This window comes from Uloborus diversus, chromosome 2 (genome assembly GCF_026930045.1).
Source record: "Uloborus diversus isolate 005 chromosome 2, Udiv.v.3.1, whole genome shotgun sequence".
Classification (NCBI taxonomy): domain Eukaryota; kingdom Metazoa; phylum Arthropoda; class Arachnida; order Araneae; family Uloboridae; genus Uloborus; species Uloborus diversus.
Window position 1 is genome coordinate 42,318,845 of NC_072732.1, and position 288,358 is coordinate 42,607,202.

The 288,358-nt window shown below is 32.6% G+C and overlaps 1 protein-coding gene across 6 annotated transcripts; it reads right to left on the reverse strand.

Annotated features, from left to right (window-relative positions):
* Nucleotides 1-32,650: 32,650 nt before the first annotated feature.
* Nucleotides 32,651-210,725, reverse strand: LOC129235098 (insulin-like growth factor-binding protein complex acid labile subunit). 6 transcript variants are annotated; one of them, XM_054868777.1, is made up of 4 exons: nucleotides 210,297-210,455; nucleotides 142,030-142,090; nucleotides 94,438-94,498; nucleotides 32,651-34,690 (listed from the first exon to the last, which is right to left on the reverse strand). In XM_054868777.1, the coding sequence occupies exon 4, from the start codon at nucleotides 34,661-34,663 to the stop codon at nucleotides 33,116-33,118; it is 1,548 nt and encodes a 515-aa protein (XP_054724752.1). In that variant the 5' UTR covers nucleotides 34,664-34,690; nucleotides 94,438-94,498; nucleotides 142,030-142,090; nucleotides 210,297-210,455; the 3' UTR covers nucleotides 32,651-33,115. The 6 variants fall into 6 exon arrangements, with proteins under 6 accessions (XP_054724752.1, XP_054724754.1, XP_054724755.1 ...); XM_054868779.1 differs by having other exon boundaries at nucleotides 210,302-210,454; XM_054868780.1 differs by lacking the exon at nucleotides 210,297-210,455 and adding an exon at nucleotides 145,291-145,306.
* Between the last annotated feature and the right edge of the window lie 77,633 nt (nucleotides 210,726-288,358).

Genomic DNA, 288,358 nt, shown 5'->3' on the forward strand with positions numbered 1-288,358 from the left:
AAATTTACTATATCTACCAGTTTGTTGGCGTTCTCAGCTTCAATGAGGTAACATCTGCCTCCGGCTCGGTTATTCACTATTCCAGACTGATGACTTGTAACAAGAACGAAACCGCAGTCTCTGGATGTTATAACCGGGCTGTCTGGCACATTGTACATACGAAATATCTGGACCCACAGACAAACGTTCACGGATTATAAAACTTCCCCAAGTCACTCCTAAAATTCCGGATGTGATGTTTCAGGAATATTCCGAATCTAAGTCTCAAACATCTACAGACTGACGCATACATATATTAATAGTATTAGAATTAATACTTACTTTAAATGCACAAACTATAGTTATACTCTATTATGATTTGAATTAATCTGTAACTGTAGCAACAAGTAAAAATTTTCAATTCTTTATAAAAATTTATTATCAAGTCTTATTCACATTACAAATAGCATTGATGTTCTATTTATCAAAAAATTTCTTTAAATTTCAAGTTTTCTTTAAATTTTTAAAAATATAAAAGGGTAATTTTTCTAAGAAGAAAGGCTTTTTTTCTTTAAATTAAATTATATTTTAATTATTTTTGATTAATGATTTTAAATGTTCTTAAAATAGCAAAACAAATATATTGTGATATGTATTTTACAATAAAAATAATTTCTTTGCAAAGTGGCTCCTTACACGATTGAATCGATAGCAAAAGAAAAAAAAATTTTGAAAAAAAGTAGAACCGACTTCAAAATTGCTCTAAAAAGTGAAAAATAATTTTATTCTTTAAACACCATCGGTAATACTTTTAAACATAATTTTTGAAGTTGGCGCAAAAACGGCTGATTTTTTGATAAAAATATGAACGAAGCATGGTTACAATGGATTTTACTTTTTGTTTTTGCGCCAACTTCAAAAATTATGTTTAAAAGTATTATCGATGGTGTTTAAAGAATAAAATTATTTTTCACTTTTTAGAGCAATTTTGAAGTCGGTTCTATTTTTTTTTCAAAATTTTTTTATTTCATTCTTTTTAGTGTAAATGTAGATATTTCAGTAAAAGTAAGAAGTTACCTAGTAAGAAGTGCGGCTCTATATCACTGTATTGCTGTAGAAAACCCTTTATTCAAAATTATCATTACAATTACTATTAATGTTACAGTTATATGGCACCAAACTTTTATAACAATGAGTTTCATATTGTCGCGTAGATGAAGATAGCGAAGACAATGTGAAAGCCAAATGAAGCGAATACTCGTTAGTCTCAACTCGAGATCTTTATTCAGAACCACGAATGAACGTTACATCTCCTTATATATAACTTGAAAAAGTGCTGGAGCTTTCCAGACTTGAAAAGATACAGAAATTAAGAGAACATTCGAGAAAATACGGGAAACAGTAGAAACGAAATTTTAGTAAAATTCACTTTGTCCTAGTCGGGATTTGAACCCGGGTTGCTCGTGTGGGAGACGAGAATTCCACCACTGAGCCACCGTTATCCACGGATGAGAAGAGCGAACTTCGCTACAATATGATTTTAATCATTTAATAGGGAAATTTACTGTTTTTTGCCCATTACTTTTAATCTAAAGAACAAATATGGTCAAACAAAGTAATGGGACCTAAGTTGAGCCATCCCCTATCCATTAAAAAAAGAATCATCAAAATCGGTTCACTAGGTGAGACGCTATGAGTGGACAAACAAAAAAAAAAAAACATACATACGGTATGAACTGATAACCGCCTCCTTTTTGAAGTCGGTTAAAAAGTAAGAACTTATTCATATGTAAAAATTATTCACTAATAATAGTGCATTACCAAAATTAGAAAAATTATTTAAATGTGACTTTTTCATGATGCGTGAAATTTTACCTTGACAGTTTAGCTTGATTTTAAATCTTCCTTCTTACTTTCTCGATAAAAATATTTTGACGTAACATTTTCTTTTGAAGTTTTACTAATTAGTAGTTATTTCGTTCACCTTTTTAAAGGCATGTCAAAACGTCGTGACATTTTTACATTGCAAAATTAGCATGGTTTTCTTTTCCTTCTGTTATTGAAATGTCAATATTTATACGTTCAAGATCACTTTTGCAGACATATGTGAGAATTTGACGTTGCTGAGAGTTAAATTCCGGACATATTGGCAACGAAACTAAGTTGGGTTGGCATTTGATGAGAGAGTATTGCCCGAATTTGTTTATTTGGTAGGGTCTGGTGGGGGAAAGTGGTCAATGGGGTAAAGTGGTCATTCGTGAAATAAATGGCTATAGCTTGGAAATAAACGTTTGAATGAATGTGAAAATTTTATTATAGAGTAGAGAAGTTAGAAACTACATTTTGAATACAAAATTTTACAACTGGCAAAATTTTATTTGGTGAAAAAAAATATTTTGTGTGAATATGAAAAGTTTTAAAATCTAAACACCTCTTGCAATAACGAGACTTTTGAAAAAGTTTCATCTGTCGCTGCGCCTTTGTTGCGATGCTTGTATTAGAGCTACTACAGGCCGTAACTTTTACTAACTGCTCTAAATATTTCTTAAAAATTAAAATGTTGGTTAAAATCATCTTTGTGTAACAAAATTGCGATTTGTTTGCATCCATCAGTTTCTGGCTTTGTGTGCATGTAGCGCGTCAGCGTTTGTAAGTTCCTTATAATTCTTTGATTCTTGTCCTCCCCTTTCACACTCCTTAGATTTTTACCCAAGAGCTTTTGCTCATTCTGCAGGCACACATGTATATAAGCTTATATACTCGTGTATACATACATGTACTGGTGTATACACGTAAATGTACTTATATACGTCTATGCCGGACATAATTGTGTTTGCACGTAGATACGTATATACTCGTGCTTCACAATATATATATATATATATATATATATATATATATATATATATATATATGTGAGTAGACACGTACCCCCCCCCCAAACACGCACTAGTTGTATCCACGAATTAACTCGTTTATACCCTTATATGTGCGTATATACATTTATATATGCGTGTATACGTCTACTGTACACGTATATACTCAGGTTTGCACGTATGTACTCGATATACAAGTGCATACACGTATGTACTTGAGTAGGCACGTGCATGCATGTATCTGATGCACACATGTATCTACTCATATATGAACGTGTTTACTAATGTTTACGCGACACGTATATACTCGTGTATACATACATATGCTTGTGCGTATACTTGTAACTATAAAAATAACCGAAATATACAAATATTAGGGTTGTTTATAATGATTTTGCATCTATTTTTATCTATGACCACTTTCCCCCACCCCATGGGGTAAAGTGGTTTTAAATACAAAGGGAAAAGAAAGTGTTATAAAACTACTTAAACCAATATTTATTTTCCTAAAACTCAATGTACTGTGTTCTTTAATAATGCAATGTAAAATAAAAACAGAAAAAGTTTAAATGTTTAAAGAATTTATTGTATCTATTATTCACATAAGTTGAAAACCTATGATTTTATGACCACTTTACCCCACCAGACCCTAATTTGTTTATTTGGAGTCCATGATCTAAGCATTTAAAACAGAAAAATATTAGCGCTCCTGACTAGCCAGCAAGGATTGAGACGTAAACACAATTCAAATAGGATCTTTAAGTTACGGATTGTAGTAAAATGAATGAAACGTTCAGCACGAATCAATATCGGTCATTTTATGTAAGGAAAAGCCATAATTTTAGCATCCTCTAAAACTGTTACACCCCCCCCCCAAAAAAAAACAGCGTTGCAAACCATTAAAATTGCCAAATGCATATGTGTTTTTTTTTTCAAATGCTTGGGAAGGGGGGGACTTTTGAACTTTTGTCACTGAACAGTAGTCACCAAAGAAGCATGCTTGTTTTAATACCTTTTATATATATATATATATATATATATATATATATATATATATATATATATATATATATATATATATATATATATATATATATATATATATATAAATTTCTTTCTTGGCAATAGGTCCAGCTTTGGTTCTATTTGTGGGGAAGACAAGCGGAGAACAAGTTGTTTAGTTAGATTGTTCCAAATGTCAATCCAACATGCCTCCGTCTTTTGAATGACACTTTATTGTATAGAAAATGATTTGCCTGTCCAGAGCCATGTGATTTGTAGTCATCAAATCGAATTTATGTACAAATATTAAAGCATAAGGGAAAGGTAATAATTTCACCTCACCATAGCTCAGCTGTCAGAAAATCAACTCTAATGAGGTGTATATTGCTGAGACTGATATTGGATTATACCGAAGCACTTCTCTTGATTATAAACATAACGCTTCCCAAATAGCAAAACATTAACATTTTTTTCACGTCCTTGTTTATTCAAACGGCTTTAAAATCCAGTTATATACATCCAAACCTCTTTTTGTGCGGTGGATAGGGACAGCATCGCCTTAAAAAAAAAGTTCGTTCGTTTCATAACTTCGTCCGTTTTTGAGCAATCACGATTGCTAACTGTTTTCACTTGAAGACCATCCTTGGCATCCGGTTCCTTTTTCAGCCCCACCGTCCTCTGCAGGCGCGGCTTCTCCGGCCCTGGGTGCTGTCCCGCTTCACCTCGTCGGTGGGTCACTACACACACGCACGCTCACACACACACTTACGCACATACTCACACGTCAACGTGCATACACACAGGTTACACACACACAGAAGCCTACACATACACCGCTCTTCTCGGAAACTTTTACACCACTTGTTTATACTGCCGTGTGCAGGTAAAGGGCAGTAACTGCAAATTTTTCCTTTGTTTGCATTTTTGTCATCTATTGTACGTTAACTTTATTAAACAATCTCGCTAATTTGATTTCCGCTGAAATAAAGTCGCGAAAAAGAAGCCTAATTCCAACATTTTCCTATTGTTAATATTGAATCCACCACAGCAGATACTGCCGTTTACCTGCACACGGCAGCATACAAAACTATACACACGTAACCGCCAAAGACGAGGGGCAGGCTTGGGGGGACAGGAGCCGTTTCAAGAAACAAGTGACTAGGGTAGTAACCAATGAGTAGTGTCCTGTCGCAACTCGTGATTCCAAAAATTACAATTTGAATTCCAAATTTGAGAATTCCAATTAATTTTATAAATACTTATTTCAAAAATTTCAATCAGAATGGGACTCAATTGAATGGGACTATTCAATTGAGTCCCATTCTGATTGAAATTTTCATACACCACACACACACACACACACACAACCACACACACACACACACACACACACACACACACACACACACACACAAAAACCCGCACAGAAAGAGGTTTGTGTGTATTTACAAACTATTTCAATGAAACCTGCTTTTTTTTTCTAATGAAAATCCGTTACACATCAGCTGTTTATACAGTGACAAATTAAAAATACATTTTAATAAATGAATTGAGTGAACATTCGCAATTTTAACTGTTAACATAAGTACATAATAATCAAACACTCTGATAAGTCTTAAATCAGAGAATTATTCAGGTTACAGCTCTTTTATTTGGAGCTGAATGTTGTGAAAATGAAAATTTTTTCAGCAAGATGAAGCTAGAGCTTACATATTCAGAATATTACAATTGTAAATTTTGAAGCTAAGTAAGTGAGTAAGTCGAAATGTTTTGCCACCGGCGTTTCTAAAACCGAACTCTGAATAATTTTTAAAGTAATACTTCGTGTTCTTCTACGCGAATGCCTACAAATGGAAGTGTGGAAATGAGATATTGCATACTACAGTAAGAACAATCAATATCTTAAATTTACTTTACGTATTTTTTTTTTTAAATTGTTAAAAATATGACGAGATTTATAAAATGGACCGGGGAAATACTGACAACAACTCGAAATTTGGAAATGTATCTCTCATCCCTATTTCACATGGTGACCCATCCAGATTGCGAAAAGATGTGATCTTGCTATCTCATTAAGTTTAGCTTTCCAACTTTTCTCAGTGGCAATATTCATTAGTGAGAGACAAAATTTGCTCTCAACGCTTGTTTTTCTTAGTAAAGTCAAACGTTCATTAGATGAAGTTAGTTTTTTGGTGTAAAACCATATTGAATTCCCCTTGGTAAAAGGGAACTTCCTAATTCTATAATGGACATGCTTGTCTATATAATACCACATAGGGTCAGTTGATATAAAATGGATCAGTTTGTAATCGCCATTAAAATGGATCTTATGTAAACCAAAATGGGTAATAATATTTAGCTTATTAACAATAATATTAAATAGCAAAAAAAAAAAAAAAGTCTCATGAATAGTATGACAACAGACATAAAACATTTTATCATCATGCGATGCTGCTTTATAAAACTCACGGTTGACAAGTGTCCAAAAAATCTTACATGTTTTATTAAATTACGAGGAAAATTTATGGTACTTCCAGAAAAAGGAAATTATTCCATCCACTGAAAACATACATATAGAAATTAATATTTTTTTTTTCTTTTTAGACTATTCGTTTCACTTTAGATGGGGTAAATTGGGTCAGGGTTAGGCTTAGTTAAAAAAAAGTATTTAATAAAACCAAAAATGGCGAATTGTTATGTTTTTCTTCAAAAAGAGAAGATTTATATTGTGGAATATGCCCCAAAATGTTGAAAGGATCTCAACCAGAGTCGACACCATCATTTTATAATGTGAGATTAAAATTTCTTCAGGGAATATTTCCGTGTCTGTTGAATGTAGTTACTTTTCCAATAAACAAGTCCGCCAAGATCCTAAATAATGTTCATTTTCGCAGGATGACCCATTTTGCCCCATGAAAAATTTAGTGGCTATTTTTAAGTTAAAATTTAAAAATGTTTCCTAAAATTATATAAGTTTTAGAATAAATCAAATGACAAAATGAAATTGAAACAAAACATTAAAATAAAACAAATTAAAAACTCTCATGTGAAAAAAAGCTCAAAAATGACATTTAACCCCACCCTACACAAACAAAAGCGTATTTTCATATATGGGGCAGGCACCGCTCCCTACTCTGACGTCAAAGAATTTCATGGATCGTTTGAACGCGAGCAGTGACATTTATTGTTCGAACCATGCACAATTTTTCAGACAGATTTAGAAACAGATTATTTGGTTTGCAAGCCAAGAATGTTTGCAATCATCTTCAGGAAATGCAGCAATTAACAACGTTAGCAATTAACTTCAAGCAATTTTTAGTATAAGTACTTTTTCTAAATGTTGGATAATAATGTAAAACTTCAGGATTTTTTCTTCCGTTCTTGCTACTACGTGCAAAACCACCGAAATCCAAATAGTATTGAGGCGGCCAAAATTCGAGAAATTGTGGATCAAACTTTCCCTGAATGACTGCATATAAACTAAAAAGTAACGAAGCATGAACTGGTGTAGTTGAAATTATTTGGGCACAACTTCGTTAGGGGGGGGCGTCACTTTTCTCGCATGACACGAAATTAGCCTAAGGGACAGCGGAAATTTGAACCAGGGTAACAACTCATACTAAACGATCTTTATAGAAATTACTTCTTCATTTTGGATAACTATAAGAAACCAAAGATCAGTATTTTATTGGAGCACCTTTTGCACGGATAGCTCTGATTTGTTTGGGCATCCAAGGTACAAGCTTTTGGAGTATATTTAAATCCAGAAAATACCATGCATTGGCTATGCAGCTTTTTACATCTTGTAAATTAGATGGCAGAAGAGAGTGTTGTCGAATGCTTATTTCCACCTTATCCCACACAGTTTCTACGGGGTTAAGATCCGGGCTATACAAAGACGTATACAATGAAGGGGCGATGGGAGCGATCGCCCCGTCCTTGAGCCGAGATGCAGAGACTCTCCCTCGGCATATTTTTGAAACTAAAGTTCTAGAAACGTAAGTTTAGACGAGCTTCAGTAATGTTACGAAAAACAGAGATCTTCCTCGCAATGTTTTCAGAATTGTAGCGCAATTGCAGCACATCTCTTAACACTTTAGTGATAAGGATCAAAACTTTTATAGGATGCTTTTCGAAGCTCTAAAAGCTCAATTTTAAACAATTTTAGATGGGGTTGGATGATACCTGGAAAGTATTTTAAATTGAAGTCCCAGAAAAACAACTATAGACATTTGATGACGTCAAGGTAAGGGATAGAGTTCGGATATACTAATCCGAAATGTTTTAGATATGGAAGCTCAACAAAAAAAAACCTACTTTGATGCGATCTTCTATGACGTTACTGTGCGGAGGTTAGGGAAAAAAAGAGTATGTATCTGAAATCAATCGCCCCCTCCTTGAATACTTTCTGCATCCGTCCTTGGGGCTATGTGATGTCCAAGGAAGGTGTTGGAAGTCAGACTGATGCTCAGCGAACCAATTTTCTACTTTTCTGGCACGATGTATAGTTGCATTATTATCATTGAAGTATCCGTCGCTATCAGGATAAAAATGCAACATTGCAGGGTGCACTTGGTGTGCCAGTATATCTAGGTATGGCATGGCGGTGTGTTTACCCTCGAGAAACACCAGGTCATCTCTTCCTTGCCAGCTGAACATGCTCCATATTATGATACTCCCTCCAGAACCTTGCACAGTGCACGCGTTCAAATGCAAACCTCAAAGGTATCTTATTCATTGGCCAGTGAATGTATAAGTGTTGGGAGTTAAAAGTAGAGAGATTCAAAGTTACGCTAAACAACTAACTGTACATAAACTCTGGAGTAACCGAGTATGGATCGATGTAATTGAAGTTATTTGGTTAATTCAAATCAGTTTGTGAAGTCCAAGCTCAAAAGTAACCGAGTATGAATCAGTGCGACTGAAATTATTCGGTCTTAATTTAGGTAATTTAGTTAACATTATTTTTCCCACAATATCAAAATTATCCTAAGTTTCAGTGAAAACCTGAACTAAGTTAACAACTCATTTCAAACGGCTTCAGTGATTATAAGTTTTTTTTTGTTTCAGACTGCTATCCAGTACGTCGGGAATGGATCTTTAGTTTTATTTTTGTCGCGATGTAATAGCACTAATAAAATGTTTATAGATGTACCTAGCAGTTAAAAATAGGTGAATTAAAAGTTATTCTAAACTGCTAACTATACATAAACTCAAAAGTAACCGAGTATGAATCTGTGTGATTTAAATTGTTCGGTCAATTCAAACGTGTTTTTAAAGCCTGAATGATCATAAGGAATTTTCTCCCCCCCCTCCCTTTTTTTCTTGTTACGAAGCATTAACATTACTAAAATATCTGTGTGGAAGTTAAAAATTGTGAAATTAAATTTTTTTAACTTCCACACTGAATAACTCACTGAACAAAAAAACAAGCGAGTATGAATCGGTGTGATTGAAATTATTCGGTCATTTCAAATGTGTTTGTAAAACCTGAATGATCATAGGGAATTTTCTTCCGTTCTTTTTCTCCACAAAGCAATATCACTATTAAAATATGTGTGTGGCACTTAAAAGTAGAGAAATTCAAAGTTACCCTGAAAAACTAACTTTACATAAACTCAAAAGTAATGGAGTATGAATTGGTGTAATTGAAATTATCTGCTCGATTCAAATCTGTTTGTAGAGCGTAAATGATCATGGGGAAGTTTTTTTTTTTTGCCTCGAAGCTATAAAAGTATGAGTGTAGCAGTTAAAAATAGAGACATTCAGCGTTATCCTGAATAACTAACAGTACATGAACTCAAAAGTAACCGGGTATGAATCGGTGTAATTGAAATTATTCGGTCAATTCAAATCTGTTTGTAAAGCCTGAATGATCATGGGGGAATCTGAAATGCTAATGCCAAACGGCACATTACTAATGAAGCTCTCAAATCGAAACAGTGCAAGCACCTATTAATTTCAGATCGCATGTATTCCAATTGGACCAGCTGGCGGAGGTGAGACGTGTTTCTCTTTGTACGTGAGGAGACGTAAAAGAATAATTAGGTGCTCCATTTCGGTTGAAACATTTGTCTAATTATTTTGCGAAAATATCAGTCAGAAGGATCATTCGAATATGTTTCAAAAGTTTTAATGAGTTATAGCTTGAATTATACGTTTATGTCTTTGTTGAAATTTGCTAATGCGTATTATTTTGCATTTTGTGAAGCGTAGATAAGGATACATCTACGGTTTTGTAAACATTTTTGGCAGTATTTTAGTATTAAGAAAAAGAAGGCGAATCGATTGCGTTAGTCATATTTTTGAATTGTAAATAGAGTTTCAAGAGCCAAATAAAATTAAGTACTTATTTAGTGTCTAAATAGCTTTAATAGTATTTTCACTTTTATATTACTACTAGTTGCATTTTTCCGACGTTACACGGCCTACGTCAAAAATGAATGGTGTCAAGTGCCAAATGTTCTGCAATCTGGCTTTTCTAAAAATTTTCCATCAATTTTTAGAAAAAAGCGATTTTACGACTCAAAATTTCAACTTTGGATTTCTTTACAACCCTATATCTTCTGTCATCTTTATGCATTAATTAGCTGACCCGGCAGACCTTGTTCTGCCACATAAATGTTTTCTAGGATTTAAAAACCCTGTTGGATAATTTACAGCTTCGTCAGAATCGCAAACTGTATCGATCAATTTGTATGATACCAAGTCATCAGGTTATTTTAGTATCAAGAAAAAAAAGGCGAATCGATTGAGTTAGTCATATTTTTGAATTGTAAATAGAGTTTTAAGAGGCAAATAAAATTAAATATTTGTTTAGTGTCTCAATCGCTTTAACAGCATTTTCACTTTTATATTACTACTAGCTGCATTTTTCCGGCGTTACACGGCCTACGTCAAAAATGAATGGTGTCTAGTGCCACATGTTCAGTAATCTGGCTTTTCTAAAAATGATCCATCAATTTTTAGAAAAAAGCAATTTTTTGACTCAAAATTTCAACTTTGGATTTCTTTAAAATCCTAAATCTTCTGTCACCTTTATATATTAACTAGATGACCCGGCAGACCTTGTTCTGCCACATAAATGTTTTCTAGGATTCAAAAACCCTGTTGGATAATTCACAGTTTCGTCAGAATCGCAAACGGTATCGATTGATTTGTATGATACCAAGTCGTCAGGTCATATCTCAAAGTTTTTAAATCGTCAACCTCCACATTTTTTGCTGCCAAATATGGCTCTTACTGAAAGCCATAGGGTAGACCGGGGCACGTTTACGCGTAAAATTGCCCCGTTGCCAAGTTTGGATTTATTTTTAACGTGGAGAAAAAAATTAATAACATTTCAGTTCATACAAGTATAATTCTCAGAAAAGGATAAAATTCTGCTAATTTTTATATATTTGTTCTTTTTTAACTAAGTATTATTTATTCACTATAAGCTTCAAATGTTCAACACAAAACTTACTGAACTTGATAGAAAACAGATTATTCTTTCTGTATGTTAGACCGATGCTCGACCGATGCTCAAAAACTTGTGAAAATAAGGGAGACTATTGTACCTTGGACCACTTCTAAAACTTTTTGGTTTTCAAAAAAAGAATGTTATTTTTATGGTTTTTAGTTATTAAAACTTAACTTCAAGCCTTTTTGCATAAGTAAAAAATATTTCGGATTAAAAAAAAATATTTTTCTATTTTTGTATCTTTTTCACAAATTTTATGTAATTTGGTCCATGGTACATGACCAAACTCTGTCTCAAGGTTTGTCACAAGAGATTTGTCTCAAGGTACATGGTTTGTCTCAAAGTGAATTCTTTTTCTGCCTTTCTAAAAGTCATTTTTTTGTCAGGATCATTACTTCTCACTGCTTCAATAACATTTTGCAATGCCTCAACATCTACTGGATCCCTCTTGATTCCAGTCTTACTTCGAGGCATGATGTAATCCTACCTTAAAAAAAAAAAAAATCACTACAACCTGTTGTACCTATTGTACCTTGATCCAGTGGTTTAAGGTAAAAGATGGAGCTTGGTTTCAAGGTACACGAGGGTGCATGTTTATACAAAAGTGGCTACCTTAACCTAACAGCTACGTAAAAAGTAAAGACTAAATGTTGAATACACATACCGAGAGATAGGCAATAGATATAATGGTCATTCAGTTGCGTAACACTAGTCTTTAAAAGTCCAATTTTATTTAAGTAACACTGGAAGTATGCACTTTTGTTTGCACAAATCTCAAAACAGTCACTGTCCACATAAAAGCTGGAGTTTTAACCTACAACTCACTCTGGCAGGTCTGGAGACTGTCATGGCTGACATAGTACGGTGATTCCTCACTAGGTAAAAGCGCTAGCTGATTAGAATGCATGGCGCAAGGTACACCATGGTCAAGGTATAACAGTCTCCCCTAAGTGCTAGAAAGCAGCATCAGTCTGTTATGACTGTTGGCTCTCCAGTTATAATTTGTTTTGAAAAAAAGGCACTGCGCAAACGTGCCCCGGTCTACCCTACATGATGCATGTACTGTGTGCATACATCGCGGTCAATGAGAACGTTTTCTTGAATCAACGATGGTGCTGAAATTAGTGAGCAATTTTACGCATTTAAAATTTTCATAGACAGCAATCGTCGATATCTGACAATGGGTCCGAGAATTTGAGAGCAAATGGATCGTGTAGCATTAGGACGTACATGTTTTATCTGCACCTTTTCAACATTACGATATAGTGCTGAGGATTTCAAGTAAACTTTAATCACATCAGCGACTTTTGAATGTAGAGTGACGGAAATGTTTGTCTGAAATCACTTGAAGAGAGTAACAGAGTGCCTCATTACCTTTTGATGTACACTGCGTCTGGGTTATTTTGAATATTCAGTGGCAGCCTAAATGCTGAATGAGATGCTCTGCATCCATCCAGTAAAGGTACTGCAATGCCAAATGATGCAACGGATAATGCGATGTTATCATTAGATCATATTTCGGCAAGAATTGGCAAAATGATAAATGTCTTGCTAATTTTACATGGTGCATCCCCCCCTCCCCTGAAAAAAAAAGCACCTTGACCCGCTGAAACTGCCAGAGGTATAATCGGAAGGTCACTATCTAGAATTCTTTTTTGACACTTTTTGTTTTCAAAATTGGGAATCAAAAGATACCTATAACCCCAAAGTTTCACCCTTCTATTATTTAATCGTGAATTACCCAGTTATCAAAATACCCCTGCAAAAGAATCAAAGAGCGAAATTGAAAATCATTGCAAAAATCTTGCTTAAAGTATCCAAACATTTAATTTGTTAACAAATAGCAGATGGCAACAAATAAAAATTTTAAATCTTTGAGTGTTTCTCGATGTTTTGCCAAAGTGTCGCGTCATTTTGACATTTGGTAGCAAAAAAAAAAAAAAAAAAATCTAGATAGAGACGCACTAATTACTTATCGGTATGATATATATATATATATATATATATATATATATATATATATATATATATATATATATATATATATATATATATACACATTACGACCTATTCTCATACCTGCCAAATACACATAAAAAATTTCATAAAAAATGGTCGAGCCATTTCGGAGGGGTTCAAACACAAACACCATGACATGACATTTAAACAAAACAAAAGCAATAACTATTCCACACCAGAGGATAAGGGACAGGGCCCGAGGTGCCTCAAGCAACGAACTTATATTTCCGTGGTATTAAAATAAATATTTAACAAACAAAATCAATATGAAATAATCAGTCTTGATGAAGTATGCAGTGAAATGCGATGAAAACCTCAGCAAAGACTTATCACGTTCTTTACTGTCATGTGACAGACCTTGGAGTACCCTTTGGTCTTATACTTTATTGGCGCACGCTGTTAATTTTTGGTTCTCAATGTTGTCAATGTATATTTCACACCATTGACTGAATGTCCTCTGTAAATATTATAGGACGTATGCCAGTGGAACCATTGACTGAATGTCCTCTGTAAATATTATAGGACGTATGCCAGTGGAGAAATTATTTCCTTTCGGAATGGCAATAAACAGCGTACCACGTTTATTATTGTCATGTCACAGACATTGGATTACCCCTTGGTATGATAATTTAACGACGGTCGTTGTTAAGTTTCTGTTCTCAATGCCGTCAATGTGTATTTTGCACCATTGACTGAAAGTCCACTTTAAGTATTAGATGGATTATGCTCGTGGAGAGAATATTACCTTTCGGAATGGGAATAAAATTTTTCGCAAAAACTTATCACGTTCTTCATTGTCATGTGACATAGCTACCTTGGATTTCTCCTTGTTACGGTAATTTATTGGTAGTCGTTGTTAATTTTCGGTTGACTTATTTGAGTTGTAGAAACATGTCTGACTCAAAAGGATACATAACATTTTAACTAAATTAAAATGTCCTAAATGCTGTTACAGTCAAACGAAGCACTGATTTTTGTTGGTGAATCGGAAGTAGCCCTGTGCGTTCTGTATTGAGGCTTAGAACAGGAATTAGTAAATGGAGGGAGCAAGTCCAATCATTGGCTGAGGCTACGAGTCCAAGTCACGTTACTCAACAACGACGAATGGTTAATACGTTTGGCGTGAAACTAGTGAAAGAAATCTTATTTTTTCAAATGTAGTTCTTTAAAATCTATCACTTGGCTTGGAGGTCTTTGTGGTTCAGGAAAGAAAGTCTTCCCTTCCTCCATTTTATCTCTTCTCAATGTATTGAGGACTCAGTGGCAAAACTTGTGAGCTTCTCGTTCTAAGATGGGAAAAGCAATTTGGTACTGGTTTACATCTTTGAAAACCCATTTTTTTTCTACTTTGAAATATGGTTTTCATAAACCTTGAAACTCATGCGTTTAATAATTTTCAATTTTGAACTTTTATAATGTTGTTTTTCTCATTTTTTCATCATATATGAATAATATCTGATCTTTATAATTTATTAAGTGGGCCGGTTGGCACAGTAGTTCAAAGAAGCGGCCTTTGGTGACTGCTGCTTATCGTTAAAAACTCAAACCTTTTTTAAAACACATACCAGTAATGTTTTTTAATTTTGTGCAAATGGCAGAAAGCAATTACGCGACCCCATCTGACACAAACAAACGATTGATTTTATCATTTAATTAATTATTTCTTTTATTGAGTAATAATCCCTTTATATGTATTTTCCAAGACTCCAAATAAAGGTATTCTTTTTAAATGCTTTCACATTCATCTGGCTTAGAAAATAATCTCTGGTTAATTATTACTACCACCCCATCTATTTAAGTCTCGGAATGAATTCATTTGGCGGAAAACCAATCACGTTTCAAAGCAAATCGGAAAATTGGATTTCTCCAATTTAAATACTAGTATTCGATCGCTCTTTATTTGTTGTGTCATTCATTGCATTTTTGAGCGCAAATAGCAGCACGACATCCTAGCGCATGAGGTAGAAATAATGTGGACGGGTAAAAGTGGATTTCACTCAAAGCCTTTTAAATAATACAAAATTTATCTGAAAATATTAACTTATCGTGCTTTCATAATTTTCTTGTATATTTGCTACATAAAACCCATATTTTGACACCGGTATTTTAAAATTTTTAATTGAAGGGGAAAGGGACAATTACATTGGTGGGCAACTAATGTAGTGCATGAAACATTTATAGTATAATATTTAACATTGATTTCAACTATCCTATTCAACTTCATCCATCACCCAGTTTTTGTGCAGTCATGGATTTTAACTTCTTTATTTTTTTCCATCACTGTTAAAAACACAGAAATCACGACGAAATTCCTTTCAAGGACACAAGAAATGTGGTAGTCTAATAGCCATCAATTTTTGTTATGTTATCACATGAATTAGTTATTCTTCAAGTCGAATAAGTGCCTGAAAAACAAGTGCCCCTTTACGGAAAAAAAAACAAATAATGCCTTAGAATGTTATAATTTTCTACGTATGGGGACGATGCAACCTGTTTACCTTTAGCATTGTAAACATTTTCCTAAACTGTGAAACAAGCAAGTATTTATAACCTTCACAACTGTAAATCAGACAGCTGTTTCTGGTCATATCACATATTATAAACTCTTAGAAAACTAAAGTTTCAACATTCTCCGTAGCTGGTCAGATCCACGTACAAAGGAGACTCAACTTACGCGATTGATACGTTCCAAGACCTCTCGCGTAGATCTAAATTTCGCGATGTAAAAAAAAAAAAAATAAATAAAAACCAAAAACCCGACTGCGTATAAACCAAAAAAACTAAAAATAAAAATACGTAAGCCCAGTAGTTTAGAATGTTATTAAATACTACTGAATAGCTGCACCGTTGAAATAGTTTTATAACCGTACACAGATAAGACAAATCATAAATTCAAAAGCAGAATAGAAGGATCAACAGTCGAAGCCCATTCCTTTCTGATTCAAGGAACCCCGTAAAATTTGAATGAGCCCCGACTGTTGATCCTTCTATTCTGCTTTTGAATTTATGATTTGTCTTATCTGTGTACGGTCATAAAACTATTTCAACGGTGTAGTTATTCAGTAGTACTTAATAACATTCTAAACTACTGGACTCATACAGTTTACTTTTTAGTTTTTTTTCGTTTTTACGCAGTCGGGTTTTTTTGTTTTTATATAATATTTTTTTATTTTACACTTTTCATTGACTTAGTTATTATGATTACATTAGCAAGTACATTTCGCAATCTTGACATTTCATTGAGAGAGTTTGCTTGTATCGCGAGGTCTATTAAGTAACTTCCGGTGGTCTAAACTACTGATAATTAGTCCTTCTAGGGACCTAACTCGGCTTAAAGCCGCATGTGCTTGCCCTTCGGCAAAAATGCGCGAACTTAAGTCAACCACAGCACAGCTATATAAACAGCCTGTATAACTCCCAATAACGCGTAATCGGAAACGTCGTCAGTCAAATCTTTCTCGCAAAACTACAAAAGCCTGTCAAGAAAGTACACGTCGCGAAATTCAGTCCCTTGAATCAAGGCAAAAACAAATGCAACATGTTAGAGATGAAAATCGAATTAGTAGGCATTCTTTCTTTTAGTGCTTATTGCACGGGTTCATTTTGATGAGGACTACAATCTGAGTGTCTTGCCTTCGTTACGCATAGTATATTTTTTATTACAGTACAGAATGCATATAAAGAACACATGAGAGAATTTACATCGGAAAGAGGGGAAAGTAAATCCGGAGCGAGAGTGTCTTGACCCAACGACACAAGTGGGAGAAGCAATCGCTTAGACCACTCGGCCATCGAGACCCTAATTAGTAGACTCAGTAAACAAAAAATTCAGGCAGTGAAAACTACCTGCATTTGTCGCACGCAGGTAGCGTGCAACACAGTGCGCAACACCCAACGTTCATCGTTCCCGAACTGACAAAATATGGCAACTGGTTGTTAATATGGTGAATTTTGATTACTGTCATGTGTTTAGTGATACTCCCAAGGTTACGACAAATCGATTGACGTAAGAATTACCAAAATTGGTCAAGGCGTTTAGCCTCTAGAACGCCACATAGGAACAAACATACATAGACTTGTAAACACATTACCCTCCTTTGCGTCAAGCACGCGCAGTCGGGTGAAAAAGAATATGTATACCACCTTTTGATAAACATTCAGTTATTTTAGGCACTTGTAAACACTCTTCAAACTGTTTTAAACCTTTCCTGAAGTAAATGACAACGTTTACCAAATAAATAACTGAATTTTTACTGTAATAAAAAAATACTGCATTATTCAGCATGAATTACTATTGCGATGCACAAAGCCAATAATCACACGTGGATCCAGGGAAGGGGGATCATTCATAAAGGCCATGCCCCCTTCTTTAATTGATCAAATATAGCTTAAGCTGCATTTTGGGAACTTATATTTCAAAAAACCCGCTCCAAACCCTTAGCAAAAATATAGCCCAAAATTGCATTTTAAAGACTTCTATTTGGATAAGTTCGCAAAAATTCTTGCCAATCTTCAGGTTCAACTGATCCTGAAACTAGTACTTTGCCTCCCCCTTTCCGATAATGGTCCTCTCCAACCCCAGAAACTGTATCCACCCTTGGCAATGGCAGCGATAATCATAAAGTACAACACTGTATGTACAGTACTCAATAATACATAATAATGAAAGGCAGCTCTATGACGCTACTGTGCAGCAGATAGAGTAATAAAAAATATCACGAAAAAAACGAAGACGATAATTGGCGGGGAACTTCCGCTTTCAGTGATGCTACAGGTATGAAACTTTCGCCCAACGAATCCCTTCTAAAAATTTTCGTGTTTCGGGTGTAGAATTCGCATTTCCCCTTACACATTAAAAGTAAACACAAACGTTTTCTTAAAAATGAGTGAGAAAGTTCTAAAAGGAGATTTGGAATTGAATGAAACAATGGAATTAATTATTTCAACACCTATATTAAACACCTATATGCAACACCTATGTGAAAAAAATAAGGATAATATTTGTACCGTTTTGAAATGCGTATTCAGTTGCGTAAATCATTTTCATAAGCAATTCTGAAAAGCGGTGAAGTTATTAATATGAAAATTGAAAGTGTTTCATTAATCAATAAAATTATACTTCAAATTAAACAATCACAACAAATTTCCATCAACATAATGATCAATTAAATTGATGTTTATATTCGTATTTAATCTTAGAGCTGGCAACGCTGCAGCGAAATTCAATTTGAAACTCCGATCTCACTTCGGCTCGAGAGCTGCCTAAGTAAATAAGTTTCAAAGGATGGACAGATTATTGATTCTGACGTTTTGGGTTTCCGCTAATGGAAAAGATTAAACAACTTTAGTATGCTTAGCCTATAGATTTCAGAATTAATAGGGATAAATCTGTTTTTCCATTAAAAAGTAGGATTAAGGAAGGAAAACTTTCAGACCGGTTCTAAAATCAAAATGTGATGTGGCCAGTAGGAAATCAAATGCAATTTCATCTAACTAGGACACTTTGAACTAAAACTTAACTATTGAATAACTTATGGTAATTCATATGATTTAGAGCTTCACAGATGCCAACAATAAAATTATGCCTCAGTTTTAAATAACCGTACTGTGGAAATCTTCTATTATATCTCTTAACTAAATTTTAAATCTTTAACTCTTTATTTTAATGTCTTATTTTTCAGCTCGTTGCTGCTGATTTATTTTGTTGGTCTTTTAACTGCAACTTGCTTTTCAACTGCTGATAACTCATTAAATCTCAACTGCTGCATTTTTAATTGCTTGTTTTAAAACTTCACGACTGTTTTATTCTATGAAGTTTGTTCTCTAATTTCACCCATCTCCTAATTGTTCTTTTTGGCTCTTACTTATAAATACAACAAAGACAAATGTGACGACCAGCAACAGGCTCTTGGCCCAGCTAGGCTGGTCCTAGTCAACTTATTAGTCCCCAACGAGGATCAATGGCCCTCTTAAAACTATCCACCCCCTTGCTCATTACCATCTCTTCCGGTAAGTTGTTGCAAGGCCTCACAACCCTATTAAAGTAGTAGTTTTTCCTTAGTTCCAGGTTAGCCTGAGATTCGAATAGCTTAAAACAATGACCCTTCGTATTGCTTTCCGTGCAAAAATTTAATCCATTAACATTATTCATTTTGATAAATTTAAACAACTGACTCATGTCCCCTCTGACCCTCCTTTGCTCCAGGCAAAAAAATTGCTGAGAAGACTTTCACCCGACCAGGACTATGATTGTTTATATCTCTTTTGACAGTTGTTGAAAGAGTCAATGCTATGCGTCTTTTTTTTTTTTTTTAAGTTTTTACATTTTCCCCTTTTTTTCTTATTGGACAAAATTTTTGAACTATCCTTCTTCCCTTTAATATTTGTGATGCCTAATTTTATCCCACTCATTGTAATATGTGGCAGACCCGTCAAAGGTTGGCACAAAATAAGTAAGGAAATAACGTTAAACCAACAGTCTCCCACTAAGAATATTGTCTCTCAAATTAATAAGGAAGTGTACTGGCTAATGATAATCCTGAAAATTTCTCGAAATGTTCTTAAATTTTACTTCCGAGCTTAAAGATGTAAGTTTGCCCCTCTTTCAACTAATTTCTTTCATTGCCCTAGGGTGTTATGTTGGCGTGCATCTAAACTAATGGCGTACATCTGACAAACATCTCATTTTGTACAGTAAAAAAAAGGAGGGAAACAAATTCGTAATCAAATGTTCTTATAAACTTTCCTCATGGCAAACAAAAATGGTTCAAACTGCTTATTTCTCGTTTGTATATGCTGGAGAGAAAAACAATTTAGATTAAAAACGTTTAGTGAACAATTTTTTTTACTGTGCTATCTTCAAATAGAGGTGAGAAAGTTGTTTGGAAACATGAGGAGTTTTTAATGTCCTAGCCACGCTGCATCACTTTCCAATGGTTTAGTTTTAAAGTTCAAAAAAAAAAAAAAAAATCACAGGTGTGATAGAACAGTTTTTTTACATCTACCTCCCGTTTCCAATTAACGCAACCGGCCCTAGATATTTGAAGGTAACAACTGAAATGAGAGGTGATAAGCAGTAAGTTGCCGCCCTTAAACCCTGATTCCAGTTCAGTTTTTAACTATTCCAGACTGATGAGTCCAAAGCAAGGACGAAACTGTAGTCTTTAGATATGATAATTAGGCTGTCGGTTGGTTGCATGAAGTGAGAAATGTTCATCGATGATAATCAAAGATAGCATGTACATACGAATACCTCTTATTTTTAAGAAATTCTCATTCAAGTACGGAAGAGTTGAGAAAAAAAAAAACAATCGTGGAGAAAATTGCAAAATATAATTAGGGGAGGGTGGCCCAAAGCGGGTAGACCTTCGTATGCCTCGCTCGGTATGTGAGCGGCGATGCATACGTATGTCGTATTTACCCGAACATCTCCGAGTTTTAATCAGTCCCAGTGAAGCAGCAGTGAAGAGGCATGGCACAATCAGTTTTAAAATAAAAAAATGATACATTTCTAAAAAAAAAGTTTTGTAACTTGTGATTTGTCGAAGACCAGCTTTTTTTTTTATTGTCAATAGTACTACGTTATTCTGACACCATCCACCTACAAACTAAGATGGTAGATCCGTTTTTTTAATTATTAATTTAAGATTATAATTATTGAAATAAAAAAGTGCTTTTCGGCATAGCGGGTAGGGCAAAGCAAGTATAGGATTTAATAATGTATTTATTTATAATTTCTTGACACATATGATGACTTAGATTTTCTATTTCAATTGGATAAGTATAACTTTAAAAAAAATATCTTTTATGATGGTAATTAATTAGTCTACTAATTTAATCAGTTGTATTTTTGTATTTTATAAAGAAATGTACTGACTTGAAACTGGATAAGTATGATTTTTTGATACATATTTTTTATAATGGCAGGTAGCTAGTCAACTAAGTTAATCATTTATAACTTCATATTTGATTGACAAATGATCCAAATAACAATTAGTTAAGCTTACCCGCTTTGGACGCCCTTGTAGGGCAAAGCAGGTTTTGCAAGTGTTTGTAATGTTTGATAATAAATAAATATTGGGTTGAAAATGCTACAAAAATCATTTTTTACTTTGAAGTTCCAAAACTCTGTTAGGAAATAAAACCAGATTGTTCGATGAAAATCCAAAATCTACAATCTTCGAGCCTTCTTCGAAAACCTACCCACTTTAGACCACCCTCCCCTAACTAGTTAAAAAACAAAGATAAAACACCAAGAGTTTCACGGAATTTAACTGCAGCGGTACTCTACGGTTAGCTTCAAAATTGTTAAAAGGCACTAAGCAACAACGTTTGCTTACAGCAGCGATTTTCTGAAAATAATATTTTTGTAATTAAATTTCAATAAGTTTTCAATGATTTAAGTTTCAAGTGTTCGCAATATTTCTTTATTGGGCTATTTAAACTACGACTCTTCTAGATAAATCATGAACTTGGGGATTAAATGCGATCAAATAGTAGATTTTATCATGTATTTTTCAAAAGTTTGGAAAAAAAACAGGGCTTTAAGAAACGATGTTGCTTTGAAACTCATCAATGCGCCACTATTTACTTTTAATTAAGTTGATCATACCCAAATATTTAATTAAAATCTTGGCTGCTGATTCTGAAAATTGCTCTTAGTAAATATTTCCCTAAGGAAAATTACAGAGAATCAAATTATTAACCATCGACATGTAGCCCACGTAGCAGCGTTCATGACTCTTAATAACATTAATGTAATTGAAACTGTACGGATAATCCCTAAATATATTTGTAAAGATGGTGGGATCAATGTCGGAATCAGAAACGGTGGTTTCAGCTAATGTTGATAGTGAAACGATTAACTCCGAGCAATTACTGCAATGTACTTGAATGGGTTTTTACTGATTGACAAATGTTGCGAATATTTCATCCAATAAATGTTACTTTGATAATAATTTTTATCTGGTAAACTTGAAATGAAAAATGTAATTACGTTCGATACAATTCGCAACTCCAGAGCTTGAATACGCTACCTTGCGGTAATTAATAATACTAAAGAAAAAGGTAAAACATTCCATTCCACGTGTTTTCTTTGCGGTAAATTACAGACTTCAGACAGTTTGTGTTGTAATGCAATTTCAGAAGACGAAAAAAGAAAACTTCCCACAAACACGAGGAAAAATTAATGTCATTCACTAAGCGCCAAAGCAAATTATAAATTACGGCATGCGTTTGTTTTACCTTTTTCATCCGCCATTAGACAACTGCTGCAGCGCCCCCTAAAGTTTATTGGAGTCGCGAATAACTAAATACAGAATACTAACAAAGAACATAATATGTGGGTACCTCTCGACGACAAAAAACGGCACTGCTTCTGAAAACTGTAATTTAATAAATATTATCCCCACGAAAATGGCGCAAAATGAGTTTTTAAGCTAAGGTAAGGTAAAAATGCCAGGTTTAAACATGTACCTGGGAAAATAATGATACATATTACGTACTAAGATCAATCATTCTAGTTACAAGTGCTGGTGATGTGGTGAAGATACCTTTTTTCACCTTCATCCAGAGTTTCTCTAAGCAAGGTTGTTCCAAAGGGTCCGCCGTGCCAACCTTCGATAAAAGTAGATAAAAATAACCGCAAAACATAAGAACTAAGCCAATGATTGCTATTGCTTCTGCTCCAGTCTGAATTCAAAGATTCAACTAACAAATCAGTCAGACATCTTGTTCCTTTTGGGGCAACTTATCTGTATGAACAAATATTTCCTGCAATTTGTGGCAAAAAAATGTAAGAAAAATCAACTTAAGAAGATTGAACCCGTCTGGAGGTTGAAGATTTCAACACTTCTCCTCAAAGCCTCGGATTTAACCAAATGCAAGAAACAATTTCATTCATTATTTTAATACATCTGTGAAGACTAAAAATACATCAATCTAAGTCAGGGAAAAGAAATTTTTGTAACACCTACATCTGAATACATAATAGGATATTTTCCTACAATCAAAAGTACTATTTTTAGTCGCTAACATTAATAAAATAAGCAATAAATAAATAAATAAATAAATAAATAAATAAATAAATAAATAAATAAATAAATAAATAAAGTAAAATAAAATAACATGGAGCCAGAAAAAAACTTTTATTTTCCCAAGAGTTATTTTTTTATTTAATTTTTCTAACTATCCGATTTTAGTAATATGGCGTGGTCTTTATGGCGCCTGAAGTGATGTACTTTGGCGTACTAGTCCATTGGCGTGCTAAATGTTTACGGTTTGCTGTCAACCGCGTTGCAAGGACATGAAAATTTGAGCTGTGCGATAATGGCATCATAGTGAATGGCATTTCATCACTTGTGACGTCATGTGCAGAAGCGTTAAAAAAAAAAATTCTGCTCACCTATAAAAATAATTGTTAAAAAACGCTAAAAATTGTCAAATTATTTAGAAAATGGTTAAATCCATTTTTAAACCTTTTAATGGATGTTTTATGTCATGCTCTGGTAAATAAATAAATAAATAAATAAACTTTAAAATTTCGGAAATAACCCAATTGGGAGTATGCTTCCGCTTTGAAGGGAAAACAGACAAAATAAATAAATAAATAAAATAAAATAGTTACTCACTGTTAAATAAATGTCGTCTGTCTTTTTTTGTCTGTTTTGATGTTATTATATGTTCAGCAAATTATAAAAATAAGCACATCAAATAAACACTATTATAAGGTTTACTTTTTTATTTCTTGAAATGTAAATGGTCGAAAAACTGACTATGAGATAAAACTACCTTTTTATTAATTTTCTGTTTAAAGGGACGCCGTTTTGAATAATGCACGAAATGAAACTGTTAATTATGATACCGCGTCAAGTGTTAGACTAAATAAATTATGCATTACTTTTTCATTCATGCATTTCATGCACGTGAACTCCGAAAAAACAGTATTTTCCTTATTGCAAGCCATTTCAGATTCGATTGAGAAAAATACTTAATTGAGTTATTGTCACGAGGTGGTTCTTTGTAACATATTTTATCCGGCATGCAATGCTTTAGTTTTTTGTGAACGGTAAATATTTTTTTTTAAAAAATCTTAAAAAGTGAAATCTGAATCAAATTTATAGAGGCTAAAAACTTTAAAAAGGTGTTTTTCGTTTGATGCTCAGCTGAAAACACTTTTATGTTTAGCACGGCAGTATAATCCTAGGAGAGCAGAGTTCGGCTGAGTTTGTTCCATGTATTTTAGTAATTATACGTTCCCGTCTTCATTAGCGTTTTGCATTTACAACCTAAGCAACACCGGGTGCAACAGCTACAAAGAATGCCATTCCCAAAAAGTGCATTGCTTTGACTTTGCTAGTTTTGATGGTATGTAATTAAATCTAGTGCTTTGAAATTGATTAAAAATTCAAATATATGCGTTTCAAATTACGTAAAAAATAGTAAGTGGTAAGTTCTTTTGCAATTCTTCTCTCAAACCGTAAACCAAAAAAAAGAAGAAGAAGGTCGTAACAGTTTGATTACCTCTCGTAAAATTTACAACTTTTCACTCATAAAAAAGGTGTTAAAATAAAACTTTCGACTTGCGTTAAACACTTTAATCTAAACTTTAAATTTCCAGGAACTACAAATGTTCCATGAGACAAGAAGGCAATTTTTTTCTGAAAACATGATAACTTTTAGTTTAGATTTTATTTCTTTGGCTCATAACGTAGTTTTAAATTTTCACAAATGTCTCACGATTTAAAACAACAGATGCTTCCACAAACATTTTTGAAAAAAGCATAAATAAAATAAGAAGGGTCTACTTAAGCAACATATGCGGGTTACTTGAAGATGAAGGTGTATTTTATCTAAAAAATGCTAATTACGCATTTCAGGTACAAATTGCTAGAAATTTTACCAGCATCTGTTTCCAAGCAGCAGTTTAAATAATAATTAAAAAAAACATACATTTCAAACATACATTCATTCGTTTCCGGTACTGCTCTCATATCTTTTACAACTCGTCTCTCATTCCAATGTTCGCCTCGACTGTGTTTTAGTCGGGTTGAACCTGTCTTCGTTTTTAATTGCACTGATGATGGCACTTGTATTTTAGAGTGCCGAAACAGCTGTTTGCTGGTTTTTTAACCTTTTTTTCATTTTGAATTTGTACTTTATATACGTTGTCATATTTTATTCACTATGCAGTACAAAGTTTTCGACTACATTTTATGTATACATTTCAAAGTTTGAAAATGAAAAAGTTTTACAAGGTTTTTACTAAGACTTGTCCAAAACTGCAAATTACATTGTTTCAAGCCTTATTTTAAGGAGTGGAAAAATTAAAATACAATTAATAAGTACAGTCGACTCCCGCTACAAAGCGATCCGACTTACGCGAAATGGCTATAACGCGATTTTTTCCCCGGTAAAGAATTTTAGACCTAACGCGAATTCTCCGACCGCAACACGGAAATTTTCCGAAGAGAATCGCGGTGTGTAAGTATCGGCTTAGTTATTGGATACTAAACGAATTTTTTGGTCAATGGACCTTCATCCCTTTGGCATCACTGAGAGTGGAAGTTCCCACACCATACTAGTCTGAACATCTCTTATACAAATAACTACTCCCCATTTTCCATTTATTTTTTTCATTCTATATGGGGAAGTTGATGAAATATAGTGACCATTAAGAACGCTGTTTCATTTAAAGTTTGAAGATAGAATGAAAAAGATAAAGTTTCTGACAAATAAAGAAAAGCTAAAGATTATGTTGAATAAAACGGTTTTTTTTAAATATAAATAAAAATTGAGTTTTTTATGTGAGAAACAGTGATGTATAGTTAAGAAATGGCGTTCAACAGTTTGAGGTGGTGTTTACAAGAGTCTTTAACTGTATGGGTATGTTTATTAAAGTTTTTACACACACCCTTTTCCACAACGCGAAATTTCGACTTACGCGAGGGGTCTTGGAACGCATCCCTCGCGTTAAGTCGGGACTCGACTGTAACTAGGTATATTGATTTTCGATATTCCAACTTTAATTTTCATTAGAGCTTAAGTAAAATACATTTTTTTCATTTTTTCTTATATTTTCTTCCCAGAGTTAATTGTCATTTCGGAGTTTTCGAAGTTTTCCCTTGCTTTACTAAATGGCACTTCCAATCCAAACTTCCCAGGGAGTCCAGCACTGGCCTCCCCGTTCTCACAAGCAGGCCAGTCAACTTTTGTTTACCATATTTGAATAAATGCGGACTATTTCATTTATAATTTTTTCCTAAAAATTTTACTTCAGCATATTTTGGTAAAAAGTAAACCTAGGAGAGTATGTGCGCCATTCAACGGAATAATAAAAAACACTCTAGTTATCAGTGTTTTGTTAGACTGTTTAGAATTACTGTAAGATCATTTTTGTTGGTTATGCATTTTCATTGCTATTTCGCAGTTACACTCTAATGTAATGCAACAGTTGTATCAAAACCAGGAGGATGTTTTTGAGCAATTTGAGCATTTTTTTTAAAAAATAGAATCATAAAGGTTGCACACATGGGTAGGAGAGATTGCGATTAATGATGACTGTACTTTTTAACAATCTAATAGTATTAAATTGTTACCGACAGCAATTACACTTAAAATTCCATTATTGTAAGGTTTTTGTACCTAACCAATATTACAGTGGTATTAAACAATTTAATTGAATTACTAATGTATCAGAAAATAAACATTTTCTTAAAAGGACGCAGAAATTGAAATCTAAGAAAAAAAATTGATGAAACTAAACAAGGAACGCCAGAAAACTTGCAAAATTATTGTTATTTTTTAACTCGTTTAACTCAAACTTTGTTCATTTTCGTTTTACAATGCAAAATAACCAGCAAGTCGCGTAATCTCTCCTAGCATGTAAACGAATGGGAACAGTGCACCATCTCTCCAAAGTAGCAGATAGGCGAACGTTCCTATTTTTTAAACAAGGCCGCTGCTAGAAAGAACTACTGGTGCTAATATTGTTCATCTAAGGAAGTTCGTAGGAAATCTAGTATTAAATCAAACGTATTTCACTTTATTACCATTTTTACTTAATTTACAAAAAAAAAAAAAAAGTATGGTATTCGCAAAAATATTTTCACTCAAAAATCGACTTTATATTCCATTTTCACTCACCCCCGAATGAATGTTGATTTTTGTTCCGACTCGATCACACGTGGATAAGTGCCTAAGAGCGTATAGACACGAGAAATATTCATTTTGACGATTCCCGAGTTAATTACAACGAGTTTTCTTGTGACGTCTGTATGTACGTATGTATGTATGTGCGGATGTGCGTATGTGCGGATGTGCATACGTATGTCGCATAACTCAAGAACGGTATGTCCTAGAAAGTTGAAACTTGCTACGTAGACTCTAAGTAGAGTAAAGTTGTGCACCTCCCCATTTGATTGCATTCGGGTGTTTCTAAAGGGATCTTTTGCCCCTTTTTGGGGGGATATCATTGTTAATTTCGATGTAAACTCAAATGGCGTTATAATACGGCGGACACTTGGCGATATATCGCCAGTATTTTGGTCGCCAAGTTTTATCGCCAACTTGGTGACAAATTTGGCGTTTTTTTTTTTAAATCTGGTTTTAATTTGGCCACTGTTGGTGATATTTAGGTAGTAAACTTTTGAATCACACTAAAAATGCCAATAATGGGAAAAGAACATTAAATTGGAGTAAAAGGAAGTCATGTGATGAACACATCAACTCGTTTTAAATTTAGAAGAACTTGTATGAAAACTTCTGCATTTAGCTTGGTTAAACAATTCAAATTAGCGATATTTCATCTCAAACACGGAAAAAACAGCATACACTTTTCTCTGTACACTCGAATACTGTTCATGTGCAACTAGGTTACACCTCGGCGCGATTCCCCAACTATCTACCGGGGCAGCTAAAAAGCAGTATCTTCAGAAATGAGTTTTCGAGTTACTTGAAAAAACGCGTTTTGGATTCAGTACTAACAATAAGAAAATATTGGAATTAGACGTTTTTTTCAGCGGAAGCCTGATAAACAAGCTTGTACAATAAAGCTAACGTGCAATATATGACGAAAATACAAAAGGAAAAACTTGTTACTGCACTTTTCCCTACCCACGGCAGTATCACTCCCCCCCCCCCCCAACCTGAAAGCTCTCCGATTGCATAATGTATACTCGTTTTACCTTACCTATCATCTAGTTCATTATTACTGAACTACATTCTGTAACAGAAAACCAACGCATGAACAAGGAGTTATCAGAATGAAACGGAATTTCACATACGCTTCACTTGATATAATAAAGTGACTACAAAATTAAAGCAAAATGATTATTTAATATAGAAAAAATCTCAAATGAATGGCGGTTTTAGTACCCTGTTGGGTACTAAAACTGCCATTCATTTGAGACCGCCATTCATCTCCTACCGCACCTTCATCTGGCGTGACACTGTCATATGACATGGCATATGATACATGGTCAATCCTGATATTTGTCAATAGCGAATAGCACCATAACCGTCAAACAATATTTTTGTGTCATGCTTCAGTCATATGTGTTCACTTCTTGGAGTCACTTTTTACAGAATAATGCTCAAACGTGCCCTGCAAGGATGTCAAAGGATTTCATATTCTACATTATCACTAGCCTTAATGATCCCTTGATTAGTTACAGATTGAGCATATTTATGTGCGCTTGGGACAGTAAGCTAGAAGCCTGCGAGTTTCATCTAATTAGCGGCGCGTTTACAGTAAATGTGGTACGAGATAACGTAAGACAACGTACAAGACTGTTATGTTTTAATGCTTAGGTGAATTTCGTGATATACTCACGCTGAAGGTGGCACAGCAGGGTACTGAAACCTCCCATTCAATTGAGATTTTTTCTAGTAATATATCGTTTTGCTTTTACTTTCTTACATCAAATTCGTTCTCACGTATATAAAATTTCGTTTTATTCTGACAACTTCTTCATGGTGCGTCGATTTTTTTTATTACAGAGTGTGTAAATAAAATAAATTTAAATTTTTTAAAGTATTTCTAAAGAAGTTTGAAAATAAATCAATAATATAAATTTTAGTTAAACCGTTTAACCTTAAAAATGTGATTACTATTCTGTTTATGCCCAAGGTATAAACAGATGATAAATAGACTCATAAGATTATAAGGATATAAATCTATGAGTTTTAAACTTTCTTAAAAAATCATCAAATATCCTTTAGTTGAAATAGGCATTATTTTATTATAGAGACAAATATGAATTAGAAAACTTTTGCCTGATTTGTTTTTATAAAGAAAATTTTATGAATGATGGACTAAAAGAAATCTATACATTTTTGCGTCCTTTTTATCTTGAACATTTTTATCACATATTTTACAATGTTTTAAAAATTACTTTCTAAAATTATATTTATAAAAATGAGGATTGAAAATTTTAAATAGATTTTTCTCCCATTACGTTTCTGAACTCGCATTAGCGTTTTATTGATCGCAAACTGTCTATAATAAAAGTTTATTTTTTACTATTTTACTTTAATTTTGAATGCACTACTTTGACCTATTTATTTCAATGTTTTTTTTTCATAAAAGTCATAAAATGTTTCGTTATTTTTAACATGATAATGATAGAAATTCAATAAAACCTGTATGTAATAGAAATAATTAAAACACTTCGTTAGGTGGTTATTGTGTAATTATTTTGATCAAATAAGTATCACAATTCTTATGAATGAAAACATCATGTGCCAATGACCCGCTATTAAAAGCTTGTATGGTTATGACTGTCATAACCTTGTTACAAAGATGAAAATTAATAAAATAATTAATCACGGTAATTTAGGAAAGTAGGCAAACAATCTTTGTCGTTGATTCATGAAATCACACTTGGATAATATTTATTGTTTAGTATGAGACGGACACTGTGGACTTCTTCATTACTGACACCTTGTATCCATAAGATCCTACATCTATTTTTCAATACATATCAGTTTTCCGGGATTTTTTTTTTTTTTTTTGCGAAGTGAGCGATACGAATATACGAAACACTAAACTGGAAATTCCTACCACCGAGTTACCTGTTGATATGTAACAAAAGCAGAAGTTTTCCTAACGTACCAAAAATTTCTTTTATAAAGTGGTGGTAAGAATTAGAAAGACAGAAGAAAATTGCTCAGAAAAGTATTTATTTCTGGAATAATTTAGTGAAATTTATACACAAAGTGCCTTTTTATGTTAGAAATTGCTGTGGAAACCACAATATTTGAAAATATAAAATGTAAATCTTTTGACGTGATTAATTAAAAAAAAGAAGTCACCGTTATAACTGGACAAACTTACAAAGACAACGAACATTTTGCCCTGAAAAACCCTAGTAATAATTAATTTTCCCATTTTTTTCAATCACTTTCATCAATCTTGATGTCATGAAAGTTGAAGAACGTCCTTGAAAAATTTTATCCTGGCTTTTTCGATGGAGAAAATTAGTTCTTGCTTGTTTCGACATTGAATGCCTTTTTTTTTTTATACTCCGGGCGCCAGAATGCCTCACAAAGCTGCCATTAAACTTAGATCTAGCCTTTTGTCGAACTAGAACAGTAAGTTCACTTAATAAGCATTAAACAATGATTTTGAGGTTTAAGAAACATATAATTACTCATTATTCTTCTGGAAAAAATGTTTAAAAATAATTTTGAAAAAAAAAAAAGAAAAAGAAATAATAATAATAAATAAATCAATAAAATAAAATAAAAATAGAACCAACTTCAAAATTGCTCTAAAAAGTGAAATAGTTTTTTTCTTTGAACAACATCGATAACACATTTAAAAGTAATTTTTGAAGTTGACGCGAAAACAAAAAAGTAAAATCATGTGTAACCATACTTTGCTCATAGTTTTTAAGAAAATGAACCTAGGTTATTTACGAAACATTTATACCGTTTCTCAAATATGCTGTCATCAATGCATAATGTATGCGAGTGGTATTGAAGAAACTGGGCCCGTTTAAATTTATAGTTGTACTAGTTGAATTATGGTTACTAATGATTTTATCTACAGTTTTTGCGTCAACTTCAAAAGTTACGTTTTTCAGTACTGTTAAAAAATGAAAAGTAAAACTTTTTCTTACCGTTGGTTGACTTAAGGCATGACCTCTGAATGTGGACTTAACATTAATTTATATTGGATGTGGACTAAACATTAATTTATATTGGATGTGGACTAAACATTAATTTCTATTGGATGTGGACTAAACATTAATCTCTGTGGTACTTATTTGTAACACACGCATCAATTGTTGAGAAAAACACTACAAAGACTCCAAACATGTTTGATTATTGATTGATTGCATGAACGCAATGAATAATACAAACTTTGCTAGGGATCTCATAAGATACGTCCATTACTGAGCCGAAAAATATTATTTAGATGCAGTAGATCTCTAATTATCCGAACTGAAACCATCCGAATCGCTTTCAGAATTTTAGAAGAAAAAAAAGAGGGAAAACGTACTGCTATTCGAAAAATAATGATTGGGTACACGCGTGCTATCTTCCTTCCCTCCGCGAAGTTGGATTGATTAATTGTATTAGTTAAAACTATTTGATTAATTAAAAGCGTTTTAAAAACCGGTTTTTTTTTCTCTCATTCTCAACATACATACATTAATGGAATAAAATAAACCCCATTTTTAGATAAATCCAATTATTTGAATTTTTGATTATCCGAATGGAATCCTGTCCGATTGATTCTCATAAATGGAGTTCTACTGTATATTGATTTTGGAAATCTTCAACATTTGCTTGCATTATATAGCAGAAAACTTCTTGTTCTCCATCAAGTTGTGCAGCAAAAAAAAGGACATATTACATTTGGGATCTTCGTAGGGCATATGTGCAACAATTGATGCTTCTGTTACCGTGACACTGCCCATTGGAATTAAATTTTTGGAGTTTTTTATATTGTCAGATAGAAATACCCCTCAGATAAGATCCGTTCGTATTGAGAATGAGGAGATACTAAATGCTGTTTTTTTTTTTTTTTTTGAGACAACAACATGATTTGTTGAATAACCAAACTACACTAATGCCTGTTTAATAATATTTAAATTAAAAAAAAATTGATGCCAAATTTTAAAATCTAACTAGTACAAGTATATTTGCCTAGTTAAAAATAACCTTACTTTATATATTCGACATCTTAGTGCTGTACCTGCACAGTTTTTTCCTAAAGCAGTGCACAAAACGAATAGTGTATAAATACATATATTTAAAAGCTTAAAATGGAGTGAAACTATTATAAAGCATGTATTTACTTCAAGCTAAAAAGAGATGTACATCTTTATTATGACTTTGAATTTTACATGTCAATTTTCATTTAAATAAACTGCAATGTGTATAATACATATTATGTTTATGCACAAATATACACTAACACATCTTTTACAAATGCAATTACTTAGTTATAAATCTCATCTATTCCAAAATTGTTGCTTAAATTTCAAAGATTTTAACAGTCTTTTTTTTTTCAAATGAGTAGATCGTACAGAGAAAGTTTAAACAATAAAAATATTAACATTCCGCCTATAGTATTTTTTTATATTCAAGATGAGAAGAGTTTATAGTGAGGAGGAAGAACTTAAGAAAAAATATCGTTATTTAATCCTGACGGTTCAGTGTTCTTCAGGAGAATTCTCCTAATCTATTGAAGAAGAAAGAAGAGGCGGCTTATTTCTCTTTCGAAAATCGGGAACATGACAAGTCATTTATTTCCCTCCCTATCATATTATCATAATTCGGCTACGGCTGGACTTTTCAAAGGCTGGTGAACGATTTGTGAGAGGATGGGTGAAAAGTTCTCCGAGTTCTGTCCGTATTGATAAAGTGTTCGCTTGCTTTGACCCAGTTTGCTCTTCTGTTTGGTGGCATACTTGTACCAGTGCCAGAAACCGAGAAATGCGGCGGCAGCCAAGATCACGGCGGCGCCAGTCACGGCGATCGCCAAGATCTGCTTCAGAGATCGACCCTCGCAGTCTAGATCGTCGGGGCCGATCTCGATTAGGAGTCGATCACTAACGGCCTGCGGTCCTTTGCACCGGACCCGTGTGACGTCTTCTCCGTAACTGGAGACATTCTCCCGCTTCAGCAAGCGACGTAACCACAGGACAGTGCAATTGCAAGTCAGTGGGTTATCACGCACGTCGAGTACGTCTAGTTTGTCCCAGGGTAACATATCTTCGTGGAATGTAGTGAACTGATTACCTCTAAGACTCAGGAACCGTAGATTATCCAACCCGCGAAACGTGCCGTGCTCAACTACGTTTAAGTTTTTATTATCACTAATGATAAGGCGTTCTAACTGGTGATTATCTGCGAACGTCCCGTTCTCAATGACTTCCAAGCTCTCCTCACCGTTGACTGTGATGGTTTTCAGAGCCCTCAAACCTCTGAAATCACTCGGGCCCAATTTTTGCATTTTGTTTTTACCTACGTGGAGTTCTTGGAGAAAAGGAATATCCATGAGGACATCTGTAGGCACATTTTGAAGTTCATTGTCTTGGAGAAACAAGGACACAATGTTATCTAGTCCGAGAAAGGCACCAGTTTCGATGATATGAATGCCACAGCCATCTAAACTAAGGACTTGTAGATGATGCAGATGGTGGAAAGAGTTTTTGGAAATCATGTACAAGAAGTTCATGCCTAAATCTAGGCTTCTCAAAGGTGTAATGTTCTGAAACGCGTCGGTGGGAATCTGAGTGAGTTTGTTGTCCCTTAACAACAGTTCTTTTAAGCTTGATAGCCCAAGAAAGGCGGAAGAGGTTAATGTGGATATGCGATTTCTTGAAAGGTCCAAATTTTCTAAACTAATTAGAGGTTCAAACGCACCGTCAGCTATATCTGCAATAAAATTGCCATCCAAGCGGAGGATCCTCAACTTCGCAAGTCCAGAAAAGGCTTTCTTGCTCAATGATGTTATCTTGTTGCTGTTGAGATGCAGCACCAAAAGTTCTTTTTGTTCGGAGAAATTCTCACTTCCCAGAGAAGTCAGCAAGTTCTGGGACATATCCAAATAATGGAGGTTTTGGTAAACTGTGAAAGATGCCGCGATGCTCTTGATTTTATTCCCGTTCAAGTGCAGCTCTTGCAAGACAGGGTTGAGAGTGATTGGAACCACATCCAAGGATGCCCCGTCGCACCACACAGTGAGGGTGTCCTCGTTGCAGACGCACCGGAAGGGGCAGAAACTGCTCACTTCGACACAGCAGATGAGGAGGAAGAACACAATTCCCCTCTCGAATGCAGTTCGCCTCCTTCCCAAACATCTTGCCTTCATCGCTCAACCGCAACATTCAAGCGGAACCTGCAAAAGAACCAAACATTTAGTTAGTAAAAATAGCACCAGCTCAAAGGTTTCTGTGACACAACAATAAATAAATACATGGTTGTAGTATTTTACAATAAAAATTATTCAAACTTTTACACTTTCGGGAGCACTTTGAGCTTACCATTTTCTTGATAGAGCTTCTTGATCAAACAGAAGAAAAAAAGGGGCATTGATGTTTTATTCTACTGAGATTTACAAAATTCTTATTGCCTCTTTATTTTATCACAACGCAAACCTCTTAACGATCTTTTGAATGGTAAAAAACCTTTTTTTTTTTGGTTATGCAAAATAAATTGTATGAATAGTAAACAGAAGTAATATTGTTTTGTTTTTTGAATTATAACATATTAATAAAAATAATATTTTTAATGCCTTGTCTGCAACTGTTTAATGTTGCAAAGTATTTCAATTTCCGAAATAATTTTATTTTGCACATAACTTATTCATTTATATTTAGTTTACAAGCAAAAACTAAAATATTGACACTTTTTGATAAGGAAAATAGTGATCATTTGCGGAACTCCTGTTAAAGTTCCTCCTTAATGCAACCCTAGGGTTCCGAGACCATAGGTTGAAGACATACTTTCGAGATAGCTCCAAATACCGTAGTATTGTGTATCCTTACGTATATCTTATTATCCTTGAGGCAAGGATGTGATGTCTATATCGATTCTTGCAAAACACTGATGTTTTCTACATTTATTCATTAAAATCGATATTTGCTTAACAGAAAAAAATTGCAGTTGGCTGTTTTTTAAATTGGCCGACTGTGCGTCAAATAAAAATTCCCCTTTTATGAGAGAACATTTAGCAGATATTGTCAGTGTATATTGTATGTGTACTCGTATATTTTAGTACGAAGTAACAATGTTTTGGAGCATCGATAACTCATAACGTCCCGGTATCTCCGTTTTTGGTTGGTTTTTATATACTATCGTCGATATTTTAACATCGAACATCGATGCTGTTCATCGATATCGCATCTCTACTTGGTTGTACCTATGAAATGCTATGATTTATTTGATAAAATTTTAGATACGCTCTCAATCTAGTTAGAGATTTCTTAGAGTATCTTGTATAGCATAGTACGGATCCTTTAGTTTTCTATTTATGTCATAGAATACGAAATATTATGATGTTTCGATATTCATAGCATAGGGTTTTCATAATAAAAAAATTAACAATATAAAATAAGAATGTTAAATTGTTCTAACATTCTTGATTTGACGATATCTTAGCATCTTGGACTTTACCTTTTGCACCTTAGTAATCGAAAATAAAACTTTTACGCCCCTTGGGTACACTGCTATAAGAAATACCGAGACTGAGAACTGTTAAACAATCGAAAATGTATTAATATTCTACGGATTATCACATATTTTTCAAAGATTCATACATTCAAAAGTGTACCTAGATATAGTGACACACATCTTCACTAGATGTCCTGTATGCCTCAAATTATAATAACTGCACGCACAAATTTAAACTACAAAGATGCAACGATAGCTCTACATTGGTTGCTTCGGTTATCACTAATTTTATTGAATGTAAAATATGCATGCCAATTTTTATTTTTTTTCGTCCAACTTACTAGTTGCAAAAAATACAAAAAAAAAAAAAAAAAGACGAAAAAAAACCGACAACATTTTTTTCCTATTGATTAAAAGAACCAATGGTAGAGATATAAGATATATATTGTGATCAAGTTACAATTCCTTTTCTTAAAATCCTTTCTTTTGATTGCTGTACAATGTGTACAAATTCATAATAAGGGATAGGCAACAAATTATTCTGTGCGTTTAAGGAAGGCAACATTAAAATAAAGAACTGCATAATTAGACCAAAAATATTTATAACAGAATACATAAAAGGTAAAAAACAAAGCAAAACACACAGTATTACAAATTCGTTTTCATTTATGATGAATGTTTTGTACTAGATCACGGTGAACGATTAAATTTTTCAGAGTAACCTATGCTCGAATTTCAGTACAAAAATTTATTTTTATCTGCATTAAATTATATGTGACTACCGTGATATCAGGCAGCTAATATCGTTCAATACAGCTACTAATCGATATAAGTTAACGATTTAAAATTAAGACTGAATTTGATTAAATGGCTTGACTCGTTAATTCAGTGCGTGTCTCAGTACGAAATACATTTCTTTAGCAATATCTATGAGCACACATATGTCGGATTATTTGAAATTTATAGCGATAAGTTACTGCATCACGGATAGTTAAAAAAAGACGCTTTACAAACAAAATAAGCCACTGGTTTAGCACGTGATTAATCAAAAATCATACTAATTGTTAAATAGGTACACAAAATGTCTTACAATTATTTTGCCCAGCTAAACACAAACGTTGTATCTGCACTTTTTTTCCAAAACTATGTTTATTTCACCAGGTGGATTTTTGTCATATATTTTACCTAAATGCAATGTTTTATAGTCATTTGTAAATGAGATATTTTTAAAATAATTCTAAAAAAGCGGAACCAAAATTAAACACACAGAGATGTAAAACATTAATCAGCAGTTGCTCATTTTGAGTTTAGCTGTAGATACCACTTTTGTGCTTATCTAGGCAGAAGAATCAAATGTCGTTTCAATAAAACATTCCTATTTTTGTACTGAAGTTGTTGCAGAACAATAAATAGGCTTTAAATCTATAACTCATTTTTATGTTTTATCTGATGTACATACGAAAAAGAAAAGAAAAAAAACAAAGAAAGAAAAACTTACATATTAAAAGATAAACTTTTATCACCTTTTTAAGTGACTACTATAAAAGCACTTATTTTAGCGAGGCGTTACATTTGGTGAGCCCGTTACAGGTGAAAATTTAAACCTTGTGAAATATTCTAACTTTAAACGATAGTTAAAAATTTAATAGTGACAACATAGCTATAAATAAATTTTTAATATCCTTACAAGTACTATTGCATTATATTTTCCCATATGTAATCATCAGAAAAACTTTTAACCTTTCTCGAAATAAGTGTTTATTAAGAAAGTAAATAATTTTAAGCATAGAAGTTAAGAGAAATAAGTATCGTTTTATAGCACAAAACTACAGATTACTGCAGACATGTGTTTCGGAGTTTCAAAGAGCCCCTTTTTCAATGCAAAAAATGTCAGCTTTTTGTTGTAAAAACACCTGGTAAAACTTTTACCTTTCACCGGCTGTCTTTACGTCTAAAAGCTCATTATTTTGAATTGAAAAAGAGATTCCTTGAAATTCCAAAACACGTGTCTGCAGTAATCTGTAGTTTTGTGTAGTTGGTTACTTTCTTGTTTGGTGTTTATTAATGATGTCCGCAACGGAGCGCCCTACTGCTCGTGGCATGTGATAACTAAGACCAACCTCTAAGGATAACTCCCGGCCACTGTCCATTTACAGTTTATGGAAAAGAGAGCTCAAAATGTCAATCTGAGCTTGAGGAATGGAGGGCCGACGTGTGCGTTGTAAATCCGCAGTCTCATTCCGACCCTGACGGAACCCCATCGCTTTTACCCATCGTGCGGCCGTCTTTTATACGGTAATGCATTTCCACCACAGGTTTCCAATAATCCTCAATGCCATTCTGTTGCATTTTTGCCCCGGCAACCTCGATTTTAAGACATAATCGCTGAACCCCTTAAAAAAATATGCTTTATAGCAATGAAAACGAAACTCTTCATTGTAAAGCCACGCAAAATCTACCCTCCTAACTGGATCGACCGTTTTTTGCATTCTACGCATTAACAACACAGCCCCACTCAGCCTCCGCTCTTCTTGATAGTTTCTAGGTAAAGTCGCTACTATTTGATTTACAACCCTCGTAAGTATATAATCTATTTCACGTCCTGTTTTTTACGAAATAGCGGAATTTTCTGCTCGAGAAATCAACAATACCTTCCTTTTCGCGAAAATCACAGCTTGCAAAAATAAACGCTTTTACGGTAATTTGAATTAAGAAAAGAAAGCAAGTTTTGCAGAACCCATGAGACTCGGTAGAACTCTGGGGTCTGCGAAACCTAATTTAAGAAACAATTTTAAGCTACATTCTCTCTAAAAAATGCAAAAGGAAATAAAAACATGCGTTGAAATTCACCAATAATTAAACAGTTCCCACAATTTATTCCCATTATGCAAACGCAGTACTAAATAGATATTCATTCTGACTGTCATCTCGAGTAGCAGTTGATCGAAAGAAAGATTTTCTATGTAACGTATATCAATACAAATAACTACGAACATTTTGAAAGTAACAGAGATGTGATATTTTTTTAAATACATAACTTAGACAACATGTTGGTACTACACTGCTCAAAACAATTAGGGGAGCAAGCAAAAACGTGAAGAAAACCGGGCGAGACGGCCATGTATTGGCATACAATGGATAGTACACGCGTATCAATGCGCAATACAGAAAAAAAGACGTAAAATAATTGGAATTAAGTTTTAATGCTTTGAAAGTATGGAAAAAACACTAAAAGATGATTTAGGGCAACAATTTGGTTACATGTAAATGATGAAAAAAGACACTGTTTAGACATGATGCATAAGTTTTAATAAGGCGTGTGGGCTCCTCGAACACCTAAGACTGCTGCACACCTGTTTGCCATGGATGCGATGAGGTTATCTATCTGACTTTGGGGAATACTGTTCCACTCCCCAAGAAGTGCAATTTCCAAGTCTCGAACAGTAACAGGCGGCCTTGATCGCGCAGCAATGCGTCGTCCGAGCATGTCCCAAACATGCTCGACTAGATTCAGGTCAGGAGAGCACGCTGGTCATTCCATACGCTGTATTGTTTCAGCTTCAAGCATGTTCTCTACCAGACGAGCTCTATGCGGTCGGGCAATATCATTCTGGAAAACAACGGAATCTCCAATGGCTCCAGAGTAAGGGATGACATGAGGTCGCAGTATCTCGTATGCATACCTTCGGCCAGTCAAAGTGCCATTCCGAATGATATGCAGTGATATGCAGGTCCGTACGTCCGCCTATGCTGATTCCACCCCATACCATCCAACCAACTCATCTGTATTGTGACTTTTCACGAATGAATGCGAGGTTATTTCGAGTGCCCCTGTCCCTCCATACCAGAAAGCGTCGGATGTCACACTCTAGGCTGATTTGGGACTCATCTGTAAACAACACTTGGCTCCAATCATGTTGCTCCCAATCTCGATGTTCAGCATCCCATCATCTTCGGGCAGCACGGTGGCGTGGGGTCAACGGAATGAGGACCATTGGCCTACGTGCATAGAGCTCTCCCTCATGAAGCCGATTACGTACTGTTTGGCTGGACATCCTTCGTCCTGTTGCCAAGAGTAACTGTCTTTGCAGCTGCGTAGCATTCTCTGTTCTGTTTCGACGGGCTATTAACAGTATATACTGGTTATCAGTTGCTTCAGTGGCATGTGGCCGACCTTGCCCTGGTCGACGTCTAACATTTCCTGTCTCTTGGAATTGATTCCAAAGCCTTGCAACAACACTTCTGGAGACTCAAACAGCGTCCGCGACACTACGTTATGTTTGCGCGGATTCCAGTCTGCCTATAAGATGTCATGTCATGGATTCCGGTAAATCACTCTGTTAAGACATTCTCAAGTAACCTTGTCTCAAGAAAAAATACTGTGCAATCGAATTTCACAGTTACGGCAATAAAACGGACGTTTCTGCAACATCTCGATTTCTGCTCTTATCTCCTTTTTCTGGTTTTTGACGTCATGAACACTGATTGGCATATAAAGTTTTCTTTTTCCGTTTCCTGGTAGGCTTAAAATTATGGATGTTTATATGTACATACATTTTATGTTATTTATTAGTATGCATCTTTGCGTAATTTTGTTAAAACCATGTGCTCCCCTAATTGTTTTGAGCAGTGTATTTTTACTCTTGAAAATTTTTCAAAATTTCATTTTCGCAAACATTTATGAAACAGTTTGCCTAACGTAAATAATGATCGATGGAACACACATATGAGCTAAGAAAAAGCAGGAAATTTCCATGACACTTGAGGTAAAACCTGGTCTGGGTTATTGCAGCGTTTCGTGTAGCGAAACACTACACCTAAAAAATCATGTGCGACATAATTGCTTTGCTGTCATACATCGGTAACAGAGGAAAAATATAGTCACATTTAACTACTTAATTACGCTAAATAAATCTTTTCTACAAACCCAAGCTACGGAAAAATGCATTTTGCACTAAAATAAAACTTGTAAAATTGAATACATTAGCATATATTAGAACGCAGATTAGAAAACTTTAAAATACGGCACTAAATTTTGGAAGTTATAGTTTTACTCAAGTTTCATATTTCTTGTGGTAATTGTTTCTTTTTCCCCCCTAGAAGTACAACATTATTCTCATAAACAACCGTTATAAATCACCTAAATGAAATGCAACATTCTGCAATAAAAATCAAAATGACTACAAACATGGCTGTATGAACGTTACTGTTAAAAAATAAAACAAATAGATGTATAAATTCATTTGTTATGGTTTACCGATATGCTGTTGGTTGTTTTAAAATCATATTATGCCGTAAATGTTTTTATTGTCCTGTTTAAGGTCATATAGATAACGTATATCTTTAAAGAACTCTTTCCGTATGATTTTTGTGTGATACGCATGCACTTCTATGTCGGGTTAGTGCCTAGTAACAATTAGAAAGTAAGATAAAGTTTTTTTAAGAGCACAGAGGTGTCTACCTGAGAACTTAACATTGATACAATTTACTTAAAATCAAAAATAAACAAATAAATAAAAAAATCAAACTATTAATTGAAAATTGGTACACCAAATTCTTTAAAGTTTTAAATAGTACATGAAATTTTTATTTAGTGATCAGAGAAAAAAAAAATTTTAATCCCCGAAATATGAGAATTTTGAACATTTCTAGTGAAAAATGCAAAAAAAAAAAAAAAAAAAAAAAAAAAAACATTACTATTCATTAATGCTATTATACACATTTTAATTTTTATATTTGTGCATTGAAAAAGTTTACTTATTTCTTAAAATTAAATTGCTGTGGAAATAAAATGAAAAAGATAGATGATAATCAGCTACTGAAACAGTTGTAGTCCGCAGTGGAGTGGAAGAAAATTTTATCCCCAAGCTAATTAAAATAACCTCGGGTAAACATGCGGGCTTTATTCTGTATGCAAAAGATTTAACCTTTTCTAATCGATGCACAATAAGCGCTCAGCAACATCACAAATGGATAAATAATTTCTAAAACAGAAAATTACATTATTCAATTATGAACATTTTTAATGAGGAGAAATTTGTTCGTCTTATTCAAAACTTTCAAATGAGTGCAATTATTATGCGTGGAATTTTTTATCAATGTAATTGAATAGAACCAAAATGATCGTTTCAGCTGTGATTTCGTATTAAACGAGGTCGTACTAAAAGAGTTCAACTGTACTTCCATATATTTTAATGTTCTGGTATACGTCTGTTTAGTTTGCGAAAGCAATTCTAACGATTTATAAATCAGAGGATTTTCCGTCCCGTACTGAATGTTTCAAACCACAGATTTAATGTGATTGAAGCTCCCTTTTGTGGAATTTTCTCCTTTAGGCGAAATGCTACGCTGTAAGCCAGGGATTACTGCACAATCTCTATAAAGGCTATTGTTCAGAGGAACTGGACACTCCCGGTTTTCCACTAAGCCGATAAGCAAGGGTGGTAGATAGCTTTAATGACAAAGGGATACTGAAACGGAACTTCAAAGAAGGCTGAAAGGGAGCTTTCGGTTATTCTGACTAGTGTAGAACAATGAAGATGTTGTATGATTATTTGTTCGTGGATTAAAGAAAGTTAAGGTATACTTGTTGTTATTAACATTTATACATGCATAATTAAAAACAACATTCAAACACTTATATAATAAATACTTTAATTAACCAGTATCTTCATCTGATTAGTAGAGTCAAGCCATGGATTGCATGGAAAGGCAAACATCCGGTTCATTGGCGGAAATAGATGTATTTTTAGGGATGTCAGCGTTTGCAGATGTGTGTTAGCCTCTAAATTGAGCAGAGTCTCATTCAAATGAGCGGATCACGTGCATCAAATTTTTACTTTTCCCCCTCAGTCATATAGACTCATCTTAATTGGACGTTTGCCAATTCCATACAATCCGTGGTTGGGCAGTAGTTCAGTTTGGTAAATACTTTGCCGCAGATATGCATTGGTACATGTTAACCGACATTACTGAATTAAAGGTCCTGAAATTTTGACAGCGAAATCAGTGCGACATTTTCTTTTCTGAATTGCACAATCAATATTTGTTACATATTGTAGCTTTTTTAAAGTCGGTTTTTAAAGCTTCAATTTATTCCGATTAAATTCTTACAGAGTTGATATTACCTAATTTTCAAAAACCAGTTAAATATTTCTCAATAATTCCGAAACTCAAACTGATGAAAAGATTGAAACTGGTTATTGAATCCTCCAAATGCCATTTATGGAAAACGTCAGAGATGGATTCATAAGAAATCTTTATACTCGATATCACCAATGCCATAATCACAAACGCTACTTAAAACCTTTATTTAAAAATAGAAATACTCTAAAATCCTCAAACATAGATAATAATAGCGAATTTATTGATTTAGTAACGCTCCTGACGTCATCAACAATGAAACTCGCGCCACGTCATGATAATTTGATAATAACGTTTGGTAATTTTTGACATGCAGGAGAATACTTCATTTTGACAAGGCTGAACTGGATTGGGTACTGTCTGACCACGAATTGTATAGAAAGCCAGACATCCGTTTTACATGCGGAAATGGAAGCATCTTTGCGCTTTCAGGGATTTCAGCTTTTACAGATGCTTGATAGTCTCTAAATTAAGCAGAGTCGCATTCAAATGAGCGAAACACGAGCTTCAAATTTTTACTTTTTCCCCTCATTCAGATAGATTCTTCTTAACTGGACACTTGCCAATTCCATACAATCCGTGGTTAGACAGTAACTTAACCATTTTTCCCGTAAGACTCATTTTAGGAGAATGAAGAAAAGAAAAAAAAGTCAACAAGGAACGCCATCTACTGGAGTTTAGGGTTAATCAACTATAGTGAAAGTTACAATTTAATCCATCAAAATGTTACCAAACAGACAATTGCTTCGCTCAAATATAGAAGCAATTTTAACACGTCATACCTTGATGGGTGATTTTCTATTCACATAATAAATGTGAATGTTAAAACATTGAAAGCATGTAAATGCAGGAAATAGTTGTCCCTTTTGACTGGGTGGATGAGAAGAATAGGATGGAACACCAACTGCAGCCGTCACCTTTTCTTGGTGTGTTTTGAGCTTTTAATGCAATGAAATATAAAAGCATTATAAAAAAAGAACACCACAGTGCAGATTCATTGCACAAAATGTGACGCTGGACTACAAAAGAAAAAAAAATCTAAAAACATCAAAATTTTCACGAAATTTTGCGTTTTATGCACGAAAAAAATGTAAGGGAATGAACATTATTGTGAAGATACATGAAACGAGTGTTCAAATAACACATCTGAATGGTATTTGAGTTTTAAATAATTGTATGAAAAAAGTTTGCAGACAATTTTAACTTTTTGCATTTCTTTTCAGACTTAGAAGCTCATGAGAGTTGAAAAGATGTAAATATTAACAATTTAACTTATTTTTCCTTTATTAAGGATGCCTAAACACATTTTCAAATAAGAATTCTTTGTAGAAATCCGCCATTTTTCAGCTCAGCGAAGTACATATCGTCACCTCAGAGCAACAGTCAGATATCTAATCCCAGAAATAACAAAGATATCTTACTGTTGCTCTGACGCGACGATATCTAGAGTTTCATGAAGTTTTCTTTGACTTTATATATAATTTGAAGTCAACGGAAATCAATAAGAGTTTCAGACGGAGCCTTGGTTACTTCTGTCTATTTTATTACCACCGTTCTTTTCTTTTAGTGAGCAAATATTATGTATTTTTGGTTTGTAACTTAAAGGACAAAATAAGGTATCATATTTTCTTTTTCTTTTTGTTTCATTTACAACGCAATTTCTTTTGAAAAAGTAAGCATAGTTTCTTTATTAGTTTTTGCTAAACAACTTTCTTTCAGCATTTTTTTTCAATGAGCAATATTTCTTAGAAATAAATTATTAGTGCACAAAAGCTTTAAAAAAATTGAGATTTTTGTAGAAATGTGCGTTTCTTTTAGCGATTTCCAAAACCTCTCGAAGATCAAAAGTTTTGATTCAATTTTCATCCAACGTTATTGAATCAGGAGCAATACTCCATTTTTAAAGTAAGAACAAAAAATAAATTTGGAAAACTGGCAAGGTTCCATGTTTACAATTCTCGATAGTAACTCTTTCTATTAATAAATAATTTATTTCGTTGTGCATTCAATTTAAAAAACAGATTCTCAAGCTTCTTTTTTTCCCGGCAGGAGTACAATTTCAAAGTGTAGTTATTCAAAGTAATGTTCACTTCCTGTGTTCTTACTTTGCAGAGAAGATAATAAACTAAAAGAAAAAGACCATTATTTTGAGAAAGATTTCAGCGAAAGTTGTGTTTTCACTGTTTGTTATACATCACGGATAATGCATTTAATCTCGTAGTTAAAACAAAACTGAATATATAGTAGCAAATAAAATAATTATTTCCAAAGATATATTAGTTAAAGATAAACATGAAGTCAAATATTCTGAAAAAGAAATTCACCAATACGAAATTGAAGTAATTATTTTTAAACAAATATAAACATTAAAAAACTTTTCTTATCAGTACCAAAAACGAACCTAAGCAAAAAAGAAGGCTTCAACCAATGAACATTTTAAACAAATGAAAACTTTCAAACTCTAAATAGCAATAACTTTATCTAGTTGCGTAATTTTTATGTATATACAGAACTTAAATGCAATACGCTTGCATATTGAAAAGGTGATTTGATTTAGCATGTTTTAAACTTCGCGTGTGTTTATAAAAGATACAGCTTCGAAAATCACCGAAACCATTAAATCACATACATATCGAGATGTATTGATGTTTCACACAACTTAAAATATCCCGTAAAATTCGCTCAAAATAAAATTTCTTAATCATATTTAGTAACAAGGGTAAATTGAGGTCAAACTATAAAAGAACAAAACTTAAAAAATGTAAGCCAATGGAAAGAAAAACAGTTAAAAGAACCAAACATAAGCCGTTTATCAAGGTGAACACCTGTCGTAACATACAAAGGAATCTTAGGCAAACTTCTTAAAACAAAAGATGTTTTTCTCTTGTTGCTTTGACACCTTTTCTTCTTTGAAGAAATATTTTACCTCTTTAATGCTCTTTTGTAAAGAAGGCTTATTCTGGATCCAAAGAGGAGTGCATAACTTCGATAATATTTTCCTAAATTAAATTTCCGCTGCTTAATTTTATTTCAAATATTTTTGTTTATTGTATTTATCCTCAATAATGAAATAAAATTTTACTTTTTGATTTACATTATTTTATTGTTTTAGTATTGCTTGCTATGAGGAAGGACATAAAAATAATGATTTGAATATATTTTGAAAAAAAGCTGGGAATTATTCTTAAATCGGATTTATAGTGCTTAGTATAGTGCCTTGCATCTGTGAGAATTCTGTTGGCTTTGAGTTTATAAGTTTAAATGATGTATAGTTACAAATAAAATATAGTAAGAATGAATACATGAATATCACATACAGTCGACTCCCGCTATAACGCGATTCAACTTACGCGAAATGGTTATAACGCGAATTTTCCACGAGTAACGAATTTTAGAGCTGACGCGAGAGCGAATACCTCGTCCACAACACGAATTTCTTTAGAAGGAAGTGTCAGCTTCGTTATTGACAACTGGAAAAGTTGAGGAATGCTTTAAAGCAGTTTGAGGGGTGCTTACAAATGTCTAAAAAATTTGGTATGTTTCTAAAAAATGTTTATGCATACATTTTTCCACAACGCGAAGTTTCGACTTACGCGAGGAGTCTTGGAACGCATCCCTCGCGTAAGTCGGGACTCGACTGTAAATGGAAAGCCTAGGTTTTGTAAAAAAAGAAAAACGTGAAAGTCCATATAGTAATGAATTGAAACGTGCATCTTAAAAAGTTTCTACGGGCATGGTAAATATGAAATCGGTTATTTTTTTACAGCCACATCTTCGAAAAAAGTCCTCATTGAATAAGAAAAATAAGAGTATTTTCTATGGTGTTCCTTTAGATAAATATGAAAAAATTAGAATGAAATATTGTCAGTCCTTCACGAGAAAAGGTTGTTCTGCAAGGTATAATGGATTGTGATTGCCATGGGACCAAAATTGTAGAGCCTTTACAACTATTATTAGCAAAAAATAGATTTTTATTCTTCTTTTAAAAAGTTTATTTGAAAATTAAATATAACAGAAATAGAAAAATATCTTCTTCTAACTGATGTATCTGTATGTCTCCAGAACAAGATAGTTGTATGTTTCTATCACATTAAATTAGCGAACTGTCTTCTTAGAAGAAGAACAATGACTGCTTCTTACTACTAACAGTAGTGAAATCACAATAAACCAGCTACCAATGCAATTACCATTCTTAATATATTGTAGAACAAGTTTTTCTAGTGAACCACAGACAGTATTTCTAACTCATTTTTTAAATCTATGTTTTAAAGAACACCATAAAAAATATATTTTGATGTTAAAATATATGTTTCTTCTAATGATACTAACAAGAAGATATTATGTGACAAATTGAGTTACAGAGCATTAAAAAACGGATATTTTTCATGTGACGGAGTTAGATGGCTCTTTTGAATGTTAATACCTTTTAAAAAATCAGTATTTACGCGCTGTAACTAACCCTTTACAAAAAGTACTTTGATCATAGAATTCTGAAGTAAAAGCTTTTGAAGTATTTTTGTTCAAAATTTATGACAGCCACAATTCCGTGAAAAAATTTCCTCTCCACGCTTTTACAAGAGTTTATAAGAGGGCTACACAAAAACTAAATGAGATCAAATTCACAAAATGCTTGAACGTATTAACGCCAAAAGTGCATTAAGTTTCCAAAGTTTCAGGCTTCCAGTGCGATAACTTTCCTACAACCTTAGCCTAAGCATGGCAAATCGCTCCGCAGAGTTGATCTGCCATTTTGGAGAACTATTTTGAGAGATCCCAGATTCTAAGGGTTTGAATCTTAGATGCTGAAACTTTGTTTAGGTTAGTTTCCAAGACATCTTTTCACATCTATAGAATATCATCCACTTTGGAGATGGTCGGGTGGTGATGATTTGAAAAATCAGGTCTGTTGACTTGGGGGTTATGCTGTACGTGTACAATTCTGATGGGCACAATCGTACTTTAAATAAAATGTTCTTCATCACACAAAACGGAAAAAAAAACTTTTCTTCCTGAAAGTGGCAAACGTTACAAGGGAACTAAATTTGATTTGCATAAAACGCTTTTTTAATCAAGTTGAGTTACATTTTTATGTTGTGATTATGTAATTCTTAGTCTTTTTATATATCAGTTTTAATGAATTGAAAAACGTATCTCAATATGTGTAAAAAAATCACAGTTAATAATAAATAGAATTAGCATCGAGCGGTTAAACTTTAAAATAATGTTTTATCTACATGTTGCTTTTAAAAATTTTAAGTCTACATGAGCAAAAATGAAAATATTTTTTTTCTGAAAGCATCACAGAAATCACAGGTTTCAACCCTTTTAATCTGCAAGATTAACCTTCATGTTTGCCAAAATAAGAAATTCCTCCTATAAATTTGATAAAAATGCAAATAATTAGTTTAGCAAAGAGCAGTTGCCACCGAAAGTCTCGTATCTTGTTCATCACAATCACGAGAGTAAATGGAATTCTTGAACCAAAGAAATAATAGGTCACGTAGAGGCGCCAAATTCTAGATGGGCGCTTCAACCATTTGTTTTACAGTATGAAAATGGACAAGTTAAATGTATAGAAGTAACAAAGGGATTATCAAAACAGAACTCCATTTTCTATACTTCAAATAGTTTAGCTTAAGAAGAAAGAAAGGACAAGATTGATGACCTGAAATTGGAATGGAATCAAAAGTTTTGATTTTATCTGTTAGAAAGTTTTCTAAAACCATTTCGATTGAAGTATTTCTCGTTTTCCAAAATTCCAATTTAGAGTTTAATGTCAGAGCGTAGTTTTCATTTTTGACTTGAAATGCGTCCTAAATAAATTTGTTAATTTGTTTCGAAAACTTTCTTTCTTATTCTTCTTAAACATTTGCATTATTTTAGCAATTCAAAAAAGTAATGTTTTTTATAAGCCTGAATTACCATGAAAAACCCTTTAATAAATGGCGAGAAGCTAAGACATAAAAGCCCTGGGGGGTGGGGTGACCTCCCGTATTTAAAGACGGAATTGTTAAAAAAAAGAGGTGGTTAGCCTAACTATGGAATAAGAGGTAATTGTATAAATAAAAAGATGTATGCATAGGTATATTTCAGAGAGATTGATAAGTATAAAGATGGATAAATAACGAGCAAGATACGGAGATAAATTTACAAATATGTGTATATGTCATGAGATAAATTTAGAAAAATCTTTCTCTAATCTATAGACGATTGATAATTATACAGATATATGAAAATACAGAAATATATGTAGAATTGGTGTTTATGCAGATGGATAGATAAATGATTAATGCTAGATATAGATTGTATTTGTAGTCAACAAAACAGATTTTAATCGGTTCGTTGTGAAGTATTTCATACGACGAAGTCGATTTTTTCATTGCACTTCAAGATAACTCCTGATAGAAAAAAAATGCTTTTAGTAGTAGAAGGAAATTTTAGCATACTTATAGTTTTCCAATAACGCATATATTCCTAAACAAGTTGAATAATATTCTTGTAAAGCATTGCCAAAATAATTATATTACTGTGACGATCAAAAATATAAAATTCAATTGGGGCTGTACTGACTTAAGATACCCTACAATGGCCCAGAAACTTAATAAGCACGTTTATTTCAGTCAATAAATTTCTATTTGATTTTTGATTTAATATATAATATTGATAGCTTATATCTGATAAAGTCTAATATGCACCTCCAAAGGCATTGACAATTATATACAATCTTGTCAAAAACCTACTTCTGTTCTGTGTTCCAAAAACGTATTTGTATTTCAACCTCATTTTCAGTCATTCGTTTGTTTCATGTAAATTTAATTAAAAAAAAATAAGTTATTTATTTTCTCATATGATGTCGAATACCAATATAACGAGCTATTTTCTCAAAATAAATCATGAGTCAACAGCAATCTTCATTAAGTCTTTTATGCCCCGCATAGCAATGCAAAAACAGTTGCATTTTAATCTCTTTTTCAGTCATTCCTACGCTTCATGTGTCAATTTAATTAAAAAAATAATTATTTTCTCATATGATGTCGAATATCAATACAACGAGCTGTATTCTCAAAATAAATCATGAGTCAACAGCAATCTTCATTACGTCTTTTATGCCCCGCATAGCAATGCAAAAACAGTTGCGTTTTAATCTCTTTTTCAGTCATTCCTACGCTTCATGTGTCAATTTAATTAAAAAAATATTTATTTTCTCATATGATGTCGAATACCAATATAACTAGTTATTTTCTCAAAATAAAACATGAGTCAACAGCAATCTTTCTTCATTACGTATTTTATGCCCCGCATAACAATGCAAAAGTAATTGCATTTTAATCTCTTTTTCAGTCATTCTTATGCTTCATGTATTAATTTATTTTTTTTAAAAAATAAAGATTTTTATTCTCTCATATGATGTCGAATACCAATATAACGAGCTATTTTCTCAAAATAAATCATGAGTCAACAGCAATCTTCATTACGTCTTTTATGCCCCGCATAGCAATGAGTCGTAAAATCGGATCTCTACTTAAGATTCTTTCTGATACAGGGAGCGAACTAGCTAAATAAATCACGGATACGAGCGAGAGCAGTTATTTCGAATTAATGCGGCACGGTGCCAAAGACATAACAACAGAGCATAGATACAAGATTTTGGCGGTGGAAAAAATTCGCCCTTGACCCCTGACAAAGAAGGCAAATCTCTTATTAAACTCTTGGAAATAAAAATCTATCTTAGAAGCTGTCGTTCTCCCCTTTGAAAAAATAAAAGAAATTGAATTCCTACATTAGAAGTAATGGTCCACGTAACGCCGTCCCACCAAATGCCAGCTAGCATTTTCAACCATTAGTTTGACAGCAAAACGGGGTTGCAGGGGAAGCGATACACAGAAAAAAGGTCACAGAATATTTACGCGTGGCAAAAGAAGAAGAACGCGAGGAGGGAGAAAAAAAATACTCCAGCATTTTGCTTAGCAAGAAAGTTTTCGCTAAAGTATCGATTTTTCCTAAAATGGGTCAGTCAGGGGAGAAGCTAAGGCTCTTTCTCCGTAAATAAATAAATAAGTAAAAAATTATAGCCCCAGCTGGGATGATATATTAAAACAAAAAAAATGACTATCGAAGAACTTATCAAATTTTGCTTTAGGCAGAGGGATACATAATTCTTGGAATATAATTTTCGGAGTTGAATATATTACAGTGGTTATTCTTCTTGCTTAGAGTTATGCTGCCCAAGTGAGAAATAAGATGAAATGTAGTACAATGTAGTCACGTCGAACAAAAAGATTTTTCTGTTCCTTTTATTTAAAATAATGTCAGCAACAAACACTGGAACTGCATATCTCGTTCTTCATAGGTTATTTATCGACACATATCTCCTATTCAATGGCATGTTTGGGAGCAGTTAATTCTCAAAATTTATTACGGAAAAACATGTGCTACATATATGTGATGCATGAATTATGCTAAATGTCAAAGTTTAGTGCTGGTATTTAGAATGCTCTTTACTTTAGTTCATGGTCCTATTAGAATCTTAAATCAAATGCAAAGTACAAAAGTTTAACCATATAATTTCGAGAATTTACTTTCCGATTCAGCAGAAGTATAAACTCTTTATGGACAATTCCACAGTTACGTATGGGGCAGTTTAGATTAAATTTTCTTTAGAATTTCATATATATTCACAAAAAAATTAGGGCTTAGTTAAAATCTTGTTTATATAGTCAACGTACTTTCCTCGTGTGATTCTTTAAGGGAGCATAAATTCCTAATTTTATTTCTAATTGTTATTTTCTTTTGGACATTAGCTTTCAAGTTCTTGAATTTAGCAATTTATCCTTCGGATCTATTGTTGAAAATTTATTAAATCCATTCCTTGATTTCCTGCGTATTATTTTTTAGTGTAAGTTTCAAAAATAAAGTAATGGTGAGCTGTTCCACACAAAAACAGACATTTTCTCACACACTTGACAGCTCTTTGATTTGTGTCAAAAGTCATATCATTTGTCATGACAGAATGTCATGACAATTTGTCATGACTTGTTTTGACAGCTCTTTTATTTGTGTCAAAAGTCATATACATTGTATTCAAAAAGTTCCTGGACTGCCGCCACAGAATGAATACAAGTGACGTCATTTTTGCATGATAAACGGTCACTAGTAGGGACAACATCAGACGATAAACAAACCAAGTTTTACACAATACGGAGAAGTTTTGTAGTGCAGAGGTTCATTTATGTTAAGTATCTTAGTGTGCTCAATTCATTGAAAAAACCACGGAGCAACGAATAAGCACCAAGCTTTGTTTCAAATTGAGCAAAACTGCAACGGAGACTTACGAAATGATTGATGCTGTGTATGGCGACAGTGAAATGAGTCATACGACTGTAAGTAAGTGGTCTGCGAGGTTTAGAGACGGAAGATGATGCGAGATCAGGTCATCCGCGTTCAAGTGGAAATGATGAAAATGTTGAAAAGGTTCAAGCTTTGGTGAAGTCAAACCGTCGAATGACAAAAGAAATTATTGCAGATTCGCTAAACGTAAGCGTGCGGTCTGTTTTCACGATAATGTCAGAAGATTTAAAGAAACAGAAGCGCCGTCTCACACAAGTTCATTACTGTAAAGGAGTTTTTGGCAAAAAGGCAAGTTGTGAGCATTAACCCTGCCTATTCACCTGATCTGTCCCCCCGGAATATTTTTTTGCTCACAAAACCCAATTTGAAGATGAAGGGACACCGTTACGAGTCAATAGATGAGATTGAAGCGGCGGTGACATGGGAACTCAACATTATCCCACAAGAGGCGTTCCAGTGGGCAATGATGGACCTAGAAACACGTTCTAAGCGTTGTACTGAACTGCACGGAGATTATGTAGAAACCTAATAATGAGTATAGGGGTTTTCAATTTTCTTGTTTCATTTTATGCTACTAGTCCGAGAACTTTTTGAATACACTGAGTACTTAAAAATGTAAATAAGAAATATTTTGTTTCGTAAGAAATCACACATCCATGTGTTAAACACGTGGATGTGTGAACGAAATTAAATATAATTATTCTTTGTTGTTAACGCAGTTAAAGATTTAATTGTTCGTCACGTTTTTTATAACAAAAATCATAATTAGTTTGATGTTATAAATTCTTCGAATGCTTTATGCTTTTTTCAAAACCTATTCTCTAGAAATACTGGATTCAAAACGAGACTCCATAAATAAGTCGCCACACATTTAAAAAAAAAAAAAAAAACTACTTTTTTTAACCAAAAATCATTTTTAACTGAAAAAAAATCCTAACTAAAAACTCTTAACGTTCTTAAATCAGCATATTCATAAGAAAGTTTCCTTCCGATACAAAAGCATTTTTAAAAGGCAGGAAAATTTCATTCTTCATTTCCTTTTAATTTCTACCCGTTCATTATTTGGAAATTTTTTATGAACATTTACGCCCTTTATGCGAGATTTTAAGCAGAGGAAAAAAGGATTTAAGATAGAAAAACTTCTAATAACATCTTAATGTTCAATACTTCCTTCTCATCTGAATGCAAAACGAACGCTTAAAATGCTAATCCCCGAGTTCCAATCTCTGCTGCGTTTGAAAATTCCAAATAATAACCACTTTGCGAGTTCAGAAACTCGCCGCTTCATGAAGAAAGTCTTGTTTTTAATTTCTTATATTTAAGGAACTCACTTCAGACGCATATCGATTCTTTTCACTTTCTAACAAAAATCGATTTAAAAAAATGTATAATATTATACGATGGGAAGAAATAAAAATAGTTTGGAAATATATCGAGTGTTCTGTAAAAGATAACTGCGAAGATAAATGGAAAGAGGATAATTTGAATGAATCCGATATTTTTTGTTATATCATTAAGTAATTTTTTTTTCTGAAAAATTTTCTATAGTTTATACTTATGACGGCTCACGAATTCGATACTACGTTGTGCAAAAACATTTCAAGCTGCGCAGAAAAAAAAACATAAAAGCCGCTTGAGTGAAGTCACATTTAAAGTTCAAACAACTATGAATTCCATACTAGGGACTCCGCTGCCTGCTCGCTTGGAGCACTAACCGCTGTTCGTCAGCTGCAGTTGGTGAAAATTGATGATTTCAACATTTTTCTCAGTTCATATACCCGATTCCTAAGGTTTATAGGGATGAGACAGGCTGGACTGTCTTCCCTGAATGTTCTGCTTTCAACGATAACAGTATTGAACGGTAAGCATCGACAGTCCGAAGAAGTAGAGTTTAGCCCCAAGCACACACAGAGACCGAGGTGCAAAGATTTTGATAGCATAAATGACTTCATATGTTTTTCGGGATTTGGTTTCCTTGTTCTAATGGGTTTAAATACCATTATAAATAATGCGCAGGCTAAAGAAAAGATGTCACACTAACAATTGTACAACAAAATTTCTCTGTCAACGCATTTTATTGTGAAAAAAAAATGCTGAAGTAGTTCAGCCTTGAATTACAATAGCTGTTTTAGTTGCCTGAAATGACTTTCTAAATAATATGAAATGTATAAGCTCAAAAGTGTCAGAATGTTAGGTTCAGCAACCGCACACACCCGCTATTGAAACATATTTAAACAGCATTTATTTCTCGCATAAAAAAGTACAGTATAATTTTGCTTAAAAATAAGTAAAAAACTGTACAGAGTTAAATCAATGACATATGCTTTAAAATTACATTTTTGTCAGTAAATGCATTAAAAACTTACTTACGGGATGGTTTTACGATAATGGAGAAAAATTTAATTGATTGTTGAGTTACTAAAACATGCTTTTTCTTTGCACAATCTATAGTGACGTGTTAAGATACGAAAGCGAAAACTAACACGACTAGAAGAATGTGTTCATCTACAAAGCGAACGCAAAGCGCTACTTCTCAGCAATGCAGTATTCACAATAAATGCTCAAAATGGCAGCACTAACAGAAAGACGAAATACATCAGCGAGTGACCAACAATAATGTGGATAGAGTGCAGTAGTGCGCTAGGCATTTAACGGTTGGATGTATCAGCGAAGAAATGACATTATCATCTAGTCTAATATGCAACTTAGGTTGACCTACCCTCACCGAGTTTCTTCATAAATCATACATAAAAATATTACAAGCACGATGGTATAGGATTGTTTAAGATAAAGCTGTTCAATCATAGGGTCGTCGCAATTGAAAGTTTCAGTAATTGGGTAACTTTGCAGATTGTTTGCTGTTATCGTCGAATTGTGCAGGAACATGCAACTTTGCTGCAGAGTTTCTAAATTAAAAGTCGAGTTAAATGTCCCACAAATGACGATTTTTTGGGCTCAAAACTCGATTTTTTTTTTGCAGAAAAGAGAATATGTGATGCTTTCATAAAATTGCTAAGAAATCTGCGGACATTTTGCTGATTTCTGCAAAGTTTCTTCAATTTAAAGACACCTGCAGTAAATCTGTGCTGAATCACTGAATTATTGAAACTTAAAATTGCGCATACCCTGTGATTTTCACACTTTACTCGGACTAAAACCACATCTGAAATTTTTTTATCAACAATTTCATGTATAACTTTTGAGGAGATTCAATTAGGGTAGTTCGGCCTAAGTTGCATCTTAGACATAACTACAATTTTCACCGTGAGAGATGAGTTACCACATAGCGACAAAACCGACTTTACCAAACGTATGGTGCTGGTAATGGGAACGGCAGGGAAGCACCACGGTGGTACCAGAAATGGTTTTCAAACAAATATATACCACTGCTCACAGCGATCGAGAGCTTGCATCAGCCTCCATGAGAAAAAGGGACATTTGACACCAACTTTGATAGCAGAAATGTAACAAGATCGCATGACAACCTTACATATAAGAATCAATTTCAAACATTCTGAGTGAAAACCCTCGCACAAGTACGACAGATACTACACGTCGTCTGCAAGTGAACTGGCCTACTGCTTGTGAAGTAGTAATGTAAAAATAAATGTATCAGTAGCCATCTCATGAGAGTCTAAGCAAGCAACAGATCATCCTCTGCAGTTGGCTCTCGCAGCAGTGTGCAGCTCTGGTGGATTTTCCCTCTGATGTGCTATTTACGGCAGCTTTCACACAGGAAGTCATCTTCAATATGTACAACCGTCACGTGTGGACTGATGGATCTCCCGCCTCCCGTCCATATATATCTTAAGGAGTTTCTCTATGAATGTGTGGAAGAATATTGCTAAGGAAAAGATCCAAGGTTCATACCTCCACCTGCACGTCTCAATCCTTCAGGTGATCACATTTTTCTACAAGAGTTTGTACCTGAATTGCTCGACGATGACCGTACTGATGTTCATGATCGCATGTAGTTTCATGATGGTGCGTCAGCCTGTTATGATTTGATAGTCCGGAAATACCAGAATGAAAACTGTTGTGTGTAGTGGGCCAGTATGATTTCCACCTATTTTACCAGAGTTATCCAGGTTCTATTTATTTCTATTGAGGGTATTGCTAAGGAGAAGCTCAAAGGTCCATACCTCCACCCGCACGTCTCAATCCTTCACGTAATCACATATTTCTACAAGAGTTTATACCTGAATTGCTCGACGATGACCGTACTGATGTTCATCATCGCATGTAGTTTCATGATGGTGCGTCTGCCTGTTACGATTTGATGGTCCGGAAATACCAGAATGAAAACTGTTGTGTGTAGTGGGCCAGTACGATTCCCACCTAGTTTACCAGAGTTATCTAGGTTCTATTTATTTCTATTGAGGATATTGCTAAGGAGAAGCTCAAAGGTCCATACCTCCAACTGCACGCCTCAATCCTTCAGGTGATCACATTTCTTTTAAAGAGTTTTTACAGGAATTGCTCGAGGGTTCCCCTACTGCTGTTCATGGTCGCATGTAGTTTCACGAAGGCGCATTAGCCTATTACGATTTGATGGTCCAGAAATACCGGAATAAAACTGTTGTGTGTGATGGGCCTGCACGATTGCCACCTAGTTCAAACAGAGTTAACACTAAATTCTATTTATTTCTATTGAGGCATCTATGGGGCATTATGTACGAGATTCCAGTTGACTCATCAGGGGGCCTCATTTCACAATCATCCATTGAGGCTGCAAGCATGCGCGAAATGCCTGCCATTGTTCAAAGTGTTCGTCAATCTCTTCTAAGACACTGCCTGCCATTTTTAAGAACATAAAATAATTGTTGCGAAGAAGTATATAGCGCCATTTTTTCAGTAGACACATTATCTCTCTTGGGTAAAGGCTTACGTTTGTGCCTTGATAAGTGATTTTACGCTATACATTTCTGCACAAAAACCATATTTTTTAGCACGCTTCGATATCGCTTTCAACAAAATCCACCTGCAAATTCATTCGGTAGAATGAAATAGAGCTGCACTAGGAAAAATAGTATGTTTAATTAACATTACATTTAAAGAATGGATTGAACAAGGAATAAGTTTAAATTCTTTTTTTTTCTTGTTATTTTAAACATTTTTGGTTACATCTATTCGGAAAACTATCTATTAACATTAAAAATGGCAGTGGTACTGCCATTACTTGCAAAAACTTTTTTTTACATTTTATTATTTAAATGTGTTTTTGAAACAGCACAAGCATAGCTGGACTGTCAGCCTCATTTTCAAGAAACTTTAAAAAGTAGTCAGACTGGCCGTTGTGCCCGCTGTAGCCAACTAGGTTTTCAGCAAAAACAAGAGCATAATCATCTAATCAAATATTAGGGCATTCAAGATTAGGTAGTTATGTGTAAAATAGGAGTCTCATAATACAACTTTATTTATATTTTCTTTACATTTATATATCTATGAATTGGAATTTTAGTATCTAATTAGGTTTCTGTTTTCAAGATTTGAAATAGATTGTAAGCAGCACATTCGTTTAAAATTTTATAAATTTAATTGGATTTTCTGGTTTAGACAATCATACTACGTGTGATTTAGAAATATTTCACATGAAAGACGCGTAACTCAATATTTTCAACTGCTGATTTTAAGTTAAAAGCATGCATGAATAGAAGGAAATTTTAACTTCTTTTTTGCCAGCAATGAAAACAACCTATTGCTGTAATTAAGTTTCGCAAAATTTCTATAAAAAATACATTTACATTTTAGCTCAGAAAGCCGCTGTCTTCATAACGTAAAAATAATTTAAAATTAATTTTGAAAAAAGTGACATCATTTGCATTCTTAGTTCACATTCTTGATACAGATGGACTTGAAAGTTAAAAGTCAAGAAAAGAATGATTTATGAACAGTGTAAAAAAAGAACGTGAATTATTTAATGCAGAAAACTTTGTTCTTCGTGAAAGAAATTCGACCGATAAAAAGAAGTCTTAAAATATGAAGACGCTTTTATGTTAAACTTTCTTTCAGCTTTCACTTTTTTTCCTGCTCCGTACATCTTGAAAAATTCGGAACAATAGAAAATGACATTGAAGACGAAAAAGTATCCTGCAGTTTTAATAGTTAATTATCTTTCCCGCCAGTATAATATGTCAATGATTAAAAGTGAAATCCGGTCTTGTCGAGAATTAAAAACTAAAAAATAGCACAAGAGAAGCCTGATAAATTTTGCGTTTGATGGAGGAAAAAAATGCTTTAATTTTCTTCGTTCTGTGTAATTTATTTCGCTGAATTCCATTATTTCTACGTCTTAAAAAACTTATTTCTGGGGTCATATTTTATTTTTTTTCGTAGGGAAAATACATTGTTCGTGAAATAACATTTGTTAATAGATGATAGAAAATAATATTTTAACTTTTTTCTTGAAGAATTCGGTGCTTTGTAGATGGAGAAAGTTTCTCAAGGAAAACAATGTTTTAGAGCTCAGTTTTGCTCATAATATTAAAACTGTATAGGAAGCAAGTTTTTCTAAGACATTTTGCGATTATGCTGCTTGTAGAATACTATAGGATGAAAATAATAGCATATTTGTTTTTACTGTTCAGGACACAAATTGAAAGAAAAATATTAAACTGATAGAGATTCGAAATTTTTTGCACTAATTCACCTTCTATTTAATTTGCAAAATCATAACATAAATATCAAATTAAAAATTAATTTAAATTTAATTTTTTTAATGGGCTTGCTTTAAATCTTTAAAACTCAAAATATTCTTGGTGAATTTTCAATTTTTTTTCAAAAAATTATGCACAAATCTCTAAGTTTTAATTTTTATTCGGCGATTTAAAAAATATTAATTTAATTAAAAAAAGAAAATATTTGAAGAAAAATTTCAAAAAATTCGAAGATACTTAAAAAAAAAATCATATTTTTGGCAGTAAACACTTTTTTTAAATCTGCCGAATAAAAATGAAAGTAAACTGTTTGAAAAAGATATGCTCGAAAATTTCATTACTTTACCTTTATCAGTTCTTGACTTATAAGAACGCAAGAAATCAGGAAAAATTGCATCATGGAGAAAAACGGGCTTAAAGTTTTAAATTTAAATATAATACTAGTTATATAAATGCATGCAACAAAAGTAATTACATCTTTCGTTCTATTTAAGAGAGAAATTTTCGTTCTAATATAGGTAGATTCAAATGTCCTTTTAAGCAGAAAAAAAAAAAACGGAAAAGTTTAAAAAATGGTTTTTGAAAAATGCAGAATTTGACGATTTTTGTGTCTCGGCTCAAAAGAAAAAAAAAAAAAAAAAAAAAAACGTTTATTCCAAAATGTTTTGTTATTCACTAGCTTTATTATTTTTTTGTTGAATATTTTGATAATAACTAATAAGAAAATTCAGCTCATACGCGCAGCAGCCCACGGAAGCCAAGGCCTACTGTGCCCATCTCAGATTTCGTAACCGAGGGATCTGGGGTGCACAGGTGTTCGGTTTGGTGCTCAGTCGAACTCAGAACCTTCCCTGTTAGCTCCCAAGCATGTTCGGTACTCCTTTTAGCTATACACTGAAGGGACGGAAGTAAAAACGACCGTGCCCAATCTGGGAATCGAGCCTGGCCACGGGAAAAGCCAATGGGTTTCAACTAGTAAGAAAGTAGTCGAAGCTACCTTATTTTAAAGTTGTCTAGTGCTCAGAAATCGTAACATAATTAAGGGATGCTGCTTGGTTTCAGCAAGTAAAAAAAAAAAAAAAAAAAAAAAAAAAATGCGGTTCAAATTTTGCCTCCAGAGACGATGGCTAATCCACGGGCTAGCTCCATCCATGGGCTAGCTCCATCTGGTGCAGATGATGAAATAGATGGTGACATCTAAATAATGAACCAGTTTTAAGTGTGTATTTCATTTAAAACGCCCTCTGGAGACGAAATATTTCTTTTCTCACCCTTTTATTAAGTTCTCCACAAAATTTCGTGAACTTCTGAGCAAAAGTTTCATTACTAGATAATTTTTAAGTAGGGGAAACCAGTTATGTTCCCCTTGTATGTAATTAATTATTAAAAAAAATAAATTGAAAATTGTTCACTGTTCTGCGGCAGGTTTTTTCGAAGGGTTAAAGTACACCAATCCAGTGAATGAACAACTCCAAGCAGTGGACAAACGGAATATTTTCTAGCTTTTTTTCTTTTTGGAAATGTATAGAAAGAAGTTTCGCTTTGACCAAATAGTTTGGCTGTGACCTTGGACACGCTCATTTATGTTGAAAAAGGAGATGTAGGAGAAGATTGCCGTTATGAACCACATTACACTTTTGACCCATTTTAGGAAGTATTTAAGACTTTATACTGACGATAGGAACTACTCAGTGCATTTCTCCTTTAATAAAAATATTTGCTTTTATGTTACCTGCATTCAATAAAGAATAAAAATTAAAAATAAATATTTTACTTCTGGTCCATTCATGGGAACCAGTTGGTATGGATGGAACTTTGAGTTTCCATCGCTATACCATATTCTCAAATACGAAAATCAAACCGTAAAACATAAATAATTATTACAGGATATAAACACACACTACAAATAATAGTAAGTTGTTCCAAAATATAAAATTGGTTTAAAAAAAATATTTTTTATCACAGGATAACCATAAAAACCCCTCAGGAAAGGGTATAACCCCTAAAGGGTATAACTAGCGATCTTTACCGGCCACGCAGGGAGACGAAACGAAAAAGAAATCATGCTAAAAATTCAACACTCAAACGCCACTTGATGGCCACTTCCAAAAATTAATGGTGATCTTAAAGTGTACAAAACGTGATAAGAAGTTGATAAATCTTTTCTAATTTAAGAGGCAGATTTTTTTAAATTAACATTCTAAACTTAATTATTGGCATTAAATAATGTATTTAGGACTGCGAGTTTGAAAAAGTTAAACAATTTATCATTTTGTGTTCTGAGTAAAAAAAATCTATCCATTAATTCAAAAACGTAGCTACCAATAAAGATTTTAAATTAATGGATAGGCCAATGGCGAATGAAGATTGGTTTACGTTTTACGACGTACTGAGCGGTACATACAAACATATATCATGCATTTTTCTTAGAAAAAACATAATAGCCACCCCCCCACCCCACCAAAAAGAAAAACAATAAAACCTCGTCATATCGCGAAGCTAATTAAATACTTAACACGAATACAAAAGTAAAAACATAAAAAAACTGAACTTGTATTATATTTTAACCGTATATGTAAAAACTTCACACAGTAGAAAATATTTACTACTGTATACAGTTTTTTCACAGTTAAATAACACCGAAGTTAAAAGCTACTTTTTTTTAAATATAATTTTAGAATCCAATACACACAAAAATATCATTAGGAAAAATACATAAAAGCAAACACACTTTCTGGATAACATTAGGACGTTTCCTGAATGTGGGATTTTTTCTTTAATTCCAACAAGAGAGAAAAATCAACCAATTGTTCGCATTGATAGCAGCAATCAAAAGTACTGCATAGGGTGCACTTAATTTTAGAGCTTTTATTTCAGGCGCCATAGTCGATGAGCTTCTTTGTGGGGAAAAAATCTCTTTCCTTTTCATGTCTAATAAAACTTCTGCCTGCATTCTATGACCTATAGAAAAGGTAGTAAATACGCGAAGATAATGATTCGGAAAGAAATTTTGAAAATGGCTTTGCCATTTCTCTGTTCATTAAACTTAAGTCCACTTTTTCCCCACTTTTAATAAAATGGAAAGGGCTCAAAACTTTCAACACATCGTATTAAAGTGTTTAATAGCGCTTTCGAACGAAAAATTGAAATGAAAGAAAGTCACAGGAAAGGTAGAAGAAAAGTAAAAATATTTAAAATTTTTTATTGATGGTTACTTTAACAAAAATGTAGATGATTAGTTTTCGGTTGCAAACTTTCGCCGCTTTGAAAAGTTACCATTCTTGAAACGATAATAATGGGATACAGTGCTGACTAACACATGCTTTTTTTTACATAATGGTTGTATTCGATGAGTGATTGGTAGCTTACTGTTTAAAATAATGCTTACGTTCGACGAGCTCAACCGGTAGCGACCGGTAGATTGATCACATGACAGCTAGTAAAGTCAGCTAATGCTAAAGCATTGGAGATGATGTCATTATTTGACGTCATTATTTTAACTGGTGAGCTACCGGTCGCTCACCGAACACAACCAATGACAAGTGTAGAGCAGATCAGGGTTAATTGTTACACGGGGTAAGTTGTTACATTCGAATTAAAAATTAACCACCAGTGGAAACTGACTTCCCTTGCACTAGATGATAGCACTCACCCATCTGCATTCCCTGACGGTCAGTGGAGTACTTGCAGTCAGTAGCAGGGACAGTACTCAAGGAAAACGGTTCTTTGAGTCGCAAAGTAATTTTTTTTCCGCTGTTATTTTCAATTGGTGACAAAGCCGTTGCAGATAACGGATTGATTCCTATACCACATGAAAGCCTACATTTTCAGTTAAGTGCTAACATATTTAAAAGTTATGTACAAAGATATAATACCAGTAATATGTGCCAAGATTTAAAGTGGCGTCGTATGAGGCAAGTTGTTACAATTTTCTTGGGGTTAGTTGTTACAAGTAACAACTTGCCCCATGCAAGTTTTAATTTGATAGTATGTTTTCTTTTTAAAGATGATAAGGCGGGGGACTATAAAAACAAGACGAACAGGGGCAAAACACTTTAAGAAAGGAGGTGGCTAAAGAAGTAATTGCAGGTAGTTCATTACGAAAGGCAGCCGATGAATTTCGTGATACAAGAGAGATTCTGCAGTAAGATGAAAAATGCTAGTGGTGGTAAGTAGTATTTCTGCTCTGTTTTATTGCATGATTTAATTCATGTAAAATACTGTAGTTGGATGACGATAATAATAATAATTCTGATCTTTCACTCTATGATTTTATTTATTGTTAATTATGTATGGTTGAGTAAAATAATAACAACAATGATAATAATAATAAATCATGTACTATTCAAATGTAGGTCTTTCTCCAACTCTGCAGGCAGTGCAAAGTGAAGACGGTCCGCAAGCGGAAACCATAGGTCAGAGCCAGTTTAACAGATACACCAGTAAAAAATGTTTTGCAAGTCGAAGCTGGGACACAAAAATCTGTGAACAGGAAATTGTCTCTAACAGAGAAGAAATCAACAGACACAAAACAAAAAAAAAAGTTCAAAAAGGTGCGTCCAAACAGTGCGTCTTTCGGATGAAGATGCTGAAGGCTGGTTCTGAATAGAGTGTGCTAAACCGTACCAGAATCAAAAAAAAAAAAAAAAAAAACAACTAAATGGCTTTAATGTCGTAATTGTGACAAATTGGCTCATGACTGATGTGATAAGTTTGATAAATTATATACTTGTAAAAATTGTAATTCGGACAATGATTATGATGATGATAGTTAATCAGAATAAGTCATTAATATATTAAATCTGTAAAGCCAAAATGCTTTTGATTTTTAACGTGTTTAAGAATTTTCAAAATTGTAACAAAATAAACCACAAAATGTGTTAAATTCAATTTATTACTAAAATATATCTCATGTAACAGCTAATCCCATATAGTGTAACAACATGTCCCGTGGTGGGGTAAGTTGCTATATGTTCAGAAAACCTGAAATATTTTGGAGTAGTGGCTTCTAATATATTTTTAAAAAATATGTCATGAATGTTAAACAATCTTGATCACACGTGTATAGTTTAGCGTAAAAAATATTGAAAAAACTAACCCCGGTCTCCTCTATAGTAACTCACGTATTCATGCAAAAGCGACAGAGAAAGAATTCGTTACAATAAAGTAAAAGTAGTAGTATTTAAAAGAACGGCATTGATTATTAAATAAATGCAGACGATAAATAATGCACACATACAGAACATGGGGCAGAAAAAGTGGCCTATGTTGGGCATGTTTAAGTTTACAAGCAAAATATAAGCGGTGAAATCGATGCGTGTATGATTCATTAATCTTGTACAAAACGAAAGTCTAACCACGACTTTAAGCTTTCGTCACGTGCTTTTGTTGGACATACTCCAGATTTGCTCAAGCTAGTTTTGGAAGTCTGAAAATTTCACAAGAAAGGAATCAGGAAATGCTCATTAAAAAATCATTTTAATGTCTACTTTCTTATACTTGTTCAGTAGTTTAACTGCCGCCCGACCAATCTACTGCCCAGAGGAGTCTGACTGCGATGGGGAGGTCCCGGCATCGACTCAGGCATGGATGTACTTTCTCTCTCCTGTTCCTGTCCTTCCTTTGTGTGAATGTGTTGTTATGCTGTGAATGATTGCCTACCCTACGAACAGGTCTTTATGGCATGTGTATACTGTGGAAGTCGGACTTGACACCAAATTACGGTACAGTTGGAAAAGTGAAGCAGCTCACCCTAAATTACCAGCCTAGCTGACAAACGACAACAACAATAGTTTAACTTATGCTAAGGCCATATTTTGATTAGTTGCAACCAGAAAATGAAAATCCAGAAGATTATCATACGAGTTGTAGGAAAAGTCCCGAGTACGAACTAAGTCCATAGAACATAATTTTCTACCTTTCCATACAGTTCCAGAGAAAGCTGTAACAAAAGCTTTGATGAATAAAATTTCGAATTCCAACTGCTCTGCAGCCATGGTTCACTTCCAACTTGATTTGACGAATTCGTTGCCGGTAGATTATGGAAGAATATTTTTGCACTACGACCCGTCGCGGAGGGTGAAATTAATGGTAGAGTTGTACCAGAAAGGCAAAACATAAATACCTTAATCGGAAGTTTATTTCAATTAGTATATTTTGATTGTGCTGAAAATACTTGAATTCCAAAATATCATTGGTGCAAAATATTGTTTTGGAATTGAGGGGGGGAGGGGGGCTGGAATTTTCTGAACATGTATCAAAAAGTTCATTGATTTCTACAACAGGCAAAAGCATGTGTTTTAGCTCATAATCCTAGTATACCTATACACAAATGGACAAAAAAAAAAAAAAAAAAATTGCAATTGGTTCGTATTTGTGTTCGTAATATATATCAATAAAGTGTAATCACTAATTTTTGCTACCATCTTGAAACACATTTGGCTTTAACTATTTATTTCTTTAATTATTAAGTAGTTTAAGTAATAACTTAATAGTTTAATAACATCAATTTATTTATGTAATTACTTTAACCATCATCTGACGTGTTCCTTATAATGCATGTCGTCAAAAAATATCCGAAGCTATTCAGATGCAGGTTTTTTTTTTTTTTTTTTTAAATCTCCGCACACATATTTCTCGATAAAGCTAATATTATTCTAATATAAGCTGACATACTCTTTTTGTTATGCCGCAGTTAATGGTATTACAGGATAATGTTGGCACATTCAACGTATTTTCTAAAACCATTCGATCTAATGTGATTATGAGTTCGTATCGACTCATTCGAAATGCCACCGTTAACGTATGCCATCTTATTTCATTATGGATAACTATTTAAAAAATGTCATAAAGCAGTCATCTGAATTGGGCTCAGTATGTCGTATATGTGCACAACAAATAAAAATAATTCAAACATATTTTGGCTTTCATAAGTAATTGGATACCAAACATGAGTTGGAAAAAAGGCAAAAACACGGCAAATTGAATAAAGACTAATGAAATGTGATTAGTGTTGCAGAACAAGAGTCCGGAATAGCAGCAGAATCCCCACGGGCCGAGAACCTTGCTAAATGCATTAGGGTTTGTGTTACTTATACCTTCTTCTGTTGAATCAAGCTGTAAGGCACACCAGATAGTGTAATTTAATAACGTTCCGTCTTTTATTGATTGGGAAGATCGAGGCATCTACTTTTACGCAAGGATCAAAACACACAAATCGGATTCTTTATTATCCTTAGGGCTCCGATGTTGCCAGAAAAGTTGCAAGGCAAATCATTTGGAGGTGGAAAATAGGCGTATTTTTTTTCCTTTCGGAATTTTTCGTTTGTGTTCTTTTTCTTCTTTGTTTCGGTAGCGCTAAAGGGCAAACAAAATAGACTGTCCATTATTTTGTTTTGATAGTATAACACAGTTATTCAAAGTGATTATGTCATTTTATTTCATTTTATTAATTACTAGTAGTACCCGCACGTTTTGCCCGTAGTTGGAAATTAAAAGGTCATTCGGTTCTCCTGTATATTTACAAATAATGGATGACGAATTTCTCGTCAATTGTCTATGTTCATTCGCTCTCCCATTCTACGTCATGATAATTTCGTAACTTACTCGTCTATCTTTAGATAATTTTGCTCCGGAAAATATCCTGAAAATTGTAACAGAAAAAGAACAAAATCAATTTTTTGAAAAATCGCTTCGAGGTGCACATCTCCATGCTACAAACAAACTGTGCCAAATTTCATGAAAATCGGCCGAATGGTCTAGGCGCTATGCGTGTCACAGAGATCCAGACATCCTACAGACACCCTCCAGACAGAGAGACTTTGAGCATTATTATTAGTAAAGATAAAGATAAAGATTAAAAGTCATTTTTATCCAAATGGTTATTAGAAATGTATAGTAGTTTAGATAAAAATTGTTTATATTATTATATAAGTTTTACTATATATATATATAGATAAGTTTATATTATATAAGTTTTACAGTAGTTTATATACATTACTGTGTAGGATACATTGATTATTCAATAGGGCAATTCAACGTGTAAAGGAGAAAAATAACTATCAAGTTAAAATTATAAATTACGAAAATTATTATAAAAAAAAAAGAAAAAAAAATGAAAAACGTCAGTAAAAATTTTAAATGCATGTTTTGAAACTATCAAATTGCATTCGGTTTGAAGTCGTTGCTGCAAATACGAACGTCAGTTTTCAAATAGAAACATTAGTTAAATTGTAAGACAGCAGCTGCTGAAATTTTGGAATGCTGCAAGAAAACCTAAGTCATGTTTATTGCTACAATATCTTTTTCTTTCATTCATTTTTTTGAGATAGTAGTTTTTTAGAGAATGGTAAGAAAATAACTTTTAGCCCATTGCTCCTTAAAAAAATTTCCATTCAATAAATACTATTTTTAGTTATGTAGGTGTGTAAAAATATTTGTTGTCATCTGAAATTTTCTTTTGAAATAGGTTTTGCATTTTTTATTAGTTTTGTTTGTGTGTTTTTACGTAGAATATAATTTTACTCATGTTTTTATGTACTGAAAAATAGCACAAATTTTAAAAACTGAGAATCATAACCCTAATTTTTCGCATTTGCGGACACCTTTCATAAAAACTATAAGTTAGTGAGCTAAAAGTGGCCACAGTTAAGCTTTGATGATTTTTTTGGTTACGTGTATGGAGCTAAATATTTTAATGTAAAATTTTGAACTTATCAGAAATACATATCAAGTATAATTCCTTTTGTAAAAAAGATATTTCATTGTTATTATAATACAGCTTTGAAACTGTACTTTCTGGGCCATTTTTCGAGCCAGTGTTTCAAAGCTTGCCCATACATTGAAAGTTCTCTCAAAATCGGAAAAAAATTTCGGAAAACTGTTTTTACTTTTAGAAAAGCAAAAATAACATTAGATATTTAGTTACAAGGATATTATATGGAAAAAGTTCATTAAACATTTTTCAGTCCTGCGCTGACATGGCATCGCTTGATTTGAAAAAAAATGTTTAAAATTTCAGCAGAGAAATAATATACCATGTAATAAATGTTGAATAAATAATACAATACAGCGGAGCATTGAAAATTACCCAACTACACGAGTAATTAGCGACAAAATGGTTTGACGAGCTGTCTAAACCTCAAATACGTGTTGCGTATCAAATTTAAATGAATGTGGTTGAAGAGAAAAAAATAATCTTTCTGAAAACGTATTACAATATGAAACGCGATACATCGCCTTTACTATTCTTCTCAAAGTATATACATAGTGAAACATTCTTTTGTTAAGTTCAGTAAAATTAATAGTTAATCAATAACCAAAAGGCTACATAGACAATTAGTAAAGCACATTTCCCGTTCCTTTAGTGTGCGTGAAGCTTTAAATCACGCTTCACTATGTGCGACTAAATGCGGGGATTAATACGTCATACGGGAATTTACTTCCAATGCATAATCGTGTGAGTAGAAATGTTTAGGGCTATTAGATATTTCACCATTTAATTGGCATTACAAGCAATAAATGTTCCAGATTCGAGAATGATTTGTTGAATAAGGGAATCTTTAGAGGGAAACGTTGACGTGATTTGAGCTAAATGGTATGAATCTTTCATGAAGTATTGTAGGGGAGGGTGGGGTAGAGTGAGACAAAGTTATTTTTTGGATTTTTGAATTATCGTCGATAAATGATGCTAGATACCCATGAATCAGCAGAAATTGGCCAGGTGAATTTTGGAATATGAAGTTGTTACTTGTGTGTGTGTTTTGCAATCAAATAAACAATATTTTTCTAATTTAAAGCAAGCATTTTTTTTTTTGACCCACGCATGCGTCGATTTATAAATGTTTTTTTATGAATAAAAAGCAGCCATTCGATCATTTTCATTGTTATACCTGTGTAGCTAATTATCATTCAAAAGCATTTAGGCTTTAAGGGGTCTAACGACCCTTAACCTACAAAATTTTCGACTTTCTGGAAAAAATATATGTTATGCATAATTTAATTTTGAACAATTTGATACCTTATTTATAAAAATTTTCAAGTTTTCGTAAACATGCGTAAACTTTCCCCATAGAAATTTGTGTTTACAGCAGATGTTTAAGCCTCTTTTTCTCAGGTGCCGGTTTTTCGTTTTGCGTGCATGATATTTTACTTTCTTATATATTTCCGTAAAACTTTTCTTACATGTTTGTCTGATTCATTTTTATGATCTGAACCTAAATTTTAACTAAAAATGAAAGTTAATATTTAAAAAAAAAAATATTTTCACCCAAAATTTTGGAAAATTTGATTTTAACTTATATATATATATATATATATATATATATATATATATATATATATATATATATATATATATAGTTCTGATCACAAAAAAAAAACAGACAAACGTTAATTATAAGTTTTACGGAAATATATAAGAAACTTTCTGCGATATCACGCACGCAAAACGAGAAACGTGAGAAAACGTAACCTGAGAAAAAGAGGCTTAAACAGCTGCTGTCAACATAAATCTCTACGGGAAAAGTATGCATTTTTTCGATAACTTGAAAAGTTTTTTACGTATGGTAATAAATAAGGTTTCAAATTGTTCAGAAATAAATTAGGCATAACATATATTTTTTCCAGAAAGTCGAACATTTTAAAGGTTAAGGGTCCTTAAACTCCTTAAACAAACTCCTTAAAATGTTGAATTAGAAGAAAAAAGCGGAGTGTGGTAGAGCGAGACAGTTGTAGTTAGAACAGGTTTACTGTTCCACTGTGCCCCATCCTGAATTCTGATTCGAAAGGGATAGATTTGCAAAACTTATTTCATGATTTAAGAGTTTTCAACTTGCTGTTTATTTACTTTAAAGGTGTTTTTACAGCATTAAAAATGTGAATTAAACCACGTAAGGCGAAACTAAGGATATTTTCTGACCATTCCATGAGGAATTCATTTACAAGTATAACCTTCTGCTATCAAGTGGTATTTCCGGTAAAGTGAATCATAATAATCTGTACATTTTAGATAAAACTTACATTTTCAGAGGATAAACGAAAACCGAAGAGAGAAAAGTTTGAGTAATGAAAAAAGAGCATAAAAAGAGTAAAATTATCAATAAAAGTGGTTCTCATGGAAAACAAATTTTAGAAGAAAAAGCACATAAATTAGAGAAATGAAAAAAAAAGGCAAAAATACAGAAAAAAAATGTAGTCTTAATTGTCACATTGGATGAGGTCAAAAAAATTAAATGGAGGACCTGATATTTTGTCGGATCATATTGACATGTGCAAAAATCTACCTTCTGGGTTTTAAGAAATAGATCGTGAGACACTTGAAGGCCTGAAGGAGACTTCGTTTGGATAGAATCTGGCATCAAACAGAAATACTTTTATGTTGGAAATGTTCTAAAGGCAGCTGATCGCGATGGAGAGTTGTACATTCGCTTTTTACGCAAAGGTAAAGCCATTTTGACTGTTTCTATTTGACCATCTGTATTTGATAATGCATCCGTTCTAAATAAAAATATTAAATTGTTGATAACAGCTTCTACAAAAAGGTGGGGCAAAGCGAAATCAATCTTTTTTGGGGCTTGAAAATTAAATTATTATTTAGATGTACAAGGAAAATTGAATCTTTTTTTTCATTATGATTTATTTTTGATTTTAAATTTTCAACGTATTATGTTTCACTCAACCCTATATGCTGTCTCTCTGAGTCTTGTATGCTGTCTCATTCCGCCCCGTATGCTATCTCACTGAACCCCATGCGTACGGTACAGTTAGACAAAATTTTGCTTTTCCTTCCTTTACATGATCAGAGAAACTTTAAACAGTAATGAAATGTTCTGAGTCTCAAAAGTTAAAAAAGAATGTAGAAAAAGTAATTTCTACAAAAGCAAGTTGCCAAGTTGACTTCAAGTGAGAGGGGAAAAACATGACGTAAATGTTTTCTATGAGTGTAACTGACCACTTTATACCCCCTCTTTTCATTTTCCCCGAGGAAAACGATGGACAAAAATGGTCATTTGATGATTGGCTCTCCAGCCGAAAGTATTGCTGTTCCACACGAAACTGGGTGGATGAGTGCTGAGATATTTCTGACGTGGTTACAACATTTCAAACACCATGTGGAGCCTTCGGAGCAGAAACCAGTCTTTTTGATTCTCGATGGTCACGGAAGCCACAAAGAGCTAGGCGGTCATAGAGTACATTCCTGATAACATCATCCATATGCTCGGCACTCCACCACACACGACACACAAGCTACAGCCCCTCGACAGGGTATTTTTCAAGCCGTTCAAAGTGGCACTTGCTGTGGAAAGTGCGGTGTGGATGAGACGAAATCCTGGCACAAGAATCACTGATTATGACATCACTGCTATAGTTAACGTGGCTTTTGCTAAAGCAGCTAGATTAAACATAGCGCAGAGTGGGTTCTGATGCTCAGGAATTTATCCTTTTGATCGAGATATTTTCGGTGAATTGGATTTTTTGCCATCTGCAATGACCAATATTGAACAGGAGCACGGAAATTCTACATGCACGATTACTGATGCGACTTCCCAGCCATCAACAAGCCACAACCAGTAGTCGTCATCCAGCCTAGTATCCCCATAATAAACAGTGCAAGTCTGGTTTTTTCCCAACCATTAACCAGCCAATCGTGTGCAACGGACCAATTGCTCAAACAATTGTCTCCTCTTCCTGATGCATCCAAGAAACGACTCACAACGCGTTCACGAAAAACTCAAAAGAGCGAGATTCTCACCTCTTATCCATTTAAAAATGCTTTGGTGGAAGAAATTAAAATCGCAACTAACAAAGCTATAGCGTTAGAGACTAAAAGGAAGAACGCAACAGCCAAAAAATATATGAAATCCAAGTAGAACATCCAAGAATTATCAAGAGACTAGGGAACAGATTGCATCATTTGCGGAGAAACATTTGAAGAAGACTGGATACAGCGTCATGAATGTAAAGCCTGGGCACATGAAGAATGCGTAGATATTGAGCCTTCACAGCTTTACTATTTTTGTGACGTCTGCAAAGCCAAAGAACGACTTGATCATCGCTAATATGTATGTCTGGAGCTACCCACCAAAAAAATAATTGCTCAAAATTTAAAACTGTTAAACTTATTAGAGCTAAGACAAAGTAATTATCTGATTGATACTTGTACTAAAATACTTTACATTTATTTTATTTAACGTTTTGATACTAAATAAATATATAATTATGTCCATTTAAAAAATAAAATGTGTTTTGTTTATGTGTCCGTGGCTACCCGACTCTAATAATAATAATAATAATAATAATAATAATAATAATAATAATAATAAATATAATAATAATCATAATAATAATAATAATAACAATAGAAAAAATAATAAAGTAATGATAATAATAATAATAATAATAATAATAATAATAACAATAATATAATAGTAATAAATAATAATCATCATCATCATCATCATTACAGTATGTTTTACAAGCATAACTGATTTTTCTTTGGACTTAAAATTCTTATGTATCGGTAACAAGAAAGAAAAAAAAATTGATTGTCTGTAGTCGATAATTAAAAAAGCAAACTTAAACGTACACATCGAACATAATATACTTAAAAATACATGTTTATTTACAGCATTTTCACTATTTTCTTTTCCTTCATTTCATTTAACTATTTAGAATTTATGATGTAAATTAAAGCAATTAATGACACGTCACAGAAATAATTAATGCAAAACGAGCAAACTTTGTTACGTGAAAGCAAGGGCAGAAACAGGGAAGAGAAGTTCCACCAAATATCTTGGGCGTTCCCATTTCATTGTGCCTTGACAGCTTTCTGATAGCGTGGTCGTGCAGAAGGATCAATATTCGAATAATTTATTCTCGCGTAGTGGAAACAGGGGACAGAAAGAGGCAGCCATCTGTGACTGTTCAGATAAATGCAAATCCATAAACACCGCGAGAGAATATCGAATCTTAATTCAAATCCGTTGTATTACTAGCACAAAAATGGAAATTGTCATAAGCGTTGCCCAAACAAAGAGACCAACTATTAAAGTTGCTGCTCGTATGAAATTGGCCGCGAATCGATTAGCCGCTATTAGTCTCTGATGGTTTTGCTCACGTGCTGTTAGGAATACATGTTAAATAAAAATCAGAGCTATGATTATTTCTTTGGGCTGCTCTCTCTAAACGTATGGAAATGCAAAACGATTTTTGCATTAAACGAACGTACAGGAGCACATTTAATATGGAGTGTTTTCAGATATCCTCTTAGTCACAGATGAAAAATGCACTTAATGTGAATATCTGAAGGCGAAAAAGAATAAATAAAAAATAAAAATTAATTGAATATAATTTAAAAAAGTACTAATAAATAAAAGTAAAGCAAAAATAAAATGAAACACAATTAAAAAAATTAGATTAATAAAGCTTTTAAAAGGCATAAAAATGTGTGACAGACATTAATATTTGCGAAAAAATGCCAATTCCCATTACAAAAGACATTCTGATACCTGCAGTACATTACATGTTAGTGTTAGTATCTAGGTTTAAAACAGCTAATATTCACCGCACACGAAATTTTGATATCTGTTGTTACCGTTTATGTGTTATGCAAGATAAAATAATAAGTAAATGCAAATTTCCGCCTGATGCGGTGAACGGTGCGTCATGAACGCCCTCTAAACCAATAGAGTAATATAGATAGTTAAGTATGTATATTTTTGTATGGTTTTGAGGTAAAAATGAGAAAAAATCTTGCTCTTTGTTATTTGCTTTTGAAATAGTTTTCTTTTTTTTTTTTTACCGCCCTTCTCTCCTTCTCTTTTAAATTGAAGTAAAATATATAAAACCGGATGAAATTGTTTTGAGCAACTATTATAAGTTACTGTTCAATAAAAATCAAAAATATGATTCAAGAATACTTTTCAGGGTGCCGTTGCATCCTTGATTATAGTATATTATTATTTGATGGCCTAAACTACCCTTTCTGTCTATCGATTAAGCTCCAAGGAGACTGTGATACTCACTAAAATAATTGAAAAGACACATTAGTTTTTTTAGCAGTTCTGCATTTATATTACGCCTGTAAAAAGTATAAAAGTGACCAATGCATGCTAAATTGGTAAGAGCTGCTGACCAAAAATCCCAGTGACGCTGTACATCCGGCAAGATTGCATCTCTTAAATCCTCTTCAGTCAAATATTATTTTTACTAGCTACGTTGAAATAACTAACTTCATTAAAGACACGATATTTTTATTACAACTGTTTATTACAGCTTTTTAAAGAACACTCTTAGGATTCTGAAAACATCTTACATTTATTTTTTTTAAATTAAAATCAAAGTAAAGTATATAGATGACATGCAATAGACTAAATCAAGGTTTGGGATCATTTTACAGAGCACAGTCCGCACCATTCACAAGAATAATGACAATGAGAAGTCAATTCCGACAACCTTAAAAACCACATAATTGACTGCTGAGGAAGGTTACATACAAACTTGATTCTGAACCGTTTACATATTTTGCACCAATTTCACACATTATGACTAACTTTCCCTGGCTTAATTACCCAAAATGTTTCTGTTATATGATCGGGGTTCAAACAATCGCAAGGCTTTTTTCAAGTGCGGTTTTTTAAGTTTAAGTCTGATTATCTGACTATAGTATCTGAGCAGTAGACTTGGTAAAACACAAGGTGCGAAAATGTTGTGCCGTCCACTGATTCAAGTTCTCTTAAGAAGCGTTTTCTTATCAGTAAGCACATTACTATTACCAATACAATAACTCTGAAAACAAATACATTTTCAGATTAATTTAACTTATAAATTTCTTCGTATTTTCTATTTCAAAAGGAGAGAAGTCTTCATCCATTAACACATCAAATATTTCTTAGAACGCAACTCCGAGTGACACTTTAACATTCAGTTTATGGGGACAGCTTTTTGATAGTATATCTCATGCATTCTTGGAACATGCAATCTGCTTCCAAAAGCCATATAATCTTTTAACACAAATGAAAATAGGTTTAATAGAAATACATATACTTTAAACTCTCTCATGGATTGTACACTAATACAAAATTGCCTATAAGGCGCAAACTAACAGAAACTAGTATGTTGTGGCCATCACGAAACTTTCTTCTATATCTTTCTTATGAATTCTAAATCCTCCCTATGATTGAAAGTTATTTAAAAAGCCTTGCTTGAATTAATTAGATGTTTTATTTGTTAACAAACATCAGATGGCAACAGTTAAAAATTTTGAATCTTTGCAATAATATTTCCGATTATTTCCCAAAAATTAAAATCACGTGAAATAAGCAGACGACAGTATTACAATTTATCTTTCTTATTGTTGCATTTATAAAGCTATTTTTATTTACACAAAAAAAAAGAAAAAAAAAACCAGCTCCCCATGAAGCAATTGTTGCATGTTGCAATGAACCCAAAATTGAAACAACGACTATTTACAAATGGATTCACATTTATTTCAAATTTCAACCAGAACGTAGCATTACTTCTTAAAATATGGCACGCAAAATGAAAAAAAAAAGAACGTTCGATTGCGCCACCCTCTTTTCAGCTATTGACACCAAAATAGAATCAGCTTTTATACCCTCTAGGGACTATTTGTCGATAAATTTTTGTTTGATTCCGTTCATTATTTCTTGAGATACAGCAGTCACAATTGACAACAAAAAATGTTCTATAGCTCAACCCCCGTTTGAGCTCTTGACACCAAAATTCAAACAGCCCCTGTACCTTTTAGGGGCAACATATGGACCAAATTTTGTTTGATTCCGCCAGTTACTTGCTGGGAAACAGCAGGCACTTATAAATCAAAAAAACGCCCTATTGCTCCACCCCTTTTGGAGGAATTCGCGCCAAAAACCAATGGGCATAAGTTCACATAGCGGCACATACGTGTACTAAATTTCGGTTAATTTTTGCTGTAGAGCGGCCACAAAAAACTGGTCACACACAGACGTGACACACACACACGGACATACACACATACACACGCGGACACAGACAGACATTTTCCAAAAATGGTCGAAATGGACTCAGCACACCTCAAAACGTCCGAATCCTTCGAAATTCGAAAATTTGCACGAATCCAATACTTCCTTCTATATATTAGATATAGAAGAAAGTAAAAATTACATACACATGTTCTGGAGTTCTGAGGACACATTTTAAACGCAACAGATTAGCGATACAAAGCTGACAAAAGCTTTTCATAGATAAGCTCACTTCTTTTCCATTGATAAAAGGGTTCCTTGTAATACCGAAACAATGCAGCTTGTTCTTTTAATTTGTGTATTATACGTTGTTTTATATTTCTTTACCTTTCAAGCACAAAAGTTCTTATTTATTTCCTTTTTTTTCCGACGGGTATTTTCTTTTCAAATAACATAAGTTTAGATTAAAAAAAGGAATATTTTTTACAAACTTTTTGTGATAAATATGTATTTATAAAAGTTATTATTATTATTATTTTTTTGTGCAATAGATTCTAAAAATATGACGCAAGACGTGTAACAAAAGATTGAATTTACACATTAAAATAGGAACTTCTGCTGAAATCCTGATACCCAACAAGGATCACCAAGTTAAACATTTAAAAAAAAAGTAATATTTTTGTAAAAAATTTACATATTGCTGTTCTTAGTTTATGCATAAAACTAGTACAACTAAATAAATACTATAATTAAAATAAAGACAGCGTAACCTTCATAGAATACACATAGAACTCTTGAATATAAAAAGCGGTATTAGTTTTGCAGAAGTATAAAGTAACTACCTAAAAATTAACTCTTATTCATAAAAAACATAATCCTTAGAAAAGTCATTAATACCAAAAACTAATATCAACCTTTAATTTACAATTTCAGAAAAAAAAATTGAATTACTTTTAATTTTGTTTGCCTGACAGAAATTCATTTCAATATTCTCTATTACACTATCCCTAGAGTCGACTAAGCTTTCTGCATATCTAAATTAATGATGTAAAGTTCTTTGATAATTTAAAAATTTGCAGAGATGGCACTTGGAGAAAAGTCATGACTCGTTCTAGTTTATTAAAAATGATAAAAAATTCAAAGCTATTCAAATACGTTTTGCTTTTCAAGCAGCTCAATTTGTCCCTTATTGCATCGCTTAAAAATAAAACGTAGAATAGTGCTGCATTGAAAAGAGCATTGCCATTCTAAATTCAACGAGGAAAATATTTATATTCTTCAATTAAATGTCTATAGGAATTCCTATATTTGTTCTAACGAAAGAAAATATATTTCGGTGTTCTTTTAATATACTTGAATATGAGTTTTAAAATAAAGGTATTGTAGGATTATTTATTGTTTACCGAATTCTATGGAGAAATGCAAATACTAATGTCTTTTTACTTACTAAAAACAAATCTTTATTTTTAGTTTAAAGCTGTAGGATGTTTTAATTTTACACAGCTCAGTGCTGTTTCTTTAAATTTATCAAAAAAAAGTTAATTTTTTTAATTGTTTTTTTTTTAAGTTTCTGTTTAAAAATATAATTACATCTGAACAAAAAACAAGTTTCGTCCGAAACAAAAGGAGCCAACTTTCCCGTGTATCAATGTCAACTTTCCAGTAACTGATAAATATTATCTAAATTAGTTAAAACTGCAAATCATTTCAAACACCACTTTTTAACATTTTAAACTGATTTTTAGAAATAAAAGATGCTTTCTTCATCTAAAAAAATAAATAAATAAAAGTGATGCAAAAAATTAATAAACGTTCAAATTAAGTAGTTGCACATTTTGAACAAAGCAGATAATATTTTGTTTTTCATTAAAAAAGAATCTTTAATCGCTTTAAAAAAGAAAAAAGAAAAAGAATGAAAAATAATAAGCTCAATAAAATAAATGTGGAGGGTGGTCCAAAGCGGGTAGGCTTTCGTATGACCCCTCATGGTGTGTAAGTGGCGATGCATACGCATGTCGTATTTTTATGAACACCCCCGAGTTTTAATCAGTCCCAGCGAAGCAGCAGTGAAGCGGCACGGCCCAACCAGGCTTTAAATAAAAAAAAATGATACATTTATAAAAAAAAATGAAGTTTTGTAACTTGTGATTAGTCGAAGACCAGTTTATTTTTTTGATTGCTAATAATATTACATTATTCTGACACCATCCACCTACAAACTATGATGGTCATTCTGTTTGTTTTAATTATTAATTTAAGGTTATAATTATTGAAATAAAAAACATGCTTTTGGGCAAAGCGGGTATAGAATTTAATAATGTATTCATTAATAACTTCTTGACATATGTGCTGACTTGGAATTTCTAAGTCAATTGGAAAAGTATAACTTTAAAAAGTTTTTTTTATGATGGTAGTTAATTAATCTAATAATTTAATCAGTTATTTCTTTATGTTTTATAAAAAAAATGCACTGACTTTAAATTAGATAAGTATAACTGTTTAATAGATATTTTTTATAATGGCAGGTAGATAGCCATCTAATTTAATCATTTATAACTTCAGATTTGATTGGCATATGTACCAAATCATATTTAGTTAAGCTTACCCGCTTTGGTCCGCCCTGGTAGGGCTAAGCGGGTTTTTCAAGTGTTTGTAATATTCGATAATACATAAATATTTGTGTTTGAAATAATACAAAAAATCACTTTTTATTTTGAAGTTCAAGAACCCTAGTAGGAAATAAAACCGAAAGTGTTGCGATAAAAATCCAAAAACTACAATTTTCGAGCGCTCTTCGAAAACCTACCTGCTTTGGGCCACCCTCCCCTACATTATGTCCAAAAAAAAAAGTTTTCTTTTAACGGGTTGCAAAAAAAAAAAAACACATTATACATTTAAAGACATAATTTTCATTATCAAAAAAAAAAAAAAAAAAAATCTTTGCGCAAATTTTTATGTAGAAATATAAAGGACTCCGAATTTCTCCACCAAACACTAAATACATAAATTAAAATTTTAACTTGAAAATAAAAACAAATCACATTAACAATGCATATTTCAAAGTAAAAGCCATGGCTGTTGAGTTGGAGTCAATCTCGTTGTGGGGTGAAAGAGTGATTTGGGAGCTGAAGATTTTTAATTCAAAACCCGGAGTCGGAATCGGTCATTTCTCCTTAAATTCCTCGACTCTGACAATGTTTGCGGAGTCGGAGTTGGACTTATTTTTGCATTAAGGAGTCGGAGTCGGAGTAGAAGACTTCCAAGTATCCAAGAGTCGGAGTCAGTCATTTTCCCTTCGTGTCCTTACGAGACAGGAATCACAGAGTCGACGACCCTAAAATTTTAGGAGTCAGAGTAGGTATCAAGAGCTATTTCCGGCAAAGTTTTTTTTCATGGCAAATAATCCGCCTTAAAGTTAGGGATCTGTACTTTCAAAAATTCACATTTTTACGGATTGCTCGAGATATAAGAGACCAATTGTTCTGTAGCTTTTGTCACATAAAAAGCTCTCTCGCTGTCATTTTACAGTAAAAGTCGCCCATGTATTTAGGAGATCAGCAACAAATTGAGGAAAACAGAAAAGTTTTTTAATAGTTCCTTATCTTAAACAGCTGAGAATAAGCTGTAAATTTCAGACATTAGTTTACTATGCACGATTATTTTACATACTTTCGAGAAAGTATCACTGATATAAATAAAGATATAAGTATGTCTTCCAAAACTACGAATTTTATATTGAAATTTTTTGACTCATGACACGCAAAGTTTTCCTTTAGAACTTGCTAAACTTTTAGAAGCTTAACAGTATATAAGAGAAGTATAATACTAAAATTTGAAATTAAAATGTTGAAAGTTTAATGAAATATGAACGTTTAAAGCAATTAATTTTTTGCTGCGCATGAGCGAAAGATAGCAGTTTATAACTTTCATAATGTAAAGCCCAACTACGTTCCTTAACTCATAACGATTCCAGTTCAATATGTTAACAATTCAGAAACGTATCAGCGATCTAATGAGAAGAATTTCAATAATTCTTGGACAGGTGACGAATCGTTAGGGACCGTTCACAAGTTTACAACATTTGCTTGCAATCGTTCATTGTGATTCATGACAAAAAGATTATTTGCGAACTATCCCTCACGATTCTATCTCTTAACACTATCCCGTTTTAACATCTACTAACAAAAAGGATAGACTGAGCTTCAGATGATTGATATATGTCATAATAGTAGGGTAAAATAATAATATCAGATCAATCTTTCTGTAGAAAGTTCTAAACTTTTATATTTACTGCAGGTTAAAACGCCTCTAACAACCTTATTACTACTACTACTACTTTTAAGTTTTTGATCGGGAAGAGATATTTGTACCCCTGCTATAAAAAATATCTTTAGTGTTACTCATTAGTAGCATCATCATCAAATTAGAATTTGGTTCGAAGTAAAACTCCAAAAAATTTGGATTCTTTGTGATCGAGAAGTATTGGTGTAAGCTTACGCTGGTATGCGTAGGAGTTCAATTCTCGCTCTCAACCAGATTATGATTTTCGTTTTTGTGTTAAACATTGGCCCACTTTGCAATCGGCTGAATTTATTAAAAAAAAAAAAATGCATGGGCTAGCAGCCGTAATCTGCAGTTCTCAACTTTCAATCGAGCTGAAATACTGAATCTTCATATATAGTATAGTACCCAATTCACTGATCGAGTCACGCTTCTGAAGACAGCAACAATGAAACTCGCGCTACGACATGACAATATTTTTGGTATTGTTTAATATCCAGAAAAATGCTTAAATTTGACAAGGCTGAACTGGATCCGGTAACTTAACTGTTTTGCTGGCAAGATTGCAATTTTAGGAGAATGAAAAAACGAAAGAGTGATCAACAATGAACACTATCTTTGGAGTTTAGGGTTTGTCCATGGGGGTTAGGGTTAAAATTTCAACTATAAAAATATCTGAAATAGGCGATGGCTTCGTTCAAATGTAGAAGCAATTTTCACCCGTCATACCTTGACGGGCAGTTTTCTAATATGAATAAGAATGAGGAAAAACACATTTCCCGCCAAGAACCATGGGAAATATGTGTTTAAAAAATATTTTTAAATTATCAAATACAAATAGCAATAGTGGTGGATTCCACATGTCGCCAATGTCGCAATCACGACGGGCCCCCACGACCATGAAGACCTCGAAAAGGACATAAGAGTGCACATGTCATGATATCATGATAAATGATTTACTTAGTTCTGTGATAGACATAAGTGCCCACAGAAATGCCCTACGGCGGGTGCCCAAATTTTTAATCCGTAACTAATAACATAAATCCCCTCCCCCCTGCCAATTTAATGAGACATTATGTAAAATCTGAATGTACGCAGATGCAGTGGCGTAGCTACAATTTTTGCCGCCCGGGGCGGTTCATCAATTTGCCGCCCTTTCGTTGTACAGTAGTTAATACATTAAACTGTCCAGGGTGTTAAAATTAAAACTAGACATTTTATTAAAGAAAAAAAAAGACGTATTTCCTACATACTTACAAAAAAAAAAAAAAGAAGTTGGGGGTGGGGGGAGGCCCACAGTTGGAAAAAATTGCTAAATTTACGTTAAAAATCGAAAATTTAGGCAGTTTTTGGTAGAGCGAAAAGAAAGGGCGGGTTGGGCTTGCTTCCAATTTTTTTCAAATCTAAAGTATCTTTTAGTGTTTCTTTGTTGAGTTTAGGGGATCGGTGGGCGCCACAGGGAAATGTTCCGAAATCAAAGTTTTAAAATGCAGCTTAGGCTCCTTTGTGGAGAGGTAAAGAAAATCGGGAATGGTCGGTTACTCAATTCGAAAATTTTCAGCTCTGAATTAATGCAATTTTAGGCTATCTTTGGCAACGGAACTGCATGTGTATTCTAAGGCAGTTGTAAGCATTAGGCGAGGGAGAGGCGCTGAGGTTTCTTTCTGAAATATTTTTTAAATTGAAATCAATTTAAAGAGTATCTTTGATGGTTTACTGGAATAGGGAAGGTTCGGCTTATTTCTTTGAAAATTATTCAGCACCAAAAGTCTCAAAAACAAAATCCCATCTATCTTTGGTGACGTTAAAGGGTTCCCTAACACCTAATTGCTCCAAAAGTTTTGTGAAGCCAGGCGGCTTTTTCATGGAAAACTTCCGTTATTGACGCCCGACTTTAGACTTTGTTTGATATTGAAAATGTTAGGAGCAAAAGGGGGCAGGTTTCATTCCCAAAATCTTTCTTCGAGCAAGAGTTCGTTTTAGGTTATCTTTGAGAAGGAAGAATTAGCGAGCTCTCCCACCCGCGGAAATTTCTGTGAGCGAAATTTTGGGCTATCTTTGGGGACGTTAGGAAAAGGTCTGCGGAGTTCGGCTTTCCTTCCTCGGAAATTTTTTTCCTCGGAGTTTCCAAAACACAGTTTTAATCTTTGGAGACGTTAAATGAGGGGGGCATGGGTGAATAAGGTATCTTTCTTGAAAAATGTCCGAAACTGAAGTAATAAAAATGTATTATAAGCTTTCTTTGATCGAGTTAGGAGGTAAAGCATAATAGTCAAGGATCAAATACTGTTTCCAAAAATAGATTTTGAAGTATCAAAGTTTTGAAAACGTAGTTTTAGGCTCTATGTTGAGACTTTAGAAAAAAGGGCAGGAGTTTTCTCCAGGAAAGTTTTCAGAATTAAAGTCCTAAATATGCACTTTTTGGCTGTGTTTGCTACGTTAGAGGAAAAGACTGGGTTCGGGGTTCTACCCAGAAATTTTCAAATATTGAGGTCTAAAGCCGTATTTCTAAGCTATCTCTGGTGATATCAGGAAAAGAGATGAAATATTCAAGAGCTCTCCCTTCTTAAAACATTTTGAAGCTACTTTCACGCTGTTAGCCTACAGAGTAAAGGTGGAAGAGGTTCCCAACCGAAATTATTTGAAACTGAATACTCTAAAAAACAATTTTAGACTATGCTTGACCAAGTTGAGGGACCAAACCAAATGTTGAAAAATGAAATTCGCTTACCTTCCATAAGGAATAGACTAACATGTGATCCAAAGTTCCCGGATGGATATTCTACTCTCGAAAGCGAGAAAATAGAAATTCCTTTTTACTTCTTTTGAAATAGAGAACTCTTGTAATGAATGAGAAATCAAAATAAACCCTGCAACGTATGAAGCCAACCCTGTGATGAGCAATAAATTGTTTCGTGTACCAGTTTTCACCTCCCCCTCCCCTTTTTTACTCTTGTCACTATTTTCTTGAAGATTAAAAAAAAAAACGGTTTTGTTTCACTGGGAGGTTTTCAAGAAACTTTCTCAAAATCCAGTGTTACCTCTTTCTTATAGCGAAAATTTGAAAACATCATTGTTTTCTTCCTCCTGGAGTTAACTTCTACAGTCTAAAAAAACATTGGTCCCATGCCTGTCCACTGCCGCCTCCTCAGAAAAAAATAAGGAATTGTACTGATATGCTCTCAAGAAAGACTTTTGAAAGTTTTTAAAGAAAGCAGAAAGTATTGTATAAACGTAATTTCAATTTGGTAGTGAACACAAAAGTCTTACAATTCGAAGATTTTCCTTTTGCTTGCAGTAACAGATTAAAACCATAATTTCCTTATTTGAAAAATACGTTCAATTTTTCCACAGCAAAAGGGTTGATTTGCCGCCCCTCAAAAAGTGCCGCCCGGGGCGGACCGCCCCCTCCGCCCCACCCTAGCTACGCCACTGCGCAGATGAAAAAAAATATTGTTTAAAAAATATACTGCAATTCTTTTTTTGAAAAAAAAAAATCAAATTTCGATATTCTATCTCATAGCTTATGGTTCTCAAAGGGTTAAATTCACTAGCAGTTAACATTTCTAAACATAAAAACCAATACGTAAAAGCTAATTCCGAACTTAAATCCTATAAAGATCCAGCAGACGAGAACGTACGCTAAAAAATCGACGAAAAACGATATTGAGAAAGTAAAAGTTCTGTCACGTTTTAAACAACATAGTTGGTGTCGTGTGTTCTGGGGCTGGGCGCATTACACCGCAAGCACGTAGTTGAAGAAAATTCTTGCGTTTCCTTCCGGGTTCTTTATCATTTATCTTATAAAAGCCCGCTTGACGTTAGATGAAAAAGCTTGGTCAGCTTAATCTGTGGTGCGTTTCAGCACTCGACGGCTGCAGCATCCTCTGGTGAAAACAAAAGTCAGGATCTATAGATCCCTTATACTTTCTGGTAAGGAGTCGCCATATTTCTAATACCGTCAGATGCTGGAACACTCTTGGTTGTCCATAGCAACCGAGGAGGAATCAAGAGTCGCCCACGCCCAGGCGCGATTTTCTGAATTCATATATATGATCGGGGAAACATATTGTTTTCCCCAGTCACGGAAAAAGGAGGATGTCAGATGGCTGAATATTTCTTTATTAAGGTATTTGGACGCTAATGCGTTTGCCGATGTTATGGAAGAGGACTATTTTTCTGGGAGGACTTTCTTTCTACGTGGTATCCAGCATTTGCACATATCACTGAACATCTATAGACATTGATACTATATATTGATACAATATTTATTAATACTATATTTAATTACGTAGGCTTATCTTGACTTACCATATTTATCTGGACCCAACTTTGAACATGTTTAGGATTAAAGATAAATAAATACCTTTGTGCTGAATAGTAAAGTCAGACCAAACAACGTAAGTAGAAGCACTTATTTGTAAATTACAGCAGACACGTGTTTCGGCGTTACAGGGAACGCCTTTTTCAATGCAAAAAATAATGAGCTTATGGATGAAAAGACATCCGACAAAAGCCAAGAGCAGATAAGCATGCAGCTTAAAAGATAAAAACAGCGGATTAGCCAAACACCAATGACAAAGTTATAAACCAATAGGAATGCAAGCAAAGGCTAGGAGCTTTCTCTTAGGTACGACCCAGAAAAAAAGAATTCAATTGGACAAGGATTAAGCCGAAGCTTCAACAAAAAGAAAAGAAATTGTCAGTAACCGTGAACCGCAAGAAAGGAAAAGCAGAATGGAAAACCATGAAATAAAATAAACAGAAACAAAAAATATTCGAAAAAAGGAAAAATAGATAAATAGAAGAAAATTGGGGGGGGGGGGGTGTCAATCAAGACAAAAAGGTAAAAATAAACAAAGGAAGATAGATAAAAATGAGTGGGGAAAAAAGGAGGGGGGGGGAATGGGGAAATGACAGTATTAAAGATATGGGAGCCAAATGTTAGAAAAATATGGAACTGCACTAAGATCGTTAACTAATTTAGAACTGTTCTTCAAAATATGAAAGGATTCCCAAAAGTCAAGATCTGATGAATTTGCTAATTGTGCTAGATTTTATGCTTTACCTAAGGTGCATAAAGCTGGTATTCCTTTCAGGCCGATTGTTTCCAATATTGGTACGGCTTCGTACAAACTTGCAAAATATTTAGTCTCTGTGTTTTCTCCCCTTAGGAGTCACAATTTATTTACTATTAAAAATTCTGTTGAGTTTGTTAAAAAAATTCATAGTTTCGTTCCAAATAATTCTTTTATGGCTTCTTTTGATGTTAACTCTTTATTCACAAACGTTCCCGTCGAAGGTTCATTGTTATGCCTTCGTAGAAGACTTTCTGAATTTCATTTCACCAATACGGAAATTGAGGATTTAATTTTCCTTACCCGTACTTGTCTTAAGCAATGTTCTTTTGTTTTTAATGGGAATTTTTATATTATGTTAGATGGTCTGGCTATGGGTAACCCACTTAGCCCCATTCTTAGTGATATTTACATGCATTATTTTGAGGTTAAGCTGTTCCAAAAACTGCAGTTCCAATTTTATGTTCGGTATGTTGATGATTGTTTTGTTCTAATGAACCAGAATCAGTTTGAGAGTGATGAGGTTTTATCTATTTTAAACTCCATTGATCCTCATATTCAGTTTTCTTGTGAGAAAGAACGGAATAATTGCATTTCATTTCTTGATGTACTTGTTTCTCGTACTGAAATTGGTTTTGAAACTACTGTTTATCGCAAACCTTTTGCTGTCTCTTTACCTCCTCATAGACTATCGTCTCATCCTCCAAATCAAAAATATTCTGCTTTCAATTCTTTTGTTCATCGCGCAATTAATATTTGTTCTTCGTCGGAACTTCTTAAAGTGGAACTTAATTATCTTAAAGCTGTGGCAATTGATAGAGACTATCCGCCAACTTTGATTGATTCCATTTATAAAAAACTTTCAAATAAATCCCAAACTAATGTTCTTAACCGAACCTTCATCAGAAAGAATTTGGTTGTTTTGCCATTCTTTCCATCTGTAAGCTATCAGGTTGCTAAGATTCTAAAACGTTTCCAATTCCAGGTGGTGTTCTCTCCTATTAATAAACTTTCATTCTCTTCTCTTAAAGATCCCATTCACCCTCTTAATTGTTGTGGAATTTATAGAATTAATTGTAGTTGTAAACTTGCCTATATTGGACAGACTCGGCGTGCTTTAAAAATTCGCTTGAAAGAGCATCAAAATTATGTGAAAAAACAACAATTAAATAAGTCTAGTATTGCTCAACATTGTTGGGATTCGAATCACTCTTTTGATTTTAACTCTTATCAGATTATCCAAAAATGCCCCAATTCATCAGATCTTGACTTTTGGGAATCCTTTCATATTTTGAAGAACAGTTCTAAATTAGTTAACGATCTTAGTGCAGTTCCATATTTTTCTAACATTTGGCTCCCATATCTTTAATACTGTCATTTCCCCATTCCCCCCCCCTCCTTTTTTCCCCACTCATTTTTATCTATCTTCCTTTGTTTATTTTTACCTTTTTGTCTTGATTGACACCCCCCCCCCCCCCCCCAATTTTCTTCTATTTATCTATTTTTCCTTTTTTCGAATATTTTTTGTTTCTGTTTATTTTATTTCATGGTTTTCCATTCTGCTTTTCCTTTCTTGCGGTTCACGGTTACTGACAATTTCTTTTCTTTTTGTTGAAGCTTCGGCTTAATCCTTGTCCAATTGAATTCTTTCTTTCTGGGTCGTACCTAAGAGAAAGCTCCTAGCCTTTGCTTGCATTCCTATTGGTTTATAACTTTGTCATTGGTGTTTGGCTAATCCGCTGTTTTTATCTTTTAAGCTGCATGCTTATCTGCTCTTGGCTTTTGTCGGATGTCTTTTCATCCATAAGCTCATTATTTTTTGCATTGAAAAAGGCGTTCCCTGTAACGCCGAAACACGTGTCTGCTGTAATTTACAAATTTGTGCTTCTACTTACGTTGTTTGGTCTGACTTTAATGTTTAGGATTAGCTCGTTACTACTGGTTTACTTTTTTTAAATGTTCATACTGATTTTATTCGTACTGAAAAATGAATTATATCTACTGTTTAACATTTTATTGAAATAATATATACACTCAAAAACTGAGCAACTCAGTTACACTGTCGTGGACAGGTAAAGAGCAATAGCTGCTAATTTTTCATTTATTGCAACTTTGTCATCTATCATACGTCAGCTTTATTGTACAAGCTTGTTTACTTCGTTTCGCTGAAAAAAATAGTGAAACAAACGTCAAATTCCAAGATTTTTCTATTGTCAGCATTGAATCCGAAACACCTTTTTACAAATACCTCGAAAATTCATTTCTGCCCAAGTTCCTGACTTTTTGGAGAAAAGGTTCATTAGCTATAACTTTACCGAAATATTCGCAACATGAATGCTCTGAGTAAGTTTGATAATTTAGTAAATATTAAATAGGAATCAAAAGTGTGCCACTTTCGGCAGTCCAAACATTAGTTTTTGGGAACACCTTAAAATTACTGGCCATATTTCAGTTTGAGCAGGTACATTTTTAGAAGTTGAATGCAATCTACCTTTCTGATCTTGAATTGTATGGTTCAACAATGCATGTTGATTCAACAGGTTATTAGTTAAATGAAAACTTATGATATAAGCTATGTGCTACAATATGATTAAAGAGAAAAAACAACATAAATAAAGCACAAATTGTGAAGAAAATACAACATATAGCTATTTCAAGGCTACAATGGAGCCTCTTTATCAGTGCAAAAAAAAAAAAAAAAGCTCACCAACGCTACCGAAAGTCGCGAGAAAACTGACAACAACCACGTGGACACCGGTATTTGCATAAAAGAGGGTCAATCAATAAGAATTCAGGACACAAGAAACAAACAATAAATCAGTAAACGGCATGTCAACCACGGGCTCGGAGCAAGTGGGAGATACAGCCAATCAGAAGCCGGGAGACAAAACGAGTGAGAGACAAAGAAGAAACCGAAAAAGCAATAATAGAAATTGCTTCCAAATGTCATGAAAAAACGTAGTGCTGGAAAAATCATTGACAAGAGAATGAGATTTTTTCTAAATATAGTAAGTTTCCCAGAAATCGAGGTCATAAACCGAAGAACATTTACAAATAATCTTTGCAGATGAAAAATCAAAACAGTGACCAGAAGTCCAACAATGCTGAGCGATGGAAGAACGAGCAAATTCTTTATGTTTAACATAATTTTTGCACTCTTTCAGACGGTGCTTGAGAGCACGTTTAGTCTGTCCAACGTAACCAAGTCCACACTTGCAGTAGATGCTATAAATACCCCAGTTGCTATGGAAATCAATAGGGTGCTTCAAGTTTGTAAACTTTTTCTTATTTACAGAAAAAAGTGGTGCGCTGGAGAGCTTTTTTTTGCACTGATGAAGAGGCTCCATTGTATCCTTGAAATAGCTATATGCTGTATTTTCTTCACAATTTGTGCTTTATTTACGTTGGTTTTTTTCACTTTGATCAGGATAATAGTGTCTGTGGAACATTTTTTTATGTCAGAGCAAATTTACTTTATTTTATATGCACAAATTTAATTACAAAAACCTTGTCATTCTTAAAATCTTAAAATCCCAGGATGTTTTTTCAACTGCGAACATTTCCCAGGAAAGCACTGAGAACTCAGCACTGTCCAGAAACATCCTAGGTGTATAATAAGCCAAAAACACATAAAGGGGTAAGTTTCATTTTCATTTGCACGGAGATGATGGGGTAAAACCCATAGGGTTTGTATTCTTTTTTATGGCAAAACATAAAAGCAACATTTTATATTAGAGTCTACGGGGCTTACGGGGTAGCGGTGGATACTCTCCAAGACAATTATCATAGTCTATATTGATTTAAAAATGGCGAGTTTTTAAACTTTTTTAGTTTTGGGCACAATTTTGAAAAATTTGAACTGTTTCAAGGCATTCTAGTCTATCTTTAACATATACATACTAGAAAATCAACCGTCGAGGTATGATGGGTGAAAATTTCTTCTACGTTGGATCGAAGCAGTTGCCTGTTTGGTGATATTTTGATGGTTAAAATTTTCATCCAGTGAAATTTTTATCCAGTGATTTTCATCCAGTAATCTGACTCCAGTGGGAAAACTATCAACTCCAGTAGATTAATTGTTGACCACGTTTTCGTTTCCTCATTCATGGTCGCACTTGATGCGCTTACGTTTCAATGATTTGATGCGTTAAGCGTCAGCACAATCTAGTGAGGCCATGCTTCATTCTCCTAAAATCCAGTCTTACCATTAAAGCAGTTATGTTACCGAATCCAGTTCAGCTTTTTCAAGATTAAGCAATTTTTTGCAGATGAAACATTGCCTAAAAATATCATCAACTATAAATAACTAATTGAATTTTTGGTGTTTCAACAACGAAATATTGCCGTCACGTATGCTATGGTCCAAGTTTCATTGTTGGTGACGTCAGAGTGTTACTCAATCAGTGATTTTGGCTATTATATACATGAGGATATATTGATGTAATGGTCATTTCGCGAGTCATACCTCTGCGAGTCCTTTGGGATTCAGTTTGGGAGCTCCTGATATGGTGTGCTAGAAGAGTTTTTCTTTTCGTCCCATTTAAAACAAATGGTGCCGAATAGTAATAGCGCTGTATGATATTTAAATATCTATACTTTGTATATGTGCTAGTACTAAATCTATGAAGAGGCCGAAAATATTTGACCCATTCTCAATTACGCACACCGTAAAGCTGACAGTAAGTTATTTTTTTACTGATGTACATCAAAAGTGTAAATCAAAGCAATTGTCTTATTTATAACAGTTATAGCCGCCAGCCTTGACTAGTAGTCAGAGGAGTCTGACTGCGATGGGGAGGTCCCGGGTTCGAATCCCGGCTCGGGCTGGATGTAGTTTATCTCTCTTTCTCTCTTGTTCTTTCTTTTTGCTGTGCTGTGAATGGTAGCCTACCCTATAACCGTATCCTTATGGCATGTGTGTACTGTGGAAGTCGGACTTCGAACCAAATTACAGAACAGTTGGAAAAGTGAAGCAGCACACCCCAAATTGTCAGCCTGGATTTTTCACGACAACAACATAACAATTAATTATCCAATTAACTCGGTTAGTGAAAAGCGTGTTAAAATATCTTCTATAACACGTTTTTAAACCAAAATTATTTAGAGAAAATATACATAATGTTTAGCATTATGAAAAAAATAAGAATATTACTAAAACATCTGTAGCTTTTATGCCAAACGTTCCATTTTTAAGTAATGCTTTTTTCAAAAAGTAGAATTTATAATATCGAGACATTAATTTTACTGTTTCTTTTTGATTAACATCTTAACATGCTTTGAGAATACAATATGAAAAATCATCTATTTTTTTTAATGAAGAATATTCTAAATAAAATTAATAATTCTTTTCTTAGAAATCTTTTACATTAGATTTCTAAGAATTGTAAGAAAAAAAATTGCGCAAAAACTTTAACCCCCAAAGCAATTTTCTTAAAACAAAACGTCAAAAAATTAAGTGGAAAGCTGAACAACTTTTTTACTGTTGTTAAAACACAAAATTCAAAGCCTTTTTTTCTTTTATGGATATTCGAGTGATAATGTGGTTTTTAATATTACCATTTTCATTGAAGTTGCTTAGATTTCTTCGCTGTTAACTTTATTATTCTTTTTTGATTATCATATCTAGTTCATTAGCTTTTCAAATTCTTGCCCTCTAACATTTTGAAAGATGCATTCTTCTTAATGGACTTCATAAATTGCTTTTATTTATGAATTCTATTATTTATTTCAGAAAACAAATTCAGTAGCATTAAGTTAAATGGATATGGAAATGAGAAAATATCAACGTTAGATGAATATCACTTGACATCAATTACGATTTTCAAAGTTATACTATTTTTCGAATTGTTGCTTAAGCGAAATTATTTTTATTTCTAATAATATTAGTCCAAAAATTATTCATTAAAGCAAATAATAGCTCAAATGAATGAACTATGTTTTGAGCTAATCTTACGCTCACACAATTATTTGTAAGGAATACAAGTGAGAATAAAAGCCCACAAAAATACGATTCTTAGACAACATATTTTGAACCTTTTTTCGCATGCATAGTTTATTGAAACTAAGAGCAAGATTTTCGTTTAACTTGTTTTAACAACAAAAATAAAAAAAATAACTATAAATGTCCTAAAAAACAAACTATAAGACAGAAAGAAATTTTGTCTCCATATTTACGACAGAAGTCCCAAAACATTTGTACCTGAGAAGTACTTTCTAGAATTTCGATCTGGCGGCGGGTTGTATTTTTTTCGAGGTTAATTAATAGTTGGCAATAGAAGTTACAATATAAATTTTTTATTTGAAGAATGAAGGTACTGTTTTATTGAAGATTTTGCGTCACTTGTGGAACACATACTTGAACGTAAGTTTGGAGTTCTTGGTTCTAGCAATATATCCTTCGAATCTACTGCTGCAAAAGTATTAAACCCAATTTTTGATTTCTTTCTGATTATTTTTTTAGTGTTAGTTTTAAAAAGAAACAAATAGTGGGTCATTCCACAGAAAATCAGACAGTTTGTCACACACGTGACAGCTCTATTTCACGAGAAAAGTAATATTTAAAAATGTATTAAACACAATTTTTTTATTGAGAAGCCAAACATACACGTGTGATTTGTTAGCATACAAATTTGGCTCATTAAAATCCAGCTGCCAAGAATTGGCATTTGACTGCGCTTTATTTCAGAATCGTCCATCTTCGTGAAGGGGAGATATGTGGAGGAAAATTAAAGAACGGGATTTGTTATGGTGGTTTTAGAGCTTGAAACGTCACCTTGTAATTTCAGAAATGAACGAAGACGAGCAAAATTTTCCTTTTGTATGGTCAAGGGAGATGGGTCATTGGACAGATCAAATTCCAAGTAAGTGTTTGAGTCTTAGTTTTACTTCTTTTAGCAGTCATTGGTCATAGACAACAATGCCTCCTATAATTAATTTGAATTGAAAATTGGCGAGAGTAGAGTTGCAAGAACGAATACAAAACTTGTCATTTTTACTTTTTCGCTAATTCAATGCAGTTATTGCTGAAACTTAAACATTTTAGGTCTAAATAATCACAGAACGAAAATACACTATGAGCACATTTTTTTCACATCGCCAAAATGTCGCTAAATTTGAAAATAGAATTTGAACGCACGCGTCCCTTCCTCTTTCTCTACCGATTTTAAGGAATGGACTCGTTTTCTCAAATGACTGACAAGACTAAGGGTCATTTGCTCGCTGTCGGACTAAACATGTTTGAACTTAAATATGGATCGGATTTTGTGGAACGGGCGGACCACGTGTGTAATTCGTACAAACTCATTGTTTAAACTGTATTAATTAAGAATACATTCCCTTAACTGTTTTAGTATATACAGGGTGTTCCGTTTTAACCTGCAATACCATTATTTTCGCAACCCTTAGTTCTAGATGTATACTTCCAATTGCAAAAATATTCAAAATCACATGCAGAGTTAAGCTATTGAAAGTTTGAAGCAAAAATAAAAATGAGCCAAAAATACAAATTTAACTTTTATACGGGCCCCAGGTCTCTTAACTAATATTTAGAGAAATAATCTCCATTGAAAACTATTACTGACACAAAAAACGTAGCATTTGTGTGACTAAAACTCAAGGAGATATTCGAGTTTAAAGTTTTAAGGGACCATACAAAAGATGAGATTGGAACTTTTCGCCATTTCAGAGGAATGTCAGGTTGTCACAACGACACAAGTAAACATAATAATTATTAATATTTTTCATTGCTATTCCAAAATAATTGCAAATGTTATGCCATGATACGCAAAAGCACACTACAAAACTTAGAAAAATTCGAAAAATAACACTATATGCACACATACAATTTTAAACCCTTGTTAACCTCTATAATTCTCCCCAAAAGTTATTATTGATGGCGAGTGTAAAAGTGGTGTAAGTCACAAAACTCTCGGTGAATATTAGAAAAACTAATGTCAAATCTTTTCTGTTGGAGTGATTTTTCAATGGAGAAAATTTCCCTAAATATAATTAAGGGGGCCCGTATAAAAAGTTAAATTTTGTATTTTTTGACTCATTTTTATTTTTATTTCAGACTTTCAATATCTTAACTCTGCATGTGATTTTGAACATTTTTGCAATTGGAAGTATACATCTAGGATTAACGGTTGTGAAAATAAAGGTCTTGCAGGTTAAAACGGAACATCCTGTATAAACAACATGATAACTAATACTACGACAGATAAAAGTGACCATAATAACACTGTGCGGCAAAAAAAAACCCCTTCAAAATGCCTCTGATATAGTTCTTGTTGATTCTATTAACCCACTGAATCCGATGAAAATAACCCGCTGAATCCAAATACTACCACCGTTATTTCCATACATGTCCCACCTTCTTGAAATGGCGGCCCATTTTTTTTTTCAAATGATGGCCAGTCGTATAGTAATTACTTCCACTTAGAGGGGAAAAAGCATTATAATTGTCATTAACACTTTTTTAAGGGGCTACGGAGATACAAAGTTCAAAAGTTATGAACATTTGTAGCAAGTTCGGAAACTCAATTAGTTCCCCCTTTAAATATTTAAAAAATCATCAAAACCAATCTTTTTTTCCTTAGGGGTTAGTTTTACAATTCTTTCACTTATTTTTCGAATAAAACCAGAGTAAAGAATTCAATCCTATGATGAGATCATCCCTATGGATGCCTCTCTCTCTCTCTCTCTCTCTCTCTCTATATATATATATATATATATATATATATAAGTTTTTTTAATGGTACGTCATTTTTCTTGGGGTGAGAACCTCTGCAATGACAAAAAGAAGTGCGATTGAGCACGTTCTTCGGTTCTACAAGTTAAGGGTATTACCACAGGTTTGGTGTGCGTACAGTCCTAAAATTTCTAAATAGGGCTCTAAGTAGATATATTTTAAACATTACATAAGTGTCAGTTCCTTAAAAAAAAGGTACATATTTATAGGTAAATGAACAGATTAGTCATATTCGTATATTTTTACAGGCAACTTACATTACAAGTGAGGTAATTCATGCGGTTGAATCGTAGGAGATGAGCTTTGAAAGACCATTACCTAAAAAAAAGTATGATATTTCAATATCACATTTATGACTGTTGATATTAGTTATGAAAACATTCATAAACCTAAATTTCAGTATTTGACGCTCATAAACATGAAAACATTCGTACAGTGTACAATTGTCTAATTCAAACTATCGAAGTTCAATTAGAATCTTAAAAATTATAACAAATGAGAATTGATGGTTTATATTTGCGAAGTATTTCAGTTGTCATTTTTGCAATGCTTGCTGAAATACTTCTCAAACTTTAATTCAGTAGTCAAAAAGTTGCTTATCTTAGTAACTTTAAATTAGTGCTCTTGAAGATTTTTTGAGTTTTATTTTACTCGTTCTGGAAGCGAAGCTATTGCCCGTAAATTGAACAGTTGTCAAAAAAGATACCTTTTAGATCAGTTATTCCCAAATAGTAGCACTTAGTTTCTAACGAAATTGGGGTACATTTTTTATTTAAAAAAAAAAATCTTTTTAAGAGATTGAATGTATTGAAGAGACAAAAATTCAGAAGTCAGAGGATTGATATATCTCTAGTTGCTTTCTTTGACATTCAATTTGAAAGTCTCTTCTAAAACTGAGTTATAACTATTCTATCCTAGTTCTGAGCAAAAAATAAAGGTGTTATTTGTAAATGCACATCGGTACAAATCACTATCCCCCCCCCCCCAACAAAACCCGAACGTTATATAAAAATAACGGTTCATACTTGTTGCAAACTATGCGTGAATATATTGTATAAAAAAATTCCAAAACTGCTTTATAATTCATTTCTGACTAACTTCTATCAAAAAAAAAAAAAAAAAACATCGTTTTGCTTCATGACTTAAATTTCAAGCAAGCATAAAAAAATATTTATTGCTCTAAATCCTAAATGATATGTACCTGCGTCATGTAATGTATATGATAAACTGTTTATTAAATTAATCATAATAAGTGGCGCAATAATATCTTCTAATACAGTATGTTTACGCTAAAACTCGTTGTGTAATAAAAACCCTTTAAAATTCAAACATTTTTATCGCATTCAAAAGATGCTTCCGATTTGCGTAACGGATTTCACGGTGCCCAAACTACTGTCATATATTTACGCCAAGTTTTATGGCACTTTTACGTGCAACTTTTCCTTTTTTTCAACCTTAACTCATGACCAGAATAATGATGTTGGAACATAAATTTCAAAGAGTGACGAAACGCGTAATATAAAATCTCTAAATGAGTTACCGGAATTCATTTAAAACGCAATTAATATTAATGATTTGAAATATATTTTCAAATCTTTCCCATTTAAAATCGTGTTTCATTTGCAATCGTTTGGCGTTAATCTATTAATTTTTCAGCTGTCTGGAAGGTAAATATGCAAAGTTGATGAAGTTAGTTCAAAGAAGAGTTATTAATAGGAAGATTTTTCATTACCATCCGAAAAATGGAATGTGGAATTCTGGGTAACGGGAAAAACATGTTGCTTGTCATGGACGTATTTAATCTTTGTTTAGGTTTCACGGTTAAAATAATTTCATTTGAAATATCAAATAAAATACTATTTCACATGCGTCGTACATTTTTAACATTTTCCATAGCTTCATGGTAATTTATAGTCCAAAATATCCCATCAAATTTGCTAATTTGTTCCGAGCTCTTGGTTCTTTTTTTTTTTTAATTTCGACATTAGCATTTTTGTCCAATAATTAAATAAAAGAAGGATTTTCTCAATTTAAGCTGCATTTATCAGAACCATGTCGACATTAATTATAACTGAGATCTGCCTCCTAAGTTCTGTCCCTAACTCTTTTATGCTACAAGTATAATTTATACTGTAGAATATTTAAATTCTAAACGTATGTCATGAAAAGAAATGCTTTAACTTAGTTGCAGTTATTACTGAAGAGTACCATATCAATGGCTTCAAATAGTAAAAGTATAAAATTTCAGTAACTTCATTTTATCAATGAGAGTTAGAGTGAATAAAAAATGAAATTCAGTCGAATAGTATCAAATGAATAAATGTATAAAGAGAATAATAGTCTAAGTATCAAATCTCAATAGAATGGGTGATTTATATTCTCTTTCCTAATATGTATTTATAGTTCTGTTATGTATTTATAGATGTCATAAAATAGTACTATAAAATAGGGTTATTTTGTTATGGTATGAATTTTATTCTGAAAAATATTTAAAATGTTTTCTTCCGAAAATCAAATAACAACAAATCTCAAAGATGAAATTTTATGAAAGTTTAAACAATGGGCAAGAACTAACAGATATGTGTCGGGATCGAGTCTGGAACTTCGGGACGTACGGTTAATTTAAACAAACAGCTGCTCTTGAAGCATAAGCCCGGTTGCACTTCAACTAAACTATTAATGAAAAAATATATCATGTGACCCACTCAGTGAAATACGTGTTTAAAGCATAAGATAAAACAATTCTTTGTTAAGAAATGCTGTAAAAATTTATTTTTACATTTTTTTCACTTCATGTAAACGATTCTATGTTTTTCGTTAGAGAACATTGTTTTTACGGTAATAAGCCGCAAGATCTCTTTTTTAAAGCTTTTATTTCTTTGCTTATTATGTTTTTCAAGGTTGTACAGTATCGAGCAAAAGCTTACAAAACATTATGCCTGTCCTACAATCTGTAAAATGTTAGCTTAAGATAACAACAATTAAATAAGACTTTAATCAAGTACAATGCGGTTTTGATCAAGTTTTTATTGTTTTGTGCTTCTTGGTCTTTTTTTTGAAAGCAGCAAAGGCTGTAGGCACTGAGTGAAGTTGTGATACCTCCATACAAGAGTACGAAAATATTCCAACTCAAATTTAAGTCAATTAGTTCAGTAAAATCATCCAAAAGAGGTAAAGAGAGTCATTCGGGTCATCCAGGCTTTTTAAGATCAACCTAGATGACCCGAATGACTTTATTTTTTCAGAAAAAGACTAGAGATCGTGGAGGCTGTCCTCTACAGCTTCGGAATAATCCAGTGCTTTTCTTTTACATCCTGGACAAGACAACAACATCTCTAAATCAGACTTCATCTAATCAGAGCCAGAAAAGTAATTTTATTGTTCTAAAAATTCAGCAGGGATGGAAATGTTCCCTTTGAGCAGCGCTAAGAACAGTTAGCATAACGGAGACAAAACATTCTTATCCCCGCCCTTCGAACTAATAAACATGGACATTATGCAATAGAGCATTTCCTATTAATTTCTTATCAAGACAGGGCTTTGGTTCAGTCATTAGGCCTAGGCCTAAGGTAAACAAGGGCTAAAATTCAAAATTTTAAAAACAGAAGAGACTTCTCTCTCTGATATAAGTTTGGCAGATGTAACACTTATTTGTGAGGAAGAAAAAGTAGCATCATTATATCACTATTTTGAACCCTTGTGTGTACCCAAATTCTAAAATTTCGCATTCACTATTGTGTTTTATTTTTCTATCTTTATGCAAATTCACAACAACCGCTTATTTTTATTCCACCAAAATTAAAAAGAGATTGCAAAATTGAATGAACTTTGTATATTCGTGTGCACTCTGTCTGTATGCAGTTAATGAATCTTCCCTCAAAGGGAATCTCCTATCCCGACTGTTTTCAGGGAGGGGATGAGAAAAAATTTCAAAGTGAATTGCACCTGCTCGACTTGAATTTTATGACTATGATGAGTTTTACAAGAATAGCAGTAGGTCTAAAAATACTTTCAGAAAGAGAGCGACGCGAAGGTAGGGACACAAAGCAAAATATCCGAATAAACGTTAAAAGTACAAACAGCGGAAAATAGAGTATTCGTGGAAGATTCCTTTCACCTCTGGCATTGTTAGTCAGGAAGGGGATTTTTTTCTAGTTATTATGCTTATTTAAATCCAATACAAAGTTCTGTTTATGTATTTAAAACGCTTTTTAATTTAAGTTGTGCCTGACTTCATCTTAGAACATTTTAGAAAACCTGCATGAAGTTATAACTTCAGTTATATAAGCTCTTTACTTAATACTTCAGTTATATATACTGAACTTCAGTTATATATTCAGTTATGTATTCCTAAATCTAGGAGACAATTTGCGCAGTTTAATATTTGATGCAGGAGTAAAAGCCAAGCTATTAATGTTTTATCAACCGATTGCCTGCAGTTATTTCTGAAACCGAGGGTCGAATATTTAGTGAACGAAAGTATGCTGACAAGATCATATAAAAGCTTAGAGGTTACTACCTCCATTCTCTAGCATTTGTGACTCGGAGGAAAAAATTTGAAGAGATGATGAAACATTCGACAATGGATTATATTCATTGGTATGATAATCTTAATCTTTAATAAAGCAGGGGAGGCGTGAATCGTATTCTTAATAATATCATTGGCACCATGCTAATCTAACGAATGTGAAAAATCAGGAATTGCGTGATTCAGATTCAGTGTTTTGCCGTAGTACTCAAAAAGGGTTACCTACTGGCTGTAACTACTTTAAACGGTAGTTTTACACTTAAAATAAAGACATTGAGAGTTACTTAACGCGTCATGTGGAAAAAAATATTGTTTTAGCTCTCTTCTGAAAAGTGCCGATTTTCACATTCGTTTGTTTAACATGGTGCCGACGATAAAAATAATTTAAGTGTTACTGAATGCGTAAAAATTAATAACCCCCTCTCGCAGAAAATACTATTTAAGTAAAGAGCTTATTAGAATAAGAACAATATTAAAATCGCAGTCCCACCCTAATTCGAAAATAACTTGATGGAAATGCGCAATACAAGGTTACTTAAAATAATAACTAAAAAAATCGCTTTGAAGAGCACCCCTTTCCCGATTTCCAAACTTACTAGTACCAACTTGCACAGCTATGGGTGCTGAAGGGCTCCTGAGTGTTGCAAAACGGCATGTTTGCTCGTTTGAAATGTAGTTTTCAAAATTTGTAGTCTCAAGAACAATATTGCACTTTAGTTACACGCCTGAACTCAGTTTAGCCCAGGACTATTGCTGAAAAAGAAACCCATATATCGGTTGTTCTAATTAGTTTTGAAAATTGGCTCCAGCTTAATCTGATGCAGAAAAAACCCCGTTTGAGTTAAGGGGCGTGGGAAACCTTTTATTGGTATAATAGGCAATTTATGGAATTTTAGCAGAAAAGAAATCACAAAGAAGGTAATTCGAAATTTAAAATAAACGTCCGTGGTGCAAACCCACGGAACTTGAAGTAATTTTGTACCACATTTCAAGGCTGTAGATGGTATGGGGTCTCCTAGATGCAGGCCCACCACAGACAGAATTTCACAATTTCTTTGATGTCACTTCTTTTAAAACATTGAGAAAAAGTGTCCCAATAGAAACTAATGTAGGACATTTTTCCAATATGAAAAAAAAAAAAAAACATATGTATAAAAGAATCCGATACACTGAACTGATTTAAATTTAGGTGCCTGAAAAACTTTACAATATAAAATGTTATAACAGAAGCGACTTTATTTTAGGTTCGAAAAAATATTATCGGGGTCGGAAAGTATTGTCATTTTCCACACATATATGTACAAATTTCTACCAAGTTTTAATTTTCATTCAATGTTGTTTTAACATCTTTATCAACATCCTTCTGCTCACATAGTGCACAAATTTTTCATTTTGCGTCGATGAAAATCAACTGGTTTTTACTGAGTTAAAGCAATTTATCTGGAGAGAGCATTTCAGTTATTTGCTAAATTTTTATCATTATTGTATAAAGGACATTTTGTTCTAGAGAGTGCTATAGCGATCTTAAGAAGTGGAAATCAGATGGAAAATGTCGGGGGAGTATTGTCCAGCGATTGTGTACAGAAAAAGCGTAATTCTGAAAAATATCTTTGCAAGACCATACTGCTCATACCATACCCATGTCGAACGCTTAAAAAAAAATCTTGGTGACTTGTCTTACCCACCGTATCTATCGACATAATAAAACTTGATTTGTTTTGTTTTGTTTTAATCGTTATTAGCAAGGAACAAAAAATTTTAATAATAAACAAAATGACTTTTCCAGACATTTTTCTTCAAAACAAAATGATTTTTATTGATCTGTGTTTCTAAGTTTGTAACAAACGTGGTAAAAGGTAGTTGATATCGAGGGAAATTTCATAATTAAAAAAATAGTTTATTTATTAGAAAAATAAACGTCCTCCTTCTAGATAATCATAATAATGTTTGATTATTTAATTTATGATTTAAAATTTTAAGAGAAAGCAAATTCCGCAAAATATATTCCTTTTATGAACGTAGTAAGGATTTACTTAAGTAAAACAATGGACTTAAATAAGGCTAAAATTGTTTTACACAAGATGAACATTTCATAAGTATTAGGTTTTCAGAAAATTTGTTTTCTGTTATGTACATTTATAATAATGAAGGTTTTGCCCGCAACATTTTCAGGATCTTTATAAAGTGAACCACACAAAATAATAATTTTAATTACGCTTCTTAATTAAATTATGATATTAAGAAAGTGCAGTTTAGAATCACACATTTAATTATGATAGACTAAAATTTCGCTTTGTAACTACTTAGGCATTTAATTAAGTTAGCGTGCAACATTTTCGACGGAAACAACACAGAGGAAAAAACGTTGCTCTGAAAAATACTCGTAAATGTTTATTCTTTTATATTTAATGATATGACATTTCACAAAACACTTTTAAACAGCAAAAAACAAACGTGGCTTGCTTTTGAAATTTCGTCTTAATATTTATTGTAATTTAAATTTTAGTATACTTTAATTGCGAAAATTTGACTAATTGCCCATAAAAGTGGTCTCATAAAGCTTTAGAAATTTAATTACTTTTCCCATTTATGTTTTAATTACGGTTAACTTATGCTTCTTTGTTTAATTCAAAACTTGTTAAAGCACTTTGAAAATCTGAGAAGAAGGAATGCAAGAGCCTTTGTGATATTTTAACAAATTTCCCTCAAGAGGAGCAAGAGAATAATAGGAATTTACGTAACTTTAAATGTTTCAACACATTTTTCGGTATAAAACTTAAGTAACAAAGTCCTGGTTTTCAACATCTATAAATAGTGTCATATAATGATATTTTGAGTTAAAAAAACAATATTAATTTTTTGTTTGGATTTGTTGGTTTGTTGATGCGTATCAAAAGTAATGTATAGAGTTATACTTTCATTCTATGCACTTTGAAGCAGCAACTACCAATGTCAAAGCATAAGTTAAAAAAAAAAAAAAGAAGGGAGAAAAAGTTTCTAAATTTTTTTTGGCTCTATCTATTTTTCCAGAGTACAGCAAAATATTAAACTCTTCAAGAGATTATTGTCTCATGCTACATCAGGAATGTACATGCTACTATTACGTGCGTCAGAGCGCACATAATCCAATTTTTCCTCACAGCTTTGAGGTCGTTTTGGCTCAGTGGTTAAAGCACTGAGTTGGCATCAAAGATCCTCGGATCAAACCCTGTCACGGACACGCCTTACTCACCCGCCACGTCCACATCGGTACGCCACACCACTTTAACTTGAACTACAAGTGGCATTGCTTTGCTCTAAATAAAAATAGTAACTGTTGAAAACGCAAGGGTTATGGGATTTAAATAGATAGGATTACTGCGAATAAATGTTACGGTGCTGATTAACATTAACTGTTGTTTTACGAAAAAGTTTTCTTCTATTTGGACATATTTGTATCATTGATTAAGTTTAACTAAAATCGGTCATTGGTATTGTTGCTACAAGGTACAGGTTTAAAGCTATGACACCAGTACAACCGAACTACCCTGATAAATGTAAATTTAACATTATTGTAAAATAAGTTCAAGGCAAATATATCATGCCCTTTGCATTTATTCAAGGGTACCGTCCTTGTAAAATTAAATGTTTACAAATGTATTACCTGCCAGTAAACTAAAGCTAGCGTTATTAGTTTCAACGTCAATGCTTGAGATGGACAGCTTAGTTTAAATAGATACAAGCAGTATCGTCACAACGAGATGATGGGATGAGGGTGATGTAGTGACGTCCTTCCGGGGTTGGGGTGACACCCAAAATGCATTAAAGAGTTTACAGAAAATATAATTTTTTTATTTTTGAAAGTTCCAGTAAATGTTAAATTGCGTATAACCTATAAAACCCAGTAGCATCCGGGGGAGGGATATACCGGGTGTCATACTTCTTGGGTTGAAACCCGAAATATATTTGCAAGTTGATAAAAATGTAATTACTTCAGCTCTGGAAATTTCTGACAACACTTTTAATTATATTTAATCTATCCAACGCATTAGTAACACTAATGGGGTAGGGAAGGGGCTGCGTTTGCATTTGGGGACGCCTCTTTGAGAGTTGCAACCCATGTGGATCAAAGTGTTAGTGAAAAATATCTGAAATTCTAAGATTCTTTTCTCCCATTACTTCAAAATACATTTAGCTCATCAAACCGCTACAGAAGAAGGGATAACATCCAAATGAATTTAAGAAATCATACAAAAATATAAATACTTTAGGTCTAAAATATTTTCCCTATATTTAAAAATATATATTTGATCCATTAAACGTTATATTTCTTATTTCTAATAATAAGGTCATCACACAACTCTTGTCACTTTTTTACAACTCCTTTCGTCCAATTTCTTATTCGTTCAGACGAAAAAAAAAAAGCACGTGGCCTTCTTAAATACTTGCTCTGGAGACGGTATGTTCGAAAACTCTCGTATCATAATAACTTGATTTGTTCTTCATTATTTCAATAACCTGTTGGAATATGTAGAATTGTTAAGTATGTTTATAAATGTTTATGTTTGCATGTGTGGCGACGCATTTTTCTTTCCTTTCAAGCGAGAAAAGGGGTATGAAACGTAAAGGATTTTTTTTTGCTTTAATTTTATAAAATTTCTGTTATCCGCTAGTTATTTGGAATATAATTCAAAAAACCTTGTTTAGAGTAATGCATTGAATGGCTAGCGTGACGTTGTAAAGAATCCGTAATTGTTTCCGACGATATCTTCCATATATTTTTTCATGTGTTTGGTCTCACTACTTTAAAATCTATCCACTATCGGTGACACTTGATGAGATAGTCCTATGGTTTTTTTTATTTTAAATTTTAAATTTGCAAAAGCATCTCCAGGGTTTCGCTTTTTAAGTTAAAAAAACAAACGCATAAATATTTTTTGTTCTGTCTTGTATTCACTTAAAGTATAAAACCGTAGCAATATTAAGAGAACGTACTTGAAAAAAAAAAAAAAAAATTCTTTTCTTATATTCAGTAAATTACCGCCCATTAGCCAGGGCTAAAGCAGAAATACGTGAAATACACCGCCAGCTCAGTCATTTCCAGCCGAGGACTGCAGTGCTCTGAGTGCTAATAAGCACGAAACTGCAGTCCTCGGCTGGAAATGACTGAGCTGGCGGTGTATTTCTCTTGTTTCTTTTCTTGTTAAGAAGCAGCGTTGGATTTTTGCAAAACTTATACAAGCATACCTTTCCTTTAGACAAAATGTATTAGTTGTATTGATTTATTTTTTGTATTCTTTAATAATTGATAAATTACTTTCTTCCATCTAATAATCGGGGTGTTTCCTTCAGTTAAAAGTACTACGTTTTGTCACTAAAATTGATAGAATAAACAAAAAAAAAAGATAACACGGAGCGAACAAAAACTTTACTTATCCCAAAGCTTAATTTTTAATTAATTTTTTTAAATCTCCGATTTTGAAGAAAAAAGGCGTTGTCTCGATGACGTCACAAATGATCTACTTTGGCGCATCTTTCTACCGCGTTTCCACGTTATGATAATCAAAAAGCGAATTAAATATTGTGCTCTTTGAATTACATCAGTGAATGTCATTTCATCATTTACAATGTGACAGACAGAAGCGTAAACAATGAAAGCGCCTCGATTAATATATATGTTTTTGAATATTAAACTTAGTCAAGTTATTTAAAAAAAAAGGTCAGATCCTATGTCTTTAAGCATAATCTTTCAGTAAAAAATACTTTTAAAAATTTCGGAAACGACCCCATTATTAAATACTTCTTTTTTGCACAATTTAATACTGCTCCATCGTTCCGTGAAGTATATTTCTTCCAGAAATTGGAACTTATTGTTTAACTTATATATTAGATGAAAAATATTGCATGATAATTGGCAACTTAGATACATATTTATAATTTAAGAATGTTGAAACTTATTTAAATGACAATATTTAAATGTCAAGGCAATTACATATACAAAATTACTTTTCCACACTAAGATTTTTATAAGTATCAAGCGACTTAGTAAAATTTTTCTTTATATGCCTTTTATAAATTTATCATTTTTCAGAAAAGGACATCAGAAAGGAGGTTAATGTTTTAAATAGAAGGAAGGGAAACTAATTACTATTGATTGACGCAATGCGTAATTTCGTTCTTCTCTCAATTTTTGATAATAGAATTATGAGAATTCAAATATTTTTTGCCTGATTTGAATAAACAAATAGCTTTTTGCAAAAGCATGATTTTATCATGAGTAAATATTTAATTGTTTGGAAAAACTATACATAGGGAGGCGTATATTGTGTAGTTTATAAAATCCAAGTAATACAACAAACAAGTAAAATTTAACAAAAAGAAAATGATTACAATGCCATGTTTGAAAACTAGCCTTACGCTGAAGACATTCATGCACAAAATTACATTTATTTTATAACTGACACTTTTACAAACGTACAGCAGTGTTTTAGGGGCAAATTTTGTTTTTCGTCACAGTAAAAATACAAAACAGATGTATATAGTTTTGATATAATTGATTAAACTAACAAATTATTTTAACATATGCTTTTATGTTTGCGATCGAAAATTTACTTTTTCTATTTTGTCTAAAATGTGTATATACACAAGTTCTGTAAGTTTATTTAAATTCGAGCTTCGCCCTCCCTTTCCCTTGTCAAAAACTCACAATTTCGTGAACCCCTCTCCCCCCTAAAAGCGTGACATCATTTTTTATGGAAATCTTCATAATTTGCTTTCGTTAAAGAAAAAACTGAAAATTATTTATTGTTGTGCAGATAAAAGGTCATATAACCAATAACAGAACATTTGCCGAGGAAATTATGATTATTTTTTGAAATTTAGTGGTACATTTAACGAAAAAATATGTAAAGCATTGAACACCTGAAATGAGAGAAAATATTAAGTAGCTATAAAGTATAAAAAAATTGCAGTCGCAGGGTCAATTAATATAAGCGCATTAATGAAACAGCGGAATAGGGGACCAATTGTAACATTAAAGATTTCTGTGGAAATAATTACGTAGAAAACATATCTGAGGAAGAAAAGCGCATGTAATAAAATAGTCTTAAATAAGTACAGTGCTGAAAATTTTGCATAGAGCATTGGTTTGAAAATCTTTATCGAGATATAGCAACAAGCTTTGGCTCGTAGCTTTTATTTTTCAATAATATTTTATTAAATAATAAGAGAGAGGAACCTGTAGACTGAATAACTTACAACAAATAAATATCTTTGTGTTGAAAATTAAATTAACCAATTAACCAACGTTTTGAAGCACAAACTTTGCAAATATCTGCAGACGCGTGTTTCGGTGTTACAAGGAAAGCCTTTTTCAATGGAAAGGAGTGTGAGCTTCCGGATGTAGCACCGAGTGAGCTTCTTATACAACTGAAACACGTGTATGCAGTAATTTGCAATGTTTATGCTTTTCGCTTTCTTCGGATGGCTTTTATCCAGAAGCTCACACTTTTTGAAAAACCTTGTAACACCGAAACAAATGTGTGCAGTAATTTGCAATGTTTGTGCTTTTGGCTTTCTTCGGATGATTTTTCATCTAGAAGCTCACACTTCTTGAAATACGTTGTAACACCGAAACACATGTCTGCAGTAATTTGCAATGTTTGTGCTTTTGGCTTTCTTCGGATGATTTTTCATCTAGACGCTCACACTTCTTGAAAAACGTTGTAACACCGAAACACGAGTCTGCAGTAATTTGAAATGTTTGCTTTTGGCTTTCTTCGATTGATTTTTCATCCGGATGCTCACTCTTCTTGAAAAACTTTGTAAGACCGAATCACGTGTGTGCAGTAATTTGCAATTTTTGAGCTTCAAAACTTTAGTTTATTGATTCATTTATGTAACTTATCTTTATCTTAAGACTTTTAAAAATAAAAAAAAACAATTGGAGCATCTTATTACCCTCGTTTTCTTGATGTATTAGAACAAGTGAAACAAGTATTAAAAAAATGAACTTATGTATCGTGCTAATGATTTCATTTCTTGCGCAATAATGCAAATATGATGTTATTAGGACATCATAAATTAAAAAGAAACTACGGGGGCAAAACGAAGCAGTTGAGATTTGATTAGTATATAATTGCACACCCTTAGTCCCTGCAAATTAAAATGATTTATTTAAAGCGAAATTTTTATAATTAAACATGATCTCTGCCATTAAAAATGATCTTTCTACAATGAAGTTTTATACATCTATCCATTCGTTTTGGTATTTTTATGCAGCGAAATGGAATATTCATCTACTTAGCTCTTCGAGTAGATACAAGTAGGAGAACAGTAATCATCATAAATATATTTCGGAACAAGCACATATAAATGCAAATAATGAGGACACATTCTTTTCACCACTTGAAGAGTTTCTTTTGTAGAAAACTCGAAATGCGATTCTAGAAATTTCAGTTTGCTTTTGAGAACAATCCTCTTCAGCTCAACTCTCTGAAGTGAACCATATTATTTTTTTTTCTTGTTATGATTCGACTCCAATACAGCAGATTCGTCTAAGTAAAATGCATCCTCTGTAATTGCATGCATGTAAACAAAGAAAGCAATTTATTCACAAAAACGCCTGCATATATCAGTTATTCAACTAAAAGTAAAAAGTTTAAATCCGTGAAATCGAAAGAGAGCCTATTGTCTTGCTGCGTAACAAGAGAACAGTTACATTAATTGATAATTCTTTGAAAAACGGAATAATTTATATTGTTTACAGAAAAGAAGTTGATTTGATTTTTAGGTTATAATTGAAAAGTTTCGTAAGACGTATCGTTTAAATTTCTCATTAAGGGTTTTAAAAAAATGTTATGTATTCTCGAAGCAATCAACGAAACAGAATGACTTTTTTTAATTTAAGTGCGCAATTATTTTTCTGATAAATCATTAATTTTGAAATTTTGGAAGTACAGATCATTATTTATGGGAAGAATAGTCTCTTTATTTTAATTAAAAAAAAATTCTCTTATAGTTCTAAATGCTACCTTGAAACGAACAACAGTAATTTAATACGTTTCCTTCATTGTTATTTAATAAATATTCAGTTAAATACTCATAAGTGGCTTAATTGAAAAAAAAACATTTCATCAATATACGAATCTTAAAAAGCTGTAGGTCTAATATTTTGTAATTTCGAAGAAAAAATGCTTTGTTCCACTCGTCTTAAATGCAGCTAACATGTAGCATTGCCCAAGCGTAAATCACCGATCTGAATAAAACTTAGCACATCGATGGTACACTTAAGAATATTGAACCCCTATCTTATTTTATCGGCAGTAAATACTTTGAACGGAGTGACATTTACCGCAAAATATTGGATAATTGGGGTATTAGAGGCTACATTATTCTTTTATTTTGAATTTTAATTACAAAAATACAAATAATGATTGAAAATTTGAAATGACTAAACAAACTCAAGTTGAGGTTTTCAGGTTTCAAGTCAAACCCGCTTACTAGAATATTCGTTAAAAGAATATCCCGCTTAATATAATACATTTTCAATGAACCAGATCAATATAATGTGTTATTTTGATACCGGTTAATGGAATATCCCGCTTATTAAAATATTTTTTCGTGGCAAAATGGTTATTCCATTAAGCGGGTTCAATTGTATTTATAGGGGTAAATCATCCCTCATAATCTTATCCCATCGAGGGGCTAGTTGCCTATGAACAATTCCATGTAAGACAAATCACCTTATTGACCTCACCCTTTTCGATTTCAATAAAATTTGACATGAAGGACAAATACGATTAAATTTTTAGATTTCTATTTTGAAAATTGTTGAAAATATAGACCTTTAAAAAACTCAAAATGGATCAAAAATTGAAAAGCGTGTTCTCACAAATGAATGTAACGTCTCTTCTAATTGTAGTAAAATCAAAACTCTAAGTCATTCTAAAGCTAAAACATAGAGCTTTTTATTGATATCTTACATGACCGTATTACGATAGAGCTTTTTATCAAGGTGACGGGGTAAGATTGCGAAGGATGATTTATCCCTATCAATAGTATTTTCAGAAAAATCCTGAAAAAATCTTTAGCTTGTTTAGTTATCTCTAATAAAAAATCATTGTTTAAACTTTTGTATTAAACATTCAAATAAAATAATGTATTAACCCTCTAATATCTCAATTGTCAATAAGTGGTAAATTTTACCCCGTTAAAAGTGTTTGTTGCCGATTACAAAAAAAAAACCTGTTCAATATTTTTAAGTGTTCTATTGATGAGCAAAACTTTAATGAAATCGGTGATTCCCTCTTGGGTACTACGGTTGACCTTAGTTTAGTAGAAAGAAAAATTAATTTGAATTTTGACATCTTAAATTCAAATTATGTTTTTCGCAATCACGAGTGTGTGTATGTAGGCGTGTGTGTTTGTGTGTGGGCTGTGGGGGTATGTGTTTGTGTGTAGGGGTTATGTGTATGTGTGTGTAGGCATGTGTGTTTGTGTCTGTGTGTTGGCATAAGTGTGTGGGTAGTTGTGTGTATGAATGTGTGTGTGGGGGGGGTATGTGTATGTGTGTGTAGGCATATGTGTTTGTGTCTGTGTGCAGGCATGAATGTGTGGGTAGTTGTGTGTATGTGTGTGTATGTTTTTGTGTGTGTATGTGTGGGTGTCTGTATGTATGTATGTATGCGTGTATGTATGTGTTTGTATGTGTAGATGTATGTAGGTGTAGGTGTATGTGTGTATGTGTTTGTGTGTGCGTATGTAGTTGTGTATATATGCGCGTGTGTGTAGGACATGGAAGCAACCTGAAGACGGCTTTCGCTATAGGAGCAGCATCATGAGGAGCCCGTTGACGGTGATGGTGCGGAGGGTGGCGGTGGGAAAAATCAAAAGACGCCAAAAACAGTCAAATGAGAGCAATAAGCAATCGTGATTACTCAAAAAAAAAAAAAAACTGTAAAAGAAAAATGCAAAGCAAAAACAAAACCATCGTTCTACAGTTTAAACAAAATAATTAGATTTTAAAAGTTAACAATACGTTTGTAGAAACGGATTTAAATTTATATTCGTAACGTTTAAGTACTTAAAACACACTAATTTTCAAGACGTAAAGAAAGAAAGGGAAAGTGAGAGGCAGTATCAGCAAAGATTTTGTTTTACTTTTTTTTTTGCATGTTTGTCATCTTTTACACTTTATCTTTATCGTACAAACTTGCTTATTTAGTTTCCACTGAAAATAAAGGATGAGATAAGTGTCGAATTAAAAGATTACCCTATCGTTAAGGAACTCAAAGCGCATTTCTTCAAATAACTCAAAATGCTCATTTATGAAGGTACTGCACCTTACCTGCCCACGGCAGCATAAAACAGTAACTGGGTCATTCCACCGCCCCCTGCGGGACAAACGCTTAAATTTCATTAACATTTCGTCATATCTTTTAATATTCTAATGAAACAGGGGTAAGCAATATTTTTAATAATTTCATTTGATGCAAAGATACTCCTGACACAATTGAATTTTTATTAAACAATTTTGTCCTTTGAAATAAAATTTATTTACATGGGTCACGTGCGCGACATCCAATGTCAATTCTGATAACTAGCTTATGAACAAGCTAATATTTTTGCTCTATTAATACAGCAAAGACGAAACAAATTGTAGTTTTTGAAAGCTATGGTTCCAACGTAAAGAAAACATATCTCATTAGTTTAGAAATAAGTATTTAAACCATTGAAAAAAAATATGCATATGCCCATTGCATTGAAAATGGTCATTTGTCCCGCACGTGACGGTTCCTATATTTCATAAAAAAGAAATAATTATGGAAAAAAGTTTTAGCTTAAGAAGTCACACATGCGTTTGAGATTTCTTAAGCAACAATATTTTGTTCATCATCCTTTTAAATTATTATTTTTTATGAAATTTATGAAGCGCCACGTGCGGGACAAAATTACCGTTTTCCGTAGAATGTCCCAACTCTTTATCTTACGTCTGTTCTAGCTTAGTTATAAAATCATCAAATCTTAGGTATCTCTAGAGCAAACTAAAAAAACAATCGACGAAGGAAAATTGTTTTTGAACTAAGAATTACAGTAAACAATTGACAATGGAAGGAAATTATCAAACAAATGCAATCTAAAATATAAGCAATGCTAATGTGAATATTATCATTATCGAACTTCACATTCAGGATATCAGCACGGCAGAAATATTTGTTCACTAATTTTAAAATTTCTTTTGAATGCACTAATTTTGGGGGCAGCTACTACCATAGCTTTATCGCGCTTACGAAAACTAAACTGCAAATAATGCTTTACATTGGATTAAAGATAGACTTTCGTTTAAAAACATATACATCATACTTGTTATTTAATCTCTTTTTAGCCTCATTTCATGTAAAAGTTAAAAAAGGAAGACGGAATAAAAAACCCTAATTGTATCGCAAATATATTCTTACAAAAAAAAAAAAAAAAAAAAAAAGAAAGAAAGAAAGAAAAAGAAAAAACACGAAAAATAATAGTAAAAGTCAAAAACGAAAATTGTTGTATAAATATTGACGGATGAAAAGTTTAGAAGTAAGGAAATGCAATAAAGACATGTATGCCTGTTGGTCTGTCCTTAATAATGCCTGAATTAAAATGTGAACTAAATATTGATTTTTGTTTAAAAACTATCGTTTAAGACACATCATTCTCATGTTTTATTTTCTGATTTGAACAAGTTTCAATTCTGTTTTGAAAAGTAAAAATCATATTAATAATTTCTATAATGAAACTTTTAACTGAAAGGCCGATTTCTTTTGAAAAAACTTGAAATAAAATAATTTTTGAATTAAAATATTAAAGGGGGGATTTGACGCTTATGTCAATCCGAAACTGAAGCCAAGATCACTTTAATTTGCTTATTTAATGTGAAGTGTTAATTGCTTTTTCAAATGTTATGACAATTGTTTTTCAGAAGTTATGTCTTGCTCTTTTCTCTTAGCTACTTTTTTTTTCTATAACTATATATTAAACGCAAGATTAGCAAACCAGTGTTATTGCATTTTCCCTCTGACATGTAAATAATTCATCACACATAAAAAAATCAAATTATTCATCCCACTATTTTTTTCCCTTTCTTATGAGGAAGATGGTGCTTATTTACATGCAATTTTAATTTAAAAATAAAACTATTCGCGTCCGTTTCTTCGCTTTCGTAGTTTATTCAGCGAAATCGACTCAAAACCAATTGTGATTTTGTTGCTTATGTTAGTATCAAATCTTGAAACAACAGCTCTATAAATTAGTAAATCGTACAACTATGGCAAAAATGTCGAAAACACAAGTAGTAGTGTTTTTTTAATTAAAGAATTAGGCAAATGGCTTTTAGAAACACAATGCATTGCATTTCTCCCACTCAAATAAATGATTGTTGAAATCATTCGCAACAAACTAAATTTTAACAAGCATATGCGCAAAGCTTTTTTGCTCACATACTGATTAAGATACTGAACGAAAGAACAATATAGTCGAAGTAAACAACTTTCTGTATAAATATGTAGAACGGCAAATAATGAGGAAGGAAACTCTTTTTCGTACTTAAGAATTTCCTTTTGTGCCAGATGGAAGATGCGTTTGGGGAATTTTCTATTTATTCTGAAGATGAGTTCTCTAGTTTGTTGGAAAATCTCCTTTTCAAAAAAGTCATATTAATTTTGCGAACGCTAGATATTTGCCATTGTTATTATTTCGTAGGTCTTAAGTTTCATCTTTTGTAATTTTTAGACAGCAACAGTAAATTAAATTTTACTGGTGGTAGCTATTGAAAAATAATAGCAAGAACTACTTCTTACAAGCTTTATTAAAGAATAGGATTTTACAACTAATTGATGGTTGAAAAAATGTAACAATTAGTTTCGTAACTAAAAAGACTGACTGTTTGGTTTTAATTTTATCATTTTACGAATTAATTGTAGGGAAAAATAATTTATATGTTGTTTCATAACGCTGGAGATTTAAATTTTAATTTAAGCAATACGAACGCTTGCTGATTGTTAAATTTTTTAATGATGTAAAGCAGACATATATATGTTTTCATTAAAGGTTTAAAAAATATATTTATTTTATTTTTTCATTTTTTTTTGGTAAAAATATATACGTGTTTAGAAATTCTTTTAAAATATTCAAATATTTTCATTAATTATAAATTATATTTAAAACGAATTAAAGTTTTCAGTTTCGAGCAATAAAGGTGAAGTCAAAAAATTCATATTTTTTTTCGGTTTCAGCAAACATTATTCATCGCCAGAAATAATGTACCGTATTTCTTTAATCCAATCATTTCAAATTAGATACAATATGTACTTTATTTTTTTGTATTGCTATGTTTCGAAGTTAAATTTAAAAAAAAAAGAAAAAAAAACGATTTTTATAATTTTTCTACTATATAAAAATAAAGAAAATCCAGAAGAAGAAGTTTAAATTATGTGGTTTTTTTTTCTCTGCGGATAAGTACTATGCATATCACCGACGCTTTTAAATAATGGCATATTAGCAATTCCATTTTCTCCGTATTGATTAATATTTTCTTTGTGGAGCGCTTTTTCGCGATCTTCCTTTTACAACAGAAAACTATGACACTTCCCAACGTTACATAATAAAGAGTAACATAATATATCACTACACATAATAAACTTTTGAAACTAACCCCTACGAATTCATTATTTTATTTAGGATTTTAATGTGTACGTGAGAAAACAACAAAAGAAGGGGAATTATCTCAAATTTTAAAAAGAGCCAGTTTTTTAAGTTCCTGTGCAAGCTGACAGATTCCACTATTTTTAAATAATGGCACAGCAGTTTCTCCCAACTCCTAGACATCATTTACATTTTAAAAATACTTCCTAAACTTTGGCTCATTAAGACATTAAGTCCTTAAATGGCATAAAACTTAATTCATTGTCATGTCAAAGCACATGAATGGGGAGAGGTTTGGTCTCTTGCCAAAAGCTTAAGAAGACAAATACGCCTTTTGCAAACTTTGGTCTAGTTTCAGGAGAAATCCAGTTAAGTGATATCTTTTGAGGTCAAGCGCGTTATTTGAAATGAAAAACTTCTATTAGAATGAAAAAAATAAGTTTCCGACGAAGCCCTTTCCAGTTAGGAGTGAAATAAATAGTTTCTTCTGCTGTTATATTAGAAGGGGTTCTTTTAATAGAACGAAAAGTTTTTGCTTTAAAAGTATCAAATGTGTTACGGAGATTTCTCCTCTGCATGCTTTTAGAATACAAAATCAGTTCAAACACATTTTTCGGAAGATCTATCGAATACCGGTGGCCGTACAGAAGTTAAACTGGGAAAAAATGTAACACAAACGGGTTTGGAATTTTATACATAAAGCTCCGAAGAAGACACTTTCGATGAAACAGACGGTCACAGTTACGGAAAATCGTGGATGGAATATTGCTTTTATGGTATTCTTTTACTCTTCCCTTGCTCAGATATTAATGTAACTTATTTTCCCTAAAAGCTTTTCAGATAGTCATATCCAACTTGCTAGTTCATTCGGAGCGGAGTTCTGTACGAGAATATTCCGATGAGATATTATTTTTGAAATATGTATGTGCTATTCGAGCAACTGAAGAGTTATTGAATTGTATTGCTGCATGAAAGAAGAAGTCGATGCTGCAATAAAAACTTTAAATTTCAAGTTTTCTTTTTTTTTTTTAAATTTTAATTTCAGAATTCACATTTATCTCTCTTTAGATTGTATATTTCACGTTTTCCATACCTACTTCTAAATAGTTGTCTCTTGTATACTCGCTTATTATTAATATCTCTCTCTCTATTTCCTTTTTTTTTTCATTTTCGGAGCACTTAAACCTCGGTAATTTCATTTTAAAAAGATCCCTGAAAAATAAAAGAGGCCATTTATGCCTGAAAACCGGATGATAGCCTTGAATAGATTCCTATTCTGTATAAATCCATAACAACTTAATTTTGTTAAAAAATAAATAAATAAATAAAACTTTAGTAAGAGCGCAGGTTCCAACCTTCGTATGCAGGAAACAAAAGTGTTGACACGTATCCTCCAAGACAAAAACAAAATTTCTTCGATAATTCTCGAGTCAGAAATAACGACACGAATATTGCCCATTCTGCAAGTTCCTTCCCTTATATCTTACTTCACGTGCGTCGGAGAGCTGCGCATTTCACATCATTTACATAACTCAGGGATGTACGTCTACTATATACATACTACAGGGACATGTTGGAATTCGACGTTATTTTTGCGTTTCGTTTTTTAGCAGAAATCAACTGACTAAGCAAGGTTGTACACTAAAGCTCACGTTCGATAGATGAGAAAAAGACAAAAAAATGAAAAATTTGTGGTTACTGCTCTTTACCTGCCCACTACAGATTACCCCTGCGTATTTGCTCAGTATTCAAAATGACAATCCAATCCTGAAGGAGTGATAAAATTAACTTGCTTTAAAAATATTTCAACCACTTATACTTTACTTCCTAAAACGGATTTCTTCAACAGAAGCACAAAGCTTTTTAATAGCTTCTAAATAATTTTGGAGTTTCTTAGTAGATCAAAAATCTGATTCAAACTTTCAGTTACTAAAAACTATTGACTTATTTGTTTTAAATTGTTTAACATCTGCTGGCATTGAATTTCTGAAAAGTCTAACAATAATTGTTTTTTGTACAGCTTTTCTAAAAGGAAGGCCCATGTATCCTGTTTACTCCAAATAGTCTTCAATCAGCCGTAATTAGTGTCTTAACGGGAGCTTACTGTTTTCATCTTTTATTCACTCAGGATACCCCTTTCAGTTTAAGGACAGATCTTTGTTGGTCGATAGTGGTTTCTTTTCCCTTCCTAGATATTTTTCTCTTTCCTTTGGTTTCTTCTTTCCAAGTAGTCTCTGTACTCTTACGATTTTTTCCGGATGTTTCTTCTGGTCACTGATTTTTTTCCGTCTATTTTCCTCCATTTACGTTGCACTGCTCTGCTTTCACTATTACGTAAAATATCAGAGATCAGTTTATTATCCAAGGAAAATTATTTTCTATGGAAAATATTTAATCTTTTTTTTTGCAATAGAACGTCTTCTAGAGTGAAAATAAATACCCGCAAAATGTTTTACACAAAATATAAGTTTAAAACAAAACGTCAAAAAATTAAAGTGTTTGAATTGGATTAAAAATAATTAAGGTATAAGTAAATTAATTTCATAAAAATTCATAGTCAGAAAGAGAAAGAAAATGCTACGCAAAGAAACTGTGCAACAAAATAACTAACGCATTAAAAATTTATCTTATAAAGTGACTTCAAAGGAGGTTATGTATTCATCTGCGGCTTTTTATGTATGTTCTCTGATTTCTCCAAGACGTCTGGACCGATGTGAAAAAAAAATGTTTTTTTGTTTGAAAGGGTATACTTTCCAGATGATCCCATGGTAATTTTGTCTGGATCTGATGAGCGGTCTCGGAGAAATCAAAGATACATTAAATTTCATACGTTTTCGCTATGTAATCCAACTGGCGTCAGACGAGTGATACGTCACACGTCACGTGGTTTTGCCGTAAACGGTGCATTTTCTCGACGGGAAGTCTTGTCTTGAACAATATTTAAATTCTCACGCCATCGGGATGTTTGATTTTCACGGAGACGCTTGTAAATTTTAGTTTTATTCCTTCAAATGTATCTATTACTCATGTAGCAAATCAGTGAATTAAATATGTTTTGTTACAAAAATAGTTGAATTAATTAATTTAATGTACTTTTTTTGCTAACAAATATCTTTAATTAGTCATTAAAGTTTTTCTGTTTTTTAATATTTCAGTTTTTGAAATATTTATTGTTCAATTCAAGGGGAATTCAAGAAAACATCCTCGCTCTCCTCCTCCGACGATTAACTTTATATTCCTTAATAAATATATCGTAACTGATGTCCGATTTCTGAAGTCACACTATAGTAATTTCGTTTCAACAGACAATTTATGTGATTTATACTTTTTTTATTGCATGAATATTACACAGAAGTTTTATTATTTCACAAAATTCCATAAAACCTCAAGTAAATGATTATTAGACTATTAAAGCTCATGCTATGTAACCAAACAGAGTCTCTGAATGTTACGCTCCTCACTATGAAATGATCTGTGTAATTTGTTAAATTTTGATCTTAATATGTTTGATGTATAGACATTTTTAAAAGATGAATACATTTTAATTGCTTCATTAGTTATCGAATACTGTTTCAACTACTAATGACCTAATTTAGTCCCAAAAATGAAAACTTAAAAAATAGCATGTGTATAAACTTTGTGAACGTTATTACAACAGAGACATATTAAGGATGCTTAAAGTTTCAGTTCCATAAATAGTTTTATATTCCACGAACATTTTCCACAACACTCAAACAGTCAAGAATGAAAAATGTGTCCAAAATATTCATACGAAATTATGCCACACTAAATCTTTTATTTATAGCTGCTTTCCCATTACAAAATGCATAAAAAAGCGACAAGTCAGAAATCATCAAAAAACAGTATCAGGCTAAGCTACTTGCTTGTTCCGAATATTGCCAGGAAAGCTCAGATTCATGATAATAACCTCCACACATGGTGCGATTTTATTCCTCGAAACCTTCGCACGGAAGAAACTTTCATGAATACTAGATGAGTGGAAGGCGAATTTTGACAGGTATATATTTTTTTCGCAGTGGCGTTAGGCGTTTCGACGTGCGGTAACACAAGGGTCAGTCACTCAACGCAGATTTTACACCGCTTAGAAACAACGGTCGTGTTACATTTCATTTAAGAAAAAATGCTTTCTTCAAGGTGTTTTGTATTTTTGTCGCGATGACAACACGTTGGAATAAAGAATTAACGGAGCTCAGATTCGAAAAATCTTAATCTTTTCAAAAAATCTCAAGTTTTGGCATGCAGAAATCGCCAAAATTTAATGCTATCTTAATTTGTAAAATAAGTAAATGTCCGAAGTAAGCTCTAAGTCTAATAAGTAAACTCGCATGTTCGGCATTATATTAACGCAGAAATAATTAGAGTTGACAAATAATAAGCAATGTAAATCCAATCAAATCAGTAAATTAGACACGTTTAAATCTCGATATATTGATATAAAAGCACTTAAACAAATCTTCTAAAAATTGTGTGCATTTTTCTGCATGGAACTCTATTTCTCCAGGATGGATTTTAAGGAATACCTGTGGATTTTAGGGAAATCCGAGAAAGTTAATTCGCCCAATCGTTTATTTTTCGGGGATATGTTGAAATATATACCTTTGGAATCCCAATCAGAAAGTCATTTACTATCACTCTTTTGGGATACAATCTGGGATAGTGTCAAATTTGGTGACATTTCGCGAAGTCAATCGCAAAATTTTGTGATTATTCACCAATTTAGTCTCTAAGTTTGGGAGTTGGCTAATGAAGCGAGTAGGAGGTTGACCCCGTATAGAGAAGAACTTTATCATGCTTCAAGCTATATTTTTGATAATATTTTCTGTATAAACGTTCAGTTCATCTAATGTGTTCCTTGAAGCAGATAAACTTATGTATGTCAGGAGTATCATTCCTTGAACACAAGAAACTTGACTGAATACTTTGGTCGCAGATATTGATTTCTTAGTAGTTATGAAAGAAGTTCAAAATAGTTATGAATTAAGTCCTTTTCTATATAGGCTGGCGTATTTAAACCTCTTGCTTCTACATTTAATTAATAAATCTGACATATCATTGGATATTTTTCAGAAAAGATATGGTATGTAACTAAACTGAGAGGGTTAATATTTTGAGCAAGGAATAAATCATATTACCTTTCGTTCAAATGGAGAAATGCATATTTTCCATGTGCTTGATGTAGGGAAATAGGGAACGTTCAATAAACAAGATCATACATACATTTTAAGCTTAGTAAAACTAACTTATTTTTTATTGACTCTAATTGGTTGGCATGTTTTTTTCCCGTTCTGCTAAATTCTTGGTTTGCAACTCAAGGAATTCCATAAAACTGAGCTAATAGTTATATTAGTAGTATCCCAGTATTGATCAGCAATATCCAAAATTCCAGTTTCAACATTTAAAGAAGCATAATTCACAATTCCTTTTTTTTCAGATTAAAAAATATTTTCCACATTTACAGATATTAATGTTTTTTTAAATTTTAAACATAAAATGTAAGTTCAAAATTTTGATGTTTTTTAAAAAATAATCTATAATAATACGTTTTTGATCTTATTTAATTGTTATTGTTACTATATGTTCCTATTGTTTACCGTTAGTTAAAAAGTTCGGCTCAGATTTCAGCTATATGTTAAAAAAAAAGTTTGACCAGTTCTTGTTGAAAAATCTTTTTTCATGTTGTTAAATTTCAAAAAATTTTGCTCTGAAAAAAATTGTTTGTGGGTTTCGTTTTTTAATTAAGAGGTATAACACAAAAAATACAATACATTTGGCTTTAGCAATACTTTGTTTAAATTACCCTCCGGTGTGTACATGTATTTTTCTATTTTATTAGAATAAATTATTTTAGATGTTTCACCTGAAGGTTGTGCATGTTTGTGTGTACGTGCGTTCGTACATGTTACTGACTTTTGTACCAATATATTTTGTACTTTATATTTTTAGACAATTAAAATGTTTCCTTACGCTTCATGTTTCTTTCCTAACATTCTTTTAAATCTGTCAGCATTATCGAAAAAAAAAAAAAAAAAACTTGCAAATGCGAAACTTTCTTCTCCTTTATTCGTTTTTCCTGTACCTAAAATATTCACGTTGCGTCCATACATCCTTTCATTTCCGCTGTTTCCTTCTTTCTTATTGGCTAAGTTCTTGTTGTTCCTGCTTTCCAATAAAATATGAGATACGAATCCAGCTGTTTTGACTATCTCCGTGGAGGCAAGTTTTTGCATACTTGCAGAGAAGAGAGCATACTTCTTCAAAGATAGGCATTTCCCATATTTCCTGCTTTCTCCCTTGTCTTGCAGAACAAGTAAATATCGGGCTTGGATATGAGGGAAAAGTATGATCTAACATGGATTCTTCTTTTGGGAATAAAATATTCAGCATTTGTAGCAAACTACACTTTATTGTAAAAGGTCGGTAGATGAGTTTTAAAGCAATAGATATATAAAATTTTCTTGGAGACTTACATTATATGAATCACATATTTATTAACTAGGGGAAACCCAGGAAACGTGAATACCTTAAGCTTTTCTTGATTAGTATTGCTTAGTTATAACTGGGGAAATTGAAACAAATGTTCAGTCTTCATTAAATGAACTTGCATAGAGCAATTACAGTTGTCCTTAATATTCATTAAACTATTAGATATAAGGCCAGTTTTCAACTAGGGCAAGAATATCCACTTTGCCCAGTACCCGGGGTAAAGTGGATTCGGTACTAGGGCAAAGCGAAAAGCAAATTTTTTCCTCATAGAACTAAACTTTGAAAATAAAATAACCATCGAAAGTTAAAGGAACATATTCAAAAAAACATTTTTTTTTGGTACAGTGCTAATTATTGTAGTTATTACAAGCAAAATTATTACGATTAAATCGTCTTGTCCTGGACACAGACGTCGATTCTGGAGTTCTTAAAGTCAAGTTAGTATGATGTGATACAATTATTTGCAGCCAGTCTTCTCCTGCTTTGTTATGTTTATTCCAGCTCTCAGGATAGTGTAAATGGTTGCGTTTTGCATACTCAAATGCTAGACTCATAAATTCATCCCGAGTAAGGGCAAAAAGCACCGCGTCCATATCTAATAGATAATTCACCATTTCATTTTCTTGATCATCCGTGAATACAGGACGGAATCGAATTAACTGCGTAGAAGCGGTTCCACTTTTGACATGTTGATATAGTGTAGCATAAGCCAGTCCGCATTTTTTTTTTTTTTTTTTTTTTTTTGCCGTCCCTTTAATCGATTCTCCAGCCAAACACAAACTTATAGCTGCCTGCATGTTTTCTTTACTCCAGGATCCTTTTTTTTGTATTTTTAAATATTTATACACCTTCTACAAATGAAAACAAAATGCTATAAAGAACATAACCCCATAAAACTGTGTAACTTGTCATGACAGGACAAAGTGAATACAGTATCCACTTTGCCCCATCCGCTTTGCCCTTTCGGTACATTTTTGAGGTTACCTGAAATTGCGAGAAAAACAAAGCACCTAAACGTGTCGTCTACGGATAGTTGAAAGTACTATACGTATACGTAACATTTACCTCTGTAAAATAATATTGATTTCTCCAAAACACATTCTGTCCGCTCACTGGATCCGCACGACGCGAACTCGTGGCAACAGACTAAACTTGCTATGACAAAACGGCTGCCGACAAACAAAGAATTTCGGAGTTATAGGCAATATTCGCTTTACCCGGGTTTCCCCTACTTTTGATAATAAATAAAAAAAAAGAGTAATTTTGATGAAATAATAGTATTTGTTCATCAATGACACGTTCGATTCATCCGCCGATTAAATTGATGCATAAAAACATGATTTGCATAAGTATAAATTGAAGAATTCTCATTTATACACAAAAAAAAAAAGAAATGAAACAAAAGAAAAAAACATTAAAACAGTTTTTTATTTAAATGTCAGTAAATAAATAAAATTGTGAAAATGCTTTTTCAAAATTTGTAAAAGAAGTGAAAAATGCTCAAAATCCCTAAATTTGAAAGCATAATTTGCTTTGAAAAAGCTTCCAAATTTAGATGGAAAATTTTTTATATCAATTTATATAATCTAAACACTTAAAGAGGAAGTAAACTATTTCCGATTGTAGCAAATTATATGATAGTGTCAAAGCTCTGAATATAAAATTTAATTTTTATGAAGACTTACATCATGTGTTGCTTTCACAAGATAAAATGTGATACTTTTTATAAGGATGCTTTTTAAAGGATGAAAATGACTTTATTTATAAATAATTAATATTAAAGAAAAAGGTAACACAGCGCTCGACAAAGATTGGAAGAATTTGGAATCATGAAATAAAAGATTTTCATTACTCCAAACATTAATTACAAAATTTTTGATAGGTGAAATGAAATATCTTGCTGCGATAAAAAAGAAGAAATAGTAGGTTTATTATTATTAATTTTTCCTTTCTTCGGTTTAGGCGTGCGTAAAGTTTGTTAGCAGCAAGAAAAATAATAAATTACTTAGTATTCATTTAATAATTTTTAACATCTGCGATGTAACAGTGAGGATTGCTAATTCTCTTCTTTCAAAAGTATCAGAAACAGGTGTTTGATAAATCATATCTTTAACATATCCCACAAAAATAAATCCAGTGGAGCTATGTCCAGCTATGACGGAGGCTGAGGTATGGATCTTCAACGACCAATTCATTGGCATACACCTCAGACAATTGATTACAAAACTATTTTTGTTCTTCATGCAGCAAAGTGCATTACATTTCACCTCTAAAATTTTTTACTATTAATTTTTCGAATGATAAAGATCTATCTCGAGACCATTGATATTTTTACGCCATAAAATTTAAAACAACAAAACTGAGAATGCATGAAATTAAGAAGCATCATAGCTATAATAACAAGAAAAAAAAAACATTTTAAGATATTTTTCAAGACAACACTGTACTTTCATCTTTTTTAAATTCTTGTAAAAGAAAAACTTGTCATAGAGACATTTAAACACAGACTACACTTTTTAAACTGTACACTAGTAAACATTTTATTTGCTTTTATGTCTGTGAATTCTTACTTTCAAAAGTTAGAATTTTTCCTCATAATATAATAGCGCATACAGATGAGCTCCAAACTTGAAGCTTTGGGAAGGGGGAATTCAGAGTTAACCGTATAAAATGTGAAATTAACCGAGCACACCTACATCAAATGAAAAATGATATTTAACATCTTTTTAAAAAACTATAATTTAAACGTTGCTACACTGTTAAAAATTAAAAATTCAGGAAACTTTTATGCTAACTATTAATGTAAAATGGAGTGTGTCTCAGTACAGAAAAAAATTACATATTAGTAAATTGTACCGAAAAAAAAAAACCGATTATAGCGCCAATTGATATTTTACGTGACTTACAGTGCAAAGCAGATAATGCCGCATTTCTCTTCACTCCATGTATCCCTAATCGTATGGCGGGCAGTAAAGCCGCCTGCCATTCCGAAGGTCCCGAGATCAAACCTTCTGCTCGCATTTTGCGTCTTTAATTCTCGTTTATTCTACAGAAAATGTTTACAGTAAAATAGATTTTACAGTAAAAAAATACTAGCAACATGGATGCCTGTAACTTTTACAGTAAAACTCCAAGATTTTTTAAACAGTGTATACAGTCTCTAAATATACTGACATATCATGACCTCTCATCGGGACACCCTTGAGTTAAACTCCATTCTCTGTGCTTTAAGTATGTGGAAAACGCCTAAGAACTGAACTGAACTGAGTAGTTAAGTTTCTATAAATTAGCTCGCGCACCTCGTGGCAGTTGTTATCAGTATGTGGCAGTCTTTAGAATTTAATCGCAGTATGCAACAGTTCACAGTCCTTCACATTTCGCGCGAGTTCGTTACAGAAATCTTTATGTTGTGTTTATTAACTAACAAGTTTTGTTTGCAACTAACATTGTAGTTTATGTGTTATAATTAATTGATTAATGTGTTATAATTAAAAGTTCAACGTGTTTGTCCAAGTTGCTTGTGTCACAATTTCTACACGAAGGAATATCCGAAGACAATAATTCAAATGATTTCCTTGCCCCGCAACATTTGGAAGCGTTAAAGAAGTAAAATGTATGGTAAAAATTTTTGAATTTAGAAACTTGCTTTGACGCGCAACGAAGTGCAAACATTAGTAACGAACTTCGACCAAAATGTATCAAAAATTGCACTGAGATGCATGCATGTCAATTTATTTAATTATTACAGCCCATCTCTAACATTCATTGCACTTGTCACGAGCTTTCCGTCCCTCCGTTGAAGATACCCTGCAAGCAGACAAATGATTTCGAAAAGCTCTTTTGATTTGTGAAACCTATATTTCCCAAAGCTTAAATTCAAAAAGATGGAGCAACATAAAGGATTGTGTACATAAGGGTTTAGGCACGAAGAGGGAATGGTGAATAATCCAATAAAAGATTGTGTTGCTCTTTTAGATTTGCCGTGAAAGTTTTGAAATTAGTCTCGATCAAACCTTCCCCGGTTGAGCTAAGATAAGGGGATTAATAAATATGCACTTTTGCAAGCTGATTACAAGTGTCTATTAAATATCTGCCTGTTTAATTATATTATTTCTTAGTTATTTATTTGAATAAGAAACATATTTAATTGAATAAAAGTTTGAAATAACTACCTGAAGTGTTCAGACCATGAATACTTTCTCTCTCTCTCCCTCTAAAATAGATAATACACGATTCGAGAATATCCTTCTTATTTATTTTTATTTATAATGCGTTAATTTATTTTTTTGTAAGTAAATTGTTACAAATTGAAATACTTTTCTCGCTTCAACTGTTCTTCTGTTTTACGTTCATTAATGGGGGGAGGGGGTTGTAGTTTCAAAAAAAGTTTCATTTTTTTCTTTTTTGTTTCGCCTTGTAGTTGCACATTTCAAAAATATATTTCCAAACTTTCAAGTTGTTTAGTGCAAAATTCTTAAAATTATCAAATATTCAGTCTCCACTCCTTCAAACTAACTCTGACAGCTGCCGAAGAATGCAGCAGTTCTGACAGCTGCGGATGCTCAGAATCTCAGTGCTGCTTGCTTTGGGTTAGTTAAATATCACATAAATAAGTAACGAAAAAAGATAAAACTGAGGAGATCGAAGCTCCTACAGGGATTGTACTCTATGGAGCTGGAATTGATGATTTTTAGCTTCTCAAACTTTAAACGCGTTTTTCACAAAACCACTTTTTCAAAGTCTGTGTTCACTCCCATTTTAAAACCAATTGACCGATTCATTTCCAATTTAGTACATACATTCTGCATATGAAAAACCTCCTACCTACGTTGAGTTTATGTTTTTTGAAAAAAAATTAATGTTTTTTTACTAACAATAGCTGAAATTTTCGTGAAAAATAGCCAATTATAACTTCAAACGGCAGCCAAAAATTTTAAAGTCAAACAAAAACAGAGCTGAGAACGTAGGGTGGGGGATTAATTAGTATTTTGACTAAATTCAAATGGAATTTGATTTCAGATAAATGTCAGCTGAGATACAGTGAACACGACAAATCATCTTTCTCTGAAGGTCTATGGGAAACGCTCTGTCACTGGCTTGTCTGCGAATATTTTTTGATCAAAAATTTATAGACTATTTTTAAAACCATACATAACAGTACACAAAAGGTTTTAAAAAATTTAACCAAACCATTAAAACAAAAGTCGTAAAAAAGTGAGTTTTTTCACGCTCCCCCCTTTTCCCCCTTAAAAAGCGCATAACCGCATAAGCTAATGATATTTAAATGTTAGCATACGTACAGAGGCTTTTTTTTTTTTAAACATAGTTCAGCGAAATAAAGCGTAAGACAGGCGACTTAACTATTAAAATGATAGCAGGTGTTTATTTTTATAAAAATTTAGACTGCACAAATGACGTTTGAGTAAAAAATCTCACTCGTCAAAATGAAATTTTTCGTTGCCGAATACGACTAACACAGCTAACGACCGCTAATTTCTAGGTCAGGTTTGAACCTTTTCTAAAAGCGAAAGATATTAGTCAGTCACGATGAATCTGCATGTTAGATTTATTACAAGTGACAACTTCTCTATTGCATTAGAATGCGATAGCAGAAGGGAGAAAAACCTTTTCCGAACCATTGCATTTAGCATTAACTACATATATACATAATCAGTAGTAAGGTGAAAAAAATAACTTTACTCGAGTCTCTTATATTTAACGGTAAAATAGACCATTTTATTTTATGCTGCACTGGATATTTCTTCCTTCCTAATTCTTCTGTTTAGACATATAAATTAGAAAAGACGTTTCGATCTACTTAGGGGAATGTACTACGATTCCAGTACAAATGTTGTTTAACATGCTATAAAAGATAATGTCACCATTTATTTGCGAAATGAGGCGGTATATCTATGACTGTCCAAGTTATTCAAGATTAAGAAGAGAATTGCATTCATGTAATTTAAAGTAGATATGGCACTAGTCTTCCTTTACTAAGACAAGTTGAAAGACCTTTTATAAAGCACATCTAAAGTAAATAGAAGGCTTTTCATTCTTTCTTCTTCTTCCTTGGTACAGTACGCGAAGTGAAAGGGGGGTTTGAGATACACATAAAATATTCTTAAACTCAAATGTATTGCCCTTGCTACTGAAGTAATTTTCAACATCGTGTATTTTAAAATTGTATGAACACATTAATATGTTTATTATTTGTTGATTGCAAACGTATGTGTGACAACAAAGTAGTAGTTGAAGCATAAGCAGTGCATAAAATGAACTTAGCGATGTTTAATCCTTATATATTATTTCTGTAGCCTGTTTTTGGTTTCTACGCCAGATTTTCCTCAATTCTTGATCGATTTCTTTGATTTACGCCTTATTTTAAAGCTTATGGTGCTGGCTACTGACGAAAAATAGACCCACGGTCTAAGAATTGTTTTTTTCAGCCGAAAAACCGTTTTAAAGAACCAGAATGAGGTTTTCGGTTAAACTTATAACTTTAATTTGCGCTATGACCGCCAGAGCTGAATAGCTTGATCGGCAGAGCGTTATCTTCGTAACTAGGAGAATCCGTGTTCGGGCCCACGTCCGGACAATCTGCAACAAAAAATTAAGAGAAATATCGCGCATTACATGAACACTTAATTAAGTGAATAACGACTATGAAGGAATAAAATAAATGAGAAGGAAACGCTCCTTGCTGATATGAAAACTTGAAGTGACGTTGTGCTAAATTACTTCGGAATGGTACGTTTTTTTTTTCTTTTTAAGCTTTGCCTCTGGTAGGAAAATTAAAGCATAATGTAAGCGAAAATATAAGTAACAGGTTTAACATTTCAGACTACAATAGAATTGTTTTTTGTTCAGAAAAAAATAATAAATCGTATATTGAAATATATATTCTTCTAATGAGTTTTTGACTCTTTGTACAAATAAAAAAATTACTACCGCAATTTGAAGGGTAAAATATATATTTTTTCTTCTTTTTTCAAAAAAAAAAAAAACAAATAGCTTATCATATTTTTACTACATTCGAAAAGCTACGCTTAAAAAAAGAGCATAGTTCAATTTATTTTGTATTTTAACCGTTCTGTTAAATGATGAACACGTGCTGCCATCTAAGTCATAACGGTTCAAGCAGCCTGCGGTAACAAATTGTAAAAATTTTCAAGAATAAAAAAATGTTTCTTCAATATCTTATCTTATATATTATTCCCTTCTCATTTTAAAACTTATCAGGCTGGCTAATGAAGAAAAATAGACTTATGGTCGAAAAATCAAGTTTTCGAAAACGCCCCTTGCTGTTTCAAAACCTTGATGCTGCCTGTAGTTCTTATGCATTTTTTAAAAGCAAAGTTCTAATGCAGTTTTCCATTTTTTACGTCGCTTTCAGCAAAAAAAAAAGCCTGTGTGTGTGTTAATATTTTAATAAAGCTTAAAAGCACTGGACTTAGTTGTTCGGTTAAATTGATAAGTTTTTTTCGGTAGAGCGTTCGGCTATAAACTATTCGAACTTCGGGCAAGTTTGGGCTGTCCGAAAGAATATCAAATTTATATTAGTATTACGCATTACATGTACTCATAACATACAAACGTAATAAAATAAATGCAGTGGGATTGCTACTTGGTGTTTCGACTACAGTTATCATTCGGATAAGTTGACTGTTAATCGAAGAGTGTTCTTCCTTTTTTTAAGCTTTGACTACATCCAGACCACTCAGCATAATGTAAGCATAAAAATGTATTAGATTTACCAAAAGGAAATCCTTTTTGTGCAGAAAAACATTTTCATTGTATGCTGAAATGTAGATGTTTCTAATAGCAGTGTTCGACCCTTTGTACAAATGAAAAAATACTACGCCAAATTAAAACTACGAGTTTCACCCAGTAAACCTTTAATTTTTTATTCGCGCGAATACGATAGAAAGCATTAAAATTATCATCAACTTCATTAGCAAGAAATCATTTTCTACTCCTCTGCTTTCTGCTGAAAAAAAATACATTTTGTCTACGTTCGAAAAATTACACTTAAAAAACGGACTCAGTTCAACTGGTTTTGGTTTTGAATTTTAAGTGTTCGATTAAAAGAGAAACATGTGCGGGCATTTAAGCCGAAGCTGTTAAAGCAACCTTCTATGTGAAATAGTTCAATATTCAAAGATAAAAACACTTATTTTCAATCTAATTTATTACTTCTCTAGAATGTTCGTTTCAATCGCTACGTGAGATCTTCGTCATTCTTTAATCAAATTCCATGCTTTTCGAATAATTTTAAACCGTATCATGCTGGTTAATGACAAAACATAGAAGCATGATCTTATTATTAGTATTATTATTTTTGGCAAAAAGCTTTTTTGCTGTTTTTTACTACGCATTCCTTCAATGAATATCTTTCGAAAAGGAAGGCGCAATTGCTAGGTTTGTTGGGGTGTCGGGCTGTTACTCAGAATGGCGCCAATTCGAATCCGTGCCAATAAATATCTCTTTAATATTTCTTTTTTCCCGTCAGATGCTCACATGAGCAGGACTCTGTTTGCCACAACCTGTTTTTTTACATGTACAATTATTGCTTTTTCACGAGTCACTACTCAGCCACACTTTTAATGATATTTATGTTTGAATTGAAAATATGTACGACCAAAAGGTGAGCGATGATCAAATTATCACAACGTTGTATTTAACGAGGTTTTGTTACTGATGTCTTTAAATTACATGCCTTCTCTTCTGCGCTTACTTTTTTTTCGGTCCGTCTTCATAATGTTCTTCCTTTGAAATTCTTAAAGAGCGAAATACCTTATGAAACGATTCGAAGCACAGTGCGGAGTTCCGCACGGGTCGAATAGTCCTTATATATTATTTCTGTAGCCTGTTTTTGGTTTCTACGCCAGATTTTCCTCAATTCTTGATCGATTTCTTTGATTTACGCCTTATTTTAAAGCTTATGGTGCTGGCTACTGACGAAAAATAGACCCACGGTCTAAGAATTGTTTTTTTCAGCCGAAAAACCGTTTTAAAGAACCAGAATGAGGTTTTCGGTTAAACTTATAACTTTAATTTGCGCTATGACCGACAGAGCTGAATAGCTTGATCGGCAGAGCGTTCTCTTCGTAACTGGGAGAATCCGTGTTCGGGATCACGTCCGGACAATCTGCAACAAAAAATTAAGAGAAATATCGCGCATTACATGAACACTTAATTAAGTGAATAACGACTATGAATGAATAAAATAAATGAGAAGGAAACGCTCCTTGCTGATATGAAAACTTGAAGTGACGTTGTGCTAAATTACTTCGGAATGGTACGTTTTTTTTTTTTCTTTTTAAGCTTTGCCTCTGGTAAGAAAATTAAAGCATAATGTAAGCGAAAATATAAGTAACAGGTTTAACATTTCAGACTACAATAGAATTGTTTTTTGTTCAGAAAAAAATAATAAATCGTATATTGAAATATATATTCTTCTAATGAGTTTTTGACTCTTTGTACAAATAAAAAAAATACTACCTCAATTTGAAGGGTAAAATATATATTTTTTCTTCTTTTTGCAAAAAAAACAAATAGCTTATCATATTTTTACTACATTCGAAAAGCTACGCTTAAAAAAAGAGCATAGTTCAATTTATTTTGTATTTTAACCGTTCTGTTAAATGATGAACACGTGCTGCCATCTAAGTCATAACGGTTCAAGCAGCCTGCGGTAACAAATTGTAAAAAGATTCAAGAATAAAAAAATGTTTCTTCAATATCTTATCTTATATATTATTCCCTTCTCATTTTAAAACTTATCAGGCTGGCTAATGAAGAAAAATAGACTTATGGTCGAAAAATCAAGTTTTCGAAAACGCCCCTTGCTGTTTCAAAACCTTGATGCTGCCTGTAGTTCTTATGCATTTTTTAAAAGCAAAGTTCTAATGCAGTTTTCCATTTTTTACGTCGCTTTCAGCAAAAAAAAAAAGCCTCTGTGTGTGTTAATATTTTAATAAAGCTTAAAAGCACTGGACTTAGTTGTTCGGTTAAATTGATAAGTTTTTTTCGGTAGAGCGTTCGGCTATAAACTATTCGAACTTCGGGCAAGTTTGGGCTGTCCGAAAGAATATCAAATTTATATTAGTATTACGCATTACATGTACTCATAACATACAAACGTAATAAAATAAATGCAGTGGGATTGCTACTTGGTGTTTCGACTACAGTTATCATTCGGTAAGTTGACTGTTAATCGAAGAGTGTTCTTCCTTTTTTTAAGCTTTGACTACATCCAGACCACTCAGCATAATGTAAGCATAAAAATGTATTAGATTTACCAAAAGGAAATCCTTTTTGTGCAGAAAAACATTTTCATTGTATGCTGAAATGTAGATGTTTCTAATAGCAGTGTTCGACCTTTTGTACAAATGAAAAAATACTACGCCAAATTAAAACTACGAGTTTCACCCAGTAAACCTTTAATTTTTTATTCGCGCGAATACGATAGAAAGCATTAAAATTATCATCAACTTCATTAGCAAGAAATCATTTTCTACTCCTCTGCTTTCTGCTGAAAAAAAAATACATTTTGTCTACGTTCGAAAAATTACACTTAAAAAACGGACTCAGTTCAACTGGTTTTGGTTTTGAATTTTAAGTGTTCGATTAAAAGAGAAACATGTACGGGCATTTAAGCCGAAACTGTTAAAGCAACCTTCTATGTGAAATAGTTCAATATTCAAAGATAAAAACACTTATTTTCAATCTAATTTATTACTTCTCTAGAATGTTCGTTTCAATCGCTACGTGAGATCTTCGTCATTCTTTAATCAAATTCCATGCTTTTCGAATAATTTTAAATCGTATCATGCTGGTTAATGACAAAACATAGAAGCATGATCTTATTATTAGTATTATTATTTTTGGCAAAAAGCTTTTTTGCTGTTTTTTACTACGCATTCCTTCAATGAATATCTTTCGAAAAGGAAGGCGCAATTGCTAGGTTTGTTGGGGTGTCGGGCTGTTACTCAGAATGGCGCCAATTCGAATCAGTGCCAATAAATATCTCTTTAATATTTCTTTTTTCCCGTCAGATGCTCACATGAGCAGGACTCTGTTTGCCACAACCTGTTTTTTTACATGCACAATTATTGCTTTTTCACGAGTCACAACTCAGCCACACTTTTAATGATATTTATGTTTGAATTGAAAATATGTACGACCAAAAGGTGAGCGATGATCAAATTATCACAACGTTGTATTTAACGAGGTTTTGTTACTGATGTCTTTAAATTACATGCCTTCTCTTCTGCGCTTACTTTTTTTTCGGTTCTTCTTCATAATGTTCTTCCTTTGAAATTCTTAAAGAGCGAAATACCTTATGAAACGATTCGAAGCACAGTGCGGAGTTCCACACGGGTCGACTAGTTTGATAATAAACGATAATGATTGTTTTTTGAATAAAATAAATATTGATGCAGCGATTCTTAACTTTTGTCGTGTATCTCTCGAGGTTGGAACGATAGATCTTTAGAAGAGTGCGAGCATCAGAAACTCAGATTTAATAAAGTAAAACACTACCATTTAATGAAAACTGAGAAATTTCATTTTTATTTCTTTATAAAAAATCCATGGCGTAAATTAAACTATTTAGTAAAGGTCGTAATGAGCTGAGAACGCTTTGTTATCTATGATGTTTTTATTAGGGGGAATAAGTGATGAAAAATATCATCATAAATTGCTTCGCAAATGCTGAAAGGTTAGAAAAAAATGGTTGAATGTGTAACGAATAGTTTTAACGTAAAACTGATTAGTAAGTTCACAGTTAAAATAAACATTAAAATTCAGGTTATAATTTTGCTACATTTCTAAATTCTGAAAAAACATTTTTTTAACATTTCACCTTTATTTAGGCGATCGAAATTCATAACCATCGAAATAACGCAATGCTTATACTTGGAAAGATTTTTTACTCATGATTTCAAAACAGTACAAGCAATTATTGTTGGATAAACATATTGGGTTACAGTTCGGAAGTTACATACACGAAGACACATTTTTTACAGAAACTTTTGCTACTAATATTTTCCGCGTTTTATGCAGAAGAAAAGCAAAATTGCAGCTTTAACTTGTAGTTGGATACAAAATACATAGCTTCTAAAAATTAAATAATGATAAGAATATAATCAACAACGCTAAAAAATATTCTATAAATCTGAAAAAAAAAAAAAAAAAAAAAACTGAAAAAATGTGCTTTGGGGTTATAAAAACCCTTTTGTTAGAACAACAGAGTGAGTTAATGGGTATCCGCCTAAATCAATGAAGGGAACTATATATTTCTGCGTCTCGTTGTCTTTTTTCGGATATCTACATATCTCTAAGCTAACACATTTTGTTTTGAAAAAGTGGTTCCTGTGCCTCTCATACATGCGTCTGCTAGTTTTTCCAGATTTTTCCCTTGTTGATTGCATTTTTACCAATGATGATTTTTATTTATTAGCTTATGTTTCGTACCAAGAACTGTATCTTCAGGTGGAATAAAACTATCGCAAAATATAACAAAGTCTGAGAATTATAACAGAAGACTACCATACATTCTCCTTTATCTCTAAAAAGGCGAATACACACGCCTTTTTAGAGATAAAGGAGCGGACACGTGGCGAACGATGAACAAAATATGCAAATGCGAAGACATAGCGCTGCTTCACAGCTTAAAAGAAAGTTTTCTGTTCAGAAATTTGGGTGTGCCAGTGTTAGTGTTTGTTGTATCTGTGCAAGTATAAGTGTGCTTCCTCTCTCAATAAAGTTTGAAATGGCAAATAACGTTTTACAAAATTTTTACTGATTTTGAAATTTTTTTTAGTCTGGTTTGACTTAATACCGTCGTACACTGCTAAAAATAAAGTTCATTGTCAAATCAAGAAATCGTTTAAACCCAGCCATAATTTAACTGCAACCATCTTATTGGTTTTAAGTTTCGAAAACGTAACCTTGCATTTACAAACTGGTAATCAACAAAGGCAAAATTACATTAGTGAAACCTATCACCAATAAGATTTTTGCAGCTCAGTTGTGCTAGATTTCACCTATTTGTTGGAGAAACATTGAACGTTATTTTTAGGAGTTTAAATCAAGAATCGCTTTACTCGCATTAAAAGGTTTAAGTATCTAGCTTTGTATAGCATATCTTAAACCGTCATTTTATCTCTATCGACAACGAATAAATAGTGAAAGCCTCCAGTCACATAACAAAGAATATGACAAGTTCGTAAATTCGTTTCGAGACAAATCCCATCATACTCTTTAGATTAAAGACTTCACTTCTGAAAGGAACCGAAGTAAAAAAGCAGCTTATTCCTCCCACGATTTCTTACCCAAGGACACAATGTTCGGAAAACTTGATCCACCATACATTCTCCTTTATCTCTAAAAAGGCGAAATGTGCTATATTATATTGTGTACATAAAGGTTTCCCGCTGCAGAGCGGAAACATTGGTCAATCCTCAATAAAGGATCATGTGCTGTTATTTATCTTTGCCGAGAAGCTGTCTTTCCCAAATCGCCGAGCCAAGTAAGAATTAGATCTTCAGTAAACAAATGTCAGTTTTGTCTTAGGTAAAGCATGTATTAAAGCGAATTTTGCTCTGATTTTTTCTGACTGTTGTAAAGATAATATTCTACTATATCGGAGTAAAAGTACACAAAACTTTTATTAAATACCCGTCATACATTATTTACTTGCAACAAAGAAATTCGATTTCGTAAAAATATTGCGTTTGTATTAATTTTTCAAAAATGAATGGTATATTGAACACATTATTATTATTCTTTTTAAGTTTTGTTTTTCGATTGTTTTCGCTAAATAATGAACGGCACTGTCGAAGAAAATAATGTCAAAAACATTTATAATCAAACGAAATAAGGAGATAACATTTAGCAGATCGCCTGTGGACTCAGGTTCTGACCAAGGGTGGCCATTCGGTGTTTTTTCGAGATGCAGAAAATCATCAGCGCTCATGTCGTATGATTATGTGGCATGTAAAAGATCCCTTGCGTATTCGTTTGGCTTAGAATTTCCTCAGAAAAATGAAAGTGCAATTTCGCATCAAAGATAGTCCAGGTGCCTTCATCTGGTGGAAACTGGGCTTCCAAATTATCCGTGCCATTGACATCCGTGGCTTAATGGTGGCACATGAAAGACTGGATGCTGTATCGAGGGATCGCACTAGGTCTACTAAAAGGCTAAATAGCCTAAAAACTCAGCCACTATTAGACGAAACAAAAACATTTAGCAGATACTCTACTAGTATGATTCTGGATTATTCGCGATTTTTGCGAAATTGCTAACCACAATAATACACAAGCTTGTTTAAGGCGATTTGTTTTAAATTCGTTGCAATGCGATATAAATTGAAGATTTCAGAACCAAAGTGGTCTAAGTAACAAAATTTGAGATATTACCAGTTTCTTGGAATGTGTTTATATACTGAGATGGATGCGTTAAATACGGTTTCGAAAATGAATAACGCCCTATAATGTAATTTTTCGTTATTCAATATAATATTACAAAACTTGCTATACTGTGAATTCGTCATTAGAAAGCCTATTTGATGCTAAATCTTTATTAACAAACAGTTTATTATTGCCAGGGACGCACGTCTACACTACCGTGAATACGGACTACTTTGGGCACATTTTGGAACTTTCTTTTTTTTTTCTAATAATTTAATAACTATACAAATTTCTAAGTTGTAGTAATAATTAGTGCACTTCTAGAGCACTCTTAATTTAGTTTTGGAAAAGTTATCTAATTTTATTTTTTAACTGGTATCACTAGTTTTTATGGTATTTTATTTCAGCTAATGTAACCCTTGCATTTGGGTCATTTCGGCCCGAGGTAGTTTTCCCTGTCTAAAATTTTTACTGAACTAACTAGAGCCAAAGAAAGACTTGTATTGATACGAAAACTTGTTTATTTGAAAGAAAAATGAATTTTGAGTGATCATTTTTTTATTAATGTTAGAGATTGAATAATTTTATTAGCAGAACATCATTTTTGGAACAAAGGATCCTTAATTGTTGGCCACTTAAAGAATTTGCAGGTACGTTCCATGCACTCAACAGCAGTTCCTTCTCCACCAACATCAACAGCTAACCATGCAAATTAAAGCCCATACTATTATACAACAGCAAAATTCTTTAAACTTTCCATCAAACTTCCCAAAATTTGTAAGAAGCAGATGCCCCTGGGTCAACTTCTTCTGAACTACTAACAACTTCCAGTTCCTCTTCATCTTCCGTGGTAAAAACCATTTCAGTAAGGCCTGATGAATTAGGCTGTTATCGGTTAATGAGAAGTCACAGTTTTTCTTGTGTTTTTCATTTTTAACCTCCGACACACAAAAGAAGGGGATTATAAGTGTGACGTGTCTGTGTGTGTGTATACCTGTCTGTGGCACTGTAACGCCTAAACGGTGGGACCTATTTTGAAAAACTTTTTTTCTATTCGAAAGGAGAGTGGGTCGAGAGGGTTCTTAGCTAGGTTGCGCCTTCGGATGACCCTAATTAACGAAAATATTAATTAAAAACCTGTAAAAGGTTTTTGCGATTTTGCAGTGAAAATAGATTTAAAATTTTTTTAATTTGGTACCAAAATTAAGTTTTCTTTTTTTTTTTTTGCGTCTGACAGAATGTGTTCGGGACTTCCATGTTACATAGGATTCGAATTATAACGCTTTTTAAAGCATAATTTGAATACGACTAAGCCTTTATTCAGCGATTAGTAAGCTGAATTCACTGTTAGCCGACAAGGAAATTACAAGTAGTGATTTAATTTTTTTTATCTGTTGCCAGTTTTTATTTGTTAACAAATAAAATACTTGTAATTGATTTTTAATATAAGACTTTCAAAAGGATTTTCAATTTTCTCTCTTGATTCTACATTTGCGACCCAGTCGGGGGTTTTTAAAATTTTTAATTTAAGTTACTTGTTAGAGTTTTACTTTTAGCTTCTTATTTCTTTTCCAAACCCCTCTGACGGTTTTTTTCAAGCTTTTGTGTTGATTAAAGTATGTCATAATTTTGAGATTATGAGAGCTGTTGTTATTGTGGCATCTTTAAATGAAAACTTTAACGTAAATGATGAATACAATTATATTACTGCAAAAAGAATTAAATAATAATGCTTTTAAATATATGCTTAACAAACTCTTAGCAGATACAGAACTGTTTCCAAATTAAAACTGTTTGAGAGGTTATAAGGACATCTGTTAGCCCAAAGGGAACAAAAACACACCAATAATGTTCCCTATAGGAGCTATCAAACTGCTAGGTATGCATCACTGTGTACTTGAGGCTGCTTACTAGCGGAAAACATTAAAATTAATTTAAAAGATGTCTCCTGAGGTTATCAATGAGCATTGTGTTTTTTCCCACTTTGCGCCAGAGAAGGACCTCAGGGACCAAGTATTCCCAACTCGTTATGTCCTTGCTGTCCAAGAATGAACTTTCTGTCCGTGGACCTTCTGTCCATCGGACAGTGTATGTCTGCTGGACGTTATGTCTGCTGGAAGTTATGTCTGCTGGAAGTTATGTCTGCTGGAAGTTATGTCTGCTGGACGTTATGTCTGCTGGACGTTATGTTCGTCGGACGTTTTGGACTTTGGACGTTTTGAACCTGCACGTTGTGACCGTGGACGTTTTGGATCTGGACGTTTTATCCGGCCTCCCAACTCGAGGTACTTGATTAGTTTCTTAATGATTCACTGTAGTTTACTAAAATAAATAAGGTGTTAGTTGCCATTAGTAAGCCTAATCTCCGTAATTGACGAATTCGAAGAAAAGAACGTCACTGTGTACCATCATTTTTTACGTGATTTGATAATCCTAGAAAAGTAGACTGCAGCCCGATAAGACCATGACTGGTAGTATTAGGAGACTGGTGTGCTTATCAAGACAGCGGAGGATATGATGATGTGCTGCATATGCCACAAATACATTAAATGGACACATCAGTGACAAAAAACCAGAAAATAACAATTTATCAGTGCCTCGAATGGGAGGATTGATCTTTCAATTGAAGTAAATACGGATTTTTTTAAGACTTATTATGAGTTTATCAAGAGTGGTCTTTCTAATCTTTTTTATTGACAATGCATATTTCTTTCAATTTTTTTTAGTTTGAAAGTTTTTTTTTTGTGTTTTTTTTAAGGATGGTCTTAATGGGAACCCATGTTCTTAATAAGACCAAATCACCTTTATCTGTTTTTCTTGTCCCACATAATAACGGAATAAGATTGTAATGGCCTACACGTTTATTCCGTATTTATTCATTAACTAATTTTGTGCTGCTTCTAAAGTCTTTTTTTAAGTAGTTTAGTGTAGTCACTTTATAAGAAAGTTCATCATTATAAAACGCAATAAAATAAATTATTTGAAAAGTTAATTTTATACTCTGTAAATATTCTCCAGTAGGAAATTACTCAAATAGAAATCTATGTTGCTTGAAATTTATTCTTGTGATTATTTTCGTACATTAGCATTTCCCAACTACAGTCGAACTTGCTTATAACAAGCTCTGATTTAACGAAAACTCGGATTCAGCGAAGAAATCAGAAAGATTTGGTTTGTACCATATTAAGTCTATGGGAGCATAACTCGCTTTTAATGAGAAAATCCAGCTTAAAGCGAGTACTATTTTTGCGGTTCATAAATTTTCTATCGATATGACTTTCAGTTCAGCTTCTTTATTCTTCTAGAGAAATTCCTTTGACCCTCTGAAGTGAACCTAAATTTTGCAATAAATCATACATCCTGAGAAAAAATGATGACGGTCCTTAAAAATATAAGTATATTTTGGAGTAGAGAAACATTTGAGTAATAAATATTTGCTGACGCCAATAGGTTATCCCTTCGGAGGTATACTTCCGAGGATACTGAAGTTTAAATTCAAGCAAATGCAGATGAAAAAATAATGAAAAAGACTACGATAATAACGAATGAAAATAATTTTAAACCTTCAACGTCAATGCCTTTGATGTGCAGGAAAACTTAAACCCTTTTTTTTTAATCAGAGGTGCAAGTGTCGATTTTTTCTTTTTTTTTTGGATGCACAAGAAAAATACAATCATACAATAAGGCAGTTGAAAACAAATTTACCAGAAATAATGACAACAAAAAAAAAAACAATCAAGTGCATATAAGTTTTTGTAATACCCGTTTTTTTACGAGCATATGGTTGAAACGAGCAAATATCGCAGTTCTTTCGTTCTCATTATACGCGAGTTCGACTGTATTTTTAACATATTTCATAAATCATTGGCTGTCGAACCAAACAATGTTTCATTGAATTTATTGTTTACACAACCCTAAAAATTAAAAGCAGTAACCTTTTTCCTATGAAAACAAAATAAACGAAATGAAGCACTGATTATCTAAATTACAAAATGGTTTTGAAGCAACGATTGGTGAGTTTTAATAAGTGTGAGTTTAATATAAAAATTTGTATTTTTCCTAAAAAAATATACAAAAATACTTTTAAAAAGTCCTTTTGTAATAATAGTCTTTTTGATTACATGAAAATAAGAGTTCTTAATGCTTTTTGCATATCGGTATGTAAATTGCATTTGATTAAACTATAATGTATATTAGTTACATATTTTTTCATGCAACTTTAATTTTAATGCCCCGTGGGTCTTAATTGAGTTTTTTTCAATTAAAAGACCCATATTACTTATTTTAAAAAATAATTGAAAAAAGATACATTTACTGAGTTACAAAAAAAAATAAATAAATCATTGATAATCCAATGCTTTGTCACATTTTAAAAATACAAATTCCAGCAAAAAAATTGTTCGGACTTTGCCTGTTATGGAGCCGAAGCTTCAGTTAATCCATTTGAGAAAAAAAAGAAACATGAAAATAAATCGGATGATTCAATAAAAAAATTACATTTCAATGCTTATATTTACCTACTTTCATACCCTGGTTGAAACTAACGATCCGAAGTATCCAAGAATGACAATTTTCGTGCAATGTAAAATAGTCAATACTGTATTTCAAAAGAATACCTATAGCTGTATAATGAATATGCATTGGTGAGTCTATATATAGTATATATACATAAACTTTTTTTTTCTTCCTATTTTCGGTTGCTGCGTTGAACAAACGTACCTTCTTTCTGAGAAAAGAAATCTCTAAGAACAAATTTAGGACTGGCTCGGTTGTCCAATCTAAACAACGATTTAGAACCAACACGTACTGACAACATCTCTTATGGGGAGAAGTTTTCTTAAAACCTAAAGATCAACGGTTCTATTTATATACATTCTACGTCAACGAATGGAAAAGACAGAAAAAAAAAAAGTTCTCTCTTTCTAGTGTTTTTACCTTCCTCCTCACAATAGAACAGAAATTTCTGGAATTAGGACCGTTAGCTAAAGCCATTGTTATGGAGGCACTCGTGTCTGCTGACGACAGCAGTCGCAGTTAAGAAACAAGCTCATTCGGAATTTATAATCTAAGGTCCTGACATTTGAATTTTGGTCCCAGGCCAGTGCTTTTCACGAACTTTATTTTGTTTCATTCTACGCATCGTTTGTTCTACTTTCGAATGCTCCCCTGGAGCGTTTTGGAAAAGTTTTTTCATTCTTTCCCCTTGCGGTAGTTGTAGCACCTGGGATTTGTGGGTAAAATTTCGTGCCGGTAGAATTGATAAAAAATGAACAGCAGTTAAAAATTGTTACTAAAGAAGAATCTTTTTTGAAAAGAATACGTTTTCTTTAAATTCGTTTTGATGGCTTTCTTATTACTTAGTTCACAAAACATCGCCGTACTTAAAACTGTTTTTATAGCTCTAGAATTTTGCTTTTGGGCTTGTTTATTTAGAAAGTTCTCCATAAAAAATTTAAAAGCTCGGAATGAAAAGATTCTGTTCATTCAAGCGAGGCAACACTTTTAACTGGATGAATTTATGTTCGGCGAAAGCTTTCGCAAACAACGCTTCAACCAAACTTTTTAAAGAAAATTACGTTTTCCTTTTAACGCTAGTAAAATAAAAACAGACATTGATTATATTATTTAAATATTAACTCTGTAAACAAAACTTAAAACATTTTTCACAGCCGAGAGGTTTGTTTGACTTTCCATCCTACATTGAAGTCTCTTCGAAGCAATGTTTCAGCGATTTAAAAAGTACTAAAGCGTGGTACTTAAAAGACGTAGAAAGTATTAACCACTTTGTTAGAAAATAAAATTTGACAAAAAACTAACTTATTCAGCTTTTCTAACCTATTGGCGAAGAGGTTTTCTACATTATGACCAAACGTATAACATTTCTTTACATATTTATACGAGCGGCGAAAATTTGATAGTTAGTAGTAAAGTAATCACACTATTCTTCCTTGTTAAGTCTTTAATTCTATGCGCATACTATTTTTTACTTCCTTTTACAAAAAAGGAAGTATTATATTCGCGAAAAAAATTTCACTCAAAAATCGTCCTTAATTTCTTTTTTACTGACCAGCGAATTAATGTTGAGTTTTTTTTTTCGACTCGACCACACGTGGATAACTGCCTAGAACGTATAGACCCCCGAAATATCCATTTTGACGATTCCCGAGTTAATTACAACGAGTTTTCTCGGGACGTCTGTATGTACGTATGTGCGTATGTTCGTATGTGCATATGTATGTGCGTGTGTATGTCGCATAACTGAAAAATGTTATGTCCTAGAAAAATGAAATTTGGTACGTAGACTCCTAGTGGGGTCTAATTGTGCACCTCTCCTTTTGGTTGCATTCGGGTGTTTGTAAATGGGGCTTTTGCCCCTTTTTAAGCGGAAATTATTGTTAATTTCGATGTAAACTCAAGTGGTTTTATAATTTGGCGGACACTTGGCAACATATCGCCAGTATTTTGGTCGCCAAGTTTTGTCGTCAACTTGGCGACAAATTCGGCAATTTTTTATCTATTTATTAATTTTTTTTTCTTTAAACTCTGGTTTCAATTTACCCACTGCTGGTGATATTTAGAGAGTAAACTGTTGAATCGCATTAAAAATGCCAGTAATGGGGAAATGACATTAAATTGGAGTAAAAGGAAGTCATGTGATGCACACATCAGCTCGTTTCCTTAAGCGTTTAAAAGCAAATAGTTTCAAATTTATGGCAAATATTCATAATGTTTTAAACGAAGCAAATGGGAGGTAATGTGAGATATGCTGGTTTACTCATATTTATTTGTGTGGTTGGGTGATTTGGCGTAGCATGTTTTTTGACTATTTTTTATTTTAACAAGTATTCTAAAGCGGCGTATTTGGTTTTAAAGCAGTTAAGTGATAAATTGCCGTGTTTTGCTTCTAAAGTACCGTTTCATTCGACTTTTTAGCTAATGGTTTTGACAAATTGTTTTTAAACTCAAAAAAAAAAAAAAAGAAAAGAAAATCATGTTAAAATGTTAAAAAAAAAAAAAAAAAAAAAAAAAACACGTCAATTATGTTTAATATATTAATATCTTTTGTTTTTGTAACATTGTGCAACCATTTTAGGTCAAAGTTTTATGCTGATAACATAATCTAAAAATTAATAATAATTATAATAATAATAATGAAAAAATCTTTCAAACTGGGGAATGTTGATCAAAAATTCCAAACCTACCATGTTCGTAAGTTGTCCGCTTGCCTAAAATTGGAAAAGCAAACGAAATCGGAATTTACGTCTAATTCACAATACGAAGTGATGTGCGGTTCGACAAGGTCTCTCGTAGAAAATTGGCAACAGGCCAGGTAAAAAGATTTTATGTGAATGATTTAAGATTAAAAGGGCGAATAGCGAGATAATTTCCAACGCGCTACTTCGGATGCAGTAAACTGGCATTCCGGCAAGCTGATAGATGTAACAAAGTCTACCTTGGATGTTTGAGATTCTGCTTCCTTTAGTAATTATCAGAAAAAACGCTGAAAAATCATATTGTTGAAAAAAAGTTACATTTAAATCATTGCAGTAATTGTAACATCTTCTTGAATCGTGTTGCTGTTGAAAAGGTATATCGTTGTATTCAAAAAGTGTACCTATCTATCTTTTACAGTACACTCACATTTAATCTTTTTTAAATAGCAGAGTCTGAATGCAGATATAAATTTTTAAAAAAATGACCATAGTTTGTTTTATACAGTAGTTTTGCTCAAAATAAAACTTACATTAGAGGTAAAATTGTTCTTGTAGTACCACAAGTAGAAATCAGCGTTTGAAGATGCTTACCTAAAAAGAGAGAAATTCTATTTGAGTTTTGCAAGTCATAGACACTCGTATTTACAGAACATTCATTATGTGTTCTAAACCTAGTATTTGTCGTCTAAAAACATAAAGGTATGTTTTCTTACTATTGCGTAATGTAAAAAGTATGGAAACTCCATCTCCATCACCTGTCATAAATAATGCTTAAGATTGTACATTTACTCGACAGAGTTTTTTGATCACTATGTTTCTCGGAAGCGATCTCAACTATTAACTATACACAAGGCCGAGTTACCTGTCCTAAAACGTAAGGCTGCTGTAGAAAAAGTCAACCAGGCTTTAACATATATTAATTATAATTTTTATTGGAGCCAAAAGTATTAAAATGCAAACAGTTGCATGTTATGAAAAATGGTAATACCGCTAAATACATTTTCTCAGAACTATCTCATCATATATTATTTTGATTTTACTGAGACAACTGACGTCACTACAAATATTAATTAATTGTTGAAGACATTATTCTGTTATCTTTATAGAATAAAATTAACTTCACTTAACTATAATTTTAGTAATAAAATGCATTTTGTCTCGATTATAAATAACTAAAAAGCGAGGAAGGTTGAAAATTTCTTTATTTCATGAGTTAAAAAGAAATTTCAAAATTTATTAAAAATAATAATGTACGCATTTGATAGATGTTTTTTAAAATTTGCTTATATTTATTAATATGCATCTAACTCGCTTTTGTTATCGTTCTAAAGACTGAGTGAAAACAATTAAAATGTCATCACATAAATAAAGACCTTACAATTTATTATAATTCCTTTCACTTTTAATTGACAAATTATTCATAAACCCTGAACGATTCACATAATAGTTTAGCTAACTTTACATATCTATACATTTGTATCCGTTGAAAGCTCTAATTTTTGATCCATGACCAAGAATAATTTATGAAGATTTCATTAATTCTAAAACTCACTCTCTCTACCACCATATTGCTCTTAAATACATTTAACGAAAACTAGGAGTAGTAAATACAATTTTTTGACACATAATTCTTCAAAATAAAGTCATGTTTCTCATAAATAAATAAGCGGGCCGCTTTCGGCGCTCTGGAAGCTCGCCCAAAACCGCTACGAGAGACTGAAGCACACGAGAGAAGAAGATAAAAGGCAAGATGCCTTATTGTTTATGTTTACAACATCATTATTTATTTATCCTTAGTGCACTTTCATTACTTAAGTGGAGAAGTCGCTTTCTGAGATATTCCACTGCACTGAAAACTTTAATTCTTCCTCTACGAGCTCTAAATGCATGACTAATTGCATGAATGTTTGATAATGAACGAGTTCCTTTGGAATTTCATTCCCCTTGTTCCTTGAAGATTTCGCGCGGATGAGTTTCGGAAATTAATTTCGGTTTTCGCTGGCTAACATATTTGTTTAAACATAATGGCATCAGTGGTTCTCTTACTGGGTTCAAGGCTCCGCTTATGGTATTTTGATTCTGTGAAGGTGCTAGTATCATATTGTTTCAAGAGGCAGAGGAAATAATGTTACGACAATTGGGAGCTGATTTGCATACATTCCGAAGGAGTGTTTGTAACGCTGAGAGAAGGATCAGTTTTCAACGTTTTTTTTCGTGAATCCATCACATTCCATGGTTGATGGCTAATTACAAATATTATTACTGGAATTATGAGCTTCAGTGTTATAAATTACCATGTTAAAGTGAAAAGGTTACGCTTTCAGTTTGAGCGTTTTTTTAAGTATGCGGATTTGTCGTGTTTGAAAGACTGTATTTACATTACTTACACCCATGTTAAATCACAATAGAACAAAATAAAACATAAGAAAAAAAAAACTCATCTGGCAGCGTTGCAATATACAGGTAGTTATCAAATTAATGGAAAAGCTCTGTGATAAGTGTGTTGGGAATGACTACTCTGCTGTAAATGTTCGGTAAATAAAGGTGCTTTCTGACTGCAATCACTCACACTGGTGAATACAGATGGTGATTGAGTTCTGTGGTCACATTTGCTGCTGTTGTTCGCTTTTTAGACATTACAATCCGCTTCAATACCCGTCGGTTTCTTTCACTGAGCTTCTCTTTTCCATCCACTATTTTACTTTGCCGAGCTTGTCGTACCGCGTTGTGTGTATGCTGTCATGACTTTAGATACTGTACCTCTACAAACACCTAAAAGTTGAGATATTTCAGTTGCACTTACTCCAGTTAGACGCACTGCAACAATTTGGCCTCTTAAAGTTTGAGAGGTCCGACATTTTACATGCTTGAAAAAAATCTAAATCTTCCAAAACTTCAATTAAGTCACCCTGTACAACCAGAATATGTACATTGCTATTACAAAAAAAAAAAAAAAAAAAAAAAAAAAAAAAAAAAAAAAAAAAAAACAGATACCTAATTTTGTTCTTAATTACATACGAAACACATTGAAAAACGTCACTTTTATTGATAGGTGTTTCCATTATTTTGATAACTACCTGTATTGATAATAGGATCTGCCTAACCCTTTACAATGCTGACAGGTTAGATTTGTCCTAAGTATGGTTATAAAAAATACATCGTATTACAACGGAAGTCATTAGTAGATGTCACATATGATCACATTTCGAATGTACGCAGATTTAGGCTTTTAGTCACTACTTAATTTATTGAATTTTACTCATTTACGCTATTCTAGAATTCTAGAATTAATAATATTAGTGAAGTAGCTCTGTACTGCTTTCTAATTAAAAATTAATTTTTAAGAAAACCTGGAGAGGTCGAAGTTCAAACTCTTCAGCGCATGAAACTCACATAACATTAATTTTAAATAGCTCTGAATAAAAATAGAGAGTTCACACGAAACAGTAGCAATAATAATAATAATATTAAAAACTCCATATTTCTGCTAGTCTGTAATCAGGTTATTACTAGAAGAATGTTTTCAGTTAGAAGTATTTTTCAGACTCTATGTGAAAGGCGGAGCTGGCGCAGTGGTTAACCGATCTCGTTTGCCCACCGTCGATATATCAAACTAGATCCAGTAAGTGAATTTTCAAGATCATTAATACAAAAAATCAACGACTGCCATTTCGTATGGTAATGCGGCATATTAAAAATCTTATATTCAAGAATCTAGGAGCCGCTTTAATTAAATTATATTGCAAAAAAAATCTATTCTGTATTTTTCAAGTTTAGGAGAAGCCACCTACCGTAAATGAAATTTGAAACTGGATATAAGATCTTCCGACTTGCCCAAAGTGCATGTCTTCTGAAGCTACACCTTCACATATTTTTAGCAGACTAGAACTCCATACAGACATTCTATTTTCAATACCTGATTTATTTGTACCTTCTGTGTTCAATTACAGGATCGTGGAATTGCTGTGATGATACTGTCTATCATGTGATTTGAGCAATAACAACAACAACGAAGATCCACCAACTGTGTGGAGCTCCTAGAGAAATTTCGCATCGTGAGAGCCCAAGTGCTTTCATCTGGCAGGAAGCTGAGCGACAAAAATCTCAAGTGGTAATGGCAATTCGCCAGTAGTAATGCCACTCGAGAGAATTGATGACAACCCACGAGAAACGCACTGGTTCTGTGATTGACGAAGAGGCAATATGCTCTCCATTGGAAACGAACAAACACAATCATTGTGATTCTAAACGTAAATATTTTACTTATTTATTGTGTAGTGAATATCAACACGGTCGCAGAGAGCCAAGGCGGGCCTCTTGTCAGTTATGTCCCCTGGCCCCTCTCGCCCACGGAAATTAGAAGAAAAAAAGGAAAAAAAAAAAAAAAAAGGTGGGAGAAGGAAAAAAGGGGGACAAATCAAAATTGCTTACTAGAAAACAACAAACTCTATTTTAAGTGCCACAACAGTAAATACCAAAAGAGTAAGTTTTACTTAATCTTTACGTTTTCTCTTATGCGGAGTCTCCCCTCCCCCTTTTTCTTTTTACCTTTCTTTTTCTTTCTTTCTTTTTTCATTCCTTCCTTTCATTTTTTTTGTGTCAGTGTCGCCCCCCTCCAAAGCTCGGGCCCCTAGTTTCCGACTAGGCTGACATGGCCTCTCGTCGGGCCGGAATATCTATGTAATATTAACGAGGATGTGTTTTTACTAGCGAGGGTACCAAATGCAATTTTACGCAAAAATATTTGTTTTTTTTTTTTTTTTAATTTGCAAATATATGAAAATTTGAAAAAAAAAGAAAAAAAAACTGTGCCAACTTATACATAAAATAAATAATGAGCTTAAGTAAAGCATAAATAAACAAGAGGAAACATATAAATCTTTTGCCACATTGTGCTTTCTTTTCGTTAGTTGTTTCTCATATATGTACGTCCTTTTTTCTAAAATTCGTGACAAATACTTATCATCGCATTTTTGTAAATTTTCAGCTCTGCATAATCATTCTTTCTTATGAGAAATTCACCAGATAAAATGGACATTCTATCCCACACGTGACTTCTCATACATTTTATTTTGAAAACAGTAGTTAAAAAGGATAACAAAAAAATGTTGTAGCTCAAAAAATCCTGTTAACGATTTCCTTTTTTTTCTTCAGTGGGGGAGTGTGGGGCATCGTGAGACAAAGCTATATTTTTTATTTTTTTAATTATAATAGGTAAATGATGCTAGGTACCCATGAATCTACATCAAAGACCTTGTAGATTTTGGAATATGAAGTTGTTGCTTGTGTTTTTAATCAAATGATCGTTGTTTTTCTGATTTCAGATAGGCAAAGTAATTTTTTGGCTCCTGTATGCATTGATTTTTAACATTTTCTTTTATGAATAACTAGTGGTACCCGCACGGCATTGCCCGTAATAGAAAAATTAAAAGGTCTTTTGGTTCGCCTGTATATTTAAAAATAATGTATGGTGAATTTTCTCGCCAATTGGCTTGCACCCATGTTACGGTTCCACATAATGATAATTTCATATCTCGCCAATTGGCTTGTGCCCATGCTACGGTTCCACGTTATGATAATTTCGTAATTTACTCGTTCATCTTATCATAATTTTGTTCTTAAAATTGGAATAAAGAAGAACCACATCGAATTTTTGAAACATCGCTTCGAGGTGCACACCCCCATGCTACAAGCTAACTTTGTGCCAATCATGAAAATCGGCCGAATGGTCTAGGCGCTATGCGCGTCACAGAGATCCGGACAGAGAGACTTTCAGCTTTATTATTAGTAAAGAAAATTAGTTTATTGATCACTTTCATTGCTCTACTTATGCAGTTAATTATCATTGAAAACATTTAGGATAGGCTTTAAACAAGCTCTTTAAAATGTTGAATTAGAAGAAAAGTTTTGTTTTAATGATCTAAAAGTTTTAAACTTGCTGTTTATTTACTTTACAGGCATTTTATCTCATCAAAGATACAAATTAAATCACCAATCTGTAAATTATAGATAACACTGATGTAAAAGAGCACTCTAGCTCTAATGTAGAAGTGAGTGAGTGTTTTTTGTAGATCTTAAAGTTACGGATGATATCAAAAAACGAAGAAAAAAAAAAGGTCGAGTACTGAAGAAAGAGTGTTAAAATTGTAACTGCAAGTAATACTCGTGGAAAACAAATTTTAGAAAAAGAAAACATGAAAACTAGAGAAATGCAAAAAAAAAAAAAAAAAGTCAAACACATAGAAAAATATAGACCTATTTGACACCACTGATGAGGTGGAATAATTAAATGGAGGATATTTTATCAGACTATGTTGACATGTATGAAAATCTACCTTCTGGGTTTGAAGAGTTTGTCGTCAGACATTTGAAGCAGACTTTATTCTGATAGAATTTGCCATCAAGTAGAAATGCTTTTATGTTGGAAATGTTTTGACGGTAGCTGCAAAAGATGTAGACTTGTGAATTAGTTTTTTGCACAAAATTGGAACCATTTTGACTGTTTTTCTTTTCCCATTTATACCAGATGCCGCATCTGTTTCGAATAAAAATATTTAATAGCTGATAACAGCTCCTACGAAAAGAAATGGTACAAAACGAAATCAATCTTTTTTTGCGTTTGAAAATTAAATGTTTCTTTAGATGTATGATGGAATGTGAATATTTTTTTCCTAATGATTTACACTTTTAATTTTAAACGTTGAGCATATTATGTTTCACTTAACCGTATATACTGTCTCTCTGCGCTTTGCATGCTGTCTCACTGTGCCCCGTACGCTGTCTCACTGTACCCCTTTCGTGGAGCATAGGGTACAGTGCCTGACAGTGCCTAGTGCCTACAATGCCAGACAGCCCCGTACGCTGTCTCAGTGTACCCCATGCGTGGGGCATAGTGTACAGTGCCTGACAGTGCCTAGTGCCTACAGTGCCAGACAGCCCAGTACGCTGTCTCACTGTATCCCATGCGTGAGACAAACCGCGCAGAATGGCCTCTTAGTTCGCAAATTGTTTGGTAGCAAACTAGAACTTGGGAGCCTTTTTAGAGTAACTTAGGTGATGTTAATTACTAGAGAACAAATATGTAAACATAAATAACAGGTTACCAGTACATAAAGCACCTAATAGCTTTAAAAAAAAGTGTCAAAATGAAAATTTTTCTTTTAAATGGTGCAAATTGTAAGGCAAATCACACATACAATCTCATTCGATTTCCTGAGATTTTTTTTAACCCTTTAATATTATTATTATTTTTTAAAAAAATATGGAAGTTGTTCCTTGTGGGACAATATGGCGTCTTTTTCGTAGAAGGGTCTCTTTGAACGCAAACTCTTTTGTTGCAAACGAGAACCTTTTCTGAGTAACTTAAATGATATAAATTACAAGAAAACAGAGATGTAGAAATAAATAGCAAGTTGTCATGAAGTGTCACTTGAGAGTCACATATAAGTCTCACATGAGGTGGCAATTTTTGGCTTTTAGCCAAAAAAGTGCCAAAATTAAAAATTTGTCAATAACTAGTATACATTGTAGCACAGATTCTATCTGTTTTACGTTAAGACAGGTCCTGATAGGTGCTGCTATACAGCATGATTTTAAAAAATCCATCAAACCCTACCCATGGTTTGAGGCATTGAGAAGGAATACTAATGGAGGGAGCCATAGCAAATGTCTCAGTGAAATAAGCTTGGGACCCAATGTTTCCCAGGTCAGGTGACTTGTTTGGCTGGGAAGTTGTCGGGTTTTGGCACGCAATCGCTATTTTGGCATTAAATATTTTTCAGACGACGCGACGGCGCTTGTTATGAATGCGGAGCTATAAATCAGAGCAACTCTGGCTCCAACTCCTTTACCGCATAACAATAAATAAATAAATAAATAACGGATACAAATACTGGAATATCATTTAAATTCCCTCTCCCCACTTCTTTCCGGATTTTAAAATATAATGTAATTGCATTTTTCATGTATTTTGATGTTTATTCCCTAAAATGACGGGCATATACAAATAGTTTAAAGTGTTTTGTTATTGACTGAAAATTTATGGATTCATATGTATTGTAATCAATGTTTTGAAATGATTTCATACGCAGGCATACTAGTATTTAAATTGAAGCATAAAAATAGCAAATCTTTATTCTTACGCGTCTGCTGTTCACAGGAGCTTGGCGAGAAGATACTCGCCAACAAAGCAAATGTACACAAAATGTTTAAGAGCCGTTAAAATAATTACTAGTTAAGTAAAAAGTGTTTTTATGGAACTAAAATGTTATTTGCACTCAAGATATACAATGTTTTATAACTTTTATAGGTAAAATAAGTACAAAAATTTCAAAATTATAGGCAACTGTGGAATATGTACTCGTTGAATGCATATAAATGTTATTTTTTCTTTATTTTAGAAATAAGAAACATTCGTACATGCTAGGAAAAAGTTACTGGACCTCCTGGTGTGGCTTTTTCCTCACAGTTTACAATGCTAGAATACTGCACTATTACTATAAATCTAATTTTTCCCTTCTACAGTTAAAGGTTGTTATCATGCATGGCTTCAGCTAATGAAAACTTCTTCAGCGGTTACGGTCAACTCGAAATTGCTCCCCAGGTCACATGGTACTGTTGCCGTATCGGGATAGTAGGGTTGCACTCTCTCCATCTATTCCTTCTCAATGGTTTGAGGTTTGTACACGTTTTACTCAAAACTTTAAAAAGTCCACTTACTTCGCTTTGCCTCTCCCTGCTTCATATTTCAAATTGAAAGAAACGTTGGGTTAAATTGTCCCGTTCTGTTTTAAAACGTCACTCTTAGTCTTTGATTTAGCAAATAAAAAATGCTTTACGGGACATAATATAATCGAGAAAAAGTTAAGCAAAAATCACGTAACTGAAGTTTAAAAAACATCAGACCTTTGAAGCACTACTTTTATGGCAGAAAAAGGTAAAATATTTTAAAAGGGCCAAACATAACCGAAAAGTGTACCAACCATTTAACTGCAATATAGAAAATAAAAGCTTAGTTAAAAATAACGAAGTTAAATGTGTGAAAGTAAATAGAAATATTCGCAACTTTCATCCCATCAATATTTACATAATCGATTTTCGTTACGATCGATATTTTAGGAGAAGTGGAAGTCATGAACGTTAAAATCAATTTCCAACATTGACGTCCGCTACTGAATAGAAATTTATCTTTAAAGTATTTATTTTTATTAAGAAGTGTTTTCAAAGATATTCTTGTTTTAGAAAGAGAAAAAAAAATATTTTCTTTTAAAAAGCAATCTATTTTCTTCACAGAAGTCTGCTTAAAGAAGATAAAGATTTATGTTGCTTCGGGTTTTAACGTTTCAAAATGTATTAGGAACTAAAGATACTTTATAACTTGCTTATCATTTCGGATATAGTAAACCATTATGCATAAAGAAGCTTTTCAAGGATTTAATGTTCGTATAAAATGGTGGAAGTGATTGATATCAGTATTACCATGCGGTTATATTTACAGCACTAGTTTGAAACATACCCCAGACATAAGCTCATTTAGGACAGTAAACTTGTGCAAAGCTTACTCCAGAAATAACAACATGGTAAACATTCTCATGACATTAAACTTGTGAAAGACATACCCCAGATATAAAAACATGGTAAACATTCTTATAACAGTAAAACTTGTGCAAGACATACTCCAGACATAACAACATGCTAAGCTTTCTTATTACAGTAAACTTGTACCAGACATACCCCAGACATAAAAACATTGTAAACTTATTTGTGACAATAAACTCGTCCAACACATACCCTAGGCAAAACAACATTGAGAGCTTATTCATGGCATTAAATTTCTTATTACATCATCTCCGAAGCAGCATCAGTCTTTGAAAATAGATCAATTTGAAACATTTCAATTTTTTATTTACATAGCAAAATGTGGGCTGCTTCTTTCAGCTCACAAATTTTTAAAGGGTTTTCTGGTGAACAATATTGCAGAATAGTTGTAGAGTATTTGCTCATTTAAAATAATCACCTAGTAGTATTTTTCTAAACTTAAATTTTTTTTCTGCTTGATCTTCCGATTTTTTCCCCGTACAAAACCGATTATTATACCTTCCTTAAGAATTTTTTAAAGTAAAATAACAGTTTAGTAAAATAACAGTTACCACTTTTTTTTGTCTAAACAGAATTTTTACCTGTTTTGAAGAAAATAACTATCAATTTTGGAAGAGGTAGAGTTACCATAACGAAGACAAACAGCACAACTTTATGCAAAAAAAAAGATTTACCAAAAGCAAAGAACAATTTAAAAAAAAAGTCAAAACATCCTCCCCCTCTCCTCCTTCAAACTTTTCCTACACCAGAATTTGGTAGAGCAAGGAAGTGAGAACACACTAACGTTATATACCAAACTAAGGAAAGAAAAATAAGATAAAAACAATGATATACTTGATCAGTTAGCCCGAAAAAGGGAAGAAAAGAATCACGTCATCGCTTTTAATAGTTTAGTAGAATTCTTCTTAATCATCTGAGCATTAAAAGTTTTGGGAAGGAAATACTTTCTCAAAATGATAAATTTTGCGCGATATTTCTTCCGTATTTAAAATATTTTTAAGCATATAATTATAGTTTCATTTTAATGTACTTCCAAACATAAACAAAAGAATGATTGTATGTTATCATTTAGAGATTAAGCGATTTCATAGAAAAACTCTTTACTTAACTATGGTTATTATCTTTGCTTAATAACACACTGACTTGACTTCAAGTTGTGATCAAACATTTTATTTAACTGTCAAAAATATCTTACGAGTTATGTTTTAGAATAAAAAGGATTACTCGTAATATTAAGTCGTAAATAGTTATCGATGCTTTCAATTATGTGTTTCTCGCTGAAAGAAAAACAAGAATAAGAAATCTCGTTGGTTATCCTGATTTACGATAATCTTGGGATAATTGATTGTTTTCATGCTAAGGAAGTAGGGTGGACCGGAGAACGTTTACGCATGGGGCACGTTTACGCAGTGCCCTTTTTTCAAAACAAATTATATATGGAAAGCCAACAGTCATAACATATTGATGCTGCACCCTAGCGAATATCCTCACAAGTTTTTGAGCATCAGTCGAACTCCGGTCCAGCAAGCAGAAAGAATAATCTGTTTTCTACCAAGTCGAGTAAGTTTTGAGTTGAACATTTTGAAACTTATTGTGAATAAATAACACTTAGTTAACAAAGAACAAATATATAAAAATTAGCAGAATTTCATCCTTTTTACTTTCTTCTATATCTAATATATAGAAGAAAGTATTGGATTCGTGCAAATTTTTTTTCCATTGTGAGTGCCCTATCTCAAGAAGTAATGCTACGTTCTGGTTGAAATTTGGAATATATGTGAATCCATACGTAAACAGGCTTTGGTTCAATTTGGACGCCAATCGCTCCAAGAGGTGTTGATTTTTTTTTTGCGAATAAAAATAGCTTTACTAATGCAACAATAAGAAAGATAAATCGTAATAGATTGTCGTCTGCGTATTTCTCGTGATTTTAATTGTATGGAAATGATCGGAAATATTATCTCAATGATTTAAAAGTTTTAACTGTTGCCATCTTATGTTTGTTAATAAATAAAATATTTGTAATTAATTTAAGCAAGGCTTTTAAAATAACTTTCATTTTTCGCTTTTTGCTTTGTTTTTGCAATAATTCAGACATTGAAATGGTCGTCAAGTTTTTGCATGTGTAATTTTGTTTCTGTTAGGAATATTGCTTCCTCGTCAAGCATGGGGAGGGATCAGAAAAAGGAAAAATATAGAAGAAAGTTTCGTGATGGCCACAACATACTAGTTTGAGAATTGTGTTTGTATGAACTGAAATGTTATTAAATTTATTTACAATTTTTTAATGTTTCATGGCAGTTTGCTAAATGTAATACTATTTTTCCACATTTCAAAACTTCAACATGTCGAGCTGAAGTGCGCATCACATGACTTCCTTTAACGCTAATTTAATAATAATAGTGTCTTGGAGCAAGCAAAGAAACTTTAAATATCTTTACCCCAAGTTTGTTGCGTGCTGAAGCAAAAAACGTTTTATACAGATTAATTTTCCCAATATTGGACATTTTAATGTGATTCAATGGTTAACTCTATAAATATCGCCAATTGAGGCCAAATTAAAATCTGAAAAAAAAAGTCTAACAATTTGTCGCCAAGTTGACGAAAAAACTTGGCGACCAAAAGCTTGGTGATATATTGCCAATTGTTAACTAAATTATAACACCACGTGAGTTTGTATTGAAATTAACAATGATTTCCCCTCAAAAAGGTGTAAAAGGTCCCTTTGAAATGTCTGAATCTAACCAAAAAGAGAGGTGCACAACTAGACCCCACCAGCAGTCTACGTACCAAATTTCAACTTTCTAGGACATACCGTTTTTGAGTTATTTTGAGTGAGATGCATACGCATATACACACACGCACATAATACGTACATACAGACATCACCAGAAAACTCGTTGTAATTAATTCAGGGATCGTCAAAATGGATATTTGGTGTGTTTATACTTTCTTAGGCTATCCACGTGTGGTTAGTTTAAAAAAAATTTTTTCAATATTCATTCGGGGGTGAGCAAAATGGAAATTAAGGTCGATTTTGGGTGAAAATGTTTTCGCGAATACAATACTTCCTTTACTTCGTAAAAGGAAGTAAAAAGGAAGTCAAAAAAGCTATTTTAGAGATTTTTTGAGACAAACAGATAAGAAGCTGTTGTACTAGTAATAGAGAAATGCTACAGTGAAAGTACTCCATATGCTACATCACAAGATGACACTTAAAGTCGAGGAATTGACTAATTAAAACCAGGACGACGACAATTAGTTCTTTCTTGCTGCGTAGTGTTATCAAGTATTGATAAATTGCATTAAATACGTGCTCCACAAAATGATGATATAGTTAAGGCAAACGATTTTAAATTAAAAACCTTTGGGTTTGGTTTCACATCAGCAACAGTCACGACTTTCTGAGAAATCGGTGTCTGATTAAGCGAGTTGATTAACTACTAAAATTCTAAATGCATATCAGAATAAAATAGAAGAACGTTTCAGCTTCAGTTTACTCAGGGCTGAAAACAGATCTATGTAATAAAATCGAACGGAAACAACTAATCCTATCGGGAAACGTTTTAGACGCTTTTGAAACAATTTACTGAAAATAATTTTTAACACTAGAAAGACGGAGGGGCCTGTGTGGCCCCTCGCGTAGTTTGTTGTTTAATAACTCGGATAATATCTAACGGAACTTAATGGAATTTTCTGACTTTTCATTGTATGACACTATTTGAATGCTTGTTTAATCATTTAATCATTCGCCTCATAGTACTGTTAATATTGATCCTTATACCTAGAAAGACGGGAGGGGCCACAGTGGCCCCCAAGCATTTTAACAATTAAAAAATTTATTTTTTTCCTTTCTCCTAATTGCTGTAGCATAAAAAAAATGCCATTCACTTTAGTTTAACCTGTAACTTCCTCTTTAAGCAGCCGGTTGGATATCCAAATGCGATAAACACTACCGACTGCTTACCATCCTAACGGTGGCCATTGCTCTTAGAAAGGAAAGCTAATTCAACCTTTTGCCCAGTATAGAGAGAAAAACTAAAAATAATTAAGTACTAAGTTTTTATTTAGTCATGAAAGAAGGTGTATCAGGCATGTGGACTCCCTCAGGGAGAATTTTTTAAAAGAATTCAGTCCAAAAATGGGTAGGGGCCACACTGGCCCTTTCAGTCTTTCTAGGTATACAGAAAATGCCAGTCGTTCTAGTGTTAAATAGTTTTTGATCAGCAAAGAAGCATTTTGTGATGTAAAGTGAAAAATTGCAAACCAGATTGCGTCGTCTTCCGTCACATAGATTTATTTTTAATGTTTCAAAAACACTGTGAAAAAATTCCGAAACGTTACTTAGTATTTCCGTGCAACGTTTCGGGATTTCAACGGTTTTTAGCCACTTGCTGGTAAGATCAAGTATCACTGTCAAACAGTTTCCTGAATTGCTTTGAGTTGCACGAATGCAGACTTGTCACTGTCATGAAAAATAATTTTAGCTCCCAGTTTAGAGATTAACTGAGAGTATTTATAAGGTGTATCGACTTCAGTTCGATTACGGTTCGTCCAGTTCCTAAAGGGAGCGAAGAAATCTTTGGACTACGTACACTGTGAAAACGATTCAGAAACGTTACTGGAACATAATAGGCAACTGATGTGCCCAATTTCTGCCAGTAACATGTCTCGCAAAAATCAGGAACGTTTTCCGGTAAAATTCAGTAACCTTCCTGTAAGATCAATCTTAGGTAGTGATAATGTAACAGCTTGGCACCTTCCTGATGAATCAAGACAGTTGCAAAAGCAGTATTGCAAAACATGGCCGAAGCTAAGCCCGAATTGCAAGTATTAAGCATCTCGCTTGATTGCAATTCTTGCAAAGCTACGTAGTCCATACTTATTTGCTCTCTTTGGGAGTTTAATCAGCCGCAATCGAAGGGAAGCCGATACACCTTATAAATACTCTTAGTAAATCTTTAAACTGGGAGCTAAAAATAATTTTTACAACAAGGAGAAATCTGCATTTGGGGAACTTGTAGCAATTCAGGAAACTTTTTGACAATGATACTTGATATTTCCAGGAAGTGGATAAAAACCATTGAAATCCAGAAACGTTACACGGAAACACTCAGGAACGTTTCGGAATTTTTTTACAGTGTAGCTTTGCAAAAATTTCAATTAAGTGAGAAGCTTGATACTTACTTGCAGTTCTGGCTTAGCTTAGGCTGTGTTTACGATACTGCTTTTGGAACTGTTTTGATAAAACAGAAAAGTGCCAAGCTGTTATATTATCCCTACTTAAATTACTCTGAAGTTACAGAGACACGACTGGCTTCAAATCGGAAGATTTCTGGATTTTGCAAGATAATTTTAGGAAGGTTACTTCATTTTAGCAGAAAACGTTCCTGGTTTTTGTGAGATATGTTACTGGCAGAAATTGGACACATCAGCTGCCTATTATTTTCCAATAGCGTTTGTGGATCGTTTTTACAGTGAACGAGCAGTACCTTGCACAGGTAAAATTTCAATTAACATTTTCTACTTATTACGTTTTTGTTGACCATGGTTACTGACCTGAAAAAGATGGGTATTAATTTGCTCAGCCAGAAAATATCTTTTGAGTAAAGGAATGACCACGAAATTCCTTACCTGCATAAAAACTACCATATTAGGTATGATTTGTAATATGTTTTATAACCAGCGCTTAATTGTGATTTCACACCCAAAATACCACACCTGCGTTACTGTAAATATGGGCTACAGGAGCATTACACGCCGAGTCGCGTGAGTTGAGTGGTAGTGGTGCTTGTTAAAACAAATATTACCCCAAATAAGAACTAAATTTCGCAATTATTCTTATTTAAAACGAGTCAAAAACGTTCAAAGTAATTTTGATTACACTATTACGTTATTTTTCACATCGTTGAGAATATTATCGCGTGCATGTTTCATGTACTTGGAATATTTGATGGGTTGTTCTATTATGAATATGTTATAAAGTCAGAAAATATAATGCTGAATTTTAGACCACATGTTTGCGAACAGAGATTGCAATTACCTTAATAACTTGCGTGCTTCGTATTTTGAATCTCTTTACCATTAGCTACACGCAAGAATCATTGGCTAAACAGACGGATTGATTCTTTATTTTGACATAACTCTGCTGCAGAAAAAATTGTAAAGGATGGCTCTGTGCCGATTATTCGATAGCAGAAACCTAGAACAATGACAGGCGTATTCAAATAATAAATGCAGATCCCACGATCTGTCTATAAAAGAGTTTTTTGTATGTATGTTATATGAAAACTAGATTCTTGATGGATTGGAATAAAATTGACTTGATATTCAGTCATTCCCTGAGAGACCTAATAGTCCAGTCAAAGAACACATGGAATATACGATAATTTTTGACTTTACAATATTGTTAGAGGTAGTTAGTAAGTAAGTATATTAAAAGTCCCCGCCCCTGGGGGGTGAGCCAAAGGTGGGAGGGAGGGGGGAAGAAAATTTTGGGGTTTTCAAAAAAATGTCGGAAACGGTGGAAAAAATGCGTTTAAAATAAGAATTCAAGCTGAATAAACTTTCTACGAAACTCTTTCTACACATTTGTCAAATTTCCAATTATTTTCCGGGTGCATACTATGAAAAATCGATGATTTTTGAAAACATTCTCTCTTTTTGTCAAACATTTGGTTCTAGGGCTTCTAGGATCAGTATTCATGAAAATTATCAATGACAAAGTTGTAGAGCTTTAAATTTCCTTCAATATGATATGCTATTTTGTTGTATTTTATATAACCAATCAAAAGTTTTTAATTTCAAACACTCACTTTCACGGCAAAAAAATGGAACACTTGCCATTCACAAATTTCAAACTGACTCGAAAGGATCGCGCACTTCCTATTTCTTCAATGAATTCGACCATCTTGATGGACAATAAAGAAGCAGTTGTGCATTCCTCCAACACAAATGATGTTTAAGGGGGTGACGATCGTGAAATTGTGACTTTGTGACTTGGGGAATTAAAGAGTAACAAGTGTGACATCAAGCACTTTTTAATACGAATATGTTATGAAAAGTAGCTTGGAAAACGAACTTGAAACGACGGTTAAACAAGAAGTTGATAAAGGGGGGGGGGGTAAAAATAGTGAAAAAAAAGTGGACAGCCCTTTACCAAGGAATCGGACGAAGATTTGCAAAGTTACCTTTCTGCAGTACGAATTGGTGGACAGATGGCGGGCAGAAAGTCAGCACTATACATATTGTTTAAGGAAATTGATAATGACATTGATTTAATTTAATTTGAATTCGTTGTTACTGAGGATACCTGACCTACAAACTGATAGGCAAAAAGAGACGACTGTATAAACCACATGGACATAAATGTCAGTTAGAAAATTAAAACGACGGTTAAATAAGAAGGTTTTTATCCAGCTTTCATAATAACAGTCAGCTGACAAATCCGCTAATGATAAAGTTGTTGAAAAACGAGACAAATACGCTCCGAGCTTTAGGTGATGCTGACGTTGATATTGCAAAGACGGCTATCCTCAGATATCAAAATTCTTCGGTAGCTATCATTTGAGAGGAAGTCCTCCTGGTTGTTCTCTTGATAGCCAAATCCCCAACTGATCACCACATTCTACTGTCAATATATACCAGAAATCTAAAATCATACAACATGTATCTAAGGTATATACACTCCTGTTTGTGAAAATCGCAACACCATGCATCATAGTTGAATGAAATTTAATACAAAGTTGAGTGGTAATGGTACAAATAAATGATTACATTTTCAAACCAAACAAACAATAAAAAGAGATAGAAATTAGTATTTTATGTGGCCTTCACTCGCCGCAATAAGAGGTGCTACACGACTCAACATAGAGTGAAACAAAGTTTGAATATCTGCCTGCGGAAAAGTATTCCATATTGTTTGTATATCCGCAGTCAACTCTGTTAGCATATTGAATACTCTTACAAATCTTACTATTAATGATTCCGATATTCATTTTTTCAACATTTTTTTCGAAGAAAAAAGAGAGAAAGAAAGTCAATGTTACTGACAAAAAGAGTGAACTTATGCACGTACCATATTAGTGCTATGAAAATAAAGAATGTATGCTTCACTGTCTCTTGGCTCTAAAAAGTGCAAAATCTGATAAACACCGACATTATGCGGTGAATATCAACATTAACTATACAAAGACATCGACAAAAGACTGAATATTTCCTGTTAATCACCGGTGAAAGTAAATATTCTCCAATTTCGATCTTATAGGCACGACGAAGCAAAAAAAAAAAAAAAAAAAAAAGTGATTTTGAAACCTGTAAGGTAAAAGGCAGAAAGATGCATACTTTGTATGAGTAAAATCAAAGCGGTGCTCTTAAAAGTTAGTACGCATATTCGAAATATGTGCTGTTACTCGTTTAAAAACTCGTACAAAAATAATAATGGAAAGAAATACGCATGATATTAATAATGCTGTTTCATTGCATTAAAAGGATTAGTGCACAGGAAGTCTGAAACTATCATGTCAGAATAATAGAAACAAATACTAAACAAATATTATGAAGAAGTTTACCATAATAAAATCTGACTGCCGTTGTGGCAAAAAAGAGACAGCTTCAATTCAAATAAAGAATTCACTATTTTTTTTAGATTTCTCAAAGTTAAAGTTTGAAAGAAAATCTAAGAAGAAAAAATTTATACTATACAATAATTGACAAGAAAACATAAACCGCTGGAAATGAAAACGCAAAGGAAAAACAAAAGAATTATTTCAGGTATTATAGTTTCAAAATCAATAAACTTGAAAAGAGCAGATTTATTTCAGATATTATTGTTCTTAAAATGAAGAAACTTGCAATGACTTTAAAAAATAAAATGGAAATAAGGGATTTTAATTAAAAATGCTTTATGCTATGCTTTGATCTCACAAATTTGTATGATACAGATAGATTAATTTACCACCATTTTCGTTAGAATTCCAGAAGTGCTGAATTCCTTTAAGATCTTTCAAGGGAGACGAAATCCAAGAATTTATTAACGGAATTTGAATTTATTATCGCGGGAATGTGAATTTTAAAGCAATATGTTAAAGGTTTAAGCTATTTCCTGACTGGTAAAATGATAAATTTGGGACCATTCTAATAAATCTGAGTTCTCGATTATTTTATGTGAGTTTTGAAAGATCAAAATTTTGATAGGTTGTTTCAGGAATATTTTAGTTCTTAGAGAAACAGTGGTGGTAAGAGCTGTTGTCCAACACCATTTTATGTATTTATGTAAAACGTGAAGGTGAAATAACTTAAAAACAACAGCAAAGAACTGCTTTCATTTATAAAAGAGTAAGATGTTTCTAGCATTTTCGTAAATATAAATTAATGTACGAATTTTTATGTCACAACTGAGCAGTTGCTGGAAAATACTTCGTATAAAAATGTTTTATATAGCAATAAGTTACCGCCCCTAATTCAGGGCTAGGGCAGAACTAAATGGAATATACTTGACAGTCCGGTTATCACATCCAGAGACTGCAGTTTCGTTCTTATTAGAACTCATCAGTCAGGAGTAGTGAATAACCGAGCTGGTGGCAGATGTAATCCATATGATGACAACTGCCTCCAGAGTCCATTCATCTTGAGTAGTGTGATGAAATCTGCTCCAATTAGGTAGTTGGCTCCTCCACAATTGGTTAACTTCTAGGTTTAAGTGTTGAAATTAACCAATTTTCAGTTTAATTTGAATTGTTTGGATTCATCGCTATAACAACGCCATCCTTGTATTGCCGCCAGATAGCGTTGAAATTGTACCGGTGGAGGATCACTTTGAGTCAAATGTGATAGGCATTAAGTACTGAGGAGGCGTTGGTTAGAGTGAGCTGCTGACAAACTTACCTCTAAAATCATCACTAACTGGCAATTCTTTATTTTAGTACAAACTCGGAAAATAGTATCTAAGAAACTGATCTACATAGAAATGCCAGAAGAAAGTTTTCCATTCTGAAGTGATTTTTGAGATTGGGTAATTTGAGGGTATGTTAAAGCTTAACTCAGTGCTGTACGATAATGTTACAAGTTTGTAAATGTATTCAATTTTAATATTTTTAGTATTAGAACAGTTGATATATTTTTTTCAAGTTCTAACTGTTATGATATCATATATGAACAAAAAAAAAAAAAACACAAAAGAGGTTTACAAAGTTTTGGTAAACACATTGCATAAAGTGAATGTTTTCTACTAAATTCGATCGTTTAAAATTTTAACCCGAAAATTGTAAAAATCCTATAACACAGTTGGTACAAAAATAATATATATATATATTTTTTTGCTTTTTCTGTTATTTTTTTCCTTTTATATATCAAAATCCAAAACGTTACTGCAACGAAAATGCTTGAAGTTATTTTTTAATTTAAACCCGTTTAAATTCAGCATGCATAAAACAGGAAAGATAGGTCCGAAAGCAGAAATAAAATGATGAAATGAAAGCGTGAGCAGAATTCTTAAGTAAAAAGATGAAATCCAGACGACATGAATTGGAAAACTGCCTCACATTTTTGTCCATTACCAACTTTTCTAAAAGCTGCCAGCATTCTCATGAGATAATAACCAGCAATCCGAGTTTTAAAAAAGATTCTTTTACAGAAATGGAAGCAAATATAAATGATATAGTACGTGGTGTCACGTATCTGGTAAAAACATTGTTTAACTCCGTACTGATCGCCGTCGACGACTAGCAGGTTCATCGATATTTAGAATTAACCACTATTTTTTTGTGGCAAAAATGCAAATTAAAGCAAGTTTTGTGGTAATCTTAAGTAAACGAGTTCTTAACTTTTGAAACAACGAGGCAATAAAGCAGCGTGTTTTCTTAGCTTAGAGTTTAATATTAAATCACTCAAAATGTACAATAGCAATGCAATGGAATATTTTTGGGCCATGGAGGTTATACAATGTCCATTTCGGAATAATAGCATAACTAATTAAAATTTAAAAAGGTTTAATTTAAAAACATTTTGTTATAAAATGCTAAAAATTCAAATATTCTAATAAACAAATTTTCATTTTCAAAATTTCATAAATCATACTCCAGTAAACGAGAATCGTGAAAAAAAAGACTTCAACCACATTGTTCTTGTGTCATTGTGAACTTTAAAATCCTTTCAAACAGATTTCAAATTTAATTTTAAAACTTTCTAACATTAATAAACCAAGAAACCAAACCAGGATCATAAAAAAAACCGAGCTAATTACCTAGAGTGAATTAACGAGTTAGGAATGCTTTGATTAGTTAAGAAATATTAATCAAAACAGCACAACCTAACAAAATTTTTATAAACTGCTCGTTTTTTTTTTAATTTTTCTTTAAGTACGGGAACGTGAAAAGTGAATTAGCGGGGCAAAGTGAAATCATAAAATGTTTTCGAAGTTTGCAGCCATCCTCATCCAGCAGTATTTTAACTATGTTCTTAAAGCATGCAGCTGATTTCAGTCTAAATGTAATGTGCTCCAAAAATAAAGGCATATGATTATCATTTTAAGAATTTAATATACCTACTGCAATATTTAGTGGTTTATTAAAAATAAACTTTGTTATTATTAAATGATATAATTTTGGAAGAAAAATTTTAAACAATAATTGATATCTGAGGAGTTTATTTTCAAAACGGATTATATCCAGTTTTATTTAATTAAAATATTAATTAATTTTTTTGGCAAAACGAAAAAAAAACGTTTTACGCACAAACACTAACTGTTTGAATTAAAAAAATTTCACATTCTTTTGGCAGAATAACAAGTGTCTATTGGCATGAGTCTAGGAATTTTCCTCAATTTTATCAGACCTAAATTGTCAATTTATTTTGGATATATTCTTTTTTGGTTTAAAACAGTGGATATCATCACTTTTCAAGGAAAAAAAAAAAGCAAAAAACGCGCCTTTTCTTCAGAAATAGCATATATATATATATCTTTACCTATTTAATCATTTTGTTAAATCAGTTGCATATTCATTTATAAATGAATTCATTTACATTATTGCATTTAATAAGTCAATTATTTATTAATTCATTTATTTGTTCTTATTCGTTCATTATTTTATTTAATAGTTTTTTTCTCATACATTAATTAATTGATTTTTGTATTTATTCGGTTATTGTTCAAATATTCATTCATTTAAAAAAAAAAACTTCTTATCACCAAGTTAAAAAAAAATCATTGGAAAAAAATACTTTCTATATTTTCCTTTTTTTTTAAAAACATTTTTGAAGGTATAAACTTACTGTTAAAAGCAGAAAATAATGTTTCAATCATGTTTGATTCATGTTCATAACGCTTAAGTTTTTAATCGAGTTATGTTAAATGTAAGTTTAAATAAAAAATACATTATTCCATCTTTTTAAACTGCCATTTCCAAAAACAAATTTCCTGCTTGTTCGTTTTGAAAAAGGTCAATTTTCTTAACTATTTCATTTGCCCCAATAGTCTTTTTGTTTATTTATTTGCATTTTCATCCTCAAACACATGAAAAGCAAAGGAAAAAAAAATGCTTGGACAAAAGAGAAAATTAATGCTTGGCTTAAATTTTTGTGTATCGCATGTAGAGATGTAAAATTTCCGGAAATTTTGAAGTGGTGGAAAAAATATATGCAATCCACAAATCTTTTTTTGTTTGACATAAGTACACATAAAGGTAAGTTTAATTAGAAAAAAAAAACTTTTTTTTTTTATTTTTTTTTTTTAATTTTTATAACTGAGGGCTTTCTTGGTGAAACACCAGAATAAAGCCAAGTCGTTGTGCAGTCAATAATATTGGGTAAGGTGTGTCTAATCATAACAATTACATTTTCTATTTTATATAGCTTGTGAAACTTAAAATAATATTTGTATTTTTTTTCAAACATGATTGATATTGTTTAAAAGAAAAATAAGTATGATTTCCCTTCTTTGCAATGTAACTTTACTGTCCGAAAATGATAACTATTGAGTTTTAATTTTTTCCAATCTAGTCTAAGTCCAAATCAAAACTAAATTGCTTTTCCTTTTTCTTTCCAACAGAAACCCCAAACCAAAACTGCGTAATTGTTTCTAAAGCTGAACCAAAACTCAAACTGGAGTTTCAGTTTATTCATACGGCCATGCTAAGCACAGTAGTAAAAGTAGTCATACCTGCACTTTTGAAAAAAACTGGGTTATTATAACCATGTTTTTCTTTATTTCGTATTTTACTTAAATAAAATGTTTAAGGGATATTTGATCAGGAACTTTTTTTTCTTCAAATCTGAAAAAAAAGGCATCGGAAGCAAATTTATCGAACTCAACTGCAGATTCCACTTTTGTGCTTAGCAACGGCAGTATACAGGATGCGGGGTGGGGTGGGAGACTCGGAGAAACATTGCATCATCAAACGGAAGTAAAGTAATTTTATGTTAATTAGTTTCTTATTTATTTTTGTTTCTCACTTAATTAGAAAATAATTTATAATATATCTCCTAGTTTATGTATTGTTTTTCCGTTTTCTTACAATTTTAAGCAAAAGACCTGCTATTTTAAAGTTTTTTAACCAAATAGACAGTCTGTTTGCTTGTTGTGCCTCGGCAAACAGTATTTGATGCGTTATGCCGCTTCAGGTGGCTTGGAAATGATACTCGACGAACAATGAACATTTCAGTTAATCGTTAGATTATCCCAAATTGAGTTCAATGAAATCCTTGTTTTCCCTTGAGAGAAATCGTTTGTACGATGGGGAATTTGTAACCGATAAGTGCTACTAAGGACAAAAACAGCTCAAACAGAAGTTTTAAGCGTTCCAAAAAGTTCAGGCATTCGTATGACTCCAAAGATGCCAGAAACGTTTGAGACGGGCCGCAAGTGCACGCTGGAAGAGGGAATACCTTTCACTGATTTGCCGTTCAACTAGATCATAGCCCCCAGAATAATAGGATTTGGTCTGTAGACTCTCCAAGCACCTCAGAAAATGTTAAACATCGCCAAAATCCGAAGTCAGACTTTGTATGTAATGGAATCAGCACAATGACAAAAATTCTCAGGGGGGGGGGTTGTGGATGAGGACCATTAAATGAATCAAAAAGTGTACCAAAAGGAAATTTTAGAAGCTCTTGTACTTCTATGGACCTAAGAGCACTTCATCATAGCAATGTAGACTAGACATTTCAATTTGACTGCACACCAGTTCATACGGACAAAAAGACAAGAGTGGTGCAAGGCGTACTGTTTTTGACATGATATCGTCTTTAGAGTGGCTGCTCTACTCACTAGACTTCAATCCCATTTATTACACTTTATGACCTATTTTAGAGTCAAAGGTCTCCCCTAAACTACACATAAGTTTGGACACTCTAAACCAATTGCTTTATAGGAAATAGGATTGATAAAAGGACTTGCGACCCTTAAATGAAAATTTCAATAAGCAATTGCACCTCTGTTTTACTTCAAAAAGTGGCCAGTTTGAAACCAAAAATTTATTGATTGCTAAAGGTCTTCTTATATTATTATTTCTTGTGTTTTGTTAATTTATTCATTTTTAATAAAGTTACATGGAAAATTGCTTGCCCAGTAAGGATATTGGATTATTTTATTTATTTATTTATTTATTATTATTATTTTTTTTTGTAAAAAGTAGTTTCTTGATCTATATGCAAATTATCTTATCATACAACAACTTGCATTATCAAAGTTAGGCTGTATTTTAACATACAAGAAGGGGGTGGCATCAGCATTTAAGTATGAGAAATTTCTAATCGCTTTTTGCCGAAAGTTCCAATTAAAATTCCGGAAAAGTTGAAAAAATTCATTTTTCAATTTTTTCGGAGTGAAAATTAACCCCTTTGGAAAAAAAAACGGTTTTTTTCCGTTTTTTTCGGAATTTTTCCGGTTTTTTCCCGACTGTTTTCATCTCTAATCGCATGTCACTGTGCAGTCAAAAAAATTCCGTTACATTTCTCTATTTAGTTTACAGTAACAATTTATAGCTTATTCGCTAATAATAAGCGTCGACTTTAACTAATGTCATGGCACCTTAACATGTCAACAGGATTTCAAAAATAACTCAGGATTAATTCTAAACGTCAATGCGAGAATTTGCAGCTTATCTACTATAACAGAATACAAATGAACCAAATATGTTGAAACTAAATCATTTCTCTTTTTTTTAACATTTTAATGCATATTTCAGTGCGTAGTTAAATTTTATCTTATTTGAAAAATATTAATAATTAGATGAAAAATTGGCTTCCCATTACTTCAAATATCATTGCAAATTTTACTGACATAGGAAAAAAAAAGGAACTTGCTGCTTTAATAGTTTTTTTTTCCTCAAAACTTTTGTCTGGTTAGGAATCAACTCATCCTATATTTCGCTGGTGAAAAAAAAATCTCTTATCTTTAATCTCATACTAAATTAAACGACACGATAAATATTTGTTTTTGAATTCATAACGAAAACGTCTAAGTTATTTAGCTAATTATGTAGCAAAAACGCTCTGAAAACACAAAAAGAATAAACTGAAATAATTTCTCATGTTGTCAACGCCTGCTTTTGTTGCCAGAAAATCGATTTTTTTTTTTTTTTTTTTTTGCAACGGATAAACGTCCACAACACTGCCAAATTTTTTTCCATCGTATATTCTTTTTGTTTTTCTAATTACTAATTGTTTGCGGGCAAAACTCAGTGAGTCTGGCAACATAATCATTTTTTCTGGCCGCAGCTACAGTTTCAAGGTTTAATTAAGAAGCTTTTCAAAAAGGTTTAATATGAAGTAAAAATTTAACAAGAACAAATAAACAAGAATATAATAAATACGAACCACATACTTTAAACAACAATGTGTAGATTTGAACAAATATTTGAACAAAAGCCGTTCTGTATTTAATTATACTTTACATTTTACAATATTCTAATTTTTTTATTATTTGCTCAAATCCCACCTTTTACGCTGTTACACATGGACACATTTTTAATTTTCCTACTTCATGTTTATTATTTAAATTTTTAACAATAATGTTCTCTAGAGGCATGCATGTTTGCTCCTTAAAAAAGTGCTTTTTTAAGAGTCAAAACTGGATATGCAACATAAAAAGCTGCGTTATATCTCAATGTTTTAAACGAGTTTTATTTATTTTTTTAAATGAAAATGCAAAACTTGAATGTCATTGAAACATTACATTTTGTTTAGGATAAATCTACTTAGAGTTCTATCGGAAACTCGCATTATAATAACGCAAACCATTTTGGAAAACTCCCAAAGTATCTTTATGTGACATTTTTTCCACTGGAAAAGCTGAAACCTTTATATGCTTTCAAAATTGAATAAATAATATGCACATTACGATGGAGCGTTTTAGGAAATTACCAAAAGCAACTTTGTAGTATCTTGAGTTTTGAAAACACTGTCAGAACATAAAAGTACTTATACTAAGATGGAATGTCCCAATATTTTTGTGCGTTTCTTATCTTTATGTGAAAGATATATTTTATGTTTCCAATCTCAAATAATTTCAAAGCAGTATTGGGTGCAATGGAAATAGGCACGATATTTCCATCTTTGAAAATGCACATTATCTATAATGTAAATATTTTCTTAACATGCATACAATCAATTTGAAAATAAATTTTTTGCAAGAATCATTTCATCAATCCACTAAATGAATTTTAAAGACAAAAATATTTTTGCCCTTTACGGAAATTTGCGTAGCTTGATTTAGATTTTAAGTTCAGTAGCGTAACTATGGGGTCTAGCGCCCCTGGCGAACTAAAGAAATTGCGCCCCTCCCCCCAGGGTCGCCCACGTAGGAAGTCATTGAAGGTCATTGTGAAACTCCCCCCCCCCCCATTTTTTTTTTGGAACATTTTGATTAATTGATTCGACAAAAAGGAGGGTGCATTGTAATTTTTTTTTTATTTTCTTTTTTAGAATTGTTTTCAATGATGCCCAACGTTCCTTTTCAGTAGAATATATATACTCCCCATAGCTCTTTTTCTTGCGAGTTTTTTTTAATGTTTAAAGCATTTTTCAAATTCTATAATTAAAAAAAAAAAAACTCTTTAAAATATTTTTTTTAATCTGTCTAAATGCCACCCCCTGGCTTCTGCCCCCTGGCGAGAGTCACTCCTGCCAACCCCTAGTTACGATACTGCTTAAGATTCGTCATGAACATGAGTTAATTTTAAACATAACTCATACCATCGGAGATTTTACAAAGAACTTATGTATTGTACCTGGTCTTTATGAAAAACATTTGATCTATATTTTTTAACTTAAAGATATTCTAAAGCTTTTTAAAGTGTTGAAATCCATAATATTGCTGTTTTTTTTATGTATCTTTAATTTAATTGAAAAAAATATCTTTGTAAACTAGATTGTCAGTGTTGAAAAAGGTTTGTTAAAATTTGGTAAACAATTAGCATTAGTATCAAGCAAAACTCAATTTTAAAATGTTCTTACATTGCTTTTCAGAAAAAAAAATGTGTTATTTCTAACATAATGTGCGGTTTCATTATGTTATATTGTGTGCGACCAAAATAACTTCAAACTTGTAAAAAACCGAAATATCATTGGGGTATGATTTCTATTTAATGAGATTAACCTAAATGCTGAATTTTAAGTATTATTACTCGAGGCTGATTTCCATTAACCTATTCTTTAAACTTTTCTGGTATATTTTTCCAAGCCTTTGCTTGGCAAAAACTGCTTGAAACGAAGCTTGAGAAAGAACTGCTTGAGTCGAACTTGAAAGCTAGTAAGGACATAAAACAAGTTATAATAGACCAAACGAGCTTTTTATTATTTACGTTTTATCATGTCAAGAGCCACAGATTAAACTTTAAAAATATTTTTATAACCTAGATTTTAAATAAAGAGAAATATTCGTTAATTTTTGAAAAAAAAAAAAAAAAAAAACCTCCTTTTTTTGCTTAGAATAATCCAATTTTAAATTGCTCTTTCATTTTTAACAAGTCCAGCGACGGGGTAGTGCCTTTTGAAGAGCGAAAATATTTTCCGCGATGCGTAATATACATTTTTAAACAAAAGCCTTCGCAAAATTTCTCTTAAATATACAGGAAAAACGTGATGCGTAATACAGTAATATGTTTTTATATGCACAACGCCTTTTAAGCAAATTGCTCCTTATATGCACGCAAATACTTTCTGAAAAACTCTAATTACAGCTCTGCTGAAAGACTTTAGTGTAATTATCATCCACTGGGAGCCTTTATAGTGAATATTTTATGTTTGTTCACCATCAAATATAGTTAGCATGAGAATACCTTTTTTTTTGGAAAATAAAAATTTTATTGGCATAATATCAAAAGGATCGTGATGAAATCTTTACAAACATATCTGATAAGAGCGATTAATATTTTAAAGCGTTTATAAAGTAAAATGCTTATACATAATGATATTTTTATAATATTTTGAACTAAAAATACTTGTGTTTGTAATTTTTAGCTGCAAAGACTGAATTTAAAAAATATTGTACTCGTACAACTAAACATACTGGGGTAAGTCAAAAAGATTGCAAAATATGGCAAATTTAAATTTTCACGTACTTGAAACGCGGAAGTTAACCAATTAAAACGCTGCTATTTAGGACTGATAGTTGTTCAAAAGCATGAATTCTGATACGAGGCATTTGATGTTAAAAATGACTTTTGCTATATATTTGCTATTATTTATTTGAGTTCAAAGAAGACACTTAGAATGAAATAATAAACATATAACGTGGTAAAGATGAAGATCACAATACTAAAAAAGATGGTAATAATGACATAAATATTAATTTTTATAAGGGTTATTTCTATCATTCTAAAAAAGAAATATCATCGCTGTGTCTATAAACTCACTAATGTTTAACTTTAACTCACTAACTTTGTTCATGTTTACCCCAGTGTGTATGAATTAATTATGAACATTGATTAGATCATCATCCACAGAATGATTTTCCTAAACTTCCTATACTGTACCATAAAAATGGTAAACCACGAAAGGATCTCTTGCTTTTTCCTTGCTTTATGCAGGAGTTCTGTTTTATTTTTTACTGATATAATGAAGTGCCACTTCATAAAGTCAATACACCAATCCTCTAGTATTTTATTTCCCTCCTACCACCCTGTGGGAGCGAAATAAAATACCTTCCGAGGTCCAAACAGGCAGAAGTCCAGCCTCTTCGTTGGCAATGGCAACGAATTTATGTATATATATATATATATATATATATATATATATATATATATATATATATATATATATATATATATATATATATATATATATAAAATACATTATATTGAATTTATGAGCGCACATTACAGGAAAAAGCAATCTTTTAAAGCAGCGTTGACGATTTCAATTAGCAATGAAAATAACAATTTGGAGAAATAAGGAACATAGTACACGTACACTTTCAGAGGAAACGTTGCAATTAGCAATAATTAGTTCATGTTCCGGCAATTGAGCCAGTACCACTTTCACGGCCGCATCTAAACTCACAAATCGAACAGAATCACTTGCGTGTAGAACTGATTTCCACAACACTGCCCGGAATGGGAACTGGAGCAGTTTTTGCGCTTGAAAGGATACATTATGCATCAAGCAAGGGAGAATTCTCTCATTTGGAAATGTGCTTCAGTCCAAAGTTTTACCACTGGAGCTAAAAGTTCAATTAAACAACTGAGCGCACTATTAGTGCATGTAAATATTTCCTTTCGATGTTTTTATGAAAAAAGTTTTTTAAACATCGTAAAAGAGAGCTAAATTTCTTGGATTTTTACTCTATCTCAGTTTCGATCATTCATTTATTTCTAACGATCAAGTAGCGGTTACCAAGTTAGGCGGTGGCGACTGAATTTCAGATTCACGTTTATGCCATTTATTCATTATATTAACCTTTATTGAAACTAATAATTTCTGCTTTATCAGCAATTTGAACCCTACTTTGTTGCATAATACTGCAAACACGTGTTTCGATGTTACAAGGAATACTTTTTTTTAATGCAAAAGAAATGAGCCAATGGATGAAAAGATTTCCGATAAATAGTTTGTTAGGTGTCTTTTCACTCATAAGCTCATTTCTTTTGCATTGAAAAGGACATTCCGTATAATGCCGATACACGTGCCTGCAGTAATCTACAATTTGTGCTTTTTGACGTTATTATTTCTTAGTTTACTTTTTAGAGCAAAGGTATTTATTCAACCTACTTGGCTGTTTAGTTACTTTTTTGGTTAGTAAAATGTGGCGACTAAAAAAAAGAGGGGCGACGAATACTTTTGGTTATATTCACCACTGAAGTTGAAAAAATTCTCAATCTTGATCTTTATTTGATTCCCCATAATATTTCTCAGCATACGAATTTTAAATACCCCCAGTTCATTTACACCCTTTTTATTTTTACTTATTTTACAATCATAAATATATATTTATTTAGTATGACCGTTTCAAAATATTTCTATTATATAGAAAGTGAGGGAATTGTGACGGGACTGATGTATAAAAATGAAAAGTAGTAAATGCTTCGATAACGTCCTGTAACTTCATTCTCTTACTGTTATAACGCAGGTGTTCGACTCCTGTTTATTGACTTCATCTTGCAATTTTAATTCAAAATAATATGTAGCACACTATTATTTCTAGCATTTAGCACACATAAAATAGGAAGCTTCAATAAAATGATTACAGAGTGAGAATTGGTAAACAGTCTGGTGCTCAGTTCGAAGTCTTGCCACTCACTCGTTTTACTTACTGTTCTACTTAATTTTAATTAAGAATTTTAACCTTATCTAAAATTAATTTTACTATAGATAGGACAAACCTAACCTGCCAGCATTGTGAAGGCTACCCAGATCTTAATCACAGCATTACGACGCAGCTAGGTTAGGCTTGCCCCAAGTATACTGCCGTCGGCAAATAAAGGAACTTCAAAATTTTCATTTTTTTGCATTTTTATCACCTATTGTACATGGCATTTATTATACACTAGTGGCACCTGCACGGCTTTGCTCGTAGTGGAAAATTAAAAGATCATTTGGTTCGCCTGTATATTTACAAATAATGTATGGTGAATTTTCTTGCCAATTGGCTTGTGCCCATGTTACGGTTCCACGTTATGATAATTTCGTAATTTACTCGTCCATCTTATGATAATTTTGTTCTTAAAACTGAAATAGAAGAAGAACCACAACGAATTTTAGAAAAATCGCTTCGAGGTGCACACCCCCATGCTACAAACTAACTTTGCCAAATTTCTTGAAAATCGGCTGAACGGTCTAGGCGCTATGCGTGTCACAGAGATCCTGACAGACAGAGATCCGGACAGAGAGACTTTCAGCTTTTTTCATTAGTAAAGGTGAAAGTTAAATAGGTGAAATTTTCTTTCAATATAATAATACCCTATCTTAATAACAATACTAAGGAGAAAAAATTACGCATTTACTGATTATTATTATTATTATTATTATTATTATTATTATTATTACTATTATTTTATCAAGTTCTTATTTTAGTAACATAACATTCTACTTATATGTGCCATAGTTACATTAAACAATACTAGCATACAAATTACCTTAAACATACTATTGTGCGCTTTAGAGCCACTTCAGTTCTATTGTCTTTCCCCTGCAGATATTTAACCTATGGGAATTAATCGCATTGTAGATTAGCATTTAGAAACATTAATTTCCACGGAATAACTAGTTACTATCGCACATGCAATCAAATTAGAGTTCAATGCGAATTTGAGTGGCTGTTTCATTGGTAACTTTCTGAATATATTTATAATAGTTGGTTATTGTAGCGTTATACTGTTTATTATTATGGATTTGTGTATGAGGTTATTCATTTACTTAATCGTTACTTAAAATATAAATATAACAATGGATATTACATGATTGGTTACTCTGTTGCCAATTCGGAATTTAATTTTCGAATTAGTCATCAAAATATTTTAAATCGATGAGGGATCGTTGATACGAAACTTATGAGTAAATAAAGATAAAAATATTACTCTCTTACTCTTTACAAATATATAAGACTTGGATACATGAGTTCTTATGAAGCAAGAACAACAGAGATAAAATAAATAGGCTAAATCATTTATATACTATATTTTGAGATGATGGCTAGAATTAATGAATACTTTACAAAAGATTTTTCGGTTATTTTGACAAAAAAGTTGTAAAAAGTTAAAGAATTCTTCAACACTGTTATGTAAGTGATCATTGATTTCTGAAATTTTATTATAACATTTTAATTAAACTAAATTTATGCATCGATTTCAACTACTTGATTTGCTTCCTTTTTGAGGATGGAAAGCATTGTCCAATTATTTATGATTGATGCTGTACCTGCGGCTCTAAGGATTCACTTATGAGAAAAAGACGAAACGATGGTAATTTCGGATAATTAAGAATTTTTAGTGTGTGATAAACATAACGAATACTGCATTAATTAAAAAACACATTTGTTCAAATTTATTATCGAGAAAATGGCGCGCATCTTTAAAGCAGAAGCCGAATACAATGGCTCTTAGAATGCTTCATTCCTTTATGGAAAAAATACATTTGAGGCAGTAAGAAGCAAAGGGATGTACGTGACAAAATTGAAAACCATTGCAAATAGTAGATGAACCTCTCCTCTGTCTAGGCGCAAGAGATAGTCTGGTTGCTCTGGTAAATGCTGTTCTACAGCGTAATTTAGAAAAAAAATTCAATGAAAGCATGGAATATTAGGACTTAATTTATAAGCGCGTTTTAATCAAAGCTTGAAAATGTCCACTTACCTTTGGATCATTCGTTTTACGCGTTACTATTTTTGCTATGATTGTAAAAATGGCAAATATCTACCTCGGATGCGCGATACTTTGCTCGTTTTTTTGTTGTACCACAGGTACAAAAATATTTAATGTAAAAAAAAAAAAAAATGCTCACTCTTTTTGTCAGGGTGTGACACTTTGCATTTCCAACCGGAATTTTAATTTTTTACTTTTAATTGTAATACATTCGAATTTACGAAACAATTTTGAATCATAATATAAAATATCAATATTCTATAAAAAAAATGTTTCATAGTAATAATTTGGCACGTGTTACGGGTGTGACCGTACATTCACACCCGCAACAGTAAAAATCATTATTTTTGAGCATAGGGAAACTTTTCAGAAAGTTGATACTTTATATTATGATACATATTGGTTTCTTATATTCGAATAAATCACAATTAAAACTTAAAATTTAAAATTCTGTGAGTTAAGTGCAATGGGATGGTTTCCTTCAGTCAAAAATACTACTTTTAGTCATTGAAATGGATAGAATGAGCAAATAAAATAACATGGACCCAGAAAATACTTTCATTTTCCCAACAGTTTTTAATTAATTTTTTAAAGTGTCCGATTTTTCAAACAAGGCGTGGTCTTTATGACGTCACAAATGATGTATTTTGCCGCATCTTTCTACTACGTTTCCACATTATGATCATCAAGCAGCGAATTAAAATTGCGCTCTACGCTTGCTATCAAACATATCGTTGTCAATGCACGTGAGTAAAGATGCGAATTAAATATTTTGTTCTGTGAATGGCAACACTGAATAGTATTTCGTCATTTGTGATGTCACACGACAGAAGTGTAAACAATGAAAGTGCACCGATTTAATTTTTTTTAATATTAAAATTAAATAAGTTATTTAAAAAATCCTAGATCCTATGTTTTTAAGCATGCTCTTTCAGAAAAAAATATTTTTAAAAATTTGGAAACGACCCCATTATATGCGTAAAAATGTCTCATTTGCGCAATTGGATTGAGCAAAATACAGTGAATCAAGTTAAGAGCCCTAATATACAAAGCGCAAGTTCTAAGTACAAGATATAATTTAAGCTTCCATTTCTAGGCTAATCGTAGGCTCAAAGAATGCCTACGATTACCATAGAAAGTAGTTTAAATTTACTTTAACTGCGTGAGGTGATTTACGAGAGAGACCCCTACTGACAGAACTGGATCCAGCCAAAACGTTCCCTCCCGGAAGGTTACTATTTAAACTCTTCGACCAAACGATCGCTGAAGTAATTTGTCAGGTTTTTGTCAATATTCTACGTCTGTCACCCTTCGGCTTTCATATGAAAGATCGTGGAAGGTTTATGAATGGCGATTTGACGTCCTTCATTCAGCAGGAAGGAAATGATCGAGTGCTGACAAGTTTTATGAAAGGAAGTTGTCATTTCCTTGGTTGTTAGAAGTTAGTTTTTTAAATAGATTTTATTAGCTTAAGAATGGAAGCATGCGAGACATTGATTTTGATGTATGAGCGTGATCTATGAAACTTTAATGAAATACAGAGATGGTTTCGGAAGCTCTGTACTTGGAGGGAAATTAATATTGTTTCCTAACCACACCCATATGCTGTTGAAAATGGTTTCCTTAAACTGGGAAAATCAAAGATAAATTATCCTTGATAAAAGCTTCAGACATTCAAGTTCCGCCTCAAGTGAGTTCTTTCAAAAAGAGTATCCGAGCCCATTTTTTTCTTTTGTTCCTTGGTTACTTTGTATAATCTATGATAGATCCGTTAATAAATATTTAACACAAAGTTTCAGATTCTGAGAAATAATTGCTTCACATGTTAAGGGAACATAATGATTTCATCTGAAATTTTTATCCACGTCTTAACTTAATTAAGATTTCTTCCATATTAAGCACTTATATTAACTTTTAATACCTTAAGTAAACTGATTTTCGTCTAGTTTACCTTTTTGAAAGATTGATTAGCTGAATGATAGTAAAGAGACTTCAAATAAGCGAAGGATAATTATTTTTTAATGATTATGAGAACGTAATTAAGAAATCCGTTTCGGGTTCAGGGATTAATGCAATTAGATGTTAAAATAAATATGTGAGATTTTTTTTCCTTCTACCTTTAAAATCTGCAAACGAGGACTGCGTACATGTACTTTGGAATTACAAGGTAAACTTATTATCAGTAAATAAAGATACGAGCTTCATGATGAAATCCAACATCGAAAAATTCTTTTTTATGGTTTTCTTCCTAAGCATTTCAGTTTTAGTTAATGTACTGAACTTTTATCTATTTTTAAAATGTAATGAAATCTTAATTCTTAATTTGAATAGGTAGGAAAAAAAATGGCATTTAACAAATAGGGTAGACCGGGGTGGATCTACGCACTGCCTTTTTTTCAAAACGAATTATAACTGGACAGCCAACAGTCATAACAGTTTGATGCTGCTCTCTAGCACATATTCTCACAAGTTTCTGAGTATCAGTCGAGCTTCGGTCTAGTATGAAGAAATAATAATCTGTTTTCTACCAAGTTGAGTAAGTTTTGTGTTGAACGTTTTGAAGCTTATAGTGAATAAATAATACTTAGTAAGGAAAGAACAAATATATAAAAATTAGCTGAATTTTATCCTTTTTTGAGAATTGTACTTGTATGAACTGAAATGTTTTTTTTTTTTTTTTTTTTTTTTTTTACGTTAAAAATAAATCCTAACTTGGCAACGGGGCAAGTTTACGCGTTGACGTTGGAGCACCTTTGCGCACGTTCTTACGGTGTCTTAAGCTCTGGTTTCCTAGAAGCGAAATCAGCGAGCTTTGGCGTCGCTACTCGGCGTGACGCTGAAATCAAAGTAAAGTGATTCCGACGTGGCTACTCACGACGTCGATTTAGCTCGGGCGCGCATGCGCAGAAGAATCAAGTTTTCCTCTCGGCGATAAGCGACGCCGAAGGTCGGCGATTCGCTCCTAGGAAACCAATGCTTACTTCTGAACGTGCCCTGACGCTTTTTTCACTCCGATTTGTCTCACACCTTTTTAGTATTTTCAGGCTATTTAGTTTTGAAAATCATCATTTATTTTATAATTTAGTTACAAATTCGTATCTTATAGGTTACAATCATATAGTGTTGTCTTCATGCTCATTCATCTTTTACTTTATACACTATTCGGTCTGTACTAAACTTGCTTTATTTTAAAGATGGTAAGATATTATGTTCAAAACACTAAGCGAACCACGTCAGGTGTCAAAATAAATATGCGTAAACGTGCCCCGTGTCCGAGGCAAGTTTACGCAACCGATTTGGACTCAAAAATATTTTTTTTTAACGGTTAGAAACACAAACTAAGCGTCAACTGAATATACCAATTTTGACTCCAGTAACTACTTCATAAAACCGCTGTGTAAAATTTATTAACTTCAAACATAAAAATTAGAAAATTCATTGAAAAAAATCCACGTAAACGTGCCCTTGTCTACCCTACGTCAAAAAGGGAAACCATCCTCTAGGTCAGTGTTTTGGATGTTGAGGACTGTTACTTAATAGAGGGTCGCCAGCTGATAATTAGTAGGTAAAATTTTTTAAAGATTAGTAAATGAAAGAGGTGTCAAAATTAAATAAAACCTATGTTTTGTGTTCAATTGCGGAAAAGAAATGTTTGCATGTGAAACTTTGGCGCGTTTACAGAAAAAAAAAAAAGAAAGAAAACATTGGTTCTGCTGAGAGCCTGGAGAAGCTACCACCTGAAAAAGATTAGACTGAAAATTCTATTTCCGATGATCCGTTTTTCACTCCTGCATTGGTAATTTCCTTATCGTGAGTTGTACAATCGTGGCTACGGTACACGTGAGCGGTACCGTGGCTTTTCAATCATGGTAAACGACTTTCATGAGTCTTTTCAGCTTTAGAACAGAATATTTAATGATTCATATGCACTGGCCAACGTCTTTTTGTTTCGAGAACTCTTCCTCGTACCCAAATACGAGGTGGCAATGAATATTAACCTTCATTTCTGCAACCAATATACATCAAGAGCAAACATAATTGGAAAACCAATAAAAATCAACATCAAATATACTTGCTGTTGAACTTCTGTAAGCGCCATAACCATTTGCATGATATCTCCTCGAAGCTTAAATGACACCACTCCCTAATGGAGGTCGAAAAAATGAATCTATAACAGCTCAGTGTAAAAGTATACAAAACATGAACCGTTACGTGTTTATTATTTTGCAAAAAATGAGAAAATAAGTAAATAAAGAAAAATAATGAGTTATATACTAGGTCAAGACCTTAATCTTTTATTTCATTTCATATTGAATATTTTAAAAATAAATAAGCGTATATGACATTGTTTTAAGTTGTATGTTCATTTACTACTTTAAAAGTCAAGTCGTAAATTCAAACAATCAACTTCGAAAGCAAGTGGCGAAAAAAATTGTTTATTTCTAGAAAGAAAAAATAATCTGAAGCAAAAAAAAAATCGTCTTTTGAAAAGCCTTCAATAATACCATCCAGTTTTCTGCAAGAAAACTAAGATATTTTGTATTTTTATGATTAAAATACATAAACGACTTTCAGCATATTAAAAATGTGATGCAAAATGAAAAACATTCCCCATTTTACACCCGTTAACGAAGAAAAGAATAGTTCCACGGGTGCCAAAAATGAAATTTCCAAAGTCATTTACATACAAAATACATTCTTAGGATAAATTACTTCTAGAACCAATATATATCAACAGCAAATAAACTTTAATTCCTGTAAAAGCCGTGACCCATGGCATAATACCCTCTCTAAGCCAAAATTACACCTCTCGCCAATCAAGTGCGAAAGAAATGAATCATTAACAGCGTTGTGTAAAGCTCTACGAAACATGAACCGTGATTTATGAGCGACGGCACAGATAGAGAGGGAGGGAATGAATAGAAACCCTCGTTTCTGTAGCCATGGAGTATAGGTATTTAAATTAAGGGACCGGGCGATCCAGCAATTTGTCATTTTCCTGATAGTCCGCTTTTTGATCCCAGCCTATGTTGACTGGTTTAATTATGATAAAGCTATTGGCATCGCTTTATTAAAGAACAAGGACTAGATTCGTTGAAAAAGTTAATTGAAGTGCGCTTGCAATTTCTCATTGGTGTGATATATAATTAGAAAGGAAGAAAAAAATCTGAATATTTTCAAAGTACGGGAATACGTCAATGATATTTTTATAATGTGTAAAAGTTGTTAATTTGAAATGAGAAACAAAAAGTTTTTTTTTTTGCAAGTTTAATTTCATTTGTATTTGTCAAAGTGTGACAAAGAATAAATATAATGTTTAAAATTAGTTGAAGCTCAAAATGTACCAAACGCGCGTTCATATTGCTCTTTAAAAATTAATTATTAAAGAGCATATATTTTCAAAAATTAAATAAACTCTAATAATATTTTAAATTTTCTTAAATATATTTTATTTTTATGCAAGAAAAAAAAAGGACAGGGTAAAATAACAAAAGGGCAGTTTTTCTGTTTTTTTTTCTAAGTAAAAGACAGTCTTGATTCTATTGAGCAAACAAACAGAGCAATATTTGAATTTTTAAAAATAATTTGTTATTTACATTTTGACAGTGTGTAGAAATTTCAGATTTAAAATATAAACAAAAAAATGACATTTTTTTAAAAATGAAAACAAAGTAAAAATTTTAAAAAAAGTAATGAAACAAATTAAAGCGTTAGGAGTTGTTGTTTTTCGAAAATGCAATACAATTGGTTATAAAGAAAAGTATACGTGTTAAATATCTAGCAATAAGACCTAAAAAAAAATGTCAAAGCATGCCAAACTACAAAACTTCTTTTTTATACATCACACACGTCACTTTAATCATTGTAATTTATTATTGGACAAAGATTTATTGTTTTATTTTCGGGAAAAAATATTAAAAAAAAGTAGCATTATAAAGGCGCGTTTCAATGTTTCTGTAGTTTATTAATATGCACTGTGTGTGAGAAAAGAAAGAAAATTTCATTCTTTTGAAGTATTTTGCAAACATTTAAATCCATAATACATTGAAATATTATTTATTTAAAGTAACTGTCAAAAAAAATAGATCTGTTCGTTTTACTTTTACCGTGTTCTAAATGTAGGGTAGACCGACCAGTGAGTGAAAACCACCCAGTGAATGAACAGCGCGTCATTTTTTAAAAGAGAATTTTCCATTTTTTTTCTAAATAAATTCACTACAAAAGCGTTCTTTATTGATATTCTAAGCTATCTGACACCTGATTGGTTAATTTGGATACGCATTTTCTTCCAGAAAAAAATTTGAAATTTTTACTGCCGTGAATCGTTCTTTTTCTCTTTCAAAATAATAAGGCTGGTTTCGTGCTATCAATTATTTTCATGAATATTATTATTATTAATAAATTTTATTTTTCAACTCTACGAAAGAAAATTAAGTATACATATCTAGGCTATTGATTTAAATTGTTTCAGTCAATGCAGAATGCATAGATTTCACGTAGAGGGGTGTTCAGTCACTGGGTACGAAAAATTGCGAAAACCCAGTGAATGAACACTGGCAAAATTTCTTTTGATTAAAAATAAACTTGAAGTATATTTGAGATACTTTCATTTTCGTACTTTTTTGTAATGCAGATAGTTTTATGTGCTTATTTATTTATATATTTCATTATATACTTTATAATTACTTTATTTTTGTTTTCGCAAACAATGCACTTTTTACTGAGTTTTAACTTTTATCTATCTATATCTCAATCTGTATATTACCTACCTACCTACATATCTATCTATCTACTTATCTATTTTACCGCTCTCACTATCTATCTACCTATCTATCTATCTGTCTGTCTGTCTAGATTTCTACCTATCTGTATGTACCTTTCTACTTATCTATCAATCTAACTATATATCTACCTATCTACATCTGTCTATCTATATCATTATCTTCCTTGATGGATAGCAGGTAGATGATAGAGAGATATATATATAGAAATATATATACAACGAGAGAGAATAAATAGGTAAATATGTATGGATGCTTGTATATAGATAGATAAATAGATAGAGGAAGATATATAGAGAGAGATGTATTAAAAGTAAGAAGTAAATAGATATATATGTAGATAAATATAGAGATCGAATAGGTAGGTAGATAGATAGATGGATAGTTTTATTGATAGATAAATATATAGGTAGTGGTTACTAGATAGATAGGTAGATAGATTGATTGATATAGAGATAGCTAAGTAGAGAGACTGATATAGAGATAGATAGGTAGATATATTGACAGGTAGATAGACCGATAGTTATAGATAGGTAGATGGAGTGATAAAGAGATAGATAGATAGGTAGATAGACTGATAAAGAGAGATAGATAGATAGGTAAGTAGATAAGTGGATAGATAAGTAGATGCGTGGATAGATAAGGAGATAGATAGATAAGTATATGGATAAGTAGACAAATAAATATATAACTAGATAAATGGATAGGTAAGTGGATAGATAGATATGTATAGAAAGATAGATAGATAGACAGAAAAATAGATAAGTGCATAGATAAATATGTAAAAAGACTAAGAGATAGACCGATAGATGTGTAGATATAAAAATATATTTTTATTTTAACCGATAGATATGTAGATAGACAGATAGAGACATAGATAGATATATCGAAATATAGGTAAATAGATTAGTAGATAGAAAAATAGAAAGATATATAGATAGATGGATATAGATATAAAAAGGTAGATATAGACAGATAGATAGATGTAGATAGTTATATAAATGGATAGATAAATAATTATAGATAGTTACAGATAGATAGATAGATCTCAAAGAAACTTAGTTTCGTCTTGAATCAAAATTTATCATGTTCATTCACTGGGTCATTGTGCCATTTTTTCTTTAAACACCTAAAAAAGTCGGAAACGGTACCATTTAGGTTCCCGGGATTTTTTTGAGATATTTACATAGATCAATTAAAATGTTTTAACCATCACAATCTGTATAATATAAAATTTAAAATTACTAGATTTTTTTTAAAGTGAAATTGTGTTTAGCTGTTCATTCACTGGTCGGTCTATCCTAGTATATGAAAGCAAAATATGCGTAAAAAAGAGCACAGTTAATAAAAAATGACTTTGAAAAAGTAATTAATAATATTTTTTCTACCTAAATGCGCTTTAATATATTAAAGAAATATCAGTTTAAAACAAAATAGAAGACACTATTTTAGTAAATCTCCAAAGAAAAAATAAATAATAATATTTATTGAAAACAGCTGGTCGAAAGGCGACAGAAGATATTTTAAAACACCTAAGGCTTTGAGTTATCTTTTTGCATTTTCCTGGAATGCATATGATAAGAAGAAAAAAACTGAAATAATAGTTCTCAACGGATGGCGGGATCTTCATTTTTATTTTATTTTTAAATTCTGCTAAAGTTTGATATTTTCAAATTTTCCAAAGAATAAAATTTTAATATTAATATTTACCAGTGTACAGGGTAGGTTTGCCCTTATTGAGCCACTTCTATTAAATTGTAATTACGGACAGAAGGTGCTATTTGTTGTTCCTTCCTTTTGCAAACAAGGAAGTATTGTAAGAAAAATAAATATCTTTGTGCTGAACAGTAAAGTAAGACAAAACAACGTTAGAAGAAGCACAAATTTGCAAATTACAGCAGACACGTGTTTCGGCGTTACAGGGAACGCCTTTTTCAATGCCAAAAATAATGAGCTTATGGATGAAAAGACATGTCTTTTCATCCATAAGCTCATTATTTTTTGCATTGAAAAAGGCGTTCCCTGTAACGCCGAAACACGTGTCTCCTGTAATTTGCAAATTTGTGCTTCTTCCAACGTTGTTTTGTCTTACTTTAAGGAAGTAATGTATTCGCGAAAAAATTTTCACTCAAAAATCGACCTTAATTTCCATTTTACTCACCCTCGAATGAATATTGAGTTTTTTTACGACTCGACCACACGTGGATAAGTGCCTAAGAACGTATAGACACGTGAAATATCCATAATGACGATTCCCAAGTTAATGACAACGAATTTTCTCGTGACGTCTGTACGTACGTATGTATGTACGTGTGTATGTGCGTATGTTTGTCGCATTACTCAAGAACGGTAAGTCCTAGAAAGTTGAAATTTGGTACGTAGACTCGTAGTGGGGTCTAGTTGTGCACCTTTGGTTGCATTCGGGTGTTTCTAAAGGGGTCTCTTGCCCCTTTTTCTGGGGGAAATCATTGGTAATTTCGATGTAAACTCAAGCGGTGTTATAATTTGGCGAACACTTGGCGATAAATCTAAAGTCTTTTGGTCGCCAAATTTTGTCACTAAGTTGGTGACAAATTTGGCGATTTTTTTTTAAATCTGGTTTTAATTTGGCCACTGTTGGTGATATTTAGAGAATAAACTTCTGAATCACATTAAAAATATCAATAACGGGGAAATAACATTAAATTGGAGTAAAAGAAAGTCATGTGATGTACAAATCAGCTCGTTTCTTTAGTGATCTACGTGCATAGCTTGAAAGTTTTTATGTTAACGGTGCGTTGATTCCAGCTCCAACACCGCTTCTGTGTGAAAAGGTAATATTTTAAAAACTTTTCTTTTAATTTTTCAATTTGAGGTATAATAGGTATCAAAAAACGTTAATAGTGTCATAGTTGCTTCTAATATTTTTTGAAGCTGTTAAATAAGTTTGATTTTATAGTATTAAAATTTGCTATTTGAATTGGTCTGACCGAGAAAACGGAACTGTTACAGTGCGACTGCTATTTAAATTTCAATGAGCCAATCTCTGTTGCCATAAATGTTCCTGGTGATCATTTCTGGAAACCATACAGAGGATATGTTTTTTACAATTGGTTCAAGTTATAGTGTTAAATTTTGTATCTATTCGGTGAAACATATCAGGAATAATTTTATCTATAATTAGACATAGTGTCAATGCAAATCGAAATGTCTCTAATTAGTTTTTTTTATATAATAATTGTTCCGTGCGTTTGAGAATCTTCAAATCATGCTTATCGTCGTTTATATGCAAGCGTATTTTTTTTTAATTCTGAAAATTGCATTTCCCTTAAAATGTCTATAGTAAAAAAAAAAGTTGTTGCCTTGTGCCCACTAGGCTTGCAATTTGAGGTGCGCTGCTTCACTTTTCCAACTGTACCGTAATTTAGTGTGCAGTCCAACTTTCACAGTACACACATGCTATAAGGACCTGTTTATGGAGTAGGTAACCATTCACAGCACAGCACCACATTCACAAAAAGAAAGTACAAGGACAGGAAAGAGAAAGTACATCCACGCCCGAATTCGATTGCAGAACCTCCCCATTCGCAATCTCTTACCTCTAGACAAGGCAGTCGGCACAAAATTCATTGCTATTTTGCAGGTACTCACATTGTTTTATGGCAACCAAATAGTAAAACCAAAATATTTTGCCTGACTTCAAAATAGCGTTTATTGAATTCTAGTAAATAGTCTAATACGAAGTTAAGATTGATAAGTTCTAGTGTACTTTGTATGGTTCGGTTTGGTTTCTAATCAGCATTTTAAGTGTACACTCAAGACATTTTAAAGCATTTTATTGACTTGCATTTAAGTACTGCTCATTCAAAAAACAAAATAGCTACCGATTTATTCATGCAAACTTCCCTCCTCAATGATGACAACCGGTTTTTTTTATTGAGTCAATAAATATTTTTTTTACTCGTATATAAACTTAACATTTCATAATGGTATATCCTACTACTTGGTACGAATAGTAGAGAAAACAAAGTTTACACTAATATGAACAAAAGAGTTATGTCGCCAAATTTGGCGGTTTATGGATCATTTCGTTTAAGTGGTCCATCGATTGCAATATTCTTCTAAGTCCTAGATAAAGCCATCCTAGTAAAGATCACTCATTTTCAGATGACTTTTCATTCTAAAGCTAAAAAGGGGGTCCTTGAAACCTCGAAACTCGTGTTTGCAATCAATTTGCTAATTTGTGCTTGATATACGTTGTTTACTAATGTTACTAGCACAAACCATGTTCCACACTTTTGATTTTTTATTTTATTTCTTTCGTTTAAATAATTGTAAATTGCAATAATAAACAGCTATATTTTACCACTGTTATACCTGAATAACATAATGGGCAACAAAGCTTTCAGAAAAATATTTCTGCTCGTGGAATAAAAATAACAATAACCGAAGAAGCATAAAATGAAACAATGACTCTTAAACTTGCATCCCGTTTTGGAATTTCAAGAAAGAAAAAGAAAACTTTCATCGTTGTACAAATAAAACATATATAACATTCAATAACTCAAATTAACTGTCAGAAAAAAATAATTAGACTTACCTTGTCTTTTATTGTAGAATTTAAAGTCGTTAAGTATGTCTAGAAATATTCAGGCTTCATTCAACCCTCATAAAAATATTACCAGATTCAACACAAGTGTTTATTTTAGTTTCGAAATGTCTGTACTGCCATGGCAGGTAAACGGGAGTATTTTTAGAAATGAGCTTGAAAAACACGTTTTTGAATAGTAGCAAATAGGGAAATATCGGAGTTAGATGTATTTCGTGCATTTTTCAGTGGAAACCAAGTGTGCAAAAAAGCTAACGTACAATAGATAACAAAAGAGCAAAAAATATTAACCATGAAAAATTTGCGTTTACGGCCTTGTCCACGGCAGTAAAACAAAGTAAGCTATGAACAAAAAAAAAAAAAAAAAAAAGAAAAGAAAAAATACGTTGAGACACAATTAAAGAAAAACGAGCTGATGTGTGCATCACATGACTACCTTATTTACCACTTTAATGTTATTTCCCCATTATTGGAATTTTAATGTGATTCAATAGTTAATTCTCCAAATATCACCAACAGTGGCCAATTTAAAACCAGATAAAAAAAGCCAAATTTGTGCCAAGGTGATGACAAATCTTGGCGGCCAAAAGACTGGCGATATATCGCCAAGTGTTCGCCAAATTATGACACCACTTGTGTTTGCATCGAAATTAACCATGATTTCTCCCCAAAAAGGTGTGAGACACCCCCTTTGGAACTTCCGAATGCAACTAAGAAGGGAGGTGCACAATCAGACTCCACTAGGAGTCTACGTATTAAATTTCAACTTTTTAGGACATACCGTTCTTGAGTCATGCGACATACATACGCACATACATACATACGTACATACGGACGTCACTAGAAAAGTCGTTGTTATTAACTCGGGGAATGTCAACATGGATATTTCGAGTGCATATACGTTCTTAGGCACTTATCCGCGTGTGGTCGGGATGAAAAAAAAAACTCAACATCCATTCGGGGGTGAGCAAAATGGAAATTAAACCCGAATTTTGAGTGAATTTTTTTTCGCGAATACAATACTTCCTTTTTTGTAAAAGAAAGTAAAAAATTAAGCTATTTTTTGCAAATAAATTTTTTATGCATTTTTTAAATCGTTAAATTATTATTTAACTGATATTTCATATTGTTGCTGCATTTCAGCGCGATCATACACTATAGTTTAACTCATTGACATTTGAAGCAGGGACAACTAACATTCTCCCTCTCGTTCCAAAACAAAATATATTTTATCCCTTCATTGTTTACTTGTGTACAAACCTTTGATACTTTTATATACACAATGAAATGGAGATCAATAAAAATATTATTAGTGGAAGCTAATTATTCAAAATTGATAAATAAAAATTAAATGTGTCTTACACTATTTGTTCTTTTTCGAGAAGACAAACTATGTCTAGAATGAGAGCCAAAATGGGAGTAGTGTAGTCATCAAGGCAGTAAAACCAGAGTTGTCGAATTTTTTGCTACTTAAGCATTTTTTACTTAAAAAAATGAATTTAAAAACACTGAGATACATTATCTATTTAGAAACAAAAACTGTACTAGATACGCAAATTAACCGCAGTTAAAGATCCTATATTAAATTAAATATTATTACATCATAACTTTGAATAGAAATTCAATAAGTGTTCTATTCATGCATCTTTATTAGTTCATAAAAATTTCGAATCTTATTCAATAACACCATGTAACGATTTCTTTTCGTCAACATACACTTCAATGGCCAATACTCTGCTCTTGGAACTTAATTGGCTTACGAATTTTCATTTATTGGCATTCCATCCCCCCAATTACGGCTCTAAATAAAGATCACTTTGACATTAACGTTAAGTATTTCTAAAAAAACGAGAAAAATCCTTTCAAGTCATGTTCATCTATCTCATGGGATGTCTAGAAAAACGTTTAAAATGATTGACGATCGTGCTGCCCTCTATTCCCATGGAAGTAGTTCAGTTGAATTAGGATGTCATTACGGTACCAAATGAATGAAAAGAAATTATTAAAAAGCATTTATGCACAAATTTATGGTTTTATCTTTTCTTTATGTTCCTCTCAAGGTCCTAAGAGGCAATGTTGATTATGCACTAATTACCTCAAGTTTCTACGTTTTTTTCTTCACTAACAGCTTTTTGCATATTCCCTCTCATGCTTCCTTTGATAACTTCTTTTAATATCTTTAAGAACGTTAAAAGTTTAAAGTTAATAATTTATTAACTTTGGCAAAGCGTCAAGTAACTTAAGAACCCTTTTGGAGGTTTTTAAAACTAGTTTTCTAAGTTATTATTTATATCGCATTAAAACTACTTTTTGAAACTCTATTAGATTGCTCAGGTTTCAAAACAAAATCATAATTTAATTTATTAAGTTAAAAGTAAGAGAACATTTTTTTTTCGCCTAAGATTGTTTTTTCTTTTGTTCTGTGATGTATAGTAGAATTACCATTTTAATATGCTACTTAAACTATGTAACTTAGTATTATACATCACAAGCATAGCCTTTGTAGATCGCAGGTTAAAAAAGTATAGATACATAAAAAAGGATCGTTTAAATTATGGTACAGTAAAGCTTTTCAAGGTTTCTGACGCTTTGTGATATGAAAAAAAGCGACTTAATAACATTCACTCACCAAAAAAAAAAAAAAAAAACACACTTTATATCAAGCTTATAAATTATAACGTTTACTTATATTTCCTTTTTTGGGACATTTGATTATAAATCAATATGTTTTTTCAACTTAAAACTTACTTTGTAATCATTTATATTTTTATTAAACGGGTCGTTTGCTTAGCAACGCCTGTTTTTCAGCCTTCTATCATTCGAAACTTGTTTTTCTGGTAATTCTAGTTCATAATATGTGACTTTATTTAAAAGGGAAGGAGGGGGATTCAGTGTCAAAAATTCACTTCTTTACGAATTGTTTTTGAGAAAATAATTTGATTAAATTTATTAAAACATTTCGTGCAGTTTTATGTATGGTTTTACGAATATTCTATAAATTTTTGATCAAAAAATATCCACAGATAAGACAGGAACAGAGCTTTTATCAGAGCACCTTTGGAGAAGAATGATTTGTGGTTTTCACTGTATCTCAGCTGACATTTATCAGAAATCAAATTCTATTTGAATTTCGTAAAAGTAATTATTAATCCACCCCTACGTCTTTTTTTGTTTGACTTTTTGTTGATCATTTGAAGTAAAAAGTGCTATTTTTTACGAAAAATTCTGCTATTTTGTTTGTAAAAAAGACATTAAAAAAAAAAAAAGCTCCAACTCGACGTAGGGGGAGGTTTTTTACATGCAGAATGTGTGTATTAAATTTTAAATGAATCGGTCAATTGGTTTTAAAATGGGACTGAACACATACTTTGAAAAGGTGGTTTTGAGAAAAACGCGTTTAAAGTTTGAGAAGCTATAAAGCATCAATTTCAGCTCCATAGAGTACCCTGTAGCAGCTTTGATCTCCTTCTTCTTTTTTAGTTGCTTATTTATATGATATTTAACTAACCCAAAGCAAGTAGCACTGAGATTCAGAGCATCCGCAGCTGTCAGAACTGCTGCATTCTTCGGCAACTGTCAGAGTTACAGTTTGAAGGAGTGGAGACTGAATATTTGATAATTTTGAGAATTTCGCTCGAAACGACTTGAAATTTTGGAAATATATAGTTTAAATGTTCAACTACACGACGAAACAAAAAAGAAAAAATAACTTTTTTGAAACTACAAAACCTTCAACTTAAAAAAAAAAATGAAACTTTTCTTTGTGTAAGTAATTTTAAAATCTTTACGAATTTTCAATATGAAATGGCCAGATTTCTACTGCAGTTAAATTTTGTTTTTAGCCTACTTTTCTCTCTAGAGTTAAGGGGAATGATAGAAGGCTTATTGTATTGTAGAAACGCCCTACTAATAAAATAAAGGTCAAATAAGAAAATAAATAAATATGAAAAAAAAAGGAAAATCGGAAAGTATAGTAATGCGATGGGAACTGAGTGTCACTGTCGGTCAGTCGCACCTAATGATTTTGGGGGAATAGTCTGATTGACACAAACCATTTTTTTTTTGACAAATATCCAGACCAGGAGAATACTTCATTACCATATTTATTTATTTTCTATTTAAAAAAGTTGATTTGAAAGTTTTGAATAAAAAATCTTTCACGAGGGTATGTAAAAATTTAGTGTAGGAAAAACTAAATCCATTAAACTGAAAAACACTTTGATGCATTTCAAATTTAGCATACCATGCAACATGTGACGCATTAGTACAAATAAGGATGACGCTTGAGTATTTTCTTTTGACAAGGAATAGTTTTTGATTTGACATTTCTAAGTGTGATTTTGAACAGTTTAAAAATTTTTTTGCTGCCTAACAGAAAAATTTAAATCCTTTTATGCCTAACAAAACTACAAACTTATTTTTGCGTCGAACTACTAAGATGTTTGCAGAGATTCTGAATATGATTTTAGAGTTTTTGCTTCAAGAAATAGAAGAAAAAAAAGGTACACCTCTCTAAAAATCAAAATTCAGTTTCTCATAGATTTAATACTTATCGAATCAATGTAAAGAAAGTTTAAGATTTTTATATTTTTAATATTAATAAGCATTGAAGCATAAAATATTAATTTTCATAATGAATTTTGTGGTGCAACATAGATTTACTTGCATGTGGTGTAATCTGCGCAGCGTCCGTGTCGGCAAAGTGGTTTACTGTTTTTAGCCAAATCAGTATCCTACTAAGTACATCTTCTCGACATTGCGACAAGGGAAAATTGATAAAAGAATATCATGGGCAGTGCATCATACTTCAGGGAAAATCTGAGACTTAGAGATATTGGTTCACAAGACTGCTCACAGGGAAATCTTTTATTTCTCTATTTCAATTTATTTACGTCTTGTATGTGTCATGTACCTTGAATTTAAAAAAAAATGATAATGAATTTTTAAATTATTGTATTCATTTTTTTTTCAATGATGACACCCTAAATCAAAATTTTAAAGTTTCAATAACATATTTCAAAACTTAAATAAATCATCAGATTTTTTTTTTTTTTTGATGAAGACTTAAACTACAGAAAATATTAAGTATGATTGCATTTAATGTATTTGCATAAAATCAATGTCGGTTGTAAATCAACTCTTTTAAATTCAGGTCAAAACTTCCTGCAAATAACTGTAAGATTGATAATAACTAAATTAATCTCAGAAAACGTCAGAGTTTAACAACATGCTTCTGTTTTCAAAAGAACAAGTCGCATAAAGTAAATTTTGAATGAAATGGCATTAATATTAAATCACAAGTCATCAGTCATGTTCATTTGAATGACATTGTTTTCTCTAGTAAATTATATCAAAGGATTTTGGATCTTTTACAAACTGTAGAGAACAATTATAATATGGATATACTGCGATTGTCTTGCCCGTCTTGTACCATTAAACTACAAAAGATAAGTAATTAATAATATCGTTTCATCAGTCCATAATGCAATTGAGTTCTGTGTATTGCCGAATTGTCATTAGGTGGTAAAGCGAACGTGATGCTTTGCAAGAGGCAGTGATTCTGTCTTTCTTTGTTAAATGTACTGTCTATGTTAATAGCAACCAGTTAAGAGGTCCATTAACCTGTCCCAACCTTGGCAGCATAATGCATGTTTCGTTACTGAGTGGCGTCTGATGTTAATCTTAAATGCAACCCCTGCAGTTAATCTATTAACTTCTCTGGGGAATGGGAAAGTAAGGCGTGTTTCCTGTTTTGAACGGGCGGGTGGTTCAAGATAAGTGAGCTATTTCCAGCTATTTGATCGAATCAACACTTTCGATCAAAGTGAATCAGTTTTGGAAAAGAAAAAAGGAAAGTGTAGTATGTGTTTTGAAAATATTTTCATCTTACCTAATTCTGTTACATATCGTGATACATAAATGACCATTGAAAAAACTACAGTTCAAATACAAGCAAATCCCTGCCCAAAAAAAAAAAAAAAAAAACTACCTGTGTATAAACCTTCAGAGGCAAGCACAAGAGGAGGGTCATAGGGGTCACGATCCCAACCCTCCCTCAACCGTCCACAATATTACTGCCGTGGGTAGAAGGGCACTATTTGCAAAATTTTCATTTTTCATTATTTTGTATTTTCGTCATCTCTTGAACGTTAGTTTTATTATACAAGCTTGATTACTTGGTTTTCGCTAAAAAAAAGGCGTTAAAAATGTATAATTACAACCTTTCTCTATTGTTAGTATTGAATCCAAAACGCGCTCCTTCAAATGTCTCGAAGTCTCATTTCTGTAGATACTGCCGTTTACCTGCTCACGGTTGCTTATCTATCCCCACTGGGTTCGAATACTTTATGAATATAAATGTAAACGAGTGTAGTAACGACTTTAATTTACCAATTATTTTTTGAAGTAAATATTTTAAATATTACTACCTATCACTGATTATGAAATAAATTAAATCCGCTTATTTTCTTTATTCGGGGCCTGATGGGACTTTTATTGACGCCCAAGCAATTTCAGAAACATTTCGTACCAAAACCCTATATTCTTTAGCGCGATCCCTCCCCCCTAAAATGGAAGTCTATATCCTGCAGTATACACGTTTATCTTAACATAAATGCATACACCACACACATAATTTAATACAATGACATAACTAGTTCCACGAAACACATGCTTCCAGAATTTTTGATTCAGTTGTGTCATATAAAATTAAAACTTCGCATAAACTTTTAGAAGTGCACTCACCACAAGCAGCATATGCAAGAATATATACATTTTCCCCTAAACACAACTGCATGAACGAATATACAAATACAGATAAAACAAAAACCACATAAACGATAATACATAATATTGCAACGTAAATAAACACTTTGCTAGAAACTACATAATTATCAACGTTGTATTATTATCTCATTTTCCAGCATGAAGGAATTTATTTATTTCGTGAATTTACGATAGCATAGTTGGATCGACGATTTTAGAAAATGCGTAAGTTCAATTTTTTTAATGGTACTCATGTATTTTCTAAAAGTATCTAATCAATTGTAGAAGATGCAGTAGGTATACCATTTGTGTAGTTTTTGAGTAATAAAGGGTCCATGTATACGCTGAAAGTTATAAAATGCTACAAAAATGCGTCAAAGTTGGAAGTGAATTCAAAGCAAATGCTGAAATAAATATAAAGAAAGCCCCCAAATTTCTTTGGTCCCCGACGCGGCTACGCCTTCTACCGTTTGCGCACACCTGAGCCCTGGGGGTCCATGGAGATAAATAGACTCTTTTTCAGGCCTAAGTGAATGCATGGATCTCCTCTTCTTCCCGTGACGTTCGATCGGTTGTCTTACTGAGCCCTAAGACGCCCCAAAAGCCATCTGCAGAGATGCACGCTTTTGCAGAATTTTTCCGTTGCCATCCCTGGAGCATTAAGTTTTCTGGCGGCCGATAAAAAAAAAGTGGTCAAGTTACGATCGGGAATTAAATGCAGCCGTTCAAAGCGCTTGTAAAAATGGACAGTTTCAGTTTGAGAAAGAATGCTGTATTTGAAACTACTGAGCCAAAACAAGATCATCTGACATTGAGAATATGTTACATTTTTTTCTGCTTTTGAATTTTATTTTATTTAATTTCGTCTTCTCTCTCTCTCTCCTTTTTGTAGCACTACATACGTTCTTAAAACTACGTATATTTTTTAAAAACACATTTGAAAAAAACTTGAGAAAAGGAGTAATGTTTCTTTAAAATATCACTAAAACAAAAATATGGATAAAAATAAATCGAATAACTAAATAAATATTAAAAAAAATAAATAAATAAAACATTGGACAATAGAGTTTCCAAAAGTTTAAAAAGTGTATTTCGCATTTTAATTTAGGCAATGTTCATTCGATTTTCGTACGTAGGAAACAATTGCTTCAAACTTGCTCGCTCCAAGCCCTTCTCTATTGGCTGTTATTGGGCTCTTATTCAAAAAAAAAATGATATTCTTAAAAGAAAAAAAAATCCATTAATCAAAAAGTACTATCATCAAAAAAAAAAAAAAAAACAACACTTAATCACTTTTTTAAGTGAACCATTTAGCTCCATTAGTAATAAACTGCAAGTGCACTACGCAACTACTCATTTTATTTATTGCTGGTTTTCTTAATCAAGTAAAAAATTCAAACTCAAACCAGTAGAAAGTCTAATAAAAGCTAAACTAAGCAGCAAAGTATCAAACTAAAAATTACTTTATGTTTTAGTGATAGAAGAAAATGCCTATTAACGGGACAAATGAACAACACGTCACCCTAAAACGGGTCACAATGCAAGTATTATTACTGGTTTACATTATGTTTCTTAAGCATAACTCACAGGCTCTTAAATGTTAAATGAAATCTAAAAAAAAAAAAAAAACGTGACGTTAAAACATTTTACACATTTTTAACAAAATAACTTGGAAATAAGCTTTTGTTCTTAAAGATATCTTCGACAAAGTGTAAGAAATAGCATTAGACAAATATAACTGTGACAGTTGTCAGAGACAAAGATTAAATATATTTTCTTTTGTATATTTAAAGGGAATGGTTCAAACCAATCAGCTTTTATTTTTATTTATTTTTTCATTTGTGTCCTATAAGCTTGTTTCTCACCAAACAAAGCAGGTGTTCAGTTACAGGTACATGACTCCCCACTCTGATGCACTAAAGAAATAATATTGGATAAAAAGCTACATAATTTTAACTTTTCAGCTATTTTAAGAAACTCCTTTTTCAATGTACGAAACAAGTTCTCCTGCAACATTCGTGTAAACTTATTTTAAAGTTGACCACTTATCTTCCTAGATGTAAAATCGTAGGAAAAAAAAACATTTGATCAAAATTCTATTATTTATTAACGTTATTCAAGCATAAAAATACTTCATATTACACTTTAAAACTTTCAAAATAAAATATACATGGGCACTCTCTGTTCCAATAATGCTCCTAGAAATGAAAGCAAAAAAGTAGCAACGTATAAAACGCAACTTCAGCATTAGATAGCAGTTGTTTTGCACGAAAATAGCAACTTCTTTTCGAACTTTTATTCGCATTCTTCATTTCAGTATTTCGTACGAAGGACTGCCTTCGAAGTCAACAAATGGGCATTTTTTTCGGAATGACTGTGGTCATGAAAGAAAACTGTATTCTGAACCTTATGATGATGTGAGAAAATATCTACTGCATTTTTCCATTACAGTTGGGTGCTATCGTTGCGTGCTATACAACAATCTTTTATAGTTATTGTCGGAACGCATGAGTCATGGTTCAATAAATCAATAGTAACGTTCGAAATAACTACGTATTTATTTGAATTCTGTCAGTGTTTTAGAAATTAAGTGTAAAGTTGATAATATCTAAACATTGCGTTTCACTTTGTCTCGCCTCTGCAACTCTAATAAAGTGGAAAGGAAGTTTCCTGTAGAGCTTTGCCCCTTTAGTTTTAAATAGTTTTTGGAATACGTTTAAGTTTATGAAAACTAGTTATGAATTTGACAAAGTATTTAAAGTTTTAAAGGATGAAAACATGACACATAATATTAATAAAATAATAATAGAGTTACACATTTGAAAATAACGAAATAAACAATAAACTTAAAGAGTAAAATGTGTATTTCTTTTCTTTCGCTACATATTTTTTTTTTCTTTGTGGAAGATTGATCCGCATTCAAAATCCGAATACGTGTAACATTACGAATTTACTGTTAGCATTTAAAGACAGAAAAATAGTTACGGCTCTGAATTATATTACACATAAAAAGTTACATAAAACATATAATAAAAACTTAGCGATGTCTATTATTTTCGATCTTATTATTTTTCATCCTAGTCTATTATCTTTTTTTTTTCTTATCGCAGGTGTGCATAAGAAGCGATTTCGTTTAAACAAATTTTAGTAATTGGTGCATGGAGTTCTTAAAAAAACATCATGTAACTAGTATGTTTAAACAACATTTTTTGGATCGTATGCTATTCCTTTGAAACAAATTAGGAATTTTCTAACCTCCTTATTTCTTATTCACTGGTGTTATCATACAATAATAAGCATTGTACCTACATTATCCGATACAGTTATTCTCATTATATACTTTTCACAAAAACATTTTGGGAAAAACTCATTTAAGATTAATGTATCATTTGATATCATTAATCTTGCTGTTGCTTGTTGTTGACGCTTGTTGAAAAGAGTTCAATTATTATACAGACACTTTTATTTGACTTTAGTTAATTTTATTTTTGTCGTTACTGTAAAGTACATCATTATAGATTTCATAAACTTTTCACAAGTAGTCAGTTAAACGATACGCTGCATTGAAAAAAAAAGACACATTGATTTTTAAAACTGAAAAAATACATCACACCTGTTAAGGAATACCCTAAGTACAGCAGAAGGTGAATTTTGTACTGGAGAGCCCAAAAACTAATGCCCTAGTGACATTGTCTTCTTACAACAGCGTCTACCTTCTACATTTTTTCAAATGTTTAAGTTTTAAAATTTTTAAGTTTTTACCATTTCTAAAGTTGTAAGTTTATAAAACTTTTGAAATTGTAATCGAAAATTTAGTATCGTGTTTTAAAGGTGTTTTTACCTATGAATTTTATCAGATTCATCTTTAATAAAATTAATAGGTAATTTTAAAAATGATATTGCATGCTGAGTAATCTGGTATATATATATAGTTCCATATTTGCCTCCTGGAAAAACAAAAACGTTGCAGTGCTTGAAAGTAAGTCCTAAAAGGTAGTTGAATGTATGCACTTAAAATATTTTGTGACGTTATCTTAATCATATTTTGCCATTACTTTGCTGTAACAGCAAAAGACCATCAAGATGAAACGGGAAATAGCAATGTGGCCCTCCATACTGCATGTACCAAAAGATTTATTCGAATGAATGTTTAATAGCATGCACTCCCGTCCACGTGCACGCAACTATCCCAGTGTCAGGTCCGAGAGAATGGATTGTTCATTCAGATGAGACACGTCAACTCTCCTGATGTCTCATTCATTGTGTCGGACATTTGATGACGTGCAGCGTACGAAACTTGGAATTAAACTGGAAGTGAAAATGCTCAGCAAGCTAGAACATTGCTGCATTAAACCTGGAGCGAAAATGGCTGTGATGTCGAATAAATAAAGTAGTGACATTATGTTTTAAACTTTCTGTTGGAATACAGACTCTCAGCGACTTTAGTTCAGAATTTCAAGGTGCTGATTCTAATGTCCCTACTCATATCACAAGCAGAGGACTTTAAATTTCCGGCCTAAAAACTTTCAAAAGGCTTTTATTGCCATTTATATTGCATTTCCAGTCATCCGTATCTCATTTAACTTCTTTTTTATTTGTATACTGTGTTTTTTTAAAAATGTTTTTTGCGTTTGTATATGTTTGTGTATGTATCAAAATTGTTCCAGCGAGTGCTTGGTCGCTCGTGACCTGTTCTGTTCCCCCCAATCACCACATCCGGTTAAACCCTCACCAGGGTTGGTACGGTGGTGATTGGTTCGATAAATAAAAAGGTGCTGGTTCTTCAACAGCATCTATAGTCATCAATAGCATTACTTGTTGCGTAGCACAAAATTGCCTTTTTCGTTATGCTGATAATAAAAACGAATGCATTCTGCTGCTTATGGAATGGCTGTCTGTTTGAAATTTTTAAACTATAGTCTTCATCAAAAAGTCAAACGATGTTTCATTACAAATGATGCGTCAGACTCAATTTATTTCTGCATTAAAAATTTGTTTCTTTCCATTGAGTCTTTTGCTGTGTTAATGTTTGAAGATTTTCAGCACATCATCAAAAATTTCAGTTTTGAGATATTGTCAGTTTAACCTTTCAAAATGTTATCTAAAAAAGAATAAAACCATTTTGCAGACTCCCAATTCTTGCAGTTAGTTTACTCATATAACTTTTAAAATGAATAATTCGTTTACCTCAAGAAATAACGAACTGTAAAGTATGTAGCGAATTATTGTTGCAGTGATTCCTCAATTTTTTGTGTGCAATGAAGAACTTTAGCCAGAACGCTGATAATATATAAAGAGTAAATTAATTGTAGAAAATTAACATTGAGGTAAATTTTGGAATTTCAGCATTGAACGAAATGCTTTTGGGGTTAGAGAAAAAAATATTCTGCTTTCAAGAAAATTATTAGTAAGTGTTTTCAGAGATTGAATCAAGCACTTGCTAAAAGGAAATAACTGCAAGAAACAAGTGTCCAAATTTTAAATTTTCAGAAAACTAGTACAAATTGTACTACAAATTTTAATTATTATTATTATTATTATTTTTTTTTTTTTTTTTTGAGAAATAGAATGTGCTAGCAGTCATAGTAGGGGTTGTGATTTTGGAATATTTAGAAAAACTTTCCAATGTAAATCTACATACGGTTTAAACTTAGCATGCGTTTTACTTAACTTGAAAAAAAAACTTCAACTTTTACATCCGTTTTTTCCGATTATTTGTCGATATTCGATTTTGATAAACATATAAGGTTTAGCCACACCAGTAGTGGCCAGTGCTTAAGTAATGGCAACTTCAAGTGTTTATGTTTTAAAAAATAGTATTCCAGGTTCCCTCAATGGATTCAAAAGTGCATCAAACGTGCAAGAGGCATTACCTCCTTCACGTTTGAATCCATTCAGAAACCTAGAATCCTATGGTTTGAAATATAAAGCCTTGAATTGGCCACTACTGAAGCACTGGCCACTTCCGGTGTGTTTACCTTATAAGTCGATTTTGCAGAATGCGAGTAGGAAATATTTTTGTTGTTTCTAAAATTACGCTTATTTTGTTTTTGGAACATACTAGCTTTGGAATTAGAAGTATTGTTTGCTGAAAACATTTTCCGACTAAAGAAAATTGCCTTCTTAGAGTACTGTGGTTTTACTAGGCAGGAGACGTACTAGCGTTGTATAAAATTCCCCTAAATATGACTGCAAAAAACGTTACTCACACGTTTGATTAACTATTATTATTTATTAGTGATACCCGCACGGCTTTGCCCGTATTAAAAAATTAAAAGGTCATTTGGTTCGCCTGTATATTTACAAATAATGGATGATGAATTTCTCGCCAATTGGCTATATTCATTCGCGCTCCCATTCCACGTTATGATAATTTCGTAATTTACTCGTCCATCTTATGATAATTTTGCTCCGGACAATGTTCTTAAAATTGAAATAGGAAAATGACAAAATCGAACTTTCGAAAAATCGCTTCGAAGTGCACACTCCCAACGCTACAAACTTTGTGCCAAATTTCATGAAAATCGGTCGAGCGGTCTAGGCGCTATGCGCGTCACATAGATCCAGACATCCTGACAGAGAGACTTTGAGTTTTATTATTAGTAATAATAAAGAAAACGCTACCGCAGACTAAAATGTTTTCGACGGAAACGAAAATATTAATTAACTGACAATGCTACAAAAAGCTTAGAAGAATTTTTAATTTCCCAATACGCGAGTACTTACATATTAAAACACAGGGAAAAAATTCTTTCACCAAATAAATATTTCTAGATACTTAAAAACCAATTTAATAACTTTTAACTTCTGAGTTAATAACTTTACTGATATATTTCTACGAAACTATGGATATATGAATATTTATTCTTTAATTTAAATCAGCAATTGACTCTAATGAAGATTCTTAAATAGATTAACCCTGAACAATACTTCAATTTCTCCATTAAGATGAAGATTTCAAGTGGAACTTAGTTGTGCATTTCATTTAGCTTAATTTTAAACCTGTAATTACGATGGCCAAATTCTTTAATCAACTCATAATGCCAGTTCCATTTAAAAGTTTGAGTAACGGAAAGCACCTCAATTAACTAATGAACTACGGTGTTTTCTGTCTTCAAGTTACCATAACATGAAATATAAAATCACTCATTTGAATAAAGACGCATTAATACATTTGTCAGTGAAACATTAATCTAAAAGATGTTAAACCTTTCAGATGAACTTTTCAGGTGATGAATTTTTAATGTAGGTTTAAGTATGTCCTACACAGAATTAATAGAAAATAAAAGTATACCTTTTATTTTTCCAAAATCTAAAGATAATTTTTTAATTGCGCATTAAAACTTATAAAATTAAAAAAAAATGATTTGCAAATGATTTGTACTAGACAGTGAAAAATATTTTATTTTCAAAAGGGCTATACTTAAAACAGTAAAAACGCTGTAAATATGTAAAATGTAAAAAAAGAAAAAAATATTGAAAATGTAATAAATTTTGGTAGTTTTCTCTTTTTAAGTTACAATTCAACTTTGAAAATATTAGACTTGTTTAAGTATCAAATTAGCAGAAACAATAACGGTTTTAAAATAATAATAACAAACTGCAGTTTACAACAGTCGCAAACAAATTATGCGAAAACAATTATGTATGTCCAGCAATGGGGTTGTTTCCTTTAATCAAAAGTACTACTTTTAGTCACTAAAATTGATAGAATGAGCAAAAAAAAACAAAAAAAAAAAAACATGAACACAGAAAATACTTTCATTTTCCCAACAGTCATTTTTTAATTAATTTTTTTAAATGTTCGATTTTTCAAACAAGACGTGGTCTTTATGACGTCACAAATGATGTCTTTTGGCGCATCTTTCTACCGCGTTTAAACGTTGTGATAATCAAGAAGCGAATTAAGTATTGTGCTCTACGCTTGTTATCAACCATATCGTTGCCAATACACGTGAGAAAAAATGCGAATTAAATATTTTGCTCTGTGAATGGCAACACTGAATGGCATTTCATCATTTGTGATGTCTTCTGCAGAAGCGTAAACAATGAAAGCGCGATGATTAAAGTAGTTTTAAAAAAATATTAAACTTAAACAAATTATTTAAAAAATGGTCAGATCCTATGTTTTTAAGCATGCGCTTTCAGAAAAAAATACTTTTAAAATTTTGGAAACGACCCCATTAATGCAAAAAAAAAAAAAAAAATATAGGTAACTATAGTAACAAATACAAAATCAGTTTATGCTTACACCATAAACGATGAATCTATGTATTTGGATAAATATGAATTTAGGCTAAAATTTTAGTAAGTATCTTTTGTGAATGACATACTCAATTTACTGTATAAAAGGAAGTGAAAATGCTTTGAAGGACAAGAAATTTATTTTCCTGCTTTTACAGCCAATCAAATCTATTTAAGCAAAATGAATAAATATATTTCTTTTTGTTATAAAATTACTGAACTTTAAGAAAAAAGCTTTTTTAAACTGAAAACAAATGTATTTGCGTATCAATTTAGTGCCAAACACTAATTTCCTTTTAGAACATATTTTGTGTCTGATTGACGCAGTGTCAGAATATTGCTTAATAAGCAAAGAAAGAACGTATGTGCTTAAAAAATTTAAAAACGTTGAGTGTGCGGCGTAATTGTAAGTTGAAGACACCAAACTCTTGAAGAAACAGCAAGCACTGATCATCGTGAAATAAGTTATTTAGATAACTCTTAAACATACATTTCTTTAGATAACTCTTTCGTGGCAACAAATTTTCTAACAATTGCAAGAAAACTATGCATTGAACATCCAACTAATGCATATTTAAATAGGTAAATTTCATTGCCTAAGATGCGTCATATATAGACTACACAGTCTTTACAATCTGAATGAAAGCAGCACAATCTGAATAAAAATCGGAAATTCATTTATTCGAAATATTTTTTTTTTTTTAATTTTATTTGTGCTGCTTATATCTGTAATTTTCATTGTTGAGATTTAATCTAAACTTTTGTCTTAACCACTCGAGGCCGGTTCTAAACTCACTTCGAGGATCTTGCGCAGACTGAGTTAGCCAAATAAAGGAAATATTTGATAAGTTTGATTTAGTCAAATAAAGGAAATATTTGATAAGACTGACTTAGCCAAATGAAGGAAATATTTTAATTTAAAACTCATCAGATTGATATCTTAAATTCAAAATAATTATGAACTTGTTACAACACTGAACTTTATTTCTAAAATGCTAGTCAATAGCTCAATGATAAATAACATACAGGTTGATTCATTATGAAACTCAGATACAGTCAGGAATTATTAGAATATTGGTTAAAAGAATATCTCGCTTAATGTAATACATTTTCAATGTACCAAACCAATGTAATGTGTTATTTTAATAACGGTTATTAGAATATCCCGCTTATTAGACCATTTTTTCGTGACAAAATGGCTATTTCATTAAGCGGGTTCGACTGTATTAACATATATATATATATATATATATATATATATATATATATATATATATATATATATAGATATAGATATAGATATATATATTTTACACAAATGTGACATCAAAAATAATTTTATTATATTATTGAGCTAGGCATCACTAAAACGAAAACAAAATATTTTTCACTATTTCACATGCATCTAATATTGTTGAATCATTTGAATTTCAGGCATTAGAATATTATTTAGTTTATAAAGCAGGGATCTCCAACCTACGGCCCGCGGGGGAAAAAACTCTCTAAAAAGTTGATTCTAATTTCCTTACAAGCGTTATTAACGATAATTAGCTCCAGGAAACCTCCCAACTGATTACTTAATATAAAAAAAAGCGTAAGGGAAGTGCTAATTTAGACTATCTGAACTGAATATTGTTGAATTGATGGCCCCCACTGACGCCACCAGAGGCGGGGTCCACAGGGCCTGGTCCCGCGCCATAGAATGCTGAGTTGATTTTTTTTTCCAAAATATACTTTAATATTGAAGAGAAAAAAAAAGAATGCATCTTGGGAACATAAAAAGATTTAAAAAGAAAAAAAAAGATGTTGAGGGAAAATTTTAACTTAGAGATTTCTTTTCAAAATAAATTAAAAATTTTCAATAGTTACAACCTAAAATATCCGCTGAGCCCTTGTATCTTTTGTCTCAATAAAGTCACGAAAGACCGTCTAAAACAACGTTTTTGAAACAAAAGTTTAAAAAAGAAATCCAGGTGAGAACTCCCGGGGAACCCCCCTCCTCTTAACTTAACTAAAAATGCTCTCTAGTTGTGTCAATGGTTGCCTTGTCGTCAAAAATGTACAATGTGGCCCTTGAGTAAAAAAGGTTAGAGACCCTTGTTATAAAGTAGAGTGGATCTTATTAAATCTAAGTTAACCTATGTATGATAAAATATCAGTAGCATGAGAACTTTTTAAACGGTGTTTTGAATCAATTTAAAGATGCCTAAAAAGCGAGTACAGTTAAAATAGCGAAGCATAGGAATAAAATAGTCACCACTATGACATACGTCTGTTCTACTGCATTGTTCCGCAAATTTACGGAACAGACACTGTAATAGCAAAACTATTAAGCACAAAAATTTAAAAGTATTTGCACAAATGTTTCGGGGTTATCAAAAATATCGTTTCGTTTCATTTCTATATTTTGGAGAAGATCCGGACTTTCGGTACAAAAAAAGGATCTCATGAGAACCCGAAACACGTATATCAATTCACTTCTCATATTGTACATTATCGAGTTTGTGTGTTTGCATTCATCTTGAAGCAGAAAAAAAAAGACGTAGGGGAATGTGAGGCAAAGGGAAATAATTAAGATAGCTTACCTTTTTCGAAATGTACACATTGGAAATTACAGTATGTAAGGAAAGAACAACTTCTTTTCAAATAAAACTTGCATTAAAAGATAAATCTTTATTTTTAGCAGTAATTTTTAACCTTTAGGCAAAAGTGGAATTTTTAAATTCTTTTTTTCTCATGAAGCAAATCGAACTGTTTTTCTAATGAAATGTTTTCTGTTTTTCTATTAATAATATATTTGTTGAAAATATATGAGTAAACAAAAGGATGTAGGAATTAATGTACATATACTAAAACAATAAACAAATTATTTGACTAATTAATATATGAAGAGAAATAATGAGTAAAGAAAGTAGTGAATGAAAAAAATGTGAATGATTGAATAAATAGGCGAATGTAAATGAATCAAAAAATAAAATGGAAGTAGTTTTTAAAATGATTGAATAAGTAAACAAAATGAGCGATTCACTTTACCCCATTCACTATGCCCTACATGCACTTAACTAATTGTGCAAAACATTTAAAATACAATAAAGTTTAATATTAAACGATTAAATACTGCACCGAACATTATGTGAGGTATAAATTAATATATAAATCCTTAATAACACTAACATTATTTTTATAACCACAAAAATAATTTTTGACTTACAACAAAATCTTACAATATGAGTATCAAATTTTAAAAATCATTTGCATTATCATTTTTTTGATCTTCAGAGATAACTTTTCCCTGACTGGAATAGACAGCATGTGTTATTACAGGATAAAAATACTCCCGGGTAAGAGGTGTTAAAAACAGGGTACATTATTTAACCATTTTATTTTCGCTCACTATTTCATTCTGCCCTAAATTTCCCATTAATTACTTATTTAAAATGTAAGTTCAATGCTCTTTTTGCCTTAAAATCAAAAAGTTAGTTTACACATCTAGTGTGGAGGGGGGGGGGGAGGACAGAAATAAAGAAAATATATATTAAATTTTCATAATTTAGGTGAAGTAAATTTCCATTTTTCTATGTACTGTATTTAATTGCATGTCAAGAGCATTCGATAAAGTAACATTATACATTTTTGCGAGTTTTGTAACATTGTAGAATAGATACGTAAACAATATTTTTGAGAAAAGCCTTACTTTTCTCCGTTGTTTTTTTTTTATCATTTATTTTTTTACTTGCGGAATTGTTCGGATATGGTAGTGGTGTCTCACTGACCCCAGTTTCACCGATGCAAAACTCCTCCCCCCCCCCCGTTTTTCAGTTTCAATCATATCTTTTGATATATTTAAGAGGGGAAAAAATTTTAAATTTTGTCGAAACTGGGAGTAAAAATTTGCAGTAGCTTAAAACAAATAAGTTAAAAATAGCTTTGCGTATTGCCTTTATTTTCTGCAGCTGTTTTTAATATTTCATTTATGTTTTTTATTGTTTAGTTTTGGATTTTTTGTGGGTATTGTATGGGTACCCCCCCCCTAAGTTTTCACTGACACGAAATTTCCATCCCCCAGTTTTTCAAAGCTCCTGAGGCTTTTGTCGGATGTCTTTTCATCCATAAGCTCTTTTTTTTTTGCATTGAAAAGGCGTTCCTTGTAACGCAGAAGCACGTGTATGCAGAAATCTGCAATTTGTGCTCATTGACGTTGCTATTTCTTATTTTATTAAGTAAAAAATAGTCTGGAATAAAACCTTATTTTTCTCTAGTATTTTTTCAATACTTTTTTTTTCCATTTGAGGATTTTTTTGCAGAGATTGTAGCATTCCAGACCAAAAATGTTGTCTTGAATAAAACCTTAATTTTCCCTGGCATTTTTCTTTTTTAAATTATTATTATTATTTTATTATTTTTAGTTGCAAAATTTTTGCGGGTATTGTAGTATTTTAGAAAAATAAGTTAAAAATTGTTTTACGTAAAGCCTTAACTTTCTCCAATGTTTTTTAAAATTATTATTTTAATTAGTTGCAGCATGTCTACTGTCAGGGTGCTAATTTTAAATTTTAGCTTTGCGTAAATAGTGATATTTTCTTTCACATTCAAAGGCAAAACAATCCAACGAAGTATAAACTCTTGACACAAATTACTTCAAATTTCATTGTCACCCAACTGCATTTGCCTGCTCTACGTAACTCGGTCACGATGCGTCAATAAAACTTAATCGGCGCAGAGCCAAAGGAAGAATTCTCTTCGGCGCCAAGTCTAATTATAAATTAATATTGACTGATTTCTGCTCTTAGTCTCCTTGGAACGGGTTTTAAGGGGAAATATTTAATCCCGAGAAGAGGACGACGGCTTTAAGCTCATTCTCGCGAATAGCTTCATTGCTGTGTAATCCTGGGATTAATTCAATAACCATTTTCTAATTCCGTTTACAGAACTCGAGCATTTTGCGGATCAGAATAATTTTGCAGAAATGAATCTCAGAGATTAGTTTTTAAAATTTATGCAAATAAAATACAGAAACAAAGACGTAAAGAACTAAAGTAAGAAGTTAAAATATAAATATGAAAGAGTTAAATAATTAATGCAATAAAATTATTGATTGATTAGTTCAGTTACGTGTTGTTAACGAATAGTTAATGAAAATTTTGAAAAAATAGAATGATGCCTATCAAAAAATAGCAATAAAGAAAATAAATTACTGAATAAACAATCAGCAAATTGTTAGGTGTAAATGTTGTTAAAAAAATAATGATGAAACTATCACAATTGAAACCATTTCTAACTAAACTGACAAAAACGAAAGATAATAATGCAACATCGATAGTAACAAAAAAAATTCATTTTTTTGTGAATTTTATGTAGATTTTGACATATTTAATGAAACAAAAAGTCTAAAAAACACTTAGATGCACTTCGTGCATTGCAACATTGTTTCCTCGTAATGGCTACAATTTTATTTTTCGACCACCACAATTTACTTGGTAAAATACATGTGTTGCTATGTTCCTTCATTTTCCTTTAAATATAGTTTAACCCAAGGTTGCTCGCGCGACCAAAACGAACGGGTGTGCTCGCGCAGGGTATCTCATACCCAAGGAGGTTTTTTAGTATTTTCAAGTTCATTTTTTTTTTCAAAAATGTTAAAAATGCAAATAAGAGAAAAGTGTATAATTATAAAATACTTTCTTAAAAGACTTGCATTAAATTTCTACTTTTTTTTTGCAAATGCATGCCATATGGTCCATGCAAATGTTTTTGTCACATTTTTCACACACAAAATTGTTTTTTGTCGGGTTTTCAGTACAGCTTTTGTACGTTGACTTTGCTTTTTTAGCAGTGGATTCAATAAGTTCACCAGATCCTAGTTTTAATTTTAAGTCTCTTGGAAGCATTGCGTATGCTTTAGTTCAGAACTGTTGCAAAAATACTCGCGCAGGGTATGATATACCCGTAGAAGTCAATTCCAAAGAAACTAATTTTAGAATGTCCCCACCGTTTCTACCCCTTCAAGGTTATGACCTATGGGTCAACTACTCAAGGAATCGTCTACTTCCAAAAAAAAAAAAAAAGGTGGGGAGAAATTTGATTGAGAGAAAGCGAAGAGGTGGGTATGTCATACCCTGCGCGAGCAATCTCGGGTTAAAATAGACAGATATTTCCATCTAGACGAGGGTCAATGCATTAGTTTAAAATACGCTGTAAGCTGTAACTTCTCGCATTTAATTAGTGATGTACCATTAACAATCCGAATATTTAAAAAAATATATTACCGATTCTCGTCCAATGTTATATACATAATGAGACATTTACTATCAGTGCATTTGCAAACGAGCTTAATCAGGGTCGTTTAGGGTCTATCCCGTTTAAGCCGCGTTAGAAAACCTAGCATGCTAATAAAAATTCTTACTATACGTATAACACGTTGGCTATTCATATAAAAGTCCTATACAATGCTTGAAGTATGTTAGTTATAATTAATGCCACCCTCAGAATAGATATCCGGTTGTGGTAGTTCATGTGGACATTTATCAACAAATAAATTAGAAAATATCAGTATGTTGTATTGCATTTAATCAAAATTTGGATGAGTTGAAAAAACACAATATACATGAATTAAATACAGTCGAGTCCGGTTATTAGAATATCGGTTAAAAGAATATCCCGCTTAATATAATACATTTTCAATGTACCAAACCAATGCAATGTATTATTTTGATCCCGGTTAATGGAATATCCCGCTTATTAGAATATTTTTTCGTGGCAAAATGGCTATTCCATTAAGCGGGTTCGACTGTAAATAATTTAGTTTTGGGTTCTTTTGTTATTTTCATTTATTTAGCAAGATACAGAAAAATGCATGCTTTAGTGCAGTCAGATATTTATTTAGATACGTATTTTTATGTTAATAAGTATTTGAATAATTTTTTTTAAAACTTACTAAATATTTTTCAGTAGTATAAGAGAAAAAAATATAATCTGTATTGCAACCAGCATGACATTTTAAAGTACGTGTTAACGTATTGGCGATTTATTTTAATTTTTGTGACCCATTTAAAGTCACGTGAAATGCAATGAAAAGTTCGAGCAAAAATTTGAATTTATTGCAAACTATTTGGCATTTTATAAATTCATGAAAAATAAATGGAAATTTTTTGAAATTAATCATCACATTTTCGGGTTCACGACAGTTTGGGACTGACAAGACAATACTCAAATAATGTACGAGAAACCTACGGTCATTCATCATAATTCTTTATATTAATTAGATATGCTCGCAACATATTTAGTGTCTTTATGAAAAATAAACAGAGAGGAATACAAATACAATAAAACCTCCTTTATTCGGACAAACTCGGACAAAAAGCTACACGGATAAATGAAAATCCAGATAATCCGAATAATATGGAGAGGAAACGCACATTCTTAATTAAGCAGACTTATATTGTATTGCAGCAAAAAACAATGAAAATTACATGAGATTTTTTCCCGAAAACACTTTATCATTTATAATTCAGATGCAGTGATGTCGTATTTCAAGTACGCCAAATTGCTACCTTTTACTATAATTTACTGTACTACCTGTGTTGTAGCTCTACATTTAATCAAAATAAAAAGCAAATATGTGGTGTATTTATAGTTCCGTTCTTGCTATCACAATTTAAAATTATTATTAAAAGAAAATAAATATATTTTTAACTCTACAAACAAGATTTGGATAAACCGGAGATCTAGATAAACAGGGGCCAGATAAACGATATTCTACTGCAGAAATGTTTTGTTTTAGCCGGATAAGATAAATTATTTTTTAAAACTTTCTTAAATAAATATTGGTCATTATTTTTCAAATTTTACGTACAGTGTATGTAACTGTACAGTACTGTTGCGCTTAAGAATTAATTGTACAAATTATTTTTCAAAGCATATATAAAATGCAAACTATTAAATTCAAAGCATATATAAAATGCAACGTGTTGTTAACATAATTGAGAGAGTGAATGCACCAAATATCGAACATGTTTTCATTCATTTATATACATTTAATGCATGTATATGATAGCAATATGCATACAGTTCAATTACGGAAACTGTAAAATGTATAAAATTACAGTAACGTATTACGGTACCAAAGACATGTATCAAACATTTTTTCCCTTCCATATAATAAAGTTGAAACCAGAATTTGCATACAATGCATTGTAGCAGTTAATAATACATGAAAGAGCTATGATACAAACATTTCCCAATTTATTAATAAAATGGAAACTCAATATTCTTAAATGGAATACAAAACTGGATACTAGTGTTTTTTAAACAAAAAATTTGAAGAAAAGAACATATTTTTCAATGGGGCAGGTAAAGATAGGTAAATAAACTAGGTATATAGGTAAATAAACCGAAGGAAATGTTTTGTATATGTAGGACACAAAAATTAAATGCAAGAGTTTTTTAAGAAACATTATTTTTCTTTATAAAGTCCTAAGAATCTAAGAACTTTTTGCATTCATGAATTGTAAAGGATTATAAAGTCAGAAGGAGAAATATTTTCCTTTGAAAATATAACTCTCAGTGTACCGGAAAATTTACAACTGTTTTGATTCAGAATGTATGAGTTGTCTAAAACGAGTTTAACTCAATTATTACTTGTTAAGAAATATTTATAACATCAGCTTATTTATTTACTCTTGGTAAACACACTCTTTTGTTTAAAAAAAATTTAAAATATTTTCTTAAACTTATCAAAAAGAAAGCAAAAAAAGAAAAAAAAACGCACTTGCCAAATTATTTAATTGAAATCGATCTCAAAATAAATAATGAAATAAACAAATACACAAGAAAAAATAGAAAAGTAATAATAAAAATAAATTGATGCTTATTCTAGTAATGCACTTTTTAATGAGAACATCATGTTTATAAGATACACATTAGACTTTTAAAATATATAGCTACTGCAGTAAAATATAGCTACTGAAATAAAATTTAGTGATAGTTCAAACTTTTTAAAAAAACATTAAATAACCAGGCGGTCTAAAATATATTTGAGTAATCATTATAAACTATTCATACATTTAAAAGCTATATATATATATATATATATATATATATATATATATAACAATGTGCTTCGAACCTAAAGATATTATACGCCTGTTATTCACCCTAACATCTATAATTCTTTAAGAAAGAGTAATTAATAGAGTTTTGAGCTAAAAGTTTCTCTAACATAGGAAAAAGTTTTTGTAAGATCAAAAATAGATGTTTTACAGTGAAAAATAATAATATTATGAAAGAAAATTTTTGTACTAATGTATACATGCAATAAAAGATGTTAGATGGATATCCATTTTGATAAATAGAAAAGGAAATATTGGTATTATAATTTTCTTTGGACGCATACGAAATACGTAAAATATATATATTATTTCGTTCTTGAAGCAAAAAGTATTCAAAACTAAACAGAACAATGTTTGAGTTCTTGCATAAAAGATGCAGGTTGTCGGGAAAAAAATACCATTTTAAGAAGCATTTTGACGCAGTAAAGTAATGGCAAAATGATTACAGACACAACATACTACAGAAACATTTAGTGTAAAAAATTTCATTTTATGAGAAAAATTGGACAAAATTGAAGAACTGAAATATGAACTAAACTATTGCTGAAATTTTTAAAGCGAAAATAAATGTTTTACGAACCACTATTTTAAAAAAAAATAATAAGCAAAACATTTTCTAAATCCTGCAAAGTACATAGGAATGATAACCTTTTCGTGTAAGTCTAGGAAAAAGCTAAGCATTGAAATTTTTTTTAAAAAAAGCTAGAAAAACTGCATTAGTTCTTTGATTAGTAATGCTAAGAAAGTTCGTACTTGAAACCTTATACTCTAAGTAACTCCGTTCACAAATAAGCGAGAAAGAAATAGCTGTCAAATAGGGGAGGAAATAACTTTGTAAAGTTAAAATTTTCTAAGAAAAGAACTACGTAATGAATTGAGCGAAAACATGCGAGTAAAAAGACAAAGAAAATCTTTAAGTACATTACGCTGAAAGAACTTTTCCTCGTTCCTTTGACATGAGTGGCGAAACAACGACCGGGATAACAATAGCAGAGAGAGAGACAAGCATCCACTGTGACACATCCTCCCATGCCCGGGTTTTGTTTGCTTTTAGCGCGAAAGACACATTCCCGTCAAAAGCCCAACGCAGAGCTAACGTCCCCAGCGGAAAAGTCAGGGGAAAATCGTTTAGCCCGCAAAAATGAAAGCGACAAAAGACGAAAACAAATAAAGCATTAAAATAGAGGATGACTTTTAGCGATCGTCTGCAACTCGGAGTAAAGAAAACAGGGAGAAAAGCTCACCTGAGATGATGCCATAAGTGAGGAGAGCGGAACGAGCGTGTTTGTGTCGGAAATCCTCGTGTTCTACTCGGGAGGCAGGTTGGCCCTTCGACGTCACCTGCATTCGATCGAATGCGCCTGCGTCGGATCGGAACAAGGTTAAAAAGGGAGAAATGGTCACAGCAGCTCCCCCTTGCATAAAACTACTGGTGAAAAAGGTAGCTGGCGGAATGGCGCAATGATGGCGGCAAGATTCTAAAATTGGGTTTTGGGATGGATTCTTGCGAAGTTTTTCTTTCGCTGTTTAATAGCTGTTTGAACCGTCTTCGATCGTCTGATAAGGGTGGGAGGTTGGTGACATTTGCAAGGATTTTTAGCTGCCCACAATTTCTTTGTGAGTTTGCAGAACAGTTCTGAGTAATGTATTTTGGAGTACTGTTCAAATGATATTAAATAAAGGTCAGTTACGTTAATAGTAATCTAAATCAAAAAATACATATTCTATGAAATAGAAAAGAGTGTAAAATCAAATTGGATTTTGTAAAAAGTTTGCAACAAAATTAAAGGTCCCATTAACAAATATACAGCTACTTATCTCTCAGAAATAAATAGCAATAAATGAATTTAAAAAATCAACGGTCAGATCATGTTGAAAGAGATTAAAATTTTTGAAAGTCGAAATAGGGGAATGAGGAGCAAAGTGAAATAGTTAATATAAATTACTTCTTTCAATATGAACATGCTGGAATTTCGTTCTGAAAATTACGGTACACAAAACAAAGTATTTTGCAATAAAAATTGCATTGAAACATAATTTTATATTTTGGCAGAAAATTTGTACCTCCAAAAAAAAAAGTTGACATTTTTTTTTACTTTTTTTATGGGACAAAGTTAAAAATTAAACATTTTTCTAAGGAAATAATTTCTATTCGATCATTAAAGATGTTTTTGATCAAATGAAAAAATAAATAAAAGAATGGATGAATAAATGAAAAAGAAATGAAACAATAAACGAATAAATTAAAGAATAAATAAGTTAATAAATAAGAAAAAATGAATCAGTTAATAAAATAGTTAATTTAAAAAAAAGAGAATGAATGAATGAATCAATAAAGGAGTTATTAAGTGAAGGAATGCAAGAAAAATAACTAATAATGAATACGTAAATAATTTGATAAAAGATTGAATGAGTAAATGAAATAACCTATGTTACTTGTCCCATCCACTTTGCCGCACATGCACGTGACAAACTGTAAAAAGCATTTAAAATACAAAAAAAAAGCTTAATTTTGAAGAAATAAACACTGCACTAAATATTTGTAGATCTCAATTCATATTTAAAATGTTAAGAATCAGAACTTCATCATTTAATAATGACAAAAATAAATTTTAACTTGCGACAAAATATTACAATATAAGTATTAATTTTTTAAAAACTTCTTGTATTATCATATTTTTTGCTTTTCAGAGGTAATTATTTCTGTGTTACTACTGTTACTATATAGTTAAAATATTACTAGACAGGTGGTGCTCAAAACAGATTAAATATTTCACCATTTCACACTACCACGCTATTTCACTTTGTTCCACATTGTTCTGCTTAATGACATTATGTTATATTTTTTTCTATATGGCAAAGGCTATCGATTTTCTTTAAGTATTCAAATTTTATATAAGCACTTAGAAAATCGTTTAACGTCATTATTTCAAGTCAAAAATTTTAATCCATACAATCACGCATATGTATAAAGTAGCCAGACTAGTTTTTTAGGGATGGGTACTTTACTTACCTAATTTCAATCAAGAATAAAGTGACGAAGAACTCTGTGCAATGGTCGTACAAATTTCACTCCAAATAAAATTTCCCTGGGATTATTTCGTATCGTTAACATTATATCCTATTTCCATTCCAGAAAATAAATTTAAAATATAATTTATACACAAGAATCGTCTGCTCATTTAATTTCAGTTTAAACTAAAAAATTGATAATGGGGTTGTTTCTTTCAGTCAAAAGTAGTACTTTTTGTCACTGAAATTGATAGAATAAGCAAAAAAAAAAAAAAAAAAAGACATGGACACTGAAAATACTTTTATTTTTCCAACAGTTATTTTTTAATTAATTTTTTAAAATGTCCGATTTTTGAAATAAGGCGTGGTCTTGATGACGTCACAAGTGATGCACTTTGCCGCATCTTTCTACCGCGATTCCACGTTATGATAATCAAGAAGCAAATTAAAATTGCGCTCTGCGCTTGCTATCAACCATACCCTTGCCAATACACCTGAGTAAAGATGCGAATTAAACATTTTGCTCTGTAAATGACTGCACAGAATGGCATTTCATCATCTGTGATGTCATCGGACAAAGCATAAACATTGAAAGCGTGCCGATTTAAGAAATTTTTTTAAATATTAAACTTAAAGAAATTATTTAAAAATTGGTCAGATCCTATGTTTTTAAGCCTGCTTTTTCAGAAAAAAAAATACTTTTAAAATTTTGGAAAAGACCCCATTGTTTAATAAAGTATTTAGGGGTCGTTAGTGTTCATTATCATATTAGCGGAAATAAATTCGTAGCTCTAGATTTTGAATACGCCACCTTCCGGTGACTTAGAAAATGAGCCAAAGGGGTAAAACATTTCATCTTTGTGCAAACAAGGCAGATGTTTCACCGAACAGATCATGGCTTTCAGCAGCCGTTGGCCACAGATTGCAGTGCCTCCTATATTTATTTGAATTGCGGATATAGATAAAAAGAAATGGCAATGTAAATTTTGCATTTTCGTTTTTATCTCCGACTAACGTCTTTTTGCATCATGACGTTTATAAATTAGAAATGTTTACTTTTTAGCGGTACAAACGCACACTACAATGTCTATTTGATGTAGTTCCCTATCTTTAAAAGTAATATTTACCTGATATTATACAGACATATAAGCAGACACACACACATACAGACGCATCACGCATTTTCAAAGCAGCAAACCTGTACTATCAAAAATATATCACATAAACTGAAATTCGAGATCTTTCAAACGAGGACTTGGATTCAAAGCATAACTTTGGAATACGAAGTAAAACATTGCATTCGTTTACTGATACACAAAGACAAGAGAAATGATGCAATGACTTATACACATTCTTTCAGGCCAGATTATAATAGGTGGTGCAACATTTACTCCAGTGCATGTGAGCCCACAATTCTCAGAGTTCGCGTAACTTTAAGCCATATTGTCTATTCGAACAAGCTAATAAATTATGTTAATATCTAATGACGATTTTAAGAAACCACCAAAATAAAATTCCGGTTGTGCCAGCGTTTGCACACAAATTTTTACGCATTAACTGAAAATAGCATAACAAATAAGAATTTATTAATCATGCTGCATGATAAATGTACCAATGTATGAACTTAACCAATAATACATGCGTTAAGTTGAAGAATGCAATACTGTTATTTCCTTTATTTAGCTATTTCCTTTATTTAGTCACTTTTATATATTTTAGTGCGCTCTGTCTTTTTTTTTCTCTGTAAATGAATTAAATAAATTAATATCTCTTTTCTTTCATCTCATTGCGTTTACAGGTTATCAGTGGTATAAACATTGAAACATTTCAAGCGCAACAGTAATTTATTTTTGAATTTTCATTATTTAACCAGTACGACTTAGTGAAATACTTTTCCTTCACGTGTAATGCGGAAAAAAATACGAACGCAAGGCGGAATTAACTGTAAAATGCTTGAGCTTTAGTAAACTCTTTCAGTTTAATTGGAAACTAAATTTAATTAATTACGGTTATTTTTCAAAAATGCTTCATTCAAATAAAGTGAAGGAATCTTCCGTTTGGTTCTAATTATATTACTTTATGTAGTAATATTGTAAGGAAGTATTTTTAGAAACATAGCAGCAAGGAGATATTTCTAAGGAACGCACAGATGAAATGTGTACAGATAGACTGTGCGGCATTTCTTTCTTTTTAACGTGTTTAATTTTAGATTTTTTTTAAAGTTTCGTTTTTTAAACGAAGCTTCCGAGAAGATGTTAGGGGAAAATATTACAAATGTGTACTCTTTTTGGGTGGTTTTTTTTCGCTCCAAAACTCATAAGTTCCGGTTATTTTTCATTTACTGAAAAATGCAGCATTGGATTTTTTTCTGCTATTTCGGAATATTTTTATCTGAAAGTAACAACACGTATAGTTTGCGGAGATTTTATGTTGCTGTTTACGTGAGATACCGCTTTTGCTTTTCTAGCCTGCCACGCGCATAGTTGAAAATGGATGATACAAAATGTTTCGACTGTGTTATTTGTTCGTCTTCATGTTTTCTTTCTTTAAACGAGTGTTTTGCAACTGGGCTTAGATTTTTAGCAATGCTAAAAGTTCTTTTCACTATTTTGTTTTATATGTTAAAAAACCATTACCACTATTTGGTTATTGCTATTTGTTAAGCTACTGCATTGCGACATTAAAACTTAAGTATTGTTTTTATTAAACGGTTATTCTCTTTGTTTCTGGCCAATGCTTGCAAAGGGACTTTGATTTTAACACTGCTAAAATAGATTTTGTCGCTATTTTGTTCTCAGTGTTAAAAAAAATCGTCGGTTAATTAATGATTCGCTGAATTGTTTTATTAAAAACTTAAGCATAACAATCCTATTTATTTAACTGATACATATGAATTTGATGCTTTTTTCTATAAGTAAATGATATATTTCTGTCTAGAAATTGACGGTTTTAATGCTTTCTTTAGTTAAGAAATAATTGGATGATTACTAGCTTTATTTTTAAGTCGCAGAAATGTGATTTTGTTTAGTTTGAATTATTTTAGCCTGAACAGTTATTTAAACACAAATTTAGGGAAACGTTAATAACACTGAACACTTAATTAAAAGGTGGTATTTTAACTATGTATTTAGAGAAACTGATTAAGTACAAATCATTTCAACGAAGCAATGTTCCTTTTTACTTCTATGAAGGGTTCAGGGTTTCTTATATGTAATGTATTTGCGAAAACATTTAACTCTAATTTCGACTTGAATTCCCACCTAGAGTGAACGTTGCGTAGTTTTTTCGGTCTACAGGGTGTCCCAAAAGGTCGTTTACAAACTTAACATGCAAGTCTGTCATATCATGATGAACAAGATTTACATAGGAACATGTGCTTGCAAACGCAATGTTGGCGCACTACATGCACTAAAGTCAGACACTAACGGATACACGACATGTCGCATATCTCTTACACAAAGACGATTTTACACAAAATTTTAGTTTTTATGGAAAGCTTGAAGCAATTGCTAAAATTTGCGACCCGCCAGCTCTCATAATCACGTTGCAACGACAACGCAGCTATCGGTGAAATCTTGTCGGAATAGATCGTTATTACGACGATCGGTACTTTGTCGTTGCGACGCTATGGCAGTTAAAGGCAACAAATTTCAACAACAGCTATTAGCCTTCCTTGACAACTAAAATGTTGCGTAAAATCATTTTTGTGTAATAAATATGCAACATGTGTGCATCCGTTAGTGTCTGACTTTGTGTGTCTGTCTGTGTGTGTGTAGATACCAGCATTGTGTTTGCGAACGTATGTTACTATGTAAATCTTGTTAATCATGATATGACAGACCAGCATGTTAAGTTTGTAAGCGACCTTTTGGGACACCCTGTATAATCTCGTGTTTATTGGAGTGTGTCCCAATAGTCTTTTTCTAATTTAAAAGATGGGTACTGTAGTAAACGTGCAATTGGCGGATCAATGCATATTAAAAAAACTTGAAATGTTTTTTCGAACAATCTCTTGATTCGCAGCAATAGCGTTGAGGCGTCGACTAAATATGGTGTTTTCTAACATTTTAAGCAAAATTAGTATAAAAAAAGAAGCATTTGTTATTTCCGACTATGGGCAATTCGGAAATTGTGCTATTGGTGGCACTAAATTCTCCTAAACGTTTTGAGGTGGGTACAATTCATTCCCTCACCACAAAGACGTGGTACTTTTGGAAATTTTCTGCTCCTTTATTATTTTAAATAAATTTTGTCGACGCGTCAAAATTCGTTTTGTCGTATTTATCTGAATTAATTTAGTTTGTCGCATATGATACATTTTTGGATGAATGGTATATTATAAATTATCTACCTCATGCTTATACATTTCAAAATTTGAAATATGCTATTAGAAAACATATTGTTTCCTTTACGTTTAAATCAAAAGGAAACAACATAGAACTTACTCCTAATCACAAGTAGATTATTTAAATCAAGAAAAATACCTATTTCTTAACTAATAACAGTCAGGTGAAACTGCGCTCCCGTACGAAAATGAGAAAATAAAGTGTCACTGTCGGTGTAGATGAAAAAGAAAACAATTGAAGAACTGCGATTTAGAATGATTCAAATCGAAAAACGAGCGACTTTTGATATAACTTTTTGATACAAACGAGCTCCCAATGTGAACCTGAAATATAAGGTAACGTACTGCGCCTAAGGGCTGTCTGGCCCAATCGAAATAAAGCTGATGGGATGCAAAAATCTGCTTTTGATACCATTCCAGGTTTCTCCCGTCCCGGTACACAGGCAAAATAAATAGTACAGTAAAATTAGGCCAAAAAATGGCCAAACCCAAACATCCAAAAAAAAAAAAAGTGAAACCTGTTGCAAATTACTTCTTACCCTTCCAGCAAGAAGGGGTAAAAAGTCCCAGCACCTTGAGCGTCGGGTTTTGGGGGGAAGGGGGGAGAGACGAAATAATCCTCTATTGAAATAAAAATAATTTCTATTACTTAAAAAAAATTCTCAAACCTCGCAGAAACCACTCTATAATAGTAAAACAATTAACTCTCACAGAAAAAAATTCTAATCAATAAGGGTGCACAGGCGGGGGGGGGGGATAGGGGGGGGGTCCATGGAGCGGCTTTGTGTCATTGGAATTTTTAAGGCAGTTTTTTCAAGGGGTATGTCTTTCTTTTTTGAGGACTTTTATTCTGGATGGGTACTCCGTCACACTTGAGGGGTGCGCCATCGCTTTGAGGGGGGGGACCCTGAATTTGCATTCTAAAATCAACTATTGCAGTGAAGTTCACGAAAAATTTTCCCTGACTTAAACTTTTTTCGAAGTACAAAATGTCTCACAATGATATGGTAATGTCAGAATGATAATTCTAAAAGATCTAAGCGAGCTCAGTAACAAAATTATTTGTGACTGGAGTTATTAAACTGTTTAGAGCGCTGGAAAACAAAATTCCTGTGCAACATAAAAAAAAGTCCAAATTGACCAAAATTTCCCTACTTCTTTTTGATTAACTTACATCATCTTTTCTACAATCTTTTGCCACCACCGTAAGGGTGGGACAAACAGGAATTGCCAATATTGAGATTGGCAATGCTGCAATTCTGCACCCTCTAAGTCGGTGGCAGTTCTCATTTGCAAACACTAAGTTACTTCTCTTTTACGCAGCTGGTTGTGTGAATTATGCTAAATATGCAGACATATACTTACAACACTATCTGAAACTTTTGAGTACATTATGCGATAAAAAAAAATTGATTACATTAAACATCATCTAAAGCATCAGCTATCCAACGATCTAACGCAGTGACAAATTCAGGTGGTCTAGAACCTGTAGTGATTCAACGATAGAACAAGTCTTGATGAGAGCAATGAGCAATACAACAATAGAATGCTAAATATTTACACCTTTTTGTCTCCCAGTTTGGAAATCACAATCTGTTTCTAAAGCCCCCAGAAGTTTCTTTCCTCTCATGTTGGTAATGGTATTGCTCGCTGTTGATAAGGTGAGTTGCGATAAGAGCTTTAACGTTCGGGTAGTAACATCAAAGGATATTGAAGGCAAACAATTTTGTGGCATTTCTTTGTAAAGGAGGTAAGCAGTTATGTCTTTAGCTTCTGTTACGAGAGTAGCAGAATCATCTTTTACACCGAATGGTATGAACAGTAAAGATGGACAAATATGGGATAACAAGATGGAATATCAAATTGCTAAAATTTTCTAGTATGAGTTATGCGCTGATCCTCCATCAGTATTCGATGAATCTGGTTTCAGAAGGAAAGAAATCCTGTATCGTTAAAGTACTATTATTTGAAGCAAAAGGTTCATCCAGCATCACCGAACGAACAGCAGGTGTCATGTGTGATGCAGTGAGAAGCAAAGGGATGTAAGTGAACATTTTCAAGTTTTGAATAAAACGCGTTTAAAGATAAGATCATAGGTAGGCTTTCATTGATTTTCTTTTCTAAATCATGCTGTATAGAAGCAACTACAAGATCTACTAGTACCATTTCTTACCATAAGATTACTATCAAGATTACTTACTAGTACCATTTCTCCCCCCAGAGAGGTTCAACAACCATATGTACTGGTTATCTCCAAATTTTTAATTTTGCCACTTACATCCCTTTGCTTCTCACTGCCTCATATGTAATAGATGGAAGATACCTGCTTGATCATATTTTTGGCAATGATATGTAAGCTTCAAGGGAAAATGCCAGCAATGCAGTGGTCACTTGTAAGTATGGGAAAGCTAGTGTCATTTTTGATGAGTGCAAAGAAAGCACCACAGAAATATAATCTGCGTCCTATTACAACAGCCAAGCCTTCTGCTCTAGAAGACTTTCTGCGTCTCAAATCTTGTGCTTGCTCTGAGAGGTTCATTGGATATAGTGAATGTTTGAAAAGTCTGAAAGTGGACTGAATGGTGCTCAATTATATGCACAAACTCTGTTAGAAATAGCTGCAACAATAACGATTTTGCTGAGGATCTATCCGAAAAACATCTTGATAACGAAGACTTTTTGTTACAAGCTTAGGAGAAATCATTTGAAAGCAAAAAACAGTTCAGCGTTATTTTTCTGGTCATTTAATCAAATGTGCACCATCAGAGGGGGGGGGGATAATGTTGTAGTATATAATTTCGTTTTGGGACGTGAGCTACTTTTCTTATGGGATGGACACTCCTGATTTAATGCATTTCAGATTTGCATGAAATAATACTTCTACTTGAAATAAAAGATGGGGGGGGGGGGGATATTGAGGATTTATTTTATTTGGCAGAGGGGGAGGGGGTGCTGTAGCTTTGAGAGGAGGTGCACCATCGCTCTTGGAGGATGGACACACTTGATTTCTAACAATTTTCTTAGCATAAAATAATGTTTCCATATGAAATGTATGGAGGGGGATTCGGGGGTACCGCTTCGTTTTACGGAGAAAGGGGGGCTCTGTAGCATTGGTGGGTTATGTCATCCCTCTTGGGGGTCAAACACCTTTAATTTCATGCTTTTAAATTTAGTATAACATAATATTCTCACTTTAAATTTACTCTAAAAATTCTGGAAAAATACCCATAACAGCAATTTTTAGATGCCCCCCATTCCAAAACCCGACGCACAATGGGATGGGACTTTTTACCTGTTCTTATTGGGAGGGTAATAAACAATTTACACCAGGTTTAGCTTTTTTTTTGGATGTTTGGGTCCGACCCCTATTTTTACTGTACTAAAAGGAAAAGAAAGGGAATACGTACTTGATAATAATGTTGTACAGCTGTTTCAACTAGACTGGGCCCTCCGGAGTTTCGAGACAGCAAACTAGACCTTATTACGTAGTCTAGTAGGCTCAAGCCTACAGAAATCTTTGCTTTGCTTGTATGATTCGCCTAAAAAAGTGGCAAGGTTACGCAAAGGTATCTAGACAAATACTAAAGCCATCCTGATAATTTAACTGATCTATTGACGATAAAATAAAGTAAGCTTTCTTAATATCATGTATTATAATAATTCGTTAAATGGTTAATAAAAATATTTACGTTTAAAGCCAAAAAGAATCGCTTATGAATCCGTCTAAGATAATTCTAAAACCCTTGTTTTTAGATAATAACTCCGACGAAATTAAATGAAAATAAGAAGAGGAGGATGTTATCATGCACTGCCTTAAAATGAGTTTGTTAAGGTGTCCTTTTCCGGGTTTCTTTAACTGCCTTTTCGCTATTTCTTTTTCTTTTAAGACACTTGTATCTTTAAAACCTTTAAAAGTCACAAGTGGAGAAGCACCATAGCGACAGAATAAATAGTATAAAAATGATAAAAATTATACTGATAATAAAATTTTCAAACACCAGTTTTATGAATTACAGTGGTTAAAAAAAAAAACCAAAAAATTTATTACATGTGATTAGATTACCTTTACCAATTATTGTTCTGAACTTCTATTAGGTATTTTTAACCGACTTCAAAAAAAGGAGGTTATGATTTCGTCTTGCGGCTTTCTATGTGTGTTTTCGTAATACTGGGCCGATTTGAAAAATTCTTTTTTTGTTTGGAAGGATATACTTTCCAGATGGTCCCATGTTAATTTTGTCTGGATCTGATAAGGGGTCTCGGAGAAATCTAAGAAACTTTAAATTTCATACGTTGTGACTACGTAGAACAGCTTCCGTCACTGCACTATACGTCACTCACAGGTCACGTGGTTTGGCATGAACGGTGAATTTTCGACGGAGGAATCTTGTCTTGAACAATTTTTAATTCTCACGCATCGGGATGTTTGATTTTCACGGAGCCGTCTGTTAATTTTAAGTATAGTCTTACTAATGTATTTATTACTTATGTAGCAAATGAGTAAATTAAAGGTATTTTGCTACGAAAATAGTTGAATTAAGTAATTTAATGTAAAAAAATGTTGCTAATAAATAACTTCATTTAGTCATTAAAGTTTTTTTTTTTTCATATATATCAGTTTTGAAATATATTTAGTGTTCAATTCAAGGGGAATTGAAGACAAAACATCCTTTCCCCCGCTGATTAAACTTATATTCCTTATTTATTACAGTGAAACCTGTGTAAGTTGGTCAACTTAAACAGGTGGTCAACTTGCAGAGGTTGATTTATATGATATGTGCTAATTCCGTGCCTGAAAAAAGCGGTCAACTTAGAGAGGTGGTCAACTTCACAGGTTTTACTGTAAATCGTAACTGATGTCCAATTTCTGAAGTTTGACTATTCTAGATATATTTCATGACGCCGTCAGTTTAATTTACAGTTATGGCAGTCCTAATTAACAGACTTCGTTGGAACTTTTTTATGTACTATGCTCCCCGATTACTAGAAGACGTCTCTACCGATTAGAAAAATTCTTTTTCTGTTTGAAACGGTATACTTCTCCCGGTCGTCTAATAGTCTTCAAGTCTGGGTATAAGGGATACTGGAGAAATCGTGGAAACTCTTCAAATTTCATACTCGCGCTTTGTTGTTTGTAAATTCAAAGCGTCTCACTTAGTAAACCGATTTTTATGTTTTTTTTTTGTTTAATGGATAGGAGTGATCTAACTTAGGTCCCAAACCTTTGCTTCACCATATTTGTTCTTTAGAAAAACGTTATGGGCAAAAAACAATGAACTTCATTTATTTTCAATATTAAACGATTTAATATAAAATCCATTGTTAAAGAAAGTGCCATAAAACAAAGTACTTTCTTTACTCAATGTTAAAGAAAGTACCATTAAAACATTAATATTAATCAGGGGAGTCCGTTAAGAGTGGGGGGGGGGGGTGTTTTGAGGGGTATTTTTCCTTTTTAGAAGGGTTCTTGCTTTGGGGGAATACCCCCCCTAAATATTACTCTGTATTAGACAGTAGTAGTCATATCGCAAATTTTGCATAAAGACTTCTGAAGCAAACAGGAAATTCATTTAGTATCATTGATTTAGCATTATTTTGGTCTTCATATATACAACATCACAGTACTCTGTTTAAGTGTGATGTTGAACGTGGCCAAAAAAAAGAAGAAATCCTACTTTTTTCACGACTTACGTGACACGTATTATTGTGAAATATAAAATAATTAGGAAAACCATTGATATTTTAATGGGTCTATTTAAACTAGCGCACAAATAAATCTTGGAGAGGAACAAAAATCAGTTTTTAGTGCCAATCGTATAAAATGTTATGCGCATTAAGATTTTTTCTTTTTTTTAATCGACTTCAAAAAAGGCGGTCTCAATTCGTAGGAATCTTTTTATGAATGTCCCCCGTAAACTCAAACACGCTTAGACAAATATGGATTTTTTTTCTTGTTTAAAAAGGCATATACTTCTTAGGTGATCACATGGTCATCAGGTCAGTATCTGAAGATGGGATCCTTGAAAAATCAAGAAAACTCTTCAAATTATATGGGCAAAGTTAAAGCGATTTCTGTTGTCTTCTAGTGACTCGTGATTTTTTTCGGAAAGCATACTTTGACAAAGTTAAACTAATGATGAAGACAATTTTCTTTGTAAATAATTGCGCATTTGAAAAAAACCTTTCTTCAGTCTTCGGAAATCTCCGAGACGTTGTGCTCTATTTCTTTCTCTATTTTGCTCATCTTAGCTGTTTTCAGACTCCTGTGTTAGACACTTTCTGACTCGAGATGTACGTAAAGAGTATACCATATACTCTACCCTACGTACTTATTTTATATTTACAGCACTAAAAAGCAAAAAATAAATTATTTTCAAATAAAAAAAGAACCACCTTCAAAAAACAAAGAGGAACTAAAAAGTGAAAAAAATAATTATTCATACTTGCATACGATTTCCTACCCCAAACGTATAAATCAAATTTATTTCACAATTCCTGTACAAAAATCAACTAAACACCCAACTATAAAATAAACACCGATTCTAATTACTATACGATGAATTATTTTAATACCTAACTAATTATATACTATCTCTTATGTACGAACTTTTTATATACGAACTTTTAATAACCATTTGAAGTCGGGGCCTCCTATAAACTACTACCTAATGTATATGACAACTCACCTATCCTGAGTTAAACACTAATTTCACAGAACGCGAGTCTTTAAAACTAAACCTACCCAGTTACGTTAGGTAGTCGTTTATAGCAGACCCCGACTTCAAATGGTTATTAAAAATTAAGAGATCGTATATAATTAGTTAGGTATTAAAATAATTCATCGTATAGTAATTAGAATCGGTGTTTATTTTATAGTTGGGTGTTTAGTTTAGTTGATTTTTGTACAGGAATTGTAAAATAAATTGATTCATACGTTTGGGTAGGAAATCGTATGCAAGTATGAACAATTATTTTTTTACTTTTTAGTTCCTCTTTGTTTTTTGAAGGCGGTTCTTTTTTTATTTGAAAATAATTTATCCGACCTAAAGTTATCATAACCTTTTGGTCATTACTATTTGTGTTCCTTTTAAGAACTGTAAGATTGTATATCATTTCCAATTTTTCAATTTTTAAATGTATTCCAATTTCAAGATTATTTTGAGATTTAAATTGATTTTTATGGAGATAATACGGATTCGTATTTTTACAAATTAAGCGTTAATAAAGGAACGTTATATGTTTAAGATTAATCTCTGAGCATTACCAAGAACTTAGTTCAAATATTTCTTTAAAATAAATCCAAGTATTTATTCCAATTCTTACTTAAACATGGTTAAGACAATCAATGACATAAAACAACTAACTGTATAAATTTCTCACTTGGCTTAGTTCTGTATCCCGTACAAAAAAGGAAAAAAAAAAAAAAAAACTCCCACTTTAAAAGTTATTTATTCAATGCATAAAGAAAATAGCGTTCTATTCATATATTTAAAATATATCGAAGCAAGAAAATCTGATAAAAATAGTTCCCCAGATTTCCTTCTTTGATGACCCTTTACACATATTTAATATGCTTTCTTCTAATTTATCTTCGTGTATATTTGTATTTTTTGTAAATAAAAACAGACTACTCTCACATGATAGCGTAATGAGTATTTATTTGACGTTTATCATAGCACACTTCTTTGACAGAACATTGAAAAGCACTTCGAAAAGGGGAGAATTTAATTCCGCAATGCCACCAAGAATTTAGGACAAAAAGCGAGGAAAAAGAGCAGAAGTTTCTGAAATAATCTCTTTAAAGATAAATAAAAAATGTTTACTGTAGAAGTTTGAAGCTTTAGTTAACGTAACCTATTGCACCACCACATTAGGGAGTCAAGAGAATTGTCAACAATGGAGAAGAAGAGCAAAATTGTTTAAATTGAGTTTTGTGGTCAAAATTCTTTAAATTAAAATATCTTTCTTTCCTAAAATAATGTTTCAAAGTAGCTTTACCTAGCAAAAGGAAGTGGTATGTGTAACACTTCTTGATTAACATATAAGTTCTGACCGACCCAATTCAGCAATATAATGTGTATAAGCATAATATTGAAATATCAACGTTTTAAATGGAAATTTCGAACTTGTTATTCGTCAAATGGTTTTCAGAAATAGCTATCTCACCTGAACTCGAGTTAATTTATTGAAATAATTTTTAATTAAATAATTTTACTACAGCCAAAACGATAACAACACAAAATAAACCGATAAAAATAAAAGTGAACAAAAAAGAGAAATGATTGAATTAAAGAAAAACAATCAATGCAACATTATATTGACATTTTTTTTCATGAGAAAAGGTTTCAAAATAATTTTATCCAGAAAAATGGAAGCGTAATAGTTCTTAGTTCACGTGCAAGTTCTGACCGGGCCCCAATTTAGCAAAATGATATTTATAACCAGTCTTCACTGTTAACATTAAAATATCTACGTTTTAAAACTTTACATTAAAAACATTAGCACTCGTCAAATGGAGAGAAAAAATGGCTATCTCATCCGAACTCGAGTTATTTTTATAATAATCAAAAGGACTTTGAATAAATTCTTGCACCACAGCAAAAACGATAATAGCACATAAGGAATCAATAAATTGAAAAAAGTGTATACACACACACACACACACACACACACACACACACACACACACACACACACACACACACACATATATATATATATATATATATATATATATATATATATGTCACGGTGTTAGTTAATGAACTCCTCCGAAACGGCTCGAGCGATTTTCATGGAATTTTTTTATGTGTATTTGTTAGGAATGAGAATATGACATAAAGTAGATTTCATAACGCTAGGTAATCAGGGTGTCCCTATGAAGATTTTTTTTTGGAAAATCATCGTAAAAACCATTGTTGAAAATCATTGTAAGACCATTGTTGAAAATCATTGTAAAAATTACTGTTAAAAATCGTTGTAAAAGCCTTACATACATTTTTGTTGTCATTTTCGGTTTGTGTACAAACCGAAGATGGCAAAAAGAACTTTTAAAATATAATGTATAAATATTTCATTTCATAATGTTTGTGTTTGAACCTCTTCCAAACGGCTCGATCGATTTTTATGAAATTTTTGGTAGATATGAGAATAAGTGGTAAAATATATTTCATACTGCTAGGTAGTTAGGGGGTTCCTAATTGGAATTTGTTTGGCTACGAAATGTCAAAATGAGCTCTGGTAAAACAATGAAAACCCTCAGTGATTTAAAATTTTAGTTGTTGCCATCCGCTCTTTATTAACAAAACAAATGTTTCTTATTAGTTTAAGCAAGGCTTTTACAATGATTTTCAATTTCAATCTTTTTGAAATTCACGATTAAAACATAGGAGAATGCGGGTGGGAGGGTAAAAATTTTCGGATGCGAAATAAAAAAAAGGTCAATATATAAAAAAGAGAAAATTAAAAAATTAACTTGAATTTTGTCATCTTGAAGTCAAATTATATTTTTCGCAATCACGAGTGTGTGTGTGTATGTAGGCGTGTATGTTTGTGTGTAGGGGGTATGTGTATGTGTGTGTAGGCATGTTTGTTTGTGTCTGCGTGCAGGCATAAGTATGTGGGTAGTTGTGTGTATGTGAGTGTGTAGGTGTGTGTGTGTTTGTGTGTGTGTGTTTTTGTGTGTGTATGTGTTTGTGCGTGTGTAGGTGTATGTATGTGTGTCTGTGTGTGTATGTGTATGTGTTTGTGTGTGTAGGTGTATATATGTATATGTGTGCGTGTGTATGTTTGTGTGTGTGTATGTGTGTGTGTAGGATATGGACGCAACCTGGAGACGGTTTTCGCAAGAGGAGCAGCATCGTGAGGCCGGTCGACGCGACGGTGGTGCTAGCAGAGGGTGCTGGTGGGAAAATAAAATCATAGGAATTCAAAACAGTCAAGTGAGAACAATAAGAAATCGTGATTGTTAAAAAAAAAGGTATTTTTGGCGAGACAAAGCGGATTCTTTTTTTTTAATGCACCTTAGGTAGAACAAACAAATAATTTCTTAATTCGCTAATTCTCGAGCATCTTTTGGCATTGCAGCAACTTTATTGTACGGTAGAACTATTCATGTAGCATTTCACCTGGCATGGCACTTAATATTCAAAATTAGACGCAAAGTGCAACAGAAGAAAGCAATCGTTCATGGCCACATTATTGAAAGAATGCAAAATTAACATCTGAGATGAATGCACTACAGCACACAAATATTCTCTTGAAGAACACTGAACAGAATACTGAAAGATATAAAAAAACACACCACAAACTATTTGGCGGCACTCTGTAACTCCTTTCACGCGATTTCAGACAAATACTCCCCTTTACTCCACGTTCAACGTACCCTGACCAGGTCAACGCTTGCTTGAAATCATTGCCACTATATCATAATGTGGAAAAGTCCTGCCAAGAATAAACATGTGTGTCCAAATGCTACGAGATCTAAAAGTTGCTGTCTATGAAAATACTGAAACCATAAAATTGCCCACTAATTTCTGCACTATCGTTGATTCTCAAAAATCTCTCATTGACCGCATATTTCTCAATGTACACACACAGTACATAAATTAGGAGTGGTTGGCAGAAGAACCATTTTAACAGCAAAAAATGTTGACTTCGAAGATTTAAACTGCAAGGTACAACAGTCATTGTGCCTGGCGACTTAGTACCATACAAATTCATCGATACAGTTTGCGATACTAACGAAACTGTAAATTATAAAACCGAGTGTTTGTACTCATTGAATTTATCGAGCATGTTCCGCCACCTTCTACGACTATAAATTGGATCTCCGGTTATCTTACTTTGAAATTTGAACCTACCACGGCTGCGCAGTGGCACGCGGTTGGTCTCTTAAAAATGACGAAAAACGTTATCGAAGCCACCATTTTGAATGGTGAATTCCGAGTCAAAAACGTTTTGCTGCCACGAATTCCAATGATTCCACGAATTCAAACATCTTTATTAATTTGCAATTGCAATGACCGTCAATAAGTCGCAAGGACAAACCATACGTGTGTTTGCGACTTAGATTTAGACACACTGTGTTTTTCGCACGGACAATTATACGTGGCATGTTCTCGCGTGAGCAAACTATCGAGCTTATTTGTGTTGGCTGAACACGGATTGACAAAAAATATCGTTTACTAAATTTCTCCTCGAAATGAATATTGATTTTCCTTATTTCATTGTTGTACTTAAAGATAAAAAATCTTTCTTCTCACTACATTTAGCTTTTAATAGATCAAACAATGAATTTGTGCGCTACGTTAATGAAATACATTGTATTGAGAAAATGAACGGTTGGTGTTCTTTGTTTTTATAGGTGATTATCGTCGTCTACAGCGCTTCATTCCTCTTTCCGTCCCATCCCAATAAATTATGAAATAATTTATGTGGCAGAACAAGGTTTGCGGGTCAGCTAGTATATATATATATATATATATATATATATATATATATATATATATATATATATATATATATATATATATATATATATATATATATATATATATATATATATATATATATATATATATATATATATATATATATATATATATATATATATATATATATATATATATATATATATATATATATATATATATATATATATATATATATATATATATATATATATATATATATATATATATATATATATATATATATATATATATATATATATATATATATATATAAACCTATGGAGCTGCAGATATTATTTACATCAACATAAGCAACGGTATTCCAGGGAGCTTAAAATATATTAAGGTATTAAGGTCTTATGTTAGGTATACCCGAAAGTTCTGTTCGTTTATGAAGAAGAAGAGACTGATGGAACTAACTTAAAACATTTAACAATATGTCTCTACGTTGTTTTTACATCGTTGTTTGTAGACATAAACCGCGATTGCCATCGTGAGAACAGTTTGTAAATCCCATATTTTAAGAATGTCTTATTTTCTAAAGGCGTACAATTAGTGCTGTTTGACATCTTCAATGCAATCTTGGAGACTCTTCAGAAAACTGCAGTAGGATGAAAGATTCTTTCGCATCCACCATACTTTCTAAACCTAGCACCCTCCAATTTTTCGTCATTCCACTGTTTTTTAAAACATATTGGCAGGGAAATAATGCCAAAAAGAAGAGGATGTTAAATCAGCGTTCTTTGCCTCCAAAAGCAAGGCGATTCTCAAAAATGGGCATTTATAATTGACATCACGCTCGCAAAAAGTCATAAAAAAGTTGGAAATTAGATCGTATTGTATATAATGATAAATGTTTTAAAAACTGATTGCAGTGGAAGGTTGCCGTCAATGAACCACATAACACTTTTGACCTTTTTTAGGAAGTGATTCACACTTAAACTTCATATTGACGATAGGAATAATTACTCAGGATATTTCTCCTTCAATAAAAATGTTTGATTTTATGTTAACTGTATTCAATGAAAAATAAAAATTAAAAAGATATATTTTAGCATGTGGTCCATTCATGGGAACCAGTTGCCGATTCTGCATTGGACAGTTTTACAAATACAAATACGAATGTGACGACCAGCAACAGACTCTTGGTCCAGCTAGGCTGGTCCTATTAAATTTATTAGTTCCCAACGAAGATCAATGGCTCTCTTAAAGCTATTCAATCCCTTACACATTACCACCTGTTCCGGTAAGCTGTTCCAAGTGCCACAACCCTACTAAAGTAGTCGTTTTTCCTTATTTCCAGGTTATCCTGAGATTTAAATGGCTTAAAACAATGGCCCCCTCGTCCTGCTTTCGGTGCAAAAATTTAATCCATGAACATCATTCATTTTAATAAATTTAAACAACTGAATCATGTCCCCTCTGATCCTCCTTTGCTACAGGCTATACATATTAAGCCTATTAAGTCTGGTATCATAATCTAAATCTGAAAGTCCCCTTACTAGTCTAGTTACCCTTCTTTGAACTCTTTCCAATACACAAATATCTTTCCTCAGATAAGGCGACCAAAACTGCACAGCATACTCCAAATGGGGTCTTACTAAACTCCTATATAAAGGCAGAAGAACTTAGATTTGTTTGAAATAGATCTATTGATAAACCCAAGGGCTTTGTTGCTTGCAATGCTGCACTGTTGACTAAACTTGAAGTTCTGATTTATTAAGATAACTAGATCAATAACATTTTCTGCCTGACTAATGATGGAACCCTGTAAACTATAACTCGTACGCTTATTTCTATGACCTAAGTGTAGCACTTGACATTTCCCTACATTAACTGCCATACCCCCTTTATTCGCCCACTTAGTATTATGATCTAAATCCTCTTGAAGCTATTTTACCTGTTCTTCATTTTCTACAATCCCCATAACTTTTACATCATCAGCAAAACAATTCATGCTTCCAGAAATAGTCTTATTGGTGTCATTCATAAAAATAATAAACAAGAGAGGCCCTAAAACTGAACCCTGAGTAACCCCGCTTAAAACATCACTTCATTTAGTATGATTTCCCCTCGCAACTCTCTTTGTTTCCTTCCTGTCAGCCAATTTCTAACCCAAAGTAAAGTTTTTCCTCCTATTCCTTTATCAGCTAATTTGCTGAGAAGAGCATCATGCGGTACCTTATCAAAAGCTTTTTGAAAATCAATATAAAACACCTTCCACACACTTTCTGTTATCGAAAGCCAAGGTATCCTTGTCGTAGAAATGCAATAAATTAGTAGCACACGATTTAACTTTCCTGAACGCATACTGAAAACTAGTCAACAGACTAATAATCTCTAAGAAATTCATAATATTAATTTTGATAAAAGTTATGAAAGTCTTATAAACCACTGAAGTCAGACTTACAGGTCTATAATTCCCAGCATTCCCTTGAAACACTTTCTTGAATAGCAGCGTTGTATTAGCCAGTTTCCAGTCCTCTAGCACTGTCCCGGAGTTATAAGAAGCATTGAAAATTTTTAAAATAACATCCACTTATTCCTCTGCACATTCAACTAAAATGTTTGAATAAATATTATCTGGTCCCGGAGCTTTAGTTGCTTCATTTTTTTTTTCAGTTGAAGTACAACCTCCTCCCTGGTAAACATAAAATCCTCAAGCTGCATAATAGCTTGTGTCTTGCTAGTGTCAACTGTTGAGATAAAGTCATCGTTAAACACGCTGGAAAAAAATTATTAAGAACATTTGCAATATCCCTATCGTTTTGGATTAAATTTCCATGCTCACCAACCAATGGCCCAATTTGACTATTTCAAGCTTTCCCCTAATTAGTGCAAGCAAAAAATCTTTTAGGATTCCCATCACTGTTATCTGCTAGCCTTTGCTCCAATTACCTTTGCTTCAATTTCCTTTTCCTAAATCCGTACCAAACAATTAAATTTTCGTCTTGCTTACAATACTGCAGCCTATCTGCACTCTGACCAGTTTTTTTAAACTGACGAAAAGCCGCTTGCTTATAATTTAGAGCTACTTTAATCTCCCTGGCGAACCAAATGGACCAAATTTTCGTACTGACACCTTTTCTCCTAAATGGAACATAATCCTCAACCGTTTTTGCCAGTTTTTCCTTAAATTCTGACCACTGCTGATCTACGTCGCTATTTTCCAATCCTGTTGAAAAAAACCTCTTTCAAGCTCTGCCTAAGTGCAACAAAATCAGTGTTTTTGAAATTGGGCACAAGCATAAAATTTTCAACTTTGTGCACTTCAAATTCAATCCAGAACCTAATGTTTTTATGATCACTTTCTCCAATGTGATCCCTACACATAACACCTGAACAGAACTTCCTACGTCGCAGAAAACTAGATCAAAAATCGCCTCCCCTCGAGTCCCCTGAGTTACAACTTAATCTAAGAAACAGTCACCAATTACTTTTAAAGATTCCTCTTCTCTGCCATTAGTAGGGTAAAAATTATTCCAATCAGTACCTGGAAAATTGAACTCAACCATTATGATGACGGATCCCTTATTGGATATGTCCCAAATAATACGAATCATCTCTGTTCATCATGTCCCTGGCTTGGATTAGGTGACCCTCTAAATGTTTCCACAGTGAAATTTTTGCCCTTTTTGTTCATCAATTCCAGCCAAATTATATAACTCTTATTAGGTTTATCATTTATGACCAATTCACTGCAAATGAAATTGTCTCTAACATTAAATAAAATCCCACCACCTCTTTTGCCTACTCTATGTTGTCTAAACAAATTATACCCAGCAATGTGTAATAAATTTGCATCAAATTCGGTTGCCCATGTCTCTGTAATTCCAATAACATTCAAGTTCTCATCTATAATTATGCTTTTCAATTCTTCCATCTTGTTCCTAATACTGCGAGCATTGGTATAGTAAACTTTAAGCATGCCCAAATTTCTTTTATTTAACACCTTGAAATTTCCTAAATCCCAATTGTTAAAATTACTACTCTTGTTCGACACTTTATTTCCATTTCTAGCAATACCCAAAAATTTTTCTTCCTCTTGATACCTGATGCTTGAACCATGGCCCCCATTCAAACTTAGTTTTCTTGACTCCGAAGCCCCTAAAATCAAGCCACTAACCATTTTGACCCCTGTAGAGCTCAGATGCAGGCCATCTCTAGCTATTCAATCCCGTTTACAATGACTCCATACATCAATGAACCTGGTACTACGCTTTTTGCAAATTGATTTAAGTAGCAGGTTCATACACCTAGCACGTTGATTTAGCCAGCTCCTATCTGCGCCATACCTGGGAAGCAAACCAACCACTTGGACATTGGTATAACAGTTGTTTGCTTTAGCCAACAAAGACTCCCATTCCTTTGAAAATTCCTCATTTTTTACTGTTGCCTACATCATTTGTTCCCACCCACAAAATAAACAAACCCTCCTTATTTAATACCCCTTCTTTTCAGCAATCTTATTAACGTATTTCACCCGAGCCCCTGGTAAACAACACCTAGCCACCTTATCCTTAACTCTCCCAACTGTATTAGCTACCTCCTTTACCATCGAGTGCCGCAAAATTACCCCCTTAGTTTCCCAGTCTGGCTCCTCATTTGAAACTTCCCCCTTTTTCTCTGGAATATATACAGAACCCTCTACAACTGATCCACAACTAATGCTAACTAGGCTTCCAAAGTTAGCATCCTAACTTTTGAGACAAAAGAAGACACTAAAACTGATTTCGTGCCTGAGAAATCTTTGTTGGGGTAAATATCTCCGAAGTCCAGTCATGGAACCGGATCATTGACAGCAACCATCCCCTATCTCTCTTCAAAAACGGATAAAACTTCCCGGTTACCAATAAAGTAAAAATATGATTTCTACGAATGACAAAACGATGTAAATGTTATGTATTGGGTTATCGAAACGTTGTCCCACTAAGATTTTTTTTCTATATTAGTTCCAGTCACACTAAACTAATCTGTTACGGATATCGCTTTTTTTACACTGTCATTTCCTTAAAAGAGTTCTTCTTTCTTTATATTTTTTTAATTCTAGGAAGCTGCCTAGACGTTTTGATTTAGTTACTAGCCACCCGAGGCGATGAGCTTATTCACCCATTTTTACAGTTAAATGTGCACTGCAAATCTTTGAAAACTTTTTTATAACTGCCTCATCTTATCTTACGTATTATTTTCTGGAATACTTTGAAACACACTGTTTGGGAGCAATATTCTAACCACTTTTAAGATCACATAATTTGTTCAGCATACTTTTGCATACTTTCGTAAGCACATGTAAGAACTTTATTGAATCTTTGCATTGTCATCTTTTTCAGAGCAATTTTTGGTATACTCTTTGGCATTTTAAAGAACATTTACTGAAAACTCATCTTTTTCCAAATCCAGTAGTCCATTTACAGCAGTTTTGGCAGTTCAATTTACCAAACCTTCGCTTTCTGCATTTACAGTAAATCTATAGAACAGATTCAAGATTAGTTTTTATTGCTAATTCATGAAACTCTCCTTAGCATTTCCTTCATTATACAGAGAATTTTACATTATTTGCAGAAGAGTCCGCTACCCAAAAACTGCTCGCCTGACCAACCTAGTCTGTGGAGTTGGCAGCAGTGATCCACCGGCAATTAACGGTCTTTGACCGGGGAAGACCATCCTTTGAAAAAAGCAATCTTGGCGCCAATAGTTAAAGATAAATAATTGCAACACGATTGTTTCCCTAACTTTGCCAATTTCTAATGATACTGTTCCTTCTTGAGGTTGCAAACCAAAACGTTCACAAGTTTTCCCGAATGAGTTTCCAATGTCTCGTCATATGTGGCTCTAATATGTTCTCAAAAGTGTTCCCAAGTGTTAATTTCTTAAATATGCCGAGCGCACATTCGGCTGTTATCGTTTATAGTAGAACAAATTCAAAACATATCTCAGTCTTTTTCTTTTCAAAAGAGCGCACTCTGAACCCATTTAAGTCGACATTCATGCAACTAAAACATTTTTTCTAAGTTAAAATGTTCCAAGTGATTTCCAAATGCGGGCCGAAATTTTGCAGGTATGCATTTCCTGATAATTTCCTCAGAGTTGTTGCCCGTATTAAATTTCAAATAAATCGTCAGAGGTGACTTTCCAGCGGAACTTAGAATCAGAAATGAAAGGAAAGAAATCCAACTGCATGCAATCTAACCCGGTTATGTCAATCAGAAACTGAAGTTCATCTCTGTTATGCAATAGTGAACAACCGAGGTAGAGGGAACTGCCCTAAAATTGTGGCTGAAATTACATTTAAACTGGTGTCTAAATTTTTTTAGCGCATCCGCAAGAGTCTTCAGTAATGGCGTGATACAAAGTGAAAGTTAAAAACAAGGTTTAGACAAAGTTTAAGCTTTGCCATTAGTTGACGAATTAAACCAAACCATTGCTGCAAACTCCCGCTGGTGTGCTAAATTTATTTTAGCTAGTATTTGTATGGTAATATCAGCTTCTATGAAGTGGCATCGGTCTTAAGCTCAAATGTAGACTATTTCAAACTACTGAGCCCATAACAAAAAAGAAACTGCAGTCTCTGAATGTCATAACCGAGATGTCGATATATTACATGTAGTTCTGCCGAAACATTGACTTAAGAGCGGTAACTTATTATGGTTTCCAATCCCCGAAATCTCGATCTCGAATCCCGTGGGATCCTACAGGATATTTAGCGGGATTGATTCCGCGGGATTCTAAATCCTGCAATTTTTTTTCCAGTCAAGCGCTTTCATGCTTTTGCCACACATAAAACGACTATTTTCGCAAGTATCATTTGAAGTTTAAATCACCTTCCTCGTATATCTGCAAGAGCAAGAAAAACTTTGTGTCTCATATGATCAACGGCGCGGGACCTGATTATCGCACGGGCCAACTAGGCCTGGGCCTGGGGCCCCAGGCCCCATAATTCTGCGTGGCATTGCAACTGTACAAAAAGTATGTGTATTTTTAAAATAATAATAAAATAATGACATCAATTGGAAATAAACTTCCTAAAGGAGAATTTTTAGTCAATATGCCAGTAGCATATTTTACATTAGTACCGTGTCACAATTATGAGGGGCCTCAAAAAGGATCAAAAATGCAGAGAATAAATGATTTAAATAGTTCATAGATAATAAATAGATAGACACAAATGACCCCAAAAATGCATTCAGACCAGCCATAAATCTGTAAATCAACACTTGTATTCAGCTATAGAGTCTTCAAGGGGTTTTCAAATTATTGTGGGCCTAGGGCTTCCATTTCAGTTAGTCAGGCCCTGCACTCAGCGCTGCAGAGTCAGAAGGAAAATTGCCGACTCCGACTCTGACACGAACTCCTAGATTTTGAAACGCCCGACTCCGACTCTGACACGAACTCCTAGATTTTGAAACGCCCGGCTCCGACTCCGGATTTTTTTGAATTGTATTTTTTTCAACTCCCCCTCCCCCTTCCCCGGAAAACAATCTAAACAGAGATTGAAATTGAAATTCCTATCCATGAAAATTTCACGTTTTATATTTTATCGTAAACCTAAAATGCATACAATGTTTGAAGTTCAATTTAAAATCAAATTTTCCAATACTTATGACTTTAAAAGTGAAATAACATAAAAATCCCATTTAAAAAAAATGGAAAGGATTAATTTGCCCCCTTTTAATGTTTAACAAATAGATATTGATCGAACCGTGTGCTTTCTATTTTTGAGAGCTGTAAGTCTATTGCCCTGGGAGACTCATCTGGTAGGTGACACCCGAAGTTAATTTCAGTGTTTATAAAAATATAAATATTTTAATTCGGAAAATTTGCTTCAATATATTTTAAATTACATTTCATCTACAAAATTTCAACGAAAATCATGGGACGCTAGAGCGTCCGCCAAGAAAACCAAATACCTACCGCCAAGGAAACCAAGCGACAGCAGCCAACAAAAGCAAATCCTCCGCCAAAAAAGACAAAAGAAAATAAACACGACTAAGTACAGTTTACACGACAGAACAAGTTATGGTTTTCCGGACCAGTGTTCAGCCCCATGAAGAACCCCAGAATTGATTTTTGGTATACTTAACCCCTAGTGGACCCTGACGACGTAAACCAAAATACGATCCCCCTTGACCATGGGGGTGGGGGGAGGAAGAATTTATGTTAGAAAACCGCTGTTCAAGAAAGTTTTCGCTTTCTTTGACACAGTTACAGCCTAGACGAAAAAAGGAATCAAACTGAAATTGCTCATTATATCTTTTACAACTTGTCTCTCATTCCATTGTTCGCCTCGACTGTGTTTTAGTCGGGTGAACCTGTCTTCGTTTTTAATGCACTGATGATGGCACTTGTATTTTAGAGTGCCGAAACAGCTGTTTGCTGGTTTTTTAACCTTTTTCCATTCTCAATTTGTACTTTATATACGTTGTCACATTTTATTCACTATGCAGTACAAAGTTTCGACTACTTTTTATGTATACTTTAAATTGTTTATCCTGTTTGGCGGGAAGCTTTTCAAAGTGAAATGGTTGCTTGGTGAGCAAAAAGCTTCGAGGTTTCAGCAATTGAGAAAATGCTTAAAATGTATAGGCATTTTCGAAAACCATTACTAAAATTTAAAATCCAATAAATTACGCTTTTAAAAAGATTAAGTGTGTTACAGGTTCCAAACCCGCTGTCCCTTTTTGCTTACCAAACGATAATTGCTAGTTAGAATCTAACTTTGTAGTGATCTACAATTGGTCTATGGAATTCAAGAAAACTACTAACTCAAGTAATAAAAGCAGTCCTTCCTAAAAAGAACAACTTTTTCTAATTGACATTAAAATTTATTTTTTAGAAGAATAAAGTCAATTCTGCGGAATCCCGGGATCCCGCGGGATTGACTCCTTACAGTCTCAAAATCCCACGGAACTGAATTCGGTGTGGGATTGGAAAACCTATGACTTACTGCTTGAATCCGGATTGGCATTATTTTAGCTAATGAACACACTCACAAAATACTTTTCTACCACAGCATTAAAGCATAAAAAATAAAATAAAATTGCATGAAAGGGTGGGGGAGGAGGGTTTCGATTCTTGTCATTTACATGATTAGTATTTCAAAGAAGTATGTTAAGTAAATAAATAAGAGTGATAAGAGCATAAAGATCAAACTTAGATTTTCTCAAAGATGATAATTCTGGAAGATCGATAAAACGTTATAAAACAAGAGACAAACACACGTGCTGGAAATTCAAGTTTAAAAGCCGATTTTTACAACCCTATTTCTTCACTCGAATTTTACTGATGGACTTCATTTTATATATTATTCACTTTACTTCAAAACAAGATAGTAACGAACATAAAAGGAAATAAGGTCCTAAGAGTAAGAATTTTTTTCTTTCTCTAAGCGAACGAGTGGATAGAAATAAATTACACGAGCATTATATGCGTGCTCTTTACATGCTCTTGAAACATAGGTCAAAATGAACTGAAATCTAAATCCTTGCCTCGATATAAAATTGCATGTCTGTTCAAAATTACATTTCCTCGGTAAATTCTAAAGATAATACTAAATTTTATCTTCGTATTCACTGATGCCGAAAAAGTCTTTTTCTGCAGTTAACAAATGTGGTGATATCAGGGGAGTAACAATTCAGTTCACAAATAAAAAAAAAAGTAGCATTCGAGCTTTAGAAAACGAGGACTCTAGAAAAACGCGTTTATCTTCTCAAATCCCCCCAAGAGAGCAAAGAAAAGAATTCGAAAAAACAATTCGATTAAATTGGTAAAGTAAAATAAAATGCATTTATACATTACCTTGCATGTATTCAGTTTGTAGTTCTTCCTACGGTTAAAATAAATTCACTTTGACTTCCCGTAAGAGTTTAAAGGTAATTTTTCAAAAAATATGACTTGCAAAGAAAATAAAAATGAATCATAGGGAAAAAATCATTTCCTGCAAATCCACCGAGTCAAGAACTAATTAATCATCATAGTTTTATTTTACATCCCTCGTAACTGATATTTGAGCATGTAGTTTTTAATTAGGAGCACTGTGTTTGGATTCTAATTTTAAGAACCACAGTAAATTCTACGGTGTGTTTTTCACTTCAAAAACCATATAGGATCAAAACAAGGAATTCTCTTCCTTCTTGGAGGACTTTTATAACATGACTTATAATCCATAGTAGAAGAAAATCAAGAATATATTCCTAACAATCTTGATTAACTCCAAACATGTATCTCAACAATCGCTTCACATCATGATTTTTTTTTTGAAACAAAACATCTGCAGCGTTGGAAAAATTGAAATTTCCGTTTACGACTCGCATATATTACCGCTGTACCTTGAATTGAAATTTGTATTTAATGTTTTAGCTTTTAGCTTTTGAAAACTTTTTATTCGGCTTTTCTGTTTCAGTTAGGAATACAGGGTGGGCTAAATGAGATTTCCCAAATATACAAAGCTCTAGTGGCTTATTCGCTGAGTCAATCCAGTGGCGTAGATACACTTTCTGCCGCCCGGGGCGGTTCCTCAATTTGCCACCCTTTTGATGGGAAATAGTTAATATATTATGTCGGATCTTTCACGACTTTCAAATTATGTTGGTGATTTTTTTGTGCTAACAAAGAGGCTTTATTGTAACCTTGAAAAATCTATATCCTGTATGTATTTTCTTCAGAGTTTGTTTTTATTTTACGTTGGTTTTGCACTTTAATCATAGTACATTAAAGAGTCAAAAGTATTTTAATAAGATTTTGATAAAAAGGAAATTTTTTTTTCTTATTTTTCTTACAGAAGGGGGGAAAAAGAAAAGAAAATCAGAACCCCACCAAAAAATTCCAAAAGTTAAGTAAAAATTGTAAATTTTGAGCAATTTTTAGTAACGCTTATATATATATATATAAAAAAAAAAGGTTGGGGCTCCCTCCAAATTTTTTTCTCAAAATTTAAGTCAGTGTTATGTTTCTTTGGTGACGTTAGGGGGTCACGACTTTTCCAGGACATTTTCTGAAATTGAAGTGTTTAATTTAAGTTTCAAAAATCCCACTTTAAGCTATTTTTGAAGACATAGGATGAAATGGGGATTTTAAAGTTCGAAGTTGATGTCCTAATTACACATTTTAGACTATCTTTAAATCACGTTATAGGAAGGGTCAGGGTTTGACGGCTCTTAGGAATTTATTGACATTACATTTTTAAAATCTCAAAATTAGGCTAAAAGGGGGTGAACGTTATCACTTGGAAATGTTTCGAGATTCAAGGCCTAAAACTGCACTTTTGTGCTGTTTGGTAACTTTAATGACTAGGAAGATTCAGTTGCTCTTCCCGAAACTTGATTGTTGAACTTACAATAAATCCTCAATATATTGAGGGTATATCAACGCAGTTTTAAGCTTTCTTTGGTGAGTCAAAATTCTCCGGCTCCAAAATACATTTTGGCTTTGACAATGTTAGACAGCGAAACGGAGGGGGGGGGGATAAGTGAAAATGGAGTCCCTCAAAACGCTGTTTCAGGCTTTGTTTAGCCAAGTTAAAAGAGGAAGGGATGGTAAGTGGCTCTCCTCCATAAATTTTTCCAAATTAAAGTCCTGAAAATGCATTTTAAGCTTTGTGACAGTAGGGAAGAGCGTAAAGATCGGGGAAATTTTTCTAATTTAAAGTATTAGAAACGCAAATTTAGGGTTAGTTATGTTTCTCAAAGGGAGTTATAACTACTCCCTTTTGGATCTGTGCTTGTGTGAATCACTTAGTGTTGACAAACTCAGAAGTTGCTACCCAGTATACGAGCAAGACTCACCCCCTTCCCTTCCCTAGATCCGGTACTGCTCTATTATCAAATTTGGATTATTCTCTTTTTCACTGATAAAGGACGAAAAGAAAAAGAGGACCTTTACATACGATCAACCATACTGTGATTCATTAGATGAAAAAGTTGTGCATCAAAAATCATTACTTTTGATGTAAATGTGAAAGGCTTCTCTTAGAGATCACTTTACTGATTAAAAAACTTTCTTTCTTAAAGGTGAATGACTAAATATGAAAATCATACTTTGAAGGAATTTGTTAGTATAAAATAGTAACACAAGTAATTATTATTAGAGTTGCGAATAAGTGTTTTTATAAAATGAACATAAAATTCATTCTGTCTCAGTGAAAATCTTGCAATCAATGACCAATCAAAGCGATTGCTGAAACAGATAATGCTATCCTGAAAATGAAAAGTCGCCCACCATTTGAATCCTTTCTTCTCTCTTCGTTGTCACTTTCCTTTAAAAAAAGTTTTTTTTCCCAATAAGGTGGTTTTCAAGGAACTTCCTTAAAATCAAGTGGTAACTACATCATATAACAAAAGGTTATGAAATTTATTGTTTCCTCCGCAGTAGTTAACTTAACAGTAAAAAGAAAAAAAAAGATGGTCCCTTGATTTTACAATACCACCTCCATTATTCTGTAGCTTCAGACGATTGAAGAGAAAAAACAAACTATAGTGCTGAGATGTCTTCAAGAAAAATACATGTTTTGATTAGAGTAATTTCGTTATAATAATAGTACCAAAACCTTGTAATTCAAACACCTCTTTTTTTTATTTTTGCCTCCAGTAATGCATCAAACATGATTTCCTTATTGGGAAAACTTGTTAAATTTTTTAGAATGAAAAGAGTGAAATTTTCGCCCTCCAAAAATTGCCGCCCGGGGCGGACCCCCCTCCCTAGATACGCAACTGAATCAATCGAACTAAAATTTCGGATATGGTTGTTTAAAGGTCGCACTCGAGATTGCGATAATTTTAAATAAAGCAGGGTCAGTGGTAGTGGTCAAACACTCATGTTTTCTTTGTTCAAATTAATCATCATATCGGAAAACCACAAGTGGCATTGAAGCAATTGGCATGTGAAGAAAATTCTTCGCACATTGGTTTTTAAAGGTTTTTAGACAAGTATTGCTTTGTACGTAGTGTTCTATGGTTTTTGCGTCTACTACCGTCGAACCTTGTAAATTAAGCCAAGTTAATCAAAGTTCATCTTCTCTCGTGTTATCATTAGTCCTTTATAGTTCTCTCCTTTGTAAATGCCTTAAGCTAACAATTTTGTCACACTCCGATCGTGCTAAAACCATTTGTGTCTCTTTTTGTTTTCTGATAAATTTGTGCTGGGGAAAAGTGGATGCCGCCATTCAAAAGTTTTGAAGTTCTATCACTGTAGCTCTGCGGTGATTAAAAACAAAACAAAAACCATCATATGCGTTCAAACAACCATGTGTGAACTTTTATTTCGATTGGTTCAGCAGATGGACCGCTAGGACTCTATATGCAGGGGACATTTCTTTTTAGACTACCCTGTATAATTGTTCCTTATTCTCAATTCGTTCGGTTTTTTTCCTTCCTTCCAATAATGTCTAAGTTACAAACAAATCTTTCTTTTTAATACAAGAAACAAACACGTAATAGGGAAAATTTTCATTTAACTCATATTAAAAAAACATAAAACAAAAAAAGAAAGAAAATCACGGATAAATAACAATTTCAAAATATATGCTTTCCCACTTTGGTTTTCTTTTAACTGGATGGTGCAGCATTACATGAGGCAGTGAAATGCAAAGGGATGTAAGTGGACATTTGCAAGTTTTGAGTAAAACGCGTTTAAAGATAACATCCTAGGTAGACATTGATTTTTTCCCCTGAATCATGCTATATAGCAGCACCTACCAGAGCTACTAGTACTATCTCTTGCCCCCCAGACAGAGCAGAGGGTCCCCTACTATTTGTACTGGTTATCTCCAAATTTTCAATTTTGCCACTTACATCCCTTTGCTTCTCTTTGCCTCATATGTACAATTTACTTCCTTATTAGGATTAAATCAGATTAGGATCATTTCTTTTTCATCCGACTAACACGCACAATTACACTTTACTCTTATACGCAGTCAAAGATGCAGCACAAGAATGTTGCTAAATTAAAACTGCTTGTTTCTTGTGAGCTAAGTAAGTCAGTTTTTTATTATTAATAACATTGTTACATTTTGGAATAAGGAAGTATGTGCCTCAAAGTCGAATCAATACTGTCTAAACAGGACAAACACTCCAGGTACAATTGTATATTTCAGTCCAAACTCGTTTATTTTTTAAAAATTATAGTTGTTATTGTTGTTGCTATAATACTTTATACTAATTTTAATACAGGTTTCAAATTCAAAATAGAGAACTGATTAAGTATTTGAGAAATGTCCAAATACATAAAATAATATATTATTAAAGCGATAAAAATATTTTTTCCAGATTATGGAAAGATTATTCTTATTATGTATTTCTTTTGAGCCTCATACCAAGCATAATAATGTAATAATTTAAAACTAAAGTTTTTAATTAAAATGAAATATTTTGTGTTTCGCTATTTCCTGTAACGGTTTTATGCGTTTACAGAAGTTTGTGGAAACGTTTTGTAAATGATGCCCCAATGTTTCCCCTTCATGATCCTATCACTATTTTCTGCTAGATTTTAAATTTTTTCTTTGGTACATATAAGTAAATTTTGGCACGTCTTATGGACTTGGCTTATAGGATATCTTTGATATTTCATACAACATATTTTGTGGTAAATATTTCAAACATATTGTTACAAATTCTGTAAATAGTAATTATTTTTATGATTAATTTGTTGGAATCTGGCTAAATTGGACGCTTATTCCATTTTCATTCATCTAAAATTATTGTAGTAAATGAAACAGATAAATTCTGTTTCATTTCTGAAGTTTGGAAGAAATTTATTGAAAATTCTATTACATGTTATAAACCAGGACCATATATAACTATTAATGAACAGCTGTTTCCGTCTAAAGCCAGATGTCGTTTCACGCAGTATATGCCAAGTAAACCAGATACATTTGGTATCAAGTTCTGGCTTGCTGCTGATGCTGATAGCAAATACGTGCTCAATAGTTTTCCATGTTTAGGTAAAGATGAGGAACGTCCTGAAAACCTATTCCTCTCCGAATACGTCGTTTTGCGTTTGATAGAGCCTTTCGCAAACAAAGGGAAAAATGTGACTACAGATAATTTTTTCACTACACTAAATCTCTCCCAAATGTTAAAAACGAAGAACACTAGTTTGACAGGAACGGTGAAGAGGAATCGGAAAGAAGTTCCTGAGTTTGTGAAAAAAGTAAAGCTGCCGTTATACGATACATTGCTACTAAAGCATGAAGATACAACTTTGACAGTTTATCAGGGAAAAACCAAGAAAAGTGTCTTATTATTGAGCTCCCTTCATCCCACAGTTGATATCGACAAGAATCACCCAAAAAAGCTTCCGGAGGCAATATCATTAATTCAACAAAATTCGGTGTCGACATCGCCGACCAAATGGCTCGTAAATGTTCTGTGAAGGTCTGAAGAAGGTGACCGATTCATGTAATCTACAATATCATGATCTTGCAGGGATTAATTCATGGGTTTTATACAAAGAAGCTACTGAAGAAAAACTTACGAGGAGAGAATATCTTCAAAATCTCATTGAAAAGTTGCGTAGTGCGTATATTCAAAAAAGAAAGTAAAAGTCAGATTCACAAACAGAAACGGATAATACAGGCGAATCTGCGCAGCTGAGAAAAAGGGTTCGTTGTCAAGCTTTCAAGTACAGAAACAAAACTGTAGATATTTGATCTGACTGTAAAATACCGATATGTGGAAAGTATACAAAATATATAAAAAGGAGTTGCCCAAAATGTGCATGAACTGTGTAAAAATCTTGACTGGTAAGAAACTAAATATTTCTATTTCAGCTGTCTGTATCATTCAGTAACTGTATACAATATTCCATATTGTAGTATCTTATTTTTTTATCACTTATTATATCAATTTAATGGTTAAAATATATAAATGTCATTGCCAAATAATTACAGCTTACTTTTAGCATAACAACGTGGGTTTTCATTGATTGGGGTCAATTTGACCAAGCCCGCGGTTTTCGGTATACCGAAACTGCCGCGGTTGATATTTGCCTAACTGCTATGGTTAATTCAGCAGTTGTCAACGATCTTTCTTGTACATAGAGTAACTAAATCGCTTGTGTTTTCTCAAGAACTGTGTCGTCAATTGAAGGAAAGTTTGAAGCTGCACCGAACTCTTAGCAATATGGTTTCAAAAAAACTTTTTCATCGATGCTTGCTATTTATTATAAAACTGTAGTAAAAGGATGGTGACTGACAAACATCGCGCAACAAAGTTAGAAAGAAAATCGGAAGAAATTACCGTCAATTTCACGTAGGGGAAGGTCGGATAGTATAGGACACATAAGCCTTTTCAATCATAACACTTTTTTTTTTATTTGTAAAGAATTAGTTTTTACACTAAATTAAGCTGTACCAAGTTACCTAACATAAATTATAAACTTTGGTTAAAAAAAACATGGAGTCGTATATTTTAAACAAATTTTAGTCAAACTCTATTTTTGGCCATTTTTAAATTTTGGAGGGTTGTATCAGACAAAAACTTAAAATGTTGAAATAAAAACAAATAGTTCAGAAATAACATTTTAATGTGTAAAAAATGAAACGAACGAAGTAGTTGGTTACTTAGAATAGTATACAAGTCTAAAAATGAAAATAAGTTATAATTTTTTATAAAAGTTGAAAAATATAGCCTATGGTTGGACCCAATTTTTTCAATGGCTTCTTTCATATTTGTTTATCATCCCATTTATGTCGTGATTTTTCCATTTTAACCTGTTGGAAAAAGAAAAACACCGTCAGTATTTTATTTTGCTGCCAGTAACTTTGTCCGATACAACCCGAAATTGGTTTGTCCGATACAACCCGACTGTAAAGCTACAGTTGTTTAACCACCACTAGGTTATTACTTAAGCTGGACACTTTTGTAGCTCATAATACTTAGATTAATATACTATCAGTCTGAAGGTATAACAATGAAGCAATATAACTTACTCTATGTGTAAATATATGCCCCAGAAGTTAAGTTCCTGCACTGCAATTCTCTCAACAAACAAACAACTAGCTTTGCACACCAGAACGAACGGTTAATTTGAAACAATATGGCGTCTGCGGCTTTCTTCCCCAATACGGCACACTATGTTGACCCAGTACGTGCTGCCCCTGGCGGCGGAATTAAGAAGCAACCCTTGTCCGATACTACCCGCTGTCCGATACTAAACGACCTTCCCCTACATACAGCAAACAATTTACTCTGCTGTTTATTATTATTTTAATGATTTATATTCCTTCGAGACTTTTCATACTACCAACTGCTTAAATTTTTCCTAAGACATAAATGCAAATTATACATTTCTTTTCTAGTATTTGTTGTAATTTTATTCTTTCATCAATATTAAATGTTTCACAAAACCCGGACACATACATGTAAAATTACAAAATCTCTTCTATTTTTGTTTAGGCGCAACCTCAAGTCTAAACACGAGCTAAGGAAATTTAAAAAAACAAAACTTTTTTTTTCGAAAAGAGAAGGTCTGCAATCGCAGGAAATAAGCATGGAGTGTTTTTTCCAATGCTCCCTTGGGAGCATAAACAAAATTCTGGAAGGAATTCTACTGAACTGAATGAGCAGAAAAACTCTTCCCATTATTATAGATGACTGGGATCTAATCAGTCTTATTTTCAGCCAAAAACTCGACCTTTAATACTTTTGCTAAAATTGTAGTTTTAAAGCAAGATTTTCTTACATAAAACAAGGTTGAAATGGAATGTGGAAATTAACGATTGTATTTTATATAACGTATTGTATATTATGTAACGATGTAATGTTTGTGTGTATTGTTTTGGATTTTACGGATAGAATGAGGGACATTTTGTACTAAAAAACATCAATCGTAATAATTTAACTAATGCATTTTTTTAAATAGCTTTCCACAAGGCTACATTCTGAATTAAAACACAAAACGTGAAAATACATATGTCTGCATTTTTAAAGGCAAGTTTCTGTTTTTCAAAGCACAAAATATGCATTTAAGAGGCGTTAAAAATATGTTTTTAAATGTGTCATCTATTACTCAGCAAAAAAAAAAAAAAAAAAAAAAAAAGATTTTATTGCATTTTAACCAACGATTTGAAATGTTTAAGAAATAACGGTCCTTTTTGAGAAAATATACAAAGCGTCTAAAACGTACTGCAATCTTTCATTTCCTTTGCTGATTTCTTCATACTTGGGTAGTTCAAACGACTAACTTTGCATTCCAAAATTGACAGCCCAGTAACGACTTCCAGAGACCATAGTTTCGTCTTTGTAATGACTGCATAAGTTTAGAATTATCATAACCGAGCTGGAAGCATATTTCTCTCCTAGAAGGTAAGTTTATCTTCAAACAGGTAGCTAAATTAATTTTAGCACACCAGCGAGAGTCCGCAAGCAATGGTGCGGTTCAACTTTTAAAAAGGAGAGAAAAACTTCTGTAATCAGCTATAAGTTATCTCTCATAAGCCAGGGGTGAGGCAAAATTACAAGCATATACCGATAGCCCGGTTACGACATCCAGAGCCTACAGTTTGGCATTGTTATGAACTCATTAGTCAGGAATAATCATAACCGAGCTGGAAGCAGATGTCCTGTTATTGAAGCTGAGATTATCGTTTCTTCATAACGACAGCATTAGCTGTCGGTATATGCTTGCAGTTCTGCCTTAGCCCTTGCTTATAAGACGTACCTTACAGCTTATTCCCTAAAGCATTTACCTCCAAAGTTGAATCGCCACATTACTTGCAGATTTTCACTGGTATGCTGAACCTATTTTAGACATAGGGGACGGTGGCCCAAAGCGGGTAGGCCTTCGCACCCCCCCCCCCCATGATGTGTTAGCGGCGATGTATGCGCATGCCATGCTTACATGAACAACCCGAGTTTTAATCAGTTCCAGTGAAGCAGCAGTGAAGCGGCATGGCGCAACCAGGCTTAAAAGAAAAAAGAATATGATACATTTCTAAAAAAACTGAAGTTTTCTAACTTGTGATTAGTCGAAGACCAGCTTATTTTTATTTTTTTGGTTGTCAATAATATTGCGTTATTCTGACACCATCCACCTACAAACTACGCTAAACATTCGTTTGTTTCTTTTTTAAAATTAAGGGTATGATTATTGAAGTAAAAAACGTACTGTCGGGCAAAGCGGATATAGGATTTAATCATATATTTATTTTTAATTTCTTGATTCGTGTGTTTACTTAGATTTTATATTTTATTAGGATAAGTATAACCTCAAAAGTTATTTTTTAGACAGGCAATTAATTTGTCTATTAATTTAATTAGTTATTTCTCCATGCTTTATAAACAAATGTGCCGACTTTAAATTCGATAAGTACATTTTTTTAATATATTTATTTTTATAATATATCAGGTATCTAATCAATTATTTTAGTTATTTATAACTTCATATTTGATTGGAAAATGTACCAAATCACAGTTAGTTAAGCTTGCACGCTTTGGAATACCTGGTAGGGCAAAGCCTGGTTTTTCAAATGGTTGTAAAGTTTGATAATAAACAAATAATTGGTTTGAAATAATACAAAAATCACTTTTTTTTTGAAGTTAAAGAACCCTGCTAGGAAATTAAACCATAATTGTTGCGATAAAAATCCAAAAACTACAATTTTCGAGCGTTTTTAGAAAACCAACCCGCTTTGGGCCACCCTTCCCTATTTTGGTACTCTCAGCTTCAATGAAAGAACATCTGCCCCAACTTAATTATGGCTATTCCAGACTGTTGAATCCATAACCACATAAGAATAAAATTACAGCCTCTGGATGTTGAAACTTTACAGTGGGTTCATGCCTGTAGTTCTGCCATACTCCTGGCTTATGGGAGGTCTTACATCATACTATATATAAGATTGTTTTATTATTATTTTTTTTTTAATGAAATGCATATCTTTGAGAAAGAAATTTTTCTAGGGTGTATCTGTAAATATGTATGGTAAATCTTTTACTATCGATATATAAATGCAAACGTAAGGCAGAATAACGAAGCAAAAATTTTAAGCATCATGAGTTTTTCTGGAAAATGTTTTAACTTGGTGTCAGAATGTCAAACTTTAAGGATCATTTCGAAAAATACGCAAAATGTAAGAGTTATACCAGATTTAAAGCTTGTCTATTTTTTTTTCTTTTTCCCCTTTTTTTGCTTTAATAAAAAGTCGCCAATTCTGGACGCGAGGAGCTTGTTTTAGATTAACCAAAAACAGAAGATTTTCAAAGTAGCAGAATAGCTTTCGAATTAGCTATTTTCTTCCAAGGTTATAGTTTCATCTGGATATTTACGCTCTTAGTACAGTAAAATTAGGCCAAAAAATGGCCAAAAAAGCTCCAAAAAAAAAAGTTTAAACCTGCTACAAATTATTTCTTACCCTACGAGCAAGATGGGGTAAAAAGTCCCAGCATTTTTCGCGTCGGGTTTTGGGAGAAAGTTGGGGGAGGGCGAAATATTCCCTTTTTTTAAAGATAATTTCTATAACTTAAAAAATACTAAAAAATCGCAGACACCAGTCTATAATAGTGAAATAATAAAGTCTAGTAGACAACAATGTTAATTAACCGGGGTGCACAGGCGAAGGAAGGGAGGTCCTTGGCGCAGATTGCGTAATTGGAACTTTTGTGGCGGTTTTTTGAAGGAGTATTTCTTTCTTTTCTGAGAGTTTTAATCTGGATGGGTACTCCGTAACACGTGCGGGGTCGCGTCATCCCTTGGGGGGGGGGGGCTGTAATTTGCATTCTAGAATCAACGATTACAGTGAAGTTCACGAAAAAAAATCACTAATTTTAGACTTTTCCGAAGCACAAAATGCCTTACAATGATATAATAATGTCAGAAAGATCATCTTAAATGATTTAAGCGAGCTCAGTAACCAATTTAGTTGTGACTGGACTTATTTAACTGTTTAGAGCGCTGAAGGGATATCTAAAACTAAATCCTTTGCAGCCCAAAAAAATCAAAATTGTTTGAAGTTTCCCTCCTTCATTTACTTCAACTTTTCTACAATCCTTTGCCATCGCCGTAAGGAGAGATAAACTGAAATTTCCAATAGTGAGACGGCAATGCTGCAATTCTGCACCCTCCAAGTTGTGGGGGTTCTCGTTTGCAACACCAAGCTGCCTCTCTTTTACGCAGCTAATTATGTAAACTATGCTAAATATGCGCACATATACTTGCAACACTATCTGAAACTTTTGAGTATATTATGCGATAAAAGAATTTGATAAATGTGTTACATCAGGCTACCCAACGATCCAACGCAATGAACTTTTGGTTGTCTTGAACCTGTAGTGATCCAACTATAGAACAAGTATTGGTGATAGCAATGAGTAATAAAACACTAGAAGGTTAACTATTTACACCTTTTCGTCTCCCAGTTTGGAGATCACAATCCGTTTCTTAAGCCACCAGAAGTTTCTTCCCTCTCTAATATGCAGTTAAGTCTCTAGCTTCTGTTACGAGAGTAGTTACTATGTGTAAAGATGTGTGCCATTCGGTGTAAAAGATGTGCATCTTTTACACCGAATGGCATTACAGTACGGATGCATAACAAATTACTAATAACTTCCAGTACGAGTTATGCGCTGATCTTCCATCAGTATTCGATATTGGTTTCATAAGGAAAGAAGTCCTATATCGTTAAAGGGCAATTAACTGAAGCCAAAGATCCACCTACCATCACAAAACAAACAACTGGTGTCATATGTTATAGACGGAAGATACCTTCTCCATCATGTTTATTTTTTTTCGGTAATAATCTGCAAGCTTCAAGGAAATATGCCAGCAGTTCAGTGTATATGTCACTTGTAAATGTGGGATAACAAGAGTCATTTTTGATGGATACAAAGAAGGAGTGAGCACCACAGATCCACAGATGTATCATCTGCGTCCTATTACAACAGCCAAGCCTTCTGCTATAGAAGACTTTCTGTACCTCATATCTTGTGCTTGCTCTGAGGGATTCATTGGATATAGTGAATGTTTGGAAAGTCTGAAAGTGGACTGAAGTGCTCAATTATGTGCACAAACTGTGTTAGACATAGCTGCAACAATAATGATTTTTCCTAGGATCCAGATACCAAAAAAAAAGATCTTGATAACGAAGACTTTTTGTTACAAGCTTAGGGGATAAATCATTTGAAAACTCCAGTTCTAACGGAGAATTAATTGATGACTCAATTTGATGACGTATTTGAGGCATAAATAATACTGCAAAAAAAAGCAATATAGCATAAGGGGGAGAAAAAACAGTTCAGCGTATTTTTTCTGATTATTTAATCAAATGTGCCACCAGAGGTGGGGGGGGGGATAATTTTTCTGTACATTATTTCGTTTTGGGAGGGGAGCCACTGTTCTTGTGGGGTGGACAGTCCGTATTTAATGCATTTAAATTTGCATGAAATAATACTTCTACTTGAAATAGAAAGGGTGGGGGGGGGGTGCTGTAGCTTTGGGAAGAGGTGTGCTATCGCTCTTGGAGGATGGACACACTTGATTTCTAACTTTAACTTTGCGTGAAATTATATTTTCACTTGAAATTTATGTAAGGGGGTTCTGGGGTTTTGCTTCGTTTTACGAGGAGAGGGGGACTCGGTAGCATTGATGGGTTGTGTCATCCTTCTTGGGGGTATACACCTTTGATTTCATGCTTTTTAATTTAGTATGACATAATATTCCGAATTGAAATGCATTCCAAAAATTGCGAAAAATACCCAAAATAGCAATTTATAGACGCCCCGCATTCCGAAACCCGACGCACAGTGGGGTGGGACTATTTCCCTGTTCTTATTGGGAGGGTAATAAACAATTTTCAACTGATTTTAACTTTTTTTTTTTTTTTTGGATGTTTGGTTCCGACCCTTATTTTTACTGTACTATCTATGTTTCGCTTGAAATATCTCAGGCTTTTCGAAAGCAGAAAGACATTTAAAGAATGATATATGTCATTTTTTTGTGCTAGTCTTGATCAAAATCCATAGAAAAATAACAATAATGTCCAATTTGGTTTTACGACTTTTTATTCCTTTGTATGTTTCGATCTTCAAAAGAAATCTGCTTGGTACATTGAACCCCGTAACTTGTTAGCAGTTGGAAAAGCTTATCCATAAATATCCTGGAATACTGCAGACTCAAAAGAAAATAATCGTGTAACTTATGCCTGCCGTAAAATCCATTGACTTTTTAGTAGACTTAATTGGTCTTGGTAACAACTAATAAGCGACCAAAATAAGTATTACTTTACCTCATAGTATGAGAGCATCACACTTTAAACTGACTTTGAATTGGTAGATTTAAATATCTTACTTAAATGTCATAATAGTCTAGACTGTAAAACATAGGGTGGCATGTCTGGTGAATTTTGATAAACATTGATCATAGTTTTTTAGTATTTCTAGGGAAAAAAAAGCTGTTCTCGTTTTTATTTCAACTTTACATTGCAACCCCTAACGCAGAATAAGAGAGATAACTCTGTCCAAGAAAATATATTTTAAAGAAGGGGGTGGGAAAGGGCGAAAGCGGGGTCAAATCTCCATTCGTTTTTTCTGCAATGCTTGCATTTTTTTATTAAAAGTTTATTGCTTCGTTCTATCTTAATAGTTACAGTAAAACTATTAATTTTTTTTAGGGTAAATAATAAATATGCGGAGCATAAAGATACAATTTTAATAATTTTTCAATTCTTACGAGTATTTATCAGTAGTAGTTTTTAAAAGAATCAACGTATGTTTTAAATATTAGATTTCATCCTATAATTGGACAAAAAATGTATTTAAAATCAATTTTTTGAAGCTGTTAGTAAATTTTGTCGCTTTTCTAAAGTTATATATACTATATATTTTTTTTGATTAAATAAGATAAAATGTATCATTAAGCTTCACCATAGGTCAAAATGTTACATTTAATTTTGAACACTCTTTCTAAATCATAATAAGTAAGTTTTTTGTCTTAAGAGCGTAATGCTCGTAAAGAAGTTAATCGATCAAATCCCCAGTTTGCTGCAGTAATTGCGCAGCTAATTGCACTTTAGATTGCTACCATAACTGTGAAGCATTGCCGTCGTTAAACTCATTAGGATGTATTGAAAGCGGCTTAGCAGGGAGTCCATTAAAAGATTAAGACAACAAATTCACAAGCTAGATTTTCATCCTCTTATAACTTAAAATTATTATTCACATTCTGAAAAGTTAATACTGTATCTAGAAAGGATAATTGTAAAAATGGTCCTCTCGATATTTCCTTGAAAATATTCTTTTTAGTTAAGGTACTGGGCATCAATATATAAATTCTTTGTGAGCGCTTACAAGATAGAAAAATAAGCAAGACAAAGTATTTTATTTGTATCTATCATATTTTGAAGTTTCAAAACTTCAAAAGATAAACTTTCTTTTTTATGTTTTCTTTACATTTCTCAGAACCTTTAATGGCAATTTTGTACCAAGAAAATCTAAAGTGCACATTTGAAGCTTTTTTCACAAATTGGCTTTTATTATTTCAAATATTATCCAATCATTGGTGGAAAAGCTTTTGCATTAAATACAAACGTTTGCGATGTTAAACTCGATCAAACGCAATAAATTCCTACTGTTTTGATGTTTTGTGCAAAATATGCAGTTAATAATCCTTTAACGGACCCTAAAAGGCGATTAGTATCTTTTGTAACGTAAACAGAAAAATATATGTCATAAGCTGAAAAACTCTATTTACATAAACGTTGCCGGTAGCAGCGCTAAGACATCTAATCCCAGAATAAAATCCTAAGCTATCCTACTGTTGCTCTGATGTTCAACGTAATAACTAAATGTTGTCCGCATTTTATTTTGTTATTTTATTTAAAGATGATTTTATTCCTTTCTTTCCTTTTTTTTTCAATTTCGTTTACTATGGGAAATTTTTCTTTAGTATTTATAGGCAACTACACAAAAACGTTGTAGTCTTTTTTAAATATATTAATAGTCAAATTAAATTAATGGTAATAAAGAGCATAATCAGAGAAACTAATGATTTATTACTGAGCCTATTAAAAAATGTAATCAAAATGAAAAAATATTTAAATGTTTTCTATTAAAAACATTCGTCATATTATTTTAAAGAAATATTTTAAGGAAAGTTTCTTTTAGTACTTACGTGCAGATTTATCGAAAAGTAGATTATTTTTGTTGGTCGTGGTAAGTAAAATTAAAAGCCATCTGTGCTGAACTGCTGTTTGCTGTTTTTTTTTTTTTATTTGCCTTAACTTTCATATGACATTACTTGGAAGTAAACAGTCCACGATTTTTACTTCTTCCCAACACCCCAGGCGGAATTCTACACTATTGAAAGAGAAACTTTAACCAAACTGCAATGTATTTTGGTTTACCTTCTTTTATAAAAAAATACTTATAAATTCACTGAATAAATAAAGAATAAAAAAAACTTTTTTGACAGCTTTTTTGGCTAAGTTTGTTTTGCACTGTTTGAACGTGTTTAAGACAATTTTGAATGCACTGGCTCTATATTTCTCCATCATGCCAGGATTTAACGTTAGCGATTTCACAATTTTCTTGTAACTTATAAACTAAACAGCGGCTAGAGCAATGTTTATTTATAAAAAATTAAACTGACATAGAGTAATTTATTTATTTAAATTTCTTAATATATATTTATAGGGTAAATGATTGATTGTGGGGTCCCAACCATGAATGAGGGGCTTTATATTGTCAATTTAAAGTTTACAAGCGATATTCCAGGATCCCCATCAGTGGATTCTAAAAAAAATTACTTTTTAAGAACAACCCCTCCATATTTGTTTACAAACATAAGTTTTATCTATAATGTGATTAATTACGATAGTGTTACTCTGTCACCAATAGTGAACTTTCTTTGATTTTTTTTTTTTAAGGTTTCTTTTTAAGGACCTGATATTGCTGTTTTCACTTCCGTTTACAAAAAAAGAAGTATGGTACTCGCGAAAAAAAAATTCACTCAAAAATCGACCTTAATTTCCATTTTACTAACCCCCGAATGAAAATTAAGTTTTTTCTTCGACTCGACCACACATGGATAAATGCCTAAGAACGTATAGACACGCGAAATATCCATAATGACGATCCCCTAGTTAATTACAACGAATTTTCTCGTGACGTCTGTATGTACGTATGTATGTGCGTATGTGTGTATGTGTGTATGTATGACGCATAACTCAAGAACGGTAAGTCCTAGAAAGTTGAAATTTGGTACGTAGACTCCTAGTGGGATTCAGTTGTAAACCTCTCCTTTTGATTGCATTCGGGTGTTTCTAAAGGAGTCTTTTGCCCGTTTTTTGGGGGAAATCATTATTGATTTCGCTGTAAACTCAAGTGGTGCTATAATTTGGCAGACATTTGGCGATATATCGCCAGTCTTTTGGTCGCCAACTTGGCGATTTTTTTTATTTTTTTGATTTGTTTCAATTTGGCCTTTGTTGGTGATTTTTAGAGAGTAAACTATTGAATCACATTAAAATTGCCAGTAATGGGGAAATGACATTATATTGGAGTGAGAAAGGAAGTCATGTGATGCACACATCGGCTCGTTTTAAAAATCAAATCGCCGTTTTATTGGTACGTGATAATTCCTTATCTTGTTTTTCATCAAATATATAGATACATTTTTGCTATTCATAAAGATATTAAGAATCCTTTCCAGCCATTGTGTCCATAACTAGTCAATTAAAAGTAAGTATTTAATTTTGGTACATTTGCAATCAAATATGATGTTATGATTAACTCAATTGACTAGCTAATTCTCATTACATAAAACACGAGCTGATGTGTGCATCACATGACTTCCTTTTACTCCAATTTAAAGATAATAGTGCCTCGGAGTGAGCAAAGAAACACTTGAAATATTTTCACCCAAAGTTTGTTGCGAACCGAAGCAAAGAAAATGTTTTATATAGATAAATGTTCCCAATATTGGCAGTTTTAATATGATTTAATGGTTAACTCTTTAAATATGGCCAAATTGAAAACAGATTTTAAAAAAGTATAATTAAAAAAACCGCCAAATTCGTCGCCAAGTTGACGACAAAACTTGACAACCAAAAGCTTGGCGATATGTTGCCAAGTGTTTGCCAAATTATAGCACCGCTTGAGTTTACATTGAAATTAACAATGATTTTAGCCCAAAAGGGTGTAAAAGACCATCTTTGGAACATCCGAATGCAACCAAAAGAGAAGGTGCACAACTAGACCCCACTTGGAGTCCATGTACCAAATTTCAACTTTCTAGAACATACCGTTCTTGAGTTATGCGAGATATATACGCACATACACATATACATACGCACATACGAACGTCACGAGAAAACTGGTTGTAATTAACTCTTGGATCGTCAAAATGGATTCTTCAGGAGTCTATACGTTCTTAGGCATGTATCCATGTGTGGTCGGGTTGAAAAAAAATCAATATTCATTGGGGGGTGAGTCAAATTGAAATTAAGGCCGATTTTTGAGTGAAAATTTTTTCGCGATTATAATACTTCCTTTTTTGTAAAAAGAAGTAAAAATGAGGTGTTCTTTTGCAATTTAAATTGAAAATCTAAGTCAGCATATGTGATACAAAACCATTGATACATAATTTATTAAATTAACAGAATAACTAATTCCCGTCGTAAAAAATAACGTTTTAAAATTATATCAATCCAACTTGAAAAGAAAATCTAAGTAGGGGATGAGGGCAAATTGAAATGGTTAAGATGACAAAGTTTTTTCAAAATGAACAAATCGGAAATTTTTTTTGTAAATTACAGTACATAAAGAAAGAACATTGTATTTTTTCATATAAAACTTGCGTTGAAAAACTATTTTTTTTTATGTTTGCCAATAAATTTGACTCTTCAAAAAAAGTGGAAAATTTTCACTTTTTTTTCATGGGGCAATGTGAAAAATAAAATATTTTCTAATTAAATATTTTTATTCAATTTTACTACATATTTTTGATCAAAAGAATGGGTAAATAAAAGGTTGAATGAATAAATGAAAAGATAATGAAAACATAAACGAATACTTAAATGAATGAATCAATTAATATGTGAAGAAAAATAAATGAGCGAGTAAAAGAATGAACCAATACGAAAATTAGTGAATCAATGAATAAATAAGTGAATTACTAAATAAAAGAATGTAAATGAATTAATTAATAAATAAAAATGTATTGGATTCAAATTAAGTGATTTAATAAGTAAATGAAACAAAGAATTTCACCTTGTCCCGTATGCACTTGATTAATTGTACAATTTATTTAAAATTGAAATAAGCTTAATATTAACTAAATTAGAGTTGCATTGAATATTAAGAGGTCTCAATTAATATTCAAAATATAATAACAGTAATTTTATCCTTTTATATTTACAAAAATATTTGTTTGATTTACAAAATATTACCTTATGAGTATCATTTTTAAAACAGTGCCTGTATTACCAAGCCTTTTATTTTTTGGTGTTATTTTTTTTCTGACTGGAATAGACTACATATAGTACTATATAGTTAAAATAATACCAGATGGGTAGAGCTAAAAGCACAGAAAATATTCCACCATTTCACTTTGCCCCGCTATTTCACTTCATCCCACATTTGCCAACAAAATATTAATAAATACGTGATTAAATCTTATACCTGCTTTACCCGAAAGCACGTATTTTATTTCAGTAATTATAACCTTAAATTTAAAAAAAGAAACAAACAAAATGACCATCGCAGTTCATAGGTGGATGATGTCAGAATAACGTAATATATTACTAAAAATAAAATAAATTAACTGGTCTTCAACTTATCACAAGTTACATACCTTCAGTTTTTTTTAAGATGTGTATCTTTTTTTTTTTTTCATTTTAAGCCTTGTTACGCCAGGCCGCTTCACCGCTGCTTCGCTGGGACTATTTGAAACTCGGGGGCGTTTGGGTAAACACAACATATGCATGCATCGCCACTTGCACATTGTGCGGTGGCATACGAATACTTAATTGCTTTGGGTCACCCTCCCCTCTTTATTTTTGTTGTTTTTATTCAGTCTTATGTCAGTTACCTGTTTTTAAATTTTAATGTTGTTCAAGTCGATGTCAAGATGCGTTAAATTTGATTATACTGTAAGAAAGATAAGTGTTTTAAAGTTGAATACTTTTTTGCGTATATTTTTATATATATTTCATTTTATTTTATTTATTGCGTATATTTTTTAGTTGAATTCATTAATCATGAAGCAGCTATCTATGATATAAGCGAGTTTGAACATAACTGGTCAAACCAGTGTTTTACAGTTTATGTCAAGAATATGTAAATCATAGTTAAAAATTAATGAACATTCCACGAAAAAATAAATAAATAAATAAATATGCTATAAAAGTTCAATTCTGAAGCTCTAGCATCATGAAAATTAGTATTTTTTGTGAGCTAGAGCTGCAGCATCACAGGTACAACAATACAAAACAAAACATCAACAATTAAAAAAAAAACATATTTGATGTTCGTTAGTCATTTACCTTATAACTTATAATTAATTACATCTACTTGCACAAAGATTTTCATTGTGTAAATCTTCTATTATAGTTACGAAATGTTGGATTTAAATAGTAATTAAAGTGTACATTAAATTCATTAGATATGAACATACCCGCATAAATAACAATGAAAACATTTCGGATCTACAATGGCTTATGTTCACATTTGTGTAGATGATACGATTGCTTACATTTACAATATAATTTTTCATTATCAATTCCGCATCCGAGCTTTAAAAATTCATTTCGTGTTCTATAATACATGCTGAAGATTTAATATTTCGTTTCATGCATTCTGTTTTGACTGCACAATTAAATACGTTATGCAAAACGCATGAACATAATCTTTTTATAAAATTGAACACTTTTTAATGATGAAAATGTAGTTCATTCAGTCTAATGCATATATAGAAAGCTAATTTTTTGCGTTCTAAAAGCAATAAAATGTTAGCAAAAACAAATAAATAAACAAACAAAATTCTCAGCGATTGTATCATAAATCTGTATTATGACTTTATTTTTTTTCCTCAAGACACAAAACGTTTTCACACAATTCTATACTATAAACAGTGGGATGAGTTTCAGGCCATATGAAGTCCGTATCGGAAAATTGAGGAAGTAAAAGTATCAAAGACAGTATCCGAAAACGATACAACCCAAACCAGAAGGCTACCATTACAAATAAATCAATACAATTTTTCTAAACTTTTCTTCCATGGGCAGCGGATTCTTTAAAAAAAAAAAACAAAAAACGCACAGATTTCTTTAATTCTTTTCAATAACAAAATATGAATGTTTGATTTCGCAGAGACACTACTTGGCAATTTGATTTCGAGTTAGTTATTATGCTACCACACTGTAATGTTGACTGCATTGTTAGTATGTAACTACACTGCAAAAAAAAATTGTTGTTTTTATGGCAATATACTGCTTTTTTTAACAGTTTAATACTGCTCTGCTAAATAACAGAGAAAAACTGTAAAACTGTTTTAAATTGCGCAAAACGATGCGCAAAAGGTCTTTCGTTTTATACGGGAACTTTCAAAGAGAAACTAACGAATTCAACCTATCGACAGGGTTAATGGGAAGACCCGTTTTTGTCAAATCGTGGATTCTCCTTTACGTTCCTATCAGTCCATGCGCTAATATCCTTTTCTTGTTTGTGTGTTTGTTTTTTATAGTTAAATTGAGCATAAAAAAACATATTGCAGAACTTTTCTGAAAATAATTTGGGGCATAATGGGTTAATTACTTATTACAACTACACTGTGAATAATATTATGTTTCAATATGAATCCTATTATTTCATCCTTTTAATTTCTTACTTGAATTTCATAAATTTAATCAAAATAGCTTGTGACAAATGCCATAGCTTTTATTAATTTCGAATGGGGATCAGCATTGTGAGAACTAGCATTAATCAGTAAATTGTGTAAAAATATATCTGGATCTTCTAAATCCATTTCTGAATAAAAATTTTTGCCTTTTGTGATTGTCAATATCATGGCCGCACTTAAGGGGTGGGTTTTAGGGTTCCAACCCCCCCCCCCCCCAAAAAAAAATCACAACTGTTCCAAAATATGCTTTTATTATCCATTTTTTCTGAAAAATTTGTTTCAAACTAGTTGACCCGTGCGGAACTCCGCTCTGTGCTTCAAATCGTTTTATAAGGCATTTCACTCTTTAAAAAATTCCAAAGAAAGAACATTTGAAGAAGAACCAAAAAAAGTAAACGGAAAAAAGTTAGCGCACAAGAGAAGGCATGTAATTTGAAGACATCAGCACCAAAACCTCGTTAAATACAACGTTGTGATAATTTGATCATCGCTCACCTTTTGGTTGTACGTAATTTCAATGCAAACATAAATATCATTAAAAGTGTGGCTGAGTAGTGACTTGTGAAAAAGCAGTAATTGTGCATGTGAAAAAACAGATTGTGGCGAATACAGTCCTGCCCATGTGAGCATCTGACGGGAAAAAAAGAAACATTAAAGAGATATTTATTGGCACGGATTCGAATTGGCGCCATTCTGATTAACAGCACGACACTCCAACAAACCTAGCAATTGCGCTTTCCTTTCCGAATGCTATTCATTGAAGGAATGCGTAGTAAAAAACAGCAAAAAAACGTTTTGCCGAAAGAAAGTAATCAAATTATGCGTCTATGTTTTGTCATCAGCCAGCATGATACGATTTAAAATTATTCATATAACATGGGATTTGATTAAAGAATGACGAATATCTCACGTAGCAATTGAAAGAAACATTCTAGAGAAATAATAAATTAGATTGAAAATAAGTGTTTTTATTTTTGAATATTGAACTATTTCCCATAGCAGGCTGCTTTAACCGTTACGGCTTAAATTCCCGCACATGTTTCTCTTTTAGTCGAACACGTAAAATTCAAAACCAAAACCAGTTAACCTGAATCTGTTTTTTAAGTGTAATTTTTCGAACGTAGACAAAATGTATTTTTTCCAGCAGAAAGCAGATGAGTAGAAAATGATTTCTTACGAATGACGTTGATAATAACTTTAATGTTTTATATCGCATTCGCGTGAATAAAAATTAAAGGTTTACTGGTTGAAACTCGTAGTTTCAATTTGGCCGGGGTATTTTTTTTTTTTCATTTGTACAAAAGGTTGAACACTATTATTAGAAAAATCTTTATTTCCGCATACAATGAAAATGTTTTTCTGCACAAAAAGGATTCCCTTGAGGTAAATCCAATGCTTTTTTGTACTTACATTATGCTTAGTGGTCTGGATGGAGTCAAAACTTTTAAAAAAAAGAAGAACACCCTTCGATTAACAGTCAATTGATCCGAATGATAACTGTAGCCTGCATAACGGAGTCGAAACAAGTAGCATTCCCACTGCATTTATTTTATTACGTTTGTATGTTATGAGTACATGTAATGTGTAATACTAATATAAATTTGATATTATGTCGGACAGCCCAAACTCTCCCGAAGTTCAGATAGTTCATAGCCGAACGCTCTACCGAAAAAAACTTACCAATTTAACCGAACAACTAAGTCCAGTGCTTTTAAGCTTTATGAAAATATGAACATACGCACAGGTTTTTTTTTTTTTTTTTTTTTTTTTTTTTTTTTGCGGAAAGCGACGTAAAAAAAATGGAAAACTGCATTAGAACTTTGCTTTTAAAAAATTGCATAAGAACTACAGGCTGCATCAAGGTTTTGAAACAGCAAGGGGCGTTTTCAAAAACTTGATTTTTCGACCGTAAGTCTACTTTCGTCATTAGCCAGCCTGATAAGTTTTAAAATGAGAGGGAAATAATATATAAGATAAGATGTCGAAGAAAAATGTTTTTATTTTTGAAAATTTTTACAATTTGTTACCGCAGGCTGCTTGAACTGTTCATTTAACAGCACGGATAAAATACGAAATAAATTGAACTATGGTCTTTTTTAAGCGTAGCTTTTCGAATGTAGTAAAAATGTGATAAGCTATTTGTTTTCTTTTTGTTTGCAAAAAGAAGAAAAAATATATATTTTACCCTTCAAAAAGAGGTAGTAATTTTTTTATTTGTACAAAGAGTCAAAAACTCATTAGAAGACTATACATTTCAATATACGATTTATTATTTTTTTTTTGAACAAAAAACAATTCTATTGTAGTCTGAAATCTTAAACCTGTTACTTATATTTTCGCTTACATTATGCTTTAATTTTCTTACCAGAGCCAAAGCTTAAAAAAAACGTACATTTTAGAAGTAATTTAGCACAAAGTCACATCAAGTTTTCATAACAGCAAGGAGCGTTTCCTTCTCATTTATTCTCTATCCTCATATTTGTTATTCACTTAATTAACTGTTCATGCAATGCGCGATATTTCTCTAATTTTTTGATGCAGATCGTCCGGACGCGGGCCCGAACACGCATTCTCCTGGTTACGAGGAGAACGCTCTGCCGATCAAGCTATTCAGCTCTGTCGGTCATAGTGCAAGTTAAAGTTATAAGTTTAACCGAAAACCTCATTCTGGTTCATTAAAACAGGTTTCTTGCCCGAAAAAACAATTTTTAGACCGTGGGTCTATTTTTCGTCAGTAGCCTGCACCATAAGCTTTAAAATAAGGTGTAAATCAAAGAAATCGATCAAGAATTGAGGAAAATCTGGCGTAGAAACCAAAAACAGGCAACAGAAATAATATATAAGGATTGATTTATTTTTATTAATTTATTTTATTTTGGTTTTCAATTTCATTTAAAAATAAATTTTTATTGACGAAACACATATACAGAACTTGATCTCCAGTAATTATTTTTAATTGTACTTCTTGTGGGAAAAATCCGCCAATAATCCTTCAATGTAGGTGGAGGGAATTCCCTGCTGTATTGAATGCGGCTTGAAGCCGGGTTGGATGCATAAAACGGCCTTATTCCGCGAATCTGGGTTGACGCCGGGTTGAATCCAGCTGCATAAACAGGGCCTAAGCAATAAATTCAAGTTAAAGGTAAGCACTAATTATATTTATTAATTTCATTTCCCGTAAAATGTAGCCTTTTTTTATCATTCCATCATGAAAAGTATGTAAAATAACGGTATTTATTTTGGCATCGTTACTAGTACTCATAAACCATTACTAGTACTCATAAACCTGACAAATTTTTACTATACCGAGTGAAAAATAGTTTCGGTTCAGTAGCTCTGGAATTTTGAACCATCACATATTTATTATTTTCATCTATGTAAATTTTAAAAGTTTTATAGGATAAAGTATTATCTAATCTATAATAAAAACAGCTCTGTGCAATCTGAATGTTGAATACTGCACATATGGTGTGAAATGCAAAGTTAGTTTGTCAGCAGTATTTCTCAAAACAGGCAGGTCCAAGTGCAACTCATAACATTAAAAAAGAAGAAGAAAACCATGAAAATAATCTGTTTTACCAAAAAAAAAAGGAAAAAAAAATGCTCAGAATTGCATACATAAAGTTATAATAAACTTAAAGATATCATGGATTGCATACTGCAAAACATTTCCTACTTTATGCTGCACATTTTAGCAATACAATAATACTGGAAGAGAAAAAAATACTTTTAGTGAAGATACGATGTAGTATTTTCAGTTATTTGTAAAAAAAAATTCTCATTCTTACTACTTTCATGAATCAAAAGTTTTTTTTTTTATGAAAAGGCTATAATTGTTCTTAAAACAAAGCTTCAGACCAGATTTTACAATTTCCTTCTGTTTGTAAATTTTTGATTTTGCAATAGGAGCTACTTTTTCTCCTTTAACAAGTGTTTATAAAATATAGAGATGGGCATTGATTTATTTTGTGCACAATGAAATTAATATCAATAAAAGTATATTTAGCAGCAGTTAATTATTTTTACGTAAAAGGCTTTTATATTTCTTTCCTTGTCGCTTTCATTGCCTAAAACGTTTTTTTTTGTTGCTGAAAAACTTTAGAAAATGACCAACTTGAGTATGTAGGCTGATTTCTACAACATACACAATCAATTACTTTACTTTTCTACGTATAGAATCAATTGCTTTAATTTTCCATCTTCAGCTGTAAAAGCAGTGATTCCGGCTATGAAAAGAGACAATGATAGAGGGAAAAAAACCTTTTGCATAAAAACTGATAACTGTTTAATTTATGGTTTACTGCTGTTAATTTTACTGTTCAAATCATTAAAAAAACCCATATACTACTGCTACTTTCATAGCGTAATACAGCTGATTTCACATCATATTACTGCTAACTTAACAGTTTATACTGTTAATTTTACATGGCAATTCGATTACAAAACGGTATATTACTTCTAATTTTACATATTATCACTGTTTAGTTTACAGGTCAAGTCCTTCATAAAACAGTATATTACTGCTAATTTTACAGCTTTATATTGTAAATTTTACAGGGCAGTTCCATTAAAATAGTATATATTACTGCTTATTCTACAGTTTATCATTGTTAATTTCACAGGGCAGTTCCGTTAAAAGACTGTATATTACTGCTATTTTTAGTTTATCGCTGTAAAATTCACAGTGAAATTATGTTATAAGACAGTATATTACTGCAAATGTTACAGTTCAGAACTGTAAATTTTACAGGTTTTCTTTGGAACCTCAGCTGATAGTATTATACTGTAAAATCAACAGTTTTTTTTTTTTTTTTTGCAGTGTGTACATAAAATAATGGCACTCATTTATACGTATATTCTTTAAATCTATAAATAAAACGACAATGTCACATGACGCATGTCAACACTAAATAGTTAAACAAAAGGGTTTTTGAAATTTCGAGAATTGAAGATATTTCTAACATACTTCTTGTTAATTTGCAATTTTTTCAACAGATAAATTATTAAGTTTAATGGAAATTTGCAGTTTTTCCTTTCGACACTAGTTTCAATTTTTTAAAATTCATAATTTTCTCAACCTCAAGCGCGTTTTAAAATGTCTTTTAAACCTTCAACTTTACGGTTTGTATTCGTGTGCGTAGCCAGAGGGGGCAGGTTGGGAAATTCCTCCGTAAACTTCTAAAGCTTATGCTTATCCTAATGTGACTAAAGATGAATCTAAGTTCATATTTAGGACTTTAATTTTATAACATTTCTGGAGAATTGCCTGCCTCTATTCCTCTTACTTAACCAATAATAGCCTGGAACGGTGTCTTTGAGGATTTAACTACTATGATTTTAGAAGTATGGAGTCCCAGTTCGTTATGCCGGGGTTCCCCAGCCGGTGTAATGTCATCAATGAAATATTACAATTTTTTAATAATAGGGAATTCGAATCTTCAACCACTTTCCTGAAGAAAAAAAAAAAACTTGAATTTAATGAGCACTAACCAAAATGAATTTCCGGGGCGAGCCCTCATCCCTCCCCTACTGTCACTGAAAAAAATAGTAGCAATGCATTTTTAGAACATAAAATTATTTTTCAAAAATCGAACGTTAAAAATCAAACGTCTCAGCACCTAGCTTAAAACTTTGGTTCTTAAACTTAATTATCAATAGATTCCGAGTATAACTCCTGAGCTAGTACCCTTCTTCTAACATCATCAAAAATATTATAAAATTTGTTTGTAGGATTTCAATTCCGAATTTTTTTTCGACGAGAGATCCTGAACCTCTTCCAGTGGGAGGGAATCCCAACCCACTCCTAACTCTTAACTTTACTAAAATTACCAAAAAAAAATGCAAATTTTGGTTATTGTTTAAAAATTTCCTCATAGGTGAGCCTTGAAACCAGTCCTCGAACACCTCTAAGGTCATCAAAAATAGCCTAAATCCAGCATTTAAAGCTTATAATTCGGTTCACCCCCCTTCTTCCTTCCTCTTATGTTTCCAAATACAAATTAAGTTGAGATTTTTTTAAATTGTATTTTTTAGTACCTTTCCCTCTTTAAAAGCAATAAATTGCTCTTAAAAAATTTCTCAGTATTAGGGTAAATGCTCTAATAGTCGGCCAGTCTCCAGTAGATCACAGGGTCATAAAACTGCTTATAAATAGAATATGTATACTGCCGTGCTAAGCACAAAAGTGGTATCTGCACGTTTTGTCAAAATTGAGTTATTGTCACCAAATGGTTCTTTGTCACATTTTTCATTCAAATACAATGTTTTATGGTCATTTGTCGATGGGAAGTATTTTTTAAAATAATCTAAAAAAATTTCATCTGAATCAAATGCATGGGGCCACACAACTTTAAACGGGAATTTCTCATTTTGAACTCAGCTGCAGATACCACTTTTGCGCTTAGCACGGCATTACAACTCAAAATCGGATATGATTTCTCCCACATTCCTTTACTTGTCCCCAATTATCATCTAATAGCAGTGAAGTTGCAATTAACTTTTTATTAAGTAGTAATGAGTCATTTTGTTAAATGGTGGGTCCATCATCCTAGTTTGCGATTTTGCTATTTTTTTTTCTTTTCGTTAAGAAGACAAATCATCTTTAAATGTTAAGTACCCTTCTTTCTTTCGTTCTACTGTAAATTTGCTTTAACTAATGTTTTGATTGTACAACATAACTTTTCAATTAAAAAATAAACTCTTCTTAGACTCAATTTTTTTAGCGGGATGGTCGACCACTGGGTACTGAATTCTCACGCATTTTCAATTATCGGTCATTGCAGATTGACCACTGTTTGGTTGATGTACCCAATAGTCGACTACGTACTTAATATGGATTTTCTAAAGTTCGAGAAATAATAATTAAAATAAAGTATTGACACAGTGGCAATTTAGCTGTTTTGAGTAAAAGTTCTCTTTCTATCGTTATTTCTTCAAAAGAAAATGTTTAAATTTTGTGTCTTAACTTTTTCTGACAAATAGAGTTGTTTCATCATTTTACTGCTTCAAATATTGGTTTTAGTAGTTGAAAACAGGTTGTAAATTCTGTCCGTCGTTGATTTTAGAGTATAAATTCTAATACTTAACTTGTCATTACCAAATGGTAATTTATCGGTTTTTTTAAAAAAATCAAATCATAATTTCGTTGATGAAAGTGATAAAACAAATAATCAGACTGCAATTAGTATTTAATCAGCAATAAAAAAACATTCCCATTTTAAAGAATTAAAAGGTAATTTTTCAATAGTTACGTTAGCTCATTTTGTTTCAATGAGTGTTAAACCTGTTATTATCTTTCTATCGTTCATTTTGCTAAACTATTTGCTTCACCAAAAATTTAAGAAACCTGTATTCTGTTTAGAGCAATCATTCCAAATGTTGGTGTACCACTTCTTATAACTGCTTCAAACCAAACATTTAATTCATTGACTTTTCTTCACAAGAAAAACAAAGTATACTTCTTGTTTAAAAGTATGCCGAATTTGTTTTAAAATAACATGTTTTCAAAGTTGCATTACGTTGCATCTCACTCCATTTTAGTTTATTCATTGTTTACTAATGTTCTTGTTGAAAGCTGTATGATTACCTTCATGACATCCCCCATTTCTCAATTTCCATGCACCCACATTCAGGTCCGTCATCTGGGAATAGGCGGAGGAGGGGGGGGGGGCACTTGACCCTCTGTATTTTCAAAACTTAATTTAAATCTGCAGTTTTGCTTGAATTTCGATGCTTTTTTCCAAAAAAAAAAACGCACTGAATTCATACCCTATGCCCACCTCCCCCCGCCCCCTGCCCCCGAGAAAAACTTGGACTCTTACTCCAGTTCTTTCACCATAAAAGTACCTTTTTTATGATACATTTTGTTTCAGATGTGCCTACGATTGCCAATTTTTAAAGTGCTTTTTGAACGGATTTTTACTTGCTTTGTTTTAAGGTGAAATTGTTTCCAAAATTACAATTTTAATTTTAGGTTCCATATGTTGAAGTTTCGTTCTAATGAACATGGACCAGTCAAGTGTCAATCGTATTGACCATTAATTCACTCTTAATCAATCATGAATTTTATCAACTCTTTTATTCAGTCTTTATCTTAGCATACACAGTAAAACATTTTTAAGCCAGGGACGTAGAGGGGGTGGGATGATAATCTACGTTTTCATGTTTTCAAAATTCCTTTTCCAAAAAGTCCGGGTCTTTTCCATTCTTTATTTTTTATTTTTGCAGTATATTATATTACTTTAGTAAGTGATGTAGAAGCTAAATAATAAAAAAAATATTACATGTGATGCAGTATATTATATTACTTGAGTAAGTGATGTAGAAGCTAAATAATAAAAAAAATATTACATGTGATGCAGTATATTATATTACTTTAGTAAGTGATGTAGAAGCTAAATAATAAAAAAAACATTGCATGTGATGCATGTAACCAAACTTGTTGCATATTGAAAAATAATATAAACCTAGATGTTACGAAGACATCAAGAATGCAGAATTCGTTCGTAATTATTGGAATAATTAATTTTGTAAGTACAATGCTATACTGTAAATTTCGCATTAAATTTTGTTTGAATTTATTCTTTCGTACTCCACAAGAGTAATGAAAATGAAACGGCCGACAAGTGGGCTCATACATGGCCGAGCACGGGATATCTATGACCAATTACTGGAGCATTTTCCCGTGTTAACAATAGGTTAATTTTTAAATTAAAAATGTTTTTATTTCTGAAACAATTTAGTGAATCATTATCAGAAAAGTATAACCTAAAGCCTTACAATGTGCCTGTTATTGCATTGATTGCTGAAATTTATAGGTTAACAAAAAACAGCAATCGATGTCTTAAATGGCCGACTACTGAAGCTCTTACCCTATATTTTTTTTTAATTAAATTTAAACTAAATGTAGTGACTTGAAAAAAGTGGGTAAACGTTGCAGTTTCAAATCGGCATCCTTCGCAGGAGTCCTGGCTGCGTTCATCTATGTTTTGAAGTTATTCATTTGAAATGCGTGTTAAAATCTCTTTCTATAACTATGCAGCGAATAAATAAAATATTCTGTATTTTAAATCTATGTCTGAAGTAGGGATACACGTATGTTCACTAGAAAAAGGTACATTTGGAGTGAGGCATACGGGAGGCTCGCAAACCTTTTGCTTTTTTTAGTTGACTATTCATAATTTTGAATCTTAACGAGCTGATGTGTGCATCACATGACTTCCTTTTACTCCAATTTAATATCATTTCTCCGTTATTGGCAATTTTAATGTAATTCAATTATTTACTCTCTAAATATCACCAACAGTAGCCAAATTGAAACCAAATTTAAAATTAAAAATAAATAACTAAATAAATAAAAAAACTTGGTGACAAAGCTTGACAACCAAAAGCTTGGCAATGTATCGCCAAGTGTTTGCCAAATTATAACACCGCTTGATATTACATCGAAATTAACAATGATTTCCACCCAAAAGGGGCAAAAGAGCCCTTAGGAACACCCGAATGCAACCAAAAGGGAAGGTGCACAACTAGGCTCCACTAGGAGTCTACGTACCAAATTTAAACTTTCTAGGACATACTGTTTTTGAATTATGCGAGATACATACACACACATACGTACATACAGACGTCACGAGAAAACTCGTTGTAATTAACTCGGAGGTCGTCAAAATGGATATTTCGGGTGTCTGTAGGATCCTAGGCATATATCCACGTGTGGTCGGGTCGAAAAACAAAACTCAACATACATTCGGGGGTGAGAAAAAAGGAAATTAAGGCCGATTTTTGAGTGAAATTTTTTTCGCGAGTACAATACTTTCTTTTTTGTAAAAGGAAGTAAAAAAAAGACCTGCATCTGACAAAGAGTTAGATATCGTTGCCTGAGAGCAACAGTAAGACATCAAATACTACTAATAACAGTAGGATATCCAACAGTTGCTTTGAGGAGACGATATATTTCTCTTAAAGTGAAGGTAACTTGAAAATGGTGAAAAAGATTTTTTATCTTGTTTTTTAAAATCTTTTAAAAAACCTCAAAAAGTATAATGTATGTTACATATTAAATAATAATGTTAAATTTAAGAAGGACACAATTAATGTTAAACAAGAAAATATTCTTTGCGCTCGGCTATCTTGATGTGCCATAACAATGTAGTAAGAATATTTTTGTGAAAGTCTTAAGTAACGGCTTTAGCAACTAATGTTCTACTCATTAATATTCTACTTTGCAAGAGCTGTGTTAAGTAGGTTCACTGTACAAATTACACTTAAGTTGCTCCTCTATGTCAGTGGTGGTCATTTCCTCTGTCACAAAGATCGACTTTCCATGTTAATGAGATGTCACTTTCTGCTTTTGAAAGTTTCTTTCTTTGTTTTGGAGACGAAAGAGTGAAAGAAAAAAGTTTCTGAAGCATTAATTTTTACATATTTGGTTCGACATTTACCCAAAATTGTTATACATATGCTTACAAAGCGCTAGAAATGAGAAGTTTGAGACTTTTTTTTTAACAGCAATATCAGGTGTAGAAGTATGAAATGCAATTTTTTTCTGAAGAAGCATGTTAAATTCAGAAGAAGGATGAAAAGTACTTTAATCAAAGTACATAGTTTCTATGGCTTGTTATACAATTTTTTCATCTTTCGTATAATTTGTAAATAATACGTTAAAAAAATGGTTTTAAACAGCCTTTTTCGGCAATCTGTTCTTTTTTACTTCCTTTTACAAAAAAGGAAGTATTGTATTCGCAAAAAAATTTTCACTCAAAAATCGACCTTAATTTTCATTTTACTCTCCCTCGAATGAATATTGAGTTTTTTCCCCACTCTATCACACGTGGATAAGAACCTAAGAACGTATAGACACGCGAAATATACATAATAACGATTCCAGAAATACTTACAACGAATTTTCTCGTGACGTCCGTATGTACGTATGTATGTATGTGAGTACGTATGTCGCATAACTCAAGAACAGTAAGTCCTAGAAAATTAAAATTTGGTACGTAAACTCCTAGTGGGGTCTAGTTGTTCACCTTCTCTTTTGGTTGCAATCGGGTGTTTCTAAAGGTGTTTTCCCCCCCCCCCCTTTTTGGGGAAAACCATTGTTAATTTCGATGTAAACTCAAGTGGTGTTATAATTTAGTGGACACTTAGCGATATATCGCTAGTCTTTTGGTCGCCAAGTTTTGTCGCCAACTTGACGACAAATTTGCCGATTTTTTTTCCTTTTTAAATCTGTTTCAATTTGGCCACTGTTAGTGGTATTTAGAGAGTAAACTATTGAATCACATTAAATTGCCAGTAATAGGGAAAAAACATTAAATTGGACTAAAAGGAAGTCATGTGAGGCACACATCAGCTCGTTTAAGCATTGAATGCAGTGTAAAATAATTCCGAAACGTTGCTGATTATCTCCTTGGAACGCTTCGGGATTTTACGGCTCTTCATCTATTTCCCCGTAAAATCAAATATCTTTGCAAAAAAGTTTCTTGAATGGCTACAAGTTGCAGGAATGCACACCTTTCCTTTTGTGAAAAATGTTTTCAGCTACCGGTTTAAAGATTGACTAAGCTCCCAATGAAAGCGAATACGTACGTCTCTGGATAGCTGCAGCTTTGCTAGGCAGGAATCGTATGCATAATAGATACTTGGTTCTTATTAGCATTTTTGCATTGGCCACGGTTGCATTGACACTTCAGGAACTTGCTTCGTAAATCAGAAAGTTTTCAATCAATCACATTAAGTGATTTCAATAACATTAAACCTACATAAGTTCCCTTGATGGGTCCAGACCGGCTTTAACTGGGGAGATTTCCAAATGATTCAGAAATATTTAAGAATAATTTCAGAAAGGTCTGACTTTTAGAGGAAAACGTTCTTAGTTTTTGCAAGATATGTACCTGGCATCACCCATTTTTCAATCACCCTGTACGTGTGCCTTTCCAGATACTTTGTGAATTGCAACACGGATGCATACATTGATAACGAGAATAAGAAAATTAAATAAAGAAATAAAAATTATTTCACACGTGGGGATGATTTAATAATTGCAAAATTGCAATCAAATAAAATGTTTCGCATTAACTGGACAAGTACCAAGCATGCAATTCAGCAAACAACAATATTTAACTAAAAAGAAATTTTACTGCAACTATCAAATCATCGTTCGAAAGAAAGCACAAAAATATAACTATATTTTGATTTTCTTACTTTTTGTTCAACAATATCAGTAAAAAATTGAAATGCGTATTTAATGTGCTTTCAAAGCTCTTTCTGGACGCATATTTCTTTCAAAAGTTAGCATAGCCACTTTTAAGAAGTACTTAGTCTGCAAAACATCCACGTTACTGTGCCCTTACAGCAAAACTGTCTCATGCATAAAGATGGTAGTCACAGATGGTCGGCGCATGAGTAAAAATGTTAGCAGTAGTTTCACTTCTATCCCGAGCTGCATAAATTCTTCTGTAAGCTATTGAAACGCTACAAACACTGATATATCTTGAATAAGAACAGAAAATTTATAGATTAAAGGGGAAAAATAAAATCAGAAATGTATAGCTAAAGTTTTAGATAATATAGAGAAGGAAAATAAAAGGACTTAATTCAAACGTATGGGATGAAAACGCTGCATGTTGAAAAATATAAAATAGTTATAAGTTAAAATAATCTGCTTTGCCTCTGAGGAATGAAACTTTTTGCAAACAAGGGTTGTAGTCAAGTAATTTTAATTGCAGTTTTGCGTAAATATCAGTAGATCATTTCAGGTTTTTTTTTGCAGACGAATAGAGCAGTACTAAGTTAGAACAACTTAAAAGTAGTACCATAATACTGAATGCAATCATTACAAAAATTAAATATCTACGTCTATGAAATGTTCACAGTTGTAGCATTAAATGAAATACAAAGTCAATAAAAGGTAGTAATGCACATTGAAAATATTGTATCGAATGTTTCCTTTTATGCTCATCTGAAAAGAATAAAACGTTCGTAAATAACGGTTGAAAAAATCACAGAATCAAATTTATCGCATGCAAGAAAAATGTTTAATATTTCGTTTTAAATATGATCTTCTTTATGATCAATTTCGTTTTAAATATGATCTTAGAATAAAAACTTCAAGAAAACTCTCTTAATAAATAGTTTTTAAAAAGCAAGAATTTTAAATGAAATCTAAAAACATTTATTATCTGCAAAGAAAAGCTACATAATGTGACTCATGATTCTCACAGAGTGAGTAAAATAAGCTCTAAGCTATGAAAATATGGCATCAACAAACCCAAGGTCTACTCACCACATAGCGCAATTGACTCACTATTTACCAAACTCGAGGCCCAAAGAATGAGAAAAGCCGAGTCACAGCAAACAATCTTGATGTTTCAAGCATAAAAAGTACATTTAATTAAATGTTTTTTGATCAAAAATAAAATAGGTGTCCCCTCTTTTGTTTGGTTCGACATAATAAAGTTCTTACCAGGATAGGAAAAAAATGAAAAACGATGTTTAAAATTTCCAGATAAAAACAAAAAGCGGAAAAATGCATCTAAATAGGCATTTTTCAGCAAAAGTAAAATAATTTACAGCTCTTTCTTTCAGGAAAAATAAAGCTGCGTGGTTTATCTTTCGTTACCGAAAATAAGATTAGAAAACTTAAAACATAAGAAAAGAAAAAATAAATAATTTTTGCTCCAATTATATTCTATGTAGGAGAAATCGGATCTGGTTGGGATATTTTTTTTAAATCTTTATAATTTTTTGTATGTTTGACTGTTTTAGGTAAATTTAGATTTTTAATTAAGTAACTCTTTTAGTTTTAAATTAAAAAATAATACTAGATATCATCTTACAAGAGAAAGCATGAACAAGTGAATTCTGGGAGCATTAGTAACAGTTACATGCTCAGACGCATGAGCCAAACTGCGCAGTTGGCACTATTTTAAGTTTTTATGTTTCTGTTATACAATGTAATAAATTATATTACTCTTAAGAAAAAAAAAGAAAGGAAAATTGGAAGTTAAAAAAGCATGTAGGGGAAGGTCGTTTAGTATCGGACAGCGGGTAGTATCGGACAAGGGTTGCTTCTTAATTCCGCCGCCAGGGGCAGCACGTACTGGGTCAACATAGTGTGCCGCATTGGGGAAGAAAGCCACAGACGCCATATTGGTTCAAATCAACCGTTCGTTCTGGTATGCAAAGTTAGTTGTTTGTTTGTTGAGAGAATTGCAGTGCACGAACTTAACTTCTGGGGCGTATATTTACACATAGAGTAAGTTACATTGTTTCATTGTTAAACCTTTAGACTGATAGTATATTAATCTAAGTATTATAAGTATTATGAACTATAAAAGTGTCTAGCTTAAGTAATAACTTAGTGTTGGTTAAACGACTGTAGCTTTATAGTCGGGTTGTATCGGACAAACTAATTTCGGGCTGTATCGGACAATGTTACTGCACCAAAATAAAATACTGACGGTGTTTTTCTTCGTCCAACAGGTTGAAATGGAAAAATCACGACATAAATGGGATGAGAGAAATAAATATGAAAGAAGCCATTGAAAAAGTTGGACTTAATAAAATGACAATTAGGGAAGCCAGTGAAAGATATTTAGTCCCAAAAAGTACTTTGGGTGATAGGATCAAAGCTTTTCACTTTTAGACTTGTATACTATTCTAAGTAACCAATTACTTTGTTCGTTTCATATTTTTGCACATTAAAATGTTATTTCTGAACAATTAGTTTTTATTTCAACATTTTAATGTTTTGTCCGATACAACCCTCCAGAATTTAAAATTGGCCAAAAATAGAGGTTGACAAAAATGTGTTTAAAAAATACGACTCCATGGTTTTTTTTTTTTAAACCAAAGTTTACAATTCATGTAAGGAAACTTAGTAAAGCATACTTTAGTGTAAAAACTAATTCTTTACAAACAAAACAAAAAGTGTTATGATTGAAATGGCTTAGGTGTCCGATACTACCCGACCTTCCCCTAATACTTTCTCCTGGGGAAAAAAAAAGAAAAATAAAAGCTATGAAAGCAACAATTCCAAGCTCATAATCTTTCATTTTTCATATCTTTATTTCACATTCTTTAAAAATCATTAAGGAGCAATTCACAAGCAGTGGAACTTAAAGAGTTAGAAACACGAAGAAACTTCATTAATTACTACACCTAATTATCGCGACAGAACTGAAATTAAGAATTACCATTTTCTGAGAAAATTTTTTTCCAGAATTGTAATTAAAGTTAAATTGTTCTGACCATTATGGTACCTTGGATATTTGATGTTTTGCGTGCAATGATATATTATCGCGAGAATCTTTTATCAGACTTAAAAAGCAGAACTTATTGTTCTCCTTCTTCGTAAAATCTAAGGAATTAGATTTTAATTATAATTCTGGTTAAGATAATTAAAATTTGTTTAGCTCGTTCTGACTTTCTCTACAAAAGAAGATTTTATTGTTGAAAATTTCCTACGCATTTTGTTTTAAATGATTCAAAATATGCGACATTTTTAGGTGTTTAAATATTGGGGATCAAGTATATTAAAATAGAATTATATCAACTATTACGTTGTGGTCATCACGGCACTTTCTTTTTTATTTTTTTACAATTTCTCGAGCCTTAGTTATAATAGCAACTAATTAGTTTTTCGAACTTCAAGTCATTTCAAATTCGAGCATTTTGCTACCAGATTGGCACGATATACTGCATCGGTAGAATTTGCGACGTGTATAAATCTGGACTTAATTGGAATGAAAAGTAAATTGGATAACGATGATTTACCATACGTTTTCAGGTACCGCGGCTTTGAAACGAAAAAGAAAATATTCATCGTTGGGGCCGTGTGATGAGTTGGGGCCGTGGTAGCCCGATCGGTAGAGTGTCGGATTCGGGGCCGGAGGGTCCTGAGTTCAAACCTCGATGGTCGAAGACCCACCGTCGTCATTAAAGGGGACTGGGCGACGTTAAATATGCTCGTGGTCTCAATGTCCTCCAAGTGAAACGATACCTCTGGGGGTGCTAGCACCAGGTAGCTATTAGCTCCTGGTCTAGTTCAAAATTCTCATTAACTGTTCGATCCGGTGATGGTGCTGCCATCTATCGATATAAAAAATAATGGAGGCAAGGCACTTTGTATGCAGTCCTCGACATAAATACAGTTGTAGTCAGTTGTGACTCGGAATCGAATGAAAATGAGTTGATATTCAAATTCGATAATACATTTTAATAAGTAAAATTTAGCATAGTTTTGAGATGCTCTATTAGTTGCAGTTGACGTCCTCGATTTCCTAAACACTCAACATAGTTCAGACCTCACACAGTCACTACATAATACTATATATTACACTGCTCGACATTGAAAATGCAACACCAAACAGCAGTGGTCAGAAAGTGATGAAAATTGGAAAAAAGACGAAGACAGCAAGGAATAATAAATGATCTTGATTTCAAAATGATAGGCAGATTACAGAGCGAGAACGGCGTCGGCTCAGTAGGATGTAGGACCACCGCGGACAGCGATACACGAAGAAACACGTCTAGACATAGAGTCGATAAGGGTCCTGCGATAAGGGATAAGCTGATGGTGTCCTGGGGAATTGCTCTCCGTTCCCTCTCAACCATTTGCTACAGTTCGTCTTCTGAACGAGGCAGGGACAGAGTCTGCAAGCGGCGTCCAATCTCATCCCATACATATTCGTTTGGTGACAGGTCAGGAGAGTATGGTGGCCATCGTCTTCCTTGGAGAGCATGTTGGCAGATGCGAGTACTGTGTGGTCGGACGTTATTCTGCTGAAAAATTGCATTAGGTAGCCTTTGAAGGTAAGGGATTGCCATCGACCGCAGCACATTATCCAAGTATCGTTGGGCCGTCATAGTGCCCTGAATACGAACTAGTGGTGATATGGAATTGTACGCAATTGCGCCCCAAGCCATTATGCCACGTTGTCGTGTGGTGGGACGTTCCACAGTTACTGCCGGATTAGATGTGACTCCACATAGACGCCACACACGTATGCGGCGACTATCACTGGATAAACAGAAGCGGGATTTATCTGAGAACACGACATTTCGCTATTCTGTCCTACACGTCGCTCTAATCCGGCACCATACTAAACGTTGCTGTCTATGTTGTGGGGTCAATGGCAGTCTTCTTAGCGGACGCCGTCATTGCAGACTACGTGTAACCAAATGAAGGGAAATGGTTCTGGTTGACACGGGAACATTCAGGGTATCTTGCACCTGCTGCAGAATCGAGGAACACGTGACTTGTGGGTCTGCTACAGCTTGTCGGTGGTGCATTTTAATGTCGAGCGGTGTATATTCCCAAAATTTCAAGTCAATCTGAGTAAAATTCTCAAATTTATTGAGTACTTAGTCTCTGCTTCTTCAAGCCGTAGCTCCGACAGCTGTGGACGCTCAGAACCTCATTCCTGCTTGCTTGGGGTTAGTTTAATAAATTTAAATAAAAAATAAAGTGAGGACATTGATGCTGCTACAGGAACTATACTCTATGAAGTTGGAACCAATGGTTTTCAGCTTCTTAAACTTTTAACGCGTTTTTCTCAAAACCACTTTTGTAAGTCTGTGTTCACTCACATTTTAAAACTACTGATCCGATTCATTTCATATTAGGTACACTCATTCTGCATATAAAAACCCTTCCCCCAACGTTGGAATTTAGATTTTTTTTTCTTTTAATGTGTTTTTATTTACAAAATGACGGAATTTTTACAGAAAAATAGCACTACTAACTTAAAATAGCCACCAAAATTTTTTAAGTGAAAATTCAAATAAAAATACGAGACCGTTGGGGAATGACTAAACTCAACTAGTTTTTGATTTTAGTTCATTGTCAGCTAAGTTACAGTGAACACGGCAAACCGTCTTTCTCCAAATAAGCTCTGAAAAAATCTCTGTAACCGGCTAGTCTGTAGACATTTTTTGATTAACATTTTATAGAACATTCTTCAAACCGTACATAATTACGCATAAAAGGTTTTAATGAATTTAATCCAACCATTTTTCGAAAAAACATTCGTAAACAAAGTATATATTTTTTGATGCTGAGAACCCTACCCCTCCCTTAGCAGTTCTAAAAAGGAAAAATACATATTACAAGAAACGTTTTAGAAACTTATTCTGTGTTTAAATCTTGAATGAATTATTCCTCGTTGAATTCATTGGATTGAGTTTAAAATGTCCCAAAGAAACGTTTTCTTTTCCAAAGAAACCAAAATAGGAGTATTATTTAAGTGCCCCGGAATCCTTTAAGGTTTAAATGGCACTTTTGGAAGTTATTATGACAATGAAACTCTTTTAGTCCTAATGAAATCGTTGTCGTAATCTTGTAATGGTCTATTTCGTAAGCCATCAGCTGTATCTTCATGATTTTGATGAGTTAAACTGCAGTAATGGCCATAGTTATGGCTTCTGTCTTGGGAGTAATTAACTGCATAATAAATAAGTTAACTGGAATGAGATAAGTGTATCTTTAACTGCACACATTATTGCTTGAATAAGATTTCTAATCAGCAGTATCTCATGCACTCTGCACATGAGGATAGTGATGGCAGTTTTTAAGAAGTTAGTTTTATTTTACAAAATATTGCAAAATACTAAAGAAGGCGATTATTACGCTTTGGCAGTTTTACTGTCAATTTCTTGAGTAGTTTCATCGTCGAAGAATAATAATTACTTAAAAATCATCTTCTGTCTTCCGAAAATGTTTGAATTTTTTATGTACATATAGTGCGATTAATTACATTAAAGGTCATTAACTCGAAATTCTTGATTTTTCGTATCTTCATCAATTTCATTATTTAATTTCATCTGCTTTAGCCTAAACTTGAGGTACAGTATCGTATGAAGCAAGTATTCTGAGAGTGATAACATTAGTTTCAACAAATATTCATGTAATTATCAAACCCGTCTCTGCTTTTGAAATTAAAAATACAAACTAAAAATTTACATCTGAAACTTTATAAATCGTACAAATATTGCTCTCTTTAAACAGAGTCTGCTCTTTAAAGAGTTATGCTCTAGTTCACCTAACATTGTGGTCATCGGTTGTGGTCATAACACCGGTTTGTCGTTAGAGGAGGGCTCGTTGTAAGATAGTTCGACTATATAACGTGTAAACATATATAATGACTCTATGAAATTATCAGCAGTATTTCAATAAGTCGGCATATTAAAAAAAGGATGGTAGTTTTAAAAAAGCTACTTTTATTTTATGATTTTAAAATAGTGCAACGAACGAACCTAAACTTTAAGTGTATTGAAAACGACTCTAGGAAATGGTCAATGTTATTTTATGGAACCCTTAAATGAAGAAAGAGATGACTGTTTTGGGAAAAAAAATCTAATGCTTTACAATTTTAAAATAGTGCAAAAAAAGTAAATTGTGGGCATCAATGATAAAATTTTATTGTTTTAAGAAGTATTGGTTACTAATGCATTAATCGTAACCTTTTAAAGAAAATGACATTTTGTTGTTCATTTAGAGTAAAAATACATTTTTTTGTTTGCCTATATCAGCGTTTCGCAAACTTTTTAGCAAGCAGATCCGTAAATATTCATGAAAACATTCCGGAATAAGTGAAGACTTTTTTTTTCTTTTTACTTCCTTTTACGTAATAAAGGTATTATAATTTCGAATTTTTTTTTAAAACTATTATCTGCCTAAATTTACAATTTACTCACGCCGAATGAATGTTGAGTTTTTTTTTCGGCCCTTCCGCTTTCAAATATATACCTATTTAGGTATGGAAGGTCGGAATATTTATGCTGACTATCCTCGAGGTAATTATCTCGAGCTTTTTCGTTACTTCTGTATATGCGTATGTATGTACAGGTTTTGTCCCAAAAATAATGACCCTTTTTTCAAAAAAAAAAAGTTTATTGATCAAATATGTACACTGTTAAAAATTCAGGAAGATTTTCTGGTAATTGTTACTGTAAAATGGCGGGCTAACGCATCGCCGATTTTTACGGTAATTTTTACCGGAGAAATAAGCGATCCCAGCGCCAATTGATTGATGCGGCCTACCAAGGAAACCGTAAAATTTTACAGTAACATTTGATTTTTACGGTAATAGTTACTGGCAACATGGATGCCAGTAATAATTACCGTAAATTTTCCGGAAATTTTTTAACAGTGTAATACAGCTTAATACTCTTCAAAATTGTCTCCTCTTGCATCTATACATCTTTACCAACAAAGTTTTCCATGCATCGTAAGCCCACTGGAACTTGTGTTTGGTCTCTCGTCGTGGTCTTTTGAATGTTGTCCAGGACCTCCTGATGCTTTTTTTTTCAACTCCCTTTTCACCCTTGGGAACAAGAAGAAGTCTGCCGAGGCTACCTAAGGAGTGCTCGCGACATCTTGGCTATAGGGGGCGCTGTGGCACCGTTGAAACATCGTTCCGAGTCAGAAAAAAGTTGACAGCGAAGATGGTGTGACTCAGAAGTCTTCAAGTCTTTTAAAACAAATCCAAGAACATCTGTTTTCGGCAAATTTAATTGTTCTGACATCAAACAAACTCTCATTCGGCGGTCCTTCGTCACCAAATCTTACACACGAGTGACATTATCGTCCGATCACGGTGTTGATTGACACCTAGAACGAGCCTCATCGATCACTTCTTCCCGCCTTTCCTTGAACGACTTGTGCCACTTTTTGACCTGCGAGTATGACAAGCAATCATCCTTGAAAGCCTGAGTGAGCAAGCCAAACGTTTCCTTAGCTGTCTTTTGGAATTTGACGCAAAGTTTTACCTCATAGCTCTTGCTACAAAAATCTCTCCATCTTAACGACGAGGAGGCTTTTTCGCGGACTTTCACTAAAAATGACGTCACATCGCTCCGAGAGTTCTTAGACAATTGAACCAGGGTCGCTGGAAAGCGTAGGATCCCCTCCAAAACGTTTACCGGTTTTTCAGTTGTACGGTACGCAGTCACGAGGCAAAAAAATTAGAATCATTACTTTTGGGACGAACCCTGTATGTACGTATGTATGTACGTATGCATTTCGCATAATTCAAAGATGTTGCGTCGTAGAAGTTTAATATTTCGTTATGTAGACACTTAATAGATCTAGTTGTGCACCTTTCCTCTTAGTTGCATTCGTCGGTATTAAGAAATAAGTTACCGACGCGAAACCAGGACAAAGGCATAACTACATGCAATATACCGACACCTTTTGCATTGGGACGCTAACTTACTGCTTCCTATTCCTCTTCCTATTCAGAGTCACAACTGACTACAACTGTATTTATGTCAAGGACTGCATACTAAGTGCCTTGCCTCCATTATTTTATATACCGATAGATGGCAGCACCATCACCGGATCGAGCAGTTAATGAGAATTTAGAACTAGTCCAGGAGCTAATAGCTACCTAGTACTAGCACCCCCATAGGTATCGTTTCACTTGGAGGACATTGAGACCACGAGCATATTTAACGTCGCTCAGTCCCCTTTAATGACGACGGTGGGTCTTCGACCATCAAGTTTCGAACCCAGGACCCTCCGGTCCCGAATCCGACACTCTACCGATCGGGCTACCACGACCCCAACTTACTGCTTAATACACAAGCTTTGCCTTTATTTTACGAGTTGAGCTGCACCATGTCTGCGGCCTCTCGCTGATGAGATAAACTTACTTTATCTACCAGGTTGTTGGTATTCCAATTTCAATGAGATGACGTCTGCCTCCAGTTTGGTTATTCCCTATTCCAGTCTAATAAGTCCATAATTAAGACGAAACTGCAATCTCGGACGGGATAACCGGGCTGTCAGATATTGCTGTTATATGGTCAGCATGTATTTTTTTTTTTTTTTTGCGTTTCTGTGGTGATAACTTATTTGCTTTAGGCGATGTTGCATATACTTGTGTCACTGTCTTCCTCACATAAAAACATATTGTTTCAAATTTTGGAATATTAATTGTCTTTATATTCTTGTGCGCTTAAAATTGCAATTTGGACACATTTTGTCGTTTATTTCAGTAGTTTTCGTTTAAAATTACATCAGTTCTTGAAATTTTACCAATGTTTTGACTTTACCTGTTATGCAATATATACATTGTGCTTAAGAGTTTGCCGAGAAATGTAAGGGATATCCGATGTTTGCGTCATTTCGGAAAAGTAATTTAATCGCCAGATGCAGCGATAAATTGTCAAACGTCGCTAAGTTTGACAACGTTTTGAACATTAAAATGTAAATAGTATTTCAATACTAATAATGAAGGGATAACCCTTGTAACGTCTAGAATGTTAAGAAATATTACTGAATGGAAAATACTGGAATATTCATGAATGGGAAATGCAAGAATGTTCATTAAACGCTATATAAAGGAAACCACTTTAAATGACCGTCTAGTCAAGTTCTGACAGTCAACTGTAAGATTTTGACTTAGAGTTTTTGCAATATATAATGAGAATAATCTTTACATTTAATCCCTGTCATCCCTGCTAGGTACGCCGCTGTTATATGTTTCGTATAAAAAAGTTTTGATTGAAATATGATGCTTATTCCGCATTTATTAAGCCTAATCATATGCACCTGAAGACTGTTTACAAGCCCCCTGTAGGGGCACATGTAAGAAAATTGAAGATGATTTTCAAAATACCAAACATAAAAAAATATATATATTTTTTAAAAATTCACAATCATGGGGACGTTTTTGCTCTGAGAAGTTAACAATATATTTTTCGAAAAATGTAGAAATTTAAAAAAATGCTTACATGTGCCCTCCCAGATCAACATTCAAGAGGCAATATCACGTCCTTTCAGTCCTTGTATATTTTATTTTATTTTAATTGTTTCTTTCTTTCTTCATTTTTTACTTCCTTTTACAAAAAAGGAAGTGTATTCGCGAAAAAATTTTCACTCAAAAAATCGACCTTAATTTCCATTTTACTCACCCCTGAATGAATGTTGAGTTTTTTTTTCGACTCGACTACACGTGGATAAGTGCCTAAGAACACGCGAAATATTCATAATGATGATTCCCGAGTTAATTATAACGAATTTTCTCATGACGTCTTTTATATATGTATGTGCGTATGTGCTTATGTATGTGGCATAACTCAAGAACGGTAAGTTTAGAAAGTTGATATTTGGTACGTAGACTCCTAGTGGGGTCTAGTTGTGCACCTACCTTTTTGGTTGCATTCGGGTGTTTCTAGAGGGGGACTTTTGCCCCTTTTTGGAAGGAAGTTATTGTTAATTTCGATGTAAACTCAAGTGGTGTTATAATTTGGCGGACACTTGGCGATATATCGCCAGTCTCTTGGTCGCCAAGTTTTGTCGCGATTTTTTTTAAACATTTGTTTCGTTTTGGTCACTGTTGGTGATTTTTAGAGAGTAAACTATTGAATCACATTAAAATTGCCAGTAATGGGGAAATGACATTAACTTGGAGTAAAAGGAAGTCTTGTGATGCACACATCGGCTCGTTTGTTTCATTTTAACAGATAAACAAAGAAAATCTTCTGTTCAAATGAGTAAAAAAAAGAACCAGTAGCGTATGAAGAAGAAAAAATAAAAATATAAATAAATGATGTACAAAGACATTCATAACGTCTTAACTTTCATATATGCCATATGTCAAACAACGTAACAAATACTCTCTTATACCCATTGCACATAAAAAAAAGTTGGTTGCAAACAGATTCAAAGACGTTGCATTGATTTCTTTCTAATGGTTCTCTGATGACTTGGTATCAAACTTTTCAGAGATCGTTTCTGGTGCATTCCTTCAAGAGTGTTTTCCTATAATATCTAGACTAGATGCATACGAAATTGTCACGATATATTTGTTTGTGATGGAAACGTCAGTGATTGATGACTGATTTTCGCACGTTTTCAAATGATTTTTTGAAGTAATAGTTGAGTTTTTCCGAAAAAGAAAAGGAAAGAAAGAAAACAAAAACAATTTGTGAGTACATATTATGAATAGTAGAGAGTCAAAAGAAGTTTTTTGACAACGTTAGTGATTGTATACTATATTTGTGAAAGAGAGGCATACAAGGCTTGGCATACTTAAACTTTATCACTAGCAGTTTTGTCCAGAACTGCACAGTCTATCTCGAAAATAAAATTTGTTGTTTAGTGAAGCATGTTGAACAATAAAGTTTTAATAAAAAAAAAGAATAGGGCAAAATTTTCCACACACGCTCATTAACATGGTGCTTAAAAATTTATTTTTGTAATTGTTATAGGGCATCCTCTAATTTTGGTTTATGCTTTTAATGAGATGAATATAACTCATTAAATGATTTTTACGGGGCCCTACCGGATTTCAAAATCTCTAAAGTTCATAATTTTCTCAATAATGGAATAAAATTTGCATTCAACTGATAAATACATTACAAAAGTTTTTACGATTTTAAAATTTTATTGACAACGCTTGAAAACGCAGGGAATGATCCATTCGAGTACAATGTAATCAATTAATCTAATCAGTATCTCGGAATAAAAAACTGAAAATACTGCTCAAAATTTGAAAATAAAATTCACAGCTCATGCTCCTTTGATTTTAGATGTAAAAATTTTTTTTCGTCACTTTAACTTTAATAGCTTGAAACTATCTTAGTTTCGAATGTATATTTGTTAAACTGTAATATTAGTACTCCGTAAAAAAGCGAAAAAGAGAAAAATGCTACGCAGAGCGTTTTAATCTTTTAATATTTTGCATTAAAATGTTTGAAATATTGAAGTCATAAAATCCAATTAATAATATTTACCTTACCAGTAACATTGATTTCTATAGTGTGTGTGTGTGTGTTTCTAAATTTGTTTAAAAGTTAATTACGAGTAATCTCTTACATTCAAATAAAAACCTTTTTGTTAGTACGTAGTATTACGTACTAACAAAAAGGTTACGTCCATGTTAGTATTTTATACATTCTTTGACTTTATTTATAAAATACGTTTAAAATTATTGTTATTTTTAAGTTTTTCTTTTTCCTGGTCATTGGAATCTTTAGGGGGTTTTGAATTCAATTCCTAGTTCTTACGATATCACTTCCAGTGTATTTAATTTGTTATAACTTGGATTTAATTTACGTTTTAACTAAAAAAGAACCATTTTAGTTGTCCAAAAATATATTCTTTAGATAAGTAAAATAAAATAATATAAAACAAGCGTTATTATTTAAAAATTGTCATTTAGACTAGACCCTTAAAGCTACATTCATAATAAATCTGTATATGAAATTAGCCAAAACTATAGATAATTTTAGAAAATATTTATATAAATAAAATATTAACATTGTAATTTCAACGCAACAACTAAACAAACGTCGACAGAAGTTTTCTCAGTTTGTTTCTAATCATGAAACTTTGTTTTTCCCTTAGAAAGGAACAACTACTGTTAAATTATAATAATGGACGAGACTAAATATTCACATATATTAACCAAACAATGTTTATATTCTAACTGATCATAATGATGCTTGCAATTCATTTCTTAACAACCATTAGATCAGCATATTAAAGCTGTCTTTAAAAAAATGCTCAGATTTTTTTTGATTTACAACTCCATTTTCGTACACACTACATTCCATGAATAAAACCAGATTTTCAGGATAAAACAATGTTATTGCAATTTAAAAAATATCTAACAACTAGATCTTGGCAAAATTGCAATAAGAAGATGAAAAGACCATTAAACCAGCCCCCGAAAAATGCTTTTGTTCACACATGCTGATAAATTCTTCTAATAGGGTTTCAGCAACTTCTGCTATTTCTTGTGAATGAGAAAAGTAATAAAGTCTTTTATTTTTTGTTTTCACAAACATATATTTTATGTACATAGTGGGTGAGGCAGAATAACCCAAACAGGAACAAACTTTTTTTTCTTTCTAAAGGCGAGGTACATTAAGACGTTTGCGTTGTTTTGTTGAAAGAGATATCGTCTATTCATCAAATCTCTTCAGTTTCTGCTGCAATCATTCTTTATTTTTCCCTCTTGAGGGTAATATTTTGCTACTTTAATTGCTTTAATCTTTTCATCCAATAAAAACATAAATCAGGATTGATATAATAAATAACAAATGAGGAATTTAAAAGATATGCTAAAAGGGTTTTTCTAAAAATGTTAAAATAAAAATGTTCTCATTTTTGATAATTATACATACTAAAATATTTTAGCTAAAATGGCACAGTGCAAATTTATTTCTCACTTTAGATAGTAAACTTCGTCTCTTTTCAAGCGTAATGAAGTAAATGAAGATTAAATAAGAATGTCGTCGTAAAATGAGTAAAAATATTTTCCAGCATTGATTACTTATCATGAGGAAAATTTATTTCTTCATTATATTTGACTCCAAGTATAATTTCTAGCAAATCTTAGAACACAAAAACACCTTTTTAAAAAAAAATATTTTACGAAAAAACAAAATCATTTGTATATATGGAAACGATATTAACACGATTTTTCAAACTTCTAATCATTGTGCCTCAGCAAATTCAAATCATGAATGGATTTATTACGAAGGTTTGAATTCGGAAGCTTTTCTTATTATAAGTTTTTCTTTCTTCATTATGAATGCATTAAAACGTAGTGAATAAATAATTTAAATCATGTAAGGCTGAAAAATATTTTATATAGTAAAATCAAGAAGACATAGAGAGATTGGAGAGATTGGGCATAGGGTGGGTAGTAGCGGGGTAATATTAAGCGCACAGTGACTCCATGTAGTTGCAAAATCAAAACCAAGTGGGGTAAATATAAACATTAAAGTTTAAATTTTTGATCCTTTATTTCTTTACTAGATGAAATGAGAGACAAAACTTTTGGCATTGTGTCCAAGATACGCGGGCATGTTGAAAAACAGGCAATGAAGTTTGAACTTCAAAAAGGGGAGTCATTGTGGATCTCTGATTTACGTGAGATTGTTCACGGTCCTTATGGCATGCTCCGTTAGGAGAGATTAATTGGTACGTCAGTTCTTGTCCACTAAATATCACTTAGTAATAAATAGAAGAAACTATTTCATGGAAATACTTTTGAAATTAAGGATAGATTTCCATAGAAGAAAGGTCATGAACAGAATAAGTTCCAAATTGGTTGTAGAGGTTTTGTTACGGTTTCATTTTAGTTGTCATAACAAATATTAGCATAGACAACAAGGGTTCAGGAATTGGAAGGAATAAAAGACGAGTAAAATATACGTATCGTGATTGAAATGTTTTTTTTTTTTTTCAATATTTCTAAATATTTATTTGCATTATAAAAATATTTGCAACTAGTTCGATTAAAATATTTTTAAAAAAACTTTAAATCACTTCAGTGTGATTTTTACAATTAAATGATTTTTGGGCAAACAAATATGAATTTAAGTTTTATGAATAACTTCTTTCTTTTTTTTCTAAGCAAAAAATTAAATAAACATTTACAATTTCACCTTTTTTAAGCTTTAAAATAACTTTAGCAATGGAATTTCAAGAAAAGGTTTAAACTTCTTCCGTGAGCAAATGCTATTTTTTTTTAATTTCTCAAAGCGGAATCTGAGGACTAATAGATCAAGAAAATCATTTTTGCACATGTTCTACAGAAAAGGGTATTACTGATAATAAAAATTTCTTACACTGTCATACAATTTTTCTTTTCTCTCTTTTTTCTTTTCTTCTTCTTCTTTTTTTTTTTTTTTTTTTTTTTTTTTGATGTTCATAAAACACATAAATCAGAAAAATCATTTTTGAACATGCTCTACGGCAAATGTAGTCACTAACAAATGTGTTTTAGAAATAAATCGAACAGTTAGATTAGCAATTAAAACTTTTCCATATACCCTAATGCTAAATTGTAGAAACAGACCCCATTCTCAGATCAACTTCATTTTAAGAACCCTGAATAAAGTTCTACATACTTTTTATGGTAGTTACTTCTTAAACAATTTTCACTATTATTTAACGCCTTACTATTTTAATTATGGATGGAGAATGTAAATCACTAAGCTTTTGGGGAAAATTGTTTAACTAAAAACACATGTATGTTACGCATTTTCAAAAAAATGTAATTTGGTAAACAAAAAACGTAATTGTTATAAATTATCTAAAAGTCATTAAATGATAATATACTAAAAAAATAAACTTTAATGCTGGTTGGTATATTATTGTGTACAAAGCCTTTTGACGTATGAAAAAGTGTTTGGAATTCCAAAGAAACTAAGAAAAAGAAAACATCTAAGAAAAAAAATAAATTGCACTTCGAAATAAATTTTCTATATTCTTAGTTTCATAACTAATAAATGTCAAATGTAGTAACAAATGACTGATGCACCAGTTTGGTCGGAAAATTAATGTGGGTGGTCGACAATTTTGGAAATGTCACATTGATATCTCTCTAATGATTCTCTGATGGGTTTGAGTCAGAGCTTTAACAGATAGCTTCTAAGGTTCTTTCCTATAAAATCCCGATTTTGGAAGCATTTCTTACTGTTCGATAAATGTCTCTTTTTTTCTGTCAAAAGAAGCTTGTGATTGATGAGTTATTTTGACACATGCCCAGATGTCTAGCAGGAGAAATATCAAATGAAATCTTATTAATTTTTCAAAAGGATCCAAAAATACATATTCGAAATCGAATCAAGTACTCAAAAACTCCAATACTAAAACAAAAAGAAATTCACACACACACACAAGCAACAAACATGTATAAGTAAATAAATAAATACTAAGAAACATCAACACAAAATGCATTTTAAACCTGGACAATTCAAACAATTTAAATTAAATTGAATAAAGCTTCACAACTCAGTTCAACAGGCGCCACAGGCAGCACTTTGATACTGGTAGACGATAAATGTAATAGCAATATAAAATTTGAACAAGAAGGAACGCAAAATTGAATCAAAACCCCAAAGCACCCTAGGGCCTCATCAGGGGGTTACTCCCCGAGTGTAGGGAAAAAACCGTGGGATGTTTCGTGAGTGCTGCAGGTGAAATGCCTAAAAAAACAGCACTAGTACCCCGACATCTGACAAGTCAAAGGGGACACCGGAAATCAAAAATATAAGCATGACAGAAATTAATAGTTAAAATACTTTCAAACCAAAAATACAAGCATCACAGATATTAATTAGAACGCCTTCAAAACACATTCAAGCTACAAGAAAACACAATTAAACTCAATTGCAAGAGGGAAAACATGGGAAGAACATAAACATGGAACAAACCAAAGAACTACTATTACTCGCATGTAAATGAGATTTTCAGTAGCCTCAGATGGGGGATTTTGATTCAATTTTACTTTCCTTCTGTACATCGCTATTAAATTCATAAATAAATAAATAAATAAATATACACACACACACACATATAT

Excerpts from the sequence above, each read along its gene's own strand:
- LOC129235098 (XM_054868781.1), bottom strand. The coding sequence starts at position 34,663 with ATGAAGGCAAGATGTTTGGGAAGGAGGCGAACTGCATTCGAGAGGGGA.